The 288,358-nt window shown below is 45.7% G+C and overlaps 1 protein-coding gene across 1 annotated transcript; it reads right to left on the bottom strand.

Annotated features, from left to right (window-relative positions):
* Positions 1-101,819: 101,819 nt before the first annotated feature.
* Positions 101,820-114,611, bottom strand: LOC136593670 (jeltraxin-like). The gene is made up of 4 exons (XM_066588658.1): positions 114,566-114,611; positions 111,358-111,392; positions 109,933-109,991; positions 101,820-102,421 (listed from the first exon to the last, which is right to left on the bottom strand). The coding sequence occupies exons 3-4, from the start codon at positions 109,985-109,987 to the stop codon at positions 101,820-101,822; spliced, it is 657 nt and encodes a 218-aa protein (XP_066444755.1). The 5' UTR covers positions 109,988-109,991; positions 111,358-111,392; positions 114,566-114,611.
* Between the last annotated feature and the right edge of the window lie 173,747 nt (positions 114,612-288,358).

Here is a 288,358-nt window from a genome sequence, read left to right on the forward strand (position 1 = left end):
GTAGTACACACCGTTGTAGGAAATCTTCAATTTCTTAGCAATTTCTCGCATGGAATAGCCTTCATTTCTAAGAACAAGAATAGACTGTCGAGTTTCAGATGAAAGTTCTCTTTTTCTGGCCATTTTGAGCGTTTAATTGACCCCACAAATGTGATGCTCCAGAAACTCAATCTGCTCACAGGAAGGTCAGTTTTGTAGCTTCTGTAACGAGCTAGACTGTTTTCAGATGTGTGAACATGATTGCACAAGGGTTTTCTAATCATCAATTAGCCTTCTGAGCCAATGAGCAAACACATTGTACCATTAGAACACTGGAGTGATAGTTGCTGGAAATGGGCCTCTATTCACCTTTGTAGATTTTGCACAAAAAACCAGGCATTTGCAGCTAGAATAGTCATTTACCACATTAGCAATGTATAGAGTGCATTTGTTTAAAGTTAGGACTAGTTTAAAGTTATCTTCATTGAAAAGTACAGTGCTTTTCCTTCAAAAATAAGGACATTTCAATGTGACCCCAAACTTTTTAACGGCAGTGTATATATATATATATACTGGGAGGAAGCTGCAGCAGCACCGGATAGCGCTCCGAGGTGATGTGTATATATATATTATCTTTTCCTGCGGCTAGGCCTTAGGTTATGGCTGTGATAATAGGATTTCCTCCTGTCAAAGTTGCATCGTACAGAACAAAATGCGATGCAACAGAGAGGAAGGCTCCATAGGGTAACATGGGCCACGAAACCTCACGAGTCGCGGGCATATCGGGATGTCACACCCTCCAAAACATGTGAATTACCCCATTGGAAAGCATGGACCGAACAAACACGTGATTTGTCGCTCATGTAAACGCGGCCTCAGTATTAGGGGGCTCATATATACGAGTCTCCTAACATTTAGGCCATGTTCGTACATTGCTGGACCGCGTGGCGCTAATAATCTCCGCTGTTGGTGTCCTGCGGCGGATTTGTACGTATTGCTGCGAACGTGTCGGACGCTCCTCGACTTCACAGCAGGTTTGCGGTTTCTGTGTTCATTGTGTGATAATCCTGCTTAAGACGTGTTCTGCCTCTGAACGCCGACCGTAAATGCGCCAATATTCAGATGGAACGTGAACGGTTGTATTCCCACGTTTGAGCGTTTCACTATAACCCAACTCCAGTTTACCATATGGTGCAGCCAACATGTCTATTCATCACATGGCAGAAGGACGGCGTAATACTTCATTTCTCCTGTGGGGGCGTTGCAGGGGAATTGAACACTTCGGCCTTTTTCACGCGGCAGAGCAAATATTGCACGTATATGAACCGTGGCTCGCTCTATCTTTGGGCGTTGCCTTGCATCCCCCATTGTTTTAATGGGGCTGGCGGCAGCAGCGGGAGGGAGGGGAGGCAGTTTTATTACAAAAAATGACACATCCACAGAAAAATCGTACGTTAGCGAGCGCGAAAATGGGCCGCGATTCACGGCCTGGTATCGCACTCACTGTGTGACATTAGCCTTACTGCCAGATCTTCCTTGGATTACAGCGGATCGCTGGGGGTTCAACTAACCTAATGGCGACACAATGGATCTCCCAGCTTTCCTAGAACCCTCTAGAGCAGAACTCCCCACCTCCGCCCCTCAGCACCCCCAACAGGTCATGTTCAGGATCTCGTATAGTAAGAACACCTGTAGCAATGTCTGAGGCACCGATGATAATTACATCACCTGTACAACACTGAGGAAGTCCTGAAAACATGACCTGTGGGGTCCCGAGGACTGGAGGTGGGAGTCACTGCTCTACAGTGATATGACAAAAGGAGGCTGACTGGCCATTCAGTGACTAGGAAAGCTGGGTGACAGAACATGTTGGTAACCTGATGACCATCATGGAGACCCCTACCGCTGACACGAACAGAGCCTCGCTCGGTAGTCGTCACCCCACTTGCCTCGGCTCCTGAAAACAAGGTGGTGTAGACATGTAATAATGTTGTGCAGAAGACAAGGAAAGCTGGAGGCAAGTTGTGGTGGTGGCCATATTCAGTTCACTAAGATACAAAAATATTGGATTAGTCATCTTGGTGACTTGGCGGAAGATGATGATTGGGATTTGTTTTGGGGGGTGAGGGGAGAAACTTCCGGAATACTCATTGGGTGTCTCGTCTGAAGTTTTTGCATCTATGGTCGGGGGATGGGAGAGCCTAAATCTTATAATTCCAGTGTATGTACAACCTTCCACGAGAGCGTGGGTACGTTACTAGTTAAGTAAACGACGCGCATAAATGCCACAAATGTATTAACCCTTAATCGTACTGACCAGCAGATTGTGTGCCTTTAGGAAAAGCATAGGTGTACCGTCAGGTGTCACAATTGCAAACCAGCCCCTGCGGTGAGGGAACTCAGAGGCCCCCACCATATAAAGAATGTGCATGGAGTGCGTTACTAGCCTGCCGCACTGCCTGTTGTGGGAGGGGGTGGAGGGTTGGCTAACGCAGTGTACGGCGCGGAGCTGGATGATGACATCATCATTCTTCTGCTCCTGGCACCCGTGTGGTCTCCTCACACTACTGGACGCCTGTTGTGGGAGGGGTGGAGGGTCGGCCGACGCCGTGTACGGCGCGGAGTTGGATGAGGACATCATCATCCTGCTCCTGGCGCCTGTGTGGTCCCTTCACACTGCCGGACGCCTGTTGTGGCAGGGGTGGGGGGGTCGGCCGACGCGGTGTATGTAGTGGAGCTGGATGATGACATCATCATCCTGCTCCTGGCGCCTGTGTAGTCCCTTCACACTGCTGGACGCCTGTTGTGGCAGGGGTGGAGGGTCGGCTGATGCTGTGTATGGAGTGGAGCTGGATGATGACATCATCATTCTTCTGCTCCTGGCACCTGTGTGGTCTCCTCACACTGTAGAAAGCATTGGTCCTGTTCCGGAGGGCTGGTCCCATGACTGTCCTATTCTGACTGCCCTGTGTTTGTCCCCCCCTTCCCCACGGCTCAGGGGTCAATGTATTTCTTGGAAGCCCCTTGAGGACATGGCCATATGAGGGCTGGTTAAGTGTAGTTCTTATTTTCCCATCTCTCGATGCCTGTGATGTATTCCAGCATTAATGCCCGGATACATTGTGTCCTGCTGTGGACAGATTATCTCCATATCAAACACAACACTTGGTTTTGGAAGTTCTTTTCCCATCCCCGCGTTCAGCATCCCATAACTTCTGCATCTTCCCCAGTCAGAGGTAGGTGAGGCCTTGCTTTCTACGTGATGAGCTTTAGGTTTTTTGCCCCATTTTGTGTCCATACTTTTGATCACTTAGTATTTTGCCTCCATTTATTAGAGGTTTGTCTTTTTCTCCAGTTTTTCTGTGTTTGATAGTGTATTCAGTGTATTGTACAGGCCATTACGGATATGGTGATACCAAATATGGGGGTCTTCACCCCCCCCCCCCATATGAAATAGAGGAAAATGCACAGAAAAGTTGAATATCTATATCTCTCTCTATAGGGGCCACAACAGCCATGATTATACAAGAGGCTTCTGTACCGCAATGCCTCATCAGTTACAGTAGTGATCATAGGTAATGGCAAGCAGGGACACCTGTTGTTATGGCAACTCATCGGCCCGCCACGATTACAAGGGCCAGACGACATAACATAGGGAGCACGCTCCCTCGGGGAATCCTTTACTTGCTGCCATCTCAAAAGAATGTAGGAGTTTAATAGTAGGGATCGCTGTCCTTATGTACCCCGCTGTAGCAGCGGGAAGCCCGCTATCGGATGGTGTGAGCTCAGCTTCTGATCCCACGCCATCCACATGATGTACGTTTGTGTCCTGTTGTGGCAAGTACCACGCAGCCAGGACAGACGTACGTCCGGTGGCATTAGGGGTTTAACCCCTTAAGAGATAAGTTATGTCCTGGGTGGCTGGTACTTGCCGTAAACTCGTGGGATCAGAATCTAAGCCCGTACTATCCCACAGTGGGAGCTGGCTGGGACTGACAGCAATCAATGCTGACCGTGGCATGTTAAGGGTTCACAGAGGGAGCTGGCTGGGGCTGACAGCAATCTATGCTGTCCGCGGCATGTAAAGGGTTCACAGAGGGAGCTGGCTGGGACTGACAGCAATCTATGCTGACAGCGGCATGTAAAGGGTTCACAGAGGGAGCTGGCTGGGACTGACAGCAATCTATGCTGACCGCGGCATGTAAAGGGTTCACAGAGGGAGCTGGCTGGGACTGACAGCAATCTATGCTGACCGCGGCATGTAACGGGTTTACAGAGGGAGCTGGCTGGGGCTAACAGCCATCTATGCTGACCGCGGCATGTAAAGGGTTCACAGAGGGAGCTGGCTGGGGCTCACAGCAATCTATGCTGACCGTGGCATGTAAAGGGTTTTTTACCACTTTCCCCTTTAACCCCTTCCAGCCCCATGACGTATAGGTACGTCATGAGAGCAGGGTACTTCCCGCCAAATGACGTAGCCTTAAATCATAGGGATAGCGCGAGATTTGCTATGATCTTGCTAACTAGCAGCAGGAGCCAGCTGTCACTAGTAGCCGGCATCCTGCTGCAACAGCGGGGGGGCATTGGAGTTGCGCCTCCCGCTGTCAACCCCTTTCCTGCCGTTCGCTCCCTCTGTGACTCCAGCCGGCTCTTGCGATGCCATAGCAACCAGCCGGGCTCTCGCGGTGTTAACAGGACACCAGATACCGGCGTCCTGTATTGCCATAGCCTAAGATCGCTGTAATAAGTGATAAGGCATGGCAGGAGAGAAGTCCTGCCATGCCTTATCGCAGCGATCATCGGTGGTATTGTTAAAGTCCCTCAGAGGAACACAGATCATGTAAAAAGAGAGCAAAATAAAGTACAAAAAATAAAAATTCAAAAAAAAATGTTAAAACCCTTTTTTAATGCTTTTTCTCATATTAGCATAAAAAAAACTAAAAAAAAACAACACATATTTGGTATCGACGCGTCCGTAATGACGCATACAATAAATTGAACATGCTTTTTATCCTGCATGGCAAAAAGCGTTAAAAAGTGCTAAAAAACGGAGGCAAAATGCATTCCAAACAATGCAATAAAAGTGATTAAAAAAAACGTATGTACCCCAAAATGGTACCAATAAAAACTACAGCTCGTCTCACAAAAAATAAGCCCTCAGAGAGCTCTGTCCATGGAGAAATAAAAAAGTTATAGGACTTTGAATGCAGTGAGTTTAGAAAAAAAAAACTTCCCAAAAAAGGGTTTTTATTGTAGAAAAGTGGGAAAAACCTAAAAAAAAGAATTTTGGCATCGTTGTAACCATACAGACCCGCAGAAAAAAATGTAGTGTGTCATTTATGCTGCATAATTAACGCTCTAAAAAAAAATCTATGGCAGAATTGATGCGTTTTCTCTCCCTACGATTATAAAAAAAAAAAATATAATAAAAGTTTTACAATATAGTCAATGTACCCAAACATGGTACCAATAAAAACTACAGTTCGCCACGCAAAAAACAAGCCCTTATACGGCCACGTCGACGGAAAAATAAAAAAGTTATGGCTTTTGGAAAATGGAGATGAAAAAAATACCAAAAATTGTTTGGTCCTCAACGCCAAAATAGGCCGTGTCCTTCAGGGGTTAAAAACCCTGTTTGGTATTGCCGTGTCCGTGATGACGTGCGCATACAATGACCTGAACGCTATCGTGTACGGCAAACGCCATAAGAGAAGAAGACAAAGCCAAAATGCTAATTGTATTAAATGCAGCTTCCAATAAAAGGCAGTAAGGCCACCTATACACGGCGGAGTAAGATATTGACCGTGCGACCTACCTGCATTTGCAAGGCGTGTCTTACATAACATAGACTTCTATGGGAGCTGCTGAAAAAGGGAGGTGGGAGGGAGTTTAGCAGAGGCTCTCCTAAACTTCCTTCCCGGCTGTCAGCAATGGGAGTGGCGGGGTAGGGGATAACACACCGCATGCCGGTCCGTCTGAACGGACGCAGGAAAGGGAGATGCAGACATCACTTCGTCACAGCTGCCTCTCGTTCACACGATTTTCGGCCGCACTCTCAGCGTGACACGGCTGGCCGAATATCATCGCGCCCGTGTGAATAAAGCCTTCAATTCAGGTAAAGCAGCGATCCTCCGGCACGGCTTGCATCCACACCAGAGGATCGGCAAGAGGTCCCCATAGTTTTCAATGGGAAGTCTCGCATTGCGCTGAAGTGCGCATTACACGCCGTGTGAGGTTTACCTGCCTCATTGACAATAATGGGCCACATCCTTAAAGGGTTAACTCTTCTGCCACGTGTCACCGTTTATAGGGTTTTATTTTAACCCTTTCCCATGCTATACATGTACATCACGGGAGGGAAGCAGTTCCCACAATACGTACGGTATATAGATGGCTGCAGCGCCTGCTGCAGGAACTCATTATAACTGATAGTAGGGGGTCCCACTGCATTGCTGCAATTGGATCGCAGCTGTTAACCCCTTACATGCTGCTGGCAACGTTGACCGCAGCATGTAATTGCAGAGGGCCGATATGGCCGTTATCATCCTGAGGTCTGACATTGGCCTCTTGATCTGCCATGGCTGGGATAGTAAAACACAAACAGAAATACAGTGCAGTACGGCATTGTGTTAGCTGATCCCCCCGGGGCGAACAGTGCTGGCCAAATAATAGCATTGGGGTATTAGTGTATCTTGACGCCACCCGTAATTCGTTCATGCCCCTCTACGTGATTGGCTGCATTGGAACAAACGTGTCAGGTCCTGCAAGGTCCGTGAAAGTAATAGCAGGCCGTGGTGCTATTTTTTATCCTGGGTGCCCAACTGAAGGGGTAGCATATCAGAGAGGCGGCCTGTGTCCTTATGATGCGTCCGGGGTCAGAGAGCCGGTTGCCCTTACCCACCACCACCATATACTTACTTGTCTTCGGGGGACCTTCTGTCAGGCAGAAGACAGACGGCCAAAGCAATATAGTAGAGTCAGTGGCCCCCCGTACGTAGGCGTCCGCCCTCACCCACCATTGAGTCGACCGCAGTATTGCGAAGTGACACCGGTGCAGCGGCCGGCACCCAGCACACAGACGCCCTGCGCAAGACACTGCAGTCCGTCGGTCCCATGTACGGAGCACACGGCCGGCGTCCCATACGTAGCAGTCTGTGGTCAGATAGCAGTGAGCCGCGGCTGCAGGATTCAAGGCTGGCAGTGGTGGAGCGGCTGCCAATAAACAAAGAGCAGACGCCTGCCGCAAGACAGAAAAGTCCGTCAGACCACGCAACCGGCAGAGTCAGGGGATGGACGGCAGAGAGCCGTCTGCCACAACAAGGGGGAGTAAGCATGGCTGAAAATACGGCAGTGTGAGGGGTTAATTCACGTTTATGCCTTTTAAATTGATAAGTGTATTTCACAGAATACTTATGTGTTTATAATTTGCGTCTTCTTACAGCGACTCCATTTTGTATCTTTTTGCTTGTATTGCTTCAATCATGTATCTGTATTAATTTCACCTTTTACCTAAAAGAATGTTAGACCCAATTATAATAATGACTTCGAATCCTTATCAGCTTCCTCTCTCACATGCATTCTTTCCCTTGAGAAAGTTCACTCCTTTCTCACAGAAGCGTCCAGGAATGTTTTGTTTTGTTACAGGTGTCACCGGACATTGATATATATTGTTTATGTAGGAGACTTCTCTAAAAGATGTGTAATGCTAATTAAAATTTGCAGATGCTATGTAACCTTGGGCATGCGCAATAATCAAATCAATACGTCAGCAAACCTTTTCTATATTATCTGTAATTCTTTGAATAAACCTTCACTTCACTCTGGCAATCTCATCCTGCATGTGGTTGTCCATTTGTGTCGTCTATGGGTACCCATATCTAAAGACTAATTTGGAAGCAGGCAGCATCCGCTCAACAGTCAGAGTTTGACCCCCCACATTACTTGGCGCATCAACGAGGGGCAGAATTTAACTCCTTACCTGCAGCCGATATCTGACAACCCTGCCTGCCGACCATCCGGACTAGGGGACACGGGACCTCAGATCTACAAAACACCGGTGTAAGGTAAGCCATTTGACTTACCACTCAAAGATCTGAGCCCCCCTGTCTTCAAAAGCCACGTTTCGACAGAAAGGTTTGTTGCTGTATGTTTATAGGATACTTCTCCCTGTTATTTACGGTGTTCTTGGTAACCGTGCTAGATGGAAGAGCCCACATGTGTATATTGCCATGCTGTCTGCTGTAAGCATTGAACTGATAGCTTTTTGTTGTACTTTGACTGCCGCACTCATTTTCCTATCTGTAATTTGTTATAAGATCCGCGTATAGAGGTGAGCCGTGGTCTCCTCTCTCTCCATAAAAAGGTCTACTAATAAAGATACATTCGTGTCCTGCCAGCCGTGGCTTGGCAGAAGGGACTGGCCTGATCTACCCGAAGGACTGAGGTAGAAACAGCGGACATCAAGTCCATAGTAAACATTCGTGTCCTGCCAGCCGTGGCTTGGCAGAAGGGACTTAAAAGGTCATCGCGACCCGCCAGATTTACCGGTGAATCAAAAATGGCAAGTCCAATTACTAGTATGGGGTCCAGACAGTCTACGACTTTCTTGGCCCCTATTGAGATAATCAGGGAGAGAGAGGGGGAGGACAGTTATAAACAAGCCCGTAAAGTTTACAAGCTGATAGGGCTTAAAAGAGCAGGAACTTTCAACTATGAGTTCTGGCGGCAGTACGGAACAAAACACATGAAAGCTATCAAAGACGCTGGTCTAGATAAAGGAGTAGAGGCCATAATCAAATATAGTAGAAATGTTTAAGGCAAGGAGTATGCCTATATGGAAAAGCAAGTTAGAGAAATAACAAAGGACAGACAAAGCAAGTTAGAATTTTGGGAATCTGAGACCCACAAAGTCTCAAAAAGATTCAGAGATAAGCAAAAGTTGGGGAAAGTATGTTAGAATAGATGGAGTAAGAAACACGTAGATATGGTAATTATCAGAAAAAGGGAATTCTTGTATAGTTTGTGTCCCTTTGGGACATAAAGCAAGTTCATGTAGAATCTGTGAATAATTATGTGTCAAATAACCAATATTGTCTGTGTGTCTTCATGTTATGTAATCTAATTTTTGTTATACGTTTAGTCTTTTGTCCTTTCTTTTATGTGTTTAACCATTTCTCTGCTGTCTGGGTTTGATAGTCAGTGCAGAGAAATATTAGGTTTCTCTTGTTGCTTGGAGCCTGGATATTTCTGGCTGTTTGCCAAAAATATAAGATTGTTCTGTTCCAGAGAGAGAGATGAAAAATTCAAAGTCAGAGGAGAAAGACAGACGTTGAATGTATTGTGTGAATTGTATGGTTTTGGAAATGGAAGAATACAAGAGAGATAGAGGGTTAATGTGTGCTTCTTGTGAAAAGCCGCAGCTGCAAGTCGCCCCCACCCCTTGTCTCCAAAAAAAGGGGGGGGGGGTATGTTGAGAGTTTACAGAGAAGGAATGCGTGCCTCTCAAAGCCAAAAAGATTAGAGCGGAGAACACTGGACGAGTAACTCTGCTTGCTTGAATAGAATGAAACCCGTAATGAATCCAGTGAATCTTACTGTTTTTGCTGTTCTTTGTGTAAATGTCAGTTCTGTCACTGGTCGGACGTGTGCATAATTGCTAAATGTGTGTTCCTTTCATTAGTTTGGCAAAGTGGTTGTTGTGGAATCTGGTATTGAATGCATTTGTTCGCAAGACGAGGACAGTTGCATCATACGTGTTACGTCCTGTGTGAACTCTTACTAATATTTGAATGAGACTTGACTGCATGAACGGATGAGAGTTAATGTGTGATGTAGGCGCTGTGTGCTGATAATTTGGCAGCCTGCCAACAAGTCATAATTATACTGTTTCTGAGAATGCTCTATAGAAGAAACGTACGGACGGCCATACCTGTACTTACACCTGCTGCCAAACTCCGCACCTTTCTGGGCCTTGTTTTCATACTGCCCCCATTGGTCCACTTTGTTTTCGCTCATATACAACTACTCTATGACTGTCTTTCAATCATTCTCTTCTCTCTCTCTCTCTCTCCACTGAAGCTCATTTCTCACCCTTTTTTTTTCTTTTATACTTCATCCGTTATTCCTTTCTGTACTGAATTTTCTGGCCAGGTGACAGTATTGACACAAAAGCACAGGGGACAACCACGGCCACCTGGATGCTACTCAGAATCCAGTGGCTTGAGGAGCTCCCTCATGTGTTTGTGCGGTGGCAGCAGTACAGGCAATGGTTAACAAATCTTCGGAGTTGGTCTTGAACCAACTCCCCCTAGTGGTCCCCCTCCCCCCATGACACCTGGAGCATATACACGCTAGTGCAACCCAAGCACTTATTTCTGGCCCTTCAAATCCAGCTACAATGTGCTCTTGTCATTCTTCTACCTTGAACTCGGTTACCCTTCCAATTAAGTACCCTAGTTCAAAAGGGGGGGAGAGAAGATATAGGTGATCTAGGTATTGCAGGTCAGCTATTTTTAAAGCTATTTTTAAATTTTTAAATTTTTTTTCTTTTTCTTTTTACAACAAGGTTATGATCTATTTGAAATAGAATACCAGCCTGATTGTCTAGCGGTAATCGGTGAAAGGGGCTTCAGAAGTGCCAATTCAGCTGGCAGAAACTGAACCGTTTGAGGTAATGTTTAAAGGGTCACGATACCTCACGCGCTTCCTTGTGCTGGAAGGTCCTGAAAGCATATTGAGAATTGCGTGATGGGACCCTTGGGAGGTTGTATCAAACTTCACCTGTCCGGTGAGGCTTGTATACACCCCGGGTCTGAAAGTCACCCGACCTTCTGTCGGATGGCAGCAGACCAAGCGACACCTCTCCCTGTCCTCACTCTTACGTACGCAGAGGACCAAGCTCTTAGCCCCCTTGGTCCATCAGTACCCCCTGGCACATGTCCAGGAAGATGCAGTTGCAGACACTGTCTCTTCTTTATGTTAACTTAAAGCCCTTAAGAAATGTGTCTTCCCAGCCAATACCCCTTTTGTTCCCCGTTAAAGAGAAAGAGTTTAAAAGGGCCAGCCAGACTGTCAGTAATTGTTTGCATTTATTTTCAGAGGAAAGCAGTACTGTTGGACAGTGCTGCCATAAGGGGCACAGAATAGCCCAAAACCAGTTTACCAGATGCATGAAGCTGATATTAGACGCCTGGCCAATTCCCGAGGGCACCACCCTCTTGTAATATGTTGATGATTTACTTTTTTTTATGTACTCCTGACCCAAATAGTTACCTCAATGTATCACTAAGCCTTTTGTGTTTTTTTTTCCATCAAGAATAGAAAAGCTGTAAGTTTACTAATGGAAGCCATCATGTTGCCAGAACAGGTGGCCATAATAAATGTTAACTGAAAGCCCTTGTTAATAATGTATATTCTGAGTTGTTTTTGTAGATGGTACCAGGGTAATTGACGACTCCACGCTGGATATGCAGTGGTCACGCAACAAGATGTCCTAAAAGCAGAATGCCTCCGCATGTCCCAGGACAGGAAGCGGAATTACAGGCCCTCACTGAGGCGTGTAGAGTGGTAGAAGGTAAGACGGCAAACATTTACACTGACTCCCGGTATGCATTTGGCATAGCTCATGACTACGGCCTAACATGGAAGGCCAGACAGTTTGTAAGAATGGTGCAGCGGTGACAAAGTGGAAAGCTCACACCAATTCCTACAGCAGAGAAACCAGAGGCAACGCCATCACAGATCACACAGCAAAGGCAGCGGCCCTTAAGCCGCGGAAGGAAAGAAGAAAAGAAGAATTTAACAGTAATTTTGGACTTTGATATGAACTTGGACTTTGATACAAACTTTGGACTTTGATATGCTAAAGACTTTACAGTTACAAGCAGTAGAAATGGGACGGTCAATGGCGAACAGTCAACAGAACTTGCCCACCAAGGTCCCTGTGCCCCATGATGGCCCAGCGAATGCACGGAAAGACACACCTACCGGGGGTCCAGAAGTCCGCCTTGAGGTCGTGTCCTCTGGTCTGCTCCGTCGCCTCCAGTGCCGTCCGGCATGACGTGCCCACAGGGGTCTTTCTGACTTTATTCCTGATAATGTTGCCTCCTGTGGCTAGAAACGCACTGACGCCGAAATCTGCGATCTGCACGGAACCGTCTTCACCCAGAAGGATGTTTCCAGCCTTAACATCCTTGAGGATCTGGCCGTTCTTATGCAGGTACTCCAGGCCTTCTAGCACCTCCTTCAGCATGGTGGCGATGCTTGCCTCATCCAGCACCCCATTCAAAGCAGCAATGATGTCGACGCTTGAACAAGGACGGGTGGCTCCTGGGTTTTCTGTAGTTGCTGCATCATCACTTGTCCAATTTTGCATGATCTTTGCCGTAAGCAACAGGGCAGAAGTAAATTTGCCACATAACACTTGCCTAGACCACTCTACCCATTTCAGGGATTGCAATTTGACTACACTCAGCTCCCACTTGTTGGGAAGTATGAATACGTGCTTGTTGTTGTTGATGTCTTTCCAGGTCGGAGACCTACCCTGTTACCAAAGTAAATAAGCAGGTAATCGCACAGGAGCTGATGAATGAGGTAATCCGCAGATACGAGGTACCGGAAGTCATTGACTCAAACAAAGGTACACACTTCACACCTGCAGAGTTTAGACAAAGTTAACAGACTAAATGGTACGCTTAAGTTAAAGGAAGTGTTATTTGGCTTTATGCCAAGATTGGGGCTGTATCATCCACAGGCCCTACAGCAGGGCTATGACATAGTAGCCGGATATGTAAAGCACCTGTGTGACCAACTAATGGTAACCCAGAATCTAGTCTTTTTCTCCCATTCCAGGCCCAGACAACCTAGAGGGATCTTATTCCCTACTACCTGGAAATTGGGTGGTCGTAAAGAGACGTGTCCGGAAATCCCTAGGGCCCAGAGTCAAAGGGCCCTGTCAAGTCCTGCTGACCACACCTACTTTAGTAAAGTTGAAAGAACTGTTGCTTGTCCTGAGACTAATGGGACTTTTCACGCCCTACCTTTGTCCCCCCCCATGAGAAGGAAAATGAAGGACATTTTGTTTATTGATGGACTTTTGGACTCCTCACTCCATGCTTCGCCCTTGTGAGAGGGTGCAAAGGGACAATGCCCAAAACCACCTTGTTAGGCACCACCAAGTACTGTTGGACTTGTACACACACCTGGTGCCACTGGTTTTCCTTTCTTGGCTGTTCCTGTTCCGTCAAAAGAACTGTTTGCATGGACAAATGAAAACTCAGAAACCAGAGATAGCTGGTGGGGTAACACATTTAGTTCTTTGAACCCTGCCAAATTGGTTTTCTGGTTTAGGAAGTTGGTTTATGGGGATCCTACAAAGTATATTACAAGTTGTGATGATTTTATTATGCATTTATAGAGCAATTAAGGTTATAATTTCATGCATTTCTAAATGTACTGAAAAAGCTTTCTCTTCGCCGATATGAATCACGTGTTTATGGACTAGGAGTCATACTTGTCTTGACTCCATGTCCAAAACGGGGGAATGTGAGGGGTTAATTCACGTTTATGCCTTTTAAATTGATAAGTGTATTTCACAGAATACTTATGTGTTTATAATTTGCGTCTTCTTACAGCGACTCCATTTTGTATCTTTTTGCTTGTATTGCTTCAATCATGTATCTGTATTAATTTCACCTTTTAGCTAGAAGAATGTTAGACCCAATTATAATAATGACTTCGAATCCTTATCAGCTTCCTCTCTCACATGCATTCTTTCCCTTGAGAAAGTTCACTCCTTTCTCGCAGAAGCGTCCAGGAATGTTTTGTTTTGTTACAGGTGTCACCGGACATTGATATATATTGTTTATGTAGGAGACTTCTCTAAAAGATGTGTAATGCTAATTAAAATTTGCAGATGCTATGTAACCTTGGGCATGCGCAATAATCAAATCAATACGTCAGCAAACCTTTTCTATATTATCTGTAATTCTTTGAATAAACCTTCACTTCACTCTGGCAATCTCATCCTGCATGTGGTTGTCCATTTGTGTCGTCTATGGGTACCCATATCTAAAGACTAATTTGGAAGCAGGCAGCATCCGCTCAACAGTCAGAGTTTGACCCCCCACAGCAGGCACACAGCAAGTTGCACACTGTGCATTGATTTGTGCGTGCCCTACACGCACACATCAATCCATACAGTGCTGCTAGGACCCTAGTACGTTGACCCGATCGGCAGCTGGGGGTGTGACGGGGTCGTTCTTCTTGTCAAACCCCTTGCTTCCAGTGGCGTCAAGGTACACTAATACCTAGCATTGGTATTGATATACAGTAGGCCTCATTTATTAGAACTAGCTACAGAAAACTCCGCAGCAACCAATCACAGGGCAACTCTCCTTTTACTAGAACAGTTTGCAACAATGAAAGCTCCCCTGATTGCTAGGGGCAACAGACAGTTTTTTATTTATTTAATCAGTAATCTACTACTAGAGCATTGCTGGTGAGTTACTGGAGCTTCTGCACAAATGGGCAGCAAGTGTAATAGTCATTTGGCCGCGTCTCTCCCGTTATTTTGGAGTCTTGGTTCTGGAGAGCCGATACACAGTCTGTAACCTTCCAAAGCCCCCGATTGACCCATGTGCTGAATTTGGTGCAGATCGGTCTAGTTTACCGCATCTCGTGAATAGTAAGCTGGGTTTACACGGGGCGGATTTGCCACGGAAATTTCGTCCAGTATTACGCCGCGGCAAATCTGCCTGTGGCCGCTAATCCCGGTGTTACCCATCCATGTGGACGAGATTTCTCAGAAATCTCGTCCACACGGGACGGCGAATCCGTCACAGCGAAGCTGGCAGAAGCCGGCGGCACTTATTCCCTGGTCGCAGCATGTTCGTTTCTGTTTTTTTTCCCCGTTGGGGCAACGCTCTCCTTTGTGGGACCGCGGGCCGTAACAGAAAAGCGTGCAGGCAAGCCGCTCCAAAACCCACGGCTAAGTGACACGGGTTTCGAAGCAGCGCTTTCCCGGCAGAAATCTTGTGGTTTTTCGCTGCGGCCAAACCGCAAGATTTCCGCTGGGTTTCCGGCGTGTGTGAACCCAGCCTAAGGCTGCCTGTCCCGGGTGTTGCAGTATCCCACTGCGGAGATCCGTCGCGGGAAACGGCCGCCCGGGAGCAGGAGCTGTCAGATGGATCTCCGCTGTCAGCCTATCTGCATGCTGTGATTTGCCGTCCGCGAGTGGAGAATCACAATGATTCGGGGAGCGTTGCTATGGAAAGCGTTCACTGCATATCGCCGCAGGGAACGCAATTCATACCTGCCTGTGGACAGCAGCCCAAGTCCTCGGTTCAGGCGGGTGGGTCCAGTGGTTTGGCTCTGCATAAGGCGACCTCTAATTGACCTGCCTTTGCACACATATATTGAAACATTGTATCCATTTCTGACCTCGAATCCTTGAATAAATAGGATTTCTAGATGAGTCCTCAGTGTTCTCTGCACAGTCCAGCCATTTGGGTGCTGCACACAGTGAAGGGAAGTTACAAGATCTGCTCCTGCAGCCGTTCACTTCAGTTCTGTGCCCGATGGCATCTTCTATGTATTATAGCCGAGCAGGGGAAACACACGAGGCCGCGGCTAAAGGCTGAACGAGCAGGGGGAAAACACACGAGGCCGCGGCTAAAGGCCGAACAAGCAGGGGGAAATCACATGAGGCCGCGGCTAAAGGCCGAACAAGCAGGGGGAAAACACACGAGGCCGCGACTAAAGGCCGAACGAGCAGGCGGAGAACACACGAGGCCGCGGCTAAAGGCCGAACGAGCAGGGGGAAAACACACGAGGCCGCGGCTAAAGGCCGAACGAGCAGGGGGAAAAGACACGAGGCTGCGGCTAAAGGCCAAACGAGCAGGGGGAAAACACATGAGGCCGCGGCTAAAGGCCAAACGAGCAGGGGGAAAACACATGAGGCCGCGGCTAAAGGCCGAACGAGCAGGGGGAAAACACACGAGGCCGCGGCTAAAGGCCGAATGAGCAGGGGGAAAACACACGAGGCCACGGTTAAAGCCCGAGCGAGCGGGGGGAAACCCACCAGGACGCGGTTAAAGGCCGAGCGAGCGGGGGGAACACGCAAGGCTGAGTGAGCGGAGGGAACACGAAAGGCCGAGCGAGCGGGGGGAACACGCCAGGCCGCGGCTAAAGGCTGAGCGAGCGGGGAGAAAACACGCCGAGCCGCGGCTAAAGGCTGAGCGAGCGGGGGGAACACGGCGGGCCGCGGCTAAAGGCCGAGCGAGCGGGGGGAACACGCCGGGCCGCGGCTAAAGGCCGAGCGAGCGGGGGGAACATGCCAGGCTGCGGTTAAAGGCCGAGCGAGCGGGGGGAATTTGCCAGGCCGCGGCTAAAGGCCGAGCGAGCAGGGGGAGCACGCCAGGCTGCGGCTAAAGGCCGAGCGAGCGGGGGGAACACGCCGGGCCGCGGCTAAAGGCCGAGCGAGCGGGGGGAACACGCCGGGCCGCGGCTAAAGGCCGAGCGAGCAGGGGGAGCACGCCGGGCCGCGGCTAAAGGCCGAGCGAGCGGGGGGAACACGCCGGGCCGCGGCTAAAGGCCGAGCGAGCGGGGCGAATTTGCTAGGCCGCGGCTAAAGGCCGAGCGAGCAGGGGGAGCACGTCAGGCTGCGGCTAAAGGCCGAGCGAGCAGGGGGAGCACGCCAGGCTGCAGCTAAAGGCCGAGCGAGCAGGGGGAGCACGCCAGGCTGCGGCTAAAGGCCGAGCGAGCAGGGGGAGCACGTCAGGCCGCGGCTAAAGGCTGAACGAGCAGGGGAAACACACCAGGCCACGGCTAAAGGCTGAGCGTCTTGACTTTTATTCACGCTTGCATCACTTAAACACACACTGCTGGCATTCTCTCTAAATCAGCAGTCAAGTATTAGCAAACACAACAGTCTTTTTCAATTCCAGCAAACCTTCCCTGCAGCGTGGTGCGGTGTCTGCGGCGGGGGGCCACGTCTGCTGTCAAGGCCCTAATCTAAGCCCTGGCTGCAAGAAAAAACACACACACACACATCACCTGTCCCGCGCTGTCAGCCTGGCCGCATCTTCTCCCCCCGTCCCCGGCACTGATCTTCTTCTCTTCTGGCCGGGGATTCAAAAATCCCCGCCTCCTGGAAGCGGCAGTTCAATCACTGCCATTCATCGAGCGCTGGCTGTGATTGGCTAAGCGTCAGCTAATCACAGCCAGCGCTTTCAGGAGAGAAGATCAGTGTCGGGGACCCGGGGAGGAGATGCGGCCGGGCTGACAGCGCGGGACAAGTAATGTGTATTTTTTTATCTTCTTCAGCTACGGCTTATTTTCCGGGAAGGGCTTACATTTCAAGCCTCCCCCGAAAAACCCTGCACGGGGTGCTACAAAGTCGTGGTATCACCACTATAAGTCGCGGCAATATCGCACGTGTGAATAAGGCCTAACCTCCGTGATATATATGGTCCGTCCCTCACTTCACCTCTCACCCTGCTACAGTGTGTGTGTATATAGTTTGTTGTACCACTTAGGTGTCTAGAAGCGCAGCCCTACAGATGTGGAATGATTGTGCTGGCTAGGTGTGGTGATCCCCTGCCAGCCAATCAGCACCGGTCTTGTTTGCAGTTACATATCCTCCCTCTGTAAGAGGGGGCTGGTATCCCTCCACTCTGGTGATATTATTGTATCTTGATGCCACCTAGGGGTTTGACAGGAGGAACGCTCCACTCACACCCTCAGCTCCCGATAGGGTCAAGGCTTGAAGGTGCTAGCAGTGTCTGCATTGATTTTTGCCGGCCCTGCAGGCTTAGGATGAGGGTTATTTTGGCTAACACCATGAGCTATAAATGCTGGCATGTTCCCGCTGTAACATGCCACCATTTACACCTAATAATCGAAGCCTAAAAAGAAAACTAACCCTCACCCTAAGCCACCAGGGCCGGCAAAAAACATATGCACACGCTGCACCTCTCACTGTCCCTGGGGCTCCCACCCGGCGTCTCACTGCTCCTCACCCAATGCGCCGTAGCTGTGCTCGGTCTCACGGCGCTTCTCTGTTATAGCTCCTGGCTGCCCGGCGAATCACTGCTCTATCCTGTCCTGCTGCCTCAGTGGTGTGTGCTGGCCGGCGGCTATTTGCTCCCTGTCCGCCGGTACCTCGCACACCCATCCGCCGCGTCTGTGGTGTCTGTTCCATTGTAGCCGCTGCTGCCTCTCTGCTCCCTGACGCCCCAGTACCCTGCTGACACTTGGTGCTGCAGATACTCATGGTCATGCAGTCCTGAGGACTGCACTACGCTGCTAAAACACGCCTTCAGCCAATCTCAAGCTGTGGGCGTGACTTTTTTTTGACAGTTCTGTATTATGTCGCCACTCGTAACTTCCAGTGGCGACATAATACAATAATACCCACTCTGGTTTGGTTTACCTGGTGAGCAGTGTGTTTGGGTCTGGTATCCTTTCCCTCTAGGGTCTGGTTGGTCTTACCTGCCTGTACATGTTTATGTGCTTGTGTGAACAGCGTCATGTTCTGTATGTCTGTGTGGGAGGCTAGACATGAGGAGTGAACTATCCAGTTCTACCTGGTTGTTCTGTCCTGCATATTAGCCCTAGCGTGTGGTGTGTGATTTGTGTTTTGGGGATTTCTCTATTTTTCCGTGGAGTCCATATGAACAGTCTGCAGTGAAGTGAATGGAGGAGTGTGACCTGTGCCCATATGCAATTAACACTGCGGGTACCCGTCTCATTACTAAGTGACCGCGCGGGAAATGCAATAAAAAAACAGCATACTGTGCATGCCCGTCTGCGAGCCAAGATGGCAGTACAAGTAAATTCCCTATGCAGGATCACCAGCCGGGCTCACACCCGAAATAAGCCTCTCGCATGCGGAATCCAATCCGGCCGTGTGAGCCCAGCTAAATGATTTTTTTAATGGTACCATTTAACATCCTGTAAAATGTATTGGAAAACGTAAACATTTCCAGCTGGAGAAATGGAAGAAAAACCAAAAACGCCCTAGGCAGCTTTCACGCGTCCGTGAAAAATCACACGAGATGCGTGTTGGGGCGCTCGAATATCAACCCCATTTTTTAAATTGAAAGTGGTAGTTAAAGAGTTAACAGCTGATGGCTGACACCAGCCTGCAACAGCCTTTATCAGAAATCGCCTGCCATATATATGCTGCAGGCTCATATTCTGTACCTGCAGGAAAAGGTTAATTAGTTTGGGGGGGGGATTTAGTTTTGTTTTTTTTCCAGGGTTCATCATATATCACTTTTATTCTGCATCATATATTTCCTATATTACTACTATCCCATGAAAACACTAGGGGCTTACTCACACCAGCGTATATCGGCTGGCCGTGAAAACGGGTGACGGATATACGCTACCATGTAATGCACAGGGTGATGTATGCTAAGCTGTTTTCCTCGTTTTCCTCCTCCCTTCCTTACCCTCACCGGCTCTCTGCAACAGGAGGAGGCGGAAAGGGGCGGGAGCTTGTGTGTTGAGCTCCCGCCCCCTCTGGCCCTTGCTGCAGTTTACAATGGGAGGGGTGGAGCTTACCTTAACTCCATCCTGCCCCTTCCATTGCAAACAGCAGCAGGGGGCAGAGGGGAGGAGCTAATGTCGCCCTTCTGTATCGCCCTACAGGGGAGGAGCTGGCTCATGTGGCCCTTCTGTATTGCCATACAAGGGAGGGGAAGGGGGCCCGTGGCACTCTTCTGTATCTCCATTTGGGGTCGGGGCTGGCTCATGGCGCCCTTCTGTATTGCCTTACAGGAGAGGGGTGGCTCATGGCGCTTTTCTGTATCGCCCTACGTGGGAGAGGTGAGCCGGTGGCTGTCATGATCTTTATGTTCCTTCTTCCAGGCTGCCGGCTTCTAATATCGATCAGATTATATACCAAGCAGCTTGCATTATTCAATGTGGTTAGAGTATTGGTTATAGATATGTATACCTCTGACAGAAAATGTATTTTGTGTGCTGTTGACATTTTTTGGTTTCGGCTTCTAATATCGAGGTGGATATGCGGGGCAGTGACCCCTTACTGCTTCCCCTCTCAGGTGTCTCCCAGGTAGGTATTTCTGGGGCGTGCCACTATAGTCTGTTATTGCCCGCCTTGCCCTTATGGAGTCTTTCTTCCAGGACTGTGAGTACCCGCTGTGGCCCATCATGACGGCGGTGCAGGAGGAGGGAGTGAGCTCTACATTGGCCCTGGTGCCCACCTTAGCCATGCCCTCCACTGAAGATTACCCTGGGCAGCACGCTTTAAAGCTGGAGTTCCCGCAGAAAGGGACAGCCAAGTCTGTGACCTGCACAGTGAGTACGGACATGTCTGACCTGTCGGCTGTGAGCTCCTCCTGGGGGTACTGAAGACCCTCTGCCCTGTCCTTCCAGTATTCTCCGGACCTCAACAAGCTCTTCTGTCAGTTTGCAAAGACCTGTCCGGTGATGATCCGTGTGCAGAGCGCTCCCCCCAGCGGAGCGGTTGTGTGTGCTGTGGCTGTATATAAGAAGTCGGAGCATGTGGCCGAGGTGGTCAGACGATGCCCTCACCATGAGAGGAGCGAGCATGAGGACGGTGAGTGCGTTCAGGATGGTGGGGTGTGTGACCCTTGGAGGGGTATATAGGACTATTATGTATGTATGTGTATATATAGTATATTTTTCACTGGAGGTGTACAGGGATATCCTGTATGATGGATGTGTACTGGAGGAGGAAAGTGATATTTGGGGGTATATGCAGTAAGGCAAGTGCTGCTTAGGGTCTTTTATCTATCCTGCAGTAATGGGGACAGTAACTCTGCAGTCGTACACAGTGTGGCTCCTCTGCTTCCTACCTTGTCCCTGGTGCTGACTGACCCTCTATGTGTTGGTGGCTTCTCTGCTCCCAACATTGTCCTTGGCACTGACTCTCCCTCTTCGTGGCCTTGGCTCTTCTGGTCCCTACCTTGTCCATTGGGCTTACTCCCCCTTCCTGTGTTGGTGGCTTCGCTGCTTCCTACTTTGGTCCTGGAGCTGACTCCCTCTCTCTGTGTCGGTGGCTACTCTGCTCCCTTCCTTGTCCCAGGCCCTGACTCTCCCTGTATTAGGGCTCCTCTGCTCCCTTCCTTGTCTTTGGCACCTATTCTCCCTCTTTATGGCGGTGGCTCCTCTGCTCCCTACCTTGTCCATGGAGCTGGCTCCCTTCCTGTGTCGGTGGCTTCTCTGCTCCCTATTTTGGCCATGGTCCTGACTCCTTCTCTTTGTGTTGGTGGCTCCTCTGCTCCTTACCTTGTCCATGGGGCTGACTCCCCTTCCCATGTCGGTGGCTCCTCTGCTCCCTATTTTGGTCATGGTGCTGACTCCTTCTCTTTGTGTCGGTGACTCCTCTGCTCCCTACCTTGCCCATGGTACTGACTCCCCCTCTTCATGACGGTGGCTCCTCTGCTTCCTACTTTGATCCTGGCGCTGACTCCCCCTCCCTGTGTCTGTGGCTCCTTTGCTCCCTGCTTTGGCCCTGGAGCTGATTTTTCCTTCCTGTGTCGGTGGCTACTCATCTCCCTAAGTTTTCCATGGGGCTGACTCCCCTTCGCTGTGCTGGTGGCTCCTCTGTTCCCTACCTTTTCCTTGGTGCTGGCTCTTCTTCTCCCTACTTTATCCCTGGTGCTGACTACCCCTACCCATGTCAGTGGCTCCTCTCCTCCCTACTTTGGTCCTGGCACTGACCTCCCCCTCTCCGTGTCAGTGGCTCCACCGTTCCCTACCTTGTCCTTGGCGGAGACTTCCCCTGTTCATGAGGGTGGCTCCTCGGCTCCCTCCGGTATTCTTGTGTCACTTGTTATGATGCAACAGGAATCTCCTTACCTACATGTCATCTCATTCCTTTAAGGGGCTTAATCCTGGGACGGCGCTGCTTCGAGGTTCGAATCTGTGCTTGACCAGGACAGAATGGCTGGGCAGAGGAAGAAAATCTGCAGAAGAAGGAGGAGAAAACCAGTGTGAAGAGAGGTTGGAGGAGTTGGGGAAATGTGGGGGTGGGGGATGTCACATGTCATGTATGCTGACACCTTGTATCTATTGGATTTTAGCTCCAGTGACTCCTCATCTCTCGTATTCTACTCTTCTGAAGAAGGAGGAGGAGATCTTCATGTTCAAGGTACTGTGCTGTCCACATGTCCATCCGTGTTCCCGATTCTCCGCCATATTCCTGACCTTTGCTTCCCCCTTTGTGTAGGTGAAGGGTTGCAAGCGTTATGAGATGCTGAAGATGATCCATGATGCGCTGGAGTCAGAGGATAATCAGCAGAAACTGTAAGTACAAGGGCCTGTAATTCCACTGTTCATGGGGATACGTTGTTAGTCCCGGGTCATGATGTGCCTGATGAGGAGGTGGCCAAGTTTTACTGCGGGCTGTAAAGTAAGGCCTTGGTTGACCTATTTTATGCTGTTTCGTGTGGTGCTGACATCTAGTGGCCAGTAAGAAAGCTGGCAGTATTAAACCCAGTGTACTCCAACTCCAGTCCTTTGGAACCCCCAATAGGTCATGTTCTCAGGATATCCTTTAGTAAGGACACCTGAGGAAATCCAGAAAATATGACTTGTTTGGGTACCTTCAGGACTGGAGTTGGTGGAAACGCTGTCTTAATCCTTTTCCCTCACACTTTTGGTGTATTTTTCACTGGTGCTTTTTAAGGTTTCATGTACTGCAAGAGTGGAGTAAGACCTCATGTCCACGGGGACATATCCGCAGCGGATCAGCCGCACGCGTGATCCGTGCCCCATAGGGATGCATTGGACACCCACAGGTAATTAAATACCTGCGGATGTCATTTTCCCCTGAGGCACGGATTGCGTGTGCGGGAAAACACCCGCAGCATGCTCCATTTTAGAGCGGGTCTCCCGTAGTCTTCTATTGAAGCCGCCCGGATCCGTGGCACACCCGCAGCTGAATTTCTGCTCTGCTGCGGGAGGGCAGGAGCTAAAAAAAAAGTGTGCACGGCACATGCGTGCGGCACGCTACCAAATACGGGGACCACACAATGGCTAAGCATTCTTTCTCCACCGTGCTGTATGCCACATCTCTGGGCAGGAGCTTTCGGCTGAAGTGAAGCTCAGGGTGTTTTTCTCCCCTAGCTGGCTGAGTAAGGTGCCAAGGCGATAAGCACTGGCCTCCGTCTGCATCCCAAACCTCCTCTTTAGGGCTATGAATGGCTGCTCACATTCTGAGCTTCAGCTCACCACCTGAATGATCCCTTAAAATTTAACTTTTATTTAATTAATTAAAATATCGTGCCCCATACACATAACGAGAAAGACAAGACAACATAAAGAAGGATATGGATTGCTGGTTATGTGCCTCTATGGATGTGCAGGCAACTTGATTTATCAATCAACCAGATCCAAATATCACTAAGAAAATAGTGGCAGTTTAGAGAAGCCAGCTTCCAAACTTCTAAGGGTTAGGAAAAGTCCATTTACAAGTTTCGTATTTATAGAGATACAGGTTTACTAGCGAAATACTGGCAGTTTAGAATTGCCAGATTATAGACTAAATTTGAACCTGAATTTGAACCAGAATCTCTAGAATACGAAACTTACTAACAGACTCGTTTTACCCTTAGTAGTCTATAAGTAGTCTTCTGTTTTAACCCTAAGGCCGGCTGCACACAAGCGTGACGGGCTCCGCCGCGGAATATTCCACGGCGAAGCCCGTCACGGCGCCCCCCAGAGACCCCATACTTACCAGCGGATCCGGAGTCTGGCTGGCCGTGTCATGTGACGCGCCGGCCGCGTCATATGACGCGGTGGTAGGCGGGAAAGGGTTTTCACGCTATCTTCCGCTGTGTTACAGCGGGAGATAGTGTGAACGGACGGCTTCCATTGACTGCAATGGAAGCCGTCAGCGCATACACCCGCGGCAAATAGAGCATGCCGCGGGTGAGGACGGGAGATTTCACGGTTCGGAATTCCGCGGTGGAGTTCCGCACCGTGTGCCCTGAGCTATTAGGTTCAATAGAACCTAATAGCTGCGGGCAACGCAGCAGATTTTCGCCGCGAATTACGCGGCGGAAATCTGTTCGTGGGAAGGAGGCCTTAGGGGTAGTTTTTAGGCAAACCTGGTTTCCCCCTTATGCTGCTGTAATAATCACGGCCATATAACGGGACAAACCCCTCCCCCTGAAGCCAATGGATTTCAGTGGTTTTGTTTTAACTAGTGCTTTACTTGCCCTTTAATACTATGGCCGAGAGTAGATTAGCCCTGCTCTGTAGTAAATAGATCGTGCGGGGAAGATCGGGCAGCACCTATTTTCCCACAGTTTTTTTCCAACTCCTGCGCTCTGGTGCAGAGTGTGAATGACCTGCAAAGGCGAAGAAATTGCCCTCATTCAGGCGCAACTGCGCCCTCTGCTGGTGAGAGGAGGTGCGCATACGGCCATCTGTTTTCACCCTAAATGGCCTATTCTGGTCTTCAGCTCAGTTGTGTAGGCAGAGATAAGGTAGGCTTAGGGCTCACACCCACTTGCGTTTTTTATCGTTGCGATATCGCTGCGTTTTTTTAACGCTATTGTCACTGGGACTTTCTAATGTTAAAAACGCAGCGCACAAACATTGCAAAGCACCAACTTGGGATGTGTTTTTAACATTAGAAAGTCCCATTGACAATCGCAGCGATATCGCAGCATTAAAAAAAACGCAAGTGGGTGTGAGCCGTCATTGAGAGGGGTGAACTTTGTAACAAAGACAGCGATAAAATTGACAGGTCGCGGATTAAATTCCGCACCACAAGTCAGTTTCGCACATGTTTTGTCCGGGTTATTTCCGCAGCTTGTGGACGAGATTTTCAAAATCTTGTCCACCTTGACAATACTGTAAACGTTGCAGAATATCACTCCTTGTGAACCCCACCGATATGTTTACAGTTTGCTTATTAACCCCTTCCCACTATATAATGTACATTTAGGTCATGCAGGTGCGGGGTATGTATGAAGAGAGATCGCGGTGCTACCTCACTTCATACAGCGTGGGTGAAAGCTGTTTACTACAGCTGACACCCACGGGCAATAGCTGCAATCGGTAGCAACTTTTAAATTCTCGCAAACGATGTTTGGGGGCCCCGTACGCCCACCTCCCGTGTGAGATGGCTTGATAGGCTGCCTGTCAGATCGCAGTATGATGAAATGCTACGGCATTACATCATAGTGCAGGAGCGATCAGTGCATCGCATGTTGTGGTCCCCCAGGGGAGGGCTAAAAAAGTACAAATAAGATCAATAAAGTTTTATTAATTGTAAAAAAAATAATCAGAAAAGTTTCAATCACCCCTCTTTTGCCAAATCTATAATAAAAAAAAATCTAAATCATAAAACAAAAATACATATTTGGTATCGCCGAGGCCGTAAAAGTCCGATCTATCAAAGTAGCACAATATTTACCCCGCACGGTGAACATTGGCTGAAAAAAAAAAAAAGAACGCCAGAAATCCCCTTTTTCAGTCACCCTGTCTCCCTGAAAAAATGCAATAAGAAGCGATCAAAAAGTCCTATGTAATCCGAAATGATACCAAAATAAACTACAGGACATCCCGCAAAAAAAGAGGCCTCACACAACTATGTTGACGGAAAAATTACAAAGTTATTGCGCGCAGAAGATGGCGGCAGAAAATAATTTTTAAAAATTAGATGTCTTTGAAAACAAAATAAAAGTAGTACAGAAAAAATAAGCTATAAGTTTGGTATTGCAGTAATTGTACTGATCCGTAGTATAAAGGTAACAGGTCATTTTTGTTGCAGTTTGTGCGCCGTAGAATCAAGACGCACCGAAGATGGCGAAATGTAGGTTTTTTTTCCTTTTACTCCACTTAGAATTTTTTTAAAGTTTTTCAGCGCATTATATGGAGTGTTAAATAGCACCATTGGAAAATACAACTTGTCCTGCCAAAAACAAGGGGCCGCGTCATTAAGGGGTTGCTTATTATAAAGATTGCTTTATGTAAAATCTACCGATGTGAGCTGAATTCTGACTGCTATTCTGCCTGTTTCTGATCCAGAGTGATAAATCAATGAAAGGCAGGTAATATAGTTCTTTCTACTCGGAAAAAAACACCGTTTAAACCTGTCTAGGGGTATTTTGTATACTGTGTATATTATGTCTGAGACGGTTAAAAATTGTGTATACAAGACCAAGAGACAAATTCTGTGAGGATTATTGTGTCAGAAGGGCGGACATGGCTGTTTAAGTCTGAGGGAGCGCGCCAGAGAGAGACACTTACTCCTAGGTAACTAGTGTGAGGTTAGGAAGATTTATGATACGCATATTTACCTGTATGATTGAGCGTGTTATGTTCTCATATGTGAAAAGGTATATACGCGGGAATTATAGCCGTGCTTTGTGACGGCCGACGTCTTCAGGATATTGTTGAAGTTTTGGTCATTGAAAATAATTGTCAGTCTCTGTGTATAGCTAAAATGTCCTGTCCAGACTGTGTGCAAGGAGTGCTCTTGGGGATTACTAGTAGAGGGTGGGTTGTTATAAAGGTAGATGAGATATATACCTTGAGCCGTTGTGGGTATTCTCCAGTAATCCCGTCTGTTTGGTATTATAGAAAGAATGTGCAGTGTTTATTATTGGGGGAGGGTTGCTGATAAGAGAGTGGACTGAAGTTAAGCCACTGAAAGCATTTTCCAATTAACCCTTCTGTTCCTTTTGTCTTGTAGAATTAATGTGCATTGTGATCTGAGTGGGAAAGAGAGGTTATATTGGAAGGATTTGAAGAAAGCAGATTTTACAAGAGAAACACTACTGTGTCCAGAAACTTCGAATAGGATAGAATAAGCAGGTAGAATAGAGTTGAGCAGATTGAGAAGGTTAGGCATAGACGCAGGTTGTTTAGAGAATGGGGAGCAAAGTGAGCAAGGACAAAGGTCATAGAGCTTGTGATTTGGCTGCTGAAGGGGAGGGAGCAGAGTTTACTGAACAATGGGAAAGGACCAGGAAAAGTTGCAGAAAGAAATGTCAGGTTATGGACAGATAAGCAGAAATGAGTATGGTAAGATAGACTGTAGAAAGTTTTCAGAAGACGAGCAGGAAACCCAGCAGAAAGAAAAGCGTTTTTAGCTAGTTTTAGCTAGTTCTTTGGTATAACGTAGTTAAGAGATTCAAGAGAGGAAAGCATGTAGTGGGAGATGTGTATTGCTTATGAACAATGTAATGCCTTTGTGTTGACTACAGCCCCTCCCTGTAATGGCGGCCGCACTCGCAATGTTTAAAACCCCACATAGTGTGACTCTGCAGTAAACGGGGTGAGCCCTGCCCTCACCCTGAAGTTACTTCCCCCCATGTGCTCACTTTCAGGGTGTGTGATGTTACTTCTGCTCCCTCCCCATCCGGGACAGGACCTGGCCCCGCCCCTTCCTCCAGCGGCCATTTTGCCTCACCTGGAAGTGCTGCCGCCCCTAGCCACGCCCCTTTCTGCCTCTGGCGGCCATTTTGCTGCACTTGGGAGGCCTATATTCCCCAATGCCACTGTATCCAGTGCTAACATCATGATTGTCTGAAGTAAGGTCTTGTTTGACCGGACTTTGTTACACTCCAAGATGTGGCCACTTTGGATGTGTGATAAGTTCAGGGAAACAAACCTTTGTGAAGATGCAGCTTGGGACATAGTAGACGACTAAGCTGGTTTATCGTGTATGGAAGATTGGAGTTGATGCATGGGAGACAGAGGCCGGGAATACATGACAGGGGACGCTCTCTCATGTTCCCAGGGGCTCTGTTTTCCACTGCCCGCTCCTCCAATGGATGCTCAGATAGATGATGTTATGGAAGGCTCCTACAGATGGAATAATTTCCCTATAGTCACCCAGCAAACTTTTTCACGCAATTTGATGAAGTAATTCTACTTTTTATGTGAAGAAAGAGGGACTGAATTGCCCAGAATAGGATGTTAATTCATCCATATTCTTTAGTTTTTCCTTAAGTCTTTTGTATATTCTAGTGTCAGTCTACACTGAAGCTATAATTATATTCCGACAGGAGAGTAAAAGTTAAACGCTTGACTTTCCCTGAAATACTATTACACTGGGTGACGTAAAATTTGACTTGTGTTGCGCCCCCTTGTGTTAAAAAATGCTAACTGCGACCTGAAGGAAAAAAAAAAATCTAAAGGATATTTTCGCTCAGACTTCGCTGCATACAATGTCACCTTGACCTACAAAGTGCTTGTTTTTGTGCCTCTTGGTTTACTAGTTTGAACGCAATTACTCTTTTTTTCCATTGAGTATTCCGGTTCAAAAGGGGGGAGGCATAGGTGATCTGGGTCATAGATGATCTAGGTGTTGTAGATCAGCTATTGGGTTAAAAAAATAAATAAATAAATGAAATAAGATAAAAAGGAAATAAATGATTTTGTGCTACAAGAGTCCGAGCCATGTGAAATAGAACATCAGCACGATTATTTAGTACTAATACAGTAAGAAATTGCAGGTATGCAAACAGTTACCAGAACCCATGTTGATAATGCATATGTTGAGCTTTTTGCAGATGGTACCAGGGTGAGGATTGATGACTCCACATCGGATATGCAGTGGTCACACAACAAGATGTCCTAGAAGCAGAAACTCTGCATCCGCATGTCTCAGCACAAGAAGCAGAATGGAAGGCCCTCACTGAGGCGAGTAGAGTGGCGAGAGGTAAGACGGCAACCATTTACACTGACTCCTGGTATGCATTTGGCATAGCTCATGATTACGGCCCAATATGGAAGGCCAGACAGGTTTTTACCTTAGCAGGACAACCAATTGAGAATGGTGCAGCGGTACAGAGTCGCATGGAGGCCCTACTTCTACCTGACAAAGTTGAGAGTTCGCACCGATTCCTACACTGGAGAAGCGAGAGACGACACCCTCGCCGACAGCATAGCAAAGGCAGCGGCCCTCAAGCCGTGGAAGAAAGAAGAAAGATACTGACAGCATGAGTCAGTGGTAAAAACTTTGGACATTGACAAAAATTTGGACTTTGATATGCTAAAGACTTTTACAGTTACAAGCCAGCAAGGAAGGAAAGAATAAATGGACTAATATGGGAGCAGCAGAAACAGGACAGCGTATGGTGAACAGTCAACAGCACTTGCCTACCATAGTTCCTGTATCCCATGATGGCCCAGCTGATGGGCGAAAAGACCCACCTAGTAAAGCAGCAATGACGACGACGCTTGAAAGAGGACGGGCGACTTCTAGGTTCTCTGTAGCTGCTGCATCATTTGTCCAGTTTAGCATGATCTATGCCATAGGTGAGTCAGGGCAGAAGTAAATTTGCCACACCACACTTCCCGGACCACTCTACGCATTTCAGGGATTGCAAATTGACTACGTTCAGCTCCCACTTGTTGGGAAGTATGAATACGTGCTTGTTGTTGTTGATGTCTTTGCAGGTTGGAGGCCGACCCTGTTACCAAGGCAAACAAGTAGGTAACCCCAAAGAAGCTCATGAACGAGGTAAACTGTGAATATGGGGTACCAGAAGTGATTCAGAGTCAGACAGAGGTACAAACTTTGCAGGTGAATGTAACATGTCATGTCTGCTCTGGGTGTATCCCAGGCCTTTTACATACTCTACCATTTTTAGAGTAGTAGAAAGGTGGAGACAGTGTTAGATACGAACCCAGGGGGGATTATACATTATCTCCCTACGAGATTGTTTGGGCTAGCCCCAAGGCTAGGTCGTTACTATCCTCAGTAGTCACAATTACAATCTTATGTGTTGACTAAGTATGTGATTTCCTTTGTTAAAGAACTAATCAAAGCCTATGCACAGGTGTTCTCTTCCAGACTCAGAGGTAGACACTGGGACACATATCTTGCAGCCTGGGGATTGGGTGTGCGTCAAGAAGTTCCTCAGGAAGCACCCTCTTGAGCCCCGATTTGATGGCCCCTACTAGGTGCTTCTGACTACTGCCACAGCTGTGAAACTAGCCAAAAGAATTACATGGATCCATGCTTCATACTGTAAGAAAGCTTCAGATCCGGAAGACCAGTCTTAGTTGTGCCAAAGACATTACTCTGGTTAGGGCTAGTGAGAGAGGAGGGTGGCAACTGGAATCCTTAGTCGGAAGAATATGAGGGTATGGTTACCTTCTAGTATAACTCGTCCAATGCTCAAGTAGCCGCATATTCCTTCGACTATTGTACTGTGGTCCCGTGTCTAGGCGCGAGATCCCACCGCGGACCAGATTTAGCTCAGTCCAGCTGGTTATATGACTTATATACCCGGGGAATACAATATGTTTGCGCCACTGATAACGTCTGGGGAGAAGACTGCCGTTATTGGGGATTAGTGGGATGGAACGCAGGAACAGACTAGTCCTATAAACCGCGAAGTCCTTAAATAAGAAAGATAGGTGCGGGAAGTCCCTAATTAGTCGTATAACTCTCCTTGAAAATAATAAGGACAGCAGGTATTGGAAGGCTGAACTTAGTATGTTGCTTGGTTTTAATGCGGTTGTTATACTAACCATGGGAGATCCAAGCCCGGGGAACAGGGGGAACTTACAGTCTGGGGACATACCGGTACGGGAGGACAGATCCCTTAGGGAAGTTTAAATTAAGGGATATGGTAGATGCACCCGAATGGAAGCCTTCACTTAGTCCCGTGCCCATAATTAACCCCCTCCGCCGTGAGATAAAGACCTTGACGAACATGATGATCATAGCCGACCCTACCTTTTGAGGACACCTTGACAGTAGGGACTGGCTACTCTGACCAGAATCTCTGGTTGGAGTTGATGAGGTACAATGCTAACAGGAGCAACAAGTCTAACTGTTGCGTGTGCGGTAGTGCCTGACCACACTCGGGGATGGTTCCCCTAAATCTCCCTGTAGATGCTGAAGAGTGGTTTATTAGTCTCTTCACGAACATTTCCTCTAATTACACTGCTTGTGAGAAGTGGAAGAAGAAATACTCTATAACTACTTAAGTGTTTTGCACCGGAGAGAGAGTATTACTGACTACCCTGGAAACTACACCTGCCAGGCAAATAGGCAGGGTGGAGGGAGATTTTTGGGGAACTCGCCAACGGGTATTGCTCCTCCTACGGTACGATAGGAGGGGAATGGATGCAGAATCAGGTTCAGTCCTTAGGAGACGTTTACTGGCTTTGTGGAGACATGAGGTAGAGGACCCGCCTGGAGGGTAATTGGACAGGGGAGTGTGCCTTAGTAAAGCCCTTATGCTCCTCCACATCCTGTCAGACAGCATTGAGGATAATGAGGTTACCCCCAATAGTTAATTTATCTCGATCCAACTCAGTCTGTGTTTTGTGGTTATCCTGTCATGTTGGTCTATCCTTGTTTTCCGCATAGGTACGGCGGTTCCTTCCAGTCTTGTCACTAGGTAGTGTAGGGTCAGGGTGAGGCGGCCTGGACATGTTCACCATTAGGACTATCTCCAGGAGGGACATTGGTGTGGGTGAAGATTAGGGAGTCCCAGGCCGTGCGTACCTGTGCACACTACTAGTATTGTAAGATTATACTAGAGCGAGAAGAGAGACCCCTGGTGGTAGTTTTGATCTACACGTATACATTGACGTCATAGGATAGCCAAGGGGGGTACCTGACAAGTTTTAAAAATTAGAGACCAAGTTAAAACTAGATTCAAGTCCATTTTACTGATCATTATGGTAAATAAACGTTGACTGGATTAATTATGTTTATTATAATTAGCAGTGGTTTATAAATTATACTAGAGATGCCTTATAGGGACTAGTCGACCAATAGGACCTACCTCGACTATGACTTTTTAAAATAGAATGGCCTTAGATATGATTTTAGCTAAAAAGGGGAGTGTCTGTAAGATGATAGGGGAGACTTGTTGTACCTACATGCTAGACGACACGTGACCCGCGGGTAAAGACGCAGTTGCCATTAAGAAGCTGACCGCACTAACTAAAAAGAGCTAACTTTTGGGACCAGCACTCGCCATGGATGAGCGGGTGGTAAAGGATCCTGGCACAGACGGGCGTCGCTGTTGTATGTGAACTGATGATTACATTTTCTGTTCTAGTCTGCTGCGTTATCCCCTGTGTCAGAGAGACCTGTGAAACTGATGCTGGAAAAGCCGCTCCCACCATGAGTTTGCTGGATGCATCCCCAGAAGGAGTGGACAAGTTCTACACCCCCTTGACGACCCTAAAACGAACCTTCAACGCGCTCCAGTTATAGGCTCACGCGCAGAGAACTGTGAAAATCAGATAGAGAGTTAGAGGATAGACATTTTAAGGGGGGATTGTGATAGACATGATGATTAGTCAGTATAAAATGTCTATCGATTTGTATAAACCAAATGTATTATGCTATTGTAATGACTTTTAGCTCTGTGGAGTTTAATGGCCACACAATCTCCTCATGGTATTTGCTAGACAATGGCATGTGTGGTGTAATGTTAGCTGAGTACATAAGTTACGCAAAGCAGCCTCTAAGAGTTAAAGGTCATAGGATTATATGTAATACCTGCATTCAATACTGAGTGTCTTCCTAGCCCTCTCCACCCCTCCCATCCTGAAGCTAGTTAAATAATGGGTTGACATCACTACACAGAAATGACTTCAGCTAGGACAAAGTCCACGCCACATCAACACTTGGTGAAGGGTGGGCAGAGAGGCGGGGGATTCTATATGATCCGACAAATGAGAACCCTATATGTTACTGATGGAACCTGTTGCACGCCCATTGTATGTCTTTACAATAAAAGGGGCTGTCTGGGTGTTTCTGACCAGAGAGCCATTTTGGATATGAGACTGATCGCTTGTGTCTGATCTGCTCGATGATGTGTGCACACTATACAATTTGCAAGCTACAAAATACCCCGAAACCTGCTGGAGAAAACTATAATCCAGATCATCTGTGCAGTATTTGCTGTGGAGACCGGAGGCGGACGCCCGCTCCAGATTCCGCAGTGCGAATCCGCCTGTGTTCATGTGTGCAGCGGGCAGTTGGTGAGCTGAGTAGTGTTTAGCAGTGAAACCCTTCTGTCAGTTCCTTTCTTCCTGAAGCTTCTGTACATTCAGGTGTTTCTTACAGGAACGTATACTAATGATGCCCTTATCTTTGCAGTAAGCGCTGTTATCTTCCATTACCCAGGCAGCTATCCTCTTCCTTTTAACCTCCACCCAGGTTTTCCTTACTGCTGCACTCCAGCTCCGCTCCACCCTGCTCACAGGGCAATCACATTGAGTGCAGGCTACCATCGGCTCCACATTTAAATTGCCCGCCTTCCTTCTGACAGGGTTCAGGAAGCGCTCTAATTGGGCTGCTGAGCGGAGGAGTGTGGGGGAATGAGGAGCTGCTAGATAACAGCGTATGGCGGCATCCCCTTCACCTCAGGCTGCTGTCAGCGCTGGATTTGAACTGCCCGCCTATACTTCTGACACGGGAGGAAGCTCTCTCATTGAGCTGCAGTGTGGAGGAGCGGGTGATACTAGCGAATAGCACGCGCGCCGGCAGGAAGGGCTCGGCGTGCCCTAGGTTCGCCAACACTGCTCTAGATCATCCAAACTCGTTGGCACCCCCAATGGTCGCATATATTAATCTGGTGCCCGGGCAGCCATGGAAATATGACAATGTTGTGGGGACTCCTGTGACCCCTTGTTTATGCGGCCGAGCATTATCCTGCTGGACAATATACAGGAGATGAATAACTTGTACCAGCTGTACATATATACGGGCACATATGAAGTCTCTGCAGCATTGTCTTTGTGCGTGCCCTCGCATCACATCTCCCATAGATTTCAATGGGGCCGCTGGCATCATCATGCCATGTTCTAGGTGCATGCAGTGCGATGCCAGGTTTCCTTATTGAAACTCCTTCCCCGGAGTGATGCGAGATGTTTTTGATACAGAAATGTTTCAGATCTGCGGTGAATTCGCATATTGGCGAGCTCGTTATCGGGCTGTGATTCATGGCCCGATATCGCACTCGCCCGTGTAAACTTACATTGAGGACACTCTCATGCAGACGTTTTTTTCAACGATTACAGCGGCGTTTTGAACGCTGTGGTAATCGCGGTATAACGCTCCCATTGATTTCAATGCAGCCTCACAGACATGTGCTCAAACGGGGCGCTTTTCGAGCGCTGTCTGTTCTATTTTTTGCATTTGGTGCACTTCATCAATGATGTGGTGTGCTAAAGCCACTGTTGCAGCCAGGAGCGCTGCCTCCGAAAATGAAGGTAAAATGTCGGCAAAGCGCGATGCTTTGCCAGGGCCATGTGTGATAGAGGCTTAAGTGGCCCAGAAATAAGTCATGTTTGGAAAGCTCATGCCACGGGGCTAGATCATGTATGGAAATTTGCTTTGCAGCTGTATGCAGCACGGTTTAGGTATGGGTGCCGGTACAGGAAGGGAGTGGGGCCCAGCTGTTTTGCATCTGGGTCCCTGAGCCTTTAGTTACGCACCTGATATATGTGCACGCTGGGAGTTGTAGTTCTACAGCAGCTGTAAACTGCAATACGCTGAGGCTTAGTGGCCAATTACATATAGTGGGGCTTCCCGCTTCCCTTCACCCCTATGTGCCATCCTCATCCGTCATGTCTTTCATGCAGTCCCCCGGTTCACTGAACGACAACTCCTCCTCGGTGGCTTCTTCTTCCTCCATGTCGAGCTCCGGCCCATCTAACGCGTTATCCGTCTGGTGCATTTCCATCTCTCACCACTCTGTTCGTACTCAGGGTGCTTCCCCGTGGGGCTGCAAGTTGGGTTTGGAATCTCCTTTAGACTTTGTGGGTCGCTATAGAACGACGTTCGAGGCTCGGCGGCACTAACAGGCCATGTGCACTGGACCCGGCGCCGGGCGGAAAAGGAGTGAACCAACAGACGGCAGAGGGGAGTACTCATCCCGGGTCATGGCACTACATAACCTGCGCTGATATGTAGAAAGATAATTATGGCTGAGCTGTCAGTGCCGTATCCAGTCTCTTGTAGTTACAGGAAAGGATGTGACACATAAATATGAGAATAATACAGTCCCTCCCCTACGTGTGAGAAGTGGATTAGTCCAAGATGGCGGCTGTAAAGCTGCGCTATGATAATGCTGACCTCCCTGTTCAGTGCGTGAGGGGGCAGCGCACCGCTGACTGACGTTTTACTAGAAAACTGACTAAATTGTCTTTCTAATAACCAGATTAATAATGTTCTGTGAATTACAGAATTCTGGTGGTGCGGTAATAAAGACGACATTCATGGCCGACGAGGCGTGATAAGTAGGGTGATAAGTAATATGGCTGCTAGAGGACAACATCCCAGTAATAGGGCCGTCTGTACTAAAATACAGTGCTGCGGTCCCGACGGTTGTTGTGACAGCGGCCGTCACAAGAAGTCGGGTGACCACTGCAGCCAAATATAGGCCACGTCGTCACTGTTTGTCCTCCTGGCATTGGCGCTCACATCCTGAGCGCCATGATGGCCAGAGGTCAGGAACGTGACACTGCAGCCTCTGATTGGCTGCAATCAACTGACTTCCTACGACGGCTGCTCTCACAACAAACACCAGGACGCTGGATCCTGTCGGAGTGGTAAGTATAGCCATTTATTAATTTAGTAGACGGACCTATTAGGCGTTTTTTGTTGGGATTTTTTTTTTTAATTCAGTTTTTAATTGCAGTTGAAAACCTTAACAAAAAACGCAGCATGTGTGAACGCCGCTTTAAAGAGATTCTGTCCGGTAATTGGACACCCCCTTTAAAAGCAACCAGCCGTCCCCTATAAGCACTACGACATGTTGTTGCATATAGTCCGGGATATGTTCAGCTCCCCATTCCTGCGCTGTCACCCCTGAAGTCGGCCCGCGGTCTGTGTGATTCTTCAGTCAGTGTGCGCACACATACTCTTCTCTAAGGGCTGACTGAACAGTTCCGCTCACATCCCCGGACTCCTCCGACCTGAACTATGGGCACCATAAGGCCGGCTTCACATGGGGGATACAATCACGTGAGACGCACAAATATGAATCACCACCTTCTGAATGGAGTCATACACATGAGCGATGTGGGAAGCAAACCGCGGCATGTTCTATCTGGTTGCGTGACCTCACATCGCAGCGTCCATTGTTATCAATGGGGCGGCGGCAGCAATGCGGGAGGAAAGCGATTGCGGAGTTCCTCCCATTCTCTGCGACAGCCACGGCAGAGGATCGATTCCTCCCCCGAAGCTGTAGAGGCTGTTTTCACATGAAAACCTTCTCGCACCCCTGTGAATTCACATGGTGGGGGCGCGATATGGTGGCGGGATTCACGGCCCCGTATTGCGCTCACCCGTGTGAAGTTAGCCTAACTTAGTTGTGACTTTGGACAGTATGGTGTCTCCCATTACACGGTGTGGCACATGACCTGTACATAGAAACTGGCCTATTGTAAGTAATAATGCACTGCACTACAGAAGTACTGCAGTGCAACGTCATAGCAATCAGAGCTTTTACGGTTCACGTCCCCCATAGTGATATAAAAAATGAAAAAAAAAAAATTGTGTTAAAAAAAGAAGTAAAATTAAATTAACAAAAGACGTTAACGCACTTTCCCCTTTCTATAGAAAAAAAAATTAAACCCACATTTTTGGTATCCGTAACGACCTGCACAGTGAATTGAACGCACTATTCATTGGAAATGAGAATACCCAAAAAATCGTCACCCGTTTATGGCCAAAATAGGCGGAGCGATCAGCTGGGCGGGCTGGACCATCTACTAGCAGCATATTCGGCTCCAAAGTCCACCCCCCCCCCCCAACTCCTTAGCCGTGGATGAAGCAGTAGGCGTCATCCATGTAGCGCTGCCAAGTCTCACATGCGCCGCGAGGTCTTCAGCTGGTGCATGCACAGATGAACGGAATATTCACGTTACTCGTTGCTGACCACCCGGCGCACATAAGAGCAAGTGCAAAAAACCACAGCATGTCCTGTTTTGAGGCAATTCCAAGAACTGCTCATTTTTCTTTTTGATTATTTTTCACGTGCGGTGATGCGAATAGCGCATTTTGAACATGGGAACATTTCGCAAAAACCTGAAAAACGCATGTTTACAACTGCTATATTTATCCGATTTTCTCTGCCCTGTATGGCACTGGCCTGTGTAAATACAGTGTAAAGCACGCGGTGCGGAGCGCGGTTTGTACGGGGATATTCGCACCAAATCTGAGAACCCCTGCAGTTTTGCCGCAGATGTAAATGTGTTTTTTGGTCACATGATTCTTACAGGTAAAAGTAAACGCGGTCTTTGATGTGGTTCTCAGCCGCCCACTGACTGCAACACGTGAATACGCTTTTAGGACGCTTTTACTCCCGCGCATTTATAGCGACGTATTTTTAGTGACGTTTTCTGGATTATTTTTTTCCCATAAAACCCTGCGGCCGGATTTTAGCAGTAGATCAACAGCGAAATGCCGAGCACCATAAACACTACAGGGATCCTTTGTGCGTGTTTCTTCTTTAGTCGTGCGTTTCTTGGGTCAGTGGCTTTTTTTGTAACGCAGCGTCCTGCAGGTTTGACCGTTACTGCAGGTCGCCGCATCGTATGTGGTGCGGACATGTCAGTGCTGGGACAGGAAAAACAGACAGGCTCATTAATCTAATCCATCTAGAAGACAAACTGGCCTTGTTGCCCATAGCAACCAATCAGAGCGCATCTGTCATTTTACTAGAGCCGTTTCAGAAATCAGAGCTGTGCTGTGATTGGTTGCTATGGGCAACAAGGCCAAATTTTCTTTCACACAGCTTTGATAAATGAAGGCGAGAGAAGGGTGGTAACACTGGCATCAGGGGGCAGGAGAGTGGTGGAGGACCCTGGAAGCACCGGTATTGGGGGCACAGGAGAGTGGTGGAGGACCCTGGTAACGCCAGCATTGCGAGCAGGAGAGTGGTGGAGGACCCTGGTAGCACCGTTATTGGGCGCGCAGGAGAGCGGTGGAGGACCCTGGTAGTGCCGGTATCTGGGGGCAGGAGAGTGGTGGAGGACCCTGGTAGTGCCGGTATCTGGGGGCAGGAGAGTGGTGGAGGACCCTGGTAGCGCCGATATCTGGGGGCAGGAGAGCAGTGAAGGACCCTGGTAGCGCCAGTATCTGGGGGCAGGAGAGCAGTGGAGGACCCTGGTTGTGCCGGTATCTGGGGACAGGAGAGCGGTGGAGGACCCTGGTCGCACTGGTATCTGGGGGCAGGAGAGCGGTGGAGGACCCTGGTAGTGCCGGTATCTGGGGGCAGGAGAGCAGTGAAGGACCCTGGTACTGCCAGTATCTGGGGGCAGGAGAGCAGTGGAGGACCCTGGTCGCGCTGGTATCTGGGGGCAGGAGAGCGGTGGAGGACCCTGGTAGTGCCGGTATCTGGGGGCTTCTCTTCTTATCTTACAAGATATATGCTGTTTAACCCTCGCAATTCTATTGCACTAGATGTTTTTATTAGGTTCAGCTCTCTGCAGGGTTTTAATGTGAGTGATTATCACATGTTTATGCTAAATTGCGCTGCGATATTCCGTGTAGCATTCGCCTACAGGAACGCATTACACTGAATCTGTACCTGCAATGTCATGCAGATCTGATCTTGTGATGGTGAAAATCCCGCATTGTTGTATTTCTTAGGTTTCTGACAGAAATCGTATTACAGACACAGCCCCCCCCCCCCCAAGTAGCAACAAACGCGGCTCACACATTGCAGTTTGGCGGCATAAGCTGCGTAACGCTGGTCTAAATATGGGGCGCTTCATTAGAACGTATAGCCAAATATTGGAGAAAGGGTCATAGTCCGGTTGAACACATTGTATGCTGGTTGCATCAATTTGGTTGCTGAATTAGCACCGACATTCCCATTCCAGCCAAATACTGGTGAACGGGGATTTCACTCACAGCGGAAACAATCTGCGGTGGATTGGAGTCTCGCTGCGGATTTTCACCTTCCAGCAAGATCTGCAGGTTGTGGATATTTAAGGCGGATTTTATTCATTTTAATGCGAGTGAAATCTGCGCCAAAATCCACTAAAATCACGGGCAGAATCTGTTGTGGATTATTCTGCAGAATTCCAGTGTGGATTCACGCAAAATGTGTGAAATGAGCCTAAAATGTGTCTAGAAGATCCCTGGTTAGAGAGGCCTGCGGCCGGTCCTGCCCGCCTGTGAAGGTGTGTATGTGCGGTCGGGTGAGGTCACAGGGGTCTCCATGGAATTCCTGTGAGGTCACAGCGGTCTGCAGTTCTAGAAGCAGATAGAACCCGTCCACACAGGCAGTTCCTGCAGCAGCGGCACTACACCAGTCACCGGAGCTCTGCTGGCTCTGCTACACCCATAACTTCGCCTTAACCGTTGGCTGCGTACATCATCCCTGTGCGGAGGAGCTTCTGGACGCTCTAGGTGGACGTTACGTGGATATAACCGCTGCTGCTCGCTGTTAGCAGCCTACATCATCCCTGTCCGGAGGAGCTTCTGGACGCTCTGGGTGGACGTTAAGTGGATATAACTGCTGCTGCTCGCTGTTAGCAGCCTCCATCATCCCTGTCCGAGATGAGCTTCTGGATGCTCTGGGTGGACGTTACGTGGATATAACCGCTGCTGCTCGCTGTTAGCAGCCTCCATCATCCCTGTCTGAGATGAGCTTCTGGACGCTCTAGGTGCACGTTATGTGGATATAACCGCTGCTGCTTGCTGTTAGCAGCCTCCATCATCCCTGTCCGGAGGAGCTTCTGGCCGCTCTAGGTGGACGTTACGTGGATATAACCGCTGCTGTTCGCTGTTAGCAGCCTACATCATCCCTGTGCGGAGGAGCTTCTGGTCGCTCTAGGTGGACGTTACGTGGATATAACCGCTGCTGCTCGCTGTTAGCAGCCTACATCATCCCTGTGCGGAGGAGCTTCTGGTCGCTCTAGGTGGACGTTACGTGGATATAACTGCTGCTGCTCGCTGTTAGCAGCCTCCATCATCCCTGTCCGGAGGAGCTTCTGGCCGCTCACAGATAAGTGTCACATCTCTAGACTAACTGTGTTTCCATGTTTATATACTGAGCTGGTGATTGTTAGATATTCTGGGAAGCCCTTTTATATGAGAGGAGTGTATTCTCAGCCGCTCGCTAGAGAACATCTAATAGACAAGTCCTTCCTTTATACTGCAGGTGCATTTTTTTTGTGTCTTTTTGATGTGTTTGCTGCTAAACTGCAGCAAAAATCATTTTGGGGGGTATTTTCCCCATATGGTGATTTTACTCCCCTATTTTGTGTTTGTTTTCCTGATTTTTGCTGCCTTTTTCTTCCTATGACATATAGCGCCATTTTAAAAAAATATCTAGTAATGAGCTAAAAAAAATGTTGTTTTAATAATATTTGTTTATTTGTAGAATTAGACTATTTCCCCTAAAATAAAGTAGGGGGATGGGTTCTGCCGTATGGATATATCATTTGTATAGTTTGGATTACAGGGTGCTAATAGCGATGATTTGGGCCGGCGTCGAGTCGTTTTTTCAATATATATTTAATTCTGTATATATTATTTTTACAACACAGACCTCCTGGGGGGTCATTTATTTTGTCTCTTTTTTTTCCTATTTCACACGTTTCCACGGGCGTTTTCCCACCACGAATTACGCATGCATTGCATGCATGAGTGATATGCAGAGAATGGAGGCAATGAAAGTATATGGGCTTCCATTGCTCCATACCCGCCTGCGTGTGGGCACTGCCTATCGATACACTAGAGAAATAAGTGGCAGCATGCACTATCTCTCTGTGTATCATACAGCCCTTGTTTGGGCTGCGTATCAATACGCTGTCCATACACATTACATCGCATACAGGCAGCGTTTCCATGCACATCCCTGCGCTGTTCAGAGTGGGGTATTAAAAAGAGAAAATCAGACTGCGCATGTCCATGCCGACAGATTCCCAGTAGAGATGAGCGAGTGTACTCGTCCGAGCTTGATGCTCGTTCGAGTATTAGGGTACTCGAGATGCTCGTTACTCGAGACGAACACTACGCGGTGTTCGAGTTACTTCCATTTTCTTCCCAGAAAATGTTGCGCCGTTTTCTGGCCAATAGAAAGACAGGGAAGGCATTACAACTTCCTCCTGTGAAGTTCCAGCCCTATACCACCCCCCTGCAGTGAGTGGCTGGGGAGATCAGGTGACACCCGAGTATGTAAACTGGAGCCGGCCGCGGCTCGCCACAGATGCACGCTGAGAGACATTAGGGAAAGTGCTGTCCTGCTGTAGCTGCTATAGGGAGAGTGTTAGGTGTTATATTTGTCTTCAAGAACCCCAACGGTCCTTCTTAGGGCCACATCTGACCGTGTGCAGTACTGTTGAGGCTGCTTTTAGCAGTTTTGCACAATTTTTTTTTTAATCCCATTTCCTCTCCCCCGGGGTCGCTCCATCCATTTTTATCCCATTTCCCCTTCCCCGGGGTCGCTCCATCCATTTTTATCCCATTTCCTCTCCCCCGGGGACGCTCCATCCATTTTTATCCCATTTCCTCTCCCCCGGGGTTGCTCCATCCATTTTTATCCCATTTCCCCTTCCCCGGGGGCGCTCCATCCATTTTTATCCCATTTCCTCTCCCCCGGGGGCGCTCCATCCATTTTTATCCCATTTCCTCTCCTCCGGGGGCGCTCCATCCATTTTTATCCCATTTCCTCTCCCCCAGGGGCGCTCCATCCATTTTTATCCCATTTCATCTCCCCTGGGGGCACTCCATCCATTTTTATCCCATTTCCTCTTCCCCGGGGGCGCTCCATCCATTTTTATCCCATTTCCTCTCCCCCGGGGGCGCTCCATCCATTTTTATCCCATTTCCTCTCCCCCGGGGGCGCTCCATCCATTTTTATCCCATTTCCTCTCCCCCGGGGGCGTTCCATCCATTTTCATCCCACTTCCTCTCCCCCGGGGGCGCTCCATCCATTTTTCTTCCCCTCCTCTACATTATTGTCACTATAGGGGGATGTCTCCCCTGTAAGGGCTCATGTCCACGGGTGTATATATAAAATACTCCGGGTCTTCTGCAGTGTTGTACACATATATAGCCAATACACTCCTCCGGCAGAGACTGTTTATGGGCTGTGTATAGCACTACGCATGCCTGGGAATTAGAGATGAGCGAGCACCAAAATGCTCGGGTGCTCGTTACTTGTGTCAAACTTCCCGCGATGCTCGGGGGTAACGAAGGCCATTGAAGTCAATGGGCGACCCGAGCATTTTTGTATAGGGCAGGCGAGGGGCTACATGTTGGGCTGCATCTCAAGTTCCCAGGTCCCACTATTAAGCCACAATAGGCTGCGCTGTCAGATGGCCGGGTTTTAGTGCGCTTTTGTGTGCGGGAGAATCCGGCCCATAAAATGCGGTGGATAGGACCTATTGATTTCAAGGGGTTCATTCTCACCTCTTTTTTTGCGCCTGCACAAAAACATTAAGACCTGCTCTATTTTGTGTGAATTTGCACACCAAAAAGCCCCATAGAGGTCTATGGGAGGTGCGCAAACACGCACATCTGCACACGCGGGTATGCACAAAAACGCTGTACATACCCACGATCACCGGAACTGCATTAGGCTAATTAGCCATTTAAATCAGAGTGGGATGATTCTGCCGACCTGTGTGAGCTAGCACTGCCTGCGCGTGTACACACTGGATTTGCACAGGCGCACATCAAAAAACACTCATTCTCTGTGAAAGAAAGTTTCGCAGGAGCAAGTATATTTTAATATACGCTCATATGACTCCTCCTTTATGCAAATACCTGAAAAATATCCAGAAATAGCCAAGAAGTCTGCCTCTGCAATAGGCTAACAAACTGTCAGTAAAGCCCTATTTACACGCAACGATTATCGCTCAAAACTCACTCAAATAATGTATTTTGAATGATAACTGTTGCGTGTAAATGCTACCATCGTTTGCTTCATTCGCCGTAGAGCAATGTTTTTCCACAGGAGCGCTGATAATATTGTATTCAGCTGCAGTCCTGCAGGAGAACAAAGGGGTTGTATGCAGAGAACAGATCACCTGCTGTTCTCTGCATACAGCAAAGGGAGCCTCATTTACATGCAAATGAAGCTAATAAGCTACTAATGGGCTCAAACTGTCAATCATCCTATCTTTTGAACGAACTTTGAGCAATCATCTTTGCGTGTAAATGGGGCTTAGGGCTCGTTCACACAGCATATTTTTTCATGCAATGTTCAGTCTCGTGAGAAATAATACCCAGCATGCCCTATTTTGGTACCCAGCACATACATGGGCCTTTTTGTGTACTTTTTTGTGTGCGCAAATACGTAATGTATTGATGCGCATAAAAGCCCGCAAAATACGTGGGCGTCAGTGATTTTCAATAGCATTAATGCGCAGCGTGTTTTACCGACTGAAGTATGCCTAACCTGCGTGACGAGACATAACTAAAAGAGGAATACAATACATGTGAATCCAGTTCTGTTAGGGCGAGATGCAGAATATGGCCCTTTAATCCACAGCTGTTACATCCACCCTCCGGTTTAGGACAACATTCTGTCCTGGGACTGGAGGGGAGGGGGATATATCTGCAGTTGTCCTTCTCTGCCGCCCCTCCAGTCCACCAGTCCTGGGTCCAAGATGGCCGACATAATCGTGATACTTCCTAATCCCCGACAATGTGTTGGTAGTGTTAGACTATTACTGCACTGTACATGCTCTCTGATTGGCCAGAGCCGCTCATTGGATCAGCACTGGCGAATCAGAGAGCAGTGTGCATTAATTAGTTACAAAACTGCTTCGGCCATCTTGGACAGCTGAAACTGGGCCCGAAATGAGGGGATCAGAGGGGCAGCAGCGAAAAAGCTGCAAGTTATATACTCCCTGTCCCTCGTGTCAGGATAGAATTTTGTCCCTAAACCGGTCGCTTTAAGGGCTCCTGAGCATGGAATGCATTGATTTCAATGGGTTCATCCTCATGCCTTTTTTTTGCACCCGTGGCACACAAAAAAATAAGTCCTGCTCAATGCATTTGCGCACCAAAGGCGCCCATACAGGGACGCTCGATCAATGCGCAGAAATGTTGTGCAGTAGTGAGCAGACTGTGAAATACGCTCGTCCCCCCCCCCAGCCAAACGGTTCAGTCATATGATGGAGCTGAACGTCCCCAAATAGACCACCACTGACTATAATGGGATCTGCATGATTTCTGGCCGCAGTCCAGCATTTTGCGTTGCAGCTGTAATACAGACGGTAAAATACAACGGCGTTACGGCCACACGAATGAGATCTGAGAGCACAAAGCAGATCCGCTCTGCCCCGGGTCGCTCATTTCAGTTCACACTCCAGAACTCTCCCACCTAACACCCTGATCTCTAGAGCCACATGTTCAGATTGAAGCCCGGCAGGTTTTCTGGTTTTATCCCAATACTCCTTGTATAATATTATTAATATACTTGGTTTTCAAGTACATTACAAGACCAAGATCCGAGCGTCCGCAGCACAACCCTCACCCCCCCCCCCCCCCCCCATACTTGTAGAAAAGAAGCGCCGGAATATCAGCCGCAGGCGCATATATGTAGGCAGCACATGACGGGGTTAACGGGTAGGCTAGGGTTAACAGTAGTGTAGAGGTGGGGGGGGTAGAATAGGGAGGGGGGAGCAGTTAGAAAGTGCGGGAAAAGCAGGAGGAGGAGTTTCAGTAGGTAGCAGAAGAAAGAAGGAGCAGAAGAGAAGAAGACGGAGACAGCGAGGAAGTCCCACCCACCCGCCCGTATGTTAGCAACTAGGGGTTAAGGTTTAGTTGGGGGAGGGGGGGGGTTATAGGTGATATTTACATTGTCATAGCGGCAGTTGGAGGGGGGGGGGGTGGAGTTCTCGGAGCCAGTTCGGATGCGGGGCGGGGGGGGAGAGGAGAGCGGAGGGCCGATGGCTGCCTGTCCCCCCTTCCCGCCCCATTGTTGGTTTACAGTGTGTGGTCGGTCTGTCGCCTCCCGGCTCTGTCAGGCCGGAGTCCCTGCGGAGACGAGTGGGCTGGCCTAGGAACGGCTAGCGGGTCTCTGAGTCTGGAGGTGGGCGACTAGGGGCAACCGTGTGTGTGTTGCCTCCCGAGTCGGCGGTCTGGCGACGGGAGGGCGGTAGCGATCTTCGGTCTCCCGAGTCGGATAGTGGGAGAGCGGCGGGAGGCAGTACGGAAGATCCTTTTCCCTGTAGTGAGGCGACAGAGGGGGTTGTAGGCTTCGGGGACTTCCCCCCCTTTTGGTGGGTTGTCTATTCTTTAATGTGTTTTTTACCCATTGTTAAATTTAAAGTTAAATAAATGGCCGCTGTGGCCAAAATTATCCAAGCTAGAAGTAGTAGCGTATTGTTTGGATGGTTACAAGGAAGTGGGGGGATAGGTCACAGGGGCTCACTCCGTGATACCCGCGTCATGTAACAATGTAGCAACCACCAGCAGTGCGCAGCTCCCAGAGAATCCCCGGACGGTATATAGCAACCACTATGGGGCTCATTCACACCAGGATTAGGGACTTCTGTCTTTCTGCTCCGTTCGATAAGCACGAAAACTGCCCCCCAGCTGAACGGTTCAGTCTTATGATGGAACTGAGCGGCTCTAGATGGACCTCCACTGACTATAATGGGATCTGTGTGATTTCTGGCCGCAGTCCGGCATTTTACAGACTTTACAGGATGATATCGCTCTGCTCGCTATAATATGTTCTCCTGTTTCCTAGCGGGAATCAGCGCTGGAGGTTCCGAACATCCCAATAGACGGGCCACAGAAATACCAATCCGTTATAATCCCAGCATGCCTCTATATTCTATAGCACATATTCTATAGCGAACACGTACAGACAGAAGCCAATGTGTCATTATGTAATACTAGTGGTTTTCCATCATCTGTGGAACAACCAGTCCCAGCATGCCCAGTCAGATTGGAGCAGTCAGGCCACGATGGGAGTCAGTTGTAGAGCCTCATCACTGCATGAGGGCTTCTTCATACGGACATATGTACAGCTACGCTCGCCCATACAGAGGGCACTTGTGCATGAAGGAGGGGGAAACTTTTTCTCTTATACCTTTAATCTCCACGCGTGAAAAGAGCGTCCGGCTCCAGCAGCCATTTGTCTGGGGGATGAGAGGAGAAAAATGGCGAAGAACGATTATTGAAATAATCCGGGAAGGATCAGACGGATTTTACAAAAATATTCGGGATGACCCGCTCCCCAATGTCTGTGCTCTTCATCTTTATCCCCCTCCTCTAAGGGCTTAAACAGACGGCTGCGAATTAATCCCGTTACGCGACCGTGAACATTTTTTTACAGCCACATAATATGACAAAGCGGAGCCATTGATTCCAAAGCTTTTGTTTTCACTGGCGGTATTCTCACCCGTTAATACTATGGGCGAAAAAAGATTGGACTTGTAAAAAACGGAACACACCCAAATGCAATGCAGGTACTCACTGTTGTTTTAATGCACCCATTGACTTGAATGGGAGATTTTGGTGTGAGAATCGCCCCAGAATCGGACATGCTGCAGATTTTTTTTTTTACACGAAGCGTCAGTCCAGAAAAAAAAAAAAGAGGCCCATGTGAATGCGCATACTGACTTTAATAGGGTCCATTTATGTCTGACTACTACGGCTTCTACACACGGCATGATTTACTCATGTTATGCGTCCGTAATAAACACGGCCGCGTAACGGTGATAAACCAAGCCATTGATCCCAGGGGTTCTGCTGTCATTAGCGGTATTTTCTCCCGCTAGTAGTACGGGCGAGTACAGATACGACTTGCCCTATCTTTCCCACATAGTTATTACAATGTGCAGTACAGATCGGGCCGGGCCCATCTTGCCGCTGTTTTTTTCAAACGCTCTGGCACGGAGATTGAATGGCGTTTGTGTCTCGCTTTACACCGCGGATTTCACCGTGGATTTCGCACAGAATCCGTAACAAATCTGCTGCAAAGGCTCTGATGAAAAGTGTCCCATTCATGTGAATGGGATTCTGCGCCGTAGTCTGTACAGCGCGGTAATATAAGAAGTGGCGAAATAAATGTTGGTTTACTGCATGCAGATCAGCCTTATTGCATTGAGGCTCTTCCACGTGCGATCCACGGCTGCTCAAATGCAGATCAGCAGCAGAAGTCCATGCTGAGACATGAGGATTTCTGCCACAAAGATCTGCTAGTTGTGGGACACCAACCTAACAACAATTGCGCAAGCTTAGGCAGCCATCTTTAGGAGGCTTAATACAGAGGAGGCAGCAGCTCTCTTTATGGAGTTATGCAGTAAATGTTCCTCTTATGATGTAAGAAAGTGATTGAACTACAAACAATTGGTCATTTTGCTGCCCTGCCCCCGCTAATCCAAAGCCACCAGGCGGTATTTGTGCCACCAATACTTACTCCAAACCGTTCCCATACACTTTGCTTTGAGCGATTTCCCATCACTCCAAATTAGGGCACAAGTTACTGTATCAAGGCTGCAAATGCCGACTGTACAGACGCGTTCCATCTCTATAGCTTCCAGGTTCGTGATCATTCACAGCAAATGGCGCCACCAGCTCAAAAACCTGGAGTCCTAAAACATAAAAACAAATAGAGAAGGGGTTAAAATCAACCAGTCTGTCTGATGGATGTAAAACCACAGAGCCGTCAGCAGATAATTCATATCAACCTCACAGGGTCATAATCCATTGTAAACCCTCTGGTTATTACATAGTGGCAGAATGAACCAATCAGGTGCTTGCTTACTTGGCAGTTGGAAGCAACCAGTCAGACGCTTGCTCTTAACTTGTTGCCTGGCGACGACAGTTGGATTGTGATGGAAGTGCAGGCCAGAATCCTGGGGTTATAAAGGCCCCCGCAGCGGTACGGGGCAGATAGGAGACGTCACCGGGGCTTCTCTTCTGGGATGGAAGGACAGCTTGTCTTCTCTCTTTATGGTGGCAGTTTCCTGAAGAAGCTGATGCATGAAAGTCTAAGGAGACGGCGGCCCGTCAACGGTCTCAGCCCGCAGGCTCAACGCCCCCTGCAGGTGACGTCCGGTATCTACCACCTCTCAGGTAGGAGAAGCTAGGAGCAGGGATGTAGTGTGGGGGTTGGTTCAGTGATAGCCGGGCTGCGGAGTGATGGCGGCTGTATACGCATTAGCGCTGACATTACACTAGGGGCTCATTCACACGGGCAGACGCACATCTCAGGTACGGGACAATCGCTTAAGTCCGTGTATTTTATCGTTCTTGTGGTGTTTTGTGCTCGTAAATATACTGTGTATTTGTGCATCCAACCACCTCTGCAGAAGGCCCGTGTACGGGGTGTGCGAATACGTAGTGCATGCGCAGGTTTGCTGTGTTTGCAGGGTGCCGCCACACGGGCGTAAGTGTATTTACGCTCTCAAGAGGAGGACATGATCGCGCTCTAAATGGATCCCGGTCACGTCCTCTAGCGAGCGGATCCACGCTCCTTACTAAACTTCACCTCACTGCCGCTCCTGTTCAGATTGGCACGGGACACACCCGCTCCATGTTTGACCTGTTTCGTGCACAAGGGCACATATTTGCGCACCCCTATTGTCTACTATTTAGCCTCGGGGGGGCAGATGCCACATAAATAGAGCACGTCGCGTATTTACTCTGGCGGCAAAAACGCGCACTGAACATCTACCAATGTGATTGAACCCGCACAGAAATAGGACATGCCGCCATTTGTTTTCCGTGTGTGTTTTCACGCGGACAAATCGAGGCTGTGCGCATAGGATTGCGTTTTGCAATGCAATCCTATGCATGCGGGCACGGGCGGAAATTCTGCAGGAAATCCCGCCGCAGAATTTCCACCCGTGTGCAGGGGGCCATAGCAATACACAATAAAACGCTCACCAAGTGGTGCAGGTGTGGATGCCGGCTCTCTGCTGCATACCAGCCCCGTGCGGGCCACCCTGCCGTGGGGCTCATTCACATGGGTGTAATACGCAGTCAATGGAATCCGTTCACTTCAATGGGTCCATCACATGAGCGTATTTTTTTATGCGGTCTTGTGTCATGTGAGAAAATCCACGCATGTCCGATTTTGCTGCGCATTACACGCCATAATAGGCCATTGAAGTGAATGCGCCGGCGCAAATACGCAGGTAACCGACATATGCGCAGCAAATACATGGCCCTTCTGCAGATGTTTTTGCATGCGCTAATACGTCATATAATTACATGTACAAAACCCGCAGGAGCGGGCGAAGTGCGCGGGCGTAGGCGAACGTGTAAATGCGCAGCGTATTTATGTGACTAATTCATTCCGCCTGCGTTCATGCGCCCCACGTCACAACTTATCACGCAGACGGCAGAACCTGCAGAACGTTTACTGAGCAGCATCCACAGTGCGGGGAGAATAAGTAAATGAACCCTTGAATTTAAAAGGGTTTTCCAGGGAAATACCATTGATGACCTATCTTCAGGATACGTCATCAATAGTTGGTCAGCTGGGGTTCGTCGCTCGGGACCCCAACCAGTCAGCTGAGCGGGCGCATGCTGTCAGTGCCACAGATACAGAGGTCGGAGCTGAAGTCAATGAAATCAATGGGAGCTGTGCCTGCAGTTACCAGCGCCGGCCACTACAAGGAGGTCGGCGCGGAGGCTTCCACTCTCACCTCTGTGTATTTGCGTCGTGAAAGTGTGCGCCCGCTCAGCTGATCAGTCAGGGTCCCGAGCGACGGACCCCAGCTAATCAACTAGTGATGACCCTGATGAAAGGTCATCGATAATATGTCACTGGAACACCCCTTTAACTCCTTCCCAACAGCGTTGTATGCAAGGGGCTTGAGAGCCTTCTGAAGCCCCCATGGCTGCTATGAATGGTAGCCTGTTAAGACGTGTTTGTGGCAAGTCTTAATAGGTTGTCGGTCAGTTTAATTGCGATCAAACAGTTTAAAGTGAATTGGAAAAACTATATTTTTAATTATTAGAAATAATAGAAAAATCCCTTTTCCCGCCATCACATAAACAATACTAATAATTGGCAATAATAGCTATAGTGAGTGCAGAAAATGTGCTCGCACCCCGGTCCGTGAGATCTGTCTTCCCTCATTGACCGCACCTACAGGTTTGTCGCCGGCTTCACACTGGCGAGGGCAATATGAGTCCGTGATTAATAACCCGATATCACCTCGTAGAACCCTTGGAGGCGCGGCGTTATCATGTGAAAACAGCCTCACATCACTGTGGGGAATCCCTTCACCCCCACACAGATGAAGGGATTCCCCCACCACTTCTGAAGGGATTCTCCGCGGGGCTGAAGTAAGTCCCCGGCGTGGCTGTCACAGCCGCGGCAGGGGATCGCGATGTTCACCCATTGTTTTCCATGGGGCCAGCGCTGCTGCCGCCAACCCTATTTAAAACAATGGGCGATATCGTAAAAAGAAAGGACATGCTGCGATTTTTTTATTTATTTATTTATTTATTTTTTTTCATGCAGCATCGCAGGAGTGAAAACATTGCAGATGAGAAGGAAACCATTGAAAACCATTGGTTTCATAATCATGCGATTTCACTCACTCTCGTATCGCAAGAAGGTCACATGATTTTCTCGCCAGTGTGAAGGCCTACTTATTAGGCCGGTTTCACACAACTGAGAAAATCGCGCAAGATTTGTGCGTTGCGAGACATACAAATCCGAATCACATTCATCTGAATGGCTTCATTCACATTAGCGATGTTTTTCTGCATGGCGCAGCGATGCTATGCAGGAAACACATCGCAGCATGTTCTATCTTCCTGCGATATCGGCCATTGTTTTCAATATGGGCGGCAGCAGCAGCAGTAGCGCCGGCGCCATTGAAAGCAATAGGGGAACCCCGGGATCCTTTGCCGTGGCCGTGGGGCCAATATAGGGAACGTTATTACTACAGGGGCCACCAATATAAGGAATGCTATTACTACAAGGGCCACCAATATAGGGGACACTATCATTGCTGGTGCCGCCAATAGAGGGAATGCTATTACTACTGGGGCCACCAATATAGGGAACACTATTACTACAGGGGCCATCAATATGGGGGACACTATTACTACAGGGGCCTATATAGGGGACACTATCACTACTGGTGCCACCAATATAGGGAGCGCTATTACTACTGGGGCCACCAATATAGGGAATGCTATTACTACAAGGGCCACCAATATAGGGGACACTATCATTGCTGGTGCCACCAATAGAGGGAATGCTATTACTACTGGGGCCACCAGTATAGGGAACACTATTACTACAGGGGCCAATATAGGGGACGCTATTACTACTGGGGCCATCAATATGGGGGACACTATTACTACAGGGGCCTATATAGGGGACACTATCACTACTGGTGCCACCAATATAGGGAGCGCTATTACTACTGGGGCCACCAATATAGGGAATGCTATTACTACAAGGGCCACCAATATAGGGGACACTATCATTGCTGGTGCCACCAATAGAGGGAATGCTATTACTACTGGGGCCACCAATATAGGGAACACTATTACTACAGGGGCCAATATAGGGGACGCTATTACTACTGGGGCCCTCAATATGGGGGACACTATTACTACAGGGGCCTATATAGGGGACACTATCACTACTGGTGCCACCAATATAGAGAATGTTATTACTACTGGTGCCACCCATATAGGGGACACTATTACTACTGGGTCCACCAATATAGGGAACGCTATTACTACTGGGTCCACCAATATAGGGGACACTATTACTACAGGAGCCTATATAGGGGACACTATTACTACTGGTGCCACCAATATAGGGGACACTATCACTACTGGTGCCACCAATATAGGGAACGCTATTACTACTGGGTCCACCAATATAGGGGACACTATTACTACAGGAGCCTATATAGGGGACACTATTACTACTGGTGCCACCAACATAGGGAACGCTATTACTACAGGGGCCAATATAGGGGATGCTAATACTTGGATTTCTGCTGGTAAGCGCTGCCGGAGAACCTCCCTGCTGAATGTCAGGTAGGAGTGATGCCAGTAACACCGTCCACCTTCTCTATGGATCCCAGTATATTCAGACCAGTCGTTTATATAGGATTGCTTCACCTCCTATATGGTCTACTTAAGAGTCCATTCTCTGTCCTTCCCAATTTCATCTTTCCTCTCTTCTCAATAGTATTTCTCCAAAGCCGCCCTGAAATAAATTGTAAAGTGGCCCCTGTTGTCGGTGGGCCCCAACCAACAGCAAGTGGGATGCCCACCATCAGCAGACCACTAGCCGCAGTCACATCGGCAGTGGAGGAGTACAAGGCTGTGTGGTGGACGTGGCTGCAGGAAGTTTTGTAGGAAGCACAGAACATGTCTGTCCATTGTAGCGGGGTCCAGAGGACAGGAGAAGTCTTGGAGACGGGCGGGAGGTAACAGGCAGATTTATTTCATATAACTTGCATAGAGCCCTTTTTGAAAACTCCCTACAACATTAGAAAACCCCTTTAATAAAAGGGATTGTTCTGTAAATGGCTACACTTATGTGCGGCCCCGTTCTGTGGATGTGTAATATTCGGGGCACAGGCAGTGTGACCCCCTGGGACCCGTATCACTTGTGGGACATTCATATGTGTGCTGCCACCTACTGGTCTGAAATCTATGCTATTTGTTATATTACGGCTGCAGGAGGTGCAGAGATAAGGTTACTGTGTGTAATGGTACGATCGGCTTACCGTCGTGTACATAAAAGCCCCGTGTGCTGATTGGTTAGTCCCTGAAGCTTCAGCCAATAGCTGCTTAGCTGTCAACAAATTTGACAAGTGGGCGTGGCTTTGGCAACCGTTGGCAACAGTAGCTGTGTACAGCGTGGCTGTCGGTGTTCTGCAGCAGTTAGATGCAACCGGGGGAAGCATCGGCGTTGCACCTGCTGTGTTACCTGCACTAACTTCCCCTCCTTCACTTTCAGGCCTTTTATTCTCACAGGTACAGAATGTAAATTGCCATGTTTGATGTCAAATAGTGGGGTTATGTTTGAGGGAAAACCTGACAACTGACACCAAGTGATGTGTGTGATGGGGGAAGCCCATGGAGTAAGGGGGGTCTGGGACACAAATGTGCCAATCAGGAAGCGATGGATGTAACCAACGGTGAGCCCAGGGGGGGGGGGGGGGAGGTAGGACATCATACAGCAGATATGGGGCCTGTGGGGTGACGGGTTTGTCCCACACAATGACTTGCTGGGCCCCCAACTCACAGTACTGCTTGTCCACATGGCTCCCTGTAGCCCATAGCCAGACTCCTCCTCCTGCCGCCTTCCCTCAGTATGCAGAGCAGGAGATGGGGAGGAGCCTATGTATTGCAGGGAGCCATGCAGCATACGTATGGACAGCACTGTGAGTTATGAGTGTTCTGCGGCTGGCTGGAGGAAACTGCACTGTAATCACTATCACTGTGTAGAGCTGGTACATGACTACTTCTTGGCTACTGCTTATTTAGATATATCCTAGAGCTGAGCCCCATGTGTTATAAAGGGTGTCCTATAGATATAGCTCATATATATAGATGGCAGCAAAGAAGAATAAAGATATACAGTATGTGTGTAATTTTTTTTTTTGGGGGGGGGGGGGAATTTTGAGCTTTGCTATGGAGCCTCATGAGTTCTAGGAATCCCATTATGCAGGATATATGTGGGAATATTGTCGGATCTGCTCAGCGGGTTATTAGATATTGCATAAGATTGTAAAACTCCGGCTCATGAAGTGAAGATATAAATGTTCATCTACACATTTGCTCTGTTTCCTGCCATAATGACACTTCACATCCAGCAGCTTCATAGAAATGCAATGCACCAAGGAAAATGTAGGAGCAGCATCACACGAGACGTGTTGTAATCACCCTAAACCCCTTAGTAATCGCCCATACGCCTTTTTATGGCGGTCACTAATGAGCTTTATTCCAGCAGGGGGCGCAGCTGTCTGGTGACAGCTCAGCATCGGTTCAAACAGTGGGGACCGGAAAAAAAACATTCCCAGCTCTTTAACCCCTTATATGCCACAATCAATGTGACAGTGGCATGTAAAAGGCTGACAGACCGAGGGGGCTCCCTCTGTCACCCATTGAAGCCCCATGATATCATTGTGGGGTTCCAATGGGTTGCTATGGCACCAGAGGCTTGTAGATGGCCACTGGGTCTGCCATCTAAAGGGGCCTAAGAGGCTCAGCTTCTGGCTGAGCTTCAGAGGCAATATACATTAATACACTGCTATACTGAAGTATAGCAGTGTATTATAAGAACGATCAAATTTATTTAAGTCCCCTACTGTGACAAAAATAAAAAGCTAAAAAATAAAAATGGCAATCCCCCACCTTACCCCCTTTACACCTTTCCCCCTAGTTCATGTAAAAATAAAAAATGAAAATCATAAATCTGGTATTGCCGCATTCGTAATGAAAAGATTTAGTACATTTAACCTGCAATATGCTTGCTGTGAAAAAAAAGTAAAAAAATTGCAAAAATAGCTAATTTTTTTTTTCTTGCCACACAAAAAATGGAATAGAAATTGATCAAAAAGCCAAATTGATTACCAAATAGTAGGAAAAAGCACAATTTGTCCCACAAAATTAAAGACAAATCCAACAGCGCCTTTAACGGAAAAAAATGTAAGTGTTTGAATGCAATGAAACAAAAAAAAACCATCTTTTTTAAACAGTGTGAAAAAGTAGCATCATATTAAAAAACGGTGTGAATTTGGTATTAGGGCCTATTTACACGAACGTATACCGGCCGGCCGATATACGCTTCCATCTGAGCTGTCCCCCTTCGCTCCGCCTCCCCAGCTCTTTTTCTCTCTCCTCCACTGCAGCGTCTGCAATGGGAGGGGGTGAAGGTAAGCTCTCATCCCTTGTCCGCAGCCAGCAATGGGGGTGGGCGAGGCAGAGCGGAGCTGAGGGGGAGGGGGAACTGCTTTGAGGGAAGTGTGTATCGGCCGGCCGGGGAAATGCCAGCTGATATACGCTCGTATTAATAACCTCTTTATGTAATCGTACCGACCAGCAGAATTAATTTAATATATTATTTATGCGCCGCATGGTGAATGCTGTAAAAAAATAATCTGCCAGAATTGCAGATTTTGTTAATTTTGCCTCTAGATAAAGGGAAATAAAGAGTGATCAAAATGTTATATTTTCACAAAAATTCATTACATGAAAACAAGATTTCATCCCGGAAACACAAGCCCTCATTCCACAATAACAAGTTATTTCCTATCCACAGACTGGTGAATAACTTGGTGATCGTGGGGGTCTCACCATTGTGACCCCCGCTGATATTGAGAACAGGGGTCTCATGTCCCCTTGCTCCTCAGTACGAGGTTACTGCACCTCCACAGAGAGGAGATTAAATGAAGCGTTGGTCACACAAGGGCACTAGTGCTCCATTCACTTTCAATGGGACTGCAGAGTTGCCGGAGCGGTAGTGCATGCTCGGCCAGCGCTCCAATCACAGTGACATCACTGCGGGGGGAGGAGTGACTTCTGCACTGACAGGCAGAGCGGGACTCAGCAGTCTCATTCTCGAGATAAGCGGGGGTCTCAGCGGTGAGACCTCAACCGTGCATCAACTTATCACCTAGCCTATGGATAAAGTGTGGATAGCGGATAACCTGTAATTGTGGTACAACCCCTTTAAGGTGGTGGATGTGAAGTGTCATTATGCCATGATTAAGAGCGCAGTGCGATTGGCTGTGTGTGGTAAAAAAAAGCGTGCCTGTTGTGGGATTGACTGTGTGTGGCAAAAAGAAAAAAAAAAAAAAAGGCCGCAGTGCGATTGGCTGTGTGTGCCAAAAAAAAAAATGCCCGCAGTGCGATTGGCTGTGTGTGGCAAAAAAGCGTGCCTGTTGTGGAATTGACTATGTGTGGCAAAAAGAAAAAAAAAAAAGGCCGCAGTGCGATTAGCTGTGTGTGCCCCCCCAAAAAATGCCCGCAGTGCGATTGGCTGTGTGTGCCAAAAAAAAGATGCCCGCAGTGCGATTGGCTGTGTGTGCCAAAAAAGCGTGCCTGTTGTGGGATTGACTGTGTGTGGCAAAAAGAAAAAAAAGGCCGCAGTGCGATTGGCTGTGTGTGCCAAAAAAAAAAAAATGCCCGCAGTGCGATTGGCTGTGTGTGGCAACAAAAAAAAATGCCCGCAGTGCGATTGGCTGTGTGTGGCAACAAAAGCGTGCCTGTGGTGCGATTGGCTGTGTGTGGCAAAAAGAAAAAAAAGATGCCCACAGTGCATCTTTTTGCAGCACAAAAAGAACAAAAAAGTAAACACAAAAACAAAACCAAGCAGGAACCCCGAGGGTCGATCCCATTGAAGGGCCTCCTCAAAAGCAAAGCCTGAAAGCTTCCCGGAGCCCCGAGGGTCAGCCTCTAGACGGGTCTTCTCAAAAAGTATGCTAAAAAAGCTGAAAAAGCAAAACAAAAGGGAAAAGAAAAAACAAATAAAAAAAAAAGCAGAAACCCTGAGGTTCGATCGCGTTAAGAGGCCTCCTCAAAATCTAAGCCTGAAAGCTTGGCTGAGCCCTGAGGGTCGGCCTCTAGACGGGCCGTCTCAAAAAGCGCAAAAAAGTGCAAGAAAACTTGCCTGAAAGCACAAAAAGGAAAAGCAAGAAAAAAAAAAACGGGTGTCACTTGACTCAGCTGTAATGTGGCTCGGGATGTCACGTGGCTCGGGATGTCACGTGGCTCGGGATGTCACTTGACTCGGCTGTCATGTGGCTCGGGATGTCACTTGACTCGGCTGTCATGTGGCTCGGGATGTCACTTGACTCGGCTGTCATGTGGCTCGGGATGTCACTTGACTCGGCTGTCATGTGGCTCAGAAAGTACAGAAATAAAGCACAAAAAGAGCAAAAAAGTATGAAATGTACTGAAAAAAAAATCACATAAAGCAAAACAAAAGCAAAAAAGTAAGCACAAAAACAAAACCAAGCAGGAACCCCGATGGTCGATCCCGTTAAAGGGCCTCCTCAAAATCTAAGCCTGAAAGCTTGCCTGAGCCCTGAGAGTCGGCCTCTAGACGGGTCTTCTCAAAAGGCGCAAAAAAGTGCAAGAAAACTTGCCTGTAAGCACAAAAAGGAAAAGCAAGAAAAAAAAAAAAATTACGGGTGTCACTTGACTCGGCTGTCATGTGGCTCGGGATGTCACTTGACTCGGCTGTCATGTGGCTCGGGATGTCACTTGGCTCGGCTGTCATGTGGCTCGGGATGTCACTTGGCTCGGCTGTCATGTGGCTCGGGATGTCATGTGGCTCGGCTGTCATGTGGCTCAAAAAGTACAGAAATAAAGCACAAAGAGCAAAAAAGTATGAAAAAATAAAAATGCTGCAGTGCGATTGGCTGTGTGGCAAAAAAAAATAAAAAATGAAAATGCCCGCAGCGCGATTGGCTGTGTGTGGCCAAAAAATAAAATAAAAATGCCCGAAGTGCGATTGGCTGTGTGTGGCAAAAAGAGAATAAAAAGTTGCCCGCAGTGCGATTGGCTGTGTGTGGCAAAAAAATAAAAATGCCCGCAGTGCGATTGGCTGTGTGTGGCAAAGAAAAAAAAATGCCCGCAGTGCGATTGGCTGTGTGTGGCAAAAAAAGCGTGCCTGTGGTGCGATTGGCTGTGTGGCAAAAAGAAAAAAAAAAGGTGCCCGCAGTGCATCTTTTTGCAGCACAAAAAGAACAAAAAAGTAAACACAAAAACAAAACCAAGCAGGAACCCCGAGGGTCGATTCCATTGAAGGGCCTCACAAAAGCAAAGCCTGAAAGCTTGTCTGAGCCCTGAGGGTCGGCCTCTAGACGGGTCTTCTCAAAAAGTGCAAGAAAACTTTCTTGAAAGCACAAAAAGGAAAAGCAAGAAAAAAAAAGGGGGTCTCTTGACTCGACTGTCATGTGGCTCGGGATGTCACGTAGCTCGGGATGTCACTTGACTCGGCTGTCATGTGGCTCGGGATGTCACTTGGCTCGGGATGTCATGTGGCTCGGCTGTCATGTGGCTCAAAAAGTACAGAAATAAAGCACAAAGAGCAAAAAAGTATGAAAAAATAAAAATGCCCGCAGTGCGATTGGCTGTGTGTGGCAAAGAAAAAAAAAATTAAAATGCCCGCAGTGCAATTGACTGTGTGTGGCAAAAAATAAAAATGCCCGCAGTGCGATTGGCTGTGTGGAAAAAAGAGAAAAAAAAAGATGCCCGCAGTGCGATTGGCTGTGTGTGGCAAAAAATAAAAATGCCCGCAGTGCGATTGGCTGTGTGGAAAAAAGAGAAAAAAAAGATGCCCGCAGTGCGATTGGCTGTGTGTGGCAAAAAAATAAAATGCCCGCAGTGCGATTGGCTGTGTGTGGCAAAAAGAAAAAGATGCCCGCAGTGCATCGTTTTGCAGCACAAAAAGAACAAAAAAGTAAACACAAAAACAAAACCAAGCAGGAACCCCGAGGGTCGATTCCATTGAAGGGCCTCACAAAAGCAAAGCCTGAAAGCTTGCCAGAGCCCTGAGGGTCAGCCTCTAGACGGGTCTTCTCAAAAAGTGCAAGAAAAAGAAAGCGAAAAAAAGGTGCTTAAAAATTATGCTAAAAAAGCTGAAAAAGCACAACAAAAGGAAAAAGAAAAAACAAATAAAAAAAAAAAAAAAAAGCAGAAACCCTGAGGGTCGATCGCGTTGAAGGGCCTCCTTAAAATCTATGCCTGAATGCTTGCCGGAGCCCTGAGGGTCGGCCTCTAGACTGGTCTTCTCAAAAAGCGCAAAAAAGTGCAAGAAAACTTGCTTGAAAGCACAAAAAGGAAAAGCAAGAAAAAAAAAAGAAGGATGTCACTTGACTCGGCTGTCATGTGGCTCGGGATGTCACTTGACTCGGCTGTCATGTGGCTCGGGATGTCACTTGACTCGGCTGTCAAGTGGCTCGGGATGTCACTTGACTCGGCTGTCAAGTGGCTCGGGATGTCACTTGACTCGGCTGTCAAGTGGCTCGGGATGTCACTTGACTCGGCTGTCAAGTGGCTCGGGATGTCACTTGGCTCGGCTGCCATGTGGGTCGGGATGTCACTTGGCTCGGCTGTCATGTGGCTCGGGATGTCACTTGGCTCGGCTGTCATGTGGCTCGGGTTGTCATGTGGCTCGGGATGTCATGTGGCTCAAAAAGTACAGAAATAAAGCACAAAAAGAGCAAAAAGGTATGAAATGTACTGAAAAAAAAATCACATAAAGCAAAACAAAAGCAAAAAGGTAAACACAGAAACAAACCCAACCAGGAACCCCGAGGGTCGATCCTGTTGAAGGGCCTCCTCAAAATCTAAGCCTGAAAGCTTGCCTGAGCCCTGAGGGTCGGCCTTAAGACGGGTCTTCTCAAAAGGCGCAAAAAAGTGCAAGAAAACTTGCCTGAAAGCACAAAAAGGAAAAGCAAGAAAAAAAAATTACGGGTGTCACTTGACTCGGCTGTCATGTGGCTCGGGATGTCACTTGACTCGGCTGTCATGTGGCTCGGGATGTCACTTGACTCGGCTGTCATGTTGCTAAAAAGTACAGAAATAAAGCACAAAGAGCAAAAAAGTATGAAAAAATAAAAATGCCCGCAGTGCGATTGGCTGTGTGTGGCAAATAAAAAAAAATGAAAATGCCCGCAGTGCGATTGGCTGTGTGTGGCAAAAAAATGAAATAACAATGCCCGCAGTGCGATTGGCTGTGTGTGGCAAAAAGAAAAAAAAGATGCCCGCAGTGCAATTGGCTGTGTGTGGCAAAAAAAATAAATAAATGCCCGCAGTGCGATTGGCTGTGTGTGGCAAAAAAATAAAATAAAAATGCCCGCAGTGCGATTGGCTGTGTGTGGCAAAAAAATAAAATAAAAATGCCCGCAGTGCGATTGGCTGTGTGTGGCAAAAAAATAAAATAAAAATGCCCGCAGTGCGATTGGCTGTGTGTGGCAAAAAGAAAAAAAAAAATGAAAATGCCCACAGGGCGATTGGCTGTGTGTGGCAAAAAATAAAAATGCCTGCAGTGTGATTGGCTGTGTGTGGCAAAGAGAGAATAAAAAGATGCCCGCAGTGCGATTGGCTGTGTGTGGCAAAAAGAGAATAAAAAGATGCCCGCAGTGCGATTGGCTGTGTGTGGCAAAAAGAGAATAAAAAGATGCCCGCAGTGCGATTGGCTGTGTGTGGCAAAAAAATAAAAAAAAGAAAATGCCCGCAGTGCGATTGGCTGTGTGTGGCAAAAAAATAAAATAAAAATGCCCGCAGTGCGATTGGCTGTGTGTGGCAAAGAAAAAAAAAAATTAAAATGCCCACAGTGCGATTGACTGTGTTTGGCAAAAAATAAAAATACCCGCAGTGCGACTGGCTGTGTGGAAAAAGGAGAAAAAAAAGATGCCCGCAGTGCGATTGGCTGTGTGTGGCAAAAAAAAAATAAAAATGCCCACAGTGCTGTGTGTGGCAAAAAGAAAAAAAAGGTGCCCGCAGTGCATCTTTTTGCAGCACAAAAAGAACAAAAAAGTAAACACAAACCAAAACCAAGCAGGAACCCCGAGGGTCGATTCCATTGAAGGGCCTCACAAAAGCAAAGCCTGAAAGCTTGCCAGAGCCCTGAGGGTCAGCCTCTAGACGGGTCTTCTCAAAAAGTGCAAGAAAAAGAAAGCGGAAAAAAAGGTGCTTAAAAAGTATGCTAAAAAAGCTGAAAAAGCAAAACAAAAGGGAAAAGAAAAAAAAAAAAAAAAAAAAGCAGAAACCCTAAGGGTCGATCGCGTTGAAGGGCCTCCTCAAAATCTAAGCCTGAAAGCTTGCCGGAGCCCTGAGGGTTGGCCTCTAGACGGGTCTTCTCAAAAAGCGCAAAAAAGTGCAAGAAAACTTGCCTGAAAGCACAAAAAGGAAAAGCAAGAAAAAAAAAATTACGGGTGTCACTTGACTCGGATGTCACTTGGCTCGGGTTGTCATGTGGCTCGGGTTGTCACGCGGCTCGGGATGTCATGTGGCTCGGGATGTCACGTGGCTCGGGATGTCACTTGACTCGACTGTCATGTGGCTCGGGATGTCACTTGACTCGGCTGTCAAGAGGCTCGGGATGTCACTTGACTCGGCTGTCAAGTGGCTCGGGATGTCACTTGACTCGGCTGTCAAGTGGCTCGGGATGTCACTTGACTCGGCTGTCAAGAGGCTCGGGATGTCACTTGACTCGGCTGTCAAGTGGCTCGGGATGTCACTTGACTCGGCTGTCATGTGGCTCGGGATGTCACTTGACTCGACTGTCATGTGGCTCGGGATGTCACTTGACTCGACTGTCATGTGGCTCGGGATGTCACTTGACTCGACTGTCATGTGGCTCGGGATGTCACTTGACTCGGCTGTCATGTGGCTCGGGATGTCACTTGACTCGGCTGTCATGTTGCTAAAAAGTACAGAAATAAAGCACAAAGAGCAAAAAAGTATTAAAAAATAAAAATGCCCGCAGTGCGATTGGCTGTGTGTGGCAAAAAGAAAAAAAAATGAAAATGCCCGCAGTGCGATTGGCTGTGTGTGGCAAAAAAATAAAATAAAAATGCCCGCAGTGCGATTGGCTGTGTGTGGCAAAAAGAAAAAAAAATGAAAATGCCCACAGTGCGATTGGCTGTGTGTGGCAAAAAATAAAAATGCCTGCAGTGCGATTGGCTGTGTGTGGCAAAAAAATAAAAATGCCCGCAGTGCGATTGGCTGTGTGTGGCAAAAAAAATTAAAATGCCGGCAGTGCAATTAGCAAATGAAATGTAATAAAAAAAAAAAAATCACATAAAGCAAAACAAAGGCAAAAAAGTAAACACAAAAACAAAACCAAGCAGGAACCCCGAGGGTCGATCCCATTGAAGGGCCTCCTCAAAATCAAAGCCTGAAAGCTTGACGGAGCCCTGAGGGTCGGTCTCTAGACGGGTCTTCTCAAAAAGTGCAAATAAAATAGAGCGCAAAAAAAGGGTGCTTAAAAAGGATGCCAAAAAGCGCGATAGAGAAAAGCGCAAAAAAAAGCTGAAAAGCAAAACAAAAGGGGGAAAAAAAACAAATTAAAAAAAAATTCAGAGACCCTGAGGGTCAATCCCGTTGAAGGGCCTCCTCAAAATTAAAGCCTGAAAGCTTGCCGGAGCCCTAAAGGTCAGTCTCTAGACGGGTCTTCTCAAAGTGCAATAAAACGTGCCTGAAAACACAAAAAGAAAAAGCAGGCAAAATAAAAACAACGGGTGTCACTTGACTCGGCTGTCATGTGGCTCAGGATGTCACTTGGCTCGGAATGTCACGTGGCTCGGGATGTCATGTGGCTCGGAATGTCACTTGACTCGGCTTTCATGTGGCTCGGGATGTCACTTGGGTTAGGGTATCGGGTCGAGCTCCACTGCAGGAATCCCGCATGCGAGGTCCGACCCACCCTGAAAGCTGGGTGATTGTTCCCATAAGGACAGCCCTATGTTATACTTACTGGGCCTTGTCTGTCCCCGATGAGAATTGGGGGGCAACACTGCATATTTACAAATCAGACAGGGAACACTGCCACACCAAACAAACAAAACGAGACACGGATTTGGGCGTCCACATACCTATGGACAGGACAGACAGACAAGACAAGGCACTGGCATCTGCCTACGAATAGACAAAGGGGAACCAACAGGGCGAAACTTGGGCGTCCACCCCCCAACTAACAGGTGTTATAAACTAACATGAACCAAACGTCTGACCACCAGTCAGATGCGTAGATCACAAACAGACAGACAGACAAACTGACGAAACATAGCATAGCAAGCACACATCAACATGACAAACAAACTGGATCCAGATGGACAGAGCTCAGAACAGACAGACAGCAGGATACGGACAGACTGAGCTCTGGCAAAGCTGCACACCACAGCAGACATAGGCAGAATGACCAGCGCCAAGACAGGGCGGCGTCAGCTGAATGCCCCACCCACAGCTATCTAACGGTGCCCTTATACCAAAGTAGCAGGATATGAGTTATTCTATTAGATTCTAAGCTCTTAGGTTGTATTTGTCTCTTTCTTTACAGCATCCGCTCTCCTGAGCCTGGAATTACATATATACAGCAATATGCAGCAGGACCAATTCCATCCAGGGTGACAGCCGATCGCCACATCTGGGGTCAGGAAGGAATTTTTTGCCCCCCTGAGGCAGAACTCTGGGGGGTTTTTCGCCTTCCTCTGGATCTTTGGGTCCGGCGGCTCTCATCTTAGGACATTGGTGGACTGGCCAGAAGGACTGCAGCAAGTTCTGTGGTCCCCAGCGGTCCTAACCTGAGAGTCACTGTGATCATTGTGTCATTTATTAAAGGGCCGGTAATATTTAATTGCAATGTTGCTTATTGCTCTTCTAATAAAGCAGAATTCTATACATCTACATGGCGGTGTTTGTCTTTTGTCTGATTTCTCCTTACACAGCGACCATGATGGGAGTGATCGCTGCCGCCCAACAATCCAGTAGACGTATCCTGCACATAATAAAGTGTTTTATGTCCCAACGACACGGTGACAGCTGCTGCCGGACAGGAACTATAGTGTGGCCATTATAGGACAAATCACGCCATAACCCGATGGGACTGAAAACTGACATTTCTATATGAATTCTAGTAATGAACAAATGTGCACATTTTCCTATAAATGGCAGCTGGCCGGGTGTTACCCCTTGGGGGATTTGTCTTGGAATGACCCTTCAAACAGTCGTTCACGATCATCTGCACGTGTAAAAGGTGGTTTTCCCAAGAAAGACATTTTCCCTCTATCTACAGGATAGGGGATACATGTTTGATTTACTGGGGGCCCCAGCATTCGGCCCCTCAGCGATACCGAAACAGGTGCTCCCAGATGCCCCATGTAAATGGAGCGGTAGTGCACAGGCTCGACCGCTGCTCAGTTCAGTTCTATTGGCAGGCGGAGATTGATGTGCTCAGTGATCTCCCTCCATCCCATTGAAAGTGAATGGGGTGATGGTCACACATGCTCACTGACAATCCATTCACATGGTACATTCGGGTGTGCTGGTCTTGGGAATGCCGGTGGTCTCAGTACTTGGCACTCCAGTGATCAGACATTTATGACCTGTACCTGCAAATATGATATAAATGTCTTTAATAGGAAAACCCTTTTTGAAAGTCCCAAAATCCATTATTACCTATCCTTAGGGATAAAAGTCTGATTAATAGGGGTGTTACCGCGAAGACCCCCAGTAATCCCAAGAACGGGGTTCCCATGTCCCCTCTCCTTTTCACTGTGGGTTTACTGCATCTTCAGCAGTGAGGAGTTTGAATAGACCAGGGTTTCCCAAAGTGTGCTCCACGGGGCCCATGGCGCTTCACGATTGATTATCAGGGCTTGGAGGATCTAAGTCCCTGTTCACCTCACCTAATATATGGTCCTGCAGTTGGCATAGCAATGCAGATCACATGAGCTGACTCTGGTCACATGATCCTCGCTGCTATGCCGACCACGGGGCCTGTGTGTTAGGTGTCCTAGACATTCATTTCCCCTGTACAGGCTGTCAGGGCCTGAAATAGGGGTCACTATTACTACTGGGGCCACAATAGGAGTCACTATTATTACTGGGGCTGCAACAGGGGGAGCCTATTACTACTTGGGACGCAATAGGGGTCACTATTACCACTCAGGCTGCAATAGGTTGAGCCTATTACTACTGAGACCACAATATGGGTCATAATTACTACTGGGCTGCAATAGGAGTCACTATTACTACTGAGGCTGACATAGGGGGAGCCTGTTACTACTGGGGCCACAATAGGGGACAATATTACTACTGGAGCAAATTGTAGGGGTCACTATTACTTTGGGACCAGTGTGGAGGTCACAATTACTACTGAGGCCAATGTAGGGAAAAGTATTACTGCTGAGGCCAATATAGGGGACACTATTACTACTGGGGCAACCAATACAGGGGACACTTACTGCTGAGGCCACTGTGGGGGACACTATTATTACTGAGGCCATTGTGGGGGATGCTTACTACTGGGGCCAATATAAGGGACGCTATTACTACTGGGGTCACCAATATAGGGGGTCGCTATTACTACATGGGGTGGATTTGCTGTGGAGTTTACAGAAGTTGAGCAGCAAAGTGGGTAAGGGTTTTAAAATCTCATCCACACGCTGTTGAAAAAATCTGCTCACACCCCATGCGGATTTTGACATGTGGTGCGGGATTTAATTCCACAGCATGGTCATTTTAAATAAACTGTATATTAATAGCGCATCCAGCGCTCCAGCTTTCCAACCTGTTTTTTTTTTTTTTAATGGCTCTATCCTTTTTATAACGATGGAGGTAAAAATCATATGTGGTGATAAGCCACGCCCCTAACCTCTCCCCTGACCACTCCCTCCGTGGGGCTCCACAGGAAACTTTTGCTTCAATAAGGGCTCCCTGGCTAAAAAAAGTTTGTGAACCCCCTGCTGTAATGTATATAAGCCCCTTAACTCAAGCAGAAGATGCAGAATTTTATCCTAAATGAGGACAATATGAAGTTGACTTTTCTTCAAAGCTTCAGCAAAAAAAGAAGTGAATGTCACTGCATGTGTTCACGTATTGCCGCCGGTGGGGGTCGAGCGGAAAGCATGAGCCTTTTATTGTGTTTACACACTGGCGGACCTCTTTTAAAAAAACTTTTTTTTATCTCGGACAACTCTCAATGATTATTTGGATGACCAAAGATCTTACTGGCAGGCACCTGTCAGACGTTACGTGTCCAGGTCCCTACCAGTAGTAGACCAAGATCCTTTGGGTAGGGACTTGTCCAATTAAAACCCAGTGTGATCAGGAAATTACATTTAATAGAAGTCTGTCATTTGATTTTGGGCAACCAAGTGAATATGAAGAGTATAAGCATACCTTTTTTATTTCCCACTGTGACTCTACTCACATGGTATAGCCCAGTCTTTGGGCTGTGCGCTATATGCAAAGGAGGGTGGCACCATCTGATGGGCATTCCCACTGTGCCTGTATCCCTACCCATCGCAGATGATACTCAGGCTTGAGAAGTCATGGATGCTGTGACTCTTTCCTGATCGGAGTGAGGATGGCTTATGCGTATAATGTCAGTCCTGCCAGGAAAGAGTCACGACTTTCTTTAAGTTTTTAGATAAGGGTGCTTTTTCATTAGCCAAGAATCACCCAGTTGTAACAAGTGGTGATCAAATCTTGTCAAAACTAAGTGAAGCTTAATTCTGGGGTCTGACAGGCTGTCATTCTGATGAAGAATCCCTCTGTCCTGCTACACCATACTCCGGCACACTCTTAAAGCAGAACTATTAGACTTCTTCTTGACTACACTTCTCCTGCTCTGGTTGCCCTTGCCTCTCTGCCCAGGCATACCTGGCACAAGTGTACCCTCAGCAGTAATGCGCTGTACACTGACTTCATGATTCTCTTTAAAAACTATTCCAAAAATGAATAACTGTTTACCCGTGTATCGTCCGACTGCCGGTCTTGGAGTCAGGTAGGAACTTTTCAAATGTTGATCTAGGGATCATTCTGACTGCCGTTATGGAGTTGGGAAGGAATTTTCCGCTATGTTGTGGGTTCAATCCCCGCTTAGTTCAGGTAGCCAGCTCAAGGTTGACTCAGCCTTCCATCCTTCCGAGGCCGGTAAAATGAGTACCCAGCTTGTTGGGGAGGGGTAAAAGATGACTGGAGTAGGCAATGAAAAACAGTCTGTCAAGAAAACGTCACAATTTGACCTCACCCTAGGAGTCAGTCGTTACCCTGTGCTTGCGCCGGGGGACTTTACTTTTACCTACTATGTTACTATGATTTAGACACTGCGGTACATCCGATTGTAGAAGTGGATTGTATAGTGTTTCCCAGTGAGTTACTTCTGAACTGATGTCTGTAAATGTATATTTTCTCTTGCTTTTCCTGGTGTGATGTCCCCATATCACTTACAGGTTGAGGAGGAGATGATATAGCTGCATCCCACAATATCTTCTATTAAGGACTTTTACACATGGGTGATTTTAATGATCAGGTTTGAAATTGATAGAGCTTGGACTTGATAAAGTCAATCTGTGTATTCACATGTGCTGGTGGTCTGTGCAAAACTGTCACAACATGTCCTATTGTGGTGCGGATTTAAGACCAGTGGGTGTGTAGTGGCGCAGAACAAATATTCCTGGCCTTCTCCATTTGTGTCATACATGTTATGTCTTGTGTAGAGATGAGCGAGCATACTCGCTAAGGCAAACTACTCGAGTGAGTAGTGCCTTATTCGAGTACCTGCCCGCTCGTCTCTAAAGACTCGACTGCCGGCGCGGGTGAGTGGTGAGTTGCAGGAGTGAGCAGGGAGGAGCAGGGGGAGAGAGTGAGAGAGAGATCCCCCCTCCGTTCCTCCCCGCCGGCAGCCGAATCTTTAGAGACGAGCGGGCAGGTACTCGAATAAGGCACTACTCACTCGAGTAGTTTGCCTTAGCGAGTATGCTCGCTCATCTCTAGTCTTGTGTAGATGCACTGAGGTACTTTAAGTTACACAGTTGTGGACTCTTTCTTTCTTCTGCCGAGGGTCATTCTGGTGGGTAACAGAACGGTGGCGTCCCCCCCGACAACCTTATCCCCTGTTCCATGTTTATTGGCCATCCCTTTCCTAGGGGTGTCTGGAAGAGGCCAAGCGCTGCTCTGGCCGGGGCTATGTGTGTCCCTCCGGGAGGGAGCCTGGCAAGTGCCACCGTGACAAGTGACCACTCTACCCTCCCAGCTCCTGAGCCTATGCCCCGTGTCCGGAGTCACCCTATGGGACGCTGCAGGTGTGTTAACAAAAACAGAATGCACTCATATAGCATGTGTGGGTTTTTTGTAACTCATCCATTGATTATAATAGGAGTTTTATATTACATTAATTGGGAGAAAATCTGTACTAATTAACAAAATCTTTAAATCTGTGGTCTTTATCAAGTGGTTATAATGTTGCTGTTTCTATGCATTGTATAAACCAATGCATCCTTTTAAAGTAGACGTCTGTTGGAGTTCTTCGCTCCCCGAATGTTGCTTCATCTATAAGCGTTGGCCTGGATCTTCACGGATGAATACTGCACATCCTATGTGGAGCGTGTATCTCAGCCCGCGTGGAGTGCTGCGGTCCAATGAGGTATTTCGTGCTGCATAGCAAGCCTCAGGCCCGTGTGATTGGGGGTCAGCTGCTATCTGCTCTGAAGCGCACATCAGGGGTCTGCCTGCCTGCGCCTTTTCAACTAGCAGCGACTGTGGGTCACTCACACAGGCTGGTTAGAATAGCCCAGCATTATCCCAATCCAGAGGTGTAACTTGAAGCTGCGGTACGAAATCTGGAACTGGGCCCCCAACTATAAAGCTTCATTGATAGCATTGGTTTGCAATATGGGGAAGTGTGACTTTATGGGCCCCGTAGGGCTCCTGGCCCCAGGTGCGACCGCACTCCCTGTACGTACACCCATGACCCAAATACCTGGAGCACACAGTCGCAGGCTCCCAGGATACGCTGTAACTGCCGAGTGCTATGACGCTGTGCCTGACCAAGGTTTCCAACTTGGCCATTAGCGCAGCGGTATGAGCTGTGGAGTATCGCTGGCATATTAACCAGTGTGTGTGGTTTTGCTTCCAGTTGTACCTGTGCACGCACTCTGCCAGACGCAGCTGCTCAGTGGATACAATGTTGTCACCTGGGGAAAAGCCCTAGAATCATCCACGGCATGACAAGCTGAGTGTAAATAAAAGTGCTTCGTTAGCCTTAGCAGATGCTCTGCTCGCTAGCTGAAGATGGGATCATAGACTTTCTATTGACTTCAGCTAGCGATCAGTGACAGCGCTACTGCTGCTTTGTTGTAGTGATCACTGGGGGTCTCAGACCTGGAATCCGACTGATCCAAACTTCTGACATGTCTCCATGAAATGTCAATTGTTTCCTGAAAATTGAACTTTAGAAATTTGACTTAAACCTTTGATCTTCTAATCACTCATATAAGTCTCTGTAATGCTTCTGTACTGTCATGTGATTTGCCCCTCCGTATAAAAGCTTCAATATGTGGTGGACTTGGAGGCCATTGTTAGGCCCGTAGCTGCCATAATGACCCATTGCATGTATTGCATTGTGGGAGGGTACAGATGGGGGTGACAGAGGGATACCCCGACTGGATAACCACTTAGATGCAGTTGTTGCTATTGACCGCAGCACCTAAAATAAAATGTGGAGATTGGGCCAAGGCTACTGATCTCTACAGGGCCCACAAGTACTTTGATTAACGTGATTGGGCACCCTGAATTCTACATGCTTTACAGATATAGTATGAGCCAAACTAATGTTTGGTGTGTTTGTTTTACCGCACAGAACAGTAGTACACTGCATGGAAGTTACTGCAGTATACATATGAGACTTCCAGTGTGTGACAACCAGGTGAAGGGAGCAGTGATAAAAAGGTGTGAAGGAGAACACGGACTGCAAACTGCCGGTGGAGACCTCCAAAAATAAGGTGGCTTCTTGGCTGAACTCTAACACCATGACTGAGACATACATGGACTCTGACAGCCGGTCGTCACTCAAACTGGGAGATGTGCCTGATGCCGGGAAGCTGCCAAAGAAAGAGGAACACGGGAAGGTGAGGAGGGTCTCGTGGTTTGTGTGACCCCAGAAGTTTATGGGAGTGGTAAAAAACGGGAATTTTTCTTACCGATAATTCCCTTTCTTAAAGGCATCATGACAGCATACACCTGGAGGTTGCTCACCTGCTGACCTGATGGGACAGGAAGAGGCAGAACATAAAAGGCACCTCCCCTCCACCAAACACCAGTGCGTTCCAAATAACCACAGTGACAGTATACTTAACCAGAAGGTGTGTTTTATTGGCACCACACACCTTAGACAAAGAAATCATAAGCATACACATTACCTCGTGTGTTAAACAAACAAGGGTAACCATGTCGGTGGGGGGGGGGGGGGAGCCCGTATGCTGTCATGATGCATTCAAGAAAGGGAATTATCGGTAAGAAAAATTCCCGTTTTCCCTCCGACATCATTACAGCATACGCCTGGAGGAATATCAAATAACTGGCATGGGCTTTTTTAGGGAGGGATTACTGCTTGAAGCACCTTCCTCCCGAAGGTTGCATCCTCACTAGATTTTAATGTCCAGCCTATAAGGTTTAATAAACGTATGACTAGAAGTCCACGTGGCTGCGTTACAAATCTGTTCGATTGAGGCGTGCGCTCTTTCTGCCCAGGAAAATGCCACCACCCGAGTAAAGGGGGCTTTCAAACCTTCTGGGGGAGGACTGCCCCTGGCCTTGTAAGCCTCCTGGATGGCTCTTCTGAGCCACCTGGCTATTCAATCTCTAGAAGTAGCCTTCCCTTTGGCCTGCCCCTGAAATTGAACGAAAGTTTGTCAAACTTTCTGCAACTTTCCGTTGCCTCAAGGTACGCTAATGCAGCTCATTTAACGTCAAGATTATGGAGCCTCTGCTCCTTTTCGTTTTTAAAATTTAGACAAAGGCTGGAATGACTATTGGCTGGCCTCCGTGGAAGTCTGACAAGATTTTGGGTTGGAGGGAAGGGTCTAAGGAGAATACGATCTCATCGGGGTGTATAGTCATATATGGGGCCCTTTGCGAAAGGGCCTGAATTTCACCCACGCACATAGCCGACATAACTGCCACAAGGTGGGCTAATTTGTACGTCAGCAAGGCGATGGATAGGTTTGTAATAGGTTCCAACGGGGAAAATCGCAGAAGGCCTATAGTCAGATCCCAGGGGGGGCACCATCAGCCTTATGAATCGATGCAGTCTACTCGCCCTTCTAGAAAATTTCCTGATCCCCTTGTGCTCAGCAAGCACGAGATCAAAGAATGCCCTCAAAGCCACTACTTGGGCTTTGAGGGAATCTGGACTCAACCCTTATCCGGGCCTGCCTGGACGAAATGTAAAATTTTTTACGAATGTCTGATTGGATGTCCTGACCCATCCATTCTGAGAATTTTTTCCAGACTTTGGAATAAATCATTTCCATCGAGGGCATAAGGCTCTCGCAATTAGTGGAAACCCTATTAGATGATAGACCCTTTTCTAAGAATTTTACCTGTTCAAGATCCAGACTCTAAGCCTGAACTTGTGAACCTCCGGGTAGAGGAGAGGACCCTGCAGCAATAGGTCCAGTCTTGACGGAAGATGGAGAGGCTCTCCCACTGACAGATCTCAGGAGAGGAAACCAAGGTCTTTTGGGACAATAAGGCGCTACTAACGTTACTGACAGCCTTGGCCGCAGTAATTTTTTTAGGAGTAGCGGAATCAGGGGTAAAGGGGAAAAAGCGTAAGCCAAGTCCCAAACCCAGGGGTAAGAGTGGGCGCCCGTGCCTAAGGCTTGTTTCTCCGAGTCTCGGGAAAAGAGAAGACGGCAATTGGTATTTGCGCTTCATGCAAGCAAAATTATTTCGGGTACCCCCTATTTGTCCCGAGTAGGCTAAACACTTCGGGATGGAGTCCCCACTCTCCTGCGTCCACTTTCTTCCTGCTTAGAGAGCCCACGACTGAATTCTCGGCTCCTTTTATACGGAAGGCCGACAGCGACTTAGTTGTGAGTTCCGCCTGTTGAAGGAACCTTCCTGCCAAATGCTGAAGTAGAGGATTCCTGGTGGTACCCTGGTGGCGAATGAGTGGCACTGCCATCATGTTATCGGAAAAAATCCTCACATGCTTCATCCCTAAACGGTTTGCAGGCTACGTCGGGTTTCCCAAACCTCATTACGTTCTCTAACGTTAGATAACCTGGATCTCTCATGAGGGTCCTATGTATCCTGTATATGGCCACCTTCAAAGGTGACCCCTCACCCTTTTGCGCTGGCATCAGTTATCGCGGGGTCTCCATTAAAAGGTTGTATGAGGACAACCGCCAGCGGAGAGAGGATCTAGCCCTAGTGGAAATAGGGATTGTTCTGGCAAGTGAGGACTAACTTGTCCCCATTCTGGAGGATAAGTGTCTGGAGATCACCGCTGTGGAACTGGGCCCAGGGAACCACTCCAATGCATGAAGTCAATAGCCCCAGAATCCGCATCGCCTCTTATTGAAACTGTAGATTTTTTATATAGAGCAGAACATTCTCTAGAATGAGCTGTTTCCTTAGAGGAGGAAGGGACGAACATTGGAGACGAAAATCCAAATGGACTCCCAGGAATTTTTTCCTGGTGTCCGGATCCATGTTGGATTTCAAATCATTAATGATCCAGCTCAGACCCTTAGATAGCTGAAGCGTGGACCCCCAGTGTGACCTCAGAATAGTGAGGGGATCTGCCACCAGCAGGGAACCATCTACTGAGCTATGCCCCCTTTCAGATGGGGGATGATGATAATCACGCGATTGTGCAGAAAGGCTACCATTTCAATCACCCCTTTGGAGAAGATCCGTGAAGCAGAGGAGATTCCAAAGGGAAGGCGCCATTCTCAGCGCAAATTTAGGGACTTTTTGCGAGTTGACATAACTGGGGATGTGATAATACTCATCCTTTATGTCAATCGTAGCCATAATGTTATCCCTACCAATCAGGGGGGTTGCGGTTCTGATAGTCTCCATCGGTGGGAGCCATCTGGTTGGGAACCAGAAAGAGAGGGGAGTAAACCCCTTTCCCCCATTCCGTCTTAGGGATGGGGATAACTGCACCGATATCCAGCACGATTTGTTCACCCTTAAGTAGAGCCTGCTCTAGGGTTGGTGCCGGGATGACGGTCGCGGTGGAACTGGAAGCCCGTACTTGGACCCAGGCCCACACAGTCCCCCGAGGTTAAAATGAATCTATTTGGAGGGCGGGGTTCTAGCTCAAATCTTATACCCCTCCGTCACCAGGCCTGCGCTTGTGGGATCGATTCCTGTCATTAGGATCGTTTCCCAGCGTGTGGTAGGCACTGTCAGTAGCTATGTTTCTCCAACTAGTGCACAAGTGAACTAATCTTCTGCGGGCATGAAGATGCAGGTTGAGGGACAACAGTAAGAGCCTTACCGCTTCCTCCGGTCTTTCCATTCCCCACTTATGTTGTAGACGAGGGACATGGAATTAAGGCGCTTTTTGCTGGGTCTGATGACTAGCCGCCCCTAAAGGGTAGGGTACACAACCTATTTTTGGAGGTTATGTCTCTTGACCACTACTTTACCCCTGAATGACGGCCGCAGTGGTGCCGGAAAGCCCGTCCTTGGAACCAGGCCCACTCAGTCTCCGGTTAGCTCCCAGATGAGGTACTTCCCACTGGGGCAACCGGGTCTGGCAGAAGAGATGCTCGTGTTGGATAGGGCTGCCACGCGGGTTCAGAAGCGGACCGTAGAAGCTGACCTAGTCAAACCGCCATAGAGCGAGCCACCAAGGTGGCCGCAATATTAGCTTTATAATGAAGCTGGACATGGACCAAGCCTTACGCATGGTCATGTCTACTTTGTGGTCCATGGAGTCCTTTAAGTGGGACGTATCCTCAGATGGTAGTCCAGTTCTTTTAGTGTCAACATTTGGCGTCTCCTCAAGGATAGCCACTTCATTGTCTGCAAATAAAGGACACTCCTAAAATTCTTTTAGAAATTAACGGAGCTTGATCCATACAATTCCAATCATTAAGGATCAATGGTTTAAGTGCTTTACAGGGAATGTAGATTTACGTTGTGGAAGCAGACTCGCAACATGACGTCCTGCACAGTGCAAGGTTTCTCTGTTAGCGTTTTTTCGAAAACGAGATATTTTTTCTCCCCCTGCGACACTTCCAAGATCTTTAAGATCAAATTCTTCTGCCATGTCAGAGTCGGACTCTAACACTGCCAGAGCAGACCCTCTTGTGGCCCCTAAGGGCCCTGGTTTGAGGTCCGAGAGGTAGGACTGTTTCTTCCCGGACAACTGACTGGATTTAAGACATGGGGGAAGATTTTTCTTCCTGCAGAATTTTCGCTGAGCAGGAAGCGCATAATGTTTTAGAATAGGAGTCGTCAAGTTTTGTAAGCATACAGGACGCTTTTTACTTCTCCTCCTAGCCCCCCTAGGTTTTTGAGTACCCCTGTCGTACATGACAAGGGAGAGCTCTGTTAGTAAGGGAAGTGTAGTGCAGGTGTCTGTAGGTTGGCCCACAGGACCACTTACAGTTTGGAGCTTCTCTGGGTCCTCTCTTGGCCTACATCCTGCACTTGTGGGATCCATTCCTGTCCTTAGAATCGATTCCTAGCGTGAAAAGAAAAAACACCAGCCGCCTGGTGCAGGGGCTTTAAATTTTGAATCTGGCGCCAAGCCACGCCAGACCACACCCCTTTGTGTGCTCCATCGAGGCCACGCCCTCTTGCGGAGCGTCTGGCGTCACACTCCTTGTGTTTCGCCCCCTACAGCCGGGACCCAGAGATGGCGGTCGCCACCTGGTTGACGGCCGCGGTGGTGCCAGAAAGTCCGTCCTTGGACCCAGGCCCACGCAGTCCCCGATTCGCACCCAGATGATGTACTTCCCACTGGGGCAAGCGGGGCTGCCAGAAGATGATATCTTAGAGATGGCGGCCACTGCCTGAATGACGGCCGCAGTGGTGCCGGAAAGCCCGTCCTTGGACCCAGGCCCACGCAGTCCCCGGGTAGCTCCCAGATGAGGTCCTTCCCACTGGGGCAACCAGGGCTGCCAGAAGAGATGCCGCCGCTCACCGGTAAGTCCTGGAACCTCCGGCATGGGACAGCATCGCTGGAGCTCTGCCGCTGCTGTCCTGGAGGGACAGGAAAAGCACTGGTGTTTGGTGGAGGGGAGGTGCCCTTTATGTTCTGCCTCTTCCTGTCTCAGCAGGTGAGCAACCTCCAGGTGTATGATGTCAGAGGGAAATACGCAATATATTCATGCAGGGCATAAAGAGAAATCTGCACCATCCTGATTTATTATGACATGTGTAAATACGTAGTGACCGATGCATATTTACACACAATATAGCTGAGATATGCCGGGAATACATGTATTTGGGCTGTGTAATACACAACTCCTGTGTGAGTGAGCCCTTGTAGGGGTTGCTCGTGTCTGAACTATTGATGACCTACCATTAGGATAAGTCATTAGTAGTTGAAAGGTGGGGGTTCACCATTCGGGACCACCGGCGATCAGCTGATGATCGACCTGCTGACAGTGTGTATGGAGCCGGAAACGGACCGCTCCGTACACACTGGGGCAGCCTGGATTGCTCAAGGTAATACCAGCCCGAGTCACTACAGTGTGTGGCGCTATATGCTTCCTGCTATATAAATGCTGGAGAACAGCTGATTAACTATTGAGGATCGGTCAGAATTAGCTCAGACTCCGCGGCCTTCCTCACACAGGCGTTTCTGCACAGTGTTTAGCGCTGCTTTTTCAGCCCTGCACTAAACGCTGTACAACGCTCCCATTCATTTCCGTGGGGCCGCCCACACAAGTCTTCAGCGCTGTGCTTTGACAGCGTTGCATGTCCTATATTTGCCCGTTTTCAGCCCTGTGTTGCCCATTGAAATGAATGGGCAGCGGTTTCAGCACTTGTGAAAATGCGGCACAACTTTGTACCGCGCTTTTAGCAGCGCTAAACGCCCTAGCCACACTGCCTGAGTCAAAGAAAAGTAAAAATCAGTATTTGCCTTACAGATGATGCGCTGTCCCCGGCGGCACTCTCAAGACTTGTCAGCCGGCAGGGGAACTTTCGTAGTGAAAGAGAGAGAGATTGCTCTGATTGGCTTAGACAGCTGTCACTCAGCCAATCACAGCCAGCGCTGAATGCAGACAATCACAGCCATTCATTCATTGAATAGCTGTGATTGGATGCATCCAGCGCTGGCTCCGATTGGCTCAGACAGCTCTCACTCAGCCAATCAGAGCAATCTGCCGACTTCACAAGGTCCCGACAGCGGCGCCAGGGACAGCAATTTCATCTGCTAGGTGAGTATTGATTTTTTTCGTTTATCAGCAGCCTTGGCTTCATTCTCAGCTATGCTGAAAATGCAGCCAAAAGGCAGCACTGCTGAAACCGGGCGTTGTTTCTGCAAACGCCTGTGTGAGAGAGGCCTAACAACTCCTTTACATTTCTAAAAGCAGTCCTTAGGACGACCCTTTAAATACACATTATGCTGCTCTAAGTATGCGCTGCTCTCTGCAGGCGCTCGGGTCGGGTCCCGCGCGAGAATCCTCGCCGCCAGATCCGACCCGCCCGTCTGCAGGCGGCCTTAGACAGAGTTTAGATGAACTGTTCTGGTTATTGATTGGTTAATAAACTTAAGCCTGTAAAACAGAGTTTACAGCAAGTGTTATGGTTATTATTGGTTACCTTTCTCCCCAACGTTGGTAACCCCGTTAATAAACACCGCGGCCTTCTTTATCCAGTATTGGTGTCTGTTATTTATAAGAGTTTGGTAAGGTTTTAATAAAGCGTAAGATCCCATGTTGTGTTCATGCACTCTCACTGTCCCGCACTTCCTTGCCTTGAATTCCCATGCTGCATTGCATGTCCCTGGTCCAATCAGCAGGGAGGCACTATCTGAATGTCTGCCTCTCTGCTTTTCCAGGGTGAATCTGGCATTCAGAGACATTCTGGCTGCATTGTTAATAAACCCACTATAACGTGTGCACAGAGAGACACAGATAGTATAACAACAGGAGAGAAGGAGATCGTTATCACAGTGTCTGCAGATCTTTCAGCTTACGATTAACGGTAGATTGGGTTTATGAGTGTGTGTAATATATATATATACACACACACACACAATATATATATATATATATATATATATAACGCAGAGCCCCACACAGAAACGTCACTCACCGGCCACACACAGCCACAGCCACACAGCCACAGCGCCACAGCCACACACGACTCTAAATAAGAATTTTCAGTAAGCAACATCACCGATTGGGGGGGGGGGGGGGGGGGCTTAAAATCCACGTTACTTACAGGGGTAGCTGCATGGATGGCAGTAGAAATGTTAAGGCAGATGCATATTTATATGCAGGTGCACCAGAGCCCTCCTCCACCCTTTGCTGTAGGCTCCTCCTGTACGTGTCCCTAATCGAGCGCCAAGATGTCATGATGGAGCTAACTCAAACAGGAAATACAAGGAAAAATTACTTAAAAGTTTATGGCACATTTACAATTCATAAGCCTATTGCATGCAAGTGATTCAGGCCACTAATTAACACTATGCACATTTTAAAAGCCACACAAAAGGCCACAAAACATTCGACACATAGAATGCCAAAATCCAACGAAAAAGTAGTGTTGCGAATATTCTTTCAAATATGATTTTGCACCCAAACGGATTGCAACATACACAATTCACATTGTATGATTATTCAGGAATCTAAAGTATACTCACTCTTATTCTGTTTGGTTCCTTCGCTCCAAGCCCTCCAGCTGCAGGCGAACGTTTGCCAGGTTATGTCACGCCATAAGCGTTCCTTTCTAATGCGGCGCTGGTGCGCATGTGATAGACATGTTGATTATTTTGGTATAAAATGTCTATCGATTTATATAACCCAAATGTATTTTGCTGTTGTAATGACTTTTAGCTCTGGAGTTTGATCGACACACAATCTAATCATAGTATTTGCTAGACAATGGATGTCTGATGTAATGTTAGTTAAGTACATAGAAGTTACACAAGTTGCACAACCAGCCTCTAAGAGTTAAAGGGCCATAGTGTCGTGTATATCCTGTGTTTAATACTGAGTGTTTACCTAGCCCCCTTCCACTCCTCATACAAGCTAGTTAAACAATAGGTTGCCACATACACAGAAACTGCTTAAGGTTGTCTGCATGCTAAAGAAGACAAAGTCCATACTATGGCGGACGTGAGGGAGGGTGGGCCGAGAGGTGGGAGATTCTATATGATCCGACAAATGAGAATCTTATATGTTACTGATGTAATCTGTTGCACGCCCATTGAAGGGCGGTTGTCATGAGTTATAATAAAAAGCCTGAGCCTCTACACATTGTAGAGACTCTCCCAGTTTTAGACCAGCACTTGTGTCTGATCTGGTTCGATGATGTGTGCATACGATATAATTCGGAAGCGAAAAAAATACCCCAAAAGCCTGCTGGAGAAAACCGTAATCCAGCACAATTGGCGTCCCTGGGTGGGCGAGTGGATCTGTGAGGTCACAGCCTGGAACGTACAGAGATCGGCAGATGGCACGCAGAACTCAGGGGCCCGAAAATCTACAGAACACGGTAAGATTGCTTTATGTAAATCTACCGATGTGAGCTGGGTTCTGACTGCTTTTCTGCCTGATCCTGATCCAGACTGGACCTTCACTGAAAGACAGGTAATAACTCTAGTTCTGTCCACTCGGAAAATCACCATGTTACCTGTCTAGGGGTATTTTGTATGCTGTTGTGTCTGAGACGGTTAAAAATTGTTTATGCAAGACCAAGAGATAAATTCTGTGAGGGTTAATGTGTCGGGAGGGCGGACTCGGCTGTTTAAGTCTGAGGGAGCACGCCGAGAGACACTTACTCCTAGGAATCTAGTGTGAGGTTAGGAAGATTTATGATACGTATACTTACCTTTATGATTGAGCGTGTTATGTTCTCATATGTGAAAAGGTATATACGTGTGAAGTATAGCCGTGGTGTGACGGCTGATGTCTCCAGAATATTATTGAGGTTTTGGTCATTTAAAATAATCGTCAGTCTCTGTGTATAGCTAAATGTCCTGTCTAGATCGTATACAAGGAGTGCTCTTGGGGATTACTAGTATACGGTGGGCTGTTATAAAGGTAGATGAGATATATACCTTGAGCCGTTGTGGGTATTCTCCAGTAATCCCGTCTGTCTGGTATTATAGAAAGAATGTGCAGTGTTTATTGTTGGGGGGAGGGCTGCTGATAAGAGTGAACAGAGCATTTCTCAATTAACCCTTTCTGTTTACTTTGTCTTTCCCTGTGTTTTGTAGAATTAATGTGCATCGTAATCTGAGTGGGAAAGAGAGGTTATATTGGAAGGATTTGAAGAAAGCAGATTTTACGAGAGAAACACTACTGTGTCTTCGAATAGAATGAATAGAAACTTCGAATAGAATAGAGTTGAGCAAAGTGAGCAAGGACAAAGGTCATAGAGCTTGTGATTTGGTTGCTGATGGGAAAGGATCAAGAAAAGTTGCAGAAAGAAATGTTAGGTCATGGACAGATAAGATAGGCTGTAGAAAGTTTTCAGAAGATGAGCAGGAAGCCTAGCAGAAAGAAAGGTGTTTTTAGATTGCTAGGAGGAGGTATAACGTGGTTAAGAGATTGAAGAGGGGAAAGCATGTAGGGGGGTATGTGTATTGCTTATGAACAATGTAATGTCTTTGTGTTGACTACAGCCCCTCCCTGTAATGGCGGCCGCGCTTGCAATGTTTACAGTCCAACATAGTGTGACTCTGCAGAAAATGTAGTGAGGCCTGCCCCCACCCTGAAGTTACTTCCCCCCCCCATGTGCTCACTTTCAGGGTGTGTGATGTTACTTCCGGTCCCTCCCCATCCGGGACAGGACCTGGCCCCGCCCCTTCCTCCTCCAGCGGCCATTTTGCCTCACCTGGGAGTGCTGCTGCCCCTGGCCCCGCCCATTCCTCCAGCGGCCATTTTGCCTCACCTGGAAGTGCTGCTGCCCCTGGCCCCGCCCCTTCTTCCGGCAGCCATTTTGCCTCACCTGGGAGATCTGTAGCCCCGCCCCTTTCTGCCTCTGGCGGCCATTTTGCTGCACTTGGGAGGCCTATATTTCCCCAATGCCACTGTATCCAGTGCTAACATCATGATTGTCTGAAGTAAGGTTTTGTTTGACCAGACTTTGTTACGCTCCAAGATGTGGCCACTTTGGATGTGTGATAAGTTCAGGGAAACAAACCTTTGTGAAGATGCAGCTTGGGACATAGTAGATGACTAAGCTGGTTTATAGTGCATGGAAGATTGGAGTTGATGCATGGGGGCAGAGACCAGGAATACATGACAGGGGACGCTCTCTCAGGTTCCCAGGGGCTCTGTTTTCCACTGCCCGCTTCTCCAATGGATGCTCAGACAGATGATGTTATGGAAGGCTCCTACAGATGAAATAATTTCCCTATAGTCACCCAGCAAACTTTTTCATGCAATTTGGTGAAGTAATTTTACTTTTTATGTGAAGAAAGAGGGACTGAATTGCCCAGAGTAGGATGTTAATTCATCCATATTCTTTAGTTTTTCTTTAAGTCTTTGGTATATTCTAGTGTCAGTCTACACTGAAGCTATAATTATATTCCGACAGGAGAGTAAAAGCTAAACGCTGGCCATACCCTGAAATACTATTACACTGGGTGACGTAAAATTTGACTTGTGTTGCGCCCCCTTGTGTTAAAAAATGCTAACTGCGACCTGAAAGGAAAAACATTTTTTTTGTAAGGAGATTTTCGCTCAGACTTCGCTGCATACAATGTCACCTTGACCTACAAAGTGCTTGTTTTTGTGCCTCTTGGTTTACTAGTTTGAACGCAATGACTCTTTTTCCATTGAGTATTCCGGTTCAAAAGGGGGGAGGCATAGGTGATCTGGGCCATAGATGATCTAGGTGTTGTAGATCAGCGATTGGGTTTGAAAAAAATAAAAATAAATGGAATAAGATAACAAGATTCCGAGCCATGTGAAATAGAACATCAGCACGATTATTTAGTACTAATTCAGTAAGAAACTGCAGGTATGCAAACAGTTATCAGAACCTCTGTTGATAATGCATATGTTGAGCTTTTTGCAGATGGTACCAGGGTGAGGATTGATGACTCCACATCGGATATGCAGTGGTCACACAACAAGATGTCCTAGAAGCAGAAGCTCTGCCTCCGCATGTCACAGTACAAGAAGCGGAATTAAAGGCCATCACTGAGGCATGTAGAGTGGCAAGAGGTAAGACCGGCAATCCTTTACACTGACTCCTGGTATGCATTTCGCATAGCTCATGATTACGGCCCAATATGGAAGGCCAGACAGTTTTTTTTACCTTAGCAGGACAACCAATTGAGAATGGTGCAGCGGTACAGAGTTGCATGGAGGCCCTACTTCTACCTGACAAAGTTGAGAGTTCGCACCGATTCCTACACTGGAGAGGCGAGAGACGACACCCTTGCTGACAGCGCAGCAAAGGCAGCGGCCCTCAAGCCGTGGAAGAAAGAAGAAAGATACTGACATGCATGAGTCAGTGGTAAAAAACTTTGGACATTGACAAAAATTTGGACTTTGATATGCTAAAGACTTTTACAGTTACCAGCCAGCAAGGAAGGAAAGAATAAATGGACTAATATGGGAGCAGCAGAAACAGGACAGCGTGTGGTGAACAGTCAACAGCACTTGCCCACCACAGTTCCTGTATCCCATGATGGCCCAGCTGATGGACGGAAAGACCCACCTAGTAAAGCAGTAATGACGACGACGCTTGAAAGAGGTTGGGCGACTTCTAGGTTCTCTGTAGCTGCTGCATCATTTGTCCAGTTTAGCATGATCTATGCCATAGGTGAGTCAGGGCAGAAGTAAATTTGCCACATCACACTTGCCGGGACCACTCTACCCATTTCAGGGATTGCAAATTGACTACGTTCAGCTCCCACTTGTTGGGAAGTATGAATACATGCTTGTTGTTGTTGATGTCTTTGCAGGTTGGAGGCTGACCCTGTTACCAAGGCAAACAAGTAGGTAACCGCAAAGAAGCTCATGAACGAGGTAAACTGTGAATATGGGGTACCAGAAGTGATTCAGAGTCAGACAGAGGTATAAACTTCGCAGGTGAATGTAACATGTCATGTCTGCTCTGGGTGTATCCCAGGCCTTTTACATACTCTACCATCTTTAGAGTAGTGGAAAGGTGGAGAGACGTAGTGGCACGCTAAAAAGTAAGATACTTAAAAATGACGCCACTTTGGAAAGACTGTCATCCAATAGCCTTATACAGTGTTAGATATGAACCCAGGGGGGATTATACATTATCTCCCTACGAGATTGTTTGGGCTAGCCCCAAGGCTAGGTTGTTACTATCCTCAGTGGTTACAATTACAATCTGATGTGTTGACTGAGTATGTGATTTCCGTTGTTAAAGAACTAACCAAAGCCTATGCACAGGTGTTCTCTTCCAGACTCAGAGGCAGACACTGGGACACATATCTTGCAGCCTGGGGATTGGGTGTGCGTCAAGAAGTTCCCCAGGAAGCACCCTCTTGAGCCCCGATTTGATGGCCCCTACCAGGTGCTTCTGACTACTGCCACAGCTGTGAAACTAGCCGAAAGACTTACATGGATCCATGCTTCATACTGTAAGAAAGCTTCAGATCCGGGAGACCAGTCTTAGTTGTGCCAAAGACATTACTCTGGTTAGGGCTAGTGAGAGAGGAGGGTAGCAACTGGAATCCTTAGTCGGAAGAATATGGGGGTATGGTTACCTTCTAGTATAACTCGTTCAATGCTCAAGTAGCCGCATATTCCTTCGACTATTGTACTGTGGTCCCGTGTCTAGGCGCAAGATCCCACCGCAGGCCAGATTTAGCTCAGTCCAGCTGGTTATATGACTTATATACCCGGGGAATACAATATGTTCGCGCCACTGATAACGTCTGGGGAGAAGACTGCCGTTATTGGGGATTAGTGGGATGTAACACAGGAATAGACTGCTCCTATAAACCGCGAAGTGCCTTAAATAAGAAAGATAGGAGCGGGAAATCCCTAATTAGTCGTATAACCCTCCTTGAGAATAATAAGGACAGCAGGTATTGGAAGGCTGAACTTAGTATGTTGCTTGGTTTTAATGCGGTTTTTACATTAACCATGGGAGATCCAAGCCCGGGGGACGGGAGGGACTTATAGTCTGGGGACATACCGGTACGGGAGGACAGATCCCTTAGGGAAGTTTAAAATAAGGAATATGGTAGATACAGCCGAATGGAAGCCTTCACTTAGTCCCGTGCCCATAATTTACCCCCTCCGCCGTAAGATAAAGACCTTGACGAACATGATGATCATAGCCGACCCTACCTTTTGAGGACACCTTGACAGTAGCGACTGGCTACTCTGACCAGAATCTCTGGTTGGAGTTGATGAGGTACAATGCTAACAGGAGCAACAAGTCTAACTGTTGCGTGTGCGGTAGTGCCCGACTACACTCGGGGATGGTCCCCCTAAATCTCCCTGTAGATGCTGAAGAGTGGTTTATTAGTCTCTTCACGAACATTTCCGCTAATTACACTGTCCGTGAGAAATGGAAGAAGGAATACTCTATAACTACTTAAGTGTTTTGCACCAGAGAGAGTGTTACTGACTACCCTGGAAACTACACCTGCCAGGCAATTAGGCAGGGTAGAGGGAGATTTTTGGGGAACTCACCAATATTTCCCTTGTTTAAAAAAGATGAAGAGCCAGTTCCGATAATGCCAACCACATACGCTACCAAAGAAAAGGAGAAATGTACTAGTACTGCGCCTGCCCCGATCTCCTAAGATGGATTGTCAGTGGAATTCCCATTTGCCTAGGGATAGTGCAGAAGACCTTAAGTTCCGGCGAGGGCACACCCTGTGGGGTGTTAACTTGTACAGATAGAGGGTATGGATGCCCGGAAATGAGCCCAGGGAATCCATGGCCTCCCTCTGAGGTGAGGTAGGGATCCCCCCCTCCTAGGAGTAGGGACTTACGGGCAGTGGGAAAACCCTGACGCAAGGGTGAGGCGACCTGGACGTGTTCACCATTAGGACTATCTCCAGGAGGGACATTGGTGTGGGTGAAGATTAGGGAGTCCCACGCCGTGCGTACCTGTGCACGCTACTAGTATTGTAACATTATACTAGAGCGAGAAGAGAGACCCCTGGTGGTAGTTTTGATCTACACGTGTACATTGACGTCATAGGATAGCCAAGGGGGGTACCTGACAAGTTTTAAAAATTAGAGACCAAGTTAAAACTAGATTCGAGTCCATTTTCCTGATCATTAGGGTAAATAAATGTTGACTGGATTAATTATGTTTATTATAATTAGCAGTGGTTTATAAATTATACTAGAGACGCCTTATAGGGACTAGTCGACCAATAGGACCTACCTCGACTATGACTTTTTTAAAAAATAGCATGACCTTAGATATGACTTTAGCTAAAAAGGGGAGTGTCTGTAAGATGATAGGGGAGACTTGTTGTACCTACATCCTAGACGACACGTGACCCGCGGGTAAAGACGCAGTTGTCATTAAGAAGCTGACCGCACTAACTAAAAAGAGCTAACTTTTGGGACCAGTACTCGCCATGGATGAGCGGGTGGTAAAGGATCCTGGCACAGACGGGCGTTGCTGTTGTATGTGAACTGATGGTTACCTTTTCTGTTCTAGTCTGCTGTGTTATCCCCTGTGTCAGAGAGACCTGTGAAACTGATGCTGGAAAAGCCGCTCCCACCATGAGTTTGCTGAATGCATCCCCAGAAGGAGTGGACAAGTCCTACACCCCCTTGAAGACCCTAAAACGAACCTTAAACGCGCTCCAGTTATAGGCTCATGCGCAGAGAACTGTGAAAATTAGATAGAGAATTAGAGGATAGACATTTTAAGGGGGGATTGTGATAGACATGTTGATTATTTTGGTATAAAATGTCTATCGATTTATATAACCCAAATGTATTTTGCTGTTGTAATGACTTTTAGCTCTGGAGTTTGATTGACACACAATCTAATCATAGTATTTGCTAGACAATGGATGTCTGATGTAATGTTAGTTAAGTACATAGAAGTTACACAAGTTGCACAACCAGCCTCTAAGAGTTAAAGGGCCATAGTGTCGTGTATATCCTGTGTTTAATACTGAGTGTTTAGCTAGCCCCCTTCCACTCCTCATACAAGCTAGTTAAACAATAGGTTGCCACATACACAGAAACTGCTTAAGGTTGTCTGCATGCTAAAGAAGACAAAGTCCATACTATGGCGGACGTGAGGGAGGGTGGGCCGAGAGGTGGGAGATTCTATATGATCCGACAAATGAGAATCTTATATGTTACTGATGTAATCTGTTGCACGCCCATTGAAGGGCGGTTGTCATGAGTTATAATAAAAAGCCTGAGCCTCTACACATTGTAGAGACTCTCCCAGTTTTAGACCAGCACTTGTGTCTGATCTGGTTCGATGATGTGTGCACACGATATAATTCGGAAGCGACAAAATACCCCAAAAGCCTGCTGGAGAAAACCGTAATCCAGCACACGCATATCCCATAGCACGGGGTGTTTTTGCACAGCAGCAATGAGTGCACGCTTATCCATCTTAATAAATGTCAGCCATACTTCACCCATGCCACAAGCAGATTTATATAAGGGCTGGAGGCGGGGAACATAGACCTCTAATTAATCGCCAACAGTTGTGGAAACTTTGAAGGACAGATCTTTTGGCGAATGCTATCGGTTGCATTTACATAATCCTGACCAAAGGGGAGCGTCATCATCAGGTGTGAAACACATGAATCCAGTTCCAACATCATTACAGACGAGTGCAGCAATCAGCAGGCGATGTGCCATTCTGCTTTGAAAACCAAGTATGTTTTAGGGTGCATTCCCACGAACGTATATCGGCTCGGTTTTCACGCTGAGCCGATATATGTCGTCCTCGTGTGCAAGGGGGGGGGGGGAGGATGGAAGAGCCAGGAGCAGGAACTGAGCTCCCGCCCCCTCTCTGCCTCCTCTCCGCCCCCCTGCACAATTTGTAATGGGGAGAGGCAGGATGGGGGCGGGGCTAATTCTCAGAACTTAGCCCCGCCGCCGCCCGCCTCCTTTCATTGCAAATAGTGCAGAGGGGTGGAGAGGAGGCAGAGAGGGGGCGGGAGCTCATTCAGCACTGCAGAACATCTCACACATCACAGACTGATCACATAACACTGCAGAACATCGCACACATTACACACTGATCATACAACACTGCAGAATATCTCACATACTACAGACTGATCATACGACACTGCAGAACATCTCACATCACAGACTGATCATATAACACTGCAGAGCATCTGGATATGGTTTACCTCAAAACTCAACGTTATGGTCATCGTATGAACCTGAGGCAATGACCAAGTATCCTCGTCTTTTCGCCACAACTCAATGTTATCTTCTAGTGTCTTTATTGTGGTTTATGCTGTTTTTCAGCTCAGGGTCTCCTATCCTTGTTTCTCTTTGCCTACATATGAGAAGGCTCCAAGTCTCTATGGTGGGATCTGCAATTCCTACCATAAAGCCTCATATTTACGCTGTTAAAACTATAACTTTGTTGGTGATCCTAAATGTTTCATATTTTTCTTCCTTGATGTTACACTTAAGCAATGGACTAGCTTTCTCCTGGTATTATGGTACCATAATAATCTTTGACAATCGTAGAAGATAAGAGTCCCAGAGCAAACAAGTTCTTTTGGACCCCTGCAGCAATTAAAAATTGCTGATGTTCCTGTTTAGATTTCTTTTTTCTGTTTTCTTTTTTTCTGTTACATAAAACTTAGTGTTTATGTGACAGGGACTTCACCCTCTATAGCCTTAAACATACAGGACCCATCGCCTCTAGAGATGAGCGAGCACCAAAATGCTCGGGTGCTCGTTGCTCGAGTCAAACTTTCCGCGATGCTCGAGAGTTCGTTTTGAGTAACGAACCCCATTGAAGTCAATGGGCGACTCGAGCATTTTTGTATATCGCCGATGCTCGCTAAGGTTTTCATTTGTGAAAATCTGGAAAACCCAAGAAAGCGATGAAAACGACACAGAAACGGATAGGGCAGGCGAGGGGCAACATGCTGGGCTGCATCTCAGGTTCCCAGGTCCCACTATTAAGCCACAATAGCGGCAAGAGTGAGCCCCCCCCCCCAACAATTTTTACTTTGGACAAACCCTCATTAGCAAGGCACACCTTTGCTAAGCACCACACTACCTCCAACTAAGCACAAGCACTGCCTGCGGGACACACCGCTGCCTCTTCTCCTGGGTTACATGCAGCCCAAGCCCCCCGCACGACCCAGCTTCCGCAGCGCACACAAAAGTGCCCCTGCGCAGCCTTCAGCTGCCCTCATGCCACACGCTGGCCTCATAGCCACGCTACCCTCATGTCTATTTATAAGTGCGTCTGCCATGAGGAGGAACCGGAGGCACACACTGCAGAGGGTTGGCAGGGCCAGGCAGCGACCCTCTTTGAAAGGGGTGGTCGATAGCCCACAATTCTGTTGAGAATTGATAATAGATTGACGTTCCATCTTCATTCCAATCCTGTGCCACCTCCGTCAGAAGCTGCAAATGTGGGCATAAAGGGGAGTCCGCTGCCAGCCCAGCACTTCTACACATCTCCACAATGCAGCAATACTTGGTGTGGGAAGTATGTGAGCGGGCCCTGGGTCAGCCTCTGTCCCAGCCAACACCTTGTGTGGCCCAAGGTGCTGCGAGTGACATAGCAATGGGGACTCCATGTGTCCACACACTACTCATTCTGTTTGGGTGTCTCATCGACAACGCAAGGGGTAAACCATATGCACTCTGCACCGTACCCAAGTCTGTCAGTGTTTTGGAGACAGACAGGTACAACTCCGCTATGGCAAGTCTGTGTGCACCCACAGCATGGGTGGCTAGCAGGAAACCATAGACGGTACATAAAGAAATCCCATTGCAGTGCCCCGGATAGCTGAGGTTACGTGAGAGGAAATACATGTTGGCTGCGGCCCACACGCCATGCCCTAGACATTCTGGGTTTCTTTAAAAGTGCCAGGCAGGTACAACTCTGCTATGGCAAGTCTGTGTGCACCCGCAGCATTGGTGGCTAGCAGGAACACACACAGACGGTACAGAAAGAAATCCCATTGCAGTGCCCCGGATAGCTGAGGTTACATGAGAGGAAATACATGTTGGCTGCAGCCCACACGCCATGCCCTAGACATTCTGTTTTTTTTTTTAAAGTGCCAGGCAGGTGCAACTCCGCTATGGCAAGTCTGTGTGCACCCACAGCATGAGTGGCCAGCAGGAACACACAGTCGGTACAGAAAGAAATCCCATTGCAGTGCCCCGGATAGCTGAGGTTATGTGAGAGGAAATACAGATAGGTAGAACACCGCGATGGGAAGACTTAGTGCACCCATAGTATACACAGACCCCTGTAATATTCCTGTAGCAAAGGTATAAGCTCACCACAGTAACAGTTATGTTGCCGAAGTCTAGAGAGACTCCAGTAACATTTCTGTAGTAACAGTATAGACAGAGCCCAGTAACATTTCTGTAGTAACAGTATAGGCAGACCCCAGTAACATTTCTGTAGCAGCAGTATAGGCAGACCCCTGTAACATTTATGTAGCAGTAGTATTGGCAGACCCCTGTAACATTTTAGTAGCAGCAGTATATGCAGACCCCTGTAACATTTCAGTAGCAGCAGTACAGGCAGAGCCCAGTATTTGTAACATTTCAGTAGTAACAGTATAGGCAGACCCTAGTAACGTTTCTGTAGCAGCAGTATAAGCAGACCCCTGAAACATTTCTGCAGCAGAAGCATAGGCAGACCCCTGTACCATTTTTTTAGCCAAAGTATACGCAGACCCCCTGTAACATTTACGTGGCAGAAGTATAGGCAGACCCCAGTAACATAATTGTAGCAGAAGTATAGGCAGACTCCTGTAACATTTAAGTGGCAGCAGTATAGGCAGACCCCAATAACAGTTATGTAGCAGCAGTATAGGCAGACCCCTGTAGCATTTCTTTAGCAGCAGTGTAAGCAGACCCCTGTAACATTTATGTAGCAGAAGCATAGGCAGACCCCTGAAACATGTCTGTAGTAGAAGTATAGACAGACCCCAGTACCATTTTTTGTAGCAGAAGTATACACAGACCCCCTGTAACATTTACGTGGCAGACGTATAGGCAGACCCCAGTAACAGTTAGTTAGCAGCAATATAGGCAGACCCCAGTATCATTTCTGTAGCAGCAGTATAGGCAGACCCCTGTAACATTTCTGCAGCAGAAGTATAGGCAGACCCCTGTAACATTCAAGTGGCAGCAGTATAGGCAGACCCCTGTAACATGTAAGTGGCAGCAGTATAGGCAGACCCCTGTAACTTTCTCGTAGCAGAAGTATAGGCAGGCAGGCAGATCCCAGTAAAATTTCTGTAGTAATACTATAGGCCAACCTCAGAAACATTGGTATACCATGAGCGTCGGCGAAGGCCGGAAAAATTAGTTGGATAAGAGTGTAGGCGTGGGCCCCAAAAATTAGTGTACCAAGAGTACAAGTGTACCTCTGAAAAATTTATCAACCGAGAGGGCAGGTGAAACCCATAAACATTTTTAAAAAAATACAGCTCGCTGTTGCTTAATTTGTAACAGAGCCTGGAGGCAGCCCTGTGAAAAAATTGGTTCATGTAACAGTCTCAATACTTTGAAACTTATAAAAATTGTAAAAACTTTGGTAGATGTAGATGAGCCTTTTGGGCCGCAGAAAAATTGGCCGTTCAGCGCGATGACATGTTGTTTCTGGAGGAGGAGTAGCAGGAGGAGGACTAATGTCAGAGACAGATTGACAAAGATAAATACCCCGTTTTCCCGGTGATACAGAAGAGTGCTTTTATCTGCGGTTGCAGCGAAAAGATTCTTTAGGTTCCACTGGTGGAGAAGAGAAGTCTGGGGAAATCCAGGCTTTGTTTATCTTTATGAGTGTAAGCATGTCGGCACTGGCAGTTGACAGGTGGGTACGCTTGTCCGTGATGATTCCCCCAGCTGCACTAAACACCCTCTGTGACAAGACGCTAGCAGCAGGGCAAGCCAGCACCTCCAGGGCATACAGCGCAAGTTCGTGCCATGTGTCCAGCTTTGAGAGCCAATAGTTGTATGGAGCTGAGGCATCACGGAGGATGGTGGTACGATTGGCTACGTACTCTCTCACCATCTTTTTACAGTGTTCCCTCCGACTCAGCCTTGACTGGGGAGTGGTGACGCAGTCTTGCTGGGGAGCCATAAAGCTGGCAAAGGCCTTGGAGAGTGTTCCCCTGCCTGCGATGAACATGCTGCCTGATCTCCGCACCTCCCCTGCTACTTGGCCCTCGAAACTGCGCCTTCCGCCGCTAGCGCTGTCAGATGGGAAGTTTACCATCAGTTTGTCCACCAGGGCCCTGTAGTATTGCATCACTCTCGAACCCCTTTACTCTTCGGGAATGAGAGTGGAAAGGTTTTCCTTATACCGGGGGCCGAGAAGGGTGTACACCCAGTAATCCGTAGTGGCCAGAATGCGTCTAACTCGAGGGTCACAAGAAAGGCAGCCTAACATTAAGTCAGCCGTGTGTGCCAGGGTGCCAGTACGCAAGACATGGCTGTCCTCACTAGGAAGATCACTTTCCTCCTCCTCCTCCTCTTCCAAAGGCCATACACGCTGAACAGAGGGGAGGCAAGCAGCATGGGTACCCTCTGCAGTGGGCCCAGCTATCTCTTCCCCCTCCTCCCCTGCTCCCCCCTCCTCCTCCTTCAAAATGCACTGAGATATAGACAGGAGGGTGCTCTGACTATCAAGTGACATACTCTCTTCCCCGTCTCCTGTTCCGACCGCAAAGCGTCAGCCTTTATGCTTTGCAGCGAACTCCTCAGCAGGCATAGCAGAGGAATGGTGATGCTAATGATTGCAACACTGCCGCTCACCATCTGGGTAGACTCCTCAAAGTTTCCGAGGACCTGGCAGATGTCTGCCATCCAGGCCCACTCCTCGGTAAAGAATTGGGGAGGCTGACTCCCACTACGCCACCCATGTTGGAGTTGGTATTCCATTATTGCTCTATGCTGCTCATAGAGCCTGGCCAAGATGTGGAGCGTAGAATTCCATCGTGTGGGCACGTCGCACAGCAGCCGGTGCTGTGGCAGATTAAACCGATGTTGTAGGGTCCTCCGGGTGGCAGCGTCCCTGGTGGATTTGCGAAAATGTGTGCAGACGCGGCGCACCTTGCCGAGCAGGTCTGACAAGTGCGGGTAGTTTTTCAGAAACCGCTGAACCACCAGATTGAAGACGTGGGCCAGGCATGGCACCTGTGTGAGGCTGCCGAGCTGCAGAGCCGCCATCAGGTTACGGTCGTTGTCACACACGACCATGCCCGGTTGGAGGCTGAGCGGCGAAAGCCAGCGGTCGGTCTGCTCTGTCAGACCCTGCAGCAGTTCGTGGGCCGTGTGCCTCTTCTCTCCTAAGCTGAGTAGTTTCAGCACGGCCTGCTGACGCTTGCCCACCGCTGTGCTGCCGCGCCACACCGACTGCTGGCGACGTGCTGCTCACATTTCTTAATTGAGAGGTAGAGGTTGCGTAGGAAGAGGAGGAGGGGGAGGGTTTAATGTAGGTGGCATAGACCGCCGCAGATACCAGAACCGAGGAAGGACCAGCTATTCTGGGGGTGGGTAGGACGTGAGCGGTCCCAGGCTCTGACTCAGTCCCAGCCTCCACCAAATTCACCCAATGTGCCGCCAGGGAGATATAGTGGCCCTGCCCGCCAGTACTTGTCCACGTGTCCGTTGTTAAGTGGACCTTCCCAGTAACCGCCTTGGTGAGGGCACGATTGATGTTGTCCAGCGGCTCATTGTCCAGCGGCTCTTCCTCCGAATCCTCTGTGCACTCCTCCCTCAGACTTACTGCCCTTACTACTACCTCACAGATAGACAACTGTGTCTCATCATCTTCGACCTCTTCACCCACTGAAAGCTCTTGGGACAGCTGCCGGAAGTCCCCAGCCTCATCACCCGGACCTCAGGAGCTTTCCAAAGGTTGGGCATCGGTCACAACAACTCCTCAGGTGGGAGAGGAACCATTTTTTCTCAATCAAGGCAGGGGCCCGAGAACAGTTCCTGGGAGTCTGTCTGCTCATCAGAATGTGTCATTTTCATGGAGTGAGGAGGCTGGGAGGAAGGAGGAGCAGCAGCGAGAGGATTCAGAGTTGCAGCAGTGGACTGCGTAGAATACTTGGTGGTCAATACATTGCTGGATGCATTTTCTGCCATCCACGACAGGACCTGCTCACACAGCTCATTTTGTAATAAAGGTCTACCACGCGGACCCAAAAATTGTGATATGAAGCTGGGGACCCCAGAAACTTGCCTCTCTCCTAATCCCGGATCAGCCGGCTGTGATTTACCTGGACCAGGAACTCGACCTGTGCCCACACCCTCACTTGGACCTCCGCATCCACGGCCACGTCCTCTAGGCCTACCCCTACCCCTCAGCATGGTGTATTACCAATAGAGCAGACACAGAGCGGTCTGAATCATTATGCAATTAGTGGCGTGCAGTTGGAGGCTGACAGCGGTTATGTTACGCACAATGCAGTGCATAAAAGATTATACGCTAGGCTGCAAAAAGGCCTAGCTGGGTAATAGTGAGCAACTGCAACTCCCAGCGGCCACGCAGTAAAATGCACACGCTCACAGGTAGCCCTAAGTAGGTGCTTTTTTTCAAATTTTTTTGAAAAAGCAAACAGCCTAGATAGCGTGTTTATGTCTTTCCTTCCATCAGCGGCTGTGTCCGTACGCTGTGTATGAAGTTGACAGGACGCACAGAGCGGTGTAAAAAATTAGGCAATTATTGGCCTGCACTTGGAGGCTGACAGCGGTACTGTAACGCACACTGTAGGCCGAAAAAATATACGCTGGGCTGCAGAAAGGCCTAGCTGGGTAATAGCGAGCCACTGCAACAGTAATGTACACGCTCACAGGTAGCCCTAAGGAGGAGCTTTTTGGAGGTACTTGTTGACAGGATTCTACACTACCACTGTTCCTGCCTGACCACTACTGCCCCTATACTCTGTATAATTGGCTGCAGACTGACAACGCAATAGTCTGCATAGCGCAAGATGAAAACAAAACATTTGTGCACAACTGCTCCCAGCAGCCACAACAGTAATGCACACGGTAAGATGTGGCCCTAAGAAGGACCGTTGGGGTTCTTGAAGATGCCAACACTCTAACTATAGCACCAGCAGCACCCTCCCTAATCTCTGCCAGCGTGTGTCTGAGGCGAGCAGCGGGCGGGACTGCTTAATATACTCGGTGGTCACTTGATCTCGCCAGCCACTCACTGCAGAGGGGTGGGATAGGGCTGGAACGTCACAGGAGAAAGTGGTAATGCCTTCCCTGCATGTCTATTGGCCAGAAAATGGCGCAAAACATGCAGGGAAGGAAATGGAATTGACTCGAGTACCGCGTGGTGTTTCGAGTAACGAGCATCTCGAGTACCCTAATACTCGAGCGAGCATCAAGCTCGGATGAGTACGTTCACTCATCTCTAGTCGCCTCCCATGCTAGAGTCCACAAGTTTAAGCACACTACAGGAAGGAAATCTCTCAAACTACCGCTGGAGATACTTACATATCTTGTCTATTGGTTCGGGAGGGTATTGAGTTTATTTCTCCTAGATGATAAAAATATTACCCCATTCCACAATCTCAGAGAAAAGTTCAATCTCTCTTCTAGAGAATTTTACCCACATTATCAAGTACAGTCCTTTATAACTATCACCCACATAGAGGAGTACACTTTCCCAAACAGGCTGCTACTTTTCATCTATAAATCACAAAGTTCTGCTACAAGAAGATGCAACCACAAGGTTGGAACCAAGCTGAAGGTGATCATACTTGACCGACTACATTTATGGACTAAAGTCATAAAAACAGAGGCAAACATAGAAGATAAAAAAGCCCCACAGCTAACATGATCTCCTGGACCCATGCAGCAATTAAAAAAAAAAATTTGCTGATGTTCCTGTCAATGTTTTTTTTGTGTATATTTTTTTCTACATAAGATTTAGTATTTAGACTTTTTACGCTGCAAAACATTCTATTCTGTCATTGATTATTTTTGTTTACTTTTTTTTCTATAGTTCTCCAATAGTTGTCCCACTTCTAGCTATTGATGACTTATTGTCAGGATAGGTCATCGGAAGCAGATCAGCAGGGGTCCACCGCCCAAGCTGTCATGCTGCCAGAAGCAGACAGCGCCATACATTGCGCAGTGGCACTGATTGGTATTAAGGTGGCTTTACATGAGACTCAGGGTGCATAAACGCCTGACAGCTCTCTCAGACTATCCTTCCTATGCTTTCAATTAGCAATAAAAGGTTTAATGGAAAATTCTAATATTGTCATAAAAAAGGCTGACAAAGGAGGGGGGGGGATTGTAATCATGAATCATGATTACTATAATTTTGAGCCTTTGAGAATTTTGGAAGATCCCATTTATTATCAGAAATTAGACAAAGATCCTACACCTTTTGTCTCTTCCAAATTGCAGACATTGGTTGATTTAGCAGTGGAAATTAACTGTTTATCAAGTAAAGAGCGGGATTACATTTGCATTCCTAACCCTGAAATACCATTTTTTTATTTTTTTACCAAAGATACACAAGAATGCAAACACTCCCCCTGGTCGCCCTATAATTGCAGGGATAAATTCAATCACGAGTAATCTATCCCACTTTATAGACCATCATCTACAGAAATTTGTTATATCGTTACCTTCATATATCAGAGATACAGGTCATATCCTGTCAACAATCAAACAAATACCATGGAAAGATAGCTATGTATGGTGCAGCCTGGATGTTACTTCCCTATATTCAAATATCCGCCACCATCAGGGAATCAGAGAGGTACAATATTTTTTAGAACAAGATCCTTTGATGCCAATACAACAAAGGGATTTTATATTAGATGCAATCCATTTTATATTAACAAACAACTATTTTACCTATAATAAAGTCTTTTTCCAACAAATTAGCGGTACCGCTATGGGCACCAAATTCGCGCCGAGTTACGCGAACTTATTAATGGGTTATTTCCAACAAACATTGTTTAGGAATGATCATATTATTTTACATAGACGTTTTATTGATGACATTTTATTGATTTGGGACGGCGAAATAAAGGATTTAGAATATTTTATTACAGGGTTAAATAGTATTGAGTTTAACCTGAAATTTACAAGCCATATTAGCAAAACGGAGATAGTATTCTTAGATCTAGTTATATCATCTGAAAGAGGCTATATAAGTACTAAAACACATTTTAAGCCAACAGATTGCAACAGCTAACTTAATTTTGGTAGCTGTCATCAAAAGAGTTGGAAACTTAATATACCTCAGGGGCAATTTAAAAGGATCAAAAGAAATTGTTCCTCATTAGTTGATTATAAACAACAATCAAAAGTCCTCATAACTAGATTTAGAGAAAAAGGTTACCCCCTAGAATTGATCATGTCTGCATACGAAAAAAATTTACATGATACACCTTCTGAGAAACCACCTACGAGAAATAGGGATACAAATATAAGGGAAACAAAGAAAGATTTTAATAATAAAGAACCTTTATTTATCACCAAATTTATTGTGCAATATAAGGAGATTGAAAACATCATGAAAAAACATTGGTCTATTTTAAAACAAGACCCTTTTCTTCAGGACAATATTTTGGATATCCCAAAAGTAATCTATCGTAAAAATAAGACTCTGCAAACCATCTTGGCCCCTTCGAATCCAGATAAATCCCATAGTACTGAACAGAGGTCAATACATTCGAACATGGTGGCAGGCACTTATAAATGTTTGAAAGCTCGGTGCAAGTGCTGTTCAGTATTGGTCAAAGGGAAAAAAGATATTTTTTTGAATCGGGAGAATAGGTTGATGGGGATCAGTCAATTTTTGAATTGTAGTTCCTCCTTCCTTATATACCTTCTAGAATGTCCGTGTGGCTTGCAGTATATTGGGCGCACGACAAAAACACTAAGAACCAGAATAAACCAATACAGGCATAATATTTCTGAGGGTTTTCAAAAACACAGTGTCTCCCGACACTTCCTAGAGAAACATCAAAAAAATGCATCTCTGCTGAAAGTCACTCCATTAGAATCCATAACCTCTAGGTCCTTCTCTCGTCTAAAAACACGAGAGATGTTTTGGATATTCCGTATGGACACTTTGTTTCCTAGGAGTTTAAACAAATCTTTGGAAAAAATTTTCTGAGAAAAGCAAAATATTTAAATACTATCCTTTATTCATCTCCTTTTATATGTTATTTATAGAAATATTTGTTTTATTTACTTTAAATGATGAGTTCACACCGATCATTGGCAGCATATCAAATATCATTAATTTTCATATCAATTTTATATGTATTTACATAATTCATTATATATTAAGGTTAATTATGATAAATTAAATTTTATATCTATTTAATATTTAATATTTTGTTTACTCATCATTTAAAATACCTATATCATAATTTTATATGGATAAGCTATGGACTTTTAATAGCTATAATTAGCTGCACACATGTAACATAGGCCTGTAGCACTATAGCATTGCGCTATCTAATTTTACTGTACCTTTTTGTTATTTTTTTGTTATTTATTTGTATGTAGAGCTGCCCGGATTTAAATACATAAACAATAATCTAGTAATAGGGCAGCCCGTATCTAGAATAACCGCTATCGGCACGTAGAATATTTAAAGAAATTCATTCTGGGAGAGAGTGTAGAAGATGGAACGCACGTTGCGTTCCACCTGTGTGACATCTCCTCGTGGGTCACGTGACACGTCTAATGGAGCGCATCGCTGCGCTCCACTTACAATTTAGGGGGGGCGTGGCTCCGAGAGACGAGTCACGTGTCACGGCTCCTGACGTCTAATGGAACACATCGCTGCGCTCCTTTTACATTTTAGGGGGGCATGGCTCCGGAAGACGAGTCACGTGTTACGGCTCCTGACGTCGGCCTCTGACGCTGCATCCAGGGCGCCCCACGGCGCGTCACCCCGAGGGATACGTCATCTCCCGTCGCCAAAATGGCGCTGTGCATCGAAACAAGCTCATTTCCAGTAACCTTTTACAATGGGTTTGTAATTTATTTCTGTCCTATTTATATCACCATTTGTCTATGTAGTTGTATGCTTGAGAAAGGCATTTAATACGCCGAAACGCGTCGCAAGGATTCCGCAAGTATTTTGTCATTTTATGAGGTTGTGACCTCCTTTTTTGTATGAATACACCTCTTTGTCTCTAATCTGAGGCTGGCTTTTTGAGACACCTATTATTGGTCCTCTACAAGATAAGCAGCGCAGGTCTATATTTTTTTTCTATATACTTCTTCTTCTATATTATCCGACCTCTTATGAGGAACAGAGCATTTCTATGACCTGCAGCTCTCCAGCGGGGTGGATCATATTGATATTGATTTGGCGATTTGTGGATAAAGTAACTGCTATGAGCCTACCAGGATATTGGGTGCTGACATGATCACTTTAGGGTGACATGTCAGGCACCAGGTGAGTTATCACATTATACTACAGTGATTACCTTTTAAAGGTGCTTGGCACTTTCCTTGACTTTGATCTTTTGATAAAAAAATTATACGCTAGGCTGCAAAAAAGGCCTAGCTGGGTAATAGGGAGCAACTACAACTCCCAGCGGCCACGCAGAAAATTGCACACGCACGCTCACAAGTAGCCCTAAGAAGGAGCTTTTTTTTCAAATTTTTTTGAAAAAGCAAACAGCCTAGATAGCGTGTTTATGTCTTTCCCTCCATCAGCGGCTGTGGCCGTACGCTGTGCGTGAAGTTGACGGGACGCACAGAGCGGTGTAAAAAATTAGGCAATTATTGGCCTGCACTTGGAGACTGACAGCGGTTATGTAACGCACACTGTAGGCCAAAAAAAATATACGCTGGGCTGCAGAAAGGCCTAGCTGGCTAATAGTGAGCCACTACAACAGTAATGCACACGCTCACAGGTAGCCCTAAGGAGGAGCTTTTTTGGGGTACTTGTTGACAGGATTCTACACTACCACTGTTCCTGCCTGACCACTACTGCCCCTATACTCTGTATAATTGGCTGCAGACTGACAATGCAATAGTCTGCATAGCGCAAGATGAAAACAAAAAATTTGTGCACAACTGCTCCCAGCAGCCACAACAGTAATGCACACGGTAAGATGTGGCCCTAAGAAGGACCGTTGGGGTTCTTGAAGACGCCAACACTCTAACTATAGCACCAGCAGCACCCTCCCTAATCTCTGCCAGCATGTGTCTGAGGCGAGCAGCGGGCGGGACTGCTTAATATACTCGGCGGTCACTTGATCTCGCCAGCCACTCACTGCAGGGGGGTGGGATAGGGCTGGAACGTCACAGGAGAAAGTGGTAATGCCTTCCCTGCATGTCTATTGGCCAGAAAATGGCGCAAAACATGCAGGGAAGGAAATGGAATTGACTCGAGTACCGCGTGGTGTTTCAAGTAACGAGCATCTCGAGTACCCTAATACTCGAGCGAGCATCAAGCTCAGACGAGTACGTTCGCTCATCTCTAGTCGCCTCCCATGCTAGGGTCCACAATTTTAAGCACACTCCAGAAAGGAAATCTCTCAAACTACCGCTGGAGATACTTACATATCTTGTCTATTGGTTCGGGAAGGTATTGAGTTTATTTCTCCTAGATGATAAAAATATTACTCCATTCCCCACTGTCAGAGAAAAGTTCAATCTCTCGTCTAAAGAATTTTACCCACATTATCAAGTACAGTCCTTTATAAATATCACCCACATAGAGGAGAACACTTTCCCAAACAGGCTGCTACTTTTCATCTATAAATCACAAAGTTCTGCTACAAGAAGATGCAACCACAAGGTTGGAACTAAGCTGAAGGTGATCATACTTGACCGACTACATTTATGGACTAAAGTCATAAAACAGAGGCAAACATAGAAGATAAAAGAGCCCCACAGCTAACATGATCTCCTGGACCCATGCAGCAATTAAAAAAAAAAAATTGCTGATGTTCCTGTCAATGTTTTTTGTGTATATTTTTTTCTACATGAGATTTAGTATTTAGACTTTTTACGCTGCAAAACAGTCTATTCTGTCATTGTTTATTTTTGTTTACTTTTTTTTCTATAGTTCTCCAATAGTTGTCCTACTTCTAGCTATTGATGACCTATTGTCAGGATAGGTCATCAGAAGCAGATCAGCAGGGGTCCACCGCCCAAGCTGTCATGCTGCCAGAAGCAGACAGCGCCATACATTGCACAGTGGCACTGATTGGTATTAAGGTGACTTTACATGAGACTCAGGGTGCATAAACGCCTGACAGCTCTCACAGACTATCGTTCCTCTGCTTCCACACAGGAGTGGTAGTTGTTCAACAATGGAGCTGGAACACGCTGGGAATCCCTTGTGGCTGCCCACCTCCATTGAATGCAAACAGGCAGTCATTCAGAGATAATTACTTGGCTTTAGGTGTGCTAAAAACGAATGGACTCCAACAAGTGAGACATTTCTCACTCAGCGCCCTACTGGTGGTCACATGTACCAGGAACAACTATAGCCCAACTTTGCTGTTTCCAGAGATTAATCGGGCGACAATGACCCCATGTAAAGGTACCTTAACATGTTGAGTCCCATTCCCTTCATTGGAACTTAGCCTGCTGTACCAATCTGGGCCACTAGACAATGTACAGAGCTGTCAGCTTCTGGGGCAACAGCTGGTCACCAGAGTTCCAAGGCTTTGTACACCCACCAATCTGCTATGAATAGCTAATTCTAAGGACAGCACATAAATAGTTTTAAGTGCAACAACCCCCTTAAGGGAATATATAATATATGTATTTTTGTGACTTATGTAATAAGAACAGTTTTTTTTCTAAAAAATCGTAGTTATTCTTTTATTTTTGTGTTGGTTTTGATATTTAATAACATTTTATGTTTTGGGGTTTTTTATGTTTTACAAGGGGGGTTTTACTTTTCAATTTTATTTGATATAATGCATTGGCATGTCTATGTATTTTAATGCATTACTGCCTGTACAGTGGAGTAACAATAGGGGGTGCAGAGGTAGTAATCACTTCCTGGCATTGGTGTCTGAGGGGGCCCAAAGGCCCCACTGCTATATGTTAGGACCGCCAGGTGTGCGGGGGCCCGGGCTGGTGTCTCTGTCAGGGGTTCCCCCACGCTGGTGGTTGGTTGTGGCGGTCAGCAGCATACCCTGCATCATGTGCGGGCGCGCCCGCCTGCTGGTCGGCCGCATGGCGCTTGGCTCGGTGCGCGCCACCTGGGGGAGGCGGTTTCATGAGTTCCCTCTGGTGGTCATGTGACTTCTCCCCGCCCCCTAAGCCCTCTCAGCCAGTTCTTCCTTGCCAGTGTTTGGTTTAGCTTCTGTTCAGCTGGTCACCTGCTATCATTGACCTGACATTCAGTGCTTTGACTTCTGCTTGACTTTGACTTGCCTGTGGTTTATCCCCTCTGTACTGCGTATGTGCTTTCTGGTTTTGACCCGGTCTGTTGTTACTACCCTTGGTTGCTGTGTTGTCTCTGTCTGCTATTTAGGTTCCCACTAGCCGGGTTCCCTGTCCCTCTTTCCTAGGGTCCCTGACACTAGTGCAGTGCAGGGACCGTCGCCCAGTTGTTGCCCTGGGGTTCAGCTTAGGGGGGCAAGTATGTAGCGACACAGGAGAGGGTTGGTGTAGGGATTCCCTGTCCATCCACCCTAGCCAGCCCTAACACTATATTATTATAAATGACACATATTAGGTAGGGCCCTGCTAAAGCTTTTGCATTGGGGACCAAGACATTCTTGTTACACCTCTACTTGTGCATGGACAATATACAAGCAACTGTTTGGGGATACCTCATGTATGCCCTAACAAGGATTATTTTAGGAAAGTCCTGGGGATCTTTGCTAGGTTCATGATGGTCTCTTAAATATGCAGGCTGAGGATTAGCGAATAGCATGAGACTCCTCCTTTTTGATGCCTTGATCACTTTGGATTGCAATGGTCAATCACAGCTGTCCTTGTCATGTGATCACACAGGCCAAACCACTGTGCCCCCATGGTCACAGCACTGGGAATATACAACACTGGTGGCTAAGTACTGACTCACAGTGCTGTGTATTTACATCAGGGAAGGCCAAAGAGTTACGTTTGTGGCCTTAATAGTAATAGTGACCCCCTTAATGGTCCCAATAGAAATAGTGAATCTTTTAGTGGTCCCAGTAATAGTAATGACCCCCATACCAGAGGCGTAACTTAAGGCTGCTGGGCCCCAGTGCAAAATCTGTAACTGGGCCCCCAACTATAACGCGTCATTGATAACATTGGTTTGCAATATGGGGATGTGAGACTTTATGGGCTCCTCGGCCCAGGTGCGATCGCACCCCCTATATGTACACCCTCTGCACCCCCTATATGTACACCCATGCCCCATATCATAGTGGCCCCAGTAGTCATAGTGACTCCCACAGTGACCCCAGTAATAATGATACCTCAGTTAGTGGCCACAGCTGTAATCATGATCCCCATATTGTCCCCAATAGTAATAGTATCCTCCAGCACCGCCGGAACAGAACTGTGAGCATGTGTGTGAATGGTTTGCGGGATTGTTGCCGGCCAGTTCACAGGTGGAAATGATTTTTTATTGGCCATTAATATGGCTAGTAAACATAAATGCTAGCGGGGTAGAAACCCTAGCGCTACCCCTCTGAGGTCCTGCAGAAGCAGCAGTCTCAGGTCACCTCCTGGTGGGAGCTCCCATGGATTGGCTGACTCTTGTGTATGATGCCTAGAGAGTTCTTACAGGGGTTTTATTTCAGGACAAATTAGAAAAAGGTTCTGCTGTAGCAAAGCAATCGTTTATTAATTTGTGAACATGAGTATATAGACCAGTGTTCCCCAACTCCCGTCCTCAGGGCCCCCCAACAGGTCATGTTTTCTGGATTTCCTCAGTATTGCACAGGTGATGTAATTATTGTCAGTGCCTCAGACATTGCTACTAGCGTTCTCTCTATAGGATATCCTGAAAACATGACCTGCTGGGTTCCATGAGGACTGGAGCTGGGAAGCACTGATATAGAAGAATCCCAGATGAAGTATACACATGATATCAGTGGAGGGCCCACCACATACATCCAGTAATAAATGCATATACTTCAGATATAGTAATTAGCATATTGCATACAATGACAGTAGATTTCGTTAGTTAATCATAGAGAATTGCAGTATCTTTCCAAGCCGATGACTCCCCCTTTGATCTCCTTAGCTCCATTTGTCCAGCTAAAGATATTTCCAGATTTATAAAGATAATTATTAGAAATGGTCTTGGTGTCAAGAATGTAATCCCACATATTGACATCAGACATTTCACCAACAAAACACTGGCTTGCCTGAAACCCACCACCAAAAGTGTCCTGGTCCTGCCCAAGGATGACACTTATCTGAGGTCCTATGGGGGATCTGCTTGTAGTAACTCTTCTAGGGTAACGCTTGGCATTGACCCACAGTTGGAGCAGCCCGGTCGCGGAGTCCCAAGCAACACAAGTCTGTTTCCAGTCTAGAACATCAGGATCCACATTGAAGTAAAGATCTTCATTATTTATGGAGATACAAATCTTGTTTGGTGGTACTGGATAAATAAGGAAAGCATTGTCTTTTCCAGGCGTGGCCAAGGAAAAAAGAGAATGTTCTCGTTGGAGGTCGCTATAGGAGCGCACACATACGGTGAGTTGTTTTAAAGCTTGTTCCACAGATGGCTTCAGAATCACATAGTCAGTGACTGATTGCTTAGGGAAAAGGAGAACATTTTGGCCTAGACCAAAGGATAGAAAATAAAGTTGCAGTAATAATAATAACTAATAACAATCATTATATCATAGCCAGCTAGAGAAACTACGTAATCTTGTAGATATGATACCTTTTAATGACTAACAAAAATACACGATGTAACAGCAGGCTTGTGAACCTCTCGGGCTCTTCGTCAGGCTAAAATGGAATAGATCTGAAGAGGCATGAACAGGGGCGTAACTATAGAGGATGCAGGGGATGCAGTTGCACCCGGGCCCAGGAGCCTTGGGGGGCCCATAAGGCCTCTCTTCTCCATATAGGAAGCCCAATACTATGAATAAAGCATTATAGTTGGGGGCCCCGTTCCAGGTTTTGCATTGGGGCCCAGGAGCTTCAAGTTACGCCTCTGGCATGAATATTTGACTAAGAGCCCGAGAGGTTCACAAGCCTGCTATTACATCATGTATGTTTGTTAGCCATTAACCCTTTAAGGACACGACCTATTTGGGGCTTAAGGACGCAACGATTTTTGGCGGATTTTCTTCTCCATTTATCAAAAGTCATAACTTTTTTATTTTTCCGTCGACGCGGACGTATAAGGGCTTGTTTTTTGCGTGGCGAACTGTAGTTTTTATCGGCCTCATTTTTGGGTAAAAGGACTATATTGTAAAACTTTTATTTTTTTTTTTTTTATGATAGCAGGGAGAGAAAATGCATCAATTCTGCCATAGAATTTGTTTTTTTACAGCGTTAATCATGCAGCATAAATAAGACAATAATTTTTTTCTGCGGGTCGGTACAGTTACGATACCAAAATTCTAACTTTTTTTTAGGTTTTTCCACTTTTCCGCAATAAAAACCCTTTTTTGGAAATCTTTTTTTTTTTCTAAATCGCTGCATTCAAAGTCCTGTAACTTTTTTATCTTTTGATGTACGGAGCTCTATGAGAGTTTATTTTTTGCGAAATGAACTGTAGTTTTTATTGGTACCATTTTGGGGTACATACGGCTTTTTTGATCACTTTTATTGCATTTTTAGTGAGGAAAAAGCATTAAAAAAGGGTTTTTTTTAAACATTTTATTACATTTTTTTTAAATTCATTTCTTTAATTTTTTTTTTTTTACACAGCTTGTGTCCCTCTGGGGGACTTTCACCACAGCCCTGATGATCACTGTGATAAGGCATGGCAGGGCTACTGCCCTGCCATGCCTTATCACTTATACAGCGATCTCAGGCACTGGCAACACAAGACGCCAGTGTCTGGTGTCCTGTTGCCATGGCGACCGGACGGGCTCTCGCAATAACATCGCGAGAGCCGGCCGAAGACACCGAGGGAGCGCGCTCCCTCCGTGAACTCTTTCTCTGCCGCGATCTACTTAGATCGTGGAAGGGAAGGGATTAACAACGGGAGGCTGGCTATCACTGACAGCCGACTCCTGCTGCGGGATAGCGCGGGATCATATGTGATCTCGCGCTATCCCCAGGATGTAAGTTTACACCCTGTTTGCGGAAGTACCCCGCTGCCAGGACGTAAACTTACGCCATGGAGCGGAAAGCGGTTAAAAGGTATCATATCTACAAGATTACTTGGTTTCTCTTGCTGGGAACAATCACATTTTGCTCTACTGGCTAACACGGTACCAAACCTTTGTTTTCATTATACATAACCATCACATCTAGATTTGTATTAAACCTTACCATCATTGATTGTATATATTAACCCACTAGCCCACCAGGATTCTCTTCTCCACAATTAAAGTGTTTGTACCACAATTACAAGTTATTCCCTAGACATAGGATAGGGGATGAATTGCTGATCGATGGAGATCTCACCACTGAGACATTTTTAAGAGGGGAGAAATAAGAAAAATGCTTACCCTCACTACCCTGCTACTCCTAGCCACAAATGACATGTCCCCCAACCCAGGCCCAACTATCCATGACCTCTTCACCACCAAACACCGCAACCTGCTCGCCCCTGGCATTGTCCTATGATGGTCAACAGTTCTCCCACACCCCCAGATCGTCCGACCGGCGCAGCGGAGGAGTAGGCGTCATTCTCTCGCCTAACTGTACCTTTCAGGTCATTCCCTCAGCTTCCAGTCATTCGAAGTCCGCACCCTGCGAATTTTCCGCCCACTGTCCCTGCGTGTCGCAGTTATTTACCGCCCCCCAGGTCCCACCCGCCTGTTCCTAGACCACTTCGCTGCCTGGATCCCCCACTTCGTATCCTGTGAAATCCCAACCCTCATCCTCAGCGGTTTCAACATCCCTACTAATAACCCCAGCCCTTCATCTGCCTCCTGACTTTTAATGCTTACCTCCTCCTTTGGCCTATCACTAATCTCTGACTCCCCCACTCAAGAGATGGCAACACTCTCAATCTAATCTTCCTCTGCCTCTCCCTTTACTAACTCCCCCCTTTTACTCTCAGATCACAACCTCCTCTCTTTCTCCATCAGGCACCCTAGCATCCCCCCAGACCCTCCTATCTATAGCACCTTTAGGAACCTTCAGTCCATCCCCACCATACAGTTCGCCGAGACCATTCAGTCCTTCCTCTACCCTATCTCTCTCCTCCCCTGCCCTAACCTGGCAGTTGAACACTACCATACCACCCTCAGCCGTGCCGTGGATAAAGCAGTATCACCCTCGACCCGAGCCGTCAACCACAGACCATGGCAACCTTTGCTCACGTCCAAAACGTGCTGCATCCGGTGGTGCTCTAGGTGTGCCAAGCGGCTATGGAGAAAATCAAAGCTGCCCGCAGACTTCCTCCACTTCAAATTCATGCTTAAAACCTATAACCTAGCCCTTCACCATGCCAAACAAATTTATTTCACCTCCCTTGTCTCCTCACTATCCCACAACTCCAAACGACTCTTTGAGACCTTTCACTCCCTCCACAGTCCCAAAGAACAGGCCCCCGTGACAAAAAATCGACAACATCAGAAAAGAAATCTCCAAAAACTGCACGGCTAGCCCCGATTTCAGTCTCCTCAGCACTGCATCCAGCCCCACTCACTTTCTATGTTAGAACCAACAACAGAGGAAGAAATCTCCAGGCTGCTTTCCGCTGCCCGCCCCACCACCTGTGCTAGCGACCCTCTCCCCTCTCACCTCCTCCGGTCCCTTTCCCCAGCTCTCATTACTCACTTCACCACAATCGCAACCTCTCCCTAACCTCTGGCACTTTCCCCTCCTCATTTAAACCCTCCATCATATCACCTCTACTTAAAAAAGCAATCCTAGACCCGACTGATGCTGCCAACTACCGACCTGTGTCAATCCTCCCCTTCATCTCCAAATTACTAGAACACCTGGTCTACTCCTGCCTCACATGCTTTCGCTCTGACAACTCTCTCATTGCCCCCCTCCAGTCTGGTTTCCATTCTCTGCCTTTGACTGAAACTACCCTCACAAAAGTATCAAATGACCTGATGACGGCAAAGTTTAGAGGTGACTACTCCCTATTAATCCTCCTTGACCTGTCTGCTGCATTTGACACTGTCAACCCGGGCGTCCTTCATACTATGCTCCACTCTATTGGTCTAAAGGACACTGTTCTCTCCTGGTTCTCCTCCTACCTCTCTGACTGCTCCGTCAGCGTCTCCTTTGCTGGCTCTACCCCCTCTCCACTTCCTCTCACTGTCGGGGTACCCCAGGGCTCGGTTCTTGGCCCCCTTCTCTTCTCTATCTATACTGCCCCAATTGAACAAACTATTCACAAATTCGGCATCCAATACCATCTCTACACCGACACCCAACTATACACCTCCTCCCATGAGATCTCTGAACCATTCCTCCAAAATATCACTGACTGTCTGACCGCTGTCTCTAATACTATGTCCTCCCTTTTTCTTAAACTTAACCTCTAAAACTGACCTCCTCATCTTTCTGCCTTCCAACCGACCTCAACTCAGCATCTCTATTACAGTGTCTGGCACTATCATAACTCCCAGACAGCATGCCCGCTGTCTTGGGGGTCACACTGGACTCTGACCTCTCCTTTACCCCCCCCCCCCACACACACTTTTAATATCTGTCCCAAACATGCCATATACACCTCAGAAATATTGCTAAAATCTGGGTGGTTCCTCACCACGGACATGCTAAAAACAACCGTGGCTGCCCTCATCCACTCCCGACTCACCTACTGCAACTCGCTATTCATCGGCCTTTCCCACACCAGGCTCGCTCCACTCCAATCCATACTAACTGCGGCAGCTAGGCTCATTTTTCTATCCAGCCGTTACTCAGACGCCTCTGCACTATGCCAGTCGCTGTATTGGCTGCCCATCCACTGCAGAACTAAATTTAAACTCCTCACCCACAAAGCTCTCCATGGTGCCGTGCCACCATACATCGCCTCCCTCCTGTCTGTACAGCACCTAACCTGCTCACTCTGATCCGCTAACACACTCAGACTAAACACCCCTGTAATACGAACCTCATATGCTCGCCTCCAGGAATTCACTAGAGCAGCACCCATCCTCTGGAACGCTCTACCCCAAGGCATCTGGACAATTCCCAATGCACAAAATTTCAGACGCGCCCTAAAAACGCACCTCTTCAGGGAAACATACCAAATCCCCTGACCTAGTCCCCCGCCCTCCCTATGTCTCCCCATACCTTCCACCCTGCCTATCACATATGACCTGTACCCCTGCACCTTCTTATCGCCCCACCCCATTTGGTTTCTAATAACTGATTTCCACATGAAATCCCCTACTGCTTGTGTTCCCCATGCCTTGCTTCCCCACCCCATTAGTTTCAAACTGATTGTACCTCCCATTGTAATTGTTGTATTGTTTGTATTTATCCCATTCTTGAAAGCGCTGTGGAATAAGTTGGCGCTATACAAATAAAGATTTTTTGGGGGGGGAGGGGTTAGTTTTTACGGCGTTCACAATACAATATCAATGTATCAATGACATAGGACCTTTTTCTATGGGTCAGCACGATTGGGGGGATACCAAATTGATATTGTTTTTATGATTTTCCATCTTTAAAAAGTAAATAAATTTTTTCCTTAAACAAAATTTGCCCTCCTCTGCTATATTTTGAGAACCAGAACTTTTTTATTTTTTCATTAACCCCTTGAGTGGCACGCCCGGAAATTTTCCAGGACGAGCTCCACTGCCGATAGTGATATAGTCCGGAAGATTTCCGGGCTATGTATCACTATGGGAGCTACAGAGCACAATGCCTTAAGCTGTGACATTGTGCTCTACCTGCACAGACCCACAGAGAACAAAGCAAGGGCTTTGAAAAAACAGCAGAAGATATTGCCGATATGCCGGCAATCTCCTGCTTCTAAGTCTCCTGCTTTGTTTACAGGTTGCCATAGAGACCATGGGCTTGTCAGAAGCAAGCCGATGGTCTCTGTGGCAGGGAGAGCTGGTGCTTGGCTGTCAGAGGACAGCTAGGTACGAGCTCTTAAAGCAGAGATCAGAGAAAACCTCTGATCTCTGCTGTGTTAACCCTTTACATGCTGCAGTCTATGTGACTGCAGCATGTAAAGGGCTGTCACTGCAGCATGTAAAGGGCTGTCACCATCAGACCCCCGGAATGTGATCAGGGGGTCCTGATGGGTCCCTGTGGAAGTCCCCTAAAGGGACAAAAAAAAAAAAAGTAATAAAGTATTTAAAAAAAATTATAAAAACACTTGTCTCCCTTTACTTTGTAAAAAATCAAAAATAAAATCACACATGTGGTATCAATGCATCGTAATGACCCAGAGAAGGAAGTTAATACATTATTTAACCCCTTAATGACATGGTCCCTTTTTTTCTTTTTTCCCCCATTTCTTTTTTTCCTTCCTCCCCCCCCTGTTTAAAAAAAATCACAACTTGTCCCAAAAAAAACAAGCCCTTATATGGCCATGTCAATGGAAAAATGAAAAAGTTATGGCTCTTGAGACGCAACTGCAAAATTAGTTGAAATTCAATGATTAGACCATTTAAAAAACCTACCCTGGTGGGTACGACAGGGTGGTAGGAAACCCGCCACTGAAGGGCTTAAATGGGCTGTGTGAAAGCTTGTTTTTGCAGAGTGAGTTGCAGTTAATATTAGTACTTTTTATTTTGGGAAACATATTGTTTTTTTATCAAAATATTTTGGGAGCCTGAATATTTAAAAAAAAAACAACGCAATTTTGTCCTTTTTTTTACACCTTTCACTGTGTGGGTTAAATATTGTGATTTTTTAATAGTTCAGACTTTCTACAAACATGGTGAAACAAAATATGTATTGTTTTTTTTAATTGTTTCAATTTTATTGGGAGAGTGGGACTTTTTGGGGAACTTTTAACATTTAGTTTTACTGTTAGCCCCGAGACTATGGCTTTGATGGGCTGTGATAAGCTATGTGAAGTTAGTCTTGCTTTGTCCCATATATTGACTATTGTAGAAATTATAATTTTGAGTAATGCTCACGATTACCCTGTTTTATCCCTTCTTATCCCATGGTTTTTGTTATTTCTGTTTTATTAAAATGCATGTTGGAAAAAGTTTAATAAAAATCTTTTTGAACCTAAAAAAAATGTAAAAATGTTTTAATACTTGTTGGGTCCCTAAAGGAGACTTGAACTTGCGATTGTTGATTGCTGTACTATATACTGCAAAACCACAGTATTACAGTATATAGCAATTTTTTATGTTGCCTATCAAGTCTCACTAGGGGCAGGGTTTGATAGGCATCTATGCATGGCAGCCCTGGGAGCTTCTGACTTTTAAATGAGCTGCCAGTTTTGACTGCAGTATCTAAACAGTTATCAGCTGCAATCAGAATTAACTTGGATAGCGACAGTTACCAGCGGCTGTCAGAAACAGCCAGTAGCCACAGAGTATGGAGTGGACTCAGCTCCCAAGCCTGCTTCATGAACTCTTCATTGCCGCCCAATGTAAATTTACTTTTGATGGTCATGAAGGGCTTAATAACAGTTTTAATAGGAGTTGATAGACACTAGACTATAAGATGACCAGAGACTAGACTCTATATGGTTGATTAAGACTGCATAACTAGACTTTAGATACATAATAACAAGTCACAGAGAACTGGACATTACAAGGTATAGACTACACGGATGGATCAAATTGGACCGGACACAAGATGACAATATGGTATAAGGTCTACTCATTTATACATTTGACATTTTTTTACATTTTTGGATGAAAATCCTCTTCAGCATCTTCAATCTTGTAAGACCTTGGGGCTGAAATTGTCTTACCCTTTGGCAATGAATGCTAGCACCAATGCTATCTACTACACAGCTCTGATGGAGTGCTTTGTTAGCCAATGAGGTGGGAATCATAGAGAAGCTGCAGAGGTCTTCACCTCTAGACTTTATGGCCATTTTTGAGTAAAATGACAATGTTATAACATGGATCTAGAATGATGTAAGTGGAGATATATAGCGTCAGGATCACCATCGCTGTACTGAAGTGGCTCTGCTGTAGTTACTGTATTATGGCTGCACCACCTATCCAAGCACTTTATGGTTTACACAATGGCTATCACAGTATATACACTGACCTGCCAGTGCAAAACATCCAGATAGAAGAACAAACAAGATGGAAAGGGTTTTCATTTTTCTGGAAAAAAAAATATTGAAATTAAATGTGTGTCTGGTGACTCCATACAATTTTTTTTTTTTACTAATATTAAAGTACTATATATAACAAAGGGGTTGTACAGGGACGCTAAATATGTACACATACCTGCTGTGTTGGAGTTTTCAGTTCTGACCCCGTTCTGACATCAGGTCACAGGGTACAGCTCCTCTCTTTTTTTGCCCACCACATCATCAAGGAGGCTGCCATCTGGCTTATCTTATGAACTGCAGTGTTTTCCCCCCAAAGAAGCCCTAACCTGATTTTTCTGAATGTTTGGAGAGGCTTGAAATATAAGCCCTATCCCAAAAATAAACTAGAGCTGCATTACATAAAAAAGGCTCTTATTGGTTCTTCGAGCGTTGCACAGCCAATCAATGTAGCGCTCTATGAACCAATACAAGGGCTGTGATTGGCTGATCAAGCGAGGCATTGATTGGCTGAACAGCGCTCAAACAACCAGTCAGAGCCATCGCGATGTGGAGGTGAGATTTATGAATTGGCTCAGCCAATTGATGGAGAGAAGGATGGAGGGCAGCAGGACTGTGGATGCACACCAGCGGGATGTCATGTGTGCCGCAATGTATACAAGACCTGGTTGTCAAGAATTTTTAAAAAGAATCAGTCGGGCTGCCTTTTATGCCTCACTCGTTCTTTTCCAGGTTTTCAGCCATGCCCATGTACAGGGAACACAAACACGCTTGTAATAGGTCCAGCTAGCCAATAGCGGGAGTCCTGGTGCAAGTGCACCAATTGCCCTGTAATTAAACAGCTCTGATCTCATTAGTGCTAGTAGTTCTGTGCCTCATTCATCACTTTCATAATAATTATCCAGGTAGAGAATTAGTGAAGACGAAAAAGCAGATGAGGCCTGTGGGTACAACGGGCAAAAATTGTGGCTAATTGAGGGCTCAGTGTGACAAGCCAATGCTGGCCATGCCCTGCATGCAGTATTGTGCAGCATCTAGCACTGTGACCGTGCTGGGGCTTAAGGACAATAGTCGATGAAGGACAAAGAAAAGTAAAACTTCCTGCACTCTTCTGTGTATACTCTAAGAAACACTAGTTTGATTCATGTTATTACATCCTGGAAGTTTACGCGTTTCAAGCTGTTAGTGTCAGATCCTGTTCATGACATGTCTGAGGATCCGGGAAGTTTTGCTTTTCTGTGTCCCTCATGCGCAGAGGCCACATTTCCTTGCTGGCTTGTTGTTTCTTTTCCTTTCTCCATTAATATCTCTAGATCAAGGTCAATATTCACTGCGGTGAGCTGAATGCAATAAAAAATTTCTACATGATATTAAAAACAGCATAAAAATACAATTCATATTTATATTGGCCAATTTACCTTGCCTTCAATCCGAAAACGACCTTTATAGGTGACTGTAAGAAGAAGTGAACTTTAGTCCAACATTTCACAATATTTCTAGAAGATTCAAACAGGAATAAAATGCAAAAAAGGAAGAATGATGAAGGAAATGTGGTATAAGAAAATGAACTATTGTGTGCAGCAAGTATTTCTTATATTGTTTTTGCTTTTTTTAAATTTTCAATGTCACAATCTGTATTTAAAAAAAAATCCTAAAATTCTGCAGTTTTCACACTGACCACTCAGCCTAATAGTCTGATACTTCCTGTTCTGTAGAGAAAACCTCGATGGATGATGGTCACAGCTCACCTCCTCTCCCTCCCTGTACAATGACATCTACACATGTCATAGAGCATGCCCAGAACACTCTCCTATAAAAGTCAAAGGGTCCCCTCTAGTCCATTGTCTCCTATGACCCATGAGGCTGCTGTATAGTATCTCTATAATTGGGGTTTACTTCTGCTGAGGCCCCCGTGGTCATGCACAGACAACAGAGAAAAAAATTCTACAATCACAAAATAAAAACAGATTAGAACAATAAAAGATGTTTCACTTTCTGGTTTTAATTAGTTGATAATATATCACTATGTATTATATACCCCATGATACTACACATAATGTATCACTATTATACACTACATAATATACTACTATCTACATAACATACTACTTCCATACACCACATAATAAATCACTATCATACACTACATAATACATCACAAAATACACATAATATCATACAGCATGTATTGCACCACATAATATATCATTATCATACACCCCATAATAGATCACATTATCATACACCACGTAATACACAACATAATATATCACTATCATACACCACATAATACTCCAGATAATATATGATTGTCATACACCACATAATATACACATAATATATCACTGGGGTGAGTTAAACACCATCAAAAAATACAATACGTATTTGTATTGGCCAGTTTACCTTGCCTTTAATTATAAAATTACCTTTATATGGATCGTAATATGTTTATTCTTGCTGTTCCAAATTGATTTTAAGTGTTGCAGCTGCTGGAAGAATTACAGGTCCCACAGCATTGGTGTAATCCACTGAAATTCCTTCAGTCATCTAACAGTCATGAGTATTTATAGCAATCACACAAAGAGCAAACTTAAGTGTCACCTGACACCGGAATATTCATAACTTCTTAGAATCTTATTCACACTGTCCCATACACCCGCCTCCGCCCAAGTTAATTTGGTGCTGATGCTTACCTGTTTGCATGGAAAATGTTATGAAGTTGTGGTCACTTCAGAGGAACCGAGGAATAAAATATGTATACACAGAGGAGCGTTGGATTCTCCTCAGACTGCATGTACTGATGTCCCTCTGCAGAATGTGCCCCCCTCCCACTCTCCTCACTTTTTATCCTTAAAGGTTACACTCCTTTTTATTCAAATTTACCCCCAGACAGGAGGTTGCAGACCCTTCTTAGGTTAACCAAAAAATAGGCCCAATTGCTAAACAATGCAAAAACACTCTACTGTATTGCTATGAGAACACAAAAATGAATCCACATATAGAGCTTAGAGTAATTAAAATAGATAAACTTTACCACAATACAAAATAGTAATTAAAAACATATATATAGTGGGAGAAAAGGAGTATCTGGACTGCAGGAACAGGACTTAAACAATAGAATAAAAATATATTCTCGGTATAAATAGAATAGCGATAAATAGAATAGTTGATCTACTAAGTCATATATAATACAAGCCGGACAAACAAGGCAATAAATTAAGACTGTCAGATCACACAAAATATAAATGCAAAGCTGTTACCACATGCTAGTCAAGACCTGTATCCTGAGCCCCAACGCTCGTTTGATCCGCTTAAGAAAGCAGTTGAGAAACGAGCGTTGGGGCTCAGGATACAGGTCTTGACTAGCATGTGGTAACAGCTTTGCATTTATATTTTGTGTGATCTGACAGTCTTAATTTATTGCCTTGTTTGTCTGGCTTGTATTATATATGACTTACGGATCAATCACACGGGCGCATCCGGGCGCCAATGCGCCCGTCTTCCTGCACGAAGAAGACGGCCACACTGCAGGACAGACGACTCTCCACAGCGCCGGAAAGAAAGAACACATGACTGGCGATGGAACTGGTCATATGTTCTTTCTTCCGGCGCTGCGGAGAATCGTCCGTCCTGCAGTGCGGCCATCTGCTTCGTGCAGGAAGGCGGGCGCATCAGCGCCCGGATGCGCCCGTGTGACTGAGCCCTTAGTAGATCCACTATTGTATTTATCGCTCTTCTATTTATACCATGAATATATTTTTATTCTATTGTTTAAGTCCTGTTCCTGCAGTCCAGATACTCCTTTTCTCCCACGATACACACACACATATATATATATATATATATATATATATATATATATATAATGTGTGTGTGTGTGTCTTTTTAACTACTATTTTGTTTTGTAATAAAGTTTATCTATTTTAATTACTCTAAGCTCTATATGTGGATCCGTTTTTGTGTTCTCATAGCCCCTTCTGAGGTGCAGCCCATTCCTCAGCCCAATCCCTGAAGTCCATGGCCACTTCCTTAAAGGAGATGTCTCGAGGAAGCAGTGAATTTTTTTTTTGCCCAGTCCCCCTAATTAAGCATACATTACTAATTACCCCTGTAAATGACTTTTCTAGCTGGTTTCTACTTACAGTTCCAGCGTTTCAGCAACTTATAAAAATTTTCCCAAGATGGCCGCCAGCTCTTCTCCCTTCGCTTGCTGTAGCCCGACGTGCGCGCTCCAGAGACGCTACCAGCTGTGTCTCCATGACAACCAGACGCCCCGCAGCCGCCGACCGGACCCCTGGATTGAACGCCGCCGACCAGTCACCCACCGCTAGGCAGCAGGTAACCGGCGCAGCCCCCCCCCCAGCACAGCGACAGCCCCCCGATCGCAGCAACAGCCCCCCCCCCCCGGCACAGCGACAGCCCCCCCCTCACCTCTATGTGTATATACTGAGATGAATCTACCTCGCCTCTATGTGTGTATACTGAGGAGAACTAACACTCCTCTCTGTATATATACTGAAGAATCTACCTCACTGAGAATGTAACTGACCTCTATGTGCATATACTATAAAGGGAAAGGAAGGTGCTTTATTACCCCCCACCAAGCTGGGTACTCATCTTACCGACCTGGAAAAGATGGAAGGCTAAGTCAACCTTGAGACAGCTACCTGAACCATAAAAAGAGATCAAACCTGCAACCTTCAGGTCATGAGTGAAAGCTTAGGACTGCATTCTGCTGCCTTAACACTCTGCGCCACACAAGGCTGTAATGTACTTAAAGGGGTTGTCTCGCGAAAGCATGTGAGGTGAGGTAGATTCTCCTCAGTATATACACAGAGGTGAGATACATTCTCCTCAGTATATACACATAGACGTGAGGTAGATTCATCTCAGTATACGAGAGGCTGCTGATAAGTCTTTGGCTTTACCCAGAAAGAAACGAGATAGGAAGATGAAACTTTACATTTATTCCACATACTCTCCACTGATGCCAACACACTTCTTACATCGGGATTCCAAGTTCTGTAAGCCTTGCAAAAAGAAGGATTTTGGTTGTGCCTCAAACCAGTTATCCGTAGCAGCCATGGCATCAGAAATGGGGTGAGATTTGGTCCCCTTGAGGTGTTTCTTCAGGTTTGGAAACAACAATGAATCAGAAGCGGCGCTCCAATGGTGTACAAAGAAATTAGAGGCAAAAACAATATGGAAAGAGAACTCACCGCAACTGAACCGGTCCTATACAGGAAACCGGTCAGTTCATGGGTCCACTGAGGTATTTCAAATCAATTGGGGTAAGATACGTTGGTGGTCCTAAGACATCCCCTGGGGGAGAGCAGCTGCGAGCGACTCCGAAACAGTAATGTCAAGGAGGAGAGAAATGCAAATTTAAAAAAGGCAGAAAAACTCACTTAATGCGCTCCATCCAACTGTATCAACAAGTGAAAATCTTACTTGATGTGGGGTGCCTGGACTCCTGGCACCCCAATATCCAAAGAAGCAGGGAAATTCCAACGATGCAGGGGTATACTTCATAAAACAATTTATTACACACACACAAAGGTAAGTGAGTAGATATCGCAACGCGTTTCGGCTTTTTGTAAGCCTTTTTCAAGCATAGGGGACACATGTCTGGTACTTCCTATTTATAGCTGACATACTCTGAAGGGAAGGGGAAGGGGAGGAGTTTCAGTCTAAACAATCACTATATGCAAACCCTAAACAATGTATATTTTCTAATAGATGGTATCCCATCCTTATTTAAAATAGTATACTATTATGGTTGTTTTTAAATTATATACAAACTATGTATATCAAGCGGCCCCCTTACGGAGACACTGCGCTATTTAACCACGTGATCGGAACTCAGGGAGGGGGGGGGGGAAATAATATGGTGTTGCACCACAAGAGGAAACGTACCCCCGAGCCGATCCGGCCAGCGTTCGGTATCCTTGGATACAAGGAAGGGGCGGGTTCCTATTGTATTCCATCCCAGGGATCTTTCGTCATGGATCCCGGGAGGTCACGTGATGGTACGCTGTACGTGGTGACGCTCGGTGCGTTGATCTTCCCGTAGCATGGTCACATGGGATTACATCGTACGTAGTGACGTCAGACGTTATTAGGCGCTATGTCACATGATTGCACTGCCAGAGTGCCGTAGGAAGGAATTAACTCGTAGATACTCATGTGACTGCCTATGGTGGCCCTTTTGGACCCAAAATAGGCAGGGGAAATCTATCATAGAAGATAGTAGTATACCAAATAGATAGACATTGCATATTATTGTCTAATGTATCCTATGGGGAACGGAATTAAGGGGTAGCATGGAATGAAGGGAAGGGAAGGATAAAAATATTTCAATATATATATATACACACATATACTCATAAAAATATATAATTATATAAGGGACGGGGGAAAAAAGGAAAGGGAAATATGAATGGGAAGAGGAAAGGGGGAATAGGGAAAAGAAATAATAAAATTATATACATTGCTTCATATAAAGCCACTTATCTAAGATAAATAGTAAATAGTAAATTATAAAGCTATAATAAACATCAATTTAAAATATTAATAAAAGTATTAATAAAATTTCTCCAGTGTTTCATTTAGTCCTAAGGGGTGTAATGTATTGAATTTAAATATGTAAAACATTTCTTTTCTTACTAGCCTGGAATGATTCCCTAATGTAATTTGTTCCAAAGGGGTAATGGATAGTCCCGAAGGGTCAGCATTATGATAAATTGAAAAATGCTTAGAGACACTATGTGATGCAAATCGTCTTTTTATGTTATAGCGGTGTTGATTGAGTCTACACCGTAATGTGTTTGACGTTCGTCCTATGTAGCGTAGAGAACAAGGACATTCAATGAGATAAATTACATTTTTGGTGTTACATGTTAAAAACTGTCTAATACGATGGGGTGGATTTGTTGGACCCAAGTCAACTATTTTTCTCTTGTTACAAATATTGTTGCAGCATTTGCAGCCAATTTTTCCACATTTATATGATCCTATTGTTTGTATTATTGTATTTTTCCTGTAGTTGGGTTTAAAATTAATTATTTGGGGACAGGAGGGGGCCAGAATATTCCCAAGGGTTTTATTTTTGCGATACGTGAAATTCGGTTTTAGTGGAATTTCTGATGATAGGTGTGGATCGGCCTTAAGGATACTCCAGTGTCACGAACGAATCATATCAAAACACTGGAGTATCAATTTTTCAATTTATCATAATGCTGACCCTTCGGGACTATCCATTACCCCTTTGGAACAAATTACATTAGGGAATCATTCCAGGCTAGTAAGAAAAGAAATGTTTTACATATTTAAATTCAATACATTACACCCCTTAGGACTAAATGAAACACTGGAGAAATTTTATTAATACTTTTATTAATATTTTAAATTGATGTTTATTATAGCTTTATAATTTACTATTTACTATTTATCTTAGATAAGTGGCTTTATATGAAGCAATGTATATAATTTTATTATTTCTTTTCCCTATTCCCCCTTTCCTCTTCCCATTCATATTTCCCTTTCCTTTTTCCCCCCGTCCCTTATATAATTATATATTTTTATGAGTATATGTGTGTATATATATATATTGAAATATTTTTATCCTTCCCTTCCCTTCATTCCATGCTACCCCTTAATTCCGTTCCCCATAGGATACATTAGACAATAATATGCAATGTCTATCTATTTGGTATACTACTATCTTCTATGATAGATTTCCCCTGCCTATTTTGGGTCCAAAAGGGCCACCATAGGCAGTCACATGAGTATCTACGAGTTAATTCCTTCCTACGGCACTCTGGCAGTGCAATCATGTGACATAGCGCCTAATAACGTCTGACGTCACTACGTACGATGTAATCCCATGTGACCATGCTACGGGAAGATCAACGCACCGAGCGTCACCACGTACAGCGTACCATCACGTGACCTCCCGGGATCCATGACGAAAGATCCCTGGGATGGAATACAATAGGAACCCGCCCCTTCCTTGTATCCAAGGATACCGAACGCTGGCCGGATCGGCTCGGGGGTACGTTTCCTCTTGTGGTGCAACACCATATTATTTCCCCCCCCCCCCCCTCCCAGAGTTCCGATCACGTGGTTAAATAGCGCAGTGTCTCCGTAAGGGGGCCGCTTGATATACATAGTTTGTATATAATTTAAAAACAACCATAATAGTATACTATTTTAAATAAGGATGGGATACCATCTATTAGAAAATATACATTGTTTAGGGTTTGCATATAGTGATTGTTTAGACTGAAACTCCTCCCCTTCCCCTTCCCTTCAGAGTATGTCAGCTATAAATAGGAAGTACCAGACATGTGTCCCCTATGCTTGAAAAAGGCTTACAAAAAGCCGAAACGCGTTGCGATATCTACTCACTTACCTTTGTGTGTGTGTAATAAATTGTTTTATGAAGTATACCCCTGCATCGTTGGAATTTCCCTGCTTCTTTGGATATTGGGGTGCCAGGAGTCCAGGCACCCCACATCAAGTAAGATTTTCACTTGTTGATACAGTTGGATGGAGCGCATTAAGTGAGTTTTTCTGCCTTTTTTAAATTTGCAGGTTTGGAAACAGATGATAGTTGGAGGGAGCTAGATGTGGTGAATAAGGTGGGTGGTCAACCAGTTGGAGGCCTAGCTTCACCAGTTTTGCCATGGTCGCTTGTGCAGTGTGAACGGAGGCGTTGTCTTGCAGGAACAAGATTCCTTTGGACAGCTTGCTGCGCTATTTGGCCTTCAGAGCTGCCTTCAATTGGTCCAAAAGTTCAATGTAATAGGTTGCATTGATGGTCGACAGATTTTGAAGGTAGTCCACTAGCAGCACGCCCTCCTTATCCCAGAACACAGACACCATCACCTTAGTGACTGAACTTCTTTGGGCGAGGAAAACCACTGTGCCTCCACTCTTTTGACTGCTCCTTGGTTTCAGGGTCATACAAATAAATCCGGGTCTCATCCATAGTGACCAGCTGATCCAGGAAGTTCTTATCAGTCCGGAAACACTGACAAATGGACCGGGGAGTTTTCACTCGCTTACTTTTCTGATCTGTTGTCAAACATTTGGAGACCCACTTTGCAGATAGCTTCTTTATGTTCAAATGTTCATGGATAATGACACAAACATATTCATGAGAAATCCCCAATCCCCATGATGTCAGCTATTCCTGCAGCTGAAATTAGCCGATTCTCCAGTATGAGGTTGTGCACAGCATCTACGATCCCCGGAACAACAACCTCTCTCGGTCGTCCAGGACGTTCCTCATCATTGGTGCTGAAGTGGCCCATTTTTAATCTGGCAACCCAGTCCTTAACTGTAGAATATGAAGGGCATTGATCCCCCAATGTCTGCCACATATCACCATGAATATTCTTCATGGACTTTCCTTACAGGAAAAATAATTTTATCCCTCCTCTGCTCTCATTTGCTGTGATTATCGCCTTAGACTCCGCCATTTTGTTTTCCTGCGTGCCGAGATCACTGCTGCCATAAGCTACAAACACAAAATTTTTAAAACATATATTAGACACAGAAGGCTTTCATGTGATATAACATTCGTTACCATAGAAGCAAAAAAAGAACACAAAGCCAAAAACTTCTCAGCACCCCTTGTATACACATAGAGGTGGGGTAGATTCTCCTCAGTATATACACATAGAGGTGAGGTAGATTCTCTTCAGTATATACATATAGAGGGGAGGTAGATTCTCCTCAGTATATACACATAGAGGGGAGGTAGATTCTCCTTAGTATATACACATAGAAGGGAGGTAGATTCTCCTCAGTATATACACATAGGAGTGAGGTAGATTCTCCTCAGTATATACACATAGGAGTGAGGTAGATTCTCCTCAGTATATACACATAGGAGTGAGGTAGATTCTCCTCAGTATATTGACATAGAGGTGAGGTAGATTCTCCAGTATGTACACACAGAGGGGAGGTAGATTCTCCTCAGTACATACACATAGAGGTGAGGTAGATTCTCCTCAGTATATACACATGGGAGTGAGGTAGATTCTCCTCAGTATATTGGCATAGAGGTGAGGTAGCTTCTCCTTAGTATATACACACAGAGGGGAGGTAGATTCTCCTCAGTACATACACATAGAGGTGAGGTAGATTCTCCTCAGTATATACACATAGAGGTGAGGTAGATTCTTCTCAGCATATACACATAGAGGTGAGGTAGATTCTCCAGTATATTCACATAGAGGGTGAGGTAGATTCTCCTCAGTATTTACACATAGAAGTGAGGTACATTCTCCTCAGTATACACACATAGGAGTGAGGTAGATTCTCCTCAGCATATACACATAGAGGGGTGAGGTAGACTCTCCTCAGTATATACACACACAGGTGAGGTAGATTCTGCTCAGTATATATACACATAGAGGGGAGGTAGATTCTCCTCAGTATATATACACATAGAGGGGAGGTAGATTCTCCTCAGTATATACACATAGGAGTGAGGTAGATTCTCCTCAGTATATACACATAGGAGTGAGGTAGATTCTCCTCAGTATATACACATAAAGGTGAGGTAGATTCTCCAGTATATACACATAGAGGTGAGGTAGATTCTCCTCAGTATATACACATAGAGGCGAGGTAGATTCTCCTCAGTATATATACATAGAGGTGAGGTAGATTCTCCTCAGTATATACACATAGAGGTGAGGTAGATTCTCCTCAGTATATATACATAGAGGTGAGGTAGATTCTCCTCAGTATATATACACATAGAGGGGAGGTAGATTCTCCTCAGTATATACACATAGGACTGAGGTAGATTCTCCTCAGTATATACACATAGGAGTGAGGTAGATTCTCCTCAGTATATACACATAAAGGTGAGGTAGATTCTCCAGTATATACACATAGAGGTGAGGTAGATTCTCCTCAGTATATACACATAGAGGCGAGGTAGATTCTCCTCAGTATATATACATAGAGGTGAGGTAGATTCTCCTCAGTATATACACATAGAGGTGAGGTAGATTCTCCTCAGTATATACACATAGAGGTGAGGTAGATTCTCCTCAGTATATATACATAGAGGTGAGGTAGATTCTCCTCAGTATATACACATAGAGATGAGGTGGATTCTCCTCAGTATATACACATAGAGGTGAGGTAGATTCTCCTCAGTATATTGACATAGAGGTGAGGTAGATTCTCCTTAGTATATACACACAGAGGGGAGGTAGATTCTCCTCAGTACATACACATAGAGGTGAGGTAGATTTTCCTCAGTATATACACATAGGAGTGAGGTAGATTCTCCTCCGTATATACACATAGAGGTGAGGTAGATTCTTCTCAGCATATATACACATAGAGGGGAGGTAGATTCTCCTCAGTATTTACACATAGAGGTGAGGTAGATTCTCCTCAGTATATATACATAGGAGTGAGGTAGATTCTCCTCAGTATATACACATAGGAGTGAGGTAGATTCTCCTCAGTATATTGACATAGAGGTGAGGTAGATTCTCCAGTATGTACACACAGAGGGGAGGTAGATTCTCCTCAGTACATACACATAGAGGTGAGGTAGATTCTCCTCAGTATATACACATGGGAGTGAGGTAGATTCTCCTCAGTATATTGGCATAGAGATGAGGTAGCTTCTCCTTAGTATATACACACAGAGGGGAGGTAGATTCTCCTCAGTACATACACATAGAGGTGAGGTAGATTCTCCTCAGCATATACACATAGGAGTGAGGTAGATTCTCCTCAGTATATACACATAGAGGTGAGGTAGATTCTTCTCAGCATATACACATAGAGGTGAGGTAGATTCTCCAGTATATTCACATAGAGGGTGAGGTAGATTCTCCTCAGTATTTACACATAGAAGTGAGGTAGATTCTCCTCAGTATACACACATAGGAGTGAGGTAGATTCTCCTCAGCATATACACATAGAGGGGTGAGGTAGACTCTCCTCAGTATATACACACACAGGTGAGGTAGATTCTGCTCAGTATATATACACATAGAGGGGAGGTAGATTCTCCTCAGTATATATACACATAGAGGGGAGGTAGATTCTCCTCAGTATATACACATAGGAGTGAGGTAGATTCTCCTCAGTATATACACATAGGAGTGAGGTAGATTCTCCTCAGTATATACACATAAAGGTGATGTAGATTCTCCAGTATATACACATAGAGGTGAGGTAGATTCTCCTCAGTATATACACATAGAGGCGAGGTAGATTCTCCTCAGTATATATACATAGAGGTGAGGTAGATTCTCCTCAGTATATACACATAGAGGTGAGGTAGATTCTCCTCAGTATATACACATAGAGGTGAGGTAGATTTTCCTCAGTATATATACATAGAGGTGAGGTAGATTCTCCTCAGTATATATACACAGAGGGGAGGTAGATTCTCCTCAGTATATACACATGGGAGTGATGTAGATTCTCCTCAGTATATACACATAGGAGTGAGGTAGATTCTCCTCAGTATATACACATAAAGGTGAGGTAGATTCTCCAGTATATACACATAGAGGTGAGGTAGATTCTCCTCAGTATATACAAATAGAGGCGAGGTAGATTCTCCTCAGTATATATACATAGAGGTGAGGTAGATTCTCCTCAGTATATACACATAGAGGTGAGGTAGATTCTCCTCAGTATATACACATAGAGGTGAGGTAGATTCTCCTCAGTATATATACATAGAGGTGAGGTAGATTCTCCTCAGTATATACACATAGAGGTGAGGTAGATTCTCCTCAGTATATACACATAGAGGTGAGGTAGATTCTCCTCAGTATATATACATAGAGGTGAGGTAGATTCTCCTCAGTATATACACATAGAGATGAGGTGGATTCTCCTCAGTATATACACATAGAGGTGAGGTAGATTCTCCTCAGTATATTGACATAGAGGTGAGGTAGATTCTCCTTAGTATATACACACAGAGGGGAGGTAGATTCTCCTCAGTACATACACATAGAGGTGAGGTAGATTTTCCTCAGTATATACACATAGGAGTGAGGTAGATTCTCCTCCATATATACACATAGAGGTGAGGTAGATTCTTTTCAGCATATATACACATAGAGGGGAGGTAGATTCTCCTCAGTATATACACATAGAGGTGAGGTAGATTCTCCTCAGTATATATACATAGGAGTGAGGTAGATTCTCCTCAGTATATACACATAGGAGTGAGGTAGATTCTCCTCAGTATATTGACATAGAGGTGAGGTAGATTCTCCAGTATGTACACACAGAGGGGAGGTAGATTCTCCTCAGTACATACACATAGAGGTGAGGTAGATTCTCCTCAGTATATACACATGGGAGTGAGGTAGATTCTCCTCAGTATATTGGCATAGAGGTGAGGTAGCTTCTCCTTAGTATATACACACAGAGGGGAGGTAGATTCTCCTCAGTACATACACATAGAGGTGAGGTAGATTCTCCTCAGTATATACACATAGGAGTGAGGTAGATTCTCCTCAGTATATACACATAGAGGTGAGGTAGATTCTTCTCAGCATATACACATAGAGGTGAGGTAGATTCTCCAGTATATTCACATAGAGGGTGAGGTAGATTCTCCTCAGTATTTACACATAGAAGTGAGGTACATTCTCCTCAGTATACACACATAGGAGTGAGGTAGATTCTCCTCAGCATATACACATAGAGGGGTGAGGTAGACTCTCCTCAGTATATACACACACAGGTGAGGTAGATTCTGCTCAGTATATATACACATAGAGGGGAGGTAGATTCTCCTCAGTATATATACACATAGAGGGGAGGTAGATTCTCCTCAGTATATACACATAGGAGTGAGGTAGATTCTCCTCAGTATATACACATAGGAGTGAGGTAGATTCTCCTCAGTATATACACATAAAGGTGATGTAGATTCTCCAGTATATACACATAGAGGTGAGGTAGATTCTCCTCAGTATATACACATAGAGGCGAGGTAGATTCTCCTCAGTATATATACATAGAGGTGAGGTAGATTCTCCTCAGTATATACACATAGAGGTGAGGTAGATTCTCCTCAGTATATACACATAGAGGTGAGGTAGATTTTCCTCAGTATATATACATAGAGGTGAGGTAGATTCTCCTCAGTATATATACACAGAGGGGAGGTAGATTCTCCTCAGTATATACACATAGGAGTGATGTAGATTCTCCTCAGTATATACACATAGGAGTGAGGTAGATTCTCCTCAGTATATACACATAAAGGTGAGGTAGATTCTCCAGTATATACACATAGAGGTGAGGTAGATTCTCCTCAGTATATACACATAGAGGCGAGGTAGATTCTCCTCAGTATATATACATAGAGGTGAGGTAGATTCTCCTCAGTATATACACATAGAGGTGAGGTAGATTCTCCTCAGTATATACACATAGAGGTGAGGTAGATTCTCCTCAGTATATATACATAGAGGTGAGGTAGATTCTCCTCAGTATATACACATAGAGATGAGGTGGATTCTCCTCAGTATATACACATAGAGGTGAGGTAGATTCTCCTCAGTATATTGACATAGAGGTGAGGTAGATTCTCCTTAGTATATACACACAGAGGGGAGGTAGATTCTCCTCAGTACATACACATAGAGGTGAGGTAGATTTTCCTCAGTATATACACATAGGAGTGAGGTAGATTCTCCTCCGTATACACACATAGAGGTGAAGTAGATTCTTCTCAGCATATATACACATAGAGGGGAGGTAGATTCTCCTCAGTATATACACATAGAGGTGAGGTAGATTCTCCTCAGTATATACACATAGGAGTGAGGTAGATTCTCCTCAGTATATACACATAGGAGTGAGGTAGATTCTCCTCAGTATATTGACATAGAGGTGAGGTAGATTCTCCAGTATGTACACACAGAGGGGAGGTAGATTCTCCTCAGTACATACACTAGAGGTGAGGTAGATTCTCCTCAGTATATACACATGGGAGTGAGGTAGATTCTCCTCAGTATATTGGCATAGAGGTGAGGTAGCTTCTCCTTAGTATATACACACAGAGGGGAGGTAGATTCTCCTCAGTACATACACATAGAGGTGAGGTAGATTCTCCTCAGTATATACACATAGGAGTGAGGTAGATTCTCCTCAGTATATACACATAGAGGTGAGGTAGATTCTTCTCAGCATATACACATAGAGGTGAGGTAGATTCTCCAGTATATTCACATAGAGGGTGAGGTAGATTCTCCTCAGTATTTACACATAGAAGTGAGGTACATTCTCCTCAGTATACACACATAGGAGTGAGGTAGATTCTCCTCAGCATATACACATAGAGGGGTGAGGTAGACTCTCCTCAGTATATACACACACAGGTGAGGTAGATTCTGCTCAGTATATATACACATAGAGGGGAGGTAGATTCTCCTCAGTATATATACACATAGAGGGGAGGTAGATTCTCCTCAGTATATACACATAGGAGTGAGGTAGATTCTCCTCAGTATATACACATAGGAGTGAGGTAGATTCTCCTCAGTATATACACATAAAGGTGAGGTAGATTCTCCAGTATATACACATAGAGGTGAGGTAGATTCTCCTCAGTATATACACATAGAGGCGAGGTAGATTCTCCTCAGTATATATACATAGAGGTGAGGTAGATTCTCCTCAGTATATACACATAGAGGTGAGGTAGATTCTCCTCAGTATATACACATAGAGGTGAGGTAGATTCTCCTCAGTATATATACATAGAGGTGAGGTAGATTCTCCTCAGTATATACACATAGAGATGAGGTGGATTCTCCTCAGTATATACACATAGAGGTGAGGTAGATTCTCCTCAGTATATATACACACATAGAGGTGATTCTCCTCAGTATATACACATAGAGGAGAGGTAGATTCTCCAATATATACACATAGAGGTGAGGTAGATTGTCCTCAGCATATACACATAGAGGTGAGGTAGATTCTCCTCAGTGTATACACATAGAGATGAGGTGGATTCTCCTCAGTATATACACATAGAGGTGAGGTAGATTCTCCTCAGTATATATACACACATAGAGGTGAGGTAGATTCTCCTCAGTATATACACATAGAGGAGAGGTAGATTCTCCAATATATACACATAGAGGTGAGGTAGATTGTCCTCGGTATATACACATAGAGGTGAGGTAGATTCTCCAGTATATACACACAGAGGTGAGGTAGATTCTCCTTAGTATATACACATAGAGGTGAGGTAGATTCTCCTCAGCATATACACATAGAGGTGAGGTAGATTCTCCAGTATATACATAGTGACCCCTTTACTTTGTCTATTTAGGTAGTGGTTTTGGTAAATTTCACATTTGTGCGGTACAGATGTGTGTTATTAGTTACATTACTTTTACACCTAGAATTAAACAATTACTTTTCATATTTAAAAAAGTTTAAAAAATGGTCATGCCAAATTTTAAGTTTGTGTGTTATTAGTTACATAGGGGGTCACTTACTTTGGCGCTTAAAATTGATCAATCAAATTGTGACCTTACTTTTCCTGTTTATGACCTAAACAAAGTTTGTGCAGTACAGATGTACACCACATAATATATCACTCTCATACACCACATAATATATCACTATCATACACCACATAAAACTCCACATAATATATCACTATCATACACCACATAATATATCACTATCATACACCACATAATACACCACATAATATATCACTCTCATACACCACATATTATATAACTCTCATACACCACATAATATATCACTCTCATACACGACATAATATATCACTCTCATACACCACATAATATATCACCATCATACACCACATAATATATCACTATCATACACGACATAATATATCACTCTCATACACCACATAATATATCACTATCATACACCACATAATACATCGCTATCATACACCACATAATATATCACTCTCATACACCACATAACATATCACTATCATACACCACATAATACACCACATAATATATCACTATCATACACCACATAATACACCACATAATACATCGCTATCATACACCACATAATATATCACTATCATACACCATGTAATATATGACTATCATACACCACATAATATATCACTCTCATACACGACATAATATATCACTCTTATACACCACATAATATATCACCATCATACACCACATAAAATATCACTATCATACACCACATAATATATCACTATCATACACCACATAATATATCACTATCATACACCACATAATACACCACATAATATATCACTATCATACACCACATAATACACCACATAATACATCGCTATCATACACCACATAATATATCACTATCATACACCATGTAATATATGACTATCATACACCACATAATATATCATTATTAGAGATGAGCGAACATGTCCGTTACGGACACATCCGCACCCGGACACCGGCTTTGCCGAACACTGCAGTGTTCGCGCGTAAAGGTCCGGGTGCCGCCGGGGGGCGGGGAGATGCGCGGCGGCGCGGGCGGCAGTAGCGGGGAACAGGGGGGAGCCCTCTCTCTCTCCCTCTCCCCCCCACTCCCCGCCGCACCGCCCCGCGCTGCCACGGCGGCCCCCGAACTTTTTCGCCCGAACACTGAAGTGTTCGCAAAGTTCGGTGTTCGGGCGAAAAAGGGGCGGGGCCGAACGTGTTCGCTCATATCTAATCATTATCATACACCACATAATACACCACATAATATATCACTCTCATACACCACATAATATATCACTATCATACACCACATAATACATCGCTGCCGTGAGCTGAATGAGTTATTATATTTCTACATGATCTTAAAATCAGTACACCATTAAAAATACAATACATATGTGTATTGGCCAATTTACCTTGCCTTTAATCCGAAAATTACCCTTACAGGTGACTATAAGATAAAGAAGTGAACTTTAGTTCAACATTTCGTATATCACTACCATACAAGGGTTAATAGTCCACGTAATATATCCGTATGATAAACCATATAGTAAGCCCCATAATATATGCACCACATAACACCAAATAATACATGACATAACATATCACTATGAGGGCTCAGTCAGATGAGCAAATTTTTCGCAAATGTATGGCCACATTTCCGATTCACATCTATTAGAACTGATGCTTTCCAATGAAAGTGGTCACATGTTCGTTTTGGCGCTTAAAATTTTTTATATGCAAATTAAATTCACACTTGCAAAAGATAGGACAAGTGAGTGTAAATGGACCCGGTCACCCGATTTTCTTCTACACGCGATGTGCGAGGTTTTTCTTGCGCCTATAATGCGTGAAAAATTTGCTTGTCCGACTGAGCCCTGATACACAAATATATAATTATCATACACTGCATAATATATCATCCTCATAACCAAATAATATCACTCTCATACGACACATAGATGGTACATGTGCGTGTACATAGGTGCGCACAAAACCATGCATCTATTAGAACCATTGGTTCCCTATGGTGTGTTCACATGCATACATTCTGTGTTTTACAGGCATACAAACGCACGTACCTGCAAAACATAGGACATGCGTGGACCATAGGTCCGTAGTGTGTGTCAATATTCTGATGTATTACTCTGTCTTATTATGACACATTCCTGCCCCACTTGTCGCCTTTATATCTAGTAATTTATACAGAGATACACTGTCTCTTTTTTAAATGAAAAAAACTCCGGACCTTGATGTCCTGAGCTGCCCTACCCCATGACCATGACGAGATACCCATAAATATATATAAGAAATGTTTAAATCTATTGTCGCGGACGATTTACATGTAGCAATGACATCATCAAGTTTTTTACGTGAAGCGCATGTTTGCTCTTCAACCATGAGGTTTCTGAATGGAACACATGTAGCGTTCCACTTACCGCCCCACGTGACTAAACACAGAGGAGACTCCCCCTCCCACCAAATTACATCACACAATTGACATCTGATGTAGGACGGAGTGTGAGTACACTATGGCTCTATAGAAATGCCTCACTTTGATTTCACAAATGTATACTTGAAAAAGGCGTTGTAATATGCTGAAACGCGTTGTATGTTTAATAAAATAGGTTGACAATATTGTAGACCAGCCGGTCATTGATTGTAACTAGAGATGAGCGAGCACCAAAATGCTCGGGTTCTCGTTGCTCGAGTCGAACTTTCCACGATGCTCGAGAGCTCATTTCGAGCAACGAACCCTATTGAACAATGGGCGACTCGAGCATTTTTGTATGGGACCGATGCTCCGCATAGGTCATGACTTGTGAAACTCTGAAAAACCTCAGAAATTCATGGAAACACCTCAGAAACGGAAAGGGAAGGGCAGGGGCAGTATGCATGGCTGTATCTGAGGCTACCAGGTCCCACTATTAAGCCAAAATGGGGGCAAGAGTCTGGCGTCACCCCCCTAACAATTTTTACTTCGGACAAACTCTCATTAGCAAGGCACACCTTAGCTAAGCACCACACTACCTGTAACCAAGGACAATCACTGCCTGCGGGTCACACCGCTGCCTCTTCTCCTGGGTTACATGCTGCATTGCTGTGCAACCCTCCCGCATGATCCTGCGTCCACAGCACACACAGAAGTGTCCCTGTTCAGCTGCCCTCATGCCACACGCTTGCTTCATAGTTACACCACCCTCATGTCTATTTATAAGCGCTTACTGGATGAGGAGGAACCGGAGGTACACAGTGCAGAGGGTTGGCAGGGCAAGGCAGCGACCCTCTTTGAAAGTGTGGGCGATAGCCCACAATGCAGTTGAGAATCAATGATAAATTGACGTTCGATCATTATTCCAATCCCGTGCCACCTCCGTCACAAAATTGTCAGGAGCCACAAACGTGGGCATAAAGGGGACTCAGGTGCGAGCACGTCTACACATCTCCACAATGCAGCAATACTCTGTGTGGGAAGTATGTGAGCGGGCCCACGGTCAGGCTCAGTCCCAGCCTCCAACTTGTGTGACCCAAGGTGTCGCGAGTTGCATAGCAATGGGAAATCCATGTGTCCCCACACAATTCATTCTGTGTAGGTGTTATAGCTGAACACTGCAATGGAAAGTCTTTGAGCTCCTTGGGCTTGCCTATGCTGTCGGTGCACAAAGATAGTATTACACAAGAAGAAATCAGAGCGCCCAAACATGGCAGAGTTTCACCCCGTCAAGGACCTCGGCCCACATTTCTGCCCTAGTCAGTCAGTGTGTTTGAGCCAGACAGGTAAAATACCACAATGGGAAGTCTTTGTGCACCTACAGCATAGGCTAGCCAAAGGAACCCAAAGACAGTAATAAACATGAAGAAATTACAGGGCCCAAACATGGCAGAGTTTCACCCTGCTAAGGGCCTCAGCCTACATTTCTGCCCTAGTCAGTCAGTGTATTTGTGTCAGACAGGTAAAACAGCGCAATGGGAAGTCTTTGTGCACCCACAGCATAGGCGAGCCCCAGGAACTTAAAGATGGTATTATGCATAAAGAAATTACAGCGCCCAAACATGGCAAAGTTTCACCCCGCCAAGGACCTCGGCTCCCATTTCTACCCTAGTCAGTCAGTGTGTTTGAGCCAGACAGGTAAAACACCGCTATGGGCAGTCTTTGTTTACCCATGGCATAGGCGAGCCGAAGGAACCCAAAGACACTATTAAACCTGAAGAAATGGCAGTGCCCAAACATGGCAGAGTTGCACCCTGCTAAGGGCCTCGGCCTACTTTTCTGCCCTAGTCAGTCAGTGTATTTGTGCCAGAGAGGTAAAACAGCGCAATGGGAAGTCTTTGTGCACCACAGCATAGGCAAGCCAAAGGAACCCAAAGACAGTATTAAACCTGAAGAAGAGAAGAACCTACAGTGCCCAAACATGGCACACTTTCACTGCGCCAAGGACATAGGCCTCTGCACACACCCACAGCAATCGCGGGCATAGAGCGGACTCCGATGCTAGTACAGCAGTGAACGTCTCATTAATGCAGTAACGCTCATCTTGTTTGGCCCAAACCAGTATCTCAGATAACTGTTGTAACATGAGAGAAAATACATGTTGCCCAGTGCTGATCCCATGACCCCAAGCAGGAGGAGGAGGCATAACAAGGCCAAGAAACCATGACCAGGACTTGCTATAGTCTGTGTGGGAAGCACGTGAGCGGGCCCAGGCTCAGGCTCAGACCCAGGCTCCACCTTGTGTGACCCAAGGTGCGCTGAGTTACATAGCAATGGGAAATCCATGTGTCCCCACACAGATAGCTCAACACTGCAAGGGGATGTCTTTGAGTTCCTTGGGCTCGCCTATGCTGTCAGTGCACAAAGATGATATTACACAGGAAAAAAACAGAGTGCCCAACTATGGGAGAGTTTCACCCTGCCAAGGACCTTGGCCTCGGCCCACATTTCTGCCCTAGTCAGTCAGTGTATTTGTGCCAGATAGGTAAAACACCACGATGGGTAGATTTATTGCACCCATAGTATTGACAGACCCCTGTAGCATTCCTGTAGCAAAGGTATAAACAGACCCCTGTTACATTTCTGTAGCAGAAGTATAGGCAGCCCCAAGTAACATTTCTGTAGTAAAAGAAGAGGCAGACCCCAGTAACATTTCTGTAGTAAAAGTATAAGCAGACCCCTGTAACATTTCTGTAGCAGAAGTATAGGCAGACCCCAGTAACATTTCTGTAGCAGAAGTGTAGGCAGACCCCAGTAACATTTCTGTAGTAGAAGTATAGGCGAACCCCAGTAACATTTCTGTAGCAGAAGTATAGGCAGACCCCTGTAACATTTCTGTAGCAGAAGTATAGGCAGACCCCAGTAACATTTCTCTAGCAATAGTATAGACAGACCCCTGTAACATTTCTGTAGCAGAAGTATAGGCACACCCCAGTAACGTTTCTGTTGTAAAAGTATCGGCAGACCCCAGTAATATTTCTGTAGTAAAAGTATAGGCAGACCCCAGTAACATTTCTGTAGTAAAAGTATAGGCAGACCCCTGTAACATTTCTGTAGCAGAAGTATAGGCAGACCCCTGTAACATTTCTGTGGCAGAAGTATAGGCAGACCCCAGTAACATTTCTGTAGCAACAGTATAGGCAGACCGCAGTAACATTTCTGTAGCAGAGTATAGAAATAAAAATAAAAACTATCCCACGCTTTAGCAGAAAACCAATCTTATTTATTCTTGTTAAAACAACGCGTTTCGACACAATGTGTGTTTTTCAAGTTCATACAAGCATTGTCATATATGCTGCCTTATATAGTGTGGGATAACATGTGTGTGGTGCTCACTTCCCAATCAATCATGGGCGTGGTTTTTTTTTTTTTTTCCTCTCAATTAGAGTGATTTATTTATCATTTGTCTATCCACGGAGCTCTCATGGAATGCATTGCGTTCCATAGTTTGTTTTTTTTTCCATTAAACTTTATTGTTTCGATTGTTTCTCCTATTCACACCATAATCCTGGTCAATTCTAAAAAACTTCCCTATAAAATTATTATATATGATTACTATCTAATTATTTTCCTATATTTTACATAAAAACTCTCTATTTTTTGTTATGTAATTTTACTATATTTTTTATCTATTGTTTATTATAAAATCTTCCATGTGTAAACGTTTATCTTATTAAAATTTCTCCAATACTTCATTTAGTCCTTCTGGCATTAAAGGGTTTAGACGATAAATCAAGTACATTTCTTTTCTTCTCAGTTTCATTATTGAGTTTTGTTTTATAGTTTCTAAAGGAATTAGTTTTAATTTTTCACTGTTTTTATTGTGTTTTAAAATGAAGTATTGGAGAAATTTTAATAAGATAAACATTTACACATGGAAGATGTTATAATAAATCACTCTAATTGAGAGGAAAAAAAAAAAAAACCACGCCCATGATTGATTGGGAAGTGAGCCCCACACACGTTATCCCACACTATATAAGGCAGCATATATGACAATGCTTGTATGAACTTGAAAAAGACACATTGTGTCGAAACGCGTTGTTTTAACAAGAATAAATAAGATTGGTTTTCTGCTAAGGCGCGGGATAGTTTTTATTTTTATTTCTATACTCCGTTATCCAGCCAGACCGTGCTAACAAACACGTTGAAAGGATATCCCTGGACGCAGCTCCAAAAGGAAACATGGAGAAGCAAGAAACCTGCTGAAGGCAAACGTGGACAACAGGTGCAGAGGGGTTGATTCCTTTACCATCGGATTAACCCTTCTGGCACCGGGTAAGTCCACCTCTTATCTAGCTATAAAAGCATTTTTAAACTGCTAGTGAGGCGCATTTTAAAGTACATTTTCTATTTCTGTAGCAGAAGTATAGGCGGACCCAAGTAACATTTCTGTAGCAGAAGTATAGGTGAACCCAAGTAAGATTTCTGTAGCAGAAGTATAATAATAAACTTAATAATAAACTTTATTTGTATAGCGCCAACATATTCCGCAGCGCTTACATAGACAGGGGGATACAGAAATACAAAAGTACAATCATTACAGAACCACGGTTACATAGTAATCAATTGATGGAAACAATAGGGGTGTGGGTCCTGCTCCAACGAGCTTACATACTACAAATAATGGGGTGATACAGAAGATAAAAGGGCTGGAGATGTGTATGGTGAGGTGGAGAGTGAGGATTCTATACACATAGACAATGGTCAGACATTAAGCCGTGTGATGGCAGAAACAGTATGATCACAGGAGCTGTTTATCATGGCTAGCAGGGATTGCAGTCAGTAGGTCAGGGAGCATATTATCAGGGGGGTACAGAGGGGTTTGTTTAGGGAATGCGGTATGCCTCCCTGAAGAGGTGCGTTTTTAGAGCACGCCTGAAGTTCTGTGAGTCCTGGATTGCTCGGGTAGCCTTTGGTAGTGCATTTCAGAGGACTTGGAGGCGGGAATGAAAAGTTCGAATTAAAGGGGCGCTCAGTCTGGTTTCGTTAGCAGAGCGGAGAGCCCGGGCTGGTTGATGGATTGAGATGAGGGAGGCAATATAGGGGGTGCGCTGCGCTGTGGAGGGCTTTGTGGATGAAGGTAGCGAGTTAAAATTGAATTCTGTATTTAACGGGCAGCCAGTGCAGTGACCGGCACAGGGCAGAGGCGTCCGAGTAGCGGCTGGACAGGAAGATGAACCTGGCTGCTGCGTTTAGGATGGATTAGAGAGGGTAGAGTCTGGTGTAGGGGAGGCCGATCAGCAACGAGTTGCAATAATCGAGCTGGGAGTGGATGAGGGCAACAGTAAGCATTTTTAATGTGTCCACAGTGAGAAAAGAGCGGATTCTTGCGATGTTCTTGAGGTCCAGCTGACATGTTCGGGCCAGAGATTGGATGAAGGGGGTAAAAGAGAGATCAGAATAGAATATGACCCCAAGGCAGCGGGCATGTTGTCTAGGAGTTATGGTGGCGCCACCCACTGAGATGGAGATGTTAGGATGAGGTCAGTTAGTGGAGGGTAGAAATACCAGTAAGTCAGTTTTACAGAGGTTTAGGTAGAGAGAGAACATAGTGTTAGAGACAGCGGATAGACAGTTGGGGTTGTTTTCAAGAAAAGGTTTAGAGATGTTACGGTATATGATAATGATGTACTATATGGTGTAATTTGTGGTGTATGACAGTGATATATTATGTGGTATATGATAGTGACTAGAGATGAGCGAACGTACTCTTCCGAGCTTGATACTCGTTCGAGTATTAGCGTGTTCGAGATGCTCGTTACTCGTAACGAGTACCATGCGATGTTCGAGTTACTTTCACTTTCATCTCTGAGACGTTAGCGCGCTTTTCTGGCCAATAGAAAGACAGGGAAGGCATTACAACTTCCCCCTGCGACTTTCAAGCCCTATACCACCCCCCTGCAGTGAGTGGCTGGCGAGATCAGGTGTCACGCGAGTATAAAAATCGGCCCCTCCCGCGGCTCGCCTCAGATGCATTCTGACAGAGATCAGGGAAAGTACTGTTGGTGCCGGAGCTGCTATAGGGAGAGTGTTAGGAGTATTTTAGGCTTCAAGAACCCCAACGGTCCTTCTTAGGGCCACATCTAACCGTGTGCAGTAGTGTGGAGGCTGCTTTTTGCAGTGTTGCACATTTTTTTTTTTTGTATATCGGCCGTGCAGAGCATTGCGCCCTGCAGTAATTATACATACTCCAGAGCCAGTAGTGGTGGTGAGGCAGGGACAGAAGACATATTTTTATTGAATATAGGCAGTGGGCCTTTCCAAAAACATTTGGGAAAAAAAATCTATTTGGGCTGCCTGTGACTGTCCTCAGTGTACTGGGTCTATGCTGGGTGTAGTTGTCCTCCTAATTCATACGCAGCCAGCTAAGTGTTACAGCAGGCTTGCGGAAAAATTATTTCCTGGCTCTGTGTTGGCTGTTACATCACCACTGTATTCCTGTCCACAGTGCAACAGTCTGCAGTTATTTTACATACTCCAGGGCCAGTAGCGGTGAGGCAGGGACAGAAGACATATATTTATTGAATATAGGCAGTGGGCCTTTCCAAAAACATTTTGGAAAAAAAATCTATTTGGGCTGCCTGTGACTGTCCTCAGTGTACTGGGTCTGTGCTGGGTGTAGTTGTCCTCCCAATTCATACGCAGCCAGCTAAGTGTTACAGCAGGCTTGCGCAAAATTATTTCCTGGCTTTGTGTTGGCTGTTACATCACCGCTGTATTCCTGTCCACAGTGCAACAGTCTGCAGTTATTTTACATACTCCAGGGCCAGTAGTGGTGAGGCAGGGACAGAAAACATATATTTATTGAATATAGGCAGTGGGCCTTTCCAAAAACATTTGGGAAAAAAAATCTATTTGGGCTGCCTGTGACTGTCCCCAGTGTACTGGGTCTGTGCTGGGTGTAGTTGTCCTCCTTATTCATACGCAGCCAGCTAAGTGTTACAGCAGGCTTGCGCAAAATTATTTCCTGGCTCTGTGTTGGCTGTTACATCACCGCTGTATTCCTGTCCACAGTGCAACAGTCTGCAGTTATTTTACATACTCCAGGGCCAGTAGTGGTGAGGTAGGGACAGAAGACATATATTTATTGAATATAGGCAGTGGGCCTTTCCAAAGACATTTGGGAAAAAAATGTATTTGGGCTGCCTGTGACTGTCCTCAGTGTACTGGGTCTGTGCTGGGTGTAGTTGTCCTCCTAATTAATACGCAGCCAGCTAAGTGTTACAGCAGGCTTGCGCAAAATTATTTCCTGGCTCTGTGTTGGCTGTTACATCACCGCTGTATTCCTGTCCACAGTGCAACAGTCTGCAGTTATTTTACATACTCCAGGGCCAGTAGTGGTGAGGCAGGGACAGAAGACATATATTTATTGAATATAGGCAGTGGGCTTTTCCAAAAACATTTGGGAAAAAAAATCTATTTGGGCTGCCTGTGACTGTCCCCAGTGTACTGGGTCTGTGCTGGGTGTAGTTGTCCTCCTTATTCATACGCAGCCAGCTAAGTGTTACAGCAGGCTTGCGCAAAATTATTTCCTGGCTCTGTGTTGGCTGTTACATCACCGCTGTATTCCTGTCCACAGTGCAACAGTCTGCAGTTATTTTACATACTCCAGGGCCAGTAGTGGTGAGGCAGGGACAGAAGACATATATTTATTGAATATAGGCAGTGGGCCTTTCCAAAAACATTTGGGAAAAAAATGTATTTGGGCTGCCTGTGACTGTCCTCAGTGTAGTGGGTCTGTGCTGGGTGTAGTTGTCCTCCTAATTAATACGCAGCCAGCTAAGTGTTACAGCAGGCTTGCGCAAAATTATTTCCTGGCTCTGTGTTGGCTGTTACATCACCGCTGTATTCCTGTCCACAGTGCAACAGTCTGCAGTTATTTTACATACTCCAGGGCCAGTAGTGGTGAGGCAGGGACAGAAGACATATATTTATTGAATATAGGCAGTGGGCTTTTCCAAAAACATTTGGGAAAAAAAATCTATTTGGGCTGCCTGTGACTGTCCTCAGTGTACTGGGTCTGTGCTGGGTGTAGTTGTCCTCCTAATTCATACGCAGCCAGCTAAGTGTTACAGCAATCTTGCGCAAAATTATTTCCTGGCGTTCCGTAAGCGAAGTCAGCCTCCAAAAGCGGCACATTTAATTACAGTGTTCTGTTTCTGCACTACTGGTAATACACCATGCTGAGGGGTAGGGGTAGGCCTAAAGGACGTGGACGTGGGCGAGGACGCGGAGGCCCAAGTCAGGGTGTGGGCACAGGCCGAGCTCCTGATCCAGGTGTATCGCAGCTGACTGCTGCGGGATTAGGAGAGAGGCACGTTTCTGGCGTCCCCACATTCATCTCACAATTAATGGGTCCACGCGGTAGACCTTTATTAGAAAATGAGCAGTGTGAGCAGGTCCTGTCGTGGATGGCAGAAAGTGCATCCAGCAATCTATCGAACACCCAGAGTTCTGCGCCGTCCACTGCTGCAACTCTGAATCCTCTGGCTGCTGCTCCTCCTTCCTCCCAGCCTCCTCACTCCATTACAATGACACATTCTGAGGAGCAGGCAGACTCCCAGGAAATGTTCCCGGGCCCCTGCCCAGAATGGGCAGCAAGGGTTCCGAATCCTCTCCCACTGGAGGAGTTTGTCATGACTGATGCCCAACCTTTGGAAAGTTCCCGGGGTCCGGGGGATGAGGCTGGGGACTTCCGGCAACTGTCTCAAGACCTTTCAGTGGGTGAGGAGGACGATGACGATGAGACACAGTTGTCTATCACTGAGGTAGTAGTAAGGGCAGTAAGTCCGAGGGAGGAGCGCACAGAGGATTCAGAGGAAGAGCAGCAGGATGATGAGGTGACTGACACCACCTGGTTTACTACGCCTACTGAGGACAGGTCTTCAGGGGGGGAGGCAGGGGCAGCAGCAGGGCAGGTTGCAAGAGGCAGTGCGGTGTCCAGGGGTAGAGGCAGGGCCAGACCGAATAATCCACCAACTGTTTCCCAAAGCGCCCCCTCGCACCATGCCACCCTGCAGAGGCCGAGGTGCTCAAAGGTCTGGCAGTTTTTCACTGAGAGTGCAGACGACCAACGAACAGTGGTGTGCAACCTGTGTCGCGCCAAGATCAGCCGGGGAGCCACCACCACCAGCCTCACCACCACCAGCATGCGCAGACATATGATGGCCAAGCACCCCACAAGGTGGGACGAAGGCCGTTCACCGCCTCCGGTTTGCACCACTGCCTCTCCCCCTGTGCCCCAACCTGCCACTGGGATCCAACCCCCCTCTCAGGACACAGGCACTACCGTCTCCTGGCCTGCACCCACACACTCACCTCCTCTGTCCTCGGCCCCATCCACCAATGTCTGTCACCGTCCAGCCATCGCTAGAGCAAGTGTTGGAGCGCAAGCGCAAGTACGCCGCCACGCACCCGCACGCTCAAGCGATAAACGTGCACATAGCCAAATTTATCAGCCTGGAGATGCTGCCGTATAGGCTTGTGGAAACGGAGGCTTTCAAAAGTATTATGGCGGCGGCTGCCCCGCGCTACTCAGTTCCCAGTCGCCACTACTTTTCCCGATGTGCCATCCCAGCCCTGCACGACCACGTCTCCCGCAACATTGTACGCGCCCTCACCAAAGCGGTTACTGCCAAGGTCCACTTAACAACAGACACGTGGACAAGCACAGGCGGGCAGGGCCACTATATCTCCCTGACGGCACATTGGGTGAATTTAGTGGAGGCTGGGACCGAGTCAGAGCCTGGGACCGCTCACGTCCTACCCACCCCCAGAATTGCGGGCCCCAGCTCGGTGGTGGTATCTGCGGCGGTGTATGCTTCCTCCACTAAACCACCCTCCTCCTCCTCTGCAACCTCTGTCTCGCAATCAAGATGTGTCAGCAGCAGCACGTCGGCAGCAGTCGGTGTCGCGCGGTGTGGCAGCACAGCGGTGGGCAAGCGTCAGCAGGCCGTGCTGAAACTACTCAGCTTAGGAGATAAGAGTCAGACGGCCCACGAACTGCTGCAGGGTCTGACAGAGCAGACCGACCGCTGGCTTGCGCCGCTGAGCCTCTAACCGGGCATGGTCGTGTGTGACAACGGCCGTAACCTGGTGGTGGCTCTGCAGCTCGGCAGCCTCACGCACGTGCCATGCCTGGCCCACGTCTTTAATTTGGTGGTTCAGCGCTTTCTGAAAAGCTACCCATGCTTGTCAGACCTGCTCGGAAAGGTGCGCCAGCTCTGCGCACATTTCCGCAAGTCCCACATGGTGGAACTCTACGCTCCACATGTTGGCCAGGCTCTATGAGCAGCGTAGAGCTATAGTGGAATACCAACTCCAACATGGGCGACGCAGTGGGAGTCAGCCTCCTCAATTCTTTACAGAAGAGTGGGCCTGGTTGGCAGACATCTGCCAGGTCCTTGGAAACTTTGAGGAGTCTACCCAGATGGTGACTGGCGATGCTGCAATCATTAGCGTCACCATTCCTCTGCTATGCCTCTTGAGAAGTTCCCTGCAAAGCATAAAGGCAGACGCTTTGCGCTCGGAAACAGAGGCGGGGGAACACAGTATTTTGCTGGATAGTCAGAGCACCCTCCTGTCTATATCTCAGCGCGTTGAGGAGGAGGAGGAGGAGCATGAGGAGGATGAGGAGGAGGGGGAAGAGACAGCTTGGCCCACTGCTGAGGGTACCCATGCTGCTTGCCTGTCATCCTTTCAGCGTGTATGGCCTGAGGAGGAGGATCCTGAAAGTGATCTTCCTAGTGAGGACAGCCATGTGTTGCGTACAGGTACCCTGGCACACATGGCTAACTTCATGTTAGGATGCCTTTCTCGTGACCCTCGCGTTACATGCATTCTGGCCACTACGGATTACTGGGTGTACACACTGCTCGACCCACGGTATAAGGAGAACCTTTCCACTCTCATACCCGAAGAGGAAAGGGGTTCGAGAGTGATGCTATGCCACAGGACCCTGGCGGACAAACTGATGGTAAAATTCCCATCCGACAGTGCTAGTGGCCGAAGGCGCAGTTCCGAGGGCCAGGTAGCAGGGGAGGCGTAGAGATCAGGCAGCATGTACAGCACAGGAAGGGGAACACTCTCTAAGGCCTTTGACAGCTTTCTGGCTCCCCAGCAAGACTGTGTCACGCTCCCCAGTCAAGGCTGAGTTGGCGGGAGCACTGTAAAAGGATGGTAAGGGAGTACGTAGCCGATTGCACGACCATCCTCCGTGACGCCTCTGCCCCCTACAACTACTGGGTGTCGAAGCTGGACACGGGGCCTGAACTCGCGCTGTATGCCCTGGAGGTGCTTGCTTGTCCTGCGGCTAGCGTCTTGTCAGAGAGGGTGTTTAGTGCGGCTGGGGGAATCATCACAGATAAGCGTACCCGCCTGTCAACCGACAGTGCCGACAGGCTTACACTCATCAAGATGAACAAAGCCTGGATTTCCCCAGACTTCTCTTCTCCACCAGCGGACAGCAGCGATACCTAAACAATACGTAGGCTGCACCCGCGGATGGAAGCATTGTTCTCTATCACCATCAAAAACGGGGACCTTTTAGCTTCATCAATCTGTGTATAATATTCATCCTCCTCCTCCTGCTCCTCCTCCTGAAACCTGACGTATTCATGCTGATCGGCAATTTTTCTTAGGCCCACAGGGCTCAGTCATATAATTTTTGTAAACAATTTTTAGATGTTTCAATGCTCATTAAAGCGTTGAAACTTTCACCTGAACCAATTTTTATTTTAACTGGGCTGCCTCCAGGCCTAGTTACAAATTAAGCCATATTAACCAAAGCGATTAATGGGTTTCACCTGCCCTCTTGGTTGGGCATGGGCAATTTTTCTGACGTACATTAGTACTGTTGGTACACCAATTTTTTGGGGCCCTCGCCTACAGTGTAATCGAATTAATTTTTTCCCCACCTGCATTAAAGCTGACGTTACATCAGCTGTGTTGGGCACTGCAATGGGATATATTTATGTACCGCCGGTGGTTTCCAGGGAGCCACCCATGCTGTGGGTCCACAGGGAGTTGTAACTGCATGTGTCCACTTCTAAAGAACCCCAGTCTGACTGGGGCATGCAGTGTGGGCCGAAGCCCACCTGCATTTAATCGGTCGTTACCTCAGCTGTGATGGGCACTGCAATGGGATACATTTATGTACAGCCGGTGGGTTCCAGGGAGCCACCCATGCTGTGGGTGCACACGGAATTCCCATTGCGGAGTTGTACCTGCCTGTCACTATTTATAAAAAAACGCGGTCTGACTGGGGCATGCAGACACCTTGACAGAATGAATAGTGTGTGGCACATAGGTTCCCCATTGCTATGCCCACGTGTGCAGCTCCTGATGGCGGTGGCACAGGATTATATTTCTCATTGCTTCTGTACAGCATTGTGGGCTATCCCCCGCCCCTTTTAAAGAGGGTCGCTGCCTAGCTGTGCCAACCCTCTGCAGTGTGTGCCTGCGGTTCCTCCTCATGGCAGACGCACTTATAAATAGACATGAGGGTGGTGTGGCATGAGGGCAGCTGAAGGCTGCGCAGGGACACTTTGGTGTGCGCTGTGGACACTGCGTCGTGTGTGTGTGTGTGTGTGTGTGGGGGGGGGGGGGTTGGACAGCATGTAACCCAGGAGAAGTGGCAGCGGAGTGTCATGCAGGCAGTGATTGTGCTTTGTTGGAGGTAGTGTGGTGCTTAGCTAAGGTATGCATTGCTAATGAGGGCTTTTCAGAAGTAAAAATTGTTGGGAGGGGGGGGGGGGCACTCATGCCGCTATTGTGGCTTAATAGTGGGACCTGGGAACTTGAGATGCAGCCCAACATGTAGCCCCTCGCCTGCCCTATCCATTGCTGTGTCGTTCCCATCACTTTCTTGAATTGCCTAGATTTTCACAAATGAAAACCTTAGCGAGCATCGGCGATATACAAAAATGCTCGGGTCGCCCATTGACTTCAATGGGGTTCGTTACTCGAAACGAACCCTCGAGCATCGCGATAATTTCGTCCCAAGTAACGAGCACCCGAGCATTTTGGTGCTCGCTCATCTCTAATAATAACACATTACACGGATTATCATGTGGTGTTTGATAGCGATATATTTTGTGGTGTATAATACTGAAATATTATGTGGTGTATTATGTGGTGTATGATGGTGATATATTATGTGGTGTATGAGAGTGATATATTATGTGGTGTATAAGAGTGATACATAATGTGGTGTATTATGTGGTGTATGATGGTGATATATTATGTGGTGTATAATAGTGATACATTATTTGGTGTATTATGTGGTGTATAAATCCATGTATGGTAGTGATATATTTTCTTATACATATAACAACATACTTGCTGCACACAATAGTTCATTTTCTTATTCCACATTTCCTTTATGATTCTTCCTTATTTGCATGTTATTCCTGTTTGAATCTTCTAGAAATATTGTGAAATGTTGAAATAAGGTTGACTTCCTTATCTTACAGTCACCTATAAAGGTCATTTTCAGGTTGAAGGCAAGGTAAACTGGCCATTACAAATATGTATTGTATTTTTTATGGTTACTGGTTTTAAGATCATGTAGAAATGTATTAACTCATTTAGCTCACCGCAGCAATATATTGTATGGTGTATGATAAGGATTAGAGATGAGCGAGCATACTGGGTAAGGAAAATTACTCGAGCGAGCATTGGCATTTTCGAGTAACTGTCTGCTCATCCGAAAAGATTCGGGGGGCGGTGGGGGAGAGTGGGGGAGAGATCTCCCCCCCCCTGCTTTCCCCCCTGAATCTTTTCGGACGAGCAGACAGTCAGTTACTCGAAAATGCCAATACTCGCTCGAGTAATTTCCCTTAACCAGTATGCTTGCGCATCTCTAATAAGGATATATAATTTATGTATATTATTGTAGTATGATAGTGATATATTTTGTGTATATTATGGGGAGTATGATAGTGATATCTTATGTGGTGCATTATGTCATATATGATCCGAAAGTCATGGAAACACCATAGAAACGGATAGGGCAGGGAAGGGGCAGCATGCAGGGCTGCATCTCAAGTTCCCAGTTCTCACTATTAAGCCACAATAGGGGCAAGAGTGCCCCCCCCCCCTAACAATTTTTACTTCGGACAAACCCTCATTAGCAAGGCACACCTTAGCTAAGCACCACACTACCTCCAACCAAGCACAATTACTGCCTGCGGGTCACATGGCTGCCTCTTCTCCTGGGTTACATGCTGCCCATCCCCCCCCCCAAGACCCTGCGGCCACAGCGCACACAAAAGTTTCCCTGCGCAGCCTTCATCTGCCCTCATGCCACACGCTCGCTTCATAGCTACATCACCCTCATGTCTATTTTGTAAGTGCGTCTGCGATGAGGAGGAACCGGAAGCACACACTGCAGAGGGTTTGGCAGGGCCAGGCAGCGACCCCCATTGAATGGCGTGGGGGGAGGGGGATAGCCCTCAATGCTGTTGAGAATCAATGATAAATTGACGTACGATCATCATTCCAATCCCATGCCTCCTCCATCGCAAAATTGCCACGAGCTGCAAACGTGGGCATAAAGGGGACTCAGGTGCCAGTACTTCCACACATCTCCACAATGCAGCAATACTCTGTGTGGGAAGCACGTGAGCGGGCCCAGGGTCAGGCTCGGTCCCAGCCTCCATCTTGTGTGACCCAAAGTGCCGCGAGTTACATAGCAATGGGAAATCCATGTGTCTCCACACAATTCATTCTGTGTAGGTGTTAGATAGCGCAACACCGCAATGGAAAGTCTTAGAGTTCCTTGGGCTTGCCTATGCTGTCGGTGCACAAAGATGGTATTACACAAGAAGAAATCAGAGCGCCCAAATATGGCAGAGTTTCTACCCACCAAGGACCTCGGCCCACATTTCTACCCTAGTCAGTCAGTGCATTTGTGCCAGACAGGTAAAGCAATGCAATGGGAACTCATTGTGCACTCACAGCAAAGGCTAGCCCAAGAAACTCAAGCATGGTATTACACATGAGGAAATCAGAGTGCCCAAACATGGCAGAGTTTCACCCTGTCAAGGGCCTCGGCCTACTTTTCTGCCCTAGTCACTCAGTGCGTTTGTGTCAGACAGGTAAAACAGACCCCTGTAACATTCCTGTAGCAAAGGTATAAACAGACCCAAGTAACATTTCTGTAGCACAAGTATAGGCAGACCCCTGTTACATTTCTGTAGCACAAGTATAGGCAGACCCCAGTAACATTTCTGTAGCACAAGTATAGGCAGACTCCTGTAACATTTCTGTAGCAAAGGTATAAGCAGACCGCTGTAACATTTCTGTAGTAAACGTATAGACAGACACCTTTCTCGTGACCCTCACGTTAAACGCATTCTGGCCAACACGGATTACTGGGTGTACACCCTTTTCAACCCACTGTATAAGGAGAACCTTTCCACTCTCATTCCCAAAGAGGAAAGGGGTTCGAGAGTGATGCAATACCACAGGGCCCTGGTGGAAAAAGTGATACTAAACTTCCCATTTGACAGCGCTAGTGGTAGAAGGCGCAGTTCCGAGGACCAAGTAGCAGGGGAGGCTCGGAGATCAGGCAGAATGTCCAGCGCATGCAGGGGAACACTCTCCAAGGCCTTTGCAAGCTTTATGGCTCCCCAGCAAGACTGTGTCACCACTCCCCAGTCAAGGCTGAGCTGGAGGGAGCGCTGTAAAAAGATGATGAGGGAGTATGTAGCTGATCGTATCACCGTCTTCCCTGATGCCTCAGCTCCATACAACTATTGGGTGTCAAAGTTGGACACGTGGCATGAACTTGCGCTGTGCGCCCTGGAGGTGCTGGCTTGCCCTGCTGCTAGTGTCTTGTCAGAGAGGGTGAATAGTGCAACTGGGGGAATCATAACGGATAAGCGTATCGGCCTGTCAACTGCCAGTGCCGACATGCTTACACTCATAAAGATGAACAAAGCTTGGATTTCCCCAGACTTCTCTTCTCCACCGGCGGAGCGCAGCGGTACCTAAAGATTCTTTTCGCTGCAACCGGAGAAATAAGCATTCTCTATCACCGGAAAAAAAAGGGGGAATTAGCTTTGTCAATCACTCTCGGATATTAGTCCTCCTCCTCCTCCTTCTACTGAAACATTATGTCATCACGCTGAACTGCCTATTTTTCTGTGGCCTAAAAGGCTCTGCTTACAATTTTTTTACAATTTTTCAAACTTTCAAAAGTATTGATACTTTAACAGAAACCAATTTTTTTTCTCAGGGCTGCCTCCAGGCTCTGTTACAAATTAAGCAACAGCGAGCTGTATCTTTAAAAAATATTTATGGGTTTCACCTGCCTTCTCAATTGAGCAATTTTTCAGGGGTGGACTTGTACTCTTGGTACACTAATTTTTCTGGCCCAAATTGCTCTTCTCTGCTCCCCCCACCACCTGCACTAGCGACCCCCTCCCCTCACACCTCCCCCGATCCTTCTCCCCAGTGGTCATCTCCCATCCCACCACTATATTCAACCTCTCTCTGGCATCTCTGGCTCTTCTTTCAAACATGCCATCATATCCCCACTGCTAAAGAAGCCGACTCTGGACGCGAATGATGCTGCCAATTACCGACCCATCTCAAACCTCCCCTTCATCTCCAAACTACTAGAAAGCCTGGTTTACTCCCGCATTGTAAGCTACCAGAGCACTCACTCCTAGACCCCCTACAGTCTGGCTTGTGACCTCAACACTTGACAGAAACTGCCCTTACAGGGGTATCCAATGACCTACTGACAGCCAAATCGAGGGACGATTACTCCCTACTGATCCTCCTCGACCTCTCCGCAGCATTTGACACTGTTGACCACGAACTCCTCCTCAGTATGCTTCGCTCCATTAGCCTAAAGGACACTGCTCTCTCCTGGTTCTCTTCCTACCTATCTGACCGCTCTTTCAGTGTCTCCTTTGCTGGCTCTACCTCCCCTCCTCTTCCCCTTGCTGTTGGGGTCCCCCAGGGCTTGGTCCTCGGCCCCCTTCTTTTCTTATCTACACAGCCGCTATTGGACAAACCATCAGGAGATTTGGCCTCCAATGCCGCCTGTATGCTGACGACACCCAGCTATACACCTTTTCCCGTGACATCTCTGCACCTTTACTCCAAAACATCACCAACTGTCTGTCTGCTGTCTCTAAGACCATGTCCTCTCTCTACCTAAAACTAAACATCTCTAAAACTGACTTACTGGTATTTCCCCACCTCCACTAACCGACCTCCTCCTGACATCTCCATCTCACTGTGTGGCACCACCATAACTCCTAGACAACATGCCCGCTGCCTTGGGGTCATATTCGATTCTGATCTCTCTTTTACCCCCTACATCCAATCTCTGGCCCGAACATGTCAGCTGCACCTCAAGAACATCGCAAGAATCTGCTCTTTTCACACTGTGGACACGTTAAAATGCTTACTGTTGCCCTCATCCACTCGATTATTGCAACTCGTTGCTGATCGGCCTCCCCTGCACCAGACTCTACCCTCTCCAATCCATCCTAAACGCGGCAGAAAGGCTCATCTTCCTGTCCAGCCGCTACTAGGACGCCTCTGTCCTGTGCCGGTCACTGCACTGGCTGCCCGTTAAATACAGAATTCAATTTAAACTCGCTACCTTCATCCACAAAGCCCTCCACAGCGCAGCGCCCCCCCTATATCGCCTCCCTCATCTCAATCCATCAACCAGCCCGGGCTCTCCGCTCTGCTAACGAAACCAGACTGAGCGCCCCTTTAATTCGAACTTTTCATTCCCGCCTCCAGGGCTCTCCAGAGCAGCACCGGTCCTCTGGAACGCACTACCAAAGGCTGCCCGAGCAATCCAGGACTCACAGAACTTCAGGCGTGCTCTAAAAACGCACCTCTTCAGGGAGGCATACCGCATTCCCTAAACAAACCCCTCTGTACCCCCCTGATAACATGCTCCCTGACCTACTGACTGCAATCCCTGCTAGCCATCATAAACCGCTCCTGCAGTCATACTGTTTCTGCCGTCACACTGCTAATTGTCTATGTGTATAACATCGCTCACTCTCCACCTCGCCATACCGGGCACATCTCCAGCCCTTTTACCTTTTGTATCCCCCCATTATGTGTAGTATGTAAGCTAGTTGGAGCAGGACCCTCACCCCTATGGTTTCAATCAACTGATTACTACATTTAACCGTGGTTCTGTAATTTTTGTACTTTTGTCTTTCTGTATTCCCCCTGTCTTTGTAAACGTTGCCGAATCTGTTGGCGCTATACAAATAAAGATTATTATTATATAAAATATCAATATCATTCACACATATATCATTATTATACACCACATAATACACCACATAAGATATCACTATCATACACCACATCATATACATAAATTATATCTCACTATCATAGACCACAAAATATATCGCTGCGGTGAGCTGAATACGTTATTATTAGAGATGAGCGAGCGTACTCGTCCGAGCTTGATACTCGTTCGAGTATTAGGGTGTTCGAGATGCTCATTACTCGAGACGAGCACCACACGGTGCTCGACTCCATTACATTTCCTTCCCTGAGAAATTTGCGCGCTTTTCTGGCCAATAGAAACACAGGGAAGGCATTACAACTTCCTCCTGTGACATTCCAGCCCTATCCCACCCCCTGCAGTGAGTGGCTGGGGAGATCAGATGACACCCGAGTATTTAAATCTGCCCCGCCCGCGGATCGCCACAGATGCATGCTGAGAGACATTAGGGAAAGTGCTGTCTTGCTGTAGCTGCTATAGGGAGAGTGTTAGGTGTTATATTCGTCTTCAAGAACCCCAACGGTCCTTCTTAGGGCCACATCTGACCGTGTGCAGTACTGTTGAGGCTGCTTTTAGCAGTGTTGCACAATTTATTTATTTTTTGTATATCGGGCGTGCAGACCATAGCGTCCTCAGTCTGCAGTCCTTTTACAGAGTATAGGGGCAGTACTGGTGAGGCAGGGAAAGAGGTATACTGGCTATATAGGCATTGGGCTTTTTCCCAAAAAGTGGAAAAATATACTATATTTGGCCTGCCTGTGACTGTCTTCAGTTTACGCCGTGTCTGCTGGGGGGAGTAGTCGGTGATTAATACCCAGCCTTGCGCATAATTGTTTCCTGGCTGCACTTCGTTTTCAGTAACCACAGTCATCCTCCAACAGGGAAATCCAAATACAGTGTATATCAGAGGCAGTGGGCTTTTTCCCAAAAAGTGGAAAAATATACTATATTTGGCCTGGCAGTGACCGTCTTCAGTTTACACCGTGTCTGCTGGGGGGAGAATTCGGTGATTAATACCCAGCCTTGCGCATAATTGTTTCCTGGCTGCACTGGGCTTTCAGTAACCACAGTCATCCTCCAACAGGGAAATCCAAATACAGTGTATATTAGAGGCAGTGGGCTTTTTCCCAAAAAGTGGAAAAATATACTATATTTGGCCTGGCAGTGACTGTCTTCAGTTTACGCCGTGTCTGCTGGGGGGAGTAGTCAGTGATTAATACTCAGCCTTGCGCATAATTGTTTCCTGGCTCTGCTGTGCGTTCCGTAAGCGAAGTCAGCCTCCAACCACAGGCCAATAAGCGGCACATTTAATTACAGTGTTCTGTTTCTGCTCTACTCGTAATACACCATGCTGAGGGGTAGGGGTAAGCCTAGAGGACGTGGACGGGGGCGAGGACGCGGAGGCCCAAGTCAGGGTGTGGGCACAGGCCGAGCTCCTGGTCCAGGTGTATCGCAGCCGACTGCTGTGGGATAAGGAGAGAGGCAAGTTTCTGGGGTCCCCAGATTCATCTCACAATTAATGGGTCCACGTGGTAGACCTTTACTAGAAACTGAGCAGTGTGAGCAGGTCCTGTCGTGGATGGCAGAAAGTGCATCCAGCAATCTATCGACCACCCAGTCTTCTACCCCGTCCACAGCTGCAACTCTGAATCCTTTGGCTGCTGCTCCTCCTTCCTCCCAGCCTCCTCACTCCATGAAAATGACAAATTCTGAGGAGCAGGCAGACTCCCAGGAACTGTTCTCGGGCCCCTGCCGAGATTGGGCAGCAATGGTTCCTCTCCCACCGGAGGAGTTTGTCGTGACCGATGCCCAACCTTTGGAAAGTTCCCGGGGTCTGGGGGATGAGGCTGGGGACTTCCGGCAACTGTCTCAAGACCTTTCAGTGGGTGAGGAGGACGATGACGATGAGACACAGTTGTCTATCACTGAGGTAGTAGTAAGGGCAGTAAGTCCGAGGGAGGAGCACACAGAGGATTCGGAGAAAGAGCAGCTGGACGATGAGGTGACTGACCCCACCTGGTTTGCTAAGCCTACTGAGGACAGGTCTTCAGAGGGGGAGGCAAGTGCAGCAGCAGGGCAGGTTGGAAGAGGCAATGCGGTGGCCAGGGGTAAAGGCAGGGCCAGACCGAATAATCCACCAACTGTTTCCCAAAGCGCCCCCCTCGCGCCATGCCACCCTGCAGAGGCCGAGGTGCTCAAAGGTGTGACAGTTTTTCACTGAGAGTGCAGACGACCGACGAACTGTGGTGTGCAAGGTTTGTCGCGCCAAGATCAGCCGGGGAGCCACCACCACCAGCATGCGCAGGCATATGATGGCCGTTCACCGTCTCCGGTTTGCACCACTGCCTCTCCCCCTGTGCCGCAACTTGCCATTGAGATCCAACCCCCCTCTCAGGACACAGGAACGACCGTCTCCCGGCCTGCACCCACACGCTCTTCTCCGCTGTCCTCGGCCCCATCCAGCAATGTCTCTCAGCGCAGCATCCAGCCGTCGCTAGCGCAACTGTTTGAGCGCAAGCGCAAGTACGCCGTCACGCACCCGCATACTCAAGCGTTAAACGTGCACATAGCCAAATTGATCAGCCTGGAGATGCTGCCGTATAGGCTTGTGGAAACAGAGGCCTTCAAAAACATGATGGCGGCGGCGGCCCCGCGCTACTCGGTTCCCAGTCGCCACTACTTTTCGCGATGTGACGTCCCAGCCCTGCACGACCACGTCTCCCACAACATTGTACGCGCCCTCACCAACACGGTTACTGCCAAGGTCCACTTAACAACGGACACGTGGACAAGCACAGGCGGGCAGGGCCACCATATCTCCCTGACGGCACATTGGGTGAATTTAGTGGAGGCTGGGACCGAGTCAGAGCCTGGGACCGCTCACATCCTACCCACCCCCAGAATTGCGGGCCCCAGCTCGGTGCTGGTATCTGCGGCGGTGTATGCTTCCTCCACTAAACCACCCTCCTCCTCCTCCTCCTCCTCCTACCCAACCTCTGTCTCGCAATCAAGATGTGTCAGCAGCAGCACGTCGCCAGCAGTCGGCGTTGCGTGGCGTGGCAGCACAGCGGTGGCCAAGCGACAGCAGGCCGTGCTGAAACTACTCAGCTTAGGAGAGAAGAGGCACACGGCCCACAAACTGCTGCAGGGTCTGACAGAGCAGACCGACCGCTGGCTTTCGCCGCTGAGCCTCCAACCGGGCATGGTCGTGTGTGACAACGGCCGTAACCTGGTGGCGGCTCTGCAGCTCGGCAGCCTCACGCACGTGCCATGCCTGGCCCACATCTTTAATTTGGTGGTTCAGCGGTTTCTGAAAAGCTACCCACGCTTGTCCGACCTGCTCGGAAAGGTGCGCCGGTTCAGCGCACATTTCCGCAAGTCCAAGACGGACACTGCCACCCTGCGGACCCTGCAACATCGGTTTAATCTGCCAGTGCACCGACTGCTGTGCGACGTGCCCACATGGTGGAACTCTACGCTCCACATGTTGGCCAGGCTCTATGAGCAGCGTAGAGCTATAGTGGAATACCAACTCCAACATGGGCGGCGTAGTGGGAGTCAGCCTCCTCAATTCTTTACAGAACAGTGGGCCTGGTTGGCAGACATCTGCCAGGTCCTTGGAAACTTTGAGGAGTCTACCCAGATGGTGAGCGGCAATGCTGCAATCATTAGTGTCACCATTCCTCTGCTATGCCTCTTGAGAAGTTCCCTGCAAAGCATAAAGGCAGACGCTTTGCGCTCGGAAACGAAGGCGGGGGAACACAGTATGTCGCTGGATAGTCAGAGCACCCTCATGTCTATATCTCAGCGCGTTTTGGAGGAGGAGGGGGAGGAGCATGAGGAGGAGGGGAAAGAGACAGCCGGGCCCACTGCTGAGGGTACCCATGCTGCTTGCCTGTCATCCTTTAAGCGTGTATGGCATGAGGAGTAGGAAGAGGATCCTGAAAGTGATCTTCCTAGTGAGGACAGCCATGTGTTGCGTACAGGTACCCTGGTACACATGGCTGACTTCATGTTAGGATACCTTTCTCGTGACCCACGCGTTACACGCATTCTGGCCACTACGGATTACTGGGTGTACACACTGCTCGACCCACGGTATAAGGAGAACCTTTCCACTCTCAGGGCGCCCACCCACTGGCGTTTGCGATTTCCGTGCGTGAAAAACGCCGCATTTTCGCGGCGTTTTTCCCGCGTTTTTCGCTGCGTTTTTTGCCGCGTTTTCGCGGCGTTTTCGCGGCGTTTCCATTAATTTCCATTGACTTTCATGGGTGCATTAAGAGAAAAATAAGGACACATATGCAACTGACAGTTCCTATGTTAAAAAACGCCACGCAACGCAACGCAAAACGCCAGTGGGTGGGAGTACATTCAATTCTAATTGCTCTTGAGAAAAAACGCAAAACGCAGAGAAACGCAAATCGCCAGTGGGTGGGCGCCCTCATACCCGAAGAGGAAAGGGGTTCGAGAGTGATGCTATAGCACAGGACCCTGAAGGACAAACTGATGGTAAAATTCCCATCCGACAGCGCTAGTGGTAGAAGGCGCAGTTCCGAGGGCCAGGTAGCAGGGGAGGCGCGGCAATCAGGCAGCATGTACAGCGCAGGCAGGGGAACACTCTCCAAGGCCTTTGCAAGCTTTATGGCTCCCCAGCAAGACTGTGTCACCGCTCCCCAGTCAAGGCTGAGTCGGCGGGAGCACTGTAAAAGGATGGTGAGGGAGTACGTAGCCGATCGCACGACCATCCTCCGTGACGCCTCTGCCCCCTACAACTACTGGGTGTCGAAGCTGGACACGTGGCCTGAACTCGCGCTGTATGCCCTGGAGGTGCTTGCTTGTCCTGCGGCTAGCGTCTTGTCAGAGAGGGTGTTTAGTGCAGCTGGGGGAATCATCACGGATAAGCGTACCCGCCTGTAGCCAACATGTAGCCCCTTGCCTGCCCTATCCGTTTCTGTGTCGTTCCCATCACTTTCTTGAATTTCCCAGATTTTCACAAATGAAAACCTTAGCGAGCATCGGCGATATACAAAAATGCTCGAGCCGCCCATTGACTTCAATGGGGTTCGTTAGCATCGCGGAAAGTTCGACTCGAGTAACGAGCACCCGAGCATTTTGGTGCTCGCTCATCTCTAGTTATTATATTTCTACATGATTTTAAAATCAGTGCACCATAAAAAATACAATACATATTTGTATTGGCCAATTTACCTTGCCTTTAATCCGAACATTACCTTTATAGGTGACTGTAAGACAAAGAAGTGAACTTTAGTCCAACATTTCACAATATCTCTATAAGATTCAAACAGGAATAACATGCAAATAAGGAAGAACCATGAAGGAAATGCGGTATAAGAAAATGAACTATTGTGTGCAGCAAGTATTGTTGTTATATGTATAAGAAAATATATCACTACCATACATGAATGTGTAGTGGCCCAGCGGGTACTAGAGAACACTAGCAGCACACTTGTCCTGTCTCACCTGTCTGTATGCCATCCCTGGATACAGAAGGTGCCGTCTGTGGGAGAGAAACTGTATCTCCCCTTCTGCTCTAAGCTAGAGCTGATCACTAACATCAGCTGGCCTCTCATTGACTGACAGTCAGGTTTAATTCCAGTGGTGCAAAGCCCCAAGGGCGGGAAACAAACATACAATTCCTTATGCAAGTGAGCAGGTAGAGAGAGGTGATAAAAGGAAATGACAGACCTAGGCCGTACCTGAGGCACATCCGCTCCTTAATAACAAAATTCATCTGGCGAGGCCGCAGACCCAAGCTAAAATATAACATGCTTGCCAGACCAAAGGAGAGAGGTGGCTTGGGCCTACCGGACTTCTCTTTGTATTATAAGGCTAACATTGTCAACTGCGTGCTGAATCTCCTCAAGCACCGGGGGTCCAAGCTTTGGGTCGAAATTGAACATGATCTCGACCTGAGGTTGGCTCGGGGTTTGTTCTGGATCCCCAGGGGCCTAATCGGGGGCTCCCCTAGATTGTCCCCTTTGCTGAGACAGCTGGTGGAGGCGTGGGTGGGCATCCTAAGAGGACACCCGCTGGTCACAGTCCTGGGACCTCTCACCTCACTATTTGCAAATCCCTAATTTAAAGCTTTCGAACAGCGGAAATCCTTGCTGATCGACCCTGCGAATATAACACCGCGCCTGAGAGACGTGCTGGGGTAGTCAGGGCTCTGAAGCCCCTGATGGAACTTTTTATAGAGAGTCATGTACCTCCAGGGGCCTGGATGGAATACTTCCAGCTGAGGGGCTCAATGGATTCCCTGACACCTGGATCAAACCTAGTAAAGGATCTCACCCCCTTCGAAAAAATAAGCATGTCTACTGGCTCTCCCGGTCACTTGATCTCACTGCTTTATAAGATGTTGCTGGAGTGGGGGATGGGGGACACGCCGCCGGGGTACATCGCGGCCTGGGAGAAAGAATTAGGCAGAAACTTGCCCCCGGAAGCATGGGAGAAGTCGTTTGCCCTGACACACAAAGGGTCGGTCTCTTCCAGACTACAGGAATTAAACTTCAAGATTGTGTCACGCTGGTACAGAACCCCAGAGAGAATGCACCGAATGTTCCCTCGGGATCCTCCCACATGTTGGAGATGCCCGGACGTAAGGTGTAACATGTCGCACATCTGGTGGGAATGCCCGCCAATAGCAGCACTATGGGAAGATGTGTCAGGGTTGTACAATAATCTATGCAGAAGGGAAGAGTGTCTCACACTAGAGATAGCGGTGTTATCCATGTATCCGAAAATCTGTTTCAACCACCAAAAAGGGGCTGCTTCGCTTCTTCGGGCAGGCAGTAAGGCAAGGCATCCCAAGGTTCTGGCGGTCTTCTGCCCACCCCTCCAGGAGTTAATGGGTCGAGGCAGTCAACGAGCTGACAAGGTTTGAGGAAATGAGGGCCGACGAAGACATGACCACTGAGAAGTTTTATGAGATCTGGAGGCCATGGCTATACTTTAGGTCGTCCCCAGGGCTGCGGAATGGATAGCACATGATCCGATCTCGACTTAGTTATGCAACCAACCCCGTGAGACCAGGAAAAGGAGACACCGGAGACCAACATTCCAGAAAAGACCCAATATTGACTCCTGGATAGGTCAGTGCAACCCGGGTAAAGTTCAACTCGTGGAAATGCAATCATAACCGCTGAGGCATGATGTCAGACCAACTCTCTCACCCCTCCACCTCTGTCTTACCCCCTCCTTTCCCACGCTTCCCCCTACACCTTTCCTATGCTGTAGTTAAACTCTTTCTAGTTTCTAGATTTCTTTCCTTTTCGTAAGTTCTAATGTTAATTCTCTGGTTAGACTAATAGGTTTAGTTTAAATATACTCTAGGGCAACATAACATCGGCAGAAGGACTCCAGAGATTGTTAAGGATAGAAGAGAGTAGATGATATGGCATGTCATGTTTTGGAAAATCTGGTGTCTGCTGCGACACAGCCAGACATAATATCTGTATGTAATAAGCCTTGTCCTAATAAAAACTTTTTGAACAAGGAAGTGACAGGAGAGTGTAAGGAGAGGTTGCAGTTCTGTAGTTGGCAAGGAGGAGTATTCAGCAAGCCATTCCTAGCCAAAGTAGAGTGTGGTGCGCAACCTGCTCCCTTGCTTTTCTACAGCAAAGTTCCAGAAGACCATTTCAGAGGTGCATCTTCATCAAACAGTGAGTGTGAAATCAATGCCAAGATCAGCATATTGTCACTAGTCTCTCTGCTTCACTAAAATACCTTTAGTTAAAGTAAACTTAAATCTGTTCATCTAACTTCACTAGTGGTGAAAATTGTCTAATCAATCAGTCTTCAGTTAATATCAGAGAGAGCATTGAAAGCCAGCGAATCAAAGGGCCATTTACTACAGACTGAAGCCCACTACCTTGAGGATATCGTCAGTGCCAAAGGGGTATACCCAGATCCAGATAAAGTAAATGCCATGAAAAATTGGCCCACTCCTAAGACCTTGAAGGATATTAGGAGTTTTCTCGGGTTTGTTGGGTATTACATGTGTTTCATCCCCAAATTTGCGCAGATCGTAGCCCCATTACAAGAGGTTTTGCGCAAGCACCCAAAAGAAACTTTTAAGTGGCTCGTTGCCATGAATTGGGAAAGAGAGCAAGAGCAGGTCTTCCAGGTATTAAAAGAAAAATTAACTACTCCCCCCATTCTTGCTTATCCCGATTATGTGCTCCCATTTAACTTATACACGGATGACAGCTTCAAGGCCCTAGGCCCAGTGCTTAGTTAAGTACAAGAAGGCAAGGAAAGGGTAGTTGCTTATACTAGCTGCTCATTAAAGGGTGCTGAATGAAATGACCAGAATTACAGCTCCTTGAAACTGGAACTTCTCACCCTAGTCTGGGCTGTGACTGAAAAGTTTAAGGACTACCTTGCTGCTTCCACCTTTACTGCCTATACAGAAATAACCCAGTTGCCCACCTAAAATCTACAAAACCAGGGGCATTAGAGCAGAGATGGCTGTCCTGCCCAGCTAATTTGACCTTCCAGGTCAAATAGCACACTGAGAAGAGCAACACCAATGCTGACGCTCTCTAGGCTACCCACTACACTAGACAATTCCCCTGAAGAGGACACATGGCTGGATGTTGAGATGCCAGACTTTACCCTACAACAAGCCCACCAGAGTTGCCAAACCAGTTCTTTTAATCATCCATCAAAAACTGTAGACACGTTAAAAAATGGTTTTTGCTTCAACAGGACAGTCGGACCTTTGGAGACTCATAGAAACATTTGCTCACAAGAACAATCCCAAAAAGTCTATTACGCAAATCCATGGACCCCAAGTTACAGCGATTATGGAGACAGAGGAAGAGACTCATCCTCAAGAAGAATATCATTTACAGAAGTTCCATCGACCCTGCCTCTTGACACCGCCTGCACTAAATAGTCATTCCCTGCAGAGATGTCAATCAGGTACTACTTTCTTAACATGACTAATCTGGACACTTTGGAGTCCATAAAACTGAAGCTGTGATTCGCCAGTGCTTTTACTGGATTGGCATGAGAGATGATATAGTGAAGTGGTGCCAAGAATGCACAGTTTGCGAAATCAAAAGAAGAGCCCAACATGATCTAAGAGCCCCATTACATCCCATCATCACCAACAAGCCCTTGAAAATCCTCACCATCGACCATTTAAAAGTAGAAAATACTAAGTCCGGATATAGCTATGTACTCACCCTAATTGATCACTACATCAAATTCAGTTGCCATCCCTGTCAAAGATCTCACTGCCAGAACCACTGCTGCTGACGTCTGGAAACACTTCATCCTCAGCTACGGATGCCCTGACCAAATCCTTTCTGACAGACAGCCAGCCTTTGAGTCACAACTGTTCCAGGAGTTGTGTGACACCTATGACTGTAAGAAACTGCGTACCACCACTTATCACCCCCAAGGAAATGGAAAAGGCAAAATCAGACCATAGTGGATTTGCTCAGAACCATCCCATCTAAACAGCGAGAATATTGGCCCACGTTGCTATCTGAATTAATATACACTTACAACAATACCCCTCATTGCTCTACTGGATACACCCCATATTATTTGATGTTTGGCCACCAGGGAAGATTGCCCTCTGGCTTAAAACTGGGAATCCAAGTAATTGATGATTACAACACAATGCCCAAGTCTGACTAGATCCAAGACCACCAAAAAAGCCCAAGAAATTGTCGACACCTGCTTGGAAGAGAAAAGAGAAAAGCAAGCTTGTGATTTCGACACACATGCCCATGCACCAGACGTACAAATTGGAGATTGGGTCTGGCTAAAGAAAGAACACTGTACCGAAAAATTAGACACCAGATGGGAACTCACCCCTATACTATAATCACAGCCATAGCCCCAGAAAAAGATTCTACCATGTAGCCCATCCAGAGGGAAAGATCCAAGTTGTCCAACGTAACCATCTTGAGATTTGCCATGCCCAACCTGATCCACCAACAGATTCAGAAGAAGAAGAAACAATCCTTCAATCTATTCCCCAAGCAGTCCAAGAATGCCCATCTCCATTCAACCTGGAAAACCAAACCAATTGCTCTGGTATTTGAATCCATTCTCATGTCTAGTATACCAAGCACCACCATCAAATTCCACAGAAACCTCACCAAGTCCTCAGCATCAAGTTCTGCACCCTAAAGTTCTTCAACTTCATCCAATTCATCCAACTCCACACCAGCTTCTCCAGCAGTATCATCAACTCCCAGTAGAAGGAGATTACCAGCGTTACCCACAGAGCTAAGAAGATCCACTAGATTCACACGTGGCCTACCACCACCAATATTTCTGGAATATACTCATTCTACAAGTTTCAGTGTATCAATCCTATGGATTCAGAAAATACCTGTGTATATTGCAACATTTGCTGTAACTAAGATTATTGCCCTGAGAGATTACTCAGTGTCCTACCAGTTCTATGTTTTTGCAATGTTTTAAGATATGTGCTCCAAGAGACTACTTGAAGTTTGCTACTAGTTTTGTTATTATTGTTGCTTACATCTTTCTACATTCTTTCCAGAGACACTTGTATTAGTGCATCGCACCATCGCATTGTGGATTTAATATTTTCCCCATGGACTATTGCACATCCTAGCAGCTGTCATGTCATCAATAGAAGGTTTGCCAATTATCAAGCTGTTATTATTGTTGCATGGTTTCTTCTAGGATGCACAAACCAAACTTTGCACATGACTCAAAACTTTGCACATGACTCAGGTTGTGCCATGCTTGTTGTCTAACCTAAATTTCCCTTCCTTATAGGTTGTCTGCCATACGGTACATTTTTCTAATGTTATTATTGCATTGAATGTTATGCATTTTTCTTTGTGTCTTTGGGGAGAAGAGCTATGTAGGTGCCCCACAGCAAGCTGGGAACTATAATTTCGTCCTAAACCAACCAAAAACTCAATATTATGTAATGTCACACATACCTGGTAAGCACACCTTTCCACTCCTTGCAGCTCAATACAGGGCGGCTGTGTTTTTTTTAAGTAGGGGGGTGCTGTAGCAGCCCAGCTAACACTAGCAGCACACTTGTCCTGTCTCACCTGGCTATATGCCATCCCTGGATACAGAAGGTGTTGTCAGTGGGAGAGACCCTGTGTATCATACATTACATAATACACCACATAATAAATCATTATCATATATAACATAATACTCCGCCTATTCTATAATTATCATACACCAAATAATACTTCATGTAATATATCATTCATTATCATACACCAAAATAATACTACGCATAATATATCACTTTCATACACCACATTATACTCCACATAATACATTACTATCCTACACCACATAATATATCACTCTCATACAGCACGCAATAGTCCTCATAATAAATAACTATCATATAATCCTGTATAGTGTGGCACACTTATCTATGGCTGACATCTTTGGTATCGGTGCAGAGTATTTTGTTTGCAGTCACCCCTCCCCCAATTTGGCTTGAGGTGTGTGGCTGCATTTAAGTCTGCACTGAACAGTTTGCTGCCTCAGGGCTCAATCAGCATTTTGTGTTTACTATTTGCATCCATTAGAACCAATGCTATACTCCCCTCTCCGCCACTAATGGGGCTCAGGCGCATCTAGCTGCCCCTCTTTTTGAACTGCTCTGAAGTTTTTTCAGCAGTTCAGCAGTTAAAATCCCTGCCTGCTGAAAGGGCTGTGCCTGATTGGTTGAGAGCTCTGCCAATCACAGGCAGCACTCAGCCATTCATTGAATGACAGCTGAGCACTGCCTGTGATTGGTCCCTGCATTCAGCCAATCAGATACAGCAATCAGCCATTCATTGAATTCAATGAGTGTCTGAGCACTGCCTCTGATGGACGCAGGCTATATTCATAGGCTATAGGCTGGACGCTGCCTATGATTGGCTAAGTGGTCAGCCAATGAGACGCAGCCCTTTCAGCAGGCATGGATTTTAAATTCCAGCCTGCTGAAAGAGCTACAGAGCAATTCATGAGGACAAGCGGCTAGACGCGCCTGAGCCCCAGAGGTGAGTATATATTTTTTTGTTTTTTAGTTTTACACATTCTAGGGATGATTTTCAGGGAAGGGCTTATATTTGATGCCCTTCCCTGAAACTCACTGCAGGGGTTCCGGGCATCCCATTGCTTTCAATGGGGCTGCAAAAGCCCCAGTCCCATTGAAAGCAATGGGAGAACATCGCCATCCTGTGCTCAGCTGTGACAGCTGTGGTAGGAGAATTCTTCATCCCCGCGGAGAGTCCCCTTGTCACTGGACACTGTGACATGCTGTGACAATGCTGTCACAGTGTTGAGTGATGAGGGGACTCTCCGCGGGGATGAAGAAATCCTCTGCCACAGCTGTCATAGCTGTGCCAGAGGATCACGATCTTCACTGTATGTTCTCAAGGAGCTCGGCACTGGCCCCATTGACCAAAGGTGCAACCCCTGGATGTGACAGCATCCAGTGGTTTCACATCCAATGAATTTCCTGCTGCAGCTGCCACAGCTACAGCAGGGTATAGCAGACACCGCACTTTATGTGTGAATTTTTAACGTACCCGTGTGATTCTTTTTAACCGTGATGCCTGCTTTGGTCACGCAAATTTTTGCCGTATGCATTTTGCGGGCGTTTTATGCAAGTAAATGTTCAGCAAAAAACGCTCATCTGACTGAGCCCTCATACAGCACATAATGCTCCACATAATAAATGCCTATCATACACCACAAAATACACCCTTTAATATATCATTATTATACACCACATAGTAACATAGTAGGTTAGGCTGAATGAAGACAATGTCCATCTAGTTCAGACTGTTTAACCCCCCCCCCCCCCCTCGCCCCTCTCCCGGTCCATGTTGGTCCAGAGGAAGGCAAAAAACCCCCAACCAGCCAATATAGCTCACCTGGAGGAAAATGGCAGCCAGAGTAATCCCTGGATCAGCGTTTAATTTCAACAACCCCACTGTTCACCTAATGTCTATATCCTGTAATATCCTTCTGCTCTAGAAAGACATCAAGTCCCCTCTTAAACTCCTCTATGGATTTTGCAATCACCACATCCTCAGGCAGAGAGTTCCACAGTCTCACTGCTCTTACAGTAAAGAACCCTTTTCTGTGTTGGTGATGAAACCTGCTTTCCTCTATACGTAGTGGATGCCCTCTTGTTACCGTTGCAGTCCTGGGTATAAACAGATCGTGGGAGAGATCCTTGTATTGTCCCCTCATGTATTTATACATAGTTATTTGATCACCTCTTTGTTGTCTTTTTTCTAGAGTAAATAATCCCAGTTTTGGTGCCTCTCTGGGTATTCCAGTCCCCTCATTCTGTTTATTATTTAGTTGCCCTTCTTTGAACCCCCTCCAGCACTGTAACATCCTTCCTGAGCACCGGTGACCAGAACTGTACGCAGTATTCCATGTGAGGCCTGAAAAGTGCCTTATATAGTGGGAGGATAATGTTCTCATCCTCTACCCCTTTTAATTCACCGCAAGGCTTTATTAGCTTTTGCAGCAGCTGACTGGCATTGATTACTCCAGTTTAGTCTACGGTCCACTAGTACCCCCAGGTCTTTTCCCTAGCGGTACCCCATTTAGTGTATATTGGTGACATCCGTTTCTCCTGCCCATGTGCAGAACCTTACATTTATTCACATTGAACTTTATCTGCCATCCCCCCCCCCCAAAAAAAAGCCCCTGGCTTATCTCGGTCCGTTTGTAGCCGCACATTGTCCTCCGTTGTATTATCTTGTATAATTTTGTGTCATCTACAAATATTGATATTTTACTGTGCAGTCCCTGTATCAGGTTGTTGATAAATGTGCTGAACAGAATGGGGCCTAGTACTGAGCCCTGTGGTCCCCCACTAGTGACGGTGGCCCAATCAGAGTACAAACCATTTATTACCACCCGCTGCTTTCTATCTCTGAGCCAGTTCCTTACCCAGATACACACGTTTTCACCCAATCCGAGCTGCCTCATTTTACATTTTAGCCTATTATGCGGCACAGTGTCAAATGCTTTAGAGAAGTCCAGATATACGAGATCAATAGACTCTCCCAGGTCCAGCCTAGAGCTTACTTCATCGTAGAAGCTGATCAGATTGGTCTGACATGATTGACCCCTCATAAACTAATGCTGATGAGGAGTTATCCCGTTGTTCTCCTTGAGGTATTCTAGGATGGTGTCCTCCTTAGCAATTTTGATCTTTTCTTTACATCATTTGTTTTTTTCCCTGTATGATTTTAGTGCTTCTTGTTTTCGTAGTTTAAACACTTTCTTTTTTTTGTTTATTGCCCCTCTTACAGTCTTTCGAGCCACATTGGTTTCACTTCTACTTGTAGTTTTTTTGTTGCAATGGGATGAAGGCAACCCCTGCAGGAATGACTTTTAGGGGGAGATGGCTTGAAATATAGGCCCTACCCCGAAAATCATCCCTAGCTATAGAAAAAAAAGGTTAACTCACCTAGAAGCACTGTTCAGCTCTTCTCCCCATCCCAGGTAGTCTTCTGTGTATTCTGGTAGTCAGGTATTGAAAAATTCCTATCTCCAGAAAGCACTGGCTCTGATTGGTTGAGTGGTGTGACCAATAAGAGACAGCACTCAGTAATTAATTGAATGACAGCTGAGCGCTGCCTTTTATTGGTCACAGCACTCAGCAAATAAGAGCCACTGCTTTCTGGAGATAGGAATTTTTCAATACCCGACTACCAGAATACACAGAAGACTGCTAGGGATGGGGAGAAGATCCAGACAGCGCTTCTAGGTGAGTTAAAAAAATGTTAACAGCTAGGGATGATTTCCAGGGTAGGGCTTATATTTCAACCCTCTCTAGAAAATCATCGCTGCAGGGGTTGCCTTCATCCCATTACTTTCAATGACAGCAACGACGGCCCCATTGAAAGAAATGGGATAGCATTGCGCTCCTCTGCCACAGCCGTCATAGCTATGGCAGGGGATTCCTTCATCCCCCCCGATCACCAATAAGTCCTTTTTTTTACAGGTTTGACTTTTCCGCGCATGTAAAAATCGGAGATATGACCGCTTCTATTGAACAGCATTGGTTCTATCAAATGCAATTTTTTTCGCACGCCTATACATGCGCTTAAAAATCGCTCATCTGACTGAGCCCTCATATACCTCATAATATACACATAATATATCATTCTCATACATCACATAATGCTCCACATAATAAATAACTATCATGCACCACAAAACATTATCACATACCACATAATACACCACATAATATATCACTATCATACACTACATAATATACTGCTGCGGTGAGCTGAATGAGTTATTATGTTTGTACATGATCTTAAAATCAGTATGTAGTGGCCAAGCGGGTACTAGAGAACACTAGCAGCACATGTGTCCTGTCTTACCTCTCTGTATGCCATCCCTGGATACAGAAGGTGCCATCTGTGGGAGAGACCCTGTGTTTCCCCTTCTGCTCTAAGCTAGAGCTCATAACTGACATCAGCTGGCCTGACAGTCAGGTTTAATCTCACTGGTGCAAAGCCCCAAGGGCGGGAAATAAACATACAATTCCTTATGCAAGTGAACAGGTAGAGAGAGGTGATAAAAGGAAGTGACAGGAGAGTGTAAGGAGAGGTTGCAGTTCTGTAGTTGGCAAGAAGCAGTATTCAGCAAGCTATTCCTAGCCAAGGTAGAGTGTGGTGCACAACCCGCTCCCTTGCTTTTCTACAGCAGAGTTCCAGAAGACCGTTTCAGAGGTGCATTTTCATCAAACAGTGAGTTACAGCAGAGGCGTAACTTAAAGCTTCTGGGCCCCAATGCAAAACCTGGAACGGGGCCCCCAACTATAATGCTTTATTCATAGTACTGGGCTCCCTATATGGAGAAGAGAGGCCTTATAGGCCCCCATGGCTCCTGGGCCCAGGTGCAACCGCATCCCCTGCATCCTCTATAGTTACGCTACCCGGTGAAATCAAAGCCAGGATTAGCATATTGTCACTAGTCTCTCAGCTTCACTAAAATACCTTTAGTTAAAATAAACTCCAATCTGTTCATCTAACTTCACTAGTTGGGAAAGTTGTCTAGGAAATCAGTCTTTAGCTAAATAATATTGAGAGAGCGTTGAAAACCAAAGAATCATCAAATCAATCTTACGGTATCTTGCCTGTCTTATATTGCATCCTTGTTCACCTGAGACAAAGCCCTCCACAGAAAGGCTGCCTGCTGATGGCTGGATCCGACTGCAGGGACCAGCACGGAACTCACCTGCTCCCACGGCTTCGTCTCTGTGATGTGCCGGCTGCCGCCCAGCCAGTGCTTGCGTAGAGCGAAGCCAGCGGCCGGGGAGTGACATTAGGGCATGCCGCGATTTGTTTTCTGCGCAAGATTTTGCGCGAACAAATCGCGGCCGTCTGCAAAGGATTGCATTTTCTAACCCCCTGCACACGTTGCAGAATTTTCGCCCGTGTGCAGGGGGCCAAAGTTGTAAAGTTAACCTGCTGTTTATCAATACCGCGGTTTTGCCGCAGCAGATCCGCACGCGGCAAATCCGCCCGCAACCGCTAATCTTGGGATTAGCCAGCCATGTGGATGAGATTTCTCAGAAATCTCATCCACATGGGACGGCTAATCAGCTGCGGTAAATCCGGTTGAAACCGCGGCTGCGGCAGCCGCGGTTTCAAAACATGCAGCATGTCTATTTACCTTTCCTTTTTTGTTTATTTACGTCGCGGCCGTGCTCTCCTCTACCGCAGCGGTTCTCCCGGCGGAAATCTCGCGGTTTTTGCTGCGGCCAAACCGCGAGATTTCCAACTGGAATCCGCCCTGTGTGAACCCAGCCTTAGTAAAACTGCTCACTCTCAGTTTACTAAACTATACTGGACTGGTCTCCATTATTTCTCTGTCATCATAATCTGGATGATGTCTGTGGCTGTCTCATCAATGAGATGATGACAGAGATAACAGTGGCTCCCCTCGTGGTGTCCTTCCATGAATACCATTTGTGTTCACTTGGTTTTCTATTAGTGGACACATGGACAGAGTTTATTTAGCATTTTCTGGAATCTTCTGTAGGCTTTTGCTGTTACTCTTGGCTTCTTTGTCACCACTTTTAGGATTACCCATTGTGCTCTTGGAGAGATCTTAACAGGACACCCACCCCTAACATTATGTTCACACTGCAGATATTTGCAGCGGATTTGGCATTGAATTTACATCAAATCTACAACAAATCCAAAATGCTCCATTGCTGTCATTGAAGTCACATTTTTTTATGCCGACTGATATGAATTTTCTTCATTTGTAGATAATTTCTCTAACCATGGATTGATGTACACCAAGATACTTTGCAATTTTTGTAGCTTTTTCCAACCTTATGTGTCTCTGTATTATGCATTGTGAGGTCTTCTGAAAGTTGTTTGCATGAACCAGTCTTTCTTGAAAAAGACTTTGTGTGCTTTTAATTAATGGGCAAGGCACCTGTTTAACCCACGCTTCCATCTCATTTCCTTAAAGGGGTTTTCCCATAAAAAAAACAAATACATTCTATACTCACCTATTCCTCCACAGGCAGTCTTCTTACAGCATCTTCTCCTTGCTCATCTTCTGTAGTCACCAGGGTCACGTCTCCTCCAGCCGTGCCGGTTTGTTATGAAGCCAGCATTCCTCACATTCTTCAGTGAGGGTCACGTGACCATGACATAGCCTTCACTGACTAGGAAGGAATCCCGATCTATTGCCGAGATTACATGCATGAGTAGTTTTTGCAGAAGCTCGGCATTTCCCCTGCTGCCCAGTGAACTATGACGTAGTGTACATTGGTTGGCAGGAAAGAGACTGCCTGTGAATGTACGCTTTGACACAGGAAGTTGAGGAATCAGCCAGCTGTAGGAGACAGGAGAAGATCGGGGAGGTGAAGATCTGGTAAGTAGACTGACAGGGAAGGAATAGGTAACTACTAAAGATGAGCGAACACCAAAATGTTCGGGTTCGCGTTATTCGAAACGAACTTCCCGCGATGTTCGGGTGTTCGTTTCGAATAACGAACCCCATTGAAGTCAATGGGCGACTGGAACATTTTTGTATTTCGCCGATGCTCGCTAAGGTTTTCATGTGTGAAAATCTTGGCAATTCAAGAAAATGATGGGAACGACACAGCAACGGATAGGGCAGGCGAGGGGCTACATGTTGGGCTGCATCTCAAGTTCACAGGTCCCACTATTAAGCCACAATAGCGGCAAGAGTGAGACCCCCCCCCCACTGTCAGCATAACGATCGTTCTCTGCCACAGCTGTAACAGCTGTGGCAGAGAAGAACGATGTTAGCCCATTGAATTCAGTGGAGCCGTCAATACAGCCGACTCCACTGAATGCAATGGGCTGCCGGCGATCGCGGGATGAATTGTCGGAAAGGGGTTAAATATATAAGCCCTTCCCTGCAATTCATCCAGAAATGTGTAAAAATAAAAAATATATATATACTCACCTGGTGCCCGCAGACGGAGTTCAGCGCGGCAGGCTGCAGTTCTCCTGAACTGCTCTGAACAGCTGTGAGTAGTATTCAGCAGCCGGGGATTTAAAATCCCCGCCTGCTGAATAAGATGCCTCTGATTGGTCACAGCCTGACCAATCAGAGGCCAGCCCTCACTCACCCATTCATGAATTCCCCTTTCCGACAATTTATCCCGCGATCGCCGGCAGCCCATTGCATTCAGTGGACTCGGCTGTATTGCCGGTTCCATTGAATTCAATGGGCAAACATCGTTCTTCTCTGTCACAGCTGTTACAGCTGTGGCAGAGAAGAAGGATTTGTCTTCTATATGTTCTCAATGGGGTTGGCGCTGCTGCCGCCGGCCCCATTGAGCGCATATAGAAAAGATTTCTCAGGGAAGAAAGTTAAAGTAACCCGAACATCCGAACATCGTGTGGTGTTCGTTACGAATAACGAACATCCCGAACACCCTAATATTCACCCGAGCATCAAGCTCGGACGAGTACGTTCGCTCATCTCTAGTAACTACTGAATTTTTTCTTTTTAATGACAGAACCCCTTTAATTGAAACTCTTTTTGCCAATTAGCTCTTGCAGAAGTCGCAGAGGCTCACTTAAGGGCCATTTACACGGAAAGATAATTTTTCAAACTTTTGAAAGTTTTAGCGATCTTTATGCATAGAGTGTTAATGGACACTAATGTCCATTAACACTTTATCATCTTGATTTGCAGGTAAAGGGGCCTCCAGGAGCTGTTTGCAAAGCCCAGCATGTGATTACTCACACACCCAGCTGTGCACACAGCTGTACTGCTCTCATCAGGGCTGCCAGTAGAATACAATGTAATCTCTGGCTCCCGTGGAGAACACAGCATGCAGTCTGTTGAGAGATTCTTTTTCTCTCTCACCTTATAATCATTGTTTAGACAAAAAGTGCATGATGGCAGTATTTACATGTAATGATTATCACTCATTTTCAGTTGTTTGAACAAATTTTGAGCGATAATATTGCATGTAAATGGGTGTTTTTTTCCCTCTCTCAGCACTGTGAATAATTAGTTGAAGGGGTTCTGTTACTAGAAAAAAAAACAATGCTTACCTATTCCTCCAGCCTACTTACCGCATCTTCTCCTCGCTGATCTTTTCTTGGCTCTTGCAGTTTCCCATCAATCCACAGTCAGTGGGGAAGCTGGAAAGGTGCACGCTTGTTGTCCAGACTCCGACTCCAAGGAATTAACCAGTAATCATCAAGACAAGTAGAGAGCATGCAGTACTCAGGAAACTTCTTGGTAGAAAATCATATGTGCAGATGTATTTTATTCGGTCCACTAAAGCAATGTTTTGACCAACTTGCATGGTCTTTATCAAGCTTGAGTGCTGCCTTCTCTCTACTAGTCTAACCGATTCTTCGCTGTCTTGTCGCGCAAGTTTATATACTATTGCAGAGAAACAGAGAGCATGCACAGTCTCTGCAATAGCTTGGCATTCCCTGCTAGGCAGTTAACGTTACGTCACTACTGACGTAGTGAACATTGCCCAGCAGGAAGAAGAGTGCTGGCATCTGGACGGTTTGCAGTGAGGTGACCCAGGGACTGTAGGAGATCCTATAAGAAGATGGCCTGCGGAGGAATAGGCAAGTATTTTTTTAAAATAACAAAACCCATTTAGTGTGCTTCACTCTGTGCCAGCACTGTACTGATGCCTCAACTCTGTACCAGAGAATAGAACTAAAAAACTGGCAATGGAGAAGGCGCAACACTCCGGGTTAAAGAAAATATGAAGTGACCAAAGGTTTGTGAAACTTCCCCTTTTATTCAATAAAGTACGTGATCAGCTTATGAAAACGCATTTCGGAGATAACCCCTTCGTCAGTTCAGCTGGTGTTTAAAACATACAAGCAATTGGTGGGTTCCAAAAGGGTTAATGATTAGATCAGTTTGCCTGTGTAGTGTGGGTCAGCCAGGGCAGGAGCAGGAGAAGTTCTGTACTGATGCCTCCACCCTGTGCCAGTCATAGTTCTGGTTGCCATCCAGTGTAGGTTACAATATAAACTCCTTGCTCTCATCCATAAAACTCTCCACAGCGCTGCACCACCCTATATCTTCTCCATATGTATCACCCTACCCTGCTTTGCAACTTGCTAATGATCGTACTCCAAGGGTGCCTTTACATGGGCCAACTGTCATTCTAAGAGCAGCTGGAAACAGTCACTTGAGTATGGTTTTAGCATAAGAATAAGTATTGTTTTTGCGCTTTTACACAGAACAAATCTTCTTGATTTATCCATTTTTGCGGGTGCTGAAGCGCGTCTCTCTGCAAAATTATTGGCTTGTTGTTGGAAGACGAATAGAGATGAGCGAACCTACTCGGCCACGCCCCTTTTTCGCCCGAGCACCGCGATTTTCGAGTACTTCCGTACTCGGGCGAAAAGATTCGGGGGGCGCCGTGGGTGAGTGGGGGGTTGCAGCGGGGAGTGGGGGGGGGAGAGGGAGAGAGAGAGGGCTCCCCCTTTTCCCCACTGCTACCCCCAGCGCCGCCACGCCTCCCCCCGCCCCCCGGCGCCCCCCGAATCTTTTCACCCGAGTACTGAAGTACTCGAAAATCGCGGTGCTCGATCGAGTAATTACTTGAAACGAGTATGTTCGCTCATCTCTAAAGACGAATGATTAATCGCTTATACCAGATGATAATTAACCAATCAGGGACTATTTTTAGGTGAGCTGAAACCAAGTGACCAGTGAACAAATTCTTTCTCATCATCCTGCTGGTGGCCATGTTTATACGGCGCAATGATTGCTTACATTCGCTGTTTTGAGATATTATTTGAAAGACAGTTGTCCTTTGTAAAGACGCCCTAAACTCATCAGACAGAGAACAGAAGGATTGGAAGAAACACAAACTAAGGATTTGTTTTAAGTAGAGAAATTCTTTTTTAACTTTTTCAATTTTTTAAATTATTAATATATCAATGGTAAAAGGGGGAAAGGGTAGGAAGAAAGGGTAAAGGGTAAAGAAAGGGGAAATGGAAGTTAGGAAGTAGAACGAAATGTTCCACTGTTTTCTTTTTCAAGATGACTCTGTTTTCCTCTTGGGATCATCAGGCCAGTTTCAGGTGTAGACTGGATCCTAGAAGAACAATGAAACATGAGAATACCTGAGTAGATGCAAGTAACAAAGCCATCTGTTATATCATCACGATAACATTATAATAAGCCACCCTTATAAAAGAGATACCCGTGTGAAGGTACTCTCAGAGGGAGAAAATCGTGCGAGTTTTGCGCATTGTAAAATGCACAAAATATCCTCGAAAATACAGCCCGTTATTTCTGATGGGTATATTTACATGGGAGATTTTTCTCTCGCAGCGATGCTGTAAGACAGAAAAATCACAGCATGTTCTATTCTCATGCAGATGTGCGTCTCCTGCTCGGCACACAGACAACGGGGAGTCCGTGTGTTGTGCGATGCGACTTCTGTCCGAGAATGTTGGGTGGAACACGGTCTCACCCATGTGAATTCAGAGCTCTTCACAATAAATCATGTGGCGCATGAATAGATTTGGTTTTGCTAAAAGATTTTAAAAGTTTTATCAGTCTTCATCCAACTGAAAACAGCAAACCCCAAGTTCAAGTTTGTACAAGTATGTTAAACTCCTGCTCCCTCTCCGCCCCTCTCTGGCTGTCAGCAAGGGGAGAGGGCAGGAGGGGGCAGACGTAGTGTGCTAATTTCCTGCCCCTCCACTTGCTGGAAGCCAGGAAGGGGAGGAGAGGGGGAGGGAGTTTAGCAGAGCCTCGGATAAAATCTCTCCCACCTCCCTTTTTTCGGCAGCTCCCATAGAAGTCTGAGGGACTGGCTGCCTTATTCCGGCTGGAAGATAGTTCCAGAACTGTCGTTTTTGACCGGTGTAAAAATAGCCGTCCAGATAGCGCACCATATGCTCAATTTTTTGGGGCCGGCCTTTTTACAGACAGGCAAATCATCCATCTGAACTGATGCATTGGGATTCAGTGCATCAGATGGTCGCGTATATCGGGCAGTCGTGAAAACTTGGCAGAAATACGCTGCCGTGCAGAAAAGAGAAAGGGAGAGATGTGAGCGATGACAATATCTGTATAGCTGCAAAATATGATAAAGATATAAAAACAACAGAAACAAATGATTACCTTTATTTAGATGGAAAGCTTGTCATTCAGCCATTTGTCTTTGAGGAGCGTCTTCAGAGTAGGTCTTTTTCGCGGGTCTGGCTGCAGGAGTTTCCTTATAAAGTTTACAGCTCCTGATTTAAAATTACATTTACAAAATAAATGTGAGTATATATTCTTATTCTAGACACTACAGAGACAAGTTCTGAAGGCAATGCTTTATGTCCCATGTTTAATTGTAACAGCCCCCCGTCATACACTGAGTGTTACCTTTAGATAGTTCTGTTGGGAATATCATTTGCCTGTCTTTCAGTTCGTTGAGTAAGTTATTTCCTTTGATTAGCTCTGAATTATAAGGGAACTGGCCAGTCAGCATTGTGTAGACGGTGACTCCACTGAAATAGAGAATACAAATCAAAGAGGTAAGTTAGAAATTATCCATATTGTTGTATTTGTACAATTGTGCTAAATGGAAGCTTTTAAGACAATCCGTCATCAGTTTTCTGCTGCCGAAGGACAGCACTGGCTTCTCCCCGCCCGGATCATCTACTCTGCCAGGTCTCTCCCTGTTTGTGCATAAAAAGAGACATGTCCGTCTAGGTGAACTGGGCAGGGAGAAGCCAGCGGGGCCTGACGAGTCCTTATAAAACTAGCTAAGTCTACTTACATTGACCAGACGTCAACTTTGGCATCGTACGGTTTGCCCATCAACAGTTCTGGGGCCGCATAAGCTCTTGTGCCGCACTGGGTTCTAAGAGGCTGGGGGCATAAGCCATAATAGCTGATGGTGTTGCTTAGGCCAAAATCTGCAAATTATAAATAAATATTCATAAGAAGTGATTCATAATTCTATATAGATTCATATCCTACACAAATCTAGAAGGAATTGTATCTAATTTATCTACATTTCTGCTCTTTCTATGCCTAGGAGTCTTCACTGAAGCATTCATGGAAGGCGCTGTGCGGGGCATTAGCAGGAAAGGTACTTACCCACAAGTTTGATGTTACTCTCATCATCCAGCAAAATATTTTCCAATTTGATGTCTCTATGAATAACAAAGGAAATCGTAAATCAGTTCAGTAATAATAAATTACAAGCTAAGTACAAGGTAATGGAAATCATCTTCAGGGCGGCTGCACATGAGTGTTTGCAAAACTGCTCGCTGCAGCGCATGAGCGAGGTGTGTCTGCGCAGAGTGCTGAACTTTTTGGGCATGCAGGGCCATTTCACACACGACACACCCTTTCCATGGATTAAAAGGCTAATTAGCCCAATGAGGTCCAGATGTGTTCTTTTCCTTTTACGCAGTGTTTCACAATTACCCCTTTCGTATTTGCACACCTGACGTAGGCCGCTATTGGATCTTTGTTGTGCAGAATACAGGAAAATAGAGCAGGTCCTACTTTTTAACGGGCGTGCAAAACGCAAACCTATTGATATCAATGGGTTCTATTCTATGCTTTTTGCTGTGCAAATACGGTCATGTGGAGAAGCCCCTACTTTATTATATGTATGGCATTTTGAGCCGCCATGAAGTAACTGCATTGCATTATGTATCCGGCTCTAGTCCTGAATTTTACAACCCAGAGCCGCAGTCACAGTTTTGCTGGTTTATGTTGGAAACCGACAAGAATCTTGCTGGCGGACTCCTCCATAACAGCTTAGCTGAGTCCCTATATAACGCAGTGAGGCGGTTATGCTTCATAGACCAGATCATTGCAATAACGCCACTTTCCAAAATGTCAATCACTGGAGGAAGCTTTGAAAGAACATTGACTTAGTGAAAAATGTCAGGAGGTTTCAGCTCTGAAGCCTCCAGAAATGTAAAGCTAGAATCGTAGAATTCAGTATCAGAGCACAATAAGTAATGCAATGTATATAGAATGTGAATGTATGTAATATACAGTGCATAAAGATGTTTTACCTGTGCACAATCCCCTTTCTATGGAGATGCTCTACGGCGGTGACAATTTGCCTGATGTAACTTTTGGCTTCCCGTTCTTCAATTTTATTTTTTTCAGATAACTTATCAAGGAGGTCACCGCCCTCGCAGAGCTCCATTACCAGATAATATGAACTGCCGGTCTCATAAGCTTCATATAAAGGCACGATGTTTGGGTGCTGCATCATTTTCTGGATCTTGATCTCCCGCTGCAAGTTCTTTATGGCAGTCGGGGTCTTCAGGGTATTGGCCTTATTAATGATTTTTACTGCGACCTATATTACAGACAGGATACATGATGTGCAGTTAGCAAGCGGAAATGAACCCAAACATTATATATTAACTATACTAGGATATAGCAGAGGTGAATTTATCATTATAGCCATTCAGTTCTTCACCTTGATCACTCAGATAACTGAGAGGGTTTACATGCCGTCCTATGAACTTCAGAGATACCATCTAGCAATATGATGGCACATGTTGGCACACTGACGCATGATTAACAGCTCTTCTGCATTAAAACAATTCAGCTCTGCTATACCTGTGTGTGTATTGGTCTGCGTCGTTCATTATAATGTAATGTAGGTGATGAATGATGCTACAATAGTCTTCTTATAATAGATAGAAATAAAAACTGTACCTTGTGGCCGGTTGGATAGTGCAGGCCTTCAGCTACTTTCCCGAAGGAACCTTGGTTTATGGTTTTTCCGATATAATATTCCCCCACACGCAGCCTATGGGGGTAGTGTGGCAGACTGGGCTGCCCACCTCTTGTGCCGTCCTTGACAGGCATGTTTCTGCTAAAGAAGAAAAGATTTCTTTGCATGTTAGTCCCAAAAAACATAGGGTTTTAATGAGGCAATAATGCCTGTCCTGAGTTATAAGCCTATACATATGCCCATATAACCATATCATTCAGTGCCTAATTAACTATAGCATACAGGCTGGTGCACAAATAACACCTATACATTGACCAAACATTACACTTCTAATGTTTATCCGGAGGAAGGCAAAAAAATCAGGTAAAAGCCAATTTTCCCCATTAAAGGGGAAAAAATCACTTGCTGAGCCCAGCCTGGCAATCGGAATAATCCCCGGATCATGACCCTTCTGGAGTAATTAGTGGCTATAACACCTAATATTGTATTGCTCAAAAAAGGCGTCTTGGACCCTCTTGTACTTTTCAGTGATTTCACCATCACCCAGACAGCTGTTTCATGGTTTTTGCCCCTCATTAGTGTACAGTAGGTCAAAAACCCAGAAGCAGCTGTCTGTGTATGGTATTCTGGCTTAGTTAACAATTCCTAGTTATTATTATAAGGCTTGTCTAAAAAGTCTACATTGACTTGCAGGAATGGTGCCTTCCAATAGGGGGCGATGCAGAGGTATTGTTCCATCTCCCATATTTGCAAAATTCCCAGAGGAGCACACGTGGCCTTATAAGTTTTTTCACTAAAATATACCCTTCCTGACCCATGTATTATGGCCGAAAACAGAGCTGAAATCTGGTCCCGGCCAAATGTTGATGTTGCAGCAAATGAGACCATTACTTGCCCACTCAGGAACTGATATCAATTACAAGACAGAAAAAATGTGAATTTTTCCCAGCAAACAGTGCAGATTGTATACATGATGATGGTGGTCTTACCTCAGTATGCAGGTCAGGCACTTTCTCTCTTCCAAAATGGAGGAGGACAATCCGTCCCCTCGCCCCCAAAGGGGGAGCGGAGGTAAAGAAAGCTCTGGAAAGTAAAGAAAGTGGATCATTTACTGAACACAGGCCCCTGGGCACATCTAGTAGCCCCCAGTATCAGCCCTAGGAGCCAAAGTGCTCCTTATCCCCTTCACGCCCCAGGATGGACATTTATGTCCTCTGGGTGTTGGGTCAATATGACGCACGATCGGAAGCCGAGGTCGCTCCATAATATGGATTTTGTGCATATGTGCTGCAAACTTGCAGGTTTCCTGCATATGTCTGGCGCATTTATGCTCTTGCACTGTGCAGAAAATAGGACATGTCACATATTTGTTTGTGCTACCAACATGCCCGTACAAAATACGCATATGGGGACAAACCCGTTGTAATCACTGGGTTCTATTCACTGCGTGTCATGTGCGCTGGTTTTGCGCGCATTATACATAATGCAAATATGACCATGTGAACCCGGCCTAAGTGTCAAGTTGAACTTTGCTACATCTGTACACATCCAGTCACTGAGCTACCTAATAATATGAGGTGAATTATATACGGCAATCTGCTATCATATTACAACCACTGACAGAGGAATTAAATAACATCAACTATCTCATTACACGGACACCATAGTGTTACCTTATAGGAGGGGATACAATTATAACATTGACTTGTACATTCCCACCCCCTAAATAATGCATTTGCCAGCACCCCATATTTTGGACTATTGGCAATTACTCCAGCTTTTGCTTCAGGTACTTAATAATAAAAGTTCTTACCTGATGAGCTTTTCTCTCAATAAAGGTTTTCACCAGATGAGTTTTTCTCTCGATAAAAGTTATCAATCCTATGTAGGAAATGTGAAAAGTGCGAGCACAGTGTCACCAAGATGCCACTGCGTCCCACCGTCCACAATGTCTGGCCAGCCAAGCGGCTGCTAGAATGTTAACCGCTGTCTGGATTGTGACATCATCATGGTAGTGATGCCATACAGATCGTGGCATACTGCGTATACAGCACTGATACATGTACTGCTTAGGCTGTCTTTACCATCATGGCATTCATTTATAGTGACTGTAAGACACCATTGTTTTATAATGGCGGCCCTTTAGGTTTCTGCAATGTTTCCATTGTTTGGTGGCATAATATTGCTGCGTGCGGCGCTATTCATTGCAGTCAAATATTAAAATCCGCAGACAAAATCCCCAATACCCTGAAATTTGTGTTGTTTTATTTCTGTACAATATCTGAGTGCGGCTCTAAAACCCCATTCACATGTATTATAGTGTAAGTTCTTCCAGCGTATCGGTGCAGAACCCATGAGACGCCCACCATGGCTGTCTGGTAACTTAACCCCTTAGTCACGGGCCCATTTTATGTCCCAAGGACGATCTGATATGTCAGTTTTTTTCGTTGTGACATTCCTAGAGCCATTACTAGGGCTCATTTTTTGCGGGATAAGTTGTATTTTTTATTACATCATATTGGGGTAGATATAATATGTTGGGGGGTGAGTTTGAGAGAAAAAAAATCACTATTGTTTCTTTAATTTCTCTTTTCTCGGCATTCAGCATGCAGAATAAATAATGGGATGACATTATTCTTTGGGTCAGCATGCTTCTGGTGATACGAAGTTTATACAGTTTTTTTTAATTTGCTATTTTTGTAAACTGAAAACACTTTTCTTTATGAATGATTAGTTTTTACATTCGAGGAGCTCTATGAGGCTCGTTTCCTTGCGGGATGAGCTCTAGTCCTCATTTGTTCTATTTTCAGGACCCTTTTTTGTCTTACGGTGTTCACCATGCAGTATCAACAATATGTAAAATTAATTCTGCTGGTCAGTACGATTCCATCAATATGAAACTTATGTAGTTTAAAAAATATTTTACTGCTTTTTTCACCCTTTTTTAAAAATGTTTTTTTGTATAATCGCATTCATAGACCCCCCACATTTATTTTTCTTTGCTCAGCTGTGCAGTTTGAGGCTTTTAATTTTTGCAAGACAAATTCTAATTTTTGTCCGTACCATTTGGTGACCCATATGGCTTTTTGATCACTTTCTATTTAATTTATTCTGAGGCGAGATTTACAAAATTAGCTATTTTTGCCATGTTTTTTGTGCGGGCAAAATAATGTACTAACTTTTCTTTGTGTGTTATTACAAACGCGGCATCACAAGATTTGTAATGATATATATTTATAAATATATATTATTTTTGTACATAATGAAGTGGGAAAGGTGAAGTTTTAACATTTTTATTTTCCTTTTCTCTTTAATATTTTTTTACTTTTTAATCTTTGTTCCATAATCGGACTTCAATATCTCTACATTTGATGTTAAAATACATTAAAGAGGTTTGCTGAGATTCATTTTTTTGCACATACGTACTTATACAAGTTTAAAAATAAGCAACTCAGCTATATATTTTCATTATTGGTTTGTCTTTCGCTGCTGAATGCAGACGGCTGGGTCAGATCCTGCTGCGAGAACTCCCACAGCGGGATGCGACCCGTGCTCCTGCAGTGATCCGTGGCTCACCTCCTCCTGCCGTCTTGTCTCTGCACTACTATGTGCGGCTGGCGCATAGCGCACATAACAGAGCAGAGCCAGCGCGTCACCAGTGATGTTTCTGTGCAGGCCTCTGCGAGGCTCACACAGAAATAGGGCATGCCGCAATTTGTTTACCACGCGACTTTTCACAAGGTCAGATTGCGGCTGCCCGCATAGGATTGCAGGATTGTGTGCATGTATGCAATACTATGCCAGAGTGCACGGGTGGAAATTCTGCGGAAAATATCGCTGCGGAATTTCCGCCTGTCTGCATTCACCCTTAGTTAAAATACTGCGTTTACATGCAAACAATATTTCCAAGATCCAGCAGCTTGTGCCATGTGCTGAAGTGCCTGCTTTGTGAAGGTGCATTTAGACACAACGATGATCGCTCAAAAGATGGCTTTTGATTGATCATTTTGCATAATCTACTAATTGGTACTAATGCCTATTAGTGCCCATTAGTAGCGTGTGTGCCACTGGGAGTTGAATTTATTTAGGGGACCGCACACTGTTCTCTGAATAAATTCTCTTTGTTCTGCAGGGCTGACAGCTGAGAACAGTTGAGACAATGTAATCAGCTGTTATCAGCACTCACCAGCAGAGCACAGCGTGCGGTCCGTCTTATCAGCTGTTCTGCTGAACTACGGATTTCAAGCCAAACTGAAATCCATCGTCCAACAGAAAACTGAAAGATGGGCACATTTACATGCAACAATTAGAGCTCAAAAGTTGTCTTTTGAGCATATTTTCAGCAATAATCATGTCTAAATGGGGCTTAAAACCCTGGACTACGCAGCCACTTCAAAAAGAAAGTGGGCACTAAATAGAAAAACATTCAACTCCAATTTATACCATAATCTTTATTAGTGGCAAAGACACAAAGATTTTAGGAAAAAAATCAAGATGAAAAAAGTCTATTTTACATTATCAAGTTGTTTATTAGTGGAAAAAATTAAAACATACAATAAAAAAAGTACAGAATTGGACTCTGGATCTGTAATGACCTAAACATTAACCGTTTTAGGCTATTTGTTCCACATAGTGAATACCATAGAAGCGAAAAACAAAAAAACAGGAAAACAATACCAGAATAGCTGTTTTTTAGTCACTTTGCTTCCTAAATATGGAAAACTGTGTGATCAAAAAGTTGCATCTACCCAAAAATGGTATCAATGGAAACCTCAACTCATCCCTCCCTCAAACAAAATCTCTCACTCAGCTCCACTGATAACAGAATAATGAGACTTCAAAATATGTTGACAAATCAGTTTCTTTTTGTTAAATTTCATCCACTGACTGGGGGGTCAGTGTTGTGTTCTTTAGCTTCCATGAAATAGTGGAGTAGAAGACGCACCAGAGTGCCTCTGTTAACACAACACTGGGCACAACACCGCACCTGGGCTTGTTAAGTTGCTAACTGAACCCTAGAAGACTGGCAACATATCATGGCCCAATGAGTCATAGAATCATGGAATGGTAGAGTTGGAAGGGACCTCCAGGGACATTGGGTCCGACCCCCTGCTCAATGAAGGATCACTAAATCATCCCAGACAGATGTCTGACCAGCCTCTGTTTGAAGACTTCCATTGAAGGAGAACTCACCACCTTGATCACCATCACTATCAAAAAGTTTTTTCTAATATCTAATCTGTGTCTCCTCCCTTTCCGTTTCATCCCTTGTGCAAATGAGAATAGGGCTGATCCCTCTGCACTGTGACAGCTCTTCAGATATTTGTAGACTGCTATTAAGTCTCCTCTTAGCCTTCTTTTTTGCAAGCTAAACATTACCGGATCCTACAACTGTTCTTCACAGGACAATTTGCAGACCACTCATCATCCTGGTAGCTCTTCTCTGATCTGTTTGTCTATGTCTTCTTTTAATTCTGGGTGCCCACAACTGGACACAGTATTCCAAATAAGTTCTTGCTAAGGAAGACTAGAGGGGGATAATTACCTCATATGATCTAGACTTTAGGCTTCTCTTAATACATCCCAGAATTTTGTTTGCCTTTTTTTTGCTGCTGCAATACGCTGTTGACTCATATTCAGTCTATGCTCTATTAGTATACCCAAGTCTTTTTCACATGTGCTGCTTAGTTCAATTCCTCCTGCAGCATCCGAGGAGTGGACCCACAAAGATAGCGGGGGAGAGTTAGTCCCTGTCAATTGGCTCTAACATCTCCTCCCCTGGGGGTAGCATGGGGCCCATCTAAGTTACCGCTGGGGAAACTTTCACGGGGGTAAACCAAAAGTAGATTATCTTACGAGTCCTGTCACTTGTGACACCACCGTTCCTTCCTCCGTGGTGAACCCAGATGATTAAATAAATGGTCCAAAACACAGGAAAACGTTTAAGGAGCAAAGTCGGGAACAGTCTGCCGTGCTCGTTTTCTTGAGAAATTATTCACAGTCCAAAAACAGTAGATTCACGCGGCAGCAGGGAATGGTGTATAACACAAGGGAGGAAATCACAGGATCACAGAAGAATCCACAGTCCAAAGTTATCTGTGGAATTCTGTTTCCCGTCACTCTTCTTCACTCTAGCTCTCTACCTATCAACACTCACATTTGGAAGCAGAAATCACTCAGCGCTGCTTGGCGGTTTCTCTCTCTTGTTTCACTCACAGTGTTTTAGGGGTAACACTGGCATCTCCCGGGTAAAGTAGGCCCAGGGAAGACTGTTGGATATCTCTCAGCCTCTTCCATTCCGGCCCACACAGAACAGATGGTGTCTGTGTGATTCACATGCAGAACTCCACACACTCCTCTCTCTTGCAAGACTAGAAGAGACTCCTTGCAAAACACCTTGCAAACACATATACATAGCACAATCACATGACAAACAACAAGATTCATTTTCCAGACACTTCACATACCAGACAGTTAACCCACTCAGTGCTGCAGCTATGCAATACACATCACATTCATGCAACATATAAGACACTGACAACACATAGACACAAGACAAATGCATACATACATTATGGAGGGGCCCTGTTAACTCCCATTCTGTAGGTGCTTTTATTCTTTTTTTTTGCCTAGATGTAGGACCTTGCATTTCTACTCATTAAATATCATTCTTTTAATCGTTTCCCACTGTTCCTGCTTTTCTAGATCTTTTTGAATCCCCTCTCTCTCTCTTCTATCCAACACAGCTTTGTTTCATCTGCAAATTTGATCAGTTTCCCATCAATCTCCTCTTCCAGATAATTTATAAAAAGGTTGAACAACACTGGGCCCAGGACAGAGCTAGCTTTGTCGTACCCTACTTGACACATTCACCTAATTGAATGAGCAGCTATTTATGACCACTCTCTGAGTATGACCACGCAGCCAGTGGGAAATCCACCTAACATTTGCTTTGTCAATCCTATTATTTGGTCATTTTTATCAATAAGGATGATATGACACATTTTGTCAAATGCTTCACCAAATTCAAGATTTACTATATCCACCACATTTCCAGTCAGTGATTCTGTCATAAAGGAAATTAGATTTGTCTGGCATGACTTGTTTTTTTTACAAATCCATGCTGGCTCTGGTTAATTACTCCATTCTCATCCAAGTACTTGCACATACCCTGTTTAGTAATTTGCTCAAACACCTTACTCAGTATAGAAGTCAGGCTCAAAGGCCTGTAGTTTCCTGGATCCACCTTCTTCCCTTTTTTGAAGACTTACTTCATTTGAAGGAGATATTGCAGTGTTCCTAATAAGAGCGCATGATAACGTTTTTTCATTATCAACCCCTTGTTATCCAAAATTCAAGAATAGCATAATCAATGCCTCCTAAGGTCCCAACCACCCGTACTTCCTCAACCATTTCCTCCCTACCAGTTGTTTCAGGCTAATGGTCAGGTTCGTGTGTGGTGCAGACCCCTTGAAGCAATAGACCCCAGTTGTCAAGAAGTGGTTGCATACTGGTGTACGGTGTGTTCTCATGGCATGGGTTGGGTCCACTGATCCATGTAAACACATCATTGAACAGTGCCTGCTACATTTCCCTGCTTGGTGACCATTTGCAGTCCTTTATGGATTTCATGTAGCCCCAAGATGATAGGATATTTTAGCAGGATAATGCACCATGCCATGAGGCTCAAGTTTTCCAGAATTAGTTTGAGGAGCGCTTGTGAGAGTTCCTATGAATAGAAAGGCCTGCACATGTGCCCATCATGAGCTCAATGGAGCATGTATGTGGAGGATAAATCCATTCACACCCTAGATCATGCACAAACAAATATCCAAACAATTATCATAGAGGGTGTCCTATATGATAATAGTTCCTATCCCATGACTTTTGGCATATCAGTAAGATGCCAATAGTATACCTTTAACACAAGTGAGAAACTGGATACTCCAGGATAAAATTTGAGATATTTATTCAAGTTGGATTAAAAACAATGAAAATGGCTAGTAGACCCCAGGTTCGTGAGTGCACATGCATGGACCTGGGTCTGCTATCCATTTGCATTGTTTTTAATCCTTCTTTAATTAATGGAAATGTTCATTCAATGTTTGTCAATATTGTGGACAGATATGCACATCTGTATGTATCGGAATCTCTGTGCTTGTTTATAATGTACTTTATTTCCACTGTGAAAATTAATAAAATTTATATTTTTTTAAATCCTTCTTTAATAAAAATCTTGGATATTTCAGGCACAGAGTAAAAGCCATTATAGTTGCTACTTCCGCTTGCTTCAGCAAGGAATGTATGAACAAGGGCTAATGATGTCATGAGGTGATCACAGGTGAGAAGGACACTTATTCACATCCACAGATATAGGTAACACCAACCAGTATTGACGACAGTCATGAAATATACCAGAGGCTATTAGTTTATTCATTATTTTACTTCTTGAATAGATGCGCTCAGATATATACATACATAAATGGGAATTTATACTATTACGTTGTGCAACAGAAAACAAGGGTTTTGGTAACATTACAGGAGCAGTCCCATGAAAATAACGCATCTCCTATCCACAGTACTGAAGTTAAGTATCTAATTTGTGGAGTACTACTGACACACACAATGGTCACGAGGATGGGAAAGCGCAGTGGCAAATGGCTCAGTTTAAATGGGAAAATATTCCTGATAGCATAGTACTGCTCTATGGGCTTCTATTAGATGGTTTGTCATACTTTAATTATCCAGATATGATATGGGAAAACAAAACCTGTGAATCTCACAAGGGTGATAAGTTATTGAGAACAAATAAACATAGCTACTAGAGATGAGCAGTGTAGTGTCTTACGCGAGTACCTACCCGCTCATCTCAGAAGATTCAGGTGCCGGCGGTGGAGTGCAGTGAGTTGCGGGAGTGAGCAGGGGGGAGAGCCGGGGGGGGGGGGGGGGAGAGTGAGATCTCCCCCCTCCGTTCCTCCCCGCTCTCCGTCGCCGCCCCCCGACGGTACCCGAACCACCAGTTACTCGCATAAGGCACTACTCGCTTGAGTAGTTTGCCTTGGCGAGTACCCTCGCTCATCTCTAATAGCTACCTTACCCAACTTGTATGGGAGCCTGCTAGAGGGAGCGACGCTCTGGATTTATTATTAATAGTTAATTTCCAGCTGTCATTCAATAGGAAGTCTTATCAGGAAGCGACAAAAAAACAAAACTTTAGTAAAGCAAAATTTGATCAGAACTACTATCGGTAACATTAATTGGGACTGCGTCCTCAAAAATAAAAGTACAGACGACAAATTGGAGAAGTTTAAAAACATCCTAAATACCTCATGTGAGCAGTTCATACCCTTTAAGAATAAAAGAACTATAAGTAGAATGTGGCTCAACAAGACGGTAAGGGGGGCAATAAGCAGAAAAGAAAACTAAAATTATTAAAACAAGAAGACAGTGAGAAACCGCTAAAAACATACAGGAAGAAAACAAATGATGTAAGGAAAAGATAAAAACTGCAATAAAGGAGGCAGAAAGACTGATTGCAAACAGAGCAAACATAACCCCAAAGTATTTTTCAATTATATAAATGGTAAAAGGATTGGACTGGAAGCACTGGCCCTTTAACAAATAATGCAGGAGAAATCATAGAAGATGAAGGGGAAAGGCAAATCTATTAAATGTTTTTATTCTCAAGTGTATTCACGAAGGTAAAAGAAATTTCACATGAGATTCAGGAGGATAAAATGTACCCCTCACAAAAAAGAGATGGTTCAAAAAGATTAAAATCGACAAATCGTCAAGCCCAGATGGAATACACCCAAAGGTTCTAAGGGAACTAAGTGACGTCATAGAAGACTGCTATTTCTTATATTTAGGGACACTATTGAGACCTGGGTTGTACCACTCGATAGGTGTATTGTTAATGTGGTTCCATTATACAAAAAGGGGTCAAGAAGAGAGCCTGGTAACTACAGGCCGGTAAGCCTCACTTCAATAATTGGAAAAATATTCAAGGGGTTTCTGAGAGATGCCATCCTGGAACACCTCAAGAAAAACAACTGCATAACTCCTCATCAGCATGGGTTCATGAGGGGTTGATCATGTCAGACCAATTTGATCAGCTTCTACAATGAAGTAAGTTCTAGGCTGGACCAGGGAGACTCTATTGATGTTGCATATCTAATTCCTTCTAAAGCATTTGACACCTGGCTGAATAATAGGCTGGTATATAAAATAAGACAGCTCAGACTGGGCAAAATTGTGTGTAGTTGGATAAAGAACTGGCTCAGTGATAGAAAGCAGAGAGTGATAATAAATGGTTCATACTCTGATTGGGCCACCGTTGCTAGTGGGGTGCCACAGAGTTCAGTAGTAGGCCCCATTCTATTCAATAAATTTATCAATGACCTGATAGAGGAACTGCACAGTAAAATATCGATTTTTGCATACGATACAAAATCATACAATGTGATTAATACAAAGAAGGACATGTACAGCTGCAAATGGACCTAGATAGGGATATACTGCATATGTAATAGTCTGGAGGAACAGAATTTATCTTGTGATAATTTGCCCTGTTCCAGTCTATTCAGTGCAAGCTAATGCCTCCATAGATTCATCTCAGGTTACTTATTGGAGAGTACTGATGCAGTGTGCAAGAAGTGAGCCCACAGCCGAGGAGATGGCAGGGTTGTAACTTGTCATGGTAGTTCTACCATCTCCTCCCCTGTAAAGGTAACACAGGAATCGTCCAAGTTACTACTAAGGGGAGGTCTCGGGAAACCGCAGTGTGGTTTTAACTTGCAGTTCGTTGTCATGGGTGACACTACCATTCCTTCCTCTGAGGTGAATCCGGATGATGGATTAATAGTCCACACACACAGGGGGTAGTTTGAAACAAAGTCAGGAATGGACGGCAGTGTTACTTTACTTGTAAATCCAAACAGAACAGTTCAACAGGTACGTAGGCTAAAACATGTCTCTGGTGCAAATGCAGTTGATGGTACTAGCTGGGAGCAGGGAGATTTTAATTCTCCCAGGCTCCCCTGCCTTCTATGCATGTGCCAAGCATTTAACATGTGGGACATCAAGGAGGACGGAGGTGAGTGGGTTTTAGCACCCCTCATTGATCCAATCCATGAGGGGAGTTGAAACTTTAGCTTTATTTCACTTTTTGTTTACTTTTATGTGATCACTGTTATCCATTGGATAAATCAGTTTTAGCTTAGTGTCTGAAGGAGGCAGACCTCCTGCTTTGCAGGATTTCTATTTTTCATTATTTTTCTCCCTTCTTCTAGCTGGGCATCAGGGACTGGCTAACAAGTGGGGAGAGGTCAAACAGTGCTGCCAGATACACTGTTATCCCCTCCTCCCAGAAGGTAAAGTAGACCAGACATCACTAACGACTCTGCTTCCAATCAGCAATAGGGTCATCTGAGTGTGCCTGACTCCTACCCCCAATTACAGTGACTTCTCAATGCAACATCACTGAAGCAGTGACATTGCTGGTGGCAGAGAGAGCTGAAGGAAAGAGGATTAAGATACGTGAGTAGATGGAAGTAGGTGAATATTGCACCATCGTCCCTCCACTCCTCTTCCCCTTCTCACCTTCCCTCTTAGATCTATCCACCACCGCTCCAATGACTGTAGTTGCTGGCATGCTCCTCCCTCCCCCATCAGTGCAGTGATGATGTACCTTTGCGGGCAGGGGGCAATATCTGGGGTCCCATTAGTATGCAGGGAGGGAGTGCAATTACCCGTCATCCCTGCACTTTCCTTCACCATCTCCTCTCAGTCCGGCCACGTTATGCTCCAGCGAGCCCCTAGCCTCTAGACCCCTAAAGGATGCAACTAGGGGTCTCCCTCTGCCCATGTGGCTATTTGAAGATGGAGACGCCTTTGGCCTAGGCTTAACTCAAGCCTCCAGCTCTAGGCTGGTATACCACAACTGGAGGCAAAACTCCTGACGGATGGGGTGTGGGTGAAAATTGCATGAATCCTCTAGGTATCCAGCCTAGCCCTTGCTCCCAACCATGAGTGCTACTGGCCTCACCTCTAGGCAGGGGGTGGAACCTTCTCTCCATGCATGTCTCGCTTACAGCACTGAAAATTGAGCCCCTTCCCCTCAGCTTCCAGGCCTTTTTAGGCGGCAAGGGAGGGGAGCAGAGTATAGAAAGCCAACAGAACTCTAGCTGCCCGGTGGACAATCATTCGTCATCTGTAAAGCAGGAGACGCATTATAGCTCCTCTGCCTTCATACATTGAGTTGTATTGTGAGTCGGAGTATTTGCGCCCTTTTTTCTGAGGTGCAAATATCCTGTTGATAGACCCCATGTCTGACAGGACATATGGCCTTTCAGTATCTGACATCATAGTTATATACGCAATGGTAAGGGAATCTTCTATAGCCTAAGAATGGTACCCTTCACATAGCAGTACCTTTACTATGCTTAGGCATGGTATGTACGGATAATTAACATTTCCATCCATGGTAGTAAACTTAATCCTGCGGCAGTCTGCATAGCCTCACTTTACATTCCCAGGAGTTTGAGTGGTCAACATCTACCACGGTTTATGACAAAACTTTATTTGTATGTGGTGTGGCAAGTGGAGTTCTTTCGCCTCTGGATCGTCAACCTCTCTGTTAGGAAATGGGCACCACAGGTGTACAAAACAGCTCACGAGACTTCAGATCTCTTTAAATCTGGCACCTGTCAGTTTTATTTTGTGCCAGAGCAAAGTAAATACAACATATCATAAAGTCCGATGCATCACTCTGAATCTCTTCCCTCATCTCGGTCTACTTCCCCTATCTATGCTCTCCACTCTGCTAAGAACTTAAAGTAAATTTCTCTCTAATTCAAACCTCCTACTCCCGCCTCCAAGATTTTGCACGAGCCGCACCAGTTTTCTGGAATGCACTATCCCAGACAATCAGGTTAATTCCCAACATAGTAACATAGTAACATAGTTTGTAAGGTTGAATGAAGACAATGTCCATCTAGTCCAGCCTGTTTATCCTCCTGTTTTGTTGATCCAGAGGAAGGCAAAAAAAAAACCACGAGCAGAAGCCAATTAGCCCTTTTGGGGAAAAAATTCCTTCCCGACTCCCTAATGGCAATTAGACTAATCCCTGGATCAACCCCTAATAGTTCCTACCTGCCTGTATACCCGGATTAACAATTAACCTAAGATTTATATCCTGTAATATCCTTCCGCTCCAGAAAGACATCAAGTCCTCTTTTAAACTCCTCTATGGATTTTGCCATCACCACATCCTCAGACAGAGAGTTCCACAGTCTAACTGCTCTTACAGTAAAGAACCCCTTTCTGTGTTGGTGATGAAACCTGCTTTCCTCTAAACGTAGCAGATGCCCTCTCGTTACCGTCGCAGTCCTGGGTATAAACAGATCATGGGAGAGATCCTTGTATAGTCCCCTCATGTATTTATACATAGTTATTTGATCACCCCTTAGCCGTCTTTTTTCTAGAGTAAATAATCCCAATTTGGATAGTCTTTCTGGGTATTCCAGTCCCTTCATTCCATGTATTAGTTTAGTTGCTCATCTTTGAACCCCCTCCAGTACTGTAACATCTTTCCTGAGCACCGGTGACCAGAACTATGCGCAGTATTCCATATGGGGCCTGATAAATGCCTTATATAGTAGAAGGATAATGTTCTCGTCCTTCACCCCTATACCTCTTTTAATGCACCCCAAGACTTTATTAGCTTTTGCAGCAGCTGACTGGCATTGGTTACTCCAGTTTAGTCTACAGTCCACTAGTACCCCCAGGTTTTTTTCCATATCACTTTTCCCTAGCGGTACCCCATTTAGTGTATATTGGTGACATCCGTTTTTGCTGCCCATGTGCATAACCTTTCATTTTTCAACATTGAACTTCATTTGCCATTTTTCTGCCCAAGCCCCCAGCTTTTCCAGGTCTGTTTGTAGCCGTACCTTGTCCTCCGTTGCATTCATTATATTGTATTATTTTGTGTCATCTGCAAATATTGATATTTTACTGTGCAGCCCCGCTATCAGGTTGTTAATAAATATATTAAACAGAATGGGGCCTAATACTGAACCCTGTGTCATACCCCGCTAGCAACGGTGGCCCAATCAGAGTACAAACCATTTAGTACCACCCTCTGCTTTCTATCATTGAGCCAATTCTTTACGCAAATACACACGTTTTCACCCAATCCGAGCTGTCTCATTTTATATATTAGCCTATTATGCGACACAGTGTCAAATGCTTTAGAGAAGTCCAGATATACGAGATCAATAGACTCTCCCAGGTCCAGCCTAGAGCTTACTTCATTGTAGAAGCTAATCAGATTTGTCTGACATGATCGACCCTTCATGAATCCATGCTGGTGAGGAGTTATTCCCTTGTTCTCCTTGAGGTATTCTTCAATGGCGTCTCTCAGAAACCCTTTGACTATTTTTCCCGTTATTGAAGTGACACTTACCAGTCTGTAGTTTCCAGGCTCACTTTTGGTCCCCTTTTTGTAAATTGGAACCACGTTGGCAATGCGCCAATCCAATGGTACAACCCCGGTCTTGATAGTATCCAGAAATATTAGATATAGCGGCCTAGCTATCTCATCACTTAGCTTTCTTAGTACCCTTGGGTGTATTCCATCTGGGCCTAGCGATTTATCGATTTTAATCTTCTTTAACCTGTTCCGCACTTCCTCCTGCGTTAGGTATGAGATATTTTGTGAGGGGTTTATTTTATTCCCCTGCATCTCATGAGGCATTTCCTTTTCGTTTGAGAATACACATGAAAAGAAACTATTCAATAGATTTGCCTTCCCTTCATCATCTTCAAAGATTTCTCCTGCATTATTTGTTAAAGGGCCAGTGCTCTCGGTGCAAATCCTCTTGCTGTTAATATAGTTGAAAAATAGTTTCAGATTGTTTTTGCTCTCTTTGGCGATCAGTCTTTCTGCCTCCTCCTTAGCAATTTTCATCCTATCTTTGCATATTTTGTTTTTTTCCCAGTACGATTTTAGTGCTTCTCCGCTGCCTTCTTGCTTTAGTAGTTTGAACGCTTTCTTTTTTTCATTTATTGCCCCCTTACCGTCTTGTCGAGCCACATTGGTTTCCTTTTAGTCAAAGTTCTTTTATTTTTAAAGGGACAGCTTTAAGCATGCCCTAGAAACACATCTTTTTATGGAGGCCTACCATATTTCCTAAGCTAAACTCTTCTTAATCTACACTGCCTCTACACTCTCCCTTGAAAACCTGTGACCGTTCTTCCCATTGCATCCCCCACACACCACATCCATGCATTATTCATCCATGCAGATTTATTCATAAACACGCTGGTGATCCACTCACACAGCTTTATGTATGTATAGTATCCTATGTGTATACTTCTTTATAGTCTGCAAGCTCTTGCGAGCAGGGCCCTCACACCGATGGTTCAAGATGTTCATTGGTTTAATACTGGATGTTATGACCTTTTTGTTAAGGTTTTCCCCAATTAATAAAGTGCAACAAATTATATTATCCCTATATAAATAAAGATTATTATTATTACTCCAAATAGCCAATGGAAGCCAGGAAGGGGAGTAGGTGATAGACACACTACTTTTCTCTACATTACAGTCTATAAGAGGTAACTGAAAATAGCCAACATGATATGGGTTTTCTCATCATAGACATTGGTGGCACATCTGGATTAGTGGAGTCCAACGTGTGTGCTCCCAGCCAATCACTGTAAATCAGCTGTGCTTCAGGCCTCTTCTAGTTGGACCCAAGAATTGGCTAATTTACAACAGCTATAGTTAGCAGTTTGGGATCTATAATTGTCACCAATCTTTGTGGTTTTCAAAGAATAATGTGCTCCCCTTGACCTATCCACTTAAATTCAATAAAGTGCCTGTCCTATGGAAATTTGAAAGTGAAAATCTAGAAGAATCAATTCAGATGTAAAAGGGGTTTTCCAGGGAAATATTATTGGTGACCTATTTTCAGTTGATCGACTAGATTCTGCTGCTTAGGACTCATTGGATGCTCGCTAGCAGCACAACACACAGGTGTATGGAACGTAAGCTGCTGCTCTGACCCCTGTATAGTGGAGAACACTTGCAATTGGAAGTGAATTTCCCATTGATGTTAATGAGAGCAGTGCCTGCAATTAAGTAGTAAAAGTCATCAGAGCAGCAACTTCCACTTCATACCCCTGTGTATTGATGCGCTGACAGTAGGCACCTAATCATAAAATCATAGAATCGTAGAGTTGGAAGGGACCTCCAGGGTCATCGGGCCCAACCCCCTGCTAAGTGCAGGATTCACTAAATCCTCCCAGACAGATATTTGTCCAGCCTTTGTTTGAACACTTCCATTGAAGGAGAACTCGCCACCTCCCGTGGTAACCTGTTCCACTCATTGATCACCCTCACTATCAGAAAGTTTTTTCTAATATCTAATTGTGTCTCCTCACTTTCAGTTTCATCCCATTGCGTCAAGTCTTTCCTTGTGCAAATGAGAATAGGGCTGATCCCTATGCTGTGTGACAACCCTTCAGATATTTGTAGCAGGTATTGCAGTCAGTAGGTCAGGGAGCATGTTGTCAGGTGGCATACGGAGGAGTTTGTTTAGGGAATGCGGTATGCCTTCCTGAAGAGGTATGTTTTTAGAGCACGCCTGAAGTTTTTCGAGTCCTGGATTGCCCGGGTAGCCTTTGGTAATCCGTTCCACAGGATCGGTGCTGCTCTGGAGAAGTCTTGGAGGCGGGAGTGAGAAGTTCAAATTAGAGGAGTCTAGTTTCCTTAGCAGAGCGGAGAGCCCGGGCTGGGTGATGGATTGGGATGAGGGAGGCAATATAGGGGGGTGCTGCACTGTGGAGGGCTTTGTGGATGAAGGTAGTAAGTTTAAATTAAATTCCAAATTTAACGTGCAACCCATGCAGTGACCGGCACAGCGCAGAGGCATCTGAGTAGCGGCTGGACAGGAATATGAGCCTGGCTGCTGCATTCAGGATGGATTGAAGAGGGTAGAGTCTGGTGCAGGGGAGGCCGATCAGCAACGAGTTGCAGTAATCGAGCCGTGAGTGTAACAATAAGAGTTTTAGCGTGTCTACAGTGAGAAAAGAGCAGACTCTTACGATGTTCTTGAGGTGCAGCTGACATGTTCGGGCAAGAGATTGGATGTATGGGGTAAATGAGAGATCGGAGTCAAATATGGATGAGGTCAGTTAGTGGAGGATGGAAATACCAGTAAGTCAGTTTTAGAGAGGTTTAGTTTTAGGTAGAGAGAGGACATAGTGTTAGAGACAGCGGACAGACAGTCAGTGATGCTTTGGACAAAAGGTGCAGAGATGTCATGGGAAGAGGTGTATAGCTGGGTGTCGTCAGCATAGAGGTGGTATTGGAGGCCAAATCTCCTGATGGTTTGTCCAACAGGGGCTGTGTAGATAGAGAAATGGAGGGGGCCGAGGACCGAGCCTTGGGGGACACCAATAGCAAGGGGAAGACAAGGAGAGGTAGAGCCAGCAAAGGAGACACTGAAAGAGCGGTCAGATAGGTAGGAGGAGAACCAGGAGAGAGCAGTGTCTTTGAGGACGATGGAGCGAAGCATACTGAGAAGGAGTTTGTGGTTGACAGTGTCAAATGCTGCAGAGAGCTCAAGGAGGATCAGTAGGGAGTAATTGCCCCTCGATTTGGCTGTCAGTAGGTTGTGTGATACCCTTGTAAGGGCAGTTTCTGTTGAGTGTTGGAGTCGGAAGCCAAACTATAGGGGGTCGAGGAGAGAGTTCTCTGATAGATAGCTTACAAGGTGGGAGTAAACCAGGCGTTCTAGTAGTTTGGAGATGAAGGGAAGGTTTGAGATGGGTCGGTAGTTGGCAGCATCAGTCGCATCAAGAGTCGGCTTCTTTAGTGGGGATATGATGGCGTGTTTGAAAGAAGAGGGAAAGAAACCAGAGGTCAGAGAGAGGTTGAATATAGTGGTGAGATGGGAGATGACCACTGGGGAGAGGGATCGGAGGAGGTGTGAGGGGAGAGGGTCGTTAGCGCAGGTGGTGGGGCGAGCAGAGAAGAGCAATTTGGAGACTTCTTCCTCTGTCATGGGTCTGAGTACAGACAGTGAGCAGGTGCTAGATGCAGTGCTGACAAGACTAGGGTCAGGGCTAGTCTGGGATTGGGAAGTTATTTCTTGACGGATGTCATCAATTTTCTTTTTGAAGTAGGCAGCAAACTTTACAGCACAGAGATCTGTCACAGGGGGCTGTGGTTTAGGGCTGAGAAGGGAGTGAAAGTATCAAAGAGCCATTTAGGGTTGTGGGATAATGAGGAAATGAGAGAGGTGAAGTAGACTTGTTTAGCATGATGGAGGGCAAGGTTGTAGGTTTTGAGCATGAATTTGTAGTGGAGAACGTCCACGAACGTTTTCAACTTCCTCCACAGCCGTTCAGCACTTCTAGAGCACCGCTGGATGAAGCAAGTTTGAGGCGTGAACCAGGATTGCCGTGTTCTACATTGATGGCTTGGATCCTGGGGGGCGCCGCTTTATCCAGGGCATGGGTTTGTTTGTTACAAACCCATGCTGGCTCTAGTTACTTGCTCTATTTTCATCCAAGTACTTGCATACATGCTGTTTAATAATTTGTTCAAATATCTTACCCAGTATAGAAGTCAGGCTCACAGGCCTGTAGTTTCCTGGATCCATCTTCTTCCCTTTTTTGAAGATAGTGACAACATTTGCCGTTTTACAATCTTTTGGGCCTTCACCTGATCTTCAGGAATTTTCAAAGATTATGGCGAGAGGTTCAGCAATTACCTCCACTGCTTCCTTTAGTATCCCAGGATGTAATTCATCTAGACCTTGAGACTTGAATTAATTTAAATTAGCTAAGTGTTCCCTCACCATCTCTCTGCTTACAGATAGGCTGCATTCTTTTATTCCCCCAATAGCACAGGGAAGATCAGTTGATGTTCCATACACTTTCTGAGAGAAAACACATACAAAATAGGTATTTAAAAGTTCGTCCTTCTCAACATAATTTTTAACCTATTCACCATTTTCATCTATAAGCATCCAATAGCATCTTTGACTTTTCTTCTGCTTTTGACATACCCCCCAAATCCTTTTTTTATTGCTTTTGGCTTCTGTTGCAAGCCTCAATTCATTATTAGCTTTAACTTTTCTGACACATGCCCTACAGTTTCTACAGACCGCATTATGTTCTTCTTTAGATATTTCCCCCTCTTTCCATCTGCTAAACATTTTTTTCTTCCTTTTTAACGTGTGCAAGTTCTGTGTTCGTCCATCCTGCTTCCTATTCTTCCTTCTTTTAGGGATTGTTAACGATTGTGCTTTGAAAATCTCATTTCGCAGTATTTCCCAACCTTCTTGGACATTTACCTCCTTAAGAACATCCAGCCATTGGATTCTTCCTATCCTCTTTCTGAGTACATTGGATGATGTGCCTATGTCATCAACAAGCGGCTCCAGATCTCACTGGAGTGCGCAAGACCTGAGAATGGCGCTTGTACAGAGAAAAAAACAACTGTACATACTCCTGTTCCAAAAACAAAATAGAGGAATATTAAAATATCAATAAATTTGTAGATAATTGACAGAAAAGCTATAGCATTAGAAATACGAGTCCACAATCAGGAGAAGGCATGCTGATTGCCGGAGATATGAAATCCAAAAAACAAGGTTGGAATTTCTTTTTTTTTCAATCCCCCCCAAAAAAACTATTAAAAAATTATACAATAAACTATTTGTACCCCAAAATTATGTAATTAAAAAATACAACTTGTCCGGCATGAAAGAAGCCATCATACAGCTGTGTCAATTGAAAAATGTAAAAGTTATAGCTCTAGAAATTTAGCAATTAAAAAAACTGAAAAAGTGTTTGGCCATTAGGGCCTAACATTAGAGGGTTATTGCCCCTCTGCCACTAATATGTGTGTTGTGTGGTTGTGATTCTTTGTTCCTATTTTGTCTTTTGTACTAAAGATTGCATAGTACCTATTTTATTTGATAGTCAATTAAAGTTATATTTCAGTGATAATGCCCTTAAGTGATAGTTTACCCGTGACACTGCATGTAGATCCAGTTAAAGTTATATTTCAGTGATAATGCCCTTTAGTGATAGTTTACCTGTGACACCGCATGTAGATCCGGTTTTGATCTATGGGGATTTTTTCAGTTACCATTAATTATGCATCTGTCATGTTAATATTTTTGCTTTTCCCAGCTTTAGATGTTAGCCTGCGAAATTCATTAATTTTGATCATAAAATGGAAATAGTTTTTATCATGTATAATTTGTACAATGTTACATTCCTCAATTCACAGTGTCCCTGTGTGCATTGGGAATATACCATAGAACGCATTACCACCCGCAATGGACAACGCAGTGGCTGCCCATGGGTGCCTAATGTTTGTAACCAGTGGCGTCTGGCTAGAATTGTCAGTGCGAACATATAATTGACCCCATCAGAAATCACATCCACATTCAATGCAGGATGGTCCACAGGCATATCCCGCAGGTCAGTGCAGAGTTCTTTAGCTTCCATGGGATATGGGAGCTGAAGAGACACCAGTACCTATTGATTCAGGCTGATGGTAGGGTTCATGTGTGGCACAAAACCCATGAAGCCATGGACCCTAGTTGTCAACAAGGCATTGTGCAGGCTAGTGGTGGTTCCTTTCTGATGTGGGGTGTGTTTAAGACATGGATTAAGTCCACTGGTCCACCTAAACACATGATTGAATGGTGCCCACAACATTTCACTGCTTGGTGAACATTTGCAGCCCTTTTTGAACTTCATGTACCCCCACAATGATGGGATATTCCAGCAGGACAATGCACCATACCATCGGGCTCAAGTTGTCCAGAATTGGTTTGAGGCACATTCTGGAGAGTTCCTACAAATGTTGTGGCTTGCATGTTTGCCCGACATGAGCCCAATCAACGACTTATGGGATGTGATACAGATGTGCATTTGGACCTGAGATCCTGCACCTACAAATACCATGGCTATCTAGATGACTCAACATATCTCCAGACGATTTTTGTCCACTTCAGGAATCTATGCCACGTCAAATTACTGCACTTTGCCAGGCAAAGAGGAGGTCCTACATGATATTAGCACTTATCCCATGACTTTTGGCACATCAGTGTCATTTTTTTCGGAGCACATGGCAGCTTCTGCTCCACCACATCAATCTGATCATAGATTGTAGGCATAACTGTCATATTCAAACACACCAATAATGAGTCTTATTTCTAAGGCATGCTTTATGTCACTTCAGGATAGAATGGACTTACCATGTCCTAGTTCAGTCTGTGCATAAATTCCTAGGATCTTATAATCCATTGCAAGGCTCATCCACTTGGCAATCTGCTCCTCCGTGCCCAGGACATTGATCATTTTCATAAAGACATTGTGTACAACATCAGTTTCTCCATTTAGCGCCCTAAAATCGAAAGAACTGAATAGAAAAACAAAGTAACACGGCTGGAAACTCTGATATCGAGAGACCTCGTACCAACACAGTAGTGTTCTTACAGTAAAGCTATGGAAATCAGTAGATGAAATGGTATCAAATAACTCAAAGTCAGTAGAAAAAAAAATTAAAGTACTTACATATTTATTTCATATTTTTTATGTAAAGCATAAAACATAGTGAGGTAATTTAGAGAACGTTAAAGACAAACATGGAGACGCGGCCCTTCCGTTATAATCCGATTATCCACAAATTCTCATTACAAATGGATCAGCGCAGCTTTTGATAATTGGTGAAAGTCATCCCAGCCGTATTACTGAACTCCCAATTTAATATCTTTGTTTTATAATGCGGTTATTAATGGCCTTGAGGTTTTCTTATATTAAAACCCCATCACCTATTTATTTGAAAACTATGTGTGTTAAGTGATATAATCTCCCCTATCTACATGGACTCCAGGCTAACTATTGTATTTTTCCAATCTTCAAATATTCAAACATGTTAGAAGCTCAAATTTTTGGTGGCACAGAATCTACGATTCCAACATGACTTGAAGAAATAGTTTCTCATACTTCAAGAGTGAAGCTATAGAGCAGTAATGACGAACCTTTTAGAGACCTAGTGCCCAAACTGCAACCCAAAACCCACTTATTTATCGCAAAGTGCCAACACATCAGGGGGCGGGGCTAATCACGACGTATGATTTTACCCCCATCATTCTGAAAAAGGACAGGACCGCTTCAAAAATAGACAGGGTGTGGATTTGCACTTCTTTTTAGATGAGGAAATGCTGCAGAATGTCCTCAGAGGAAATTTCTGTGGAAAATTCTGCAGCATTTCCGCATCCAAAAAGCAGTCAAAATCTGCATGCTGTCTATTTTAAAACAGCCCTGCCCATTTCTGCCACATGTAAGCATACCCCAGCGGTAATAGTGATCCCCCACAGCTGCCCCCAGTATAGTAGTGACACCCCACAGCCACCCCCACGTAATAGTGACACCCCCCAGCGCCCCCCCGCATAATAGGCACACCCCACAGCGGTCCCCTGCGTAATAGTGACAGACCACAGGGCTCCCCCACGCAATACTGACACCCCACAGCGCACCGCCGCGTAATACTGACACCCCACAGTGCCACCCAGCGTAATAGTGACACCCCACAGCGCACCCCCGCGTAATAGTGACACCCCACAGCGTACCCCCGCGTAATAAGCGAAACCCCACAGCGCACCCCCGCGTAATAGTGACACCCCACAGCGGCCCCAGTAGTAATAGCGACACCCCACAGCAGCCCCCCGCATAATAGCGACACACCACAGTGGCCCCCCACATAATAGCGACACCCCAAAGTGGCCCCACGCATAATAGCGACACACCACAACGAGCCCCCGAGTAATAGCAACACCCCACAATGGCTCCCCGCATAATAGTGACACCCCACAGCAGCCCCCCCGCATAATAGTGACACCCCACAGCGTCCCCCAAAGTAATATCGACACCCCACAGCATACCCCCAGTCTGTGCTGCAGCCGCTCTGTGTCCTGCTCTCCAGCTGCCACCGCCGCTCCCTCCACTGGCAATGGCTGTGCTTATGCCGCCGGTACTCTGTCTCCTGCTGCCGACGCCGCTCCCTTCAGCGTCCCTGCTGCTCTCTCTGCTCGGTCCGCCGCTGCTCTCTCTGCTCGGTCTGCCGCTGCTCTCTCTGCTCGGTCCCCCGCTGCTCCCTCTGCTCAGTCTGCCACTGCTCCCTCTGCTCCGTCCGCTGCCGATGCTTCCCCTGGTAAGGCCACACACGCCCCCAGCCTATCAAAAGCTGTGGGGGTTACACCATTTCAAACCCCTGTATTATGTCGCCACCCCTAACTTCTGGTGGCGATATAATACAAGATTACTGGGCAGCCATGGCCCCTGCTGGTACTCACAAGTGGTGAGCCGCCATTGGCAGCGCGTGCCAGCAGTGAGGACTCTGCGTGCCACCTCTGGCACAAGTGCCATAGGTTCGCCACCACTGCTATAGGGGGTGTAGAGGTGGCAATCAAATCCAAACTTTGCCACATAGGAAGAAATTAGTATTAGAAATGGCATATAAGTTTTGCCTTGGGGCCCAGGACTTTCAGGTGGCTGGTGCCTCGTTATGGGGCCATCATCAGTTTTCACACAATTCAAGGCTTTGGACTCTTAGGACAGGCCTTGGAGCATAGTGCCATAATATAAGAATGGTAACAGCCAGCTGTGAGTTTATTCATTGGCCAGTGTTTTTGGGTGAAAAAGGTGGCAACCCCAAGTCTAAGAGTACTTTTAGATGGGACAACTGCTGGGCGCTTAAGTGCCTGACAGTGGTCAGTACCACTATCGCTTCTGTGCATTCACACTGTAGTTATAGTCGTTCATTGAATGAAGGTAGAGCGCACCATAGATTTCTTACCTCCATTCACTGTGATCAGGCAGTCACTCAAAGATGAATGATTGACCATTTACAAGTGGGAACCTGCTCACTGTCTATATATATTTTTTAACGTGATTGTCAATGGGACTTTCTAATGTTAAAAACGCATCGCACAAAAATTGCAAAGCACCAACTTGCAATGCGTTTTTAACATTAGAAAGTCCCATTGAAAATCATGATAAAAAAACACTGCGATATCACAGCATTAAAAGAACTTAAATGGGTAGGAGCCCTAAGAGGGATCTTCTGATCTACTGGGAATGGACTTCATGCAAAAAAAAATGTTCAAGCAAATGTGTTGTGAGACGTTTTTGGTTTTTTAAAGCAAAATGTGAAAAATGCAGCAAGTTTGCAACATAATCAATGGGAAAATTCACATGAAGAAGTTGCCAAAGTTTTATACCAGAATCAGAAGGTCAGACATGGTGTATATTTTCTGCCTTCTGCGTCTGGTATGAAACTCTGGCAAAATCTTCACTTATCGCTTTCCTTGACCCAACAATGAGTAGACCCAGCAAGGTCACTTTATTGCTGGCAGTGGCCAAGACTCCACTGACTGCCTACGAAGCTCGGTACTTGATTAGATTGGAGGATTAGCTGCTTAATAATTACAATATTAATATCCATGTTCCCTTTTAGTTACTGCATCAGCCATCCCTTTAACATCATGACACATGGATGTGGGTAAATAACCTGTAAATATATTTAACCTCTCGGCCATTTTCATCCCATCCCATTTCTTTGATTTTCTTCTGCATGTGTAAACTGTTCCTAACGGCTCCTTCATATCTCTGGGAGCGGGTCTTGAAGTACATGTATTCTCGGCTGAAGACAGGGTCCTTGATTACGAGCTGTACTTTAGGCTGCTTTTACACCTGTGAGGGGGTTCCATTTTTCTGCTCCATTCGCGGAGCCGGAAAGAGGAATCCCCTGGCCGAACAAATCCGTGTCAGGCTGTCATTCAATAGCTGAGAGCAGCCTCTGATTGGTCCCTGCGCTGAGCCAATCAGAGGCAGCACTCACTTACCCATTCATGAATTCATGAATGGGTGAGTGAGAGCTGCCTCTGATTGGTGAGGGCTGTGACCAATCAGAGGCAGCTCATTCAGCAGGCGGGGATTTTAAATCCTCGCCTGCTGAATACTACTCACATCAGTTCAGGAGAACTGCCAGCCGGCCGCGGCTGAACTCCGTCTGCCGGGACAAGGTGAGTATATATATTTTTTTACTTTTTACACATTTTTGGATGATTTTCAGGGAAGGGCTTATATTTTTAAGCCCTTCCCGAAAATTCATCCTGAGATCGCCCGCAGCCCCATTGCTTTCAATGGAGCCGGCTATATTGTCGGCTCCATTGAATTCAATGGGCTGGACAGCTCTCCACTGCTCGGACCTGTTTCAAAGGAAACGCAGCTAGAAGCAGATTTTTCGGCCCCGGTCACGCGATTTGCGGATACGCATCCATCATGCGATCCGCAAATCGCGGCAAAAAGCGCCCGTGTGACCGAGGCCTTATAATGAAAAAAATCAAAATAAAAAAAGCATATTTGGTATTGCTGCATCTGTAAAAGTCCAGTTTATCAAAGTAACACATTATTTGGACCGCATAATGAACATCCTCAGAAAAAAATACAAAAGTCAAACTTGTGCTTTTCTGGTCACCCTGTCTCCAGGAGAAAATTTAATAAAAAGCAATCAAAATGTTGTATGTACTCCAAATTGGTATTAATAGAAACCACAGGACACAAAAAACAAGCCCTCCCACCACTATGTCGATAAGAAAATAAAAAAGCTACGGTTGCAAAAATAATTTCATTTTTCTAAAGATATTTAATTTTTAAAAGTGGTACAGCAAAGAAAAAAAAATAAAGACATTTTATACAGTCACAATCATACTAACCCGTAGAAGAAACCATCTTGTCATTTTTGCCTGCAGTGTGTACACTGTAGAAACAAGACCCCCCAAAATGTGGCAAAATTGTGTTTTTCTTCCATTTCACTCCACTTAGAATTTTTAAATAGTTTTTCAGTACATTATATGGCACCTTAAATAGTACCATTAAAATATATAATTTGACAGCAAAACAACAAGCCCTGAGACAGCTATGTTGATGGATAAAAAAAAGAGTTAGGACTTTTTGAAACTGGGGAAGAAAAAACAAAAATGAAAAAAAAAGGCAGCGTTCTTAAGGGGTTAAGATCACAATTAATTGCATGCGGTGTTGTTGCATTGTGTTATATTGGAGACGGTGAGGCATGTGGTGGTTATTATATAATTTTCAGTTCTTTGTACTTTGTTCTGGAGCTTTAAAACACATTTACAGCCTGTAGCTCAGAAACATCAAATATTCACGTTTCCTAGAGAGGTTTACTGCCACCGGCTTCTATCAACCTTCACAATAATTCATTCAGACCATTCTGTAGTGGCCCAGAGTTAACGGGGCCCCTCCATAATGGTATGTTTGTCATGTGCAATGGTATTGTCAGTGTCTTCTATGTTGTATGCATTTGATGTTTATTGCACCTCTGCAGCACTGAATGAGTTAACATCTAGGTTAGCGCTGTGGAATATGTTGGTGCTATACAAATAAAGTTTATTATTATTATTTCTAAGGAATGTATCTTGTGTTATGTCATGTGACTATGTCTTATATATGTGATTGCAAGGTGGAATGCAAGCTAGTTAGTTAGTCTAGAAGAGTCTTGAAAAGTCTGCAAATGAGTGAGCCACACAGACACTGTCTGGTCTGTTTGTTCCAGAATGGAAGAGGCAAAAAATTATCCATCAGCTTGACCTGGGACTGCTTCAACCAGGATGCGGAAGTGCTACCACTAAGCACTGGGAACGAGAGAGAGGAAAGCAGGAAAGCACCTGAAGTGCGAGTGGTGAGTCGCAGGAGGAGGATCACACAGATAACTGGGACTGTGGTTTGTCCGGATTTTTCCGAGAAAGCCTACTTGACACGCCATCCTCTGAGAGTGTAAATTGTGTCAAACTGTTATTGTTGTATTGGAACTTTATTGGAGTTAAGTAAAAGGACATTACGGACAAAAAGTTATCCCTGTGCGCGGACTACTTTATACTCACTTCAAGATTCACCGCAGAGAATGGAACGGTGGTGTAACGACTAACGAGTGACAACAGACTTTAAGGTAACCGCTAGTTACCCTTTCCCTGAGACCTCCCCCAGCAGTAATTTGGACGGGTCCCAAGCTACCCTCAGGAGAGGAGATGGTAGAGCCACCGTGACAGAAGCCTTTATCTACCCCGCCATCTCCTCGGCTGTGTACCCGCTCCTCGGATGCTGCAATTTTATAACTGTGACCAACCAACAATATGCAAATAAACAGATCTGTCCAATGATCCAGCAGCAAGAAAATAAAGGATCTGTATTGCAGAGTATGAACACACGAGTATAGAGCAAAGCTTACAGTTTCTCTTCTATGTGACTTGTTTGTACGTCATGATAATGCTAAGGTAATGCAGTACTTATAGGCTTCCTTCACACTGGCATAGTTATAGATGCAAAATGTGCGTACACAATACGCAGAGAATAGAGCCCACTGATATCAATGGGTTCATACACATTTTCCATTTTTGTGTGCGCGTATCTCGTGCGTGCAATAAAATAGGAGTTAGTCTATTTTGTGCGCATTTGTGCACCAAAGTCCCCCAAAGAAGTGTATGGGAGATGCGAGAATGTGCTTACAATAAACGGTACAATTTCATGAAAAAATAACACATCTGGGTACTTGTGGGTTATCTGTCACCACTTTTTGGAGTCGACCCATTCGATGCTATCTTGCAGGCTATTGCCGCGTTTATACCACCTGAATAATATTATAAATATTTATGTTTTGGAGAAGAGTTTAAGAAATAAATAGTGTTTTTGTAAGACATATGTATTTGTGAACAATTTGTGAAATTAATTAAAAACGTGGTGACAGATAACCCACAAGTAGCCACATCTGGAACTCATTAGGCGGGTTTGTCTGCTGTATGCAAATGAATGCTCTGCGTGCACAAAAATACAGTAAAATGTGCCAGTATGCACACAAACCAACCTCATTCATAGCACAAATACGTTGTGCTGCATAGTGCCCATATGCCCGTGAGAACCCTTCACTGGGTAGAATCCTTAAAATGTAACTTTTATTTATATGCAACTTAAAAATATGTATATTGGTCTGAGAGCAAACACACATACATATAAAAAAGGCTGTGTTCTCCACCAATGAGGGTGTGATCAAGAATAGTCCAGACAAAAAGAGGCAGACTGAGAAAATGTCTTGCCTGTTTGTATAACTGCCCCCCTAATACTAAGAAGAGAGAAGTTACATAAATGTAGGTCGACCACCTGTCAAATGAATTTAGGTCTTTTATTAGATATACTCACTGAGCTATCATACACCCATATGATGATTACTGTATCACTACAGATGGATATTCAGTTAGCAACAACCACAAAGTAGCTACTTCCTAGACCGTTATGAAACATATCGATATTAAAGATGAGCGAACGTGTTCGGCTCCGCCCCTTTTCGCCCGAACACCGAACTTTGCGAGCAATTCCGTGCTCGGGCGAAAAAAGTTCGGGGGTCGCCGTGGCAGCGCGGGGGGGTGCGGCGGGGAGAGGGAGAGAGAGAGGGCTCCCCCCTGTTCCCCGCTGCTGCCGCCCGTGCCGCCGCGCCTCTCCCCGCCCCCCGGCGCCCCCCGAATCTTTACGCGCGGACACTGAAGTCCTCGGTAAAGCCGGTGTCCGGGTGCGTAAGTGTTCGTTAAGAACACGTTCGCTCATCTCTAATCGATATACTAGAGGTTCAAGTCCTTACAGCCAAGATCAGTCTAATATAGGCCGCCTGCGCACGTCCAGGTCGGATTCCACATGCTGGATCTTGCAGGGGCATCCGACCCTGTGCCCAGCCGGTGATTCTGTACTGTGGATGTGCTGCGGTCGCACCAGTGCACATGAGCAGTACAGATTATACTGCGCCGTCACTAGGTGATTTTTGCTCATGGGCAGGGAAATCTGCTTTTCCATAGCCTGCTATGTAAGGTATTTGCTGCATAATCTGGTTTACGCAATGCAAATCCGGTCGTATGCAGTCTGCCATACCAGAAGAACAATACTCCAATAAATAAAAATTTTTTCTAGTTACTAGACTGACCATTATATCATAATACAGGAGTAGCATTGCTCGGTTGACTGATCCTTAATCCTATGTCCGGTAAAAGAGATCAGCCAAATTAAATAGTAGGTGTACTTTCCTGTTAGGCTTAGATTGAATGGGGTTCTAGTGTATAATTGATGTATTAGAGGTTTACAAGGTCCATGGTTTGACACATTTCTTTTGATTACTCAAATCATCAGGAAGCTTATAGCTGAGTTTGTTATGAGAGGATCACAATTATGGTCCCCTATCCCTTGATCCAATGGAACACATATCCTGTTGGATATCCATGAGGAGCAACCTTTTGGGGTCAAAAGGTCTCCCTATCTTTTCCAATATTAGAGTTCTAGGTTTTATCGAGTAATAGCACAAAGCAAAAATAAGAATAAGGGCTCACACCCACTGGCGTTTTTTTTTCTTGCGCTGCGAGAGTGAGTGAAAACACTCACCTCACAGTGCGATGTCACCACTGTTTTCAATGGGGCCAGCGGCAGCAGCGCTAGCGCAATTGAAAACATAAGGAGAATATCGCTGCCTGCAATTGGCTGAGTGCTCAGCCAATCAGCACATCCCTTTCAGGAGGTGGGGCTTTTTAAATCCCCACCTGCTGAAAGTGCTGGACAGCAGTGCAGGGGAGCCAGCCAGAGGACACGTCTGAGCGGCGGAGAGGTGAGCAAAGATTTTTTTTTTTAACCAGCTAGGGATGACTTTCAGGGAAGGGCTTATATTTCAAGCCCTTCCCCAAAAATCATGCTGCGGGGGTTGCCACAAAACCACTGCTTTCAATGGGGCCGGCAGCGCAACAATGACTTCCAGATCAGATCTTACCTACTGCTTTCCTGATGCGAGTCTCCTCCTTACCTCCATTAAAATATTAGTAAGGGTCTTCACATTAAAGGAAGGTCTTTCCCTTTCACTGGCAAGGTCAGGGTTAAGGTGTCTCCTTGCAGCGCTCACTTTCCTCCAGGCCATTGTATAATGTATACAGGGAGCGAGGGCCTTCCTTGCAGGGTGGCTGTCTGGATGGTAACTTCACAGATATAACATCCCCAGATAGTAGAGTCAGGACTCGATTGTCAGAGACAACACAAACCAATATAAGAAGTTGTCCTATGTTTTTTTTTATTAAGTACCAGGCAAATAGGAGGGGAAGATATACAAGTGTTGTCATGAGCCTGTAGAGGGAAGGCTTGTAGATGATAGATAGATACAAAGGAGGAAGCATTGTAATTAAAGACGATGAATTTTATGATTTAGAGGCTTTTGTAATTCTTAAAGATATAAACTACCCAAAAAAGTTAGACAATAAACCTACAGGAGAAATCACTATCACTTTACATGAACTGGCAGAGGAAGCTTTATTATATGAGTGCTTGACAAAATACATTTCTTTACTCCAATATACCAGATATGAAGGGGATCGAGGCAATATGCCTCTTTTAGATTCAGATGCTTTGATGCCAAATCATCCGAAGTTGTTTTAAAATCTATTCATTTCATTTTACGCAATAATCTACAATAAACAATTTTATCTTCAAACGAAAAGAACAGCCAAGGGGACTAAATTTGCCCCAAGTTATGCCAATTTGTATATGGGTGCTTTTGAGTTGGAAATACATGACCGCCGTATAATATTTTACAAGATTCATTGATGATGTTCTGATCATTTGGGATGCGGGTGAGATCGATCGTCTGACTTTGCACATTCCCTAAACCAAAACTCATGGGGGCTTGAGTTCACTGGGACTTTTAATAGAGACAGAATTACCTCTTTAGACTTGGCAATTTATATCAAAAATGGTTCCATTTTAACTAGGGCACTTTTTTTAAACCAGTAGACTCAAACACCTACTTGGATTTTACGCTAAAGAATGGAAAGTAAATATCCTGTATGAACAATTTAGAAGAATACGCAGAAATTGTATGACTGCTGAATATTCTAAAGATCAATCTGAAGTTCTAATTAGACGTTTTAGGGAAAAAGGGTATCCCAATACTCTGGTCGAGTCTGTCTATAGTACGGTTTTGAGCCAAAATTGGACCAGTATATTCACAGAGGAGGCAGTCGAAAAAGTCTCCAAAATTATATATAAAGCCCTATCACAGAGGGGACTTAAAATAAAAGAATGAATTTTATTAGGAAAATTGTTAAAATTGGAACACACTGGGGCACAACAAATAACAAACACAAAGAAAAACGTAGTGTGGTGGGATATAGGACACATATAACACGATCCCTGGGGATAATTTGTCAGCCAACGCAGATCTTGGTCCGATGCGAGAGTATCGGTTGCAACTTTTTGGACCACAACGTCCAATGCGTAATGGCCTGACAAATAAACCCTTAATTGGAATCCACAAAGGTCTTGTCAATAATAGTTGGATGAATAGAAGACTATTGTGGTTTCGAATTAAATGGAGGAAATAAATATTTCCAGCTGCTAATTAGTCTCAGGAAAGTTAGTGGTGTTCAACAGCCTAGACACCGTCACCGAGTCTAATGCATGCAAACTTGTTAAAAAAAAATTTTTCTCTTCACAATTGATGGGTGTTTTTTTAGTTTCGGTATTCCGAATCTCTGAGTGTCAGAGTCGGAATTGAACCAAAAGTGATAGAGTTATGGAGATTTGGTACTGTTGTTTCTGCCAAATCCCTTTTTAACCAAAAAGTCTCACAAAGAAATATGAGACTCGGTGTATTCTTGAGGGTCAACTAACTCAGATTTTGGTTCAAGACCCGTGGCTCCAAATTCCTCTATTTTATTACTCTGTTACTTGACGCGTTTCACCACAAAATTACGTGGATCATCAGGAGCATACTGGAGTTAGAAAAAAGTTTTTTCCATCATGTGGAGAAAGTTAAAAAGTCTAAATAGACTTGAATGAAGAAAAATGAGTGTCCTAACGGACAGGGACAACTGTTTTAGCAGGAGATTCTGAAGGTAAGCATAATACGGAGAAGGTCTCTGTTCCTGGTCCTTTAAAGTGAAGAGGGACCAATCTTCAAATTTACGATAGTAGGAACACGCGGCCAAAACTGCTAAAACAGTTAAAACTAAAACCCAAGGAGATGTTTGGATTTTTGTCTGAATACTTTGAAACCCCATGGTTCCTTGTAGCTCCGCCCCGTCACGTGCCTATTCCAGCCAATCAGGTGGCTGGAATCGGCAATGGACCGCACAGAAGCCCTGCGGTCCACCGAGGGTGAAGATCCCGGCGGCCATCTTCACCAGGTAAGTAAGAAGTCACCGGAGTGCGGGGATTCAGGTAAGCACTCTCCGGTTTTCTTTTTTAACCCCTGCATCGGGTTTGTCTCGCGCCGAACGGGGGGGCTATTGAAAAAAAAAAAAACCCGTTTCGGCGCGGGACAACCCCTTTAAGTTTTAGAAAGTTTGAAGTATACATTATATATTACTATTTGATTATTACAACACCATTACTATTAAATAATGTATACATATATTACATTTTTGTAGATAATATTGCTCTTAACCATGTGACATATATATATATATATACACACACACATTCCCACCTATATACGTCTCTCATCCCTACGGTCCGTTTGTGGTTACTTTTATTTCATCTTCTTATTGGAATTATGATGCATTAGTTTTTTAATAATTTAACTACTTATTCCTATACCCTAAACTTGATATATTATTAACCAGCTGTTTAATATTCTGACAGGCATTCAGTCATTTATTATATGTCCTTTAACAGTCTTAAATACTAAATTCAAGCAGGGGGTTCATTATTTCATTCAGGGGTTCATTATTTCATTCGCACATATTTGTTTATTGTTTATGGTAGTATGTTTTTTTCTATCATGGTTTGTGATTTTTTTGTTTTATATGGTTTATAAGTTCATGTCATTGTCATGCATTCTGTGTTCATTTTAATTGTATACTTTTCTTTAAATATCCATGTTTTTTTCTCATACATATTAATGATTAATCAAATAAGAACATTCTTTGTCCTTCTCTTCTTGTACAATAATTGGTAACATTATACACCGCACAACATCTTGTTTCCTTGTAGTTCATTAAACACCGATGTCTTTTGGTGCTTAGGCCTTAGTCACACGGGCGTTTTTTCACGCGATTTGCCGATCGCATGACGAATGCGCATCCGCAAATCACGTGACCGGTGCGCGCAAGTCGCCCGCAAATCGCCCGAAAATCTGCTCCTAGCCGTGTTTCATTAGAAACGGGCCGGAGCTGTCCAGCGCATTGCATTCAATGGAGACGGCAATAGAGCCAGCTCCATTTAAAGCAATGCGCTGCGGGCGAGCCCGGGATGAATTGTCGGGAAGGGCTTAAATATATAAGCCCTTCCCTGCAATTCATCCTAAAATGTGTAAAAATAAAAAATATATATATACTCACCTTCTCCCGGCAGCCGGAGCTCCGCGCGGCCGTTCTGCAGTAGGTGTGAAGGGGGTGTGAGTCAGACCTGCCCCCTGATTGGCTCAGAGCTGAGCCAATCAGAGGCATGTCTCACTCACACCCATTCATGAATTCATGAATGGATGTGAGTCAGACCTGCCCCTGATTGGCTCAGCACTGAGAGGCAGCAGTCACTCACCCATTCATGAATTCATGAATGGGTGTGTGAGTGAAACCTGCCTCTGATTGGTCAGGGCTGTGACCAATCAGAGGCAGATCATTCAGCAGGCGGGGATTTTAAAGCCCCGCCGGCTGAATAGTGCCGAGAAGCAGTTCAGGAGAACTGACAGCGGCCGCGGCTGGACTCCGGCTGCAGCGGAAAGGTGAGTATCCAATTTTTTTTTATTTTAACACATTTTAGGATGAATTGCAGGGAAGGGCTTATATATTTAAGCCCTTCCCGACAATTCACCCCGCGCACGCCGGCAGCCCATTGCTTTCAATGGAGCGGCTGTATTGCCGGCTCCATTGAATTCAATGGGCAAAAATCGTTCTTCTCTGCCACAGCTGTTACAGCTGTGGCAGAGAAGAATGATTTGTCTTCTATATGTTCTCAATGGGGTCGGCGCTGCTGCCGCCGGCCCCATTGAGCGCATATAGAGAAGAGAACAGGAATCGCAGATCGCAGATAGGTGCGATCTGCGATTTCTGTTCTATAATTTATCGGACGAGCGCATAAAAAGCGCTCATGTGTCCGATACCATTGCAAAGCAATGGTTTTATAAAATCGACGGACGCATGCGCATGCGCAAATCGCGGCTAAAAACGCCCGTCTGACTAAGGCCTCAGAATGCACATTAAGCGCCGACCCCATTGAGAACATATAGAAGACAAATCATTCCTCTCTGCCACAGCTGTAACAGCTGTGACAGAGAAAACGATGTTTGCCCATTGAATTCAATGGAGCCGGCAATACAGCCGCTCCATTGAAAGCAATGGGCTGCCGGCGTGCGCCGGGTGAATTGTCGGGAAGGGCTTAAATATATAAGCCCTTCCCTGCAATTCATCCTAAAATGTGTTAAAATAAAAAAAATTGTATACTCACCTTTCTGCTGCAAGCTTTAAAATCCCCGCCTGCTGAATGATCTGCCTCTGATTGGTCACAGCCCTGACCAATCAGAGGCAGGTTTCACTCACAAACCCATTCATGAATTCATGAATGGGTGAGTGACTGCTGCCTCTCAGCGCTGAGCCAATCAGGGGCAGGTCTGACTCACATCCATTCATGAATTCATGAATGGGTGTGAGTGAGACATGCCTCTGATTGGCTCAGCGCTGAGCCAATCAGGGGGCAGGTCTGACTCACACCCCCTTCACACCCACTGCAGGACGGCCGCGCGGAACTCCGGCTGCCGGGAGCAGGTGAGTATGTATATATTTTTTATTTTAACACTTTTCTGGATGAATTGCAGGGAAGGGCTTATATATTTAAGCCCTTCCCGACAATTCATCCCACACTCGCCCGCAGCGCATTGTTTTCAATGGAGCGGGCTGTATTGCCGGCTCCATTGAATGCAATGCACTGGACAGCTCCGGCCCGTTTCTAATGAAACGCGGCTAGGAGCAGATTTTCGGACGATTTTCGGGCACCCGGTCACTTGATTTGCGGATGCGCATCCGTCATGCGATCCGCAAATCGCGCGAAAAAACGCCCGTCTGACTAAGGCCTAACACAGATAAGGAGATATTTGTTCATAGCCCTGTTCGGCCACTTACAGTATTCACATGTGTCAGTTGGGAAGAATGAAAAGAATGTGCATGTTCCAGGTGGAATTATGCATGTCATTTGGGCCCCTCGTCTGTGTTTGCGGTATCTCTGTCCATGAGTCCAGTTCACAGTTTTCTGTGTTCTGTCTGAGTTCCTGAGTTCTTGTGTTAGCTGGACTTCACAGAATGCACACATATTGAGGAAGGAGTGACTAGATTACAGGAAGCAGAATAGTGAAGGATGAATTGTTATACAAAGAAAAGAAAGTAAAGGAAACAGTTTAACAACGGATCTCTGTGTGTGTTGTTTGTGTTCTGTTCCTCTCCTTGTCTGTCACACATGTGTATCTGTATTAGGCCTGTATGGATAAGTCCTACGTGTCATTCTGTCAATCTGGCTTATGTCTGTTTTCTGTCCTATGTCAAATCCACCGGTCCACTGGTTGTTGGACTCCTGGTTCTTGTTTGTTTATTCTACCCGTCTGTTAGTGAATGGCCACCCGAGCCTGTTCCTGATCCCTTCATCCTTTGGTAGGCTTATGCTAGGATTTTGATTGTTCGTTTATCAGTAATTTTTGTATGTCTGCTCGTGTGATATAAGCAGACATACAAAATCTGCATGTACGTATGATACCTTTTTATGACTAACAAAAATACATGATGTTACAGCAAGCTTTCAAGTTCTTCTATCGACCCTTCATCAGGCTAATGAAACTGGTTTGGACGGGGCACAAATATAGCATAGAAATGCAGAAGGGAGGGGACACACACACAGAAATCAACTTTTTGGACACCACCATAAAAATTTCAAACAACTCAATTTAGGCATCCCTATACTGCAAACCAATTTATCGACCCACATACCTCCTAACTTGCTCTTAACTTGATATCACTTGTTACATCATTAGTTCCATTTTGTGGGTTTGACCTCTAAGTGCAGGAGAACCTTTTTTTATTTAGTTCTGATAGATAGATATCAAAATAGGTGCTTCTCCCAGACAGCTTGAATTCATCTATTGTTGATTTTTCAACCACATCTGCTAGAAGTTTGTTCCAAGAATTGACTACACTTTCAGTAAAATTATATTTCTTGATGTTGCTTCTGATTTTTCTCCAATCTGTCTCGGATTGCACTCCCTTGTTCTACTGCTTAGCTTCACACAAGATGGAAATTTTCCCCAAGACCATTGGTGCAGATTTTATTGAGTTTTTAACAGCGTTCTGCAGAACCTCTCGTTGAATTTATTGCTTTTTTTTCCTACAAAATTTTATTGCAGAATTAAATCTTTTGTACATTAGACGTCCGCAACAACGATTCCACAAGACGTCCTTAATTCCACAGCAGAAAGCTTTTCCACTGCAAAATAAAATGAAATAAATCTTGTTATTTGTATAGCGCCAACTTATTCCGCAGCGCTTTCAGGTAATTTTTTTATTTATTACCCCCCACCAAATTGGGTACTCATTTTACCGACCTCGGAAGGATGGAAGGCTGAGTCGACCTTGAGCCGGCTACCTGAACCAAGCGGGGATTGAAGTTGCAACCTTCAGGTTGTGAGCGAGAGCAGTTTTAAAGCAAAGAAACACAGATTTTAACAGGTTGAGAATTCAAGCCCCATAGGGACAACATTGTAACATAGAAATCTCCACGCAGACTAATTCTGTCCCGTGGGAAAGGTCCCAATAAAAGCACTTCCCTCGTAAACCTTAGTATGGCAGAAAGCACTCAAAGACAATCGTCATACAGTAATCAGAAGTGGGAAGAGTAAAGTAGAATACTTACTCTACCAAGGAGGTGCATAGGTCCCGGATGAACCTCCGTCAGCACCCCATATCCGGAAATACAGTGATCCACATGGGTACTCCAGAGTTGGTACATGCAGTATAAAGAGACTATTGTTGATAGGGTTTATTGGGGATAAATAACAATTAATCACTTCGTTATACCTTTACCATATATAGTATAAGTTTTCCATCATGTCCCCCCTCTCCCTTCTCTTCTCCTGTAACATATAAAGGTTTCCATCATGTCACCCTCTTCCTTTATGTTCTCCTGTAACATATATAAGGGTTTTCATCACATTCCCCCTCTCCCATCTTCTTTCTGGAACATATATAAAGGTTTCCATCATGCCCCCCTATCCCTTCTTCTTCCTGTAACATATATAAAGATTTGCATCATGTCCCCCTCTCCCTTCTTCTTCCTGTAACATATATAAAGGTTTCCATCATGTCTCCTCTCTCTTCTTCTTCCTGTAACATATATAAAGGTTTCCATCATGCCCCCCTGTCCCTTCTTCTTCCTGTAACATATATAAAGATTTGCATCATGTCTCCTCTCTTTTCTTCTTCCTGTAACATATATAAAGGTTTCCATCATGTCTCCTCTCTCTTCTTCTTCCTGGAACATATATAAAGATTTGCATCATGTCCCCCTCTCCCTTCTTCTTCCTGTAACATATATAAAGGTTTCCATCATGTCTCCTCTCTCTTCTTCTTCCTGTAACATATATAAAGGTTTCCACCATGTCTCCTGTCTCTTCTTATTCCTGTAACATATATAAAGGTTTCCATCATATTCCCCCTCTCCCTTCTCTCGTTCTGTAACATATATAATGGTTTTCATCATGTCCCCCTCTCCCTTCTTCTTCCTGTAACATATATAAAGGTTTCCATCATGTCTCCTCTCTCTTCTTCTTCCTGTAACATATATAAAGGTTTCCACCATGTCTCCTCTCTCTTCTTATTCCTGTAACATATATAAAGGCTTCCATCATATTCCCCCTCTCCCTTCTCTTGTTCTGTAACATATATAATGGTTTTCATCATGTCCTCCTCTCCCTTCTTTGCTTCTATCTATATAAAGGTGAAAGCCTTCACTAACTGACTGACTCACCACTAATTCTATGAAATGTGGCATAACCATTCTTCAGGTCTCAAATAGGAAAGATAAAGGGGTCACAACTCGATTATTCAATGCTCAGTGCAAAAGTCTTGACACACCTGTGTAATGTACAAAATCTAATTCTCTAACTTTCCAATGTCGTACAAACATGAAATTTGGCATGACCATTCTTTACGTTCTAAATAGGAAAGTAAAGTGATCACAACTCGTTTACTCAATGCTAAGTGCAAAAGTATTGGCACCCCTATGTAATGTACCAAATCTAATTCTCTAACTTCCGGATGCAGTACAAACATGAAATTTGGCACACGCATTCTTCAGGTCCTAAATAGGAAATATACGGTCCTAAATAGGAAAAGTAAGTGGGTCACAACTCGATTTCTATGGCATACAGACTGCTACAAAAATGACATGATAACTTTATTCTATGGATATAGGGTTTTTTATCCTATACAACTTTTTTCCAAAGATAGTTAATGTTTTTTAATTATTTTATTCTGCCATCTTCTGACAGCCAGAACTTTTTTATTTTCCGTCAGCGTTGTTTTGTTAGGGCTCATTTTTTTGCGGGACTTGCTGTAGTTTCTATTCGTACCATATTGGAGTAAATACGAATTTTTGATCGCTTTATTACATATTTTCTTAGAGAAAGAGCAACCAAAAAAGCGCAATTCTGGCGTTATTTTCTTTTCTGATGACATTCACCGTGCGAGGTAAATAATCTGTGATCGCTGTTCATCCATACCCCGAATCTGCAGGACATAACTATACACCCTGTATTGTTAAGGGATTAATATTCTCTCTGGTCTGCTTCGCTAGAATGCATTATCTTTGTATGTTTAGCAGCTTGTTGTTGCTCAGTACAGTTCTTTCCTATTTTGACACTTTGCAATCACCTCCATTACTGCATTAATTACTTTATTCATACAGCAGTCAGTGTGTGTATATATATATATATATATATATATATATATATTTTTTTTTTTTTTTTTATTGCATTCATGATCGATTCTGTGTGTATTCTACTCGTGTGACAGCTGTCAGATGTCATTACGCTATCACGAGTGTCTGATAATCCTGGCTCTTTAAATGTGTTTATTAACTTTAAGTTTTCTGTGAATGGCCAGAGGAGGGTGCTGATGCAGCACTGAAATGCCTTGCCCAGCCAATAAAGATTCCAATTTCCTTGAAGAACTGTGTCCTCCTGGATATCATGCCTGACATACCCATTCTTCTCCTCCCCTTGTCCAGTCTGAGGGGGTCAGTCATAATGAAGACAACCTGGTCACTGCTGCTGCAGCGATACTGATAAGGCGGTCTTTGGCTAGGGGAAGGGCATATGGCAAATGGCAACACTGTTTTGTCCTGTAAAATGCCTGACGGCCAAATGGAAGCTGTATGGACCCCGTTGTAGTTAATGAAGTCCATTAAAGGGGTTGTCCCGAGGCAGAAGTGAAATTTTTTTTTTGCCCAGTCCCCCTTCTAAAGCAAACATTACTATGCACAAGTGTAAATGACTTTTAATGATGGTTTCTACTCACCGTTCCAGCGTTTCAGCAACTTATAAAATTTCTTCCAAAGATGGCCGCCGGTCCTTTCCCAAGGTGCACCGCGGTTTTCTCCCATGGTGCACCGCGCTTGATGGAGCCCGACGTGTGCGCTCCCGAGACGCCAGTCACGTGATTCAGTCGATGATGTCATCGCGGGAGGCGGGGAACTCTACTGCTTGTAATGCCTATTCCAGCCACCCCATTGGTTGGACGGCACGACCAGCAGTAGGGAGGTGGAGAGATTTGAGAGGCCGTGCAAGGGAGGATTCAGCCAGCACATGTTTCTCACTGCCATTTTCCATAAAGAAGCCTAGGTAAGAGCACCCGACCCGCTCCCCGCAGCAAATAACCCCCTCCATCCAGCCCTCTATATAGTCCCCGTTGATGCACTGTCTCAGCACCTCCTATATACTGCCTATATACTGACAATAATCTGCCTGCAACCTGCCTACTTACTGCTTGTAATCTGTCTGTAATCCATCCAACAATCTGCATACAATCTGCATACAATCTGCCTGCAATCTGCCTGCAATGTGCCTGTAATCTGCCTGCAATCTGCCTGCAATGTGCCTATAATCTGCCTGCAATCTGCCTGTAATCCGTCAAACGATCGGCATACAATCTGCCTACTTACTGCTTGTAATCTGTCTGTAATCCATCCTACAATCTGCCTACAATCTGCATACAATCTGCCTATAATCTGCCTACAATCTGCCTACTTACTGCTTGTAATCTGTCTGTAATCCATCCTACAATCCGCCTACAATCTGCCTGCAATCAGGCTATTACTGCTTGTAATCTGTCTACAATCTGCATACAATGTGCCTGCAATCTGCCTGTAATCCGTCAAACGATCTGCATACAATATGCATACAATCTGCCTACTTACTGCTTGTAATCTGACTGTAATCCATCCTACAATCTGCCTACAATCTGCATACAATTTGCCTGCAATATGCCTACTTACTGCTTGTAATCTGTCTGCAATCTGCATACAATCTGCCTACTTACTGCTTCTAATCTGTCTGTAATCCATCCTACAATCTGCCTACAATCTGCATACAATCTGCCTGCAATGTGCCTGTAATCTGCCTGCAATGTGCCTGTAATGTGCCTGCAATCCGTCAAACGATCTGCCTACTTACTGCTTGTAATCTGTCTGTAATCCATTCTACAATCTGCCTACAATCTGCCTACTTACTGCTTGTAATCTGTCTGTAATCCATCCTACAATCTGCATACAATCTGTCTGCAATCTGCCTACTTACTGCTTGTAATCTGCCTACAATCTGCCTACTTACTGCTTGCAATCTGTCTGTAATCCATCCTACAATCTGCATACAATCTGCCTATTTACTGCTTGTAATCTGCCTACAATCTGCATACAATCTGCCTACTTACTGCTTGGAATCTGTCTGTAATCCATCCTACAATCTGCATAAAATCTGCATACAATCTGTCTACTTACTGATTGTAATCTGTCTACAATTTGCATACAATCTGCCTGCAATCTGCCTATTTACTGCTTGTAATCTGCCTACAATCTGCCTGCAATCTGCCTACTTACTGCTTGGAATCTGTCTGTAATCCATCCTACAATCTGCATACAATCTGCCTGCAATCTGCCTACTTACTGATTGTAATCTGTCTACAATCTGCTTACAATCTGCAAACAATCAGCCTACTTACTGCTTGTAATCTGTCTGTAATCCATCCTACAATCTGCCTACTTACTGCTTGTAATCTGTCTGTAATCCATCCTACAATCTGCCTACTTACTGCTTGTAATCTGTCTGTTTTACATCCAACAATCTACCTGCAATCTGCCTGCAATTTGCCTACAATATACATATGTAAAATCACAGAGGTAAGGAAAAAGAAAAAAACAAACACATTATTCACTGAAAAAGCCAAAAATACAATACCTGAAGGTCTGCAAAGCAGACACGGTCGCCATAGGCACGATCGCCATAAGGCAGGCACAATCGCCGTAGGGCAGGCACAATGGCCTTAAGCCCTGAAGATATGCAGTCAGCCAGACAATAAAGTGGAGGAGCAGCTTGTTCCTGGCAGGCTAATATGCAGTCACCCACTCAACCCAGCCCAAATTGGGGAGGAGTGACTGCATAGACTAATAGCCTGCGCATGTGAACGATACCAAAGATGTCAGCCATAGATGGGTGGTGACCCACCATACAGGATATCAACCCTGGCTGATATGACAGCGGGTTGCCCTGTATCTCTAAGGTGGGCCACACTATACATATGTAAGATGGGAATGGGAAATAGTTACATTTTCCATAACTGTTATAGCACTGCAATTAATTATTTGTACTTTGATTTTGTTTATTTAGTCAAAATCACACGCCACCATGTCCCACCTGGAGGAAGACCTTGAATTTGAAATTGAATCTTCATCCGATTCTGTTGGAGAGGTAAGACTTTGCTGCAAATAGAATTTGTTTAGCAATATGGCTTTGCAGCAAAGCATGCCAAAAAACATAATGAAACTAATGTTGATCTTTTTTTCGCAGGAATACATTTCTGATTCCGATGAAAATGAGGATGTTCCAGAAAGGCGGCAGTATTCTGAGGTAGGTGTTATAATTTTAAAAATTCTGATGGGTTTGTAATAGAGATGAGCGAACCTACTGGTTTCGAGTAATTACTCGATCGAGCACCACGATTTTCGAGTACTTCGGGGGGTGCCGGGTGGTTCGACGGAGCGGGGTGTAGCAGCGGGGAACAGGGGGGAGCCCAAGTGTGTATGTCTATATACAGTCACACGTACTTACGTGTGTGTGTGTGTGTGTGTGCATATATACACACGCACGTTTGTACGTGTTTATGCATACACACGTACGCACATGTGAATATGCATACACACACGTACGCACGTGTGTATGTGTTTATACAGTATTCTTCATATGTAATCCCTTCTTAGGTTCAACAACAACTGGCAGACTCCCTATATGCTCAGGCGGACATAAGCAGTGTCCAGTGCTTTCAAAATGATCCGCAGGGAGCAACAGAAGAGGGTGCGTCGGGATCCACTCAAGATCCATATGGCAGGCTTGCCAATACAGAGTGGTGTCACTGCGGGCAGTGCATTAGGATGCCCACAGTGGCAGAGTGTGTCTGCTGCAGAGAACACGATGTTGTCCTCCAAATGTTACCAGACACACAAGGCAATGCAAGTATAATTTTTAAAAAGGAAAAAGTTTATTGAAAAAAAAAAAAGTTTACTTATTGAAAAAGGCAACATAGAAAAACATAAGATATTATCAATGCACCATCCTTTTTCTCAGCAGAAAGTACTGTAATGCCTGTAATTCACTGTCCACAGCAATGTTGTGTTTGTATAAATAGGTTTTTCACCTAAATATATATATGTGTGTATAAATGCGTGTACACACACATATATATAGTATACGTGTGTACGCGTACGAGTTTACGCTTGCGTGTATACGCGTATATGTATTCGTGTATACGTGTGTGTATATACACACACGTGTGTGTATATACATATATATATATATACATATATACGCGTGTGTATATATATATATATATATACATTTATACACACGTGTGTGTCTATATATATATATATATATATATACACACACACATATATACACACGTGTGTGTAATATATATATATATATATATAAACACACGTGTGTGTGTGTATATATATATATATATACACACACACACACACACACATATACATATATACACACGTGTGTGTGTGTATATATTATATATATATATATATATATTTACATCACAAAAAAAAAATTGCAATGAGGTATTGGTTAATAAAATGACCAAATTAACAATTTTTTTGCAAAAACATTTAAAAAATATTATTGCTATACATTTAAATACATGTGTCATTAATTTGGTCATTTTACCGTAAGCTCGCAATCCACGACAAGGATCCTCATTCTCTTGCGAGACCTATCTAAAAAAATTAAAAAGTCCCTAACTAAAAATTTTACTATAAAAGGACGAAAAAATGTTGGAGTAAAAATTTAAAAATAGTTAAAAACACTGGCGAAAATATGCGTAGGATTTATGGGATGAGACGGGGAACATTTCACATTGTACCAGTTATATATTCTATTAAAAAAAAAGGCATGTTATGGAGATTATTGCAAAGAGGAAAAAGGGATGTAAGGCCCCCATTTCAGGGTTAATCATGGTAACATTACAGATTTTACCATTTTTATAATCTATTCCAAAAATGCTTGTGCTAGAGATGAATGCAGAGCGGAAAAAGTGATGTAAATGAAATTTACAAAAGGGGCTGTAGCGCTGGGAGAAAAAAAAAGGAGTAAGCACAAATTTAAATAAATAAAATCATACACACATGGAAATAAGACTGCAACGCACATGTAAACCACACAAAAGCAAACGTAAATAATAGAGACGCATAGAGAAAAGACAGACGTACAGTAAAAAAGTACAGATGATTTTTAGATAATTTTTTACACTTTTGTATAGACCAGCTAAAATTTTTTATTTACCTTGGAAATCTACTTTTGAATTTCTGAAGCAATTCCTGTTCACTTGGCCGCACAACTGGTGCAATATTTCTGGGCAATTCTGTGGCCATTGAATGCCATGAGATAGCCATCTCACCTTTAGCGAACTGCATGATTTCACGAATGATGTCACTTAGAAATTCCATGGATTTCGGTTCATAAAGAGCTTTCAAAATCCACTCCTTTCGTGCTTTTGAGTACTCTACTCGGTACCGCATCTGGTCTTCGCTCCCATCTTCTGATCCCGTTGATCTTCTGATCGACTGAATTCTACCAACGTTGTGATTGTGGTCTAGAACAGCAAGTTGCGTTCTAGCCACCATTCCATCATTAAAAAAATGTACACGTTTTGATCTGTATTTCAGTACACTGGCGTGAAAAATCTCCAAATCACCAGTGTGACAAAAATGCGATAGGTGCCGGATGTCTTTCAGTAAGTTCTTATTTAGAACAACGGATTTCACTTTGACGTGGGCTGTACTGTTAGGGGCTAACCAAGCAGTGCCTGGTTCCAGAAGTGCGTGAGTGCAGCAGTGATATTGGGTATTGTTCTCCCACTCGTGCACGTCTATTATATGGCTTGTTAACGACTTCCATTTCTCGACCAGTAAATCGGGATTTTCTTTACTGGTATGCGAACTCCACCATAGATGATTTTTGATGCTGGATATCCATGGGGCTATGTTTGCACAGTGACCGGTTTTTGAAGCCCCAAGCAATTTCTTGCCTACTGCTTTGGCCACATGCCATACGTCAAGTTCGTGAATTATTTCGGGGAACTCCTCTCGCATAACTTTCCGGATGGAGACATGCCTATTGGTTGCCACAATTAGCACGTTGACTCCCTCGGCGATTTATTCACGGAGTGTTTTATTGGAATGCAGTAGTTTCCAGCGAAACAGATGTAGCTGGTGGAACAACTTGTTCCACCGTAAAGCCCCAAATTTTTTTGCTTCTAACCTCCAAAAATGTGTATACGGTGTACTTTGCAGAAAATCCTGGGCTATCAGATTGCCCGTCGCCAGCTATACACACGTGTGAGGATTTCATCTGTGCAATTAGATTTGCCCTATGCTGCATCCAATGCTTATCTATCACTGGGAATAATAAATTGTGTTGGTGCCGGTAAAAAGTCGCTTTCGAGATGCCAAGGAGTTTTAAAATCTGAGGCATATTTCTTACTTTTGCAAAATTGGAACCACTCAGAAGTATACTTGACGCCAGTAAAATATTCCCCGCCGGACAGTTGTGGATTAGGGGTTGACTTTGCCACAAATTGCAGGTGTGACCTCTTTGACAAAAAGATTTGACAATAACCATTGATCCCTTAGGAAAAATCCTGACGTGGGTTAGTTTCAGAAAGCATTGCTTTCTGTATGGGCAAGGGATCATGGCAAATAAAGCCATCAAGGAGCTTTTAAAGACCATGTATTTATCTTCTGCCGAAGGATCCATGTCTGTGGGTGCTAAGCTTTCAAATTCTGGTAAAGGGTTGGTTAAGGGGGTTATCTGAATCTGACGGAATGGTAACATCTTCACTGCCAGAACTCTCCGATGCTTGTGAGAATCTAAAGCTCCTGTCGTTGGGATCATCGGAAATACAGGTTGATACGCTTTCATCCAAAGTAGAATCAATATTGCTACTGGAAGGTTGCATATTGATTCTATCTCCATCATTTACAATTTTAAAAATTGGTCTTTCTCCGGGGTTCTCTAGGAAGGCAATATTACCGATATGTTGATATTGATTTTTATGGTGTTGAAGAGCATGGAGTACCCAGTGGAATTTTAAATAAACCGGGATTCTGGTGTATACTGGCTTCCATCGCATCGCATTGAATGCCAATACTTCTTGACTGTATTTGTGTCGTAGTTCAAGATTTATTTGAAGCTGCTTGGCAGGACTTGCATTTACCCCTCTCTGCATTGCTTGCTTCTGGGTCAGTTCTTCTTTCTTCTACATTTCTTTTAATATTGAGGATTAATTTTATTTCTACAGCAGAACCGTCGATGAAAATTGAAATAGGAATTTCTAGCTGGGTTTCTTAACCTTGTAAATATACGTCGGCAGTTGTTTCTGACACTGCGCGAGCTTCTTCATGGAAAGTTTCTGCCCGCGAAGTTTCTGCCGCTGAACTTTCCCGTTGCTGTGTCACAACACTTCTTCGACGTTTTCAAGAAGGTTCCCCTTTCTTCGTTAACTGGTTGGCTCGTGTCTCAATTTCCAACGTTGTTGGGAAAATGCTTGGCACAGCATTGGGCTTCAATTTCTTTACGGTTGCCAACTTGTATGTAGCAATCCTCCTTGAAATGTTTGCTGCATAACCGGGAAGCATCGGCACCTTTTTGTGCGGTAATCTTTGTAACCCACTCTTCGATGTCACCGAAGATGTGAGGAGCCTGAAGTAGCCAGAGTCTCGTTTTTTCCAAATTGATTGGAAACACATGTAGACTAACACTTTCACCTCCCTTCTTCCAGTAGGTGGTGCAGGTAGGAACCACACAGTTTGGCATTGTGCTGTTGTGTTTTAAAGAAGCTGTGATCTGCTGTGTGTGGGAATAAGAAGATGTGGTGCAAATACTCACCCTCTTGCAGTGACTTTGGAAGAAGATCACGAGTGTGAACCCGGGAAATCGACACTGGTCACCGCTGCGCTACGTCGTATAAGCTCTGCATTTTAAAATACAAGAAGAATTAGAATTACCTAGATGCTAAGCTATAACACCCACCCACCCACTGATAGCCACACAAACACAGACAAATTCATCCATCCATGCACAAATATACATGCATCCATTCATTCCTCCACACACACATATACACGCATCCATACACACACCCTCATCCATCCTGCCTCGCCCATACACGCGCCCGCCCATTCTTTCATCCATTCATCCTGCCTCATCCATCCATCCATCCATACATGCATCCCCGCAAACTTATACAAGCATACATACACACACACCCATGCACACCCCAAAAAAATTCAAAATTTTGGCAGTGTATATATAATAGTAAAAAAGGAACTGTCATCATGGATTACAAGCAACATGTAATACTGCTAGTGAACCAACTAATAGAGATGGACAAATAGAGAAAGAGAGAGACAGATAGAAAGAGAAATAGTTAGAGACAGATAGAAAGAGAGAAAGAGATACAGACAGATAGAAAGAGAAAGAGATAGAGACACAAAGAGAGAGAAAGAGACACAAAGAGAGAGACACACAAAACGAGAGAGACAAAGAGAGTGAGAGAGACCGATAGAGAAAAAGAGAGAGACAGTTTTATAGATAAAGAGAGACAGAGAAAAAGAGAGAGACAGAGAGAGAAAGAGAGAGACAGAGAGAGAGAGAAAGAGAGAGACAGAGAGAGAGAAATATATATATATATAGAGAGAAAAAGAGACAGATAGAGAGAGAAAGAGATAGAGACAGATAGAGACACAAAGAGAGAGAAAGAGACACAAAGAGAGAGAGACACAAAACGAGAGAGACAAAGAGAGTGAGAGAGACCGATAGAGAAAAAGAGAGACAGTTTTATAGATAGAGAAAGAGAGAGACAGATAGAGAAAAAGAGAGAGAAAGAGAGAGACAGAGAGAGAGAAATAGATAGAGAGAGAGAGAGATAGAGACAGATAGAAAGAGAAAAATATAGAGACAGATAGAAAGAGAAAGAGATAGAGACACAAAGAGAGAGAAAGAGACACAAAGAGAGAGAGAGAGACAAAGAGAGTGAGAGAGACCGATAGAGAAAAAGAGAGAGACCGTTTTATAGATAGAGAAAGAGAGACAGATAGAGAAAAAGTTAGAGACATAGAGAGAGAAAGAGAGAGACAGAGAGAGAGAAATAGATAGAGAGCTGTATCGCGCGAGCACGCTGAAGCGGCTCGTCCTCAGAGCAGAAGACCCGTCTAAAAAAGCCAGAAGACACCAAAATTAGACGGAGCCATGGAGACGGGGACGCCAGCAACGGAGTGGGTAAGTGAATAACTTCTGTATGGCTCATATTTAATGCACGATGTATATTACAAAGTGCATTAATATGGCCATACAGAAGTGCTTAACCCCACTTGCTTTCGCGAGACAACCCCTTTAAGAACTGTCTTTTGTCATGTAAAGTCCATCTCTAGAGACAGAGACACTAAGATGGATTGCAAGTAATGGTGGTGGGGGGTCTTTGCTTGATGTCACCTTTTGCTGCCCACAGAAGTCTATAAGGAGGGGGAGGGAAAGAGAAACGTATACAGAGATGCAGCTGCAGATTTTAGTAAGTGTTTTCAATCTCACCCCAAAGCTGTATTCACATCTGCACTGCTCAGTACTGCTGTGTAATGTCATCCATGATGCTGTTACCTATGAGGATGTGCTACAGAGATGGACAAGAAGATATCCTGCTCAAAGTCACCAAACTCACCGTGTAGTCCTAGCCTTAAAGGAGATGTCTCGAGGCAGGAGTGGATTTTTTTTTATTGCCCAGTCCCCCTAATTAAGCATACATTACTAAGCCCCCCTGTAAATGACTTTTCTAGCTGGTTTGTACTTACCGTTCCAGCGTTTCAGCAACTTATAAAAATTTTCCCAAGATGGCCGCCGGCTCTTTTCCCGTCGCTTGCTGTAGCCCGACGTGCGCGCTCCCGAGACGCTACCAGCTGTGTCTCCATTACAACCAGACGCCCCGCAGCCGCCGACCGGACCCCTGGAGTGAACACGGCCGACCAGTCACCCACCGCCAGGCAGCAGGTAACCGGCGCAGCCCCCCCCATCGCAGCGACAGCCCCCCCATCGCAGCGACAGCCCCCCCATCACAGCGACAGCCCCCCCGGCACAGCGACAGCCCCCCCATCACAGCGGCAGCCCCCCCCATCACAGCGGCAGCCCCCCCATCACAGCGGCAGCCCCCCCATCACAGCGGCAACCCCCCCATCACAGCGGCAGCCCCCCCGGCACAGCGACAGCCCCCCCATCGCAGCGACAGCCCCCCCATCGCAGCGGCAGCCCCCCCCATCGCAGCGACAGCCCCCCCCCCCATCGCAGCGACAGCCCCCTCATCGCAGCAGTAGCCCCCCCGGCACAGCGACGACAGCCCCTCCCGGCGCAGCGGCAGCCCCCCCATCGCAGTGGCAGCCCCCCCGGCGCAGCGGCAGCCCCCCCGGCCCATCACTTACCTAGGCGGCAGGACGGCGGGACAGCTGGGCGGCTTCTTGGGACAGCTGGGCGGCTCTGCACCTTCCTCTAACAGAGGATGGTACAGAATGGCCGCTCCAGCGCGCTCCCGAGCAGTGACAGCTCGTCTGCGCATGCGCAGAAGACCTGTAGCGGAGAGCACACTGAAGCGGCTCGTGCTGAAAGGAGAAGACCGGACTGCGCAAGCGCGTCTAAAAAAGCAAGCTGCCAGCGAATTTAGACGGAACCATGGAGACGAGGACGCTAGCAATGGAGCAGGTAAGTGAATAACTTCTGTATGGCTCATATTTAATGCACGATGTACATTACAAAGTGCATTAATATGGCCATACAGAAGGGTATAACCCCACTTCATTTCGCGAGACAACCCCTTTAAGCAGTAATATACTGTCACTTTTTGATGTTTGCTTGTTGGAAGGAGAAAAGCTGGGCAAGTATAAGGATCTGTGCAACTTTGCAAATGGCCAAATTCTGATCGCTAGAGCATCTCCAAAATGGTGGGTCTTTTGGGGTGTTCCTGGTGTACAGTGGATAGAACCCACCAAAAGGGGAATGGGCAACCAGGGCTCATTGATGCACAAAGGCTAGCCCATCTAGTCTGATCCCACCAAAGAGCTATTGTAGTGCAAATTGTTGAAAGAGTTACTGTGGGCTGTAAGAAAAAGGTGTTGAACATACACAAAAAAGACTGTATTATTTTCCAATGGACTCTCATGCTGTACTTGCATTTGGTTAAAAATGTATTCAATATAATAATACATTTCATTAAAAATTCTGTTTAATGAGAAGATCAGTATGGAAGTGTGTTATATGCATGAGGAAAAAACATTTACAGGCTTCCTGTGCAAAGTATTTCTCTGCCTCGCCCCAGAAGAACACACTCTGCCAAATGCATCAAATAGACTCATTCTTTAAAAACGATGTTCTACTTAAAATTGACACAGTACTGTGCCTAATGCAGCACTGAGCCCAGAAAAACATATATATTAAACATTAGTGCTGCACAAACTAAACATTTGAACCGTTTCAGCAAAAAGTTCAGTTAGGTAAGAACCTGAACCTCGGGTGATTCGTCTTGGCTGCACCCACTAAAAGAAACAAAAAAATCAAAAAAATGAGGAGAAAGAAGGAAAAAGGATGGAATCTTTTTTGCTTTCTTTCTCTTTTTTTCCTTTGTTTCTTTCTCTCGACTAACTTTGCCTTAAAAGCAGCTCAAAAGTATTAGATATACAGCTGCTTTAGTAGTATTGGTGAAATTTGGGTTCAGTTAAACTAATTTGGACTGAACCAAACCGTTTGCTTAAATTCGGTGAACTAGCAAATGCGAACTGTACAAAAGTTCGGTCATGACGTACATTTTCTTTTAATATAGTGTAGTAGACATGATAATTAATTAGTATAAAATGTCTATCGATTTGCACTAAACTAGACGCATTATGTGTGTTTTGTGACTTCAGCCTAATGTGAAACTCTGCTGCATAAGGAAAGAGTTAAATCACAGTGTTATATGTTATTGCTTGAGGGTCTTCCCAGTCCTCCCCATCCCCCACACAGAATCTTCTTGAACAAAGAGATATCTACTTTCAGTTTCAGATTCGAGCACATGTTTGTGAGACAAAGACTTGCTTATACATTGGACTTGAGAGAAGGTGGGCAGGAAGGAGGGGGGATTCTATATGATCCGACAAATGAGAATCATAAATGTTACTGATGTAATCTGTTAAACGCCCATAAAGGGCAGGTGTTATCCTTTTCAATAAAAGGCCCTGTCTGGCTGTTTCTAGGCAGAGAGCCATTTTGAGCATGAGACTGATACCTCGTGTTTGACCTGGTCAGTGTGCGCATACTGCTTCTACACAATTAGGAAGCTACAAAATACCCCGAAACCTGCTGGAGAAAACCGTAATCCAGATCAGTGACGTCTCTGGGTGGACCGAGTTAGAGATTTTGATTTCTTTCATTCTGGAAACATACAGAGATCGGCAGATGGCACGCAGAACTCAGGGGCCCGAAAATCTACAGAACACGGTAAGATTGCTTTATGTAATTCTACCGATGTGATCTGGGTTCTGACTGCTTTTCTGCCTGTTTCTGATCCAGAGCGATAAATCAATGAAAGGCAGGTAATATAGTTCTTTCTTACTCGGAAAAAAGACCACCGTTTTAACCTGCTTAAGGGGTATTTTGTATGCTGTGGCTGCTATGTCTGAGACGGTTAAAAATTGTGTATACAAGACCAAGAGATAAATTCTGTGAGGGTTAATGTGTCGGAAGGGCGGACTCGGCTGTTTAGGTCTGAGGGAACACGCCAGACACTTGCTCCTAGGTAAACTAGTGTGAGGTTAGGAAAATTTATGATACGTATATTTACCTTTTATGATTGAGCGTGTTATGTTCTCATATGTGAAAAGGTATATACGTGTGAAGTATAGCCGTGCTTTGTGACGGCTGACTCCAGAAACTCTTGGTCATTGAAAATAATCGTCAGTCTCTGTGTATAGCTAAAATGTCCTGTCCAGACGGATTACTAGTAGGGTTGATATAAAGGTAGATGAGATATATACCTTGAGCCGTTGTGGGTATTCTCCAGTAATCCCGTCTGTTTGGTATTATAGAAAGAATGTGCAGTGTTTATTATTGGGGGGGAGGGTGCTGATAAGAGAGTGGACTGAAGTTAAGCCACTGAGAGCATTTCTCAATTAACCCTTTCTGTTTCCTTTGTCTTTCCCTGTGTTTTGTAGAATTAATGTGCATTGTAATGTGAGTGGGAAAGAGAGGTTATATTGGAAGGATTTGAAGAAAGCAGATTTTACAAGAGAAACACTACTGTGTCCAGAAACTTTGAATAGGATAGAATGAGAAGGTTAGGCATAGACGCAGGTTGTTTAGAGAATAGAGTTGAGCAGAGTTTACTGAACAATGGGAAAGGACCAGGAAAAGTTGCAGAAAGAAATGTCAGGTCATGGACAGATAAGCAGAAATGAATATGGTAAGATAGATTGTAGAAAGTTTTCAGAAGATGAGCAGGAAGCCTAGCAGAAAGAAAGGCGTTTTTAGCTAGTTTTTTGGTATAACGTAGTTAAGAGATTCAAGAGGAGAAAGCATGTAGGGGGGTATGTGTATTGCTTATGAACAATGTAATGCCTTTGTGTTGACTACAGCCCCTCCCTGTAATGGCGGCCGCACTTGCAGTGTTTACAACCCCACATAGTGTGACTCTGCAGTAAATGTAGTGAGGCCTGCCCCCACCCTGAAGTTACTTCCCCCCATGTTCTCACTTTCAGGGTGTGTGATGTTACTTCCGGTCCCTCCCCATCCGGGACAGGACCTGGCCCCGCCCCTTCCTCCTCCAGCGGCCATTTTGCCTCACCTGGAAGTGCTGCTGCCCCTGGCCCCGCCCCTTCTTCCGGCAGCCATTTTGCCTCACCTGGGAGATCTGTAGCCCCGCCCCTTTTCTGCCTCTGGCGGCCATTTTGCTGCACTTGGGAGGCCTATATTCCCCAATGCCACTGTATCCAGTGCTAACATCATGATTGTCTGAAGTAAGGTTTTGTTTGACCAGACTTTGTTACGCTCCAAGATGTGGCCACTTTGGATGCGTGATAAGTTCAGGGAAACAAACCTTTGTGAAGATGCAGCTTGGGACATAGTAGATGACTAAGCTGATTTATAGTGCATGGAAGATTGGAGTTGATGCATGGGGGGGCAGAGGCCGGGAATACATGACAGGGGACGCTCTCTCATGTTCCCAGGGGCTCTGTTTTCCACTGCCCGCTTCTCCAATGGATACTCAGACCGATGATGTTATGGAAGGCTCCTACAGATGAAATAATTTCCCTATAGTCACCCAGCAAACTTTTTCACGCAATTTGATGAAGTAATTTTACTTTTTATGTGAAGAAAGAGGGACTGAATTGCCCAGAGTAGGATGTTAATTCATCCGTATTCTTTAGTTTTTCTTTAAGTCTTTTGTATATTCTAGTGTCAGTCTACACTGAAGCTATAATTATATTCCGACAGGAGAGTAAAAGCTAAACGCTGGCCATACCCTGAAATACTATTACACTGGGTGACGTAAAATTTGACTTGTGTTGCGCCCCCTTGTGTTAAAAAATGCTAACTGCGACCTGAAAAGAAAAAATTATTTTTTTTTTTGTAAGGAGATTTTCGCTCAGACTTCGCTGCATACAATGTCACCTTGACCTACAAAGTGTTTGTTTTTGTGCCTCTTGGTTTACTAGTTTGAACGCAATTACTCTTTTTTTCCATTGAGTATTCCGGTTCAAAAGGGGGGAGGCATAGATGATCTGGGTCATAGATGATCTAGGTGTTGTAGATCAGCTGTTGGGTTTTTAAAAAAATAAATGGAATAAGATAACAAGATTCCGAGCCATGTGAAATAGAACATCAGCACGATTATTTAGTACTAATTCAGTAAGAAACTGCAGGTATGCAAACAGTTATCAGAACCTCTGTTGATAATGCATATGTTGAGCTTTTTGCAGATGGTACCAGGGTGAGGATTGATGACTCCACATCGGATATGCAGTGGTCACACAACAAGATGTCCTAGAAGCAGAAGCTCTGCCTCCGCATGTCTCAGCACAAGAAGCGGAATTGAAGGCCCTCACTGAGGCGAGTAGAGTGGCGAGAGGTAAGACCGGCAACCCTTTACAGTGACTCCTGGTATGCATTTGGCATAGCTCATGATTACGGCCCAATATGGAAGGCCAGACAGTTTTTTACCTTAGCAGGACAACCAATTGAGAATGGTGCAGCGGTACAGAGTCGCATGGAGGCCCTACTGCTACCTGACAAAGTTGAGAGTTCGCACCGATTCCTACACTGGAGAGGTGAGAGACGACACCCTCGCTGACAGCGCAGCAAAGGCAGCGGCCTTTAAGCCGTGGAAGAAAGAAGAAAAAGATACTGACGGCATGAGTCAGTGGTAAAAACTTTGGACATTGACAAAAATTTGGACTTTGATATGCTAAAGACTTTTACAGTTACAAGCCAGCAAGGAAGGAAAAGATAAATGGACTAATATGGGAGCAGCAGAAACAGGACAGCGTGTGGTGAACAGTCAACAGCACTTGCCTACCACAGTTCCTGTATCCCATGATGGCCCAGCTGATGGACGGAAAGACCCACCTAGTAAAGCAGCAATGACGACGACGCTTGAAAGAGGTTGGGCGACTTCTAGGTTCTCTGTAGCTGCTGTATCATTTGTCCGGTTTAGCATGATCTATGCCATGGGTGAGTCAGGGCAGAAGTAAATTTGCCACATCACACTTGCCTAGACCACTCTACCCATTTCAGGGATTGCAAATTGACTACGTTCAGCTCCCACTTGTTGGGAAGTATGAATACGTGCTTGTTGTTGTTGATGTCTTTGCAGGTTAGAGGCTGACCCTGTTACCAAGGCGTACAAGTAGGTAACCCCAAAGAAGCTCATGAACGAGGTAAACTGTGAATATGGGGTACCAGAAGTGATTCAGAGTCAGACAGAGGTACAAACTTCGCAGGTGAATGTAACATGTCATGTCTGCTCTGGGTGTATCCCAGGCCTTTTACATACTGTACCATCTTTAGAGTAATGGAAAGGTGGAGAGACATAGTGGCACGCAAAAAGTAAGATACTTAAAAATGACGCCACTTTGGAAAGACTGTCATCCAATAGCCTTATACAGTGTTAGATATGAACCCAGGGGGGATTATACATTATCTCCCTATGAGATTGTTTGGGCTAGCCCCAAGGCTAGGTCGTTACTATCCTCAGTAGTTACAATTACAATCTGATGTGTTGACTGAGTATGTGATTTCCGTTGTTAAAGAACTAACCAAAGCCTATGCACAGGTGTTCTCTTCCAGACTCAGAGGCAGACACTGGGACACATATCTTGCAGCCTGGGGATTGGGTGTGCGTCAAGAAGTTCCTCAGGAAGCACCCTCTTGAGCCCCGATTTAATGGCCCCTACCAGGTGCTTCTGACTACTGCCACAGCTGTGAAACTAGCCGAAAGACTTACATGGATCCATGCTTCATACTGTAAGAAAGCTTCAGATCCGGGAGACCAGTCTTAGTTGTGACAAAGACATTACTCTGGTTAGGGCTAGTGAGAGAGGAGGGTGGCAACTGGAATCCTTAGTCGGAAGAATATGAGGGTATGGTTACCTTCTAGTATAACTCGTCCAATGCTCAAGTAGCTGCATATTCCTTCGACTATTGTACTGTGGTCCCGTGTCTAGGCGCAAGATCCCACCGCAGGCCAGATTTAGCTCAGTCCAGCTGGTTATAGGACTTATATACCCGGGGAATACAATATGTTTGCGCCACTGATAACGCCTGGGGAGAAGACTGCCGCTATCGGGGATTAGTGGGATGTAACGCAGGAATAGACTGGTCCTATAAACCGCGAAGTGCCTTAAATAAGAAAGACAAGAGCGGGAAATCCCTAATTAGTCGTATAATCCTCCTTGAGAATAATAAGGACAGCGGGTATTGGAAGGCTGAACTTAGTATGCTGCTTGGTTTTAATGCGGTTTTTACACTAACCATGGGAGATCCAAGCCCGGGGGACGGAGGGACTTATAGTCTGTGGACATACCGGTACGGGAGGACAGATCCCTTAGGGAAGTTTAAAATAAGGGGTATGGTAGATGCACCCGAATGGAAGCCTTCACTTAGTCCCGTGCCCATAATTAACCCCCTCCGCCGTAAGATAAAGACCTTGACGAACATGATGATCATAGCTGACCCTACCTTTAGTGGACACCTTGACAGTAGCGACTGGCTACTCTGACCAGAATCTCTGGTTGGAGTTGATGAGGTACAATGCTAACAGGAGCAACAAGTCTAACTGTTGCGTGTGCGGTAGTGCCCGACTACACTCGGGGATGGTCCCCCTAAATCTCCCTGTAGATGCTGAAGAGTGGTTTATTAGTCTCTTCACGAACATTTCCGCTAATTACACTGTCCGTGAGAAATGGAAGAAGGAATACTCTATAACTACTTAAGTGTTTTGCACCGGAGAGAGTATTACTGACTACCCTGGAAACTACACCTGCCAGGCAAATAGGCAGGGTGGAGGGAGATTTTTTGGGGGGGAACTCACCAACGGGTATTGCTCCTCCTACAGTACGATAGGAGGGGAATGGATGCAGAATCAGGTCCAGTCCTTAGGAGACGTTTACTGGCTTTGTGGAGACATGAGGTAGAGGACCCGCCTGGAGGGTAATTGGACAGGGGAGTGTGCCTTAGTAAAGCCCTTATGCTCCTCCACATCCTGTCAGACAGCATTGAGGATAATGAGGTTACCCCCAATAGTTAATTTATCTTGATCCAACTCAGTCTGTGTTCTGTGGTTATCCTGTCATGTTGGTCTATCCTTGTTTTCCGCATAGGTACGGCGGTTCCTTCCAGTCTTGTCACTAGCTAGTGTAGGGTCAGGGTGAGGCGACCTGGACGTGTTCACCATTAGGACTATCTCCAGGAGGGACATTGGTGTGGGTGAAGATTAGGGAGTCCCACACCGTGCGTACCTGTGCACACTACTAGTATTGTAACATTATACTAGAGCGAGAAGAGAGACCCCTGGTGGTAGTTTTGATCTACACGTATACATTGACGTCATAGGATAGCCAAGGGGGGTACCTGACAAATTTTAAAAATTAGAGACGAAGTTAAAACTAGATTCAAGTCCATTTTCCTGATCATTATGGTAAATAAATGTTGACTGGATTAATTATGTTTTATTATAATTAGCAGTGGTTTATAAATTATACTAGAGATGCCTTATAGGGACTAGTCAACCAATAGGACCTACCTCGACTATGACTTTTTAAAAAAATTAGAATGGCCTTAGATATGACTTTAGCTAAAAAGGGGAGTGTCTGTAAGATGATAGGGGAGACTTGTGGTACCTACATCCTAGACGACACGTGACCCGCGGGTAAAGACGCAGTTGCCATTAAGAAGCTGACCGCGCTAACTAAAAAGAGCTAACTTTTGGGACCAGCACTCGCCATGGATGAGCGGGTGGTAAAGGATCCTGGCACAGACGGGCGTCGCTGTTGTATGTGAACTGATAATTACCTTTTCTGTTCTAGTCTGCTGTGTTATCCCCTGTGTCAGAGAGACCTGTGAAACTGATGCTGGAAAAGCCGCTCCCACCATGAGTTTGCTGGATGCATCCCCAGAAGGAGTGGACAAGTCCTACACCCCCTTGAAGACTCTAAAACGAACCTTCAACGCGCTCCAGTTATAGGCTTACGCGCAGAGAACTGTGAAAATCAGATAGAGAGTTAAAGGATAGACATTTTAAGGGGGGATTGTAGTAGACATGATAATTAATTAGTATAAAATGTCTATCGATTTGCACTAGACGTATTATGTGTGTTTTGTGACTTCAGCCTAATGTGAAACTCTGCTGCATAAGGAAAGAGTTAAATCACAGTGTTATGTTATTGCTTGAGTGTCTTCCCAGTCCTCCCCATCCCCCACACAGAATCTTCTTGAACAAAGAGATATCTACTTTCAGTTTCAGATTCGAGCACATGTTTGTGAGACAAAGACTTGCTTATACATTGGACTTGAGAGAAGGTGGGCAGGAAGGAGGGGGGATTCTATATGATCCGACAAATGAGAATCATATATGTTACTGATGTAATCTGTTAAACGCCCATAAAGGGCAGGTGTTATCCTTTTCAATAAAAGGCCCTGTTTGGCTGTTTCTAGGCAGAGAGCCATTTTGAGCATGAGACTGATACCTCGTGTTTGACCTGGTCAGTGTGCGCATACTGCTTCTACACAATTAGGAAGCTACAAAATACCCCGAAACCTGCTGGAGAAAACCGTAATCCAGATCAATAGTAGTCTGTGGGTGATGGATGACACAGAGCGTGATCTGTGAGCAATTTATCGCTGGGAGATCATTGCCCGTGGACAGACAGACTAAATGAGAAAATATAGGCTTCTACCTCATTGATTTTTTTTTTTGGCTTCCTCTGGATGGACATTGGGGGAAAATAAGCTGAAGTGGTTGGACATGCATCTTTTGGCCTTACACACTATGTTGTTATTTTCCTTTTGCACATGAAGCTGTTAGAACAAGCAGGGGCGTAACTATAGAGGATGCGGTTGCACCCAGGCCCAGGAGCCTTGGGGGGCCCATAACTACTCTCTTCTCCATATAGGGAGCCCAGTACTATGAATAAAGCATGATAGGTGGGGGCCCTGTTACAGGTTTTGCATTGGGGCCCAGGAACTTCAAGTTACGCCTCTGAGAACAAGTGTGATAGAGCCACCCTTATTGTGGCAAATAGGACACAGCGAGTCTTCCTGTTCTCTGGGTCTCTGGCAATTCTGTCCCTAAAGCTACTCACATACCTTAAATTAGCTGTCAACTCAATTAGTCAACAATAGAGATGAGCAAGTATACTCGCTAAAGGCAATTGCTCGAGCGAGCATTGCCTTTAGTGAGTACCTGCCCGCTCGAGACGGAAGGTTCGGGTGCCGTCAGCGGGCAGGGAACTGTGGGGGAGAGCGGGGCGGAACGGAGAGGAGATCTCTCTCTCCCTCTCCCCCCCCCCCCCCCCCCCCGCTCCCTCCTGCTGACCGCTCCTTCGCGCCGGCACCTGAACCTTCCGTCTCGAGCGGTGAGATACTCGCTAAAGGCAATGCTCGCTCGAGCAATTGCCTTTAGCGAGTAAACTCGCTCATCTTTAGTCAACACCTATTAACCCTGACTTCCCCACACGAGTTAAGCATGCATGTATTCTCATTGGGCTTATCACCCTTGAGAACAATGTTCCCCATCCTTCTTTGAGTGACAGTGAATATTGGGAAGAGTTGGACATTACTGTACACAACTTGATGGGTTCATTTAACTTTTTTCTAATATGCTTTCTTCATCTTTCATTTTTAGATGATCTCTACTAAATCATAGAAGCAAGCTGATTGGTTACTTTTCAGCAGTGAGACGCCCACCAATAAGCAAGTTATCCTCTATCCTGTGGAACTTGTGATTCTGGTACAACCTCTTTAAAAGAAACTAGGTCTGGAATGTGACTAGTCATCTCGCTCAGATTTCACCTTCTTGTTCTCAGGGTTTTTTTGAGCCCATTCCAGCAGGCTATGATACACATTCCCATCATACATCCCAAGAGCCGATAACAACTGTTCATCTGTGAAATCAAAAGCATCAACCAGTAGAACTGCATCTTTCCTACAAATAGAAAAAGAAAATGTTTTAGAGTTGAGTAAATTTAAGTTTCTCCTAAATTTCAGTCTATTAATATCAATAGGATGCAACTCTAGTCACTGCACTTCAGGTGCCAACCTGCACCAAACCTCATGGTTACCCACCAGAGCTCAGCCAGGAGGCTCAGGTAAGCTGTAGTGACCACGTCCAGCTGTTTCCCTGATAGGTACCCATGTTGTAAGAAGTCACCAGCACTTGTGACTATTCCATGTAAAGCATACAGGTCACAGAGCCGCTTCAGAACGGCTTTAACATCAGGCTGATCGGTGAGTGAATTCAGAGCCGAGATGAAAACCTTCACTGATAAAAAGTGTGAATGAGCCTAAAAGACATATAACCCCATTGACTGGATGCACTCAATGGGAAACCTAATGTATTGTGTTCACCGTATATACATAACTCACTAATGCTGGGTTTACATTAGCATTTTTAGGTTTCTTAAATCTCATCTACATGGCTTGTAGTGTAAATGCTGCAGATTTTCCATCTGGAAATTCTGCAGCATTTCCATCCTGTGTGAAAATCCCCCTAGGGCAGTCTTGGAGACTGGAGAAAAAAAATTAATTTCACATTCTCTGTATACATTGCAAAAACACGTACCGTACATTCATTTCTAAAAGACTTCTAACTGAGGTTAAAGGGAAAGGGTAACTAGGGTTACCTTACAGTTCTTCTTACTCATGATGCCACCGTTCCTCCCTGTGTGGTGAACCTTGAGACGGAAATAAAGTAGTCCATGCACATGGATAACTTTCTGAGGAAAATGGGGACAGTCTGTAATGCCTGTTTACTTAAGTCCAACAAAGTTCCAACAACAACAGTGACAATCCAGAAGAAGAATACTTTACATTTTCAGAAGGTGATGTGACAAGAAGGACTCTTGAGGTAATCCAATCAATCCACAGTCTCAGTTATCTGTGAGATTCTGCTCCAGGCAACACTCTCTCTCTCCTCTCGTACTCTCTATCAGTCATACAGCAAAAGTGGAGTGATTTACCACAGGATACCATACAGAACCTGTATGCCTCCATGCCCTCCTGTATCACATCTTACATCCAAGCTAGAAGCAGTACAATAGGGTACGAGAGCCACCATGGCCGCCTATATCACATCTTGTATCCAAGCTAAAGGCGGCTCAACAGGGTACTAGAGCCTCCATGCCCTCCTGTATCACATCTTGCATCCAAGCTAGAGGCAGCCCCACAGGTTACTAGAGCCTCCATGCCCACCCGTATCACATCTTGCATCCAAACTAGAGACACTACAACATGGTACTGCAGCCTACATGCCTGCCCATATCACATCTTGCATCCAAGCTAGAGATGGCCCAACAGGGTACTAGAGCCTACATGCCCACCCATATCACATCTTGCATCCAAGCTAGAGGTGGTACAACGGGGTACTAGAGCCTCCCTTCAAATGTTCGGATTCCATAATAAGTTATCCCTTTGCTCTGATATTGTAATCACTTACTTATATCGATATTACAATCACACAGAGAAAGTTACATTCGATTCTGACAACTCCTTCTAGGTGTGTGTTTTTTTTACAATGAGTGTATGTTAATCAGAGCTGGCACTCGATTAACCATTGAATGACATAATTGAATGGCTGTGATTGGTTCATTGAGCGCCGCTTCTGATTGGCTGACATGGCGCTCGATGAACCAATCAGAGCAATCGCTTGCTGAAGGCGGGGTATTCCATCCCCGCTACCAGAAAGAGAATACTTTGTAGGCGTTCAGGAGTACACGGAAGCCTGCAGTAGAACCACAGCCCAGCACGAAGGATCCAAACACAGTTTTTCAATGTAGTTTTGCTAGGGCTTATTTTTGGGGGAGGGCTTATATTTTTACTATCGGGGAAACACAGTATGAAGCTCAGCCAAGAGACTAAACTTCATAGGCCACTGTAGCTGGCAGACCCAGAGGCTGTATTCAACCAACCCATCAGGACCTCACGATCACATCAGGGTGGTCTGATGAGTGACAGAGGGAACCTTTTAAATGCCGCAATCACACTGACCATGACGTGTGAGGGGGTTAAACACCTGAAATCGGAGGTTTCTTCGATACTCGGTGTTACAAGTACCAGGCTGTTATCCAAGCACCCGCTCCCCCTGGCACAAGAGCCCAGCCAAGCTTCTGATGCAGCTGCCATCAAAAGATGTAAGGGCGGTTATTAAGGGGTTACAGCGACAATTCTGCTAAATTAGGCAAAAGAATAGGGCACATGCTTTTACAGAAAGAAATTGAATGCACAGCAATTCCTTAATTACCTAGTGATAAAATCTATTTCCCGCTGTCCTCTTATGTGAAGGAGCTCCAGTCAGAAGTACTGCAATGCATTACCATAGCGATCAGAGTTTTCGCAGCGTCCGAGGAGCGCGTCTTGGCCTAGGAGACAGCGGGGTTTAGGTTAGGGCCTCGTCACGGTGGCACTACCATCTCCCACCTGGAGGGTAACCCGCTTGCATTGACCCCCCAAAAATATCAACAATACAACAATTAAATTAAACCGTACCCCCTTACACAGTCACTTATGCCCCATTTACATGGGACAATTATCATGCAAATTTCATTTAATCAAATTGTATCTAAATGCAAACCATCATTTACTATTCGTTTGTTTCTCACTTTCAGCCAGCATAAAAATCCTCGCTGTTTCGTTCACTTATCGCTGCGTCTAAACGCTCCCCGCTCAATGTGTCACATAGAATGGGAAGCACTGAGCAAGGAGTTACCAACAAGTGAGCGATTCTCAATGATGATCTACCTGTCTAAACGTTCTGCAGGAGTGCGAACAACTAGCGGTGACGTCACCCGCTCCTGCAGAACATGTAGCTGACAGTTGTCCAATGTTAATGGGTCTTTAGAAACACGGATGTAGTTTGGGTAAGAGCATAAGTAGTGTGCAGCAGCTATATGTTTCTATAGGGCGCTCTTGTACAAAGACAACTAAACCAATTGAGATACAAGAGGTCTTGTAAAAAGCGTTCAGGGTGTCCAAAGCAAGTGCAGTGAGCTACCTAGAAGTGAGGGGGACACAGTTGTCACTTATCACGTTAGTTCTACCATTTCCTTCCCTGTAAGGGTAGCATGGGACCTGTCCAAGTTACTACTAGGGGGAGGTCACGGGAAACCGCGGTTTTAACCTACAGTTTGTTGCCACAGGTGACGCCACCGTTCCTTCCTCTGCGGTGAATCCGGATGATGGAATAATAGTCCACACACACAGGGGGTCGTTTGAAACAAAGCCAAGAAAGGATGGCAGTGTTACTTTACCTGTAAATCCAAACAGAACAGTTCAGCAGGTAGATAGGTCAAAACAAGTCACTGGTGCAGATGCAGTTTATGGTGCAACAGGGAGGAAATCACAGGATGAATATCGGGCCCACAGTCTCAGTTATGTGTATGACTCCGCTCCTGGCCAAAACACTGACTGACTTGCACATCATCTTTGCAATCACATATATGAAGCATGGTCACCTGACTTCCAAACTCACAACATAAAATGATACATTTGCAGACAGAGACAGCTCATTTGCAGACACTAACCTTTTCATTCCTGCAAACTGTAATACACATTCTGCTGATTCATTTCCCATTCCAAGACAATGTACAAGACAATACAGACAATATACAGCAGACATTTTATAGGGGTCCTATTAATTCTTTGCCACTACACAATCAGATCTCGCAACTTATTTCCATAGTACCAGATACAAAATCAGAACTTTGGTCATCACAGCCTGCATAGTCACTTCTCTTTATCTAAGCTCTTTTGATACATGAAGTCTGTTATAAAATTCTATATCATTCCAAATACTGACATTGACAGCTCTAAAATGGTTGTCATTTTGCTCATATTAATAGCTTAGTTAATTATAGCTTAGTTAAACACAAATCATCCTTCCCATGCACAACGGAGGAACGGTACATGGTAAATGGTATTTAGGGACCAAACCCCCTGAAGAAATGCAAACCCCAGAACAGACCCCTATATGACTTCCCAGCCCAGATTCTCTCAGTAATGGCGGCATCACACGAACGTTTGTGCTGCGTAATTGTACATGAACGAGGTTTGAGTAGGATCATAATCAGCGTGTTGCTTGCGCTTCTGCACATATTACTGTAATTTTTGTGCACACAAGGCCCATTCACACACACTCTTGAATTTAATGGCTGTTTAAGCCTTATGAGGTTCAGCTAAGATGAGGTTCTGGGGTCGGTGTGAGGGTTCTTTCTCCTCAAGACATTGCATTGTGTATTTGTGCTACAAAGTTCCAGTTTTGTCTTCTCTTTCCATAGAACATTTTCCCAGAACCATTGTGGAGCATCCAGGTGTCTCAGGAAAGCTAGATGAGTAACAATGTTTTTTTGGATAACAGTGGCTTCCCTCATGGTGTCCTTCCATGAATACCATTTGTGTTCACTTGGTTTTCTATTAGTGGACACATGGACAGAGTTTATTTAGCATTTTCTGGAATCTTCTGTAGGCCTTTTGCTGTTACTCTTGGCTTCTTTGTCACCACTTTTAGGATTACCCATTGTGCTCTTGGAGAAATCTTAACAGGACACCCACCCCTAACATTATATTCACACTGCAGATATTTGCAGCGGATTTGACATCGAATTTACATCAAATCTGCAACAAATCCAAAATGCTCCATTGCTGTCATTGAAGTCACATTTTTTTATGCCGGCTGATATGAATTTTCTTCATTTGTAGATAATTTCTCTAACCATGGATTGATGTACACCAAGATACTTCGCAATTTCTGTAGCTTTTTCCAACCTTATGTGTCTCTGTATTATGCATTGTGAGGTCTTCTGAAAGTTGTTTGCATGAACCAGTCTTTCTTGAAAAGACTTTGTGTGCTTTTAATTAATGGGCAAGGCACCTGTTTAACCCACGCTTCCATCTCATTTCCTTAAAGGGGTTTTCTCATAAAAAAATAAATAAATCCTATACTCACCTATTCCTCCACAGGCGGTCTTCCTACAGCATCTTCTCCTTGCTCATCTTCTGCAGTCACCAGGGTCACGTCTCCTCCTGCCGTGCCGGTTTGTTATGAAGCCGGCATTGCTCACATTCTTCAGTGAAGGTCACATGACCATGACATAGCCTTCACTGACTAGGAAGGAATCCCAATCTATTGCCGAGATTACATGCATGAGTAGTCTTTGCAGAAGCTCGGCATTTCCCCTGCTGGCCTGTGAACTGTGACGTAGTGTACATTGGCTGTCAGGAAGGAGACTGCCTGTGAATGTACGCTTTGACACAGGAAGTAGAGGAATCAGCCAGCTGGAGGGGAGGTGACTCCCCTGTACTGCAGGAGACAGGAGAAGATCAGGGAGGTGAAGATCTGGTAAGTATACTGACAGGGAACGAATAGGTAAGTACTGAATTTTTTCTTTTTAATGACAGAACCCCTTTAATTGAAACTCTTTTTGCCAATTAGCTCTTGCAGAAGTCACAGAGGCTCGCTTAAGGGCCATTTACACGGAAAGATAATTTTTCAAACGTTTGAAATTTTTAGCGATCTTTATGCATAGAGTGTTAATGGACACTAATGTCCATTAACACTTTATAATCTTGATTTGCAGGTAAAGGGGCCTCCAGGAGCTGTTTGCAAAGCCCAGCATGTGATTACTCACACACCCAGCTGTGCACACAGCTGTACTGCTCTCATCAGGGCTGCCAGTAGAATACAATGTAATCTCTGGCTCCTGTGGAGAACACAGCATGCAGTCTGTTGAGAGATTCTTTTTCTCTCTCACCTTATAATCATTGTTTAGACAAAAAGTGCATGATGGCAGTATTTACATGTAGCGATTATCACTCATTTTCAGTTGTTTGAACAAATTTTGAGCGATAATATTGCATGTAAATGGGTGTTTTCTTTTTCTCTCAGCACGGTGAATATTTAGTTAAAGGGGTTCTGTCACTAGAAAAAAAAACAATGCTTACCTATTCCTCCCCAGGCAGCCTACTTACCACATCTTCTCCTCACTGATCTTTTCTTGGCTCTTGCAGTTTCCCATCGATCCACAGTCAGTGGGGAAGCTGGAAAGGTGCACGCTTGTTGTCCAGACTCCGACTCCAAAGAATTAACCAGTAATCATCAAGACAAGTAGAGAGCATGCAGTACTCAGGAAACTTCTTGGTAGAAAATCATATGTGCAGATGTATTTTTATTCGGTCCACTAAGCCACGTTTTGACCAACTTGAATGGTCTTTATCAAGCTTGAGTGCTGCCTTCTCTCTACTAGTCTAACCGATTCTTCGCTGTCTTGTCGCGCAAGTTTCTATACTTTTGCAGAGAAACAGAGAGCATGCACAGTCTCTGCAATAGCTCGGCATTCCCTGCTAGGCAGTTAACGTTACGTCACTACTGAAGTAGCGAACATTGCCCAGCAGGAAGAAGAATGCTGGCAAAGGACACATCATAACAAGATGAAGAGGATCTGGACGGTTTGCAGTGAGGTGACCCAGGGACTGTAGGAGATGCTATGAGAAGATGGCCTGCGGAGGAATAGGCAAGTTTTTTTTTCTTTTTTAATAACAAGACCCATATAATGTGCTTCACCCTGTGCCAGCACTGTATTGATGCCTCCACCCTGTACCAGTCATTGTTCTGGTTGCCATCCACTGTAGGTTACAATATAAACTCCTTGCTCTCATCCATAAAACTCTCCACAGCGCTGCACCACCCTATATCTTCTCCATATCTATCACCCTACCCTGCTTTGCAACTTGCTAATGATTGTACTCCAAGGGTGCCTTTACATGGGCCAACTGTCATTCTAATAGCAGCTGGAAACAGTCACTTGTGTATGGTTTTAGCATAAGAATAACTATTGTTTTTGCGCTTTTACACAGAACAAATGTTCTTGATTTGTTCATTTTGCGGGTGCTGAAGCGCGTCTCTCTGCAAAATTATTGGCTCGTTGTTGGAAGACGAATGATTAACCGCTTATACCAGATGATAAGCAACCAATCAGGGACTATTTTTAGGTGAGCTGAAACCAAGTGACCAGTGAACAAATTCTATCTCATCATCCTGCTGGTGGTCTTGTTTATACGGCGCAATGATTACTTACATTCACTGTTTTGAGATATTATTTGAAAGACAGTTGTCCTTTGTAAAGACGCCCTAAACTCATCAGACAGAGAACAGAAGAATTGGAAGAAACACAAACTAAGGATTTGTTTTAAGTAGAGGAACTCTTTTTAAATTTTTCAATTTTTTTAATTATTAATATATCAATGGTAAAAGGGGGAAAGGGTAGGAAGAAAGGGTAAAGGGTAAAGAAAGGGTAAAGGGAAGTTAGGAAGTAGAACGAAATGTTCCGCTGTTTTCTTTTTCAAGATGACTGTGTTTTCCTCTTGGGATCATCAGGCCAGTTTCAGGTGTAGACTGGACCCTAGAAGAACAATGAAACATGAGAATACCTGAGTAGATGCAAGTAACAAAGCCATCTGTTATATCATCACGATAACATTATAATAAGCCACCCTTATAAAAGAGATACCCGTGTGAAGGTACTCTCAGAGGGAGAAAATCGTGCGAGTTTTGTGCATTGTAAAACGCACAAAATATCCTCGAAAATACAGCCCGTTATTTCTGATGGGTATATTTACATTGGAGATTTTTCTCTGGCAGCGATGCTGTAAGACGGAAAAATCACAGCATGTTCTATTCTCATGCAGATGTGCGTCTCCTGCTCGGCACACAGACAACGGGGAGTCCGTGTGTTGTGCGATGCGACTTCTGTCCGAGAATGTTGGGTGGAACACGCTCTCGCCCATGTGAATTCAGAGCTCTTCACAATAAATCATGTGGCACATAAGTAGATTTGGTTTTGCTAAAAGATTTTTAAAGTTTTATCAGTCTTCATCCAACTGAAAACAGCAAACTACAAGTTCAAGTTTGTACAAGTATATTAAACTCCTGCTCCCTCTCCACCCCTCTCTGGCTGTCAGCAAGGTAGAAGGCAGGAGGGGGCGGGCGCTAGTGTGCTAATTTCCTGCCCCCTCCCCTTGCTGGAAGCCGGCAAGGGGAGGAGAGGGGGAGAGAAGAGGGAGGGAGTTTAGCAGAGCCTCTGATAAAGTCCCTCCCACCTCCCTTTTTTCAGCAGCTCCCATAGAAGTCTGAGGGACTGGCTGCCTTATTCCGGCTGGAAGATAGTTCCAGAACTGTCGTTTTTGACCGGTGTAAAAATAGCCGGCCAGAATGCACACTATATGCTCAATTTTTTGTGGCCGGCCTTTTTTACAGACAGGAGAATCATCCATCTGAACTGATGCATTGGGATTCAGTGCATCAGATGGTCGCATATATCGGCCAGTCGGGAAAACTTGGCAGAAATACGCTGCCGTGGAGAAAAGAGAAAGGGAGAGATTTGAGCGATGACGATATCTGTATAGCTGCAAAATATGATAAAGATATAAAAACAACAGAAACAAATGATTACCTTTATTTAGATGGAAAGCTTGTCATTCAGCCATTTGTCTTTGAGGAGTGTCTTCAGAGTAGGTCTTTTTCGCGGGTCAGGCTGCAGGAGTTTCCTTATAAAGTTTACAGCTCCTGATTTAAAATTACATTTACAAAATAAATCTGAGTATATATTCTTGTTCTAGACTATAGATGAGCGAGCATTGCCTTTAGCGAGTATCTCCCCCGCTCGAGACGGAAGGTTCGGGTGGCGGCAGCGGGCACGGAGCTGCGGGGGAGAGCGGGGTGGAAAGGAGGGGAGATTTCTGTCTCCCTCTCTCCCCCCTGCTTCCTCCTGCTGACAGCCGCCACTCACCGCTCCCCCACGCCGGCACCCGAACCTTCTGTCTCGAGCTGGGGAGATACTCGCTAAAAGCAATGCTCACTCGAACAATTGCCTTTAGCGAGTATACTCACTCATCTCTATTCTAGACACTACAGAGACAAATTCTGAAGGCAATGCTTTATGTCCCATGTTTGATGGTAACAGCCCCCTGTCATACACTGAATGTTACCTTTAGACAGTTCTGTTGGGAATACTATTTGCCTGTCTTTCAGTTGGTTGACAAAGTTATTTCCGATGTTTAGCTCTGAATTATAAGGGAACTGGCCAGTCAGCATTGCGTAGACGGTGACTCCACTGAAATAGAGAATACAAATCAAAGAGGTAAGTTAGAAATTATCCATATTGTTGTACTTGTACAATTGGGCTAAATGGAAGCTTTTAATAGAATCCATCATCAGTTTTCTGCTGCCGAAGGACGGTACTGGCTTCTTCTTGCCCGGATCATCTACTCTGCCAGGTCTCTCCCTGTTTGTGCATAGAAAGAGACATGTCCGTCTAGGCGAACTGGGCAGGGAGAAGCCTGCGGGGCCTGAGGAGTCCTTATAAAACCAGCTAAGTCTACTTACATTGACCAGACGTCAACTTTCGCATCGTACGGTTTGCCCATAAGTAGTTCTGGGGCCGCATAAGCTCTTGTCCCGCACTGGGTTCTAAGAGGCTGGGGGCATAAGCCATAATAGCTGATGGTGTTGCTTAGGCCAAAATCTGTAAATTATAAATAAATATTCATAAGAAGTGATTCATAATTCTATATAGATTCACATCCTACACAAATCTAGAAGGAATTGTATCTAATTTATCTACATTTCTGCTCTTTCTATGCCTAGGAGTCTTCACTGAAGCATTCATGGAAGGCGTTGTGCGGGGCATCAGCAGGAAAGTTACTTACCCACAAGTTTGATTTGATTATCCTCATCCAGCAAGATATTTTCCAATTTGATGTCTCTATGAATAACAAAGGAAATCGTAAATCAGTTCAGTAATAATAAATTACAAGCTAAGTACAAGGTAATGGAAATGATCTTTAGGGCGGCTGCACATGAGTGTTTGCAAAAACTGCTCGCTGCAGCGCATGAACGAGGTGTGTCTGCGCAGAGTGCTGAACTTTTTGGGCATGCAGGGCCATTTCACACACGACACACCCTTTTCATGGATTAAAAGTCCAGATGTGTTCTTTTCCTTTTACGCAGTGTTTCACAATTACCCCTTTCGTATTTGCACACCTGACGTAGGCCGCTATTGGATCTTTGTTGTGCAGAATACAGGAAAATAGAGCAGGTCCTACTTTTTAACGGGCGTGCAAAACACAAACCTATTGATATCAATTGGTTCTATTCTATGCTTTTTGCTGTGCAAATACGGTCGTGTGGAGAAGCCCCTACTTTATTATATGTATGGCATTTTCAATTCGCCATGAAGTAACTGCATTGCATTATGTATCCGGCTCTAGTCCTGAATTTTACAACCCAGAGCCGCAGTCACAGTTTTGCTGGTTTATGTTGGAAACCGACAAGAATCTTGCTGGCGGACTCCTCCATAACAGCTTAGCTGAGTCCCTATATAACGCAGTGAGGCGGTTATGCTTCATAGACCAGATCATTGCAATAACGCCACTTTCAAAAATGTCAATCACTGGAGGAAGCTTTGAAAGAACATTGCCTTAGTAAAAAAGGACAGGAGATTTCAGCTCTGAAGCCTCCAGAAATGTAAAGCTAGAATCGTAGAATTCAGTATCAGAGCACAATAAGTAATACAATGTATATAGAATGTGAATGTATGTAATATACAGTGCATAAAGATGTTTTACCTGTGCACAATCCCCTTTTTGTGGAGATGCTCTACGGCGGTGACAATTTGCCTGATGTAACTTTTGGCTTCCCGTTCTTCAATTTTATTTTTTTCAGATAACTTATCAAGGAGGTCACCGCCCTCGCAGAGCTCCATTACCAGATAATATGAACTGCCGGTCTCATAAGCTTCATATAAAGGCACGATGTTTGGGTGCTGAATCATTTTCTGGATCTTGATCTCCCGCTGCAGGTTCTTTATGGCAGTCGGGGTCTTCAGGGATTTGGCCTTATTAATGATTTTTACTGCGACCTATATTACAGACAGGATACATGATGTGCAGTTAACAAGCGGAAATGAACCCAAACATTATATATTAACTATACTAGGATATAGCAGAGGTGAATTCATCATTATAGCCATTCAGTTCTTCACCTTGATCACTCAGATAACTGAGGGTTTACATGCCGTCCTATGAACCTCAGAGATACCATCTAGCAATATGATGGCACATGTTGGCACACTGACGCATGATTAACAGCTCTTCTGCATTAAAACAATTCAGCTCTGCTATACCAGTGTGGGTATTGGTCTGTGTCGTTGATTGTAAGGTAATAAATGATGATACAATAGTCTTCTTATAATAGATAGAAATAAAAACTGTACCTTGTGGCCGGTTGGATAGTGCAGGCCTTCAGCTACTTTCCCAAAGGAACCTTGGTTTATGGTTTTTCCGATATAATATTCCCCCACTCGCAGCCTATGGGGGTAGTGTGGCAGACTGGGCTGCCCACCTCTTGTGCCGTCCTTGACAGGCATGTTTCTGCTAAAGAAGAAAAGATTTCTTTGCATGTTAGTCCCAAAAAACATAGAGTTTTAATGAGGCAATAATGCCTGTCCTGAGTTATAAGCCTATACATATGTCCATATAACCATATTATTCAGTGCTTAATTAACTATAGCATACAGGCTGGTGCACAAATAACACCTATACATTGACCAAACATTACACTTCTAATGTTGATCCAGAGAAGGGCAAAAAAAATGAGGTAAAAGCCAATTTTCCCCATTAAAGGGGAAAAAATCACTTGCTGAGCCCAGCCTGGCAATCGGAATAATCCCCGGATCATGACCCTTCTGGAGTAATTAGTGGCTATAACACCTAATATTGTATTGCTCAAAAAAGGCGTCTTGGACCCTCTTGTACTCTTCAGTGATTTCACCATCATCCAGACAGCTGTTTCATGGTTTTTGCCCCTCATTAGTGTACAGTAGGTCAAAAACCCAGAAGCAGCTGTCTGTGTATGGTATTCTGGCTTAGTTTAGAATTCCCACTCATTATTATAAGGCTTGTCTAAAAAGTCTACATTGACTTGCAGGAATGCTGCCTTCCAATAGGGGGCGATGCAGAGGTATTGTTCCATCTTCAATATTTGCAAAATTCCCAGAGGAGCACATGTGGCCTTATAAGTTTTTTCACTAAATTATACCCTTCCTGACCCATGTATTATGGCCGAAAACAGAGCTGAAATCTGGCCCCGGCCAAATGTTGATGTTGCAGCAAATGAGACCATTACTTGCCCATTCAGGAACTGATATCAATTACAAGACAGAAAACATGTGAATTTTTCCCAGCAAACAGTGCAGATTGTATACATGATGATGGTGGTCTTACCTCAGTATGCAGGTCAGGCACTTTCTCTCTTCCAAAATGGAGGAGGACAATCTGTCCCCTCGCCCCCAAAGGGGGAGCGGAGGTAAAGAAAGCTCTGGAAAGTAAAGAAAGTGGATCATTTACTGAACACAGGCCCCTGGACACATCTAGCAGTCCCCAGTATCAGCCCTTGGAGCCCCAGTCCTCCTTATCCCCTTCACGCCCCAGGATGGACATTTATGTCCTCTGTGTGTTGGGTCAATATGATGCACGATCGGAAGCCGAGGTCGCTCCATAACATTGGTTTTGTGCATATGTGCTGCAAACTTGCAGGTTTCCTGCATATGTCTGGCGCATTTATGCTCTTGCACTGTGCAGAAAATAGGACATGTCACATATTTGTTTGTGCTACCAACATGCCCGTACAAAATACGCATATGGGGACAAACCCGTTGGAATCAATGGGTTCTATTCACTGCGTGTCATGTGCGCTGGTTTTGCACGCATTATACATAATGCAAATATGACCATGTGAACCCGGCCTAAGTGTCAAGTTGAACTTTGCTACATCTGTAAACATCCAGTCACTGAGCTACCTAATAATATGAGGTGAATTATATACGGCGATCTGCTATCATACAACCACTGACAGAGGAATTAAATAACATCAACTATCTCATTACACGGACACCATAGTGTTACCTTATAGGAGGGGATACAATTATAACATTGACTTGTACATTCCCACCCCCTAAATAATGCATTTGCCAGCACCCCATATTTTGGACTATGATACAAATGATCTGATAGGTCGGTATTGGCAATTACTCCAGCTTTTGCTTGAGGTCCTTAATAATAAAAGTTCTTACCTGATGAGCTTTTCTCTCAATAAAGGTTTTCACCAGATGAGTTTTTCTCTCAATAAAAGTTTTCAATCCTATGTAGGAAATGTGAAAAGTGCGAGCACAGTGTCACCAGGATGCCACTGCGTCCCACCGTCCACAATGTCTGGCCAGCCAAGCGGCTGCTAGAATGTTAACCACTGTCTGGATTGTGACATCATCATGGTAGTGATGCCATACAGATCGTGGCATACTGCGTATACAGCACTGATACATGTACTGCTTAGGCTGCCTTTACCATCATGGCCTTCATTTATATTGACCATAAGACCCTATTGTTTTATAATGGTGGCCCTTCAGGTTTCTGCAATGTTTCCATTGTTTGGTGGCATAATATTGCTGTGTGCGGCGCTATTCATTGCAGTCAAATATTAAAATCCGCAGACAAAATCCCCAATACCCTGAAATTTGTGTTGTTTTATTTCTGTACAATATCTGAGTGCGGCTCTAAAACCCCATTCACATGTATTATAGTGTAAGTTGTTCCAGCGTATCAGTGCAGAACCCATGAGACGCCCACCATGGCTGTCTGGTAACTTAACCCCTTAGTCACGGGCCCATTTTATGTCCCAAGGACAATCCAATATGTCAGTTTTTTTCGTTGTGACATTCCTAGAGCCATTACTAGGGCTCATTTTTTGCGGGATAAGTTGTATTTTTTATTACATCATATTGGGGTAGATATAATATGTTGGGGGTGAGTTTGAGAGAAAAAAATCACTATTGCTTCTTTAATTTCCTTTTCTCGGCGTTCAGCATGCAGAATAAATAATGGGATGACATTATTCTTTGGGTCAACATGCTTCTGGTGATACGAAGTTTATACAGTTTTTTTTTTTATAATTTGCTATTTTTGTAAACTGAAAACACTTTTCTTTATGAATGATTTGTTTTTTACATCCGAGGAGCTCTATGAGGCTTGTTTCCTTGCGGGATGAGCTCTAGTCCTCATTTGTTCTATTTTTAGGACCATTTTTTGTTTTACGGTGTTCACCATGCAGTATCAACAATATGTAAAATTATTTCTGCTGGTCAGTACGATTTCATCAATACCAAACTTATGTAGTTTTTAAAAATATTTTGCTGCTTTCTCACCCTTTTTTTTAATGTTTTCGTTGTATAATCGCATTCACAGACCCCCCACATTTATTTTTCTTTGGTCAGCTGTGCAGTTTGAGGCTTTTAATTTTTGCAAAACAAATTCTAATTTTTATCCGTACCATTTGGTGACTCATATGGCTTTTTGATCGCTTTCTACTTCATTTATTGTGAGACGAGATTTACAAAAATAGCTATTTTTGCCATGTTTTTTTATGTGGGCAAAATAATGTACTAAGTTTTCTTTGTATGTTATTACAAACGCACATTTGTATAGCAGTGTATTAAATTATACTGGCTATGAAGCTCAGCCACAGGCGGAGCCTCATGGGTCATCGTATATGGCAGACCTGGAGGCCATCTTCAAGCTGTCAGCTGCTAGGGCAACCAAATGCAACCCAGTGATTGCATCATGGGGTTTCAGTGGGTAAAAGAGAGAACCACCTTTTTTTCAGCCTTTAACATGCCGCAGTCGCATTGACCGCAGATTGTAAAGGGTTAGTCAGTGGCGATCAGAGGTTTCTCTGGTCCCTGCTGTTTGAGCAAGTGCCAGGCTGTCAAGTGACAATCGAGCACCTGCTCTCCCTGGCATGGGATACTCACTGGAAAATGCACATGGATGGTCATTAGGAGTTCAAAGGGATTTTCTATGGCTTCTTCATTGTTTAACAGGCAGAGCTCTGTACATCTGGTACTGGCTGTGCCAGGTATTGCAGCTCTCTGCAGCCTGCTCCCATTCAAGTGAATAGGACTAAGAAGTGCTACAATGCACCAGGCACTCTGCCTGGTAAACAATCAAGGGGACGAGTGCCATGGCCCCTTGAGTCAGCTGATCGATGCCAGGAGTCAGACCTTCACCAATCTGGTATAGTTAGCTAATCCTAAGCATAAGCTATAAATATTAAAGTCCCTGAAAACCACTTTAAAGGGGTTGTCTCGCGAAAGCAAGTGGGGTTAAGTACTTCTATATGGCCATATTAATGCACTTTGTAATATACATCGTGCATTAATTATGAGCCATACAGAAGTTATTCACTTACCTGCTCCGTTGCTGGCGTCCCCGTCTCCATGGCTCCGTCTAATTTCGGTGTCTTCTTGCTTTTTTAGACGCGCTTGCGCAGATGGGTCTTCTCCCTTCGGCTCGGCTCGGCACCATCGGCGTTTTGGCTCCGCCCCCGTGTACGCGTCATCGCGTAGCTCCACCCCCGTCACACGTGCCGATTCCAGCCAATCAGGAGGCTGGAATCAGCACATGTGACGGGGCGGAGCTACGCGATGACGCGTACAAGGGGGCGGAGCCAAAACGCCGATGGTGCCGAGCCGAGCCGAAGGGAGAAGACCCATCTGCGCAAGCGCGTCTAAAAAAGCAAGAAGACACCGAAATTAGACGGAGCCATGGAGACGGGGAAGCCAGCAACGGAGCAGGTAAGTGAATAACTTCTGTATGGCTCATAATTAATGCACGATGTATATTACAAAGTGCATTAATATGGCCATACAGAAGTACTTAACCCACTTGCTTTCGCGAGACAACCCCTTTAATCTTCAGTGCAAAACATTTTTTAAAAAAATTAAAATACTTTAAAGAGGTTTTTTGAGATTCATTTTTTTGCACATAAGTACTTATGCAAGTTAAAAAATAAGCAACTCAGCAATATATTTTGATTATTGATTTGTATTTCACTCCTCTTAGGTCTAATGGCCACGGCCTGATTTCTGCCGCGTAAAACACTGCGGAAATCTGCGGCGTTTCACTGCAGCTATTAGGATCTGTTGAACCTAATAGCTCAATGTACATGCTGCAGAATTCCGCGGCATGTCATATTTCCTGCGGAAATATGCGTGGACGGCTTCCATTGTAGTCAAGGTGCATTTAGACACAAAGATGATCGCTCAAAAGATGTCTTTTGATCGATCATTTTGCATAATCTACTAATTGGTAATAATGCCTATTAGTACCAATTAGTAGCGTGTGAGCCACTGGGATTTGAATTTATTTAGAGGACATACACTGTTCTCTGAATACATTCTCTTTGTTCTGCGGGGCTGACAGCTGAGAACAGTTGAGACAATGTAATCAGCTGTTATCAGCACTCACCGGCAGAGCACAGCGTGCGGTCCGTCTTATCAGCTGTTCTGCTGAATTACGGATTTCAAGCTGAACTTAAATCCATCGTCCAACAGAAAACTGAAAGATGGGCACATTTACATGCAACAATTATCGCTCAAAAGTTGGCTTTTGAGCAAATTTTTTAGCAATAATCCTGCCTAAATGGGCCTTAAAACCCTGTACTACGCAGCCACTTCAAAAACAAGGTGGGCCCTAAATAGAAAAACTCTCAATTCCATTTTATACCATAATCTTTATTACTGGCAAAGTCACAAACATTTTAGGAAAATAAATCAAGATGAAAAAAGTCTTTTTTTACGTTATCAAGTTGTTTATTAGTGGAAAAAATGAAAACATACAATTAAAAAAGTACAGAATTGGACTCTGGATCTGTAATGACCTAAACATTAACATTTTCAGGCTATTTGTTCCACATAGTGAAGACCATAGAAGCGAAAAACAAAAAAAACTGGATAAAAATACCAGAATTGCTGTTTTTTTTAGTCACTTTGCTTCCTAAATATGGAAAACTGTGTGATCAAAAAGTTGTATGTACCCCAAAATGGTCTCAATGGAAACCTCAACTCATCCCTCCCTCAAACAAAATCCCTCACTCAGCTCCACTGATAACAGAATAATGAGACTTCAAAATATGTTCAAAATATTTGCAGACCACTCATCATCCTGGTATCTCTTCTCTGATCTTGCTTCTGTTTCTCTATGTCTTTTTTTTAATTCTGGGTGCCCACAACTGGACACAGTATTCCAGATAGGTTCTTGCTACGGAAGAGTAGAGAGGGATAATTACCTCATGTGATCTAGACGTTAGGCTTCTCTTAATACATCCCAGAATTTTGTTTGCCTTTTTTTTGCTGCTGCAATACGCTGTTGACTCATATTCAGTCTATGCTCTATTAGTATACCCAAGTCTTTTTCACATGTGCTGCTTAGTTCAATTCCTCCTGCAGCGTCCGAGGAGTGGACCCACAGGCAAAAAAATAACGGGGAAGAGTTAGGCCCTGTTAATGGGCTTTACCATCTCCTCCCTGGGGGTAGCATGGGGCCCATCTAAGTTACCGCTGGGGAAACTTTCACGGGGGTAAGCCAAAAGTAGATTATCTTACGAGTCCTGTCACTTGTGACACCACCGTTCCTTCCTCCGTGGTGAACCCAGATGATGAAATAAATGGTCCAAACACAGGGAAACGTTTAAGAAGCAAAACCGGGAACAGTCGGCCGTGCTCGTTTACTTGAGAAATTATTCACAGTCCATAAACAGTAGATTCACATAGCAGCAGGGAATGGTGTATAACACAAGGGAGGAAATCACAGAAGAATCCACAGTCCAAAGTTATCTGCGGAATTCTGTTTCCCGTCACTCTTCTTTACTCTAGCTCTCTACCTGTCAACACTCACATTCGGAAGCAGAAATCACTTAGCGCTGCTTGGCGGTTTCTCTCTCTTGCTTCACTCACAGTGTTTTAGGGGTAACACTGGCATTTCCCGGGTAAAGTAGGCCTAGAGAAGGCTGGTGGATATCTCTCAGCCTCTTCCATTCCGGCCCACACAAAACAGATGGTGTCTGTGTGATTCACATGCAGAACTCCACACACTCCTCTCTCTTGCAAGACTAGAAGAGACTTCTTGCAAAACACCTTGCAAACACATATACATAGCGCAATCACATGACAAACAACAAGATACATTTTCCAGACATTTCACATACCACATATAAGACACTGAAAACACAAGACAAATGCATGCATACATTATGGAGGGGCCCTGTTAACTCCCATTCTTTAGGTGCTTTTATTCATTTTTTTTGCCTAGATGTAGGATCTTGAATTTCTACTCATTAAATATCATTCTTTTAGTCATTTCCCACTGTTCATGCTTTTCTAGATCTTTTTGAATTCTCTCTCTCTCTTCTATCTCTCCTAGCTTTGTGTCTTCTGCAAATTTGATCAGTTTCCCATCAATCTCCTCTTCGAGATAATTTATAAAAATGTCGAACAACACTGGGCCCAGGACAGAGCTTTGTCATCCCATCTTGATACATTCATCTAATTGAATGAGCAGCTATTTATGACCACTCTCTGAGTATGACCACGCAGCCAGTGGGGAATCCACCTAACATTTGCTTTGTCAATCCTATATTTGGTCATTTTTATCAATAAGGATGATATGACACATTTTGTCAAATGCTTCACCAAAGTCAAGATATACTAGATCCACTACATTTCCAGTCAGTGATTTTGTCATAAAGGAAATTAGATTAGCCCGGCATGACTTGTTTTTTTTACAAATCCATGCTGGCTCTGGTTAATTACTCCATTCTCATCCAAGTACTTGTACATATGATGTTTAATAATTTGCTCAAACACCTTACCCAGTATAGAAGTCAGGCTCAAAGGCCTGTAGTTTCCTGGATCCACCTTCTTCCTTTTTTTGACGGCTTACTTCATTTGAAGGACACTTTGCAGTATTCCTAAAAAGAGCGCAGGATAATGCTTTTTCATTATCACCCCCTTGTTATCTAAAATTCAAGAATAGCATAATCACTGCCTCCTAAGGTCCCAGCCACCCGTACTTCCTCAACCATTTCCTCCCTACCAGTTGTTTCAGGCTAATGGTCTTGTTCATGTGTGTCACAGACCTCTTGAAGCAATGGATCCCAGTTGTCAAGAAGTGGTTGCATATTGGTGCGGGGTGTGTTCTCATGGCATGGGTTGGGTCCACTGATCCATGTAAACACATCATTGAACAGTGCCCGCTACATTTCACTGCTTGGTGACCATTTGCAGTCCTTTATGGATTTCATGTAGCCCCAAGATGATAGGATATTTCAGCAGGATAATGCACCATGCCATGAGGCTCAAGTTGTCCAGAATTAGTTTGAGGAGCGCTTGTGAGAGTTCCTATGAATAGAAAGGCCTGCACATTTGCCCATCATCATACTCAATGAAGCATGTATGTGGAGGATAAATCCATTCACACCCTAGATCATGCACAAATATCATAAAGCTGTGGGTGGCTATCCAGATAGCACGGCTCAAGATCCCTGTAGACATTTTCCGTCCACTTGTGGAATCAATACCACATTGAGTTGCTGTACTTTGTTGGAATAGAGGGTGTTCTATATGATAATAGTTCCTATCCCATGACTTTTGGCATATCAGTAAGGCGCCAATAGTATACCTTTAAGACAAGTGAAAAACTGGATACTCCAGGATAAAATTTGAGATATTTATTCAAGTTGGATTAAAAACAATGAAAATGGCGAGTAGACCCCAGGTTCGTGAGTGCACATGCATGGACCTGGGTCTGCTATCCATTTGCATTGTTTTTAATCCTTCTTTAATTAATAGAAATGTTGATTCAATGTTTGTCAATATTGTCGACAGATATACACATCTGTATGTATCGGAATTAGAGATGAGCGAACGTACTTGCTAAGACAAACTACTCAAGCGAGTAGTGCCTTATACGAATACCTGCCCACTCGTCTTAAAAGATTCGGGTGCCGGCGGGGGAGACGGGTGAGTTGCGGGAGTGAGCAGGGGTGGAGCGGGGGAAGAGATTGAGAGAGAGATCTCCCCCCGTTCCTCCCCGCTCTCCCCCGCTGCTCCCCGCCCCCCCGCCAGTACGCTTGCTCATCTCTAATTGGAATCTCTATGCTTGTTTATAATGTACTTTGTTTCCACTGTGAAAATTAATAAAATATTTGTTTTAAAATCCTTCTTTCATAAAAATTTTGGATATTTCAGGCACAGAGTAAAAGCCATTAGAGTTTCTACTTCCGCTTGCTTCAGCAAGGAATGTATGAACAAGGGTGATGATGTCATGAGGTGATCACAGGTGAGAAGGTGAGAAGGACACTTATTCATATCCACAGTTATAGGTAACACCAACCAGTATTGACGACAGTCATGAAATATACCAGAGGCTATTAGTTTATTCATTATTTTACTTCTTGAATAGATGCGCTCAGATATATACAGGGGTCAGAAACGCTCTTTTCTCCTTAGGGAGAGCAACTATATACTATAAACTACGTGAGGAGACTCAAATGGCCAAGCACGCTCCTCTGGGTAATATGCAAATAAGGGAGATGGAATAAATCCTCCACAGTGCCACCTATTGAAAGGCAGCATTCCTTCAAGTCAAAGTCAGACTTTTAATACAAGCCTTGTTACAATGACTGGAAATTAAAAGCAAAGCCAGACTCCATGTACATACAGCTCTTTCAGGGTTATTGCCCTTCATCAGTGTACAGTAGGAGATTGACTTTGACTTGAAGGAATGCTGTCTTTCAATAGGTGGCACTGTGGAGGATTTATTCCATCTCCCTTATTTGCATATTACCCAGAGGAGTGTGCTTGGCCATTTGAGTCTCCTCACGTAGTTTATAGTATATAGTTGCTCTGCCTAAGGAGAAAAGAGCGTTTCTGACCCCCGTCCCAGGCCTCTCACTAGCAAAGCCAGACTCCTACTTTACACTGATGAGGGGCAATAACCCTGAAACAGCTGTATGTACATGGAGTCTGGCTTTGCTTTTAATTCCCAGTCATTGTAACAAGGCTCGTATAAAAAGTCTGACTTTGACTTGAAGGAATGCTGCCTTTCAATAGGTGGCACTGTGGAGGATTTATTCCATCTCCCTTATTTGCAGATATATTAATACATAAATGGGAATTTGTACTAGTACGTTGTGCAACAGAAAACAAGTGCTTTGATAACATTACAGGACCAGTCCCATGAAAATAATGCATCACCTATCCATAGACCTGAAGTTAAGTATCTAATTTGTGGAGCACTACTGACATGCACAATGGTCACGAGGATGGGAAAGCGCAGTGGCAAATGGCTCTGTTTAAATGGGAAAGTATTCCTGCGAGCACAGTACTGCTCCATGGGCTTCTATTGGATGGTTGGTCAGACTTTAATTATCCAGATATGATATTGGAAAATGAAACCTGTGAATTTCACAAGGGTGATAAGTTCTTGAGAACAAATAAACATAGCTACCTCACCCAACTTGTATGGGGGCCTGCAAGAGGGAGCAACGCTCTGGATTTATTATTAACTAACAAACTGGACAGAATCATGGTGGTGCATGTTGAGGGAAATAGTGACCACGATATAGTTAATTTCCAGCTGTCAATAAATAGGAAGCCTTATCAGGAAGTGACAAAAAACCAAAACTTTAGTAAAGCAAAATTTGATCGGTTCAGAACTACTATCGGTAACATTAATTGGGACTGCGTCCTCAATAATAAAAGTACAGGCGACAAATTGGAGAAGTTTAAAAACATCGTAAATACCTCATGTGAGCAGTTCCTACCCTTTAAGAATAAAAGAACTACAAGTAGAAGGAAACCAATGTGGCTCAACAAGACTATAAGGGGGGCAATAAGCAGAAAAGAAAGCACTAAAATTATTAAAACAAGAAGGCAATGAGGAAGCGCTAAAAACATACAGGAAGAAAACAAATAATGAAAGGAAAAGATAAAAACTGCAATGAAGGAGGCAGAAAGACTGATTGTAAATAGAGCAAACATAACCCCAAACTATTTTTCAATTATGTAAATGGAAAAGGATTGGACTGGAAGCACTGGCCCTTTAACAAATAATGCAGGAGAAATCATAGAAGAGGAAGGGGAAAGGCAAATCTATTAAATGTTTTTTTTCTCAAGTGTATTCACGAAGCTAAAAGAAATGTCACATGAGATGCAGGGGGATAAAACGTACCCCTCACAAAATAGAGACGGTTCAAAAAGATTAAAATTGACAAATCGCCAAGCCCAGATGGAATACACCCAAAGGTTCGAAGGGAACTAAGTGACGTGATAGACAGACTGCTATTTCTTATATTTAGGGACACTTTTGAGATCGGGGTTGTACCGCTGGATTGGCGTATTGCCAATGTGCTTCCAATATACAAAAAGGGGTCAAGAAGGGAGCCTGGTAACTACAGGCCGGTAAGTCTCACTTCAAAAATTGGAAAAATATTCAAGGGGCTTCTGAAAGAAGCCATCCTGGAACACCTTAAGGAAAACAACGGTATAACTCCTCATCAGCATGGGTTCATGAGGGGTTGATCATGTCAGACCAATTTGATCAGCTTCTACAATGAAGTAAGTTCTAGGCTGGACCCAAGGGACTCTATTGATCTTGTATATCTAAATCCTTCTAAAGCATTTGACACCTTGCTAAATAATAGGCTGGTATATAAAATGAGACAGCTCAGACTGGGCAAAAATGTGTGTAGTTGGATAAAGAACTGGCTCAGTGATAGAAATCAGAGGGTGATAATAAATGGATCATACTCTGATTGGGCCACCGTTGCTAGTGGGGTGCCACAGGGTTCAGTACTAGGCCCCATTCTGTTCAATAAATTTATCAATGACCTGATAGAGGGACTGCACAGTAAAATATCGATTTTTGCATACAATACAAAATCATACAATGTGATTAATACAAAAAGGACATGTACAGCTGCAAATGGACCTAGATAGGGATATACTGCATATATAATAGTCCGGAGGAACAGAATTTATCTTGTGATAATTTGCCCTGTTCCAGTCTATTCAGTGCAAGCTAATGCCTCCATAGATCCATCTCAGGTTACTTATTGGAGAGTACTAATGCAGCATGCAAGAAGTGAGCCCACAGCCAAGGAGATGGCAGGGTTGTAACTTGTCATGGTGGTTCTACCATCTCCTCCCCTGTAAGGGTAGCACAGGAATCGTCCAAGATACTACTAGGGGGAGGTCTCGGGAAACCGCAGTGTGATTTTAATTTGCAGTTCTTTGTCACGGGTGGCGCCACCATTTCTTCCTCTGAGGTGAATCCGGAGAATGGAATAATAGTCCACACACACAGGTGGTAGTTTGAAACAAAGTCAGGAATGGATGACAGTGTTACTTTACTTGTAAAGCCAAACAGAACAGTTCAACAGGTACATAGGCCAAAACAGGTCTCCGGTGCAGATGCAGTTGATGGTACTAGCTGGGAGCAGGGAGATTTTAATTCTCCCAGGCTCCCTTGCCTTCTATGCATGTGCCAAGCATTTTACGTGTGGGACATCGTGGAGAACGGAAGTGAGTGGTTTCAGCTCCCCTCATAGATCCAATCCATGAGGGGAGTTGAAACTTTAGCTTTATTTCACTTTTTGTTTACTTTTATGTGATCACTGTTATCCATTGGATAAATCAGTTTTAGATTAGTGTCTGAAAGAGGCAGACCTCCTGCTCTGCAGGTCTTCTATTTCTTAATATTTTTCTCCCTTCTTCTAGCTGGGCATCAGGGATTGGCTAACAAGTGGGGGGAGGTCAAACAGTTATCCCCTCCTGCTAGAAGCTAAAGTAGACTAGAGCATCACTAACGACTATGCTTCCAATCAGCAATAAGGTCATCTGAGTGTTCCTGACTCCTACCCCCAATTCCAATGCAACATCACTGAAGCAGTGACCTTGCTGGTGGAACAGAGAGCTGAAGGAAAGAGGATTAAGATACGTGAGTAGACGGGAGTAGGTGAATATTGCACCATTGTCCCTCCACTCCTCTTCCATTTCTCACCTCCCCTCTTAGGTCCATCCACCACCACTCCAATGACTGTAGTTGCTGGCATGCTCCTCCCTCCCCCATCAGTGCACTGATGATGTACCTTTGCAGGCAGGGGGCAATATCTGGGGTCCCATTAGTATGCACGGAGGCGGTGCAATTACCTGTCATCTCTGCATTTTCCTTCACCATCTCCTCTCAGTCCAATCATGTTATGCACCAGCGAGCTCCTGGCCTCTAGACCCCTAAAGGATGCAACCAGGGGCCTCCCTCTGCCCATGCAGCTATTTGAAGATAGGGACGCCTTTGGCCTAGGCTTAACTCGAGCCTCCGGCTCTAGGCTGGTATACCACAACTGGAGGCAGAACTCCTGACGGATGGGGTGTGGGTAAAAATTGTGTGAATCCTCTAGGTATCCAGCCTAACCCTTACTCCCAACCATGAGTGTTACTGGCCTCGCCTCCAGGCAGGGGGTGAAACCTCTCCATGCATGTTTTACTTACAGCACTGAAAATTGAGCCCCTTCCCCCCAGCTTCCAGGCCTGTTTAGGCCGCAATGGAGGGGAGCAGAGTATAGAAAGCCATCAGGACTCTAACCGCCCGGTGGACAATCAGCCATCATCTGTAAAGCAGGAGATGCATTATAGCTACTATGCTTTCACACATTGAGCCGTATTGTGAGTTGGAGTATTTGTGCCTTTTTTTCTGAGGTGCAAATATCCTGTTGATAGACCCCATGTCTGACAGGACATATGGCCTTTCAGTATCTGACATCATAGTTATATACGCAATGGTAAGGGAATCTTCTATAGCCTAAGAATGGTACCCTTCACATAGCAGTATCTTTACCAAGCTTAGGCATGGTATGTACGGGTAATTACCATTTCCATCCATGGGAGGAATAACTCGATCCTGCGGCAGTCTGCATAGCCTCACTTTACATTCCCAGGAGTTTGAGTGGTCAACATCTACCATAAACCAGGGTTTAAGACAAAACTTTATTTGTATGTGGTGTGGCAAGTGGGGTTAACTCGCCTCGGAATCGCCAACCTCTCTGTTAGGAAATGGGCACCACAGGTGTACAAAACAGCTCACGAGACTTGAAATCTCTTTAAATCTGGCACCTGTCAGTTTTATTTTGTGCCAGAGCAACGTAAATACAGCATATCATAAAGTCCAATGCATCACTCTAAATCTCTTCCCTCATCTCGGTCTACTGCCCTATCCATGCTCTCCACTTTGCTAAGAACTTAGAGTAAATTCCTCTCTAATTCAAACCTCCTACTTCCAAGATTTTGCACGAGCCGCACCAGTTTTCTGGAATGCACTATCCCAGACAATCAGGTTAATTCCCAACGCCCACAGCTTTAAGCATGCCCTAAAAGCACATTTTTTTAGGGAGGCCTACCATATTTCCTAAGCTAAACTCTTTTTAATCTATGCTGCCTCTACACTCTCCCTTAAAAACCTGTGACCCTTCTTCCCATTGCATCCCCCACACAGCACATCCATCCATTATTCATAAACATGAAGGCTGGTGATCCACTCACACAGTTTTATGTATGTATAGTATCCTATGTGTATACTTCGGGCCCTCACACCGATGGTTCAAGATGTTCATTGGTTTATTACTGGATGTTATGACATTTTTTTTAAGTTTTCCCCAATTTATAAAGTGCAACAAATTATATTATCACTATATAAATAAAGATTATTATTATTACTCCAAATAGCCAATGAAAGCCAGGAAGGGGAGTAGGTGATAGACACACTACTTTTCTCTACATTACAGTCTATAAGAGTTAACTGAAAATAGCTATCATGATGGCTTAGTACGTATAAAAGGGTTGTCTCATCATAGACATTGGTGGCACATCTGGATTAGTGGAGTCCAACCTGTGTGCTCCCAGCCAATCACTGTAAATCAGCTGTGCTCTAGACCTCTTCTAGTTGGACCCAAGAATTGGCTAATTTACAACAGCTATAGTTAGCATTTCTGGATCTACAATTGTCACCAATCTTTGTGGTTTTCAAAGAATAATGTGCTCCCCTTGACCTCTCCTCTTAAATTCAATAATGTACCTGTCCTATGGCAGTTTGAAAGTGAAAATCTAGAAGAATCAATTCAGATGTAAAAGGGGTTTTCCAGGGAAATATTATTGGTGATCTATTTTCAGTTGATCGACTAGATTCTGCTGCTTGGGACTCATTGGATGCCCCCTGGCAGCACAACACACAGGGGTATGAAATGTAAGCTGCTGCTCTGACCCCTGTATAGTGGCGAGGACTTGCAATTGGAAGTGCATTTCCCATTGATTTTAATGAGAGCAGTGCCTGCAATTAAGTAGTAAAAGTCATCAGAGCAGCAACTTCCACTTCATACCCCTGTGTATTGATGTGCTGACAGTAGGCACCTAATCATAGAATCATAGAATGGTAGAGTTGGAAGGGATCTCCAGGGTCATCGGGCCCAACCCCCTGCTAAGTGCAGGATTCACTAAATCATCCCAGACAGATATTTGTCCAGCCTTTGTTTGAACACTTCCATTGAAGGAGAACTCGCCACCTGCCGTGGTAACCTGTTCCACTCATTGATCACCCTTACGATCAGAAAGTTTTTTTCTAATATCTAATTTGTGTCTCCTCCCTTTCAGTTTCAGCCCATTGCTTCAAGTCTTTCCTTGTGCAAATGAGAATAGGGCTGATCCCTATGCAGTGTGACAACCTTTCAGATATTTGTAGACAGCTATTAAATCTCCACTCAGCTTTCTTTTTTGCAAGCTAAACATTCCCAGATCCTTTAACCGTTCTTCATCTTGGTAAGTCTTCCCTGCTGAACTTGCTCCAGTTTGTCTATGTCTTTTTAAAAGTGGGGTGCCCAGAACTGAACACAGTATTCCAGATGAGGTCTGACTAAGGGTGAAGTCACACGAACGTATATCGGCTCAGTTTTTACACCGAGCCGATATATGCTGTCCTCGTGTGCAGGGGGGGGGGGGGGGGGGGATGAAAGAGCCAGGAGCAGGAGCTGAGCTCCCGAACCCATTTGCGCCTCCTCTCCGCCCCTCTGCACTATTTGTAATAGAAAGAGGTGGGCGGTGGCGGGGCTAAGCTCCGATAATTAGCCCTGCCGCAATTCCACCTCTCCCCATTGCAAATAGTGCAGAGGGGCGGAGAGGAGGCAGAGAGGGGGGCGGGAGCTCAGTTCCTGCACTTGGCTCTTCCATACTCCCCCCCTGCACACGAGGACAACGTATATCGGCTCGGCGTGAAAACCGAGCCGATATACGTTCGTGTGACTTCACCCTAAGAACGAGTAGAGGGGAATAATTACCTCACGTGATCTAGACTCTATGCTTCTTTTAATACATCCCAGATTTGCGTTTGCCTTTTTGGCTGCTGCATCACATTGTTGACTCATGTTCAGTCTATGATCTATTAGTATACCCAAGTCTTTTTCACATGTGCTGCTGCTTAGCCCAATTCCTCCCATTCTGTATGGGCTTTCTTCATCTTTCTTGCCCAGATGTTGATGTAGCACCAGTCTGTTAGTCGCTACCCACTGTGCAAGCTTTTCTAGATCTTTTTAAATACTCTCTCTCTGCTCCACAGTGTTAGCTATCCCTCCAAGCTTTGTGTCGTCGGCAAATTTGATCAGTTTCCCATCAATTCCCTCCTCCAGATCATTTAAAAAAAATGTTAAACAACACTGGGCCTAAGACAGAGCCTTGTGGTACCACACTTGATACATTCTTCCACTTGGGTGTGCAGCCATTTATGACCACTCTTTGAGTACGATCACTCAACCAGTTGTGAATCCACCTAACAGTTGCCTTGTCAATCTCAAATTTGGTCATTTTTTTGAATAAGTATTTTATGAGATACTTTGTGAAATGCTTTACTAAGGTCAGGATAAACTATATCCAGCACATTTACCTGATCAACCCAGTCGGTGATACAGTCATAGAAGAAAATTAGATTAGTCTTGCATGTCTTGTTTAATAATAATAATCTTTATTTGTATAGTGCCAACATATTCTGCAGCGCTTACATAGACAGGGGGAATACAGAAAGACAAAAGTACAAAAATTACAGAACCACGGTTACATAGTAATCAGTTGATGGAAACAATAGGGGTGAGGATCCTGCTCCAACGTGCTTACATACTACAAGTTATGGGGTGATACAGAAGGTAAAATGGCTGGAGATGTGCACAGTATGGCGAGGTGGAGAGTGAGGGATGCTATACACAGACAATGGTCAGACATTTAGCCGTGTGACGACAGAATCGTTATGACTGCTGGCAGTAGGTCAGGGAGCATGTTATCAGGTGGCATACATAGGAGTTTGTTTATGGAATGCCGTATGCCTCCCTGAAGAGGTGCATTTTTAGAGCACACCTGAAGTTTTTTGAGTCCTGGATTGCCTTTGGTAGTGCATTCCAGAGGACCGATGCAGCTCTGGAGAAGTCTTGGAGGCGGGAGTGAGAAGTTCGAATTAGAGGAGTGCGCAGTATAGTTTCGTTAGCAGAGTGCAGAGCCCAGGCTTGGCAAAGGAGATGCTGAAAGAGCGGTCAGATAGGTAGGAGGAGAACCAGGAGAGAGCAGTGTCCTTGAGGCCGATGGAGCTAAGCATACTGAGGAGGAGTTTGTGGTCGACAGTGTCAAATGCTTTGGAGAGGTCGAAGAGGTTCAGTAGGGAGTAATCGCCCCTCGATTTGGCTGTCAGTAGGTCGTGTGATACCCTTGTAAGGGCAGTTTCTGTCGAGTGTTGGGTCACAAGCCAGACTGTAGGGGGTCGAGAAGAGAGTTCTCTGGTAGATAGCTTACAAGGCGGGAGTAAGCCAGGCATTCTAGTAGTTTGGAGATAAAGGGGAGGTTTGAGATGGATCGGCAGTTGGCAGCATCAGTTGCATCAAGAGTCGGCTTCTTTAGCAGTGGGAATATGATGGCGTGTTTGAAAGAAGAGGGAAAGATGTCAGAGGTCAGAGAGAGGTTAAATATAGTGGTAAGATGGGAGATGACCACTGGGAAGAGGGATCGGAGGAGGTGTGAGGGGAGAGGGTCGCTAGCGCAGGTGGTTGGGCGAGCAAAGAAGAGCAATTTGGAGACTTCTTCCTCTGTCATGGGTCTGAGTACAGATATTGAGCAGGAGCTAGATTCAGTGCTGACAAGACTAGGGTCAGGGCTAGTCTGGGATTGGGAAGTTATTTCTTGACGGATGTCATCAATTTTCTTTTTGAAGTAGGCAGCCAACTCTACAGCACTGAGATCCGTCACAGGGGGCTGCGGTTTAGGGCTGAGAAGGGAGTGAAAAGTATCAAAGAGCCGTTTAGGGTTGTGTGATAATGAGGAGACGAGAGAGGTAAAGTAGACTTGTTTAGCATGATGGAGGGCGAGGTTGTAGGTTTTGAGCATGAATTTGTAGTGGAGAAAGTCCACAGATGTTTGTGACTTCCTCCACAGCTATTCAGCACTTCTAGAGCACCACTGGATGAAGCGTGTTTGAGGCGTGAGCCAGGTTTGCCATGTTCTACATCGGATGGCTTGGATCCTGGGGAATGCCGCTTTATCCGGGGCATGGGTTTGTTTGTTACAAACCCATGCTGGCTCTGGTTATTTACTCCATTTTCATCCAAGTACTTGCATACATGCTGTTTAATAATTTGTTCAAAGATCTTACCCAGTATAGAAGTCAGGCTCACAGGCCTGTAGTTTTCTGGATCCGCCTTCTTCCCTTTTTTGAAGATAGGGACAACATTTGCTGTTTTTCAATCTTCTGGGACTTCACCTGATCTCCAGGAATTTTCAAAGATTATGGTGAGTGGTTCAGCAATTACCTCCACTGCTTCCTTTAGTATCCCAGGATGTAATTCATCTAGACCTTGAGACTTGAATTAATTTAAATTAGCTAAGTGTTCCCTCATGATCACTCTGCCTACAGATAGCCTGCATTCTTTTATTTCCCCAATAGCACAGGGAAGATCAGTTGATGTTTCATATACTTTCTGAGAGAAAACAGATACAAAATAGGAATTTAAAAGTTCGGCCTTCTCAACATCTTTTTTAGTTCAAAAGGTTTTTATTGTGGCAGCATAATAACAATAATAACAATAAACATTCTTAGGTGCTTTTCCAATTTTAGAGTATATAAGACATGAATACACTTTATGAGGCACCCTACACGTCCCGCTCCACCACCTCTCCTCTATGGAGCCTATAGTCGACTTCTTGCTGTCCACCATTTTCTTTTAAAGTGGTATCCCCCTCCCTTTCCACCCCAAAGTGGGGCTCCCGAAAAGGGTAGAGGGCGAACCAAAGAAGAAAGGGGAGGGGGAGGGAGGGTCAGAAAACAAAGCAGGAGAAATGTGAACCGGGTAGGAAGAGGGAGTTGGCGGTGGGGGTGGGGTGCGGGTATTCCGAGGGTTAGGTTGTGGGCTCTCGGGACTAACCAATTAATTAGTGTCTGTAAACGTGATTAGTACCTCCCGAGAACCAAGCGGTTTTTATTTTGTATATGCCTTATCTCCTCTTTGACATGGAGGGGGTGGGGCATCACCTCTGTTACTTCGCGTAGCATTATCGGGAAGCCACCAGTCCACGGCGCACCCGTGATCTAGGTGGTCCACTCCCCTAGTCTAGGGGATGACCTAAATTCCAGCCATGGCCGCCATGTTTCGTGGAACCCCACTACTGTGTTTTCCTCCTCCGCCCTCATTTCTTCAAATCTTGCTAACATGTTGACTGCTTCTACCCAGTGTATCCTGGTGGGACCCGAGGTGGCGCGCCAGAACTTTGGGATGACGTGTCTTACTGCTAATATAAAGAATCGTAACAGGCCTTTTTTCGCCTGGGCTACCGTCCCCTGGAACATGGATAGCAGTGCCATTTCAGGCGTGAACACTACTCCCGTTCCGCACAAAGTGTTGAGCAGCGACTCCACATCCTTCCATAATGTCGCCACCGGGGGGCAGTCCCACCAGATATGTGTCATGTTACCCCTTCCGCCAGAACACCTCCAGCACTGAGAGGAAGACTGGGGGAACATTCTGTGTATCTTTTCCGGGGTTGTGTACCAGTGTGACAGGATCTTGTAGTTTAGCTCCTGTAGCCTGGAGTGAGCTGTACCCTTGTGAGTTAGGATGTAGGCCCTCCGCCAAAGATCCACCGTGAAGCTTTTCCCCAACTCACTCTCCCATTTTCGGGAGTACCCGGGGAGTTCGTCCCCCATCTCACGGTCCAGCAACATCCTGTATAGCAGGGAAATTATATGTCCAGGGGGTTTTGATGTCATGCACAGTTCCTCAAAAGGAGTGAGAACCTTAGATAAGTTTGACCCGGGTGTCAGGGAGGCCAGCGAACCCCTCAACTGTAAGTATGTCATCCAGGCTCCCGGCGGCACCGGAGTTTCCACAAAGAACTCCACCATGGGTTTAATCTCTGACTGGTTTAACACGTCTCTCACCCGAGGTAGTCGTATCGTCGGTGTCAGTATCAGGGTTTTATTTTGTTCTAAGGCCTTGAATTGGGGGTTGGCCAGGATTGGGGTAAGAGGTCCCGTTTCGCCTAGCAAAGCTCGCCCAGGCCTCCGCTAACTGCCTCAATAAGGGGGACACTCTAGGGCACTCCTTAAGGAGACCTCCCGGAATCCAGAATATCCCCTGCGCCATCTCCGGCTCCAATTCAGTTTCTAACTCAACCCATAGTTTGGATTCGCTGTGCTTGAGGATATTGAGGACGCATTTGGCTATGTTCGCCTTGTAGTAAAGGGCAAAATCTGGTAGACTAAGACCTCCTCTTTCTTTAAATCTGACTAGCGTGCTATATTTTTGTCTGGGTCTGCGTCCTCGCCAGACGAATTTAGTAATTAGGGATCGTATACGCATCAGGTAGTGCCTATTTAATCTGATGGGGAAGGCCTGGCAGAGATAAAGGAACCTTGGGAGTGTTACCATCTTGACCGTGTTAATGCGGCCGCTCCACGACAGAAATAGGGGATTCCACTTGTCAAGGTCTTTTTCTATGTTTAATAAAAATGGTTTGTAATTTAGATCGAATGTGTGTGTGGGATCGGCCGGGAGCTGAATGCCAAGGTATTTTATGGACCCGCCCTGCCATTTGAATGGGAATTGCCTTTTCAACCTCAGTTCCTCTGCTTGGGGTATGGCTACATTCAGGATCTCCGTCTTCTGCAGGTTAATTTTGAAATTGCTGATGTTGCTAAATCTGTTAAACTCCTGCAGTAGGACGGGGATTCCCACGCTTGGGCTGGACAGATATAACAGAAGGTCGTCGGCAAATAAGGATAACTTGTGGTCTGTGTGTCCCACCTTAACCCCTCTAATGGACCCATTTTCCCTGATGGCGTTTGCCAGTGATTCCATTGTTAAAATGTAGAGGAAGGGTGACAGCGGACACCCTTGCCTGGTTCCATTGTGTATGTGAATGTTGTCCGACAGCGCCCCATTAACTCTCACTCTTGCTGTTGGGTCTTTATATAGGGCCAATATCCATTCTCTCATGCGCGGCCCCAGACCCACGCTCTGCAGGGTGGCCTCCATAAAGCTCCATCTCACCCTGTCAAAGGCCTTTTCCGCATCTACGGCCATGAGACAGAGCGGGGACCCCTCACTCTTTGCCCTCGATGTTAGAGATGTAGATTTAATCACGTTGTCCCTACCCTCTCTTCCCGGGACAAACCCCACCTGGTCCCTATGGATTAGTCTCGAGATGAAGGGCTGTAGACGAGTCGCAATCAATTTGGCGAAGAGCTTAATATCTATATTTATTAGTGATATGGGCCTGTAATTGCTGCAGACTGTGGCATCCTTACCCGGTTTGGGTATAACTACTATATGAGCCTGCAGTGCCTGTGGTGGAAAAGTACAGCTGCCATTCACCTCGTTAAAGGTCTCCAGCATTAACGGGGAGATTTCCTCCCTAAAGGTTTTGTAAAATTTAGATGTGAACCCGTCTGGGCCCGGGCTCTTTCCTGCCCTCAATTCTTTTATTAGAGCAGATAGCTCCGGTAGTGTGAAGTCCTCCTCGAGGTCTCCAAACTCGGACGGGTCCACCCGTTTTGGGGCGAATCTGTTGAGATATTCTTGGGCTTCGTCCTCTCCTGAGTCAGCGGTTGACTCCGGGTCCTGTTTTAAGTTATACAGTTTGTTGTAATACGAGTGGAACGCTTCCAAGATCTCGGAGGTTGCGTGTACTACTCCTCCAGATGTCTGAATTTTAGGGATATGGTTCATGGGGGCTCTCGGGTGTAGCGTTCTGGACAGCCACTTCCCACACTTGTCTCCGTATTCGAAGACACTTCTGCGCAATCTGTCCCTAGCCCCTAACGATCTTTGATCTAATATTTGTAGAATTTGGTGTCTGATCGTGGAAATCTCCGCCTTGGTTGCGTCTAGTGGGCGGCCTTTGTTTAAGGATTCTTTTATGGCCAGCTCCCCCATGAGTTTCTGCAATTTGGCCGATCTATCTTTTTTAAGTCGGGCGCCGTGGGAGATAAACACCCCCCTCAGGACGCACTTGAGGGCCTCCCATTTAATAGGGGGTCCTGTGGAGTCGTTTCTATGTGTCTCCACAAAATCCGTAACTGTTTTTCTAATTTCGTCTACGCACAGTGTGTCGTTAAGGAGATTTTCATTGAGTCTCCACTTGTTCATGTAGGTCTGTCTATTTCTCACCTCAAGTTCCCCGTAGATCGGGGCATGGTCTGACCAGAGGATCGGTCCCACAGAGCATGCCGGGTTATGGTCGAGGAGGCTATGTGAAATTAAGAAGTGATCTATACGGCTATAGCTGTTGTGGGCTGCTGAGTGGAAGCTGTAGTCCCTGACACCCGGGTGAAGAATCCTCCAAAGGTCTATCAAATGCATTCTTTCTAGCTCCCTTTTCAGTGTCCTCCGTGCTGAGTGTGAGATGGGGGACTTACCCGTCGACGCGTCGACCTCCGGGTCCATCACCATATTGAGATCGCCTCCTAGGATCACTCTGGAGCCGGCGGCGAAGGTATCTAGTTTTCTCAGGGTTGACATGCCGAACGTGACTTGACCCTGATTGGGGAAGTAGACGTTTGCAAAAGTTAGTACAGTTCCCGTGACCTCCAGTTTCAGAAAGACATAGCGGCCCATTTGATCTATCTCCTGGTCCAGGACAACATGTTGCAGCGACTTATGTAGCGCCACCAACACCCCTCCTGCCCTCTTTTCCGGATTGGGACTGTGGAACCATGTGGTGTAGTATCTGGAGGGGATGCGTGGGACGCTATCTGCCTTAAAGTGGGTCTCCTGCAACATGGCGACCATGATTCTTTTCCTGTGTAAGTGATATAAAATTTGGTTTCTCTTTTCCGGAGTGTTGAACCCTTTTACGTTATAAGTGCTCATGGAGACATTAGCCATTTCTATAATAATCAGTCAAGAGCTTATTACCTCTCGGGGTCCGCACCCCATCGGGGTAGTGAGGGAGGGGAATAGGACAAAGGGGAAGGGGAAAACAAACCAAATAAACATGAGGCTTGGAGCCTCTCATCTTAACTAGGCCTAGAGTGTGAAAGAACATTTCTATATAGCACATGGCTATAGCCCCTAGGGGGGGGAAAATCGGGGCAAACCAACAGGGAAGCCGCCCTCTTTCACGGCTTCAGCCCAATGACATTAGTATTATATAACAATAAAGCGTTACCGACATAGAACTTTTGAGCATGCACGGGGAATTCTTGTCATAGTAGAACCTGTAATATAAAAGGAACAAAAAGAGAACAAGAGCCCGGACAGGTACACAAGAAAACATTGCATAACTTGACCCAATGGTGTTTAACCCTTTAGCTCAGCGTTTCTCTTTTTCTCCAGCCTTCTGCCACGTAGATCGCAATGCTGGCGCTAGTGTTCCCTCTTGTCGGGGCCAATCTGGGAGTGCTATCATTGGGAGGCCAAGGGAGCCCAAGAAGCCTGGCAGGTCCCCCAATGATCTGAAAGAGGCCCTTTTGTTGCCTTTCCGCGCCAAGAGTTGGAAAGGGTAGCCCCACTGGTATTGGATGTCATTCTCTCTTAATGCTATTAAGAGCGGTTTCAGCGCTTTCCTGAGTTGCAGTGTACGTCTTGACAAGTCTTGGAGAAGGAGGATATTGGCGCCTTGGAAGGTTAACTCCCCAGCCTCTCTCGCTGTGCGCATTATCAGTTCCTTTTCCTGGAAAAAATGAACCCTGCAAAGGACATCACGCGGTCTTGCCGGGTCCTGCGATCGTGGGCCCAGGGTGCGGTGAATCCTATCGATTTCTATGTATTTATCTGTCGTTTCCTGCAGGATCTCCTTAAAGAATTTTTGGGCCCACGCTTCTAGCTGCGCGTTTTCAACTTTTTCAGTGAGTCCTCGAATGCGTATGTTATTCCTTCTGTGCCGATTTTCCAAATCATCTAGGTGGGCAGATAGGTCCGCTATCTGTGCAGACTGTATTTGAATAACTTTTCTATGGGACTCGACAGTCTCTAGTATCTTATCTTGCACATCCTCTACTTCTGTCAGGCGCTGGCCCACGTGTACTATATCTTTTTGTAGTGCAGATATGTCTCTCTTATGGGACGCCTCAAGCTTATGGACCGCACAATCCAAGTCCCCCTTAGTGGGAAGGGAACGCAGGTGAGCCCTCCAGTCCCACTCCTCTTCTTTATCCCTTTGGTCAGTAGGGCTAGGCTGTGTATTGCCCCTGTGACTGAGTATATGAGGGTGTCTGGGGGGGGTGTCATGTGGGCTGATAGACTCACCCCTGGCTCCCTCCTGGCTGCCTGGGCTGCCCTCCTGGTCCGTGGGTTGCTGGCTCCCCGCATGCATGGGTGAAGTCTGGTGTCTCATCTGGAGCTGTGGGTTGCTTTCCCTCCTCTGCTTGCTGTGGAGCTGCTGTTGCGGTGAGTCCCGCTCTTCTCCTGCTCTGTTGCTCCCCTGGGAGCCACTCTCTGCCGCAGGGTTATCTTCCCCGGCCGCTGTGTGCAGGACTCTCTCTCCTGCTTGATCGCTGCACTGCCCGCTTTCCTCTCCTGCCGCCGCCATCTTGGGTCCGCCGCGCCGGCCGGGCTCGTCTCTCTGCGGCCGCAGATACTGTTCCAAGCCGCCTCTTTCTCTCCCCGGTGGGTGTCCCGGAGTGCTCTGGGCTCTCCTGCGCCCCATGCTGCTCGTTTTCGCCGCTTATTTAATGTCGGTGAGTGCTTTGAACGGGCTGTTACCGCGGGAGCGCCACTAGCATGCGACTTGCTTCCTCATCGGTCAGCTCCGCCCCCCAACATCTTTTTTAACCTATTCACCATTTTCATCTTGTAAGCATCCAATAGCATCTTTGACTTTTCTTTTGCTTTTGACATACCCCCAAACCTTTTTTTTAAATTGCTTTTGGCCTCTGTTGCAAGCCTCAATTCATTATTAGCTTTAGCTTTTCTGACACTTGCCCTACAGTTTCTGCAGACCGCATTATGTTCTTCTTCAGATATTCCCTCCCCTTTCCATCTGATAAACATATTTTTCTTCGTGTTCATCCATTCTGGTTTCTTGAAATGCTTCCTATTCTTCCTTCTTTTAGGGATTGCTAACGATTGTGCTTTGAAAATCTCATTTTACAATATTTCTCAACCTTCTTGGACAGTTCTCTCCTTAAGAATATCCAGCCATTGGATTCTTCCTATCCTCTTTCTCAGTACATTGGATGATCTGCCTATGTCATCAACAAGCGGCTCCAGATCTCACTGGAGTGCCGCAAAACCTGGGAATGGCGCTTGTGCAGAGAAAAAAACAACTGTACATACTCCTGTTCCAAAAACAAAATAATAGAATATTAAAATATCAATAAATTTGTACATAATTGACAGAAAAGCTATAGCATTAGAAATACGAGTCCACAATCAGAAGAATGCATGCTGATTGCCGGAGATCTGAAATCCAAAAAACAAGGTTGGAATTTCTTTTTTTTTCAATCCGCCCCCCAAAAAACTATAAAAAAATTATACAATAAACTATTTGTACCCCAAAATTATGTAATTAAAAAATACAACTTGTCCCGCATGAAAGGAGCCATCATACAGCTGTGTCGACAGAAACATTTAAAAGTTATAGCTCTAGAAATTTAGCAATTAAAGAAACTGAAAAAGTGTTTGGACATTAGAGGGTTATTGCCCCTTCACCACTTAGATGATTCTTTGTTTCTATTTTGTCTGTGGTGCTAAAGATTGCATCGTACCTATTTTATTTGGTAATCAATTAAAGTTATGTTTCAGTGATAATGCCCTCTAGTGATAGTTTACCCGGGACACTGCATGTAGATCCGGTTTTGATCTATGGGGATTTTTTCAGTTACCATTAATTATGCATCTGTCATGTTAACATTTTTGCTCTTCCCAGCTTCAGATGTTAGCCTGCAGAATTCATTAATTTTGATCATAAAATGGAAATAGTTTTTACCATGTATAATTTGTACAATGTTACATTCCTCAATTCACAGTGTCCCTGTGTGTATTGGGAATATGCCATAGAAGGCATTACCACCCACAGTGGACAATGCAGTGGCTGCCCACAGGTGCCTAATGATTGTGACCAGTGGCATCTGGCTAGAATTGTCTGTGCGAACATACGATTGACCCCGTCAGAAATCACATCCACATTCAATGCAGGATGGTCCACAGGCATATCCCGCAGGTCAGTGCAGAGTTCTTTAGCTTCCATGGGATATGGGAGCTGAAGAGCCACTAGTACTGATTGATTCAGGCTGATCGCAGGGTTCATGTGTGGCACAAAACCCATGAAGCCATGGACCCTAGTTGTCAACAAGGCATTGTGCAGGCTAGTGGCGGTTCCTTTCTGATGTGGGGTGTGTTTAAGACATGGGTTAAGTCCATGGGTCCACCTAAACACATAATTGACTGGTGCCCACAACATTTCACTGCTTGGTGAACATTTGCAGCCCTTTATGAACTTCATGTACCCCCACAATGATGAGATATTCTAGCAGGACAATGCACTATACCATCGGGCTCAAGTTGTCCAGAATTGATTTGAGGCACATTTTGGAGAGTTCCAACAACTGGTGTGGCTTGCATGTTTGCCCGCCATGAGCCCAATCAAAGACTTATGGGATGTGATACAGATGTGCATTTGGACCTGAGATCCTGCACCTACAAATACCATGGCTATCTAGACAACTCAACATATCTCCAGACTATTTTTGTCCACTTCTGGAATCAATGTCATGTCAAATTACTGCACTTTGCCAGGCAAAGAGGAGGTCCTACATGATATTAGTACTTATCCCATGACTTTTGGCACATCAGTGTAATTTTTTTCGGAGCACATGGCAACTTCCGCTCCACCACATCAATCTGATCATAGATTGTAGGCATAATTGTCATATTCAAACACACCAATATTGAGTCTTCTTTCTAAGGCATGCATTATGGGTCACTTCAGGATAGAATGGACTTACCATGTCCTAGTTCAGTTTGTGCGTAAATTCCTAGGATCTTATAATCCACATGCATCAAACACAAGGCCCGTGCCGACGCCGCTCACCACTGAGGCAATTACCAGCTGGGGTGCCGCAGCTTCCCGCTGGTAATCGCGCTGTTACAGCTGATCCCGGCTCACACTCTGACGTCAGTGTGCAGCCGGGATCCTCCTCCCCTGCGTCCCCTGCTCTTCAGTTCCGCAGGAGAGGACTCGGGGAGGAAGCGTTCCGGGCTACACACTGATGTCAGTGTGCACCCGGGAATCAGCGCGAGCAGAAGGAGAGCGGCGCTGACAGCAGGGAGAAGGTAAAAATATGGGTTTGGGAAGGAAGGAAGGAGGGAGGGTTAATGGTGGCCACTTTGGGGAGGGTGTGGGGGGTTTAATATTATTATTGCTGTTACTGCTACTGCTGGGGGGGGGGTTAATATTGCTGCTGCTGCCGTTGCTTTGGAGGGGTTAATATTATTGCTGCTGCCGCTGCTTTGGGGAGGGGGGTGTTAATGTTATTGCTGCTGCCGCTGCTGTGGGTGGGGGTTAATGTTATTGCTGCTGCCGCTGTTGGGGGGGGGTTAATATTATTGCTGCTTCCGCTGCTGGGGGGTGGGGGTGGGGTGGTAGTATTGCTGCTGCTGGGGGGAGGGATTAATACTATTGCTGCTGCCGCTGCTGGGGGGGGGTGTCGATATTATTGCTGCTGCCGCTTCCGGCGTGGGGGTTTGATATTATTGCTGCTACAGCTGCTCGGGGAGGGGGGGGGGCTGATATAATTGCTGCTGCCGCTGCTGAGGGTGGGGGGTTGATATTATTGCTGCTGCCGCTGCTGGGGGGGGGGGTGATATTACTGCTGCTGCCGCTGCTGGGGGGCGTGTGGATATTATTGCTGCTGCCGCTGCTGAAGGGGGGGTTGCTATTATTGCTGCTGCTGTTTGGAGGGGGGTTGATATTATTGCTGCTGCCGCTGCTGGGGGGGGGGGTGTTAATATTGCTGCTGCTGGGGGGGTTAATATTATTGCTGCTGCCACTACTGGGGGGGGGGGGGTTAATATTATTGCTGCTGCCGCTGCTGGGGGGGTTAATATTGTTGCTGCTGCCGGTGCTGGAGGCGTTGATATTATTGCTGCTGCTGGGTGGAGGGGGGTTAATATTATTGCTGCTGCCGCTGCTGGGGGGGGGGGGGGTTGATAGTATTGCTGCTGCTGCTAGGGGGAAGGGGGGTTGATTAATACTATTGCTGCTGCCGCTGCTGAGGGGTCGATATTATTGCTGCTGCCGATTCCGGCGGGGGGGGGGGGGGGTTGATATTATTGCTGCTGCCGCTGCTGGTGGTGGGGGGTTGATATTATTGCTGCTGCCGCTGCTGGGGGGGAGGGTTGATATTATTGCTGCTGCTGGGGGGGGGGGGTTGATATTATTGCTGCTGCCACTGCTGGGGGGGGGGGGGTGATATTATTGCTGCTGCCGCTGCTGGTGGTGGGGGGTTGATATTATTGGGGGGGGGGGTTGATATTATTGCTGCTGCCGCTGCTGTGCAGGGGGGCGTTTGATGTTATTGCTGCTGCCGCTGCTGGGCGGGAGGGTTGATATTATTGCTGCTGCCGCTGCTGGGTGGAGGGGGGTTCATATTATTGCTGCTACTGCCACTGCTGGGGAAGGGGGTGTTAATATTGCTGCTGCTGGGGGGGTTAATATTATTGCCGCTGCTGCCGTTGCTGTGGAGGGGTTAATATTATTGCTGCTGCCGCTGCTGTGGGGGGGAGGGGGTTAATGTCATTGCTGCTGCCGCTGCTGTGGGGGGGGGGGGTGTTTAATGTTATTGCTGCTGCCACTGCTGGGGGGGGTTAATATTATTGCTGCTTCCGCTGCTGGGGGGCGGGGGGGGGGGTTGGTAGTATTGCTGCTGCTGCTGCTGGGGGGAGGGGAGGGATTAATACTATTGCTGCTGCCGCTGCTGGGGGGGGTCGATATTATTGCTGCTGCCGCTTCCGGCGTGGGGGTTTGATATTATTGCTGCTACTGCTGCTCGGGGAGGGGGGGGGGGGGGCTGATATTATTTCTGCTGCCGCTGCTGGGGGTGGGGGGTTGATATTATTGCTGCTGCCGCTGCTGGGGGGGTTTATATTACTGCTGCTGCCACTGCTGGGGGGCGGGTGTTGATATTATTGCTGCTGCCGGTGCTGTGCGTGGAGGGGGGGTGATATTACTGCTGCCGCTGCTGGGCGAGGGGTTGATGTTATTGCTGCTGGGGGGGGGGGGGGGTGTTAATATTATTGCTGCTGCTGGGGGGGTTGATATTATTACTGCTGCTGAGGAGAGGGTTAATATTATTGCTGCTGCTAGGGGGTTCATATTGCTGCTGCTGTTGGGGGTGGGGGTTAATATTGCTGCTGTTGGGGGTGGTGGTGGGGGTTTAATACTGACGGGGATAATATTGCTGTGGGGTTATTACTACTGTGGGGGTCGCTCTTACTACTGGGGCTACTGTGGGGGTCGCTCTTACTACTGGGGCTACTGTGGGGGTCACTCTCACTATTGGGGCTACTGTGGGGGGTCGCTCTTACTACTGGGGCTACTGTGGGGGTCGCTCTTACTACTGGGGCTACTGTGGGGGTCGCTCTTACTACTGGGGCTACTGTGGGGGTCTCTCTTACTACTGGGGCTACTGTGGGGGTCTCTCTTACTACTGGGGCTACTGTGGGGGTCGCTCTTACTACTGGGGCTACTGTGGGGGTCACTCTTACTACTGGGTCCACTATGAGATTCACTATTACTACTACGACCACTATAGGGGACACTATTACTACTGTGACCACTATAGGGGTCACTATTAGGGCTCGTTCACATGGGTGTAATCATATTTCCGTCGCACAAATGCGCTGCATATTTGCGCAATTTAAAATTGCTTATGCCTGAATATTTGGGGATGCAAAAAGGAACGCAGATGGGCCCACTGAGATGGTGCACAAACATGCAGTGAATACATAGGTTTCCTGCGCATTCACCACGTATTTGCATGGCCCATTCACTTCAATGGCCTATTGGGGTGCGTAGGACGCAATAAAATAGGTCATGCTGTGTGAAAATATCCATCATGTGAATGACTCATTGAAATCAATGGCTTCTATTCACTGCATATTATATATGCAAATACACTTGTGTGAAGAGGCCCATACTATACGTTCTTACAATCGGCCCTTTGAAGGTCACCATAAGCCTGATGTGGCCCTCGGTGAAAATGAGTTTGACACCCCTGTTATAATCCATTGCAAGGGGCATCCACTTGGCAATCTGCTCATCTGTGCCCAGGACATTGATCATTTTCATAAAGATATTATGTACAACATCAGTTTCTCCGTTTAGCGCCCTAAAATCGAAAGAACTAAATAGAAAAACAAGGTAACACGGCTGGAATCTCCGATATTGAGAGACCTCGTACCAACACAGTAGTGTTCTCATAGTAAAGCCATGGAAATCAGTAGATGAAATTGCATCAAATAACTCAAAGTCAGTAGAAAAAAAAACTAAAGTACTTCCATATTTATTTCACATTTTTAATGTAAAGCATAAAACATAGTGAGGTAATTTAGAGAACGTGAAAGACAAACATGGAGCCCTTCCCTTACAATCTGCTTACCCTCAAATTCTCATTACAAATGGATCAGCGCAGCTTTTGATAATTGGTGAAAGTCATCCCAGCCGTATTACTGAACTCCCAATTTAATATCTTTGTTTTATAATGCGGTTATTAATGGCCTTGAGGTTTTCTTATATTAAAACCCCATCACTTATTTATTTGAAAACTGTGTTGGTTAAGTGATATAATCTCCTCTATCTACATGGACTCCAGGCTGACTATTCCATTTTTCTAATTTTCAAATATTCAAACATGTTAGAAGCTCAAATTTTTGGTGGCACAGAATCTACGATTCCAACATGACTTGAAGAAATAGTTTCTCATACTTCGAGAGCGAAGCTATAGGGGGTGTAGAGGTGGCAATCACACCAAACTTTGCCACATAAGAAGAAATTAGTATTAGAAATGGCATATAAGTTTTGCCTTGGGGCTCAGGACTTTCAGGTGGCTGGTGCCTAATTATGGGGCCATCATCAGTTTTCACACAATTCAAGGCTTTGGACTCTTAGGACAGGCTTTGGAGCATAGTGCCATAATATAAGAATGGTAACAGCCAGCTGTGAGTTTATTCATTGTCCAGTGTTTTTGGGTGAAAAAAGGTGGCAACCCCAAGTCTAAGAGTACTTTTAGATGGGGCAACTGCTGGGCACTTAAGTGCCTGACAGTGGTCAGTACCACTATCGCTTCTGTGCATTCACACTGAAGGTAGACCGCACCATAGATTTCTTACCTCCATTCACTGTGATCAGGCAGTCACTCAAAGATGAATGATTGACCATTTACAAGTGGGAACCTGCTCACTGTCTATATAAGGTTGAACACCCACTTGCTTTTTTATTAAAGCTGCGATATCGCTGCGTTTTTTTTTTACGCGATTGTCAATGGGACTTTCTAATGTTAAAAGCGCATTGCACAAAAATTGCAAAGCACCAACTTGCAATGTGTTTTTAACATTAGAAAGTCCCATTGATAATCATGATAAAAAGCACAGCGATATCACAGCGTTAAAGAACGCAAGTGGGTAGGAGCCCTTAGAAGGATCTTCTGATCTACTGGGAATGAACCTCATGCAAAAAAAAAATGTTGAAACAAATGTGTTGCGAAATGTTTGTGGATGGTATGAAACTCTGGGTAGGAAATATTAATCAATGCCTTATAGCCTGTCTATTGTAAAACAATATGGTGTGAAAACCCTCTTCACCACTTACGACTACATGGAGTACAGTTACTTCATAGAGGTTCAGGGTTTGTATAGAGTGGGATAGGGGATCGATCCTTCTCCGAACAGCGGGTGCCTTCTGGAACCATGCCTGTGCCATTGCTTGACAGACTGCCTGTCAGATTATAGAATAATGTATCACTATTAGAGATGAGCGAGCACCAAAATGCTCGGGTGCTCGTTACTCGAGACAAAATTTTCGCGATGCTCGAGGGTTCGTTTCGAGTAACGAACCGCATTGAAGTCAATGGGCGACTCGAGCATTTTTGTATATCGCCGATGCTCGCTAAGGTTTTCATTTGTGAAAATCGGGGCAATTCAAGAAAGTGATGGGAACGACACAGAAACAGATAGGGCAGGCGAGGGGCTACATGTTGGGCTGCATATGAAGTTCACAGGTCCCACTATTAAGCCACAATAGCAGCAAGAGAGGGCGCCCCCCCCCAACAACTTTTACATCTGAAAAGCCCTCATTAGCAATGCATACCTTAGCTAAGCACCACACTACCTCCAACAAAGCACAATCACTGCCTGCATGACACTCCGCTGCCACTTCTCCTGGGTTACATGCTGCCAAATCCCCCCCCCCCCCACGACCCAGTGTCCACAGCGCACACCAAACTGTCCCTGCCCAGCCTTCAGCTGCCCTCATGCCACGCCACCCTCATGTCTATTTATAAGTGCGTCTGCCACAGGAAAAGCAGGCACACACTGCAGAGGGTTGGTACGGCTAGGCAGCGACCCTCTTTAAAAGGGGCGGGGCGATAGCCCACAATGCTGTACAGAAGCAATGAGAAATCCAATCCTGTGCCACCTCCATCTGGAGCTGCACACGTGGGCATAGCAATGGGGAACCTATGTGCCACACACTATTCATTCTGTCAAGGTGTCTGCATGCCCCAGTCAGACCGCGGTTTTTTATAAATAGTCCCAGGCAGGTACAACTCCGCAATGGGAATTCCGTGTGCACCCACAGCATGGGTGGCTCCCTGGAACCCACCCGCTGTACATAAATGTATCCCATTGCAGTGCCCTGGGCAGCAGAGCTAACGTCAGATGAAATGCAGGTGGGCTAAAAATTAATTTGATTACACTGTAGGCGAGGGCCCACAAAAATTGCTGTATCAACAGTACTAATGTACATCAGAAAAATTGCCCATGCCCAACCAAGAGGGCAGGTGAAACCCATTAATCGCTTTGGTTAATGTGGCTTAATTGGTAACTAGGCCTGGAGGCAGCCCAGTTAAAATAAAAATTGGTGGAGGTGAAAATTTCAACGCTTTAATGAGCATTGAAACGTATAAAAATTGTTTAGAAAAATTATATGACTGAGCCTTGTGGGCCTAAGAAAAATTGCCCGTTCGGCGTGATTATGTGAGGTTTCAGGAGGAGGGGCAGGAGGAGGAGGAGGAATATTATACACAGATTGATGAAGCGAAAAGGTCCCCGTTTTTGATGGGGATACAGAACGATGCTTCCATCCGCGGGTGCAGCCTACGTCTTGCTTAGGTATCGCTGCTGTCCGCTGGTGGAGAAGAGAAGTCTGGGGAAATCCAGGCTTTGTTCATCTTGATGAGTGTTAGCCTGTCGGCACTGTCGGTTGACAGGCGGGTACGCTTATCTGTGATGATTCCCCCAGCCGCACTAAACACCCTCTCTGACAAGACGCTAGCCGCAGGACAAGCAAGCACCTCCAGGGCATACAGCGCGAGTTCAGGCCACGTGTCCAGCTTCGACACCCAGTAGTTGTAGGGGGCAGAGGCGTCACGGAGGACGGTCGTGCGATCGGCTACGTACTCCCTCACCATCCTTTTACAGTGCTCCCGCCGACTCAGCCGTGACTGGGGAGCGGTGACACAGTCTTGCTGGGGAGCCATAAAGCAGTCAAGGGCCTTAAAGAGTGTTGCCCTGCCTGTGCTGTACATGCTGCCTGATCTCCGCGCCTCCCCTGCTACCTGGCCTTCGGAACTGCGCCTTCGGCCACTAGCGCTATCGTATGGGAATTTTACCATCAGTTTGTCCGCCAGGGTCCTGTGGTATAGCAACACTCTCGAACCCCTTTCCTCTTCGGGTATGAGAGTGGAAAGGTTCTCCTTATACCGTTGGTTGAGCAGTGTGTACACCCAGTAATCCGTAGTGGCCGGAATGCGTGTAACGCGAGGGTCACGAGAAAGGCATCCTAACATGAAGTCAGCCATGTGTGCCAGGGTACCTGTACGCAACACATGACTGTCCTCACTAGGAAGATCACTTTCAGGATCCTCCTCCTCCTCCTCCTCCTCCTCAGGCCATACACGCTGAAAGGATGACAAGCCAGCAGCATGTGTACCCTCACCAGTGGGCCAAGCTGTCTCTTCCCCCTCCTCCTCATCTTCCTCCTCCTCCTCCTCCTCACCGTGCTGAGATATAGACAGGAGGGTGCTCTGACTATCCAGCGACATACTGTCTTCCCCCGGCTCTGTTTCCGAGCGCAAAGCGTCTGCCTTTATGCTTTGCAGGGAACTTCTCAAGAGGCATAGCAGAGGAATGGTGACGCTAATGATTGCAGCATCGCCGCTCACCACCTGGGTAGACTCCTCAAACTTTCCAAGGACCTGGCAGATGTCTGCCAACCAGGCCCACTCTTCTGAAAATAATTGAGGAGGCTGACTCCCACTGCGCCGCCCATGTTGGAGTTGGTATTCCACTATAGCTCTACGCTGCTCATAGAGCCTGGCCAACATGTGGAGCGTAGAGTTCCACCCTGTGGGCACGTCACACAGCAGTCGGTGCACTGGCAGATTAAACCGATGTTGCAGGGTCTGCAGGGTGGCAGCGTCCGTGTGGGACTTGCGGAAATGTGCGCAGAGCCGTCACACCTTTCCGAGCAGGTCTGACAAGCGTGGGTAGCTTTTCAGAAAGCGCTGAACCACCAAATTAAAGATGTGGGCCAGGCATGGCAAGTGCGTGAGGCTGCCGAGCTGCAGAGCCGCCACCAGGTTACGGCCGTTGTCACACACGACCATGCCCGGTTAGAGGCTCAGCGGCGCAAGCCAGCGGTCGGTCTGCTCTGTCAGACCCTGCAGCAGTTCGTGGGCCGTGTGCCTCTTATCTCCTAAGCTGAGTAGTTTCAGCACGGCCTGCTGACGCTTGCCCACCGCTATGCTGCCACGACGCGCGACACCTACTGCTGGCGTCGTGCTGCTGCTGCTGACACATCTTGATTGCGAGACAAAGGGTTGCGTTGGAGGAGGAGGGTGCTTTAGTGGAGGAAGCATACACCGCCGCAGATACCACCACCGAGCTGGGGCCCGCAATTCTGGGGGTGGGTAGGACGTGAGCGGTCCCAGGCTCTGACTCTGTCCCAGCCTCCACTAAATTCACCCAATGTGCCGTCAAGGAGATATAGTGGCCCTGCCTGCCTGTGCTTGTCCACGTGTCCGTTGTTAAGTGGACCTTGGCAGTAACTGCGTTGGTGAGGGCGCGTACAATGTTGCGGGAGACGTGGTCGTGCAGGGCTGGGACGGCACATCGGGAAAAGTAGTGGCGACTGGGAACTGAGTAGTGCGGGGCCGCCGCCGCCATCATACTTTTGAAGGACTCCGTTTCCACAACCCTATACGGCAGCATCTCCCGACTGATAAATTTGGCTACGTGCACGTTTAACGCTTGAGCGTGCGGGTGCGTGGCGGCGTACTTGCGCTTGCGCTCAAACGCTTGCGCTAGCGACGGCTGGACGGTGCGCTGAGAGACATTGGTGGATGGGGCCGAGGACAGCGGAGGTGAGGGTGTGGGTGCAGGCCAGGAGACGGTAGTGCCTGTGTCCTCAGAGCGAGGTTGGATCTCAGTGGCAGGTTGGGGCACAGGGGGAGAGGCAGCAGTGCAAACCGGAGGCGGTGAACGGCCTTCGTCCCACCTTGTGGAGTGCTTGGCCATCATATGTCTGCGCATGCTGGTGGTGGTGAGGCTGGTGGTGGTGGCTCCCCGGCTGATCTTGGCGCAACAAAGGTTGCACACCACTGTTCGTCGGTCGTCTGCACTCTCAGTGAAAAACTGCCAGACCTTTGAGCACCTCAGCCTCTGCAGGGTGGTACGGCGCGAGGGGGCGCTTTGGGAAACAGTTGGTGGATTATTCGGTCTGGCCCTGCCTCTACCCCTGGCCACCGCACTGCCTCTTCCAACCTGCCCTGCTGCTGCCCTTGCCTCCCCCTCTGAAGACCTGTCCTCAGTAGGTGTAGCAAACCAGGTGGGGTCAGTCACCTCATTGTCCTGCTGCTCTTCCTCAGAATCCTCGGTGCGCTCCTCCCTCGGACTTAATGCCCTTACTACTACCTCACTGATAGACAACTGTGTCTCATCGTCATCGGCCTCCTCACCCACTGAAAGGTCTTGAGACAGTTGCCGGAAGTCCCCAGCCTCATCCCCCGGACCCCGGGAACTTTCCAATGGTTGGGCATCAGTCACGATAAACTCCTCTGGTGGGAGAGGAACCACTGCTGCCCAATCTGAGCTGGGGCCCGAGAACAGTTCCTGGGAGTCTGCCCGCTCCTCAGAATGTCTCATTTTCATGGAGTGAGGAGGCTGGGAGGAAGGAGGAGCAGCAGCCAGAGGATTCTGAGTTGCAGCAGTGGACGGCGCAGAACTGTAGGTGGACGATAGGTTGCTGGAAGCACTTTCTGCCATCCACGACAGGACCTGCTCACACTGCTCATTTTCTAATAAAGGTCTACCGCGTGGACCCATTAAATGTGCTATGAATGTGGGGACGCCAGAAACGTGCCTCTCTCCTAATCCCGCAGCAGTCGGCTGCGATACACCTGGATCAGGAGCTCGGCCTGTGCCCACACCCTGACTAGGGCCTCCGCGTCCTCGGCCGCGCCCACGTCCTCTAGGCCTACCTACCCCTACCCCTCTGCATGCTGTATTACCAGTAATGCAGAAACAGAACGCTGTAATTAAATGTGCCGCTTATTGGCCTGTGGTTGGAGGCTGACTTCGCTTACGGAACGCCAGGAAATAATTTGGCGCACGCCTGCTGTAACACTTAGCTGCCTGCGTATGATTTTGTTGAAGTACTACACCCAGCACACACAGACCCAGAACACTGAGCACAGTGACAGACAGGCCAAATAGATTTTTTGCCCAATATTTTTTTGAAAAGGCCAACTGCGTATATTCAATCAATAATATATGTCTTCTGTCCCTGGAGTGTGTGACAGAACTGCAGAGTGTTGCACTGTTATTAACTGCAACAGAGCGGCGATTTCAGAGCCAGGAAATAATTTGGCGCACGCCTGCTGTAACACTTAGCTGCCTGCGTATGATTTTGTTGAAGTACTACACCCAGTACACACAGACCCAGAACACTGAGCACAGTGACAGGCAGGCCAAATAGATTTTTTGCCCAATATTTTTTTGAAAAGGCCAACTCCGTATATTCAATCAATAATATATGTCTTCTGGCCCTGGAGTGTGTGACAGAACTGCAGAGTGTTGCACTGTTATTAACTGCAACAGAGCGGTGATTTCAGAGCCAGGAAATAATTTGGCGCACGCCTGCTGTAACACTTAGCTGCCTGCGTATGATTTTGTTGAAGTACTACACCCAGCACACACAGACCCAGAACACTAAGCACAGTGACAGGCAGGCCAAATAGATTTTTTGCCCAATATTTTTTTGAAAAGGCCCACTGCCTATATTCAATCAATAATATATGTCTTCTGTCCCTGCCTCCACAATTCTGTCCCTGGCGTATTACTGCAGGGCGCAATGCTCTGCACGGCCGATATACCAAAAAAAAAAAATGTGCAACACTGCAAAAAGCAGCCTCCACAGTACTGCACACGGTTAGATGTGGCCCTAAGAAGGACCGTTGGGGTTCTTGAAGCCTACAATCACTCCTAACACTCTCCCTGCCTAACCACCACTTCTGTCCCTGTAGTATTACTGCAGGGCGCAATGCTCTGCACGGCCGATATACCAAAAAAAAAAAATTGTGCAACACTGCAAAAAAGCAGCCTCCACAGTACTGCACATGGTTAGATGTGGCCCTAAGAAGGACCGTTGGGGTTCTTGAAGCCTACACTAACTCCTAACACTCTCCCTACAGCAGCTCCAACACGATAGCACTTTCCCTCAGCTATGTCACAACGCATCTGAGGCGAGCCGCGGGAGGGGCCGATTTTTATACTCGGGTGACACCTGATCGCGCCAGCCACTCACTGCAGGGGGGTGGTATAGGGCTTGAACGTCGCAGGGAGAAGTTGTAATGCCTTCCCTGTCTTTCAATTGGCCAGAAAAGCGCGCTAACGTCTCAGAGATGAAAGTGAAAGTAACCCGAACATCGCGTGGTGCTCGTTACGAGTAACGAGCATCTCGAACACGCTAATACTTGAACGAGTATCAAGCTCGGACGAGTACGTTCGCTCATCTCTGATCACTATATTGTACTGCAAGAGCGATCGCAAGTTCAAGTTCCCTACCAGGACAAAAAAAAGTAAAAAAATGTTTTTCATTATTGAAAAATAAAAATAAAATGGTAAAATAAGTTTAAAATCCTTCTTTTTCCATATTTACAAGAAAAAAAAAACATATTTGGTATTGCTGCATCTGTAAAAGTCCAGTTCATCAAAGTAACGCATTATTTGGACCGCATAATGAACATCGTCAGAAAAAAAAATACAAAAGTCAAACTTGCGCTTTTTTGGTCACCGTGTCCCCAGGAGAAAATTTAATAAAAAGTGATCAAAATGTTGTATGTACTCCAAAATGGTATTAATAGAAACCACGGGACATAAAAAACAAGCCTTCCCACTGATAAAAAAAATTAAAAGCTATGGTGGCAGAAAATAATTTCTTTTTTCTAAAGATATTTAATAGAGATGAGCGAGCCTACTTGTCCGAGCTTGATGCTCTTTCGAGTATTAGGGTACTTGAGATGCTCGTTACTCGAGACGAGCACCACGCGGTACTCGAGTCAATTCCATTTCCTTCCCTGAAGGTTTTGAGCCATTTTCTGGCCAATAGACATGCAGGGAAGGCATTACAATTTCCTCCTATGACGTTCCAGCCTTATCCCACCCCTCTGCAGTGAGTGGCTGGCGAGATCAAGCGACTGTCGAGTATTTAAAGTGGGGCCGCCCATGGCTCACCACAGACACACAGTGGGAGAGATCAGGCACAGTGCCGCTGCTTATTAAGGGATAGCGTTAGTGTAAGATCCTGTGTACAAGAACCCCAACGGTCCTTCTTAGAGCCACATCTGACCTAGTGCATTACTGTTGGGGCTGCTGGTAGCAGTTTTGCACATTTTTTTTTAATATCGGGCGTGCAGGCTATAGCGTTCTCAGGCTGCAGTCTGTACTACATAGTATAGGGAGAGTGGTGGTGAGGCAGGGACAGTGGTAGTGTAGAATCCTGTCTACAAGAACCCCAACGGTCCTTCTTAGGGCCACATCTGACCTAGTTCATTACTGTTGTGGCTGCTGGTAGCAGTTTTGCACATTTTTTTTTTAATATCGGGCGTGCAGGCTATAGCGTTCTCAGGCTGCAGTCTGTACTACATAGTATAGGGAGAGTGCTGGTGAGGCAGGGACAGTGGTAGTGTGGAATCCTGCCTACAAGAACCCAAACGGTCCTTCTTAGGGCTACCTGTGACGGTGTGCATTTAACTCCGTGGCTGCTGGGAGTTGTAGTACCTCACTATTAAGCAGCTAGGCCTGCTTGCAGCCTCCGTATAATTTTTTTCTGGCTGCAGTTTGCGTAACATAAGCACTGTCTGCCTCCAACTGCATGCCAATAATTCAAAATTTTTTTACACCGCTCTGTGTCTGCCGTCAACTGCACGCACAGCGTACGGCAAATGCCCCTGATAGAGGGAAAGTCAGATACACGCTATATAGCCTGCATTGCAATTTCCAAAAAATTTTTTTTTAAAAACTCCTACTTACGGCTACCTGTGACTGTGTGCATTTCACTGCGTGGCTGCTGGGAGTTGAGGTGCATCACTATTGCATATTGCACAGCTTGGCCTGCTTGCAGCCTTCCGTATAATTTATTTCTGGCTGCAGTTTGTGTAACATAAGCGCTGTCTGCCTCCAACTGCACGCCAATAATTCAAAAAATTTTTACACCGCTCAGTGTGTGCCATCAACTGCACGCACAGCGTACAGCGACAGCCCCCGATAGAGGGAAAGTCAGATACATGCTGTATAGCCTGCATTGCATTTCAAAAAATTTAAAAAAACAAAAAACTCCTTCTTAGGGCTACCTGTGACCGTGTGCATTTAACTGCGTGGCTGCTGGGAGTTGAGGTGCATCACTATTACACAACTAGGCCTGCTAACAGCCTTCCATATAATTTATTTCTGGCTGCAGTTTGCGTTACATAACCGCTGTCAGCCACCAACTGCCCGCCAATAATTCACAACATTTTTTACACCGCTCAGTGTCTGCTCTATTCGTAATCCACCATGCTAAGGGGTAGGGGTAGGGCTAGAGGATGTGGACGTGGACGCGGGCGAGGACGCGGAGTTCCAAGTGAGGGTGTGGGCATAGGCCGAGTTCCTGGTCCAGGTGAATTGCAGCCTGCTGCTGCAGGATTAGGAGAGAGGAAAGTTTCTGGGGCCACCAGCTTCATATCACAATTTTTGGGTCCACGTGGTAGACCTTTATTACAAAATGAGTAGTGTGAGCAGGTCCTGTCGTGGATGACAGAAAGTGCATCCAGCAATGTATCGACCATCCAGTCTTCTACGCCGTCCACTGCGGCAAGTCTGAATGCTCTCGCTGCTGCTCCTCCTTCCTTCCAGCCTCCTCACTTCATGAAAATGACACATTCTGATGAACAGGCAGACTCCCAGGAACTGTTCTTGGGCCCCTGCCTTGATTGTGAAAAAATGATTCCTCTCCCACCTGAGGAGTTTGTCGTGATCGATGCCCAACCTTTGGAAAGTTCCCGGGGTCCGGGTGATGAGGCTGGGGACTTCCGGCAACTATCTCAAGAGCTTTCAGTGGCTGAGGGAGACGATGATGATGAGACACAGTTGTCTATTAGTGAGGCAGTAGTAAGGGCAGTAAGTTCGAGGGAGGAGCGCACAGAGGATTTGGAGGAAGAGCTGCTGGACGATGAGGTGACAGACCCCACCTAATTTGATAAGCCAACTGAGGACTGGTCTTCAGAGGGGGAGGCAAGTGCAGCAGCAGGACAGGTTGGAAGAGGCAGTGGGGTGACCAGGGGTAGAGGCAGGGCCAAAGCGAATAATCCCCCAACTGTTTCCCAAACCACCCCTTTGCGCCAAGCCACCGTCCAGAGGCCAAGGTGCTCAAAGGTGTGGCAGTTTTTCACTGAGAGCGCGGACGACCAACGAACAGTGGTGTGCAACCTTTGTTGCACCAAGATCAGCCGGAGAGCCACCACTACCAACCTCACCACCACCAGCATGCGCAGGCATATGATGGCCAAGCACCCCACAAGGTGGGACGAAGGTCGTTCACCGCCTCCGGGTTGCACCACTGCCTCTCCCCCTGTGCCCCAACCTGCCACTGAGATCCAACCCCCCTCTCAGGACACAGGCACAAGCGTCTCCTGGCCTGCACCCACACCCTCACCTCCGCTGTCCTCGGCCCCATCCAGCAATGTCTCTCAGCGCAGCGTCCAGCTGTCGCTAGCACAAGCATTGGAGCGAAAGCACAAATACGCGGCCACGCACCCGCACACTCAAGCTTTAAATGTCCACATAGCCAAATTGATCAGCCTGGAGATGCTCCCGTACAGGTTTGTGGAGACTGAAGCTTTCAAAAACATGATGGCGACGGCGTCCCCACGCTACTCGGTCCCCAGTCGCCACTATTTTTCACGGTGTGCCGTCGCAGCTCTGCACGATCACGTCTCTCGCAACATTGTATGCGCCCTCACCAATGCGGTTACTGGCAAGGTCCACTTAACAACAGACACGTGGACAAGCACAGGCGGGCAGGGCCACTATATCGCCCTGATGGCACATTGGGTGAATTTAGTGGAGGCTGGGACTGAGTCAGAGCCTGGTACCGCTCACGTCCTACTCACCCCCAGAATAGCGGGCCCCAGCTCGGTGCTGGTATCTGTGGTGGTGTATGCCACCTCCTCTAAATCTTCCCCCTCCTCCTCCTCCTACGCAACCTCTACCTCGCATTTAAGATGTGTCAGCAGCACGTCGCCAGCAGTCAGTGTTCGCGGCGCGGCAGCACAGCGGTGGGCAAGCGTCAGCAGGCCGTACTGAAACTAATCAGCTTGGGAGAGAAGAGGCACACGGCCTACGAACAAGTGCATGGTCTGACAGAGCAGACCGACCGCTGGCTTTCGCCGCTGAGCCTCCAACCGAGCATGGTCATGTGTGATAATGGCCGTAACCTGGTGGCGGCTCTGCAGCTCGTCAGCCTCACGCAACTGCCACGCCTGGCCCACGTCTTTAATTTGGTGGTTCAGCGGTTTCTGAAAAACTACCCAGACTTGTCAGACCTCCTCGGCAAGGTGCGTCGGGTCAGCGCACATTTCCGCAAGTCCAACACGGACGCTGCCACACTGCGGACCCTGCAACATCGGTTTAATCTGCCAGTGCACCGACTGCTGTGCGACGTGCCGACACGGTGGAACTCTACGCTGCACATGTTGGCCAGGCTGTATGAGCAGCATAGAGCTATATTGGAATACCAACTCCAACATGGGCGGCGTAGTGGGAGTCAGCCTCCTCAATTCTTTACAGAGGAGTGGGCATGGATGGCATATATTTGCCAGGTCCTTGGAAACTTTGAGGAGTCTACCCAGATGGTGAGTGGCTGTGATAGACATGATGATTGCTATTATAAAATGTCTATCGATTTGTATAAACCAAATGTATTTTGCTATTGTAATGACTTTTAGCTCAGGAGTTTAAAGGACACACACACAATCTAATCATGGTATTTGCTAGACAATGGATGTATGATGTTAATGTTAGCTAAGTACATAGAAGTTACACAAGAAGCCTCTAAGAGTTAAGGGCCATAGTGTTGTGTAGATCTGTGTTCAATACTGAGTGTTTACCTAGGCCCCCTTCCACTCCCCTTCCTGAAGCTAGTTAAACAATGATTCATCACTACACAGAGCTGACTTCAGCTAGGACAAAAGTCCATACTACATCAGCACTTGGAAGAGGGTGGGCAGAGAGGTGGGAGATTCTATATGATCCGACAAATGAGAATCTTATATGTTACTGATGTAATCTGTTGCACGCCCATAAAGGGCGGTTGTCATGTGTTATAATAAAAGGCTTGAGCCTCTACACATTGTAGAGACTCTCCCAGTTTTAGACCAGCATTTGTGTCTGATTCTGGTCGACGATGTGTGCACACGATATAATTCGGAAGCGGCAAAATACCCCAAAGCCTGCTGGAGAAATCATAATCCAGAACAGTGTCGTCCTTGGTTGGGCGAGTGGATCTGTGAGGTCACAGCCTGGAACGTACAGAGATCGGCAGATGGCACGCAGAACTCAGGGGCCCGAAAATCTACAGAACACGGTAAGATTGCTTTATGTAAATCTACCGATGTGATCTGGGTTCTGACTGCTAAATCTGCCTGTATCTGATCCAGACTGGACCTTCACTGAAAGACAGGTCTGTCCACTCGAAAAATCACCATGTTACCTGTCTAGGGGTATTTTGTATGCTGTTGTGTCTGAGACGGTTAAACACTGTGTATACAAGACCAAGAGATAAATTCTGTGAGGGTTAATGTGTCGGAAGGGCGGACTCGGCTGTTTAAGTCTGAGGGAGCACGCCAAAGACTTACTCCTAGGTAAACTAGTGTGAGGTTAGGAAGATTTATGATACGCATATTTACTTTTTATGATTGAGCGTGTTATGTTCTCATATGTGAAAAGGTATATACGCGGGAATATAGCCGTGGTGTGACGGCTGAAGCTTCCAGAAAACTCTTGGTCATTGAAAATAATTGTCAGTCTCTGTGTATAGCTAAATGTCCTGTCTAGATCGTGTACAAGGAGTGCTCTTGGGGATTACTAGTATACGGTGGGCTGTTATAAAGGTAGATGAGATATATACCTTGAGCCATTGTGGGTATTCTCCAGTAATCCCGTCTGTTTGGTACTATAGAAAGAATGTGCAGTGTTGATTATTGGGGGAGGGGTGCTGATAAGAGAGTGGACTGAAGTTAAGCCACTGAGAGCATTTCTCAATTAACCCTTTCTGTTTACTTTGTCTTTCCCTGTGTTTTGTAGAATAAATGTGCATTGTAATCTGAGTGGGAAAGAGAGGTTATATTGGAAGGATTTGAAGAAAGCAGATTTTACAAGAGAAACACTACTGTGTCTTCGAATAGAATGAATAGAAACTTCGAATAGAATAGAGTTGAGCAGATTGAGAAGGTTAGGCATAGACGCAGGTTGTTTAGAGAATGGGGAGCAAAGTGAGCAAGGACAAAGGTCATAGAGCTTGTGATCTGGTTGCTGAAGGGAAGGGAGCAGAGTTTACTGAACAATGGGAAAGGACCAGGAAAAGTTGCAGAAAGAAATGTTAGGTCATGGACAGATAAGCAGAAATGAATATGGATAGGTAAGATAGATTGTAGAAAGTTTTTAGAAGATGAGCAGAAAGCCTAGCAGAAAGAAAGGCGTTTTTAGCTATTTTTTTGGGTATAACGTAGTTAAGAGATTGAAGAGGGGAAAGCATGTAGGGGGGGGTATGTGTATTGCTTATGAACAATGTAATGTCTTTGTGTTGACTACAGCCCCTCCCTGTAATGGCGGCCGTGCTTGCAATGTTTACAATCCAACATAGTGTGACTCTGCAGTAAATGTAGTGAGGCCTGCCCCCACCCTGAAGTTACTTCCCCCCATGTGCTCACTTTCAGGGTGTGTGATGTTACTTCCGGTCCCTCCCCATCCGGGACAGG

Source organism: Eleutherodactylus coqui, unplaced genomic scaffold (genome assembly GCF_035609145.1).
Source record: "Eleutherodactylus coqui strain aEleCoq1 unplaced genomic scaffold, aEleCoq1.hap1 HAP1_SCAFFOLD_34, whole genome shotgun sequence".
NCBI lineage: Eukaryota > Metazoa > Chordata > Amphibia > Anura > Eleutherodactylidae > Eleutherodactylus > Eleutherodactylus coqui.

Excerpts from the sequence above, each read along its gene's own strand:
- LOC136593670 (XM_066588658.1), bottom strand. The coding sequence starts at position 109,987 with ATGAAAACCCTTTCCATCTTGTTTGTTCTTCTATCTGGATGTTTTGCA. Across the intron at positions 102,422-109,932 it reads TGGATGTTTTGCACTGGCAG|GCCAAAATGTTCTCCTTTTC; the intron begins GTCAGTGTATAT and ends CCTTTGGTCTAG.